This window comes from Emydura macquarii, unplaced genomic scaffold (assembly GCF_026122565.2).
Source record: "Emydura macquarii macquarii isolate MOO-44397 ecotype Brisbane River unplaced genomic scaffold, CSIRO-AGI_Emac_v2 contig_450, whole genome shotgun sequence".
NCBI classification, from domain to species: Eukaryota; Metazoa; Chordata; order Testudines; family Chelidae; genus Emydura; species Emydura macquarii.
In genome coordinates, this window is record NW_027130587.1 from 514,484 (window position 1) to 727,237 (window position 212,754).

General features: G+C 47.5%; 3 protein-coding genes, 1 long non-coding RNA gene, 1 other non-coding gene and 1 pseudogene across 5 annotated transcripts; 1 reads left to right on the forward strand and 5 right to left on the reverse strand.

The window, feature by feature from the left end:
- Positions 1 to 18,527: 18,527 nt before the first annotated feature.
- SUPT4H1 (SPT4 homolog, DSIF elongation factor subunit) lies at positions 18,528 to 28,946 on the reverse strand. The gene is made up of 5 exons (XM_067537721.1): positions 28,786 to 28,946; positions 28,592 to 28,698; positions 23,181 to 23,236; positions 22,781 to 22,834; positions 18,528 to 19,655 (listed from the first exon to the last, which is right to left on the reverse strand). The coding sequence occupies exons 1-5, from the start codon at positions 28,906 to 28,908 to the stop codon at positions 19,588 to 19,590; spliced, it is 408 nt and encodes a 135-aa protein (XP_067393822.1). The 5' UTR covers positions 28,909 to 28,946; the 3' UTR covers positions 18,528 to 19,587.
- A 2,749-nt stretch (positions 28,947 to 31,695) lies between these two features.
- Positions 31,696 to 33,660, forward strand: LOC137146403 (uncharacterized). The gene is made up of 3 exons (XR_010917922.1): positions 31,696 to 31,822; positions 32,369 to 32,457; positions 33,372 to 33,660. It is a non-coding gene; the product is annotated as an uncharacterized lncRNA (long non-coding RNA).
- A 5,331-nt stretch (positions 33,661 to 38,991) lies between these two features.
- RNF43 (ring finger protein 43) lies at positions 38,992 to 130,728 on the reverse strand. The gene is made up of 9 exons (XM_067537722.1): positions 129,067 to 130,728; positions 83,027 to 83,149; positions 68,336 to 68,410; positions 66,139 to 66,270; positions 65,541 to 65,642; positions 60,755 to 60,910; positions 59,172 to 59,274; positions 56,826 to 58,334; positions 38,992 to 39,734 (listed from the first exon to the last, which is right to left on the reverse strand). The coding sequence occupies exons 1-9, from the start codon at positions 129,301 to 129,303 to the stop codon at positions 39,691 to 39,693; spliced, it is 2,481 nt and encodes an 826-aa protein (XP_067393823.1). The 5' UTR covers positions 129,304 to 130,728; the 3' UTR covers positions 38,992 to 39,690.
- On the reverse strand, positions 114,112 to 114,180 carry LOC137146677 (U4 spliceosomal RNA). Its single transcript, XR_010918012.1, has one exon. It is a non-coding gene; the product is annotated as a U4 spliceosomal RNA (small nuclear RNA).
- A 2,901-nt stretch (positions 130,729 to 133,629) lies between the features above and the next one.
- HSF5 (heat shock transcription factor 5) lies at positions 133,630 to 197,690 on the reverse strand. The gene is made up of 6 exons (XM_067537659.1): positions 197,129 to 197,690; positions 194,161 to 194,532; positions 189,538 to 189,635; positions 179,081 to 179,608; positions 176,850 to 177,027; positions 133,630 to 134,683 (listed from the first exon to the last, which is right to left on the reverse strand). The coding sequence occupies exons 1-6, from the start codon at positions 197,688 to 197,690 to the stop codon at positions 134,616 to 134,618; spliced, it is 1,806 nt and encodes a 601-aa protein (XP_067393760.1). The 3' UTR covers positions 133,630 to 134,615.
- LOC137146649 (germ cell-less protein-like 1 pseudogene) lies at positions 157,318 to 161,984 on the reverse strand (annotated as a pseudogene).
- Positions 197,691 to 212,754: the final 15,064 nt, after the last annotated feature.

Sequence of the window (212,754 nt, forward strand, 5' to 3'; positions counted from 1 at the left end):
TGAGTTCAGTGGAGTGCTTCTGGAGTAAGGTATTGATCAGTGTGAGTAAGGATGGCAACATTCGGCTCTTACTGAAGGTGTCCAAAGGCATGTAGATTGGCCGAGGCAGAAGTGGATTAGAGACAAAGGGTTAGAAAAATCCTGACCTATGAAGAAAGATTAAAAAAAACTGAGCATGTTTAGTCTTTACAAAAGAAGACCGAAGGAGGACCTGATAAAAGCTTCTAATATGTTAAGGGCTGTTATAAAGAGGAGAGTGATCAATTGTTCTCCACCTCCACTGAAGATAGGACCAGAAATAATGGGCTAAATCTGCAGCAAGAGAGATTTAGGAAAATCTTTCCAACCCTCAGGGTAGATAAGTTCTGGAACAGGCTTCCAAAGGAGTGATGCTTGGGAAAGGGGAGGAGAATGTGCCCTTGGGTATCACTTTGCCACTCGCAGTTACATGAATTACTGCAATATTAATTTAGGCAGAGAGCTGGACGCACCCCCGTGGACCCCTAGCAGCAGAATGCAAGGCCTAAATGCATTTCCTGGTGATCCAGACTGTCTGGCTGAGCTTTTACCAACACTTCAATGGGGAACTAGTCAGAAAAACCCAAAGGGGATGAAATCCAGGACCCAGTAATGGCCAACCAACAGTACCCAGTAAATTAAATATGAGATGATGATATAGCGAGAGGCCCACATGACATTAGGTTTAATCATCTCAGTTAAGTTCCTAGTGGCCATTCCCACATCACAAAGTTGGTGCCATTTGGCATTCTTCTTGACAGCTGTAGCAGGATGAAATGGAAATGGAGCCTTCGCTACCCTTTCTTCCCCAGACGAAGCCTATTTTGGTCAAGGTTGAGACACATTGAAAATGCGTTGTGGGGAAGTTTTCATTGTCATTGCCTGTGCTGTATGTTAAATATGTGATTTGCACTAGTAACTAAAGGGTTAATTAACTTTGCGTCTGCTGTGCATGGGTTAGTGAAGCCGTAAGGGGACAGTCATGTCCCTGCTGGCTATTAAAAGTGCTGGGGTACAAAATAATGCATTGCTGCAACCGATGGACTACAAGTAGTGCTTGATAACGGTAACTTTTGACAGGATATGCTCAGCTTTATGTAAACACTGCACAACATTCTGATTTCAAACGATCAGCACAGACTAAATGGATTAAAAACTGGCTTCATTATAGGTCTCAAAATATAACTGTAAATCGGGACTCGCCGTCAAGCAGGTGTGTTTCCAGTGCGTCCCACGGCACTACGCTAGTCAACAGTTTTATCAGTGACCTGGAGGAAAACATAAAATCATCGCTGCTAAAGTTTGCAGGTAACACAAAGACGGGTGGAGTAGTAAATAATGAAGAGGCCAGGTCACTGATACATAGCAATCTGGGCAAAAGTAAACAATATGCCTTTTAATACAGCCAAGTGTGAAGTTGTACATCTAGCAACAAGGACTGTTAGAGAATGGGGGAACTCTAGACTGGGAAGCAGTGACTCTGAAAAAAGCTTCGGGGTCAGGGTGACTAATCTGACAAACATGAGCTCCCAGTGTGATTCCATGGCCAAAAGGGCGAGTGTGATCTTCAGATGTATAAACAGGGGAATCTTGGGTTAGAATAGGGAGGTAATTTTACCTCCGCATTTGGGACTGGTGCAAGCACTGCTGGAGTATTGTGTCCAGTTCTGGTGTCCATACTTCAAGAAGGATGTTGATAAATTGGAGAGGGTTCAGAGAAGAGCCAAGAGAATGATTAAAGGATTGGCAAACCTGCCTTACAGTCATAGACTCAAGAAACTCAATCTATTATCTTAACAAAAGAAGATTAAGTAGTGATTTAATCACAGTCTGTAAATACTTACAGGGGGACAAGAATTTGATAATGGGCTCTTCAGTCTGGCCAACAAAGATCTAATGGCTGGAAGTTGAAGTGAGACAAATTCAGACAGGAAATTAGCAAAATTTTAACAGTGAGCAACTAACTATTAGAACAATGTATCAAGGACTGTGGTAGATCCTCCATCACTGGCAATTTTAAAATCAAGATTGGATGTTTTTCTAAAGATCTGCTTTAGTTCAAACAGGAATTAACTCAGGGACGTTCTACAGTCTATGATCTGCAGGGGTCAGACTAGATGATCACTGGATCCTTCTGGCTTTATAATGAAAGTCTGTGTCCAAAGTTCATGGGCATAAGTCCCTTTCCAGTAATCATCATGCTGACTTCTGCACTGCTTGGCGAGCACCTTTGATCTCTCTCCCCTTTAGAGAACTAGTCTGTCTTTAGCAACCAGTAAGTCTTTTGTCCAGGAAAGCCAAATGGCTGTTGGGGATTCTTCAAAACGCGGCAGGGCTACGTGGTGATGCCTGTGGGTTAGAGTCCGTGAAAGGCTCTGATTTAACGGAACAACCTCTGTCTATCTAGACCATCTAGCTAGATTTTCACTCTGAGCCCGTCACTACAGTATCTAAGTCCCTAGCTCACAAGAGATCACTATAAACTTTTTAAACGGCATCTGTGAGTGAAGCTGGTGAATAAATAGTTTTGCCTTTTCCGGATGAGGAGAATTGCCCAGTGAGGTGTCTGCCAGTTTTGGGTCTCCATTAAGTTCTTACCTAGGATACAAAGTCGGGAGGGGCAATGCCACTTGCCTGAGAGCATTGCCATAGGAAATAGAAAAGCGCAGAGAGGCTGAGCGAGCAGTCCCACTCTAGAAGGCCAGGCTGTGACGTGGAAGTGGAGAGGGCTCCGTTCACGGGCTCAGTGACTGTGCCGCAGATGCACTCAGCTCACAAGTCAGACGCCCTGGTTCACGGCTGCCTCTTTGTGCCAGTGAAGCTGTTATAAAGGGGTGGCATGGCAAGCGTGAGCCAGCTCCAAGACTTGGCAGAGCGGCCTCTATGCCCCAGTGCAGAGCTGGCTACCCCTGCTTTGCGCTGTCTCCACAAGAGCTCCAGGCGCGTTTTGGAGGTGCCTGCTTGGGGGGAGAGGGATGGGGCATGGCCTGGATGTTCTTACGCTCCAGCAAAGCTCCACAAAGGCCATTGTAAGAGTGGCACGATGGGGGTGGTGCCAGCTTCCTCCCCTGGGTGCCCCCGTCAGTGCTGGGGTGAATCAAATCTGTTTCTCCCTGCCATTCCTGCAAACGCACCCTGGGTCCTGGCAGCCAAGCTGGGCGTATTCCCCCTCACAGATCCTGCCGTGTAATACAGTCCCGCTGACCCGAGTAGTGGCCCAGTGACCCCCGGGCAGCCCATTGTCATGTGGGGTGCCCAGCTGTACTGCACCAGAAGTAAGAGAAGCCAGGTCAAGCAACCAGCGCAGGAGGAAAAGACATCCCTGATGGGTGTCCCTCAAGTCAGGAGCTCTGCCTCTCCGTGCAAGTAAGAAGCAGATCAGCGATACTGGCTTTTCAGAGTCGAACTGCTCTTACTTGGAGCCCAAAAAGCATTGTGTTCTGGGTAACTCAGAGCCGCTGTCATTCAGAAAGGAGGAGTGCTAGCTGCGTCTTCTCAACGGCACGTCAGCCCACTAGTTCATTATCTGTGTTTGTTGCACACGGCATGATACAGCTTGTTAAATTAACCGTTGTAACAACAGGTCACTTCAGAAAAAGCATTTTAGGGCCCTTTGAAAAGCCAGTTCTCAAACAGAAAGTTCTGCTCAGCCAACCTCTGGAAGTCGCTAGCGCTCGCGTCGTTGCACAGCTGATTTGGTCTCGCTCCTTGGAGACTTTTGGTGAAAGTGAAGCGTTTGCTAATATGATCCAACTGAGACTTTCATAATTATTCAACCCGCAGCCTACTCCCTTTGCTGTGGCTAAACTGCGGACTCCCCCCACCTGCCCTATTGCTGGTTAAATCCAAAGGGACCATTCCAAGATTTTGTTTTGAGCAGACTCATCTGCAATGTGATGTGGCAATACAGAAAAGCCCGGTTGATTGTTTATTCCATTCCAGGGCAGGAGGGGAAACACCCACTCGGGCTATGCTGAGATTACAGCTAGGCTGATGTTTTGTTTATTAGTGACATTGAATTAAATCCCAGGAGTATGTGACCTGGAACAAACTAGAACATCATTAACAGTTTGGAGAAAGGGAATAGGGAAGTGTTATTTACTCCTTCACATAACACAAGAACCAGGGGTCACCCAATGAAATTACAGGCAAAAGATTTCACACAAAGCACTTCTTCACACAACGCAGTCAACCTGTGGAAATCCTTGCCAATGGATATTGTGGAGGTTAAAACTATGACAGCGTTCAAAAAAGGAGAGAGAAGTTCCTGGACAATCAGTCCATCAACAGCTATTAGACGATATGATCAGGGACGCAACCCCCGGCTCTGGTGTCCCTAGCCTCTGACTGCCAGAAGCTGGCACTGGACAACAGGGAATGGATCACCCAATCACTGCCCTGTTCTCTTCATTCCCCTGAAGCACCTGGCACTGGCCGCTGTCGGAAGACAGGATGCTGGGGTAGGCGGCCCATTGGGCTGACCCAGTCTGGCCGTTCTCACGCTGGGAGTCCAGGAATAGCAACACTAGCCCTCAGCTGGCTGGAGGGAGCCATTGTGGGGAAAGAGCGAACTAGAGTGACACAATGAACTGAGCTGTGGAGAAATACTGCTGCTGACACCCTCCCTCCCTCCCTCTCCGGCCCTTCACTTTACCCTGATCCCTCCCAGCAGTTTTCTTTTAAAATCGCCCTGAATCCAAGCCCAATCCACGGTTGGCCCATTGGACCCTGATCCACTGATGGCTGACATGCAGCACTCAGCTCCCTGGTGGCCAGAGCCAGCCCGGAGGGAGTTGGGAATCTGGTGCAGGGGAGGGGCCACTCACTCCAGGCCACAGTACCCCCAAGAAAGTACAGATCAGCTCTCCTGGTGGAGAGCAGCATTTCCTGGGGCTCAAAGAAGCAGCAGCCGAGGATGAGGCAAGAAGCCCGGGGAGCCTGGGGCGAAGGTAGCGGGATGTGGAGCAGACACACAAGGAAACGTGGTCATTGTTGGGTGGCTGGAGTTTCAAACCCCAGGAGGGTGGGTCTGAGCTGGCTGATACAGAAGCTGTGGAGCTGGTGGAACTGCTGGAGGCGGTAGTGTGTGCTGGGCTCTAGGGAGGAGATGGTAGATGAGGCTCCGACCGGTGACTGGTGACATCTAGGCTTGTAATGCACAGGTGATGGGGATTCAGAGCCAGACCAGAGAGTGCTAGCACGGGGGGCAGATGGAGATGCCCTCGCTGATGCTCCTCTTGCCCTGAAGACATGCCGTGTTGAGGTGGTCCCCTGAGGGTGATGATGGCTAGCGAGGTGGAGTCAAAGGCACCGGAAGCTGTGGCCAGCAGCTGTCTGATGAAAGCCGAGCGGAAGGTGAGCAGGTGGATAGAAAGTGGCAGCAGCAGCACTGAACTGGCAGCGTGGCCAGGGCGTTGATAGGCAGGCAAAGCCACGTGGCAGGAGGACAGGGTGCTCAGCACGCTACACAGCAGGGAAATCCATACACAAGAGAAGCCCACAAAGCATCTAGGCCGAAGAGAGGCCCGCAGCGTCCATGCCCTGGGGAGGGGGCTGCACTGCGTGGGTAGGCGAATGGGAGCGAGGACTGCCAGGCAACTCCTAATGGCCTCCCTGGAGATGACCCTGACTCCCCGCGAAGGGCCCTGGAGTTCCCGCCGGCCAGCTCCGCACTGCCAGCCACACGGGACAGTCAAGAGCAGATGCAAGTAAATCAAACACGGGGTCACTCCCGGCAGTTGAATGAAGCCGTGAGGACGGTGCACCGGAGCCCCGCACATGGGCCTCACAACCCCGTGCGTTCTCACTGCTCCTCCATGCTGCAGAGGATGCGCGGCTGCCTGGCATCACCAGGCATGGCCAGGCAGAAAGCTGGAGGCCTGAGTGCCCAGGAGGGGACCCGTGGGCCTTTTCACTCTTGCGAGGATGTGGGAGAGAGAAGGTGGAGGAGGTAACGTCTTTTACTGGACCAGCTTCCGTGGGGGCCAATCCAGCTAGAGCAATGCTGCAAACAAAGCTGTGGGAGTCAGTTTGGATTTTCAGGAGGAAGAGAATGGGGGAGGGTCACATCTCCTCGTTCCACACCCTCGTGGGCAGGGTTAGATGTGAGTTGAAATTTTGGGTGGTCTTGAGCTCCTAGGCCCCTACCCCAGCAGCCCTTGACAGTGACTCTGCCCCACTGCTCCCTGCCCAGTGTTTGCCCCAAACGCAGCAGCTCAGGACGGTAGCTAGTTGCTTAAGCTCCTGTGATCAGCATTGAAACAGTTATTGCATGTTTCCATTGACATTTACAGTCAGATGTTTAAGGCCAGAAAGGACCATTCTGATCATCTAGCCTGACTTCCTGCATCGCACGGCCAGAGAATGTCACCAGTGATTCCATCAAGCCCATACATTCTGGCTGAGCTACTGCACGGCTTCTAGAAAGAGGCAGCCAGTCCTGATGTAGAGACTCCAATGTCTGGGGACCCTACCACAGCCCTTAGAGAGCAGCTCAGATGGATGCTTAGTCTCACTGTTAACGAAGTGAGCTTCATTTCTAATCTGCATTTGTCGTATTGCCTTTGTCTGCTAGATTAAAGAGCCCCCGACTAACTGGAATCTTTTCCCCCGTGACCAAGTCACACTTAACCTTGTCTTCAGGAAGTTAAAGAGACCAAGCTTCTTAAGGATTGCCCAGGAAGGCAGGTTTTCCAGACCTCAGACCATTCCTGAGGCTCGTCTCTGAACTCTTTCCAGTTGCCCAATGTCCTTTTTAGAAGGGTGGACACAGAACTGGCCTCAGTATGCAGCTGTGGTCTCACTAATGCTGTGCACAGCTGTATCGCTCTGCACCTAAGCCGAGGGGTGCAGGAGTCGTGTGTGTTCAGTCGCTTTGCGCCTTCGCCCCAAACCCTTTTCGGAGTCATTGCTTCTTGGGTTCAGGGTACGTGTGAGCTATGTTCTTTGGACCTTTCTTCTTGCGAGAATCCAGAATGAACAGCCCACTGAGCTGGATGGAACCACCCCCCCACCCCTCCACACTTCCAGTACTATTGCTTCAGGCTGCCTGCAGACTCTGGCAGACGTCAGAGCATCAGGTCACCGCAGTCCCGGCCAGAGGTTCTCCTCACATGCATATGGACCCAAGACTTCATTTGTAAAATGAAATACGATTCTGCATTGTGAGTCCAGGGCAGCCATTGCAGGACGCAGCTCGTAGCCGGTGTGGCTGGGACGCGGGCCAGTCGCTCCCTGCCTTTGGGGTTCAGGGGGAGGGTGAGTGGCAGGGCTCGAGGAGGGCAGGCGCAGCACAAAGCTGCTGGAGTCAGTGCAGGGGGCCAGCGGGTTACTCAGGGTGGGGGAAGGGCTCTTGTCAGCCTGTGCAGACAGGTCTCCGAGAAAGCTGTGATATTTCTTATCGCTCCTTACAGCAACTTCCCCTCCTGGCCTGTGGTCACATCTCACGCTGCACTCCTGCACTCGTGAGGCGGGGGGGGGGGGGGGGGGGGGGGGCTCCATTCCTGGCCCAGCTGCATTCTAGCCCAGTTTTACTCGGCTCTGTCTTAAAGAAACAGCGCTCCACTTGATTGCTGCTAGTTCCCTTTCATTCGGAGGTGCCTCCGCCAGCCAGCTGCCCAGCTGTTTACCCCAAGCCTGCTCAGGACCTATTTGCCTGTTGACCGTATCCACCAATGCTCCTAAGCATACGCCAAACCCCTCCCACTGTAGCCGCTCCTGAGGCCCAGCCACATGCTCCACCTGTGGCTGTTGTCCTGATCCAGTCACGCCATGTCACAAAGTACGGAGCAAAACTGGAAGAGACCAGAGACCAGTGCCAGAAATGGGGAAAGGCCTGGAGAGAGGCTACAGCACGTTGTTAGAGAGAAACATGACAGAGGGTTGTGAAATAGCCCGTAGCACAAGGAAAAGGAACGGGGTGCTCGTATTAGTCAGTATTAGTTAGTCTCTCAGAACACTAGAACAAAGGCGTGCCCAGGTAAATTAAAAGGGAACCGTTTAAAATCTCTGAAAGGAAATATTCCTTTGTGCAGAGCATAACTGACCTGCGGAACTCACTGCCACAAGACGTCACTGAGGCAGAGATCTTAAAAAGTATCCCAAAAGAATTAGACGTGTATATGAAGAATAAGAATACCAGCTGGGTTACACAAAGTAGGACAACGTATTACAAGAGGTATCAACGTTCCTGCATCATGACATAAGCCAACTGCTAACTCAGTAAGCTTGGGAAGAAACATCTTTTCACCTACCCTGAAGTGTCTGGAAATGGCCAGTGTCTGAGACAAGAAGTGGTTAAGATGGCCCCCTGGTCTGGCCCCTATATTCGTAGGCACTGCCTGCTGATTATACAAACACTTTTTAAAATCAGGGATTTTCAAAATTCCAGGGGAAATCCAATAGCCAACGCTCTGATTGGGTTGCAAAGGCAGAGCACATTTTGCCGTTCCATTACATCCGTGGGCATCTCTCCACTGTCTACCGGACATCTCACCGCAGAGCAGCAGCCAAGCGGAGGGATTTTGCAGAATTACTGAAGCACGTGTAGATGCTGAACTCTGAGCAGTGAGCACCTGGAAAGCAGAGCTGGGTGCTAGGTCTCTGCATTTCTGAGCCTTGGGGGGGTCTCTTTCTCTGGAGACTTTGTATGATGGCTGGGTGAGCTACTGATGCGTATGAGAGGGCAGGACTCAGGCAGGAGAGAGACCTTTCCCCAAACAAACCTGGCAGCAGCAAATGGGACGAGGCTGTCATCGTGTGCTCTAGAATCCCTGTCTCTATATCCCAGGGTCTGGCCCTGGTGACTGTGAAAATAACTTTTGACATGCTCCAGCTGTAACCCAACGCAGCAATGGCTGCCTGAGCCTGAAGGCGAGGTGTGTTCAGTTGGTTGTTAAATCTGAAACCTAATGATGTCATTACCACTGTTAACTATTTTGCTGCTAATCAAAGGCAGCACGAAGCGAGTGGGACGTGCACATGGCAAAGATCTGTACGATCTTCTGTGAGCGAGGGCTCACTTTAGCCTTCTGAGTGGGTGCAGTTCGGGGGCTGGAGCTGATTTTTTTTCCAGTTTCCCCCTGATTAAACGGTGCCAAGGGAGTCTGACATGAGCGATGTTACTGGGGAAAGCGGAGAGCTGGCAACGGTGGTTTCCTCTGAGGGCCTTCTGATGCCAAGTGCCAGCTAAGAAAAGGCTGAAGGCCACCTGCTGAGAGGAGGTTTGGGGCAAGCACAGCCGTGGGCTGCCCTCTGTGGTGGAAAGCGACTCACGCATTATTGGATAACCTCCACTTAGGCTGTGGGGCCTGGGTTAAAGACTGGCAGGGCTGGCTAGGCAGGCTTAAACTTGGGGGGCAGGTGGGAGAGAGGTGAAGCAAGAACAGAGGGAGGGGAGCTTAGCATCGCCGCTCACGCCCAGCTTGGCTAGTTGGGTGCATATGTGTGTGTTCAAAACACACCTGCCACAAGACCGGCCTTGGCCAAGCCTCACGGACGCCCGTGAAAAGCGGCGCTCAGCGCCAATGGGGTTGGCTCAGCACTAATTCTGCGTGCCCTACTACAAACACCTTGCTTAGGTGCTGCGAGGGGCCACGCGCCTCCAGCGCCCACCAACAGCACTCAGTGCTGCGGGCACCCAGCATCTCTGAGCCCCCGGCCCGGGCTGTGTTACGCTGGGCCCCCCAAAATGGAGCCACTCGAACTCGCGGGTCACGTGTTACTCGGGGCTAAAGCTACAAGCAATACCCCCGGCCTGTCCTGGGTCACAGGAGGCTGCCGGGCTCAGTCCCCTCGGCCCACCTGCGTTTCCAGCCTCCGGCACAGCTCGGCGGGAGGGCAGCAGATTTGGTGACAATCTCGGCAGGGATTTTTGCTCTTTTTCTATTCACCGTTTGGGGCCAGGTGCTTAGTGACCAGCCAGCGGCCAGGCCTGTTGGTTCAGGCCCGCAGCCAAGTGTGATCAATAAACTCTGACTAGGTAACTCGGACGGAAACCTCTCATGTCCGCAGCAGCGCTCTCCGAGTGGCTGGCTGACGTTTTCAGGGTGGCGCGTGCCCTGCCCCTGAGCCAGCAGCTGCTGGGCGTAGAATCAGGCCGTTAAAAAGTGAGTCAACTAGAAACTAACAAGTGAAACACAATCGGGGTTGAAGGCAAATAAAGAGCGTGAAACAAAACCTCAAAAAGTGAAGTGACGAGCTGAGCGGCCGGCGGGCCCAGCCCGGGGCGGAAGGGGTTAATGCAGGAGCCCTGGCGTGCCCATATATAGACAAAACTGACACGCTCTCCGCCAATCCCGGAGCCGCCGGGCTGTGCTCCGAGCTGGCAAGTCGGCAAGTGCCCGTGGGGGGGGGCGGGAATCGCTTCCATTGGCCCAACTGCTGCTGGGGAGCGCCCAGTGCCCGACCCAGCCCGGCTCTTCCTGGGGCGCGGGGCAGGCAGGCCAGCCTCCCAGCGCGATGCAGGGGCGGCTGGGGTAGCAGGAGCCGTTACCACCCATGCAAGGGCCATTCGGTGCAGGCGCAACGGCGGGGGGGGGGGGGCGCAGCTGGGGCGGCTGTTAGTGGGTGTTAGGAGAGTGTCAGAAGCAGACATAACTCCAGCACCCAGCCACTTTCCATCGCACCGGCTGGAAACAGACTGAGCCGGGGGCAGCCGGAGTCAGGCACTGGAGGGAGACGGGGCCGCGGTGGTTTGCGCGGGCGGCGTAGAGGAAGCAGGGGCATGGAAAGCTCTTTTCTGCTGCAGCAGCAGCCCGGTCCTGCCTCTCCCCGGCTCTGGCGCACGAGGCCTGCTGCAGGGCCTGGCTCCCACACCTTGCCCCCACCACTCCAGCGAGGTGTCCTAGGGCTACAGTGTCCGCCCTTGGGCTGGGCTGCGCCCCACAGCTCCTCAGCGCTGCCCTGGAGCGAGCGGCTCTGTCTGGGGTATTTGGGGCTGCAGGTTTCCCCCACGCGGCTTCAGCAGCGCTCATGGTTCCCACGTTGGCCTAGCCTGGGGCACGACCCCCCCCAGCAACACGCACAGCAAGCCGAGGCGGGAGGGACGCGCAGCCCCACTGAGCCTGGGGGAAGGGAGGGGCTCTGGTTGCTGCTAATGAGAACGCACAGGACTGGTCCCAGCCTTGCCACGGGCTGGGAAAGGGGCGCCCGTGACCCCGCCGGGGTGGGGGCTGTTGGAAGGCCGTAGGAGGGTTGGGGCACTCATGTGGTGCGAGGGATTCCTTTAGGACCCTGGTTTGCAGCCTGTGGGCCGTGGCCCCCGGGGGGGGGTCTGCAGACTGTGTGCACACCTCCAGTCAACACTGTTCAGTGGTGCACAAACGAAAAAAAGGTTGAAACCCACCGCTCTAGCGTGCGTGTTTCCAGGGAATGCGCCCCCTCGGGGCCCCGGGGAGAACTGCGCCTGTTCATGGTAATTGCTGCCACTTCCCTGGGCAGGCCGGCCGCTGGTGGACCCAGGGCTCCACTATTGTGAAGCTATCACAGCAGACCGTGGGGCGAGGATTGGTAGGGACGGCTGCAAATAAGAGGTGCAGCACCCCTTCGCTCCCTCTGCGCTTCTCAGCCACCAAGGCCTACCTGAGCCACCTTCACTTCATATTTGGCCAGTGCCGAGCTCACATTGGCTGTGATGAGTTGTGAGTACTTAGCATCTGTGACAATCAGGCCCATTTAATGGTGTCCCAGCGTCAGCCCCCAAAAGCAAAGGCCCCCCAGAATCAATGGCCTATTCTGGAAGTTTGGGCTCAGAAGCATAGCCAGGACGTGCAAGGTGGAGGATGGTGCTGCTGGCAAAGCAGAAACATTTCGGTTTTGTGTCTGCGTTTACCTCTGAAAAAGAGCCCAGGTTCTCAGCTCAGCATCTCTTTCACTGGGTCCGCCTCACCCCTGTTTGGCAGGGGACCCACCATGCTCCCCCTACAACCGATAGCTGGGTGATCTTACTCGAAAGCAAGCCTTCAGCTAGCATTGCTGATGCCACATGGGGGGAGCTGGGTGAAATTTAAATTAAGCGCCAATGTGGCCACAAGAACAAATGGGTATAAACTGGCCATCAATCAGTTTAGCGTGACAGTTTCTAACCATCAGAGGCGTGACGTTCTGGACCAGCCTTCCAAGGGGAGCAGTGTGGGCGAAAACCCTAGCTGGCGTCAGGCCTGAGCTTGCCCAGTTTATGGAGGGGCTGGTGTGATGGGACTGCCCACCATGGCACGTGGCCCAGCTGCGACTGCCAGCAGCAAATCCCTCCAGAGCTGGCGACGGGACACTAGCTGGGGCGGGCTCTGGGTTACTCCAGCAAATTCCTTCCCAGCTGTCTGGCTTGTGGGTCTTGCCCACATGCTCAGGGTCTAACTGATCACCAGATTGGCAGGGGCGGGAAGGAATTTTCCCCTGGGCCAGATCGGCAGAGACCCTGGGGATTATTCACCTTCCTCTGCAGCCCAGGGCATGGGTCACGCAGGTTTAAACTAGATTAAATGGTGGGATTTCTGCAACTTGACAGCTTTAAACCGGGATTTGAGGCTGTCAGTAACTCAGCCAGTAACTCTCAGGAGTGGGCGGGTGAGGGTCTGTGGCCTGCGTTGTGCAGGAGGTCAGCCGAGCTGATCATAACAGGCCCTTCTGGCCTTTACGTCTACGAGTCTCTGAGTCGAAATTGTTAAAAGCTGCAGTTTCGGGCAATGGTAAACGTGGTGACAGCGGCAGCCTAGGAAGCGTGTTTCCGGGCCAGCAGAGGGGTCCAGTCATTTCTAACGCTGAGCTCAGTGGGGAGGATGTGTGAGGCGCAGGTTTGAATCCTCAGGCTGGGGCAGGGGCTTGGCCCCAGGTCTCCCCCGCCCCGGTGAGCAGCCGAACCAGCAGCCTCCTGTGAAGCTGTTCCGCTTTGCATAACTACGGAACGATCCGTGGAGCCAGCGAGAGGGAGCAGAACTGGGTGGCTGGGGCTTGAGGCCCACACCTGGCGCCAAATCCCCCCTCCGATTCAGGCAGGGAGACGATTCGACTCCCCTGCTCCTACCTCCCCGGTGAGAGCCTTAGTCACCAGCTATGCAGCCCTTCTCGCTCCTTCCGCCCGCTGGAGGGGTAAATGTTTGTACAGAGCGGCAGAGTTTCAGCAGATGTCTGAGAGCCACCCTCCGCCTCCACCCTGGTGGTTAAGAGAGAGGAAAAGTGAGTTCAAGTCCCTGGGCCGCCCACGTCCCAGGCAAGTGCCCCGGGGCAAACACGGCACGTGTGGTTTGCTGCCTGAAATGGCCTTTCCCAATGTGTCACCGAACAGTTTCAGAACGAGGCCGAGTGGTTTCAGTTTGCCGGCTGACCTGAGAAGTCCTTGATTCGCCCAGCTCCACTCACAGATCCACCTCTGTGCTCAGCACCTGCCCCCGGCCAGCCAAATTAAACCCTCCCCGCCCCCATGTCATGCCTCCTGCACGGCCAGCCAGCAACCTGCACTGCCTGGCCAGCTCCGCACTTTTCCCCACACCCAGCTCCCGGTGTTACCTTGGTGGGTCCCTCCCGCTGCCCTGGGGCTCATAGGCACAGCCTGGGCCTCACCATCGGCTCAGCACATGCAGGTGCTGTCGAAACGTTGCAGCTCCTTCCGACACGTTCACAGGCCCGGCCTTTCTCATCTGCCCCCACCCAGAGCATTGTCGGGCCTTTGTCATCTCACGTCTCAATGACTGCAACTGCCTCCTCTGGGCCTCACCAAGTGCAAAATCCGTTCCCTGCCGTGCCCAGTCGAACACTGCTGCTGAGATCAGCTTCTTTGCATCTCACCCCTGGCCCCGCTGCCCCACCACATTAAACATAAGCTACTTTACAGCCAGTGCCCATCCTGGCAGCTCGGACACATCACCGCCTCTCTGCCGGCCAGGCCAGCGTTCATCGCCCAGGAGGCAATTCCTCAGCATGCCCCTTGTGCTTTCCCCCATTCTGCCCTTTATGCATGGGGAACGTTTCCCATTCCTATCTAACACGTCCCCGAAACGTACCCTGCCGCCATGCCGAGCAGCTCTCAGCCGTGGCCAGGCAGCGGCAATGCTGGACCAGCTGTTTCCAAGGTTAATCCGAGCCCCCGCATTTGTTTTACCCACCTGTTGTCATCTACTAGACTGTAAATTCCTGCTGGTTTTGGTACCTGCGCGTACAGCACCCAGCACAATAGGGCCCTGATTCCTGACTGGGGCTGCAGGTGCTAGCACCACACAGCGCATGCGAAGAAGCTGCAGCTGCCTGCTCAGCCAGGCCAGGGGAAAGGTCTCCCCTCGGGAACACACGGCTGGCGGAGGAGTTACTGCAGTGGGGACGTTTGCATATGTGAGCTGGGCGGTGAGAGGCGAAGCAAACCAGGATGGACAGGAGAGCAAAGCGGGAGCGGAGAGCTGTGCTGACTGGTTACGCCGGCGGGACGCGAGCACACAGCTAACGCTGCAGGCATCTCACAGCCGGGAAAGGGACACAGCGAGGGGGACATTTCAGAGCGTGGAGCGCACGAGGCCATGCTCAGCGCTGCCTCCTGTCCAGCGCAGTCCCTTCCAATTAAAGCCCCACACGCCCCCAGCTCCCACCCAGCCAGAGAGGGCGTTGCACAGGCCAGCGGGGCAGCCCCAGCCCGTCTCAGCCACGCACGCAGCTGTCGCCCGGGCGCTGCGATGAGCTGGGACACACGAGGAGCACGTGTACGGGGGCGGCCAAATAAGGCAGAGGCTGTGTGTGAAAGTGGGTGAGAGGAGGCCCCTTGCGCTATGGCAGGGCAGGTGGTAGGTGCCCTGGGGACCGCCCAGCCCAGCCAAGCGGCTTTCGGAAGCAACGTTCTGCAGCTGCACCTTTCGGAAGCAACGTTCTGCGCTTTGTAGTTTTGGAAACTCACTTTTCACGCGCCGAGGCAGGGCTGGGTATCGGTTCTTGAAACCTGTGCGGCGAAATCGACTCACTCCCACTTCCTGCCTGCCTCTCGCTAGCACGGCCCAGCTGCAGCCGGCCCCAGCCCCGTCTCCGGGTCAGCACTCACACGCCAACAGAGACAGGCCCGGCCAGTGGGAGCGACCCACACAGCAGCCGGGCTGCGTGGGGCCAGTTCAGACACGGACCCAGCCCCGGACTTGGCTGGAATAACCCGGCCCCGCTCGATGCAAGAGCTGAGCAGGAGCTTCTGGACGCGGCCTGCATGCTGTGGAGTCCCCCCAGCCCCCTGGGGCCCCCTGTCCCTTGTAGCATGGCTCTTCCCAGCGCCTGGGTAACGGGAAACCTCCACCCACTCCTGTCCTCATTCCCTCTGCAGCGCAGCTCCGGGCACATCGCTAACCCCAAGCAGGAGATAATTCCCCTGCCCTTACGAGCAGGTGTGGGGAAGGCCTGCTAGGAAGAGACTCTTCATCTCGGGCTTTGCCGTTGGGTGGCCACGTGCGTAGCTGTGCATGGTTCCCCGCTTCCTGAGCACGAGCCCCGAGGTGAGAGATGCGCTAAGCGGCCAGTACGACCCATCCGCTCCAGCCTGGGCTAGGGTGCTGTGCCGCAGGCGGGGGGTGAGCCGGCTGGTGGATGCCCCACTGGGTCACTCCACCTGATGCCCAGCACAGCAACGGAGGGCACTGGCCCGTTGGAAGCCCACGATCTGCACCAGACAGTAAAAGCAAGGTCCAAGCCGCCGTAAGATCCCCTGTCCTCAAGTCATTTCCCTCAGCCTCTACGCCAGACTCCAACACGTCACTTTCCTCCATGCCCATGCAGGCTCCCCACGATACAGGCTCCGTCTCCCTGTCCCGACATGCTCCAGTGCTGTGCTGTGCTGTGGAACACCTGCCAGAGGTGGCTGCATTTCACTGGTGGGAGCGATTCCCCTGCTGGGTGTGCAAAGCAGTTCAGTCTCCTTAAAGGCGCCAGGGGAGCGGGCAGCACTAGCGCAGCGCGGCGCAGCGGCAGAAAAGTGGGAGATGAAGCTCCCCACTCCTGTGCGCTGTGCAAATCCTGCTGGGCTCAGCCCGGCCATGGAGAAAAGGCCCTCCCTGCTCTCCTCCACTTGCCAGCAGAGCCCCTCCCTCGCCCTTCCCACCCTGCGCACACCAGCGAGCCCCTCTGCCCAGCACAGCCGGCCCACGCGCAAACCCAGCAGCAGGACAGGGTCCCAGCAGCAGGACAGACAGGCTGGGAAGGTGCCCCCACCCTGGCCATACTCCAGGCAGCCAGAAACCCTCTCTCCCAGGGCAGGACAGTGCGGGCCAGCTGCCGTGCCCCCGGGAAGGAGTCAGTCTCCCAGCCAGGTAACCCGGCAGGGAGGCTGGGTGCAGACAGAGCCGCCAGCGCAGAGCCAGAAAGCTGGCAGAACGTGGGTGTAACTGGTGCAGAGGCTGAGCCCAGGAGTCTGCCCTGCCCCGAGCCCTTCCCTCGGCTGGAGCGCAGCAGGGTCCACGAGGCTGTGCTGCCCCCCTGTGGAGCTACGCAGGGTCAGCAGCGAGGCCTTGGCCAGCAGGGCTGGGGGGACCAAAGCAACATGGGAACAGCCCCTAGCCCCAAGCACAGAGTCACCTCCCCCTCCAGCCAACTCGCCCAGCACCCTCCCCCCAGCCACACCCACTCTGGTAAAGCCCAAACCCTCTCCCCAGCCCCCCGCATGCTGGGGACTCGAGCCCTCGACAAGCCAGCTCAGCCTGCTCTAGCACAAGCGCCCCCAAGACGATACCAGTGCTGGTAACCCCAGCCCCACCCAGACACTCTTGCTCCTGGCTATCCTGACACGCCCCAGCCACCCTCCCCCCAAACTAACCCACACTTGGATTTGGCGTTATCTAACTCACCCCATTTATCTAGGCTGGCCTGAAAGCATCACCACCTCTCCCCAAAACCCCCTGCCCAGGGCCAAGGTTTACCCAGGGCCAGCTGTCCCAGGAGCAAACCCCACTCCTATAAAGCAGCTCGGCCCAGCAGTCACTGACGCAACATATTCTCCCTGGCCACTTCTGCAATTAAACTGAATGTCTTACCATTGCTACTCTTCCTTGAGAACTGTCTCTTGTGCAGGAATTGCCCAGCTGGATCAGACCCAAGGTCTGGCATCCTGACAGCAACAATGGCCACAACCAGATGCTCCAGAGCAGTGGTTCTCAACCTATTTAACACTGTGGGCCACACGTGCAGCTCTGTTACGCTGGCCACAGCCACACAATCTCTCTTCTAGCTCTATGATCCTGAAGATGTCAAATGGGCCACAGCTATGTGCTGATTGGGCCATGGTTTGAGTACCAGCACTCGAGAGAGATGCAAGAACCCCACAGTAGGTTGTTTCAGGAGAATCTGGCCCCTGGGAGGTTCTTCCTTATCCCCATCAGTTAGTCCAGCACCTCCCAGCGTGTGGCATACCAGACTCACCCTGGAGCCGGATGCAAAAATTAAAATGAAGAGACTTTTAACACCACAGATTAGAGCGGAAGGGGGCTCAACTGGTTTCATTTTCCTGCGGGAGATGGCTTGGGAGACGCAGTTAGAAGCTGATTTACTCCCCACAGCGTAAGGATGCGTCTCACAACTCAGAACCCAAGTTTCATCCAAGTTTTGTGATGGGAGGTGAAATCACTGGGTAGAGACCCAGCAACGGCTGACAGTGGGCATGTCAGAAGAGAGCTTTTAATTTCATTGGCAGGAAGAGACACAAGCCAAGGTGACAATCTCAGAAAGCACATGGATAGATACTCATGGAGTTACGAGATTTAGACCTGAAAGGTGAACACCGCCTTCATTAGGCAAAGGTTGAGATTGGAACCTTGGTCCTCCAAAAGCACAGGCCTCTGGAGCGAAAAGATCTACCAGCCACACACCCAAGTTCTTCCTGAGCTGCAAGCAGCCAGTAGAGGGCAACATGCCTCCACACAGGTAGGTGTGCGTAAATCTCCCCCCTTCGCTACCATCCCACACTGCAGCCAGAGATCTCCCCTCCTGCTACCCCTGATTTTCATGAGGCCCTACCCCTCCAGCGATACTATTAATAACCTCTCTTCAAATGAAGCCATCATGCTAGTTTTCAAGGAGTTTCAAGTTAGAGGAAGCCTGAAGGGAGAGTAAGAAACCGTCACTGAAGTGCAGGGACGAACGCCAAGCAGTGAATTCAAAGCAGGGAAATGTGAAGTGTCTCTGAGCAATTAGCTCACTCCCTTAATGACTTGGCCCTGAGTCCCCCTGAGGTCCCAGGCCACGTAGCCCTAAATCACTTGGGAAAAATCTCATCCTCAGCCTGGTATTTTTCTTCACACTTGCAAAAACAGTCTCCTCAGTTTAAATGCAGCAACTTTCAGGTCAAGCCAGTTTTCCAGGCTCAACAGACAGGAAGCAAGCAGAGGGCATTGTAATGGACACTGCTTGCACCTGTAATTCCAGAGGGAAAGAAAATAGGATTCACGGGGCTAATTGTTAGGAGTTGCAGAAGTGCTTTGGAAGGCTAACGTTTTGGAGCCAGAGCCCTGCCCTGCCCAGCCCATCCCCCCGGGCAGCAGCTCTTGCTGGACAAGCAGGGAATGGAGACGAGTCCGATGCAAATACAGAAGTCACACAAGCAGCATTTTCACAGGAGACAAAATAGGGGAAGTGGGGGAGGGGTTTCCTCTGAGCCCAACATGCCTGGAGGGCAGGGCACCGGTGAGAGCACGGGGGACCTGGAGTCCCAGCTGCATGGAGTGGGGGAGGGAGTTTTGCAATGGCTCTGTGGCGTGTACACCCCTCAACTCTCCACGTCACTGTATCCAAGTGCTGCCACCCCCCCACTCTGGTCCCTGCTACCCTCCACAGAGCCCACCCGAGGGGCTCCTGGCTCTGCATGCCACAAACTCCTCCGCTCCAGCGTGGCTTGCAGAGCACCTAGCTCCACAGGGAAAGCCTGGCTGGGACCGTGAGCAGCCACTGCACGCTCCGGGGTCCGGTACCACCCTCCTCCACCCTGGCTCCCTCGGCCCCACTCCATCCAGCACCTGCCGCCAGAGCTTCAGCCACTAGGTGCTGCTCGGCTGTGCGGAAAGGAGGCCCAGCTGGCCCCGGCTGCCAAGGCCTGGCAGTTACACAGTCCAAGCCCCACCTACAATTCCCGCAGGCACAGGGCAGCGGAGAAGCAGGCCCATTCCCACGGTGCGTCTGCCTGGGGTTGAGGGAACAGGTGCTGAAGAGAAGAGAACTGTCACCACGTTTTTATTGGTAATATTTACACCAATCGCAATCCCCTGCCCATGGCCCCTCCCTCCCAACCTCTGGGTGACCTGCTGCTGCGGAGAAACTCACCCAGGGGAGGGTTGTGCAATGCTCCATCGGAGGCAGCTGTGTTCCTGCCAGCCCACTGCTTCCCCCTCCCTCTGCCCTGGGCTCAGAGAGTGGGTGAAGGGCGGGGCACCAGAGGAATCCACATAATGCTGAGCCGGCTCCAGGCACCCCCAGTCTTGCCACCATCAAATCAGAAGTTCCTGCTCCCCTCCTCCCAGGACTGAAAGGCAGCAGAGCTGCCTCCTAGAGCAGTCACTGTGCCCCTGTCCCTGCAGAAAAGGAACACAGCGAGGCGCTGGAAACGCTGGCAGGTGGTTCAGTGACGTCTTAGGTTTTGATGGCTGTGTCTCGGGATTTGTAGGCCACACCTCGGCTCTTCAGCTCCCGCACAATCCCTGCAACAAGGAGACAAACACCAACTTCTCAGTGTCATTGAGGGGGGACAAAGGGAGCCCTTGGGAAACCTGGTGGCCATGTGCATACTCACCCCACCCCTCAACAATGGACCTCGGTCCTTACCCTGTCCTCCCATTCCCCAGAATACCCAAAGCCTCATTGACATGAATGACTGTTCACAGACTGGTTGTGAGGTGGGGACGTATTAGCCCCACTCGAGGGATGGGCAGCTGATTCGTAGTGTTGTAAGGCCAGAAGGGACCATTAGAACATCTAGTCTGACTCCCCGTATAACACAGACCATTCCATGGCCCCCGTCATCCCTGTACTGAGCACAATAGCTTGTCTTGGACTAGAGTATCCGACAGAAAGGGACCCAGGCTTCATCTGAGACAGAGAATTCACCACTCACGTGGGCAGTTTGTTGCACTGGTTAATCGCCATCACTGTTAAATATTCGTGTCTATTTCTCCTTTGCATTGGTCTGGCTTCAGATTCCTGCCACTGGTTCTCGCTATGCCTTTCCGCACTAGACTAAAGAGTCCTTTTCTCCCCATGTCATCAATTCCCCCTGAATCTTCTTTTGGATCAGCCAAACAGATGGAGCCCTTGAAGTCTCTTACTGTGAGGAATTGTCTCAAGCCCTCAAATCATTTCTACAGATTTCTCTGCACCCTCTCCAATGTTTCCAATGTCTTTCTAAAAGTGCTGATTCAACAACTGTACGCAGTCTTCCGGCATGGATCTCATCAGTGCTGGGTACAGAGCTACCCATCATCTTCCTGCACACTACTCCTGTTTATGGATCGCGGATATTAGCCCTGTCTGCCACGGCATCACACTGGGAACGCAGGATGATTTGCTTGTCCACTTTGACCCTTAAATCCTTTAAAGGATCACTGCTCTCCAGGATACAGTCTCCCATTCTGTAGGTACAGGCTGGACTGCTTCTTCCTAGATATGTTATATCGCATTTCATCATCTCCTTCTTTCCAAACGCCAGCACTGGGTAGGGCCGAGGTTATGAGCAGATTCCAACCATGTCAGCTCTGAGCTGCCATCTGAGTCTGTTGCCTGGATGGCTCTACCTACAGTGTTACCACGTCTCCTCCTTGGATGTCCACAGCTTCTCTCTCCAGGCACTCTTCCACAGAGAAGCATTGTAGGCAGTTGCCATGGGTTTACACTAGCAACATGGCCAAACTACTGCAGCTGACTTTTAACGGTTGTAGTTCCGCACTGCACTTTCAGTCTGCCATGGATGTCATTTCTTGGTCTATCTAGTCTCGTCACAGCTAGAATATGGCTCATTTCAAATGTTTGGCGCTTTTGCTACAGATGCTTTGTCAGTACCCATGTATCACAACCAGAAAGTGAAGGTGATACAATGAGCACTGTGTATAGCCTGGTGTTAGCTGGAACAGACACGGATTTAACACTCTAAACTTTTCGTTCAGGCATGCACACATTCTCCTGGCAGTGTGTTCGGAGGGAACCCATGTAGCAGAAGCAGTCCACTTGTGCAGTGTCTACACCGTTAATGGCTAGCTTAGCCTGCTCCTGGATTGTCAAGGTTCCTATTAGTATGGTCCTTTGTTTAGTCAATTTTAATCCCCGTTCTCTGGCTGTTGCTGCTTGGTTGCGTTCCTTCGTGGACAATCACTACGATCCCCTCTGCAGTGATTGATAATGTGCCCAGATAGCATGCAGCCTTTGCATTTTAATACAGCAAGATGCACTTTGTTTGAATGGCCCCAATTTACCATGAGGGTAGGTCTCTCTGTAGGACTGCCCTGTCTTCCACTGGACCAGGGGGGAGATGGACGGACGGACAAGCTGTCAAGACCACAGAGCTCTGTGCAGCTTGAAAGCGGGTCTCTCTCACCAACTGAAGTTGGTCCAATAAAAGATCGCCTCCCCCACCTTGCGTCTCTGATATTCTGGGACCGACACAGCCACAGCACTGCCTGCCCTGTCTTCACCATTTACCAGGCTTCCTTTGTCTCCCCCGCAAATCTGATCAGCCGTGATTTTACGTTCACATCCAGCTCACTGATGGAAATGTTGAATAGTGCTGGGCCTAGCACTGATCTCTGGGGAACCCCGCTAGTAACACCCCACTGACGACTACTTTCTGAGATGACAAACTGGCTAACTGACACTCAGCTTCACACCTTGGTTCTCAAACGGGGGTTGCGACGTGGTTATGTGGGGGTCACGAGCTGTGAGCCCCGACCCCAGCCAGGCGCAGGGCTCTGAGCTCCCTGCTTCCTCCTGGTGGAGGAACATGGAGGGGAGGGAGGTGGGCGAGCACACACAGATTCTGCTCACCCCCCTCAATGTTCCTTCGCACCACCCAGGGAGGTGTGAGGGAGGCAGTGAGGAGCAACGCCAGGGCACCCAGCAGCCAGGTCACTTCCCCACCTGGGCTGTACAGGGCTGTGAAGTGAGGCGAGTGTCAGGAGCTGCTGCTCTCTGCCCTCCCCTTACGCAGCCCAGGTGGGGAAAGTGACCTGAATGCAGGGAGCCCGGACATTGCTCCTCGCTCCCCCAACTCACAGCCCCCTAGGGGTGTGCAGAGGAGCAGCTTTTGAGATGGGAGCAAGCAGCAAACCAGCTGCTCCATGCATGCAGGTCAGTTTCCCCAGGTAAGCACAGGAGGGGGAGTGCAGGGGTTAGGGGCGAAGGGGAAGTGGGGAGCCCGCAGAGGCCCACACTCAGAGGCTTGCTGTGCGAAAGGGGTCACCAATACAAAAGGTTTGAGACCCACTGGACACGTGCTTGGATATTGTGCAGTTCTCTTCTTTAAAAAAGAAATCAGAATGGCGTGTAGCACTAAATCAAATGCCTGACAAGAACCTAGGTGTATTACATCTATGCACTTACTTTTAGTAAGCAAACATGTAATCTCAGAATGAAATCGGTCAGAGAGGCGCAAAACTTGCTGCGCTCACACAGAGAGTACGTGGCAGAGCTGGGAACAGAATCCCGATCTCTAAGTCCAATGCAAAAACCCCAAAACCATCCCCCCTCCTCCATGTGTGCATTCAAGGGAGTCTCCCTACATAGGGAGACACCATCCCACCACCCTTTTAAAAATCAGGAGAAAGGACAGCCAGATTACCTTGGGGCAGACGACCAGTTACAGACACTGCATACACACCAGGCTTGAAATTACCTGCGAGAGAGAGAGAGACACACACACACTGGCTTATTCTGCACATCACCATCCAGGCACGAGAACTCACTCCTTGGTAATTTGGGGTGTTGAATTCCCCCCACCTCCCCTGCAATTCAATGGTAACAAGGGAGGAAGACGCTAGAAGGGAGTGAGAAAGCAGTTTTCCCATGGAGGGTAAGTCACTGGGTCTTTAGACACCTGCTCAACTACACAGCCCCACCCGGAACTCATCCAACCTCCCTGGCCTGCGGGGTGGTGAGGAAAGTTATTTCTGCTACTTGAACATTTGTCAGAAGAAAATAAGCTAAAGCCCAAATCCGTATCAGAGGAGAGAGCGACTCACTGACTCGCTGCCACTTGGAGACCCAGCTGTCCTCCGGGCTCATCATGGCAATGATCCTGCAGAAGAGAGGAGGGTTAGTGCACAAAGCCCCACAACACAGACCAAGCAGAGGTAGGATGAAGAGCAAGTCAAGACCCCTCCTCCACAGCGTTCTCTATTCCCCAGCACCTGCCAGCAGTGGGGTCATGGAGACAAGCAGCAAAAATGAAGGCCTCTTCTATAGTGTCTCCATGCCAGAGCTTCCTCTGGCAAAAGCCGATGGAGAGGAAGGTGTGGAAGCAGGAGAGACTCCCTCCGCCCGTGGGATGTACCTGCTCGTGCAGGTTGAGACACGCCTGTCTTGACCACTCCAGATCTAGACACATGGCTCACACTGCTACCTAGAGGTCATCAAACATAGGTTCTAGCGAACCGGAGCAGAGCTACAGCGAACACCCTAGGCCTGCTTTCTGGGGTGCCACTTCACAGACAGACACAAAGAGCTTTCTGACAAGGTGACTAGGGGAGAAGAGATTTCAGCTATAGCCAACTCCCAGGACATTCAGGGCTAGAGAGAATTTCTGGACAAACTATGTCTTGAATTGCATCCAGAAGTGAACTGGGAGCCCGTGTGCACCGTGAAGCATGGACACCATCAGCCCGCGTCATTCCAGAGGCCAGCATCTGCATTCCGCGGCAGCTGAATCTGTGAGATCGTGGGTGAAGTCACAATCAGAGGACGGATGGGACGTGGATAATTGGGACGAGGCCGCATCAGAAAGAGAAGATCACAGGCTCAATGTCAACTGGAGAATAAGAGTCACCTGAACTACTTCTGCAGCCTGGCAATCGAGGAGCAGCAGCCAAATGAAGGGTGGGAACGCCCCACTGATGGAGAGAGCAGGCATATGTTCCTTCAGCCATTTGAAACTGCTTCCCTTGCCTACCAGCATCACCTACAACTCGTGTAGTTGGATCTGAACTCAGCCCATTATTATCCAGGAACTCCACCGGGCTCCGGGAAAACAGAACTTCAGGTTCAGAAAGGAAGAAAAATGAGCAGCCTGACCCCTTTCTGATCTCACCCAGCTGCATATGCACATTAAACAAGAGGAATGAGAATGGAATCCTGCATGACCCCACCTGTGAGAACCTTCGGGGAGGTGGAGCAATTCCAGGCACAAAGTGGATATACACTCAGTGTAAAAGCCACTTATTTAACAGGGCCCAGAGGCACTCAGTGACACAGAGGAGATGCCTGACAACTCGTACGACTTGCCAGCAAGAACTGCTTGGGGTAGGAATCATGTAATGTTGTTGTAGCTGTGTCGGTCTCGGGACATTAGAGACAAGATGGCGGAGGTAGTATCGTTTACTGGACCGACTTCTGTTGGAGAGAGAGACAAGCTTCAAATTGTTGGAATTATCTTTTTTCCTTTAAAAAACCCAAAAGATACAAGGAGCCCTGAAACTTCAAGTTGGCATAGAAAACTGAACCCGTTTTCTGCGGTAGCCAGCTCTCCCTCCGACATCCCGAAGATGTAGAAAAGGAGATGTCCTGCGCAGCTCCTAGGCTGAGCTGTCTTCGCCTTAAGACTTTCTACAGTCTACAAGATGGCTGGGAAAAGAACTCTACGCTTCTCAGAGAGCTTCGAAGTTCTTCAGTGGAGAAGCACGGCCACCATGCAGTTATGAATGGTGGGACAGAAGTATCAGGAACTTCCTTCTCCTGTGGCTTTCTTAAGTGCCAGAGGAAAGTAGAGTCTGGGGTTCTTGATTTGGTAGGAAAGAGACTCTCAGCCCTATAAATATAAGAGTCATATTGGAGGTGGTTTTAAAGATTGATAGGAAGTGGATACATCATACGCCACTGAGTAGAGTGACTAGTTACTCTTTCGGGAAGGTTAAGACGCGCCGCCGCCCCCCGCAGCTCTAAACTCCACAAGAGGAACTTTAGAACACTGCAGGACAGAAGGGGCTGAGATCCACCTGCTACAGCAGCAGAGGCAGATGTTTCCTTTGAATTTGCAAATCTTCTGTCTTCTAAATTTAAGAAGTCCCAGCTTAGTACTCAGCCCAGTTCACAGGAAATAAAAGGAAATCATCTAATAGCTGAGCCACTTAAACACTCAAAATACAGGCAGGAGTGTTTCACTAGCTCTTAAGTCAGTGACAAGTTAAGTTTTTCCTGCTTTTATTCCTGTTAGTCCTGCTGAGTCAAAACAGCTAGAGAGCGAAGTGAGTTCTACCCATCCTCATGCACTAAATGCCATCGGTTTCACCTCTTGCAATTAGTTGCACCTGTGCAATCACTGAAGGTGATGGGGCGCCATGAATATTGGTGACATCCCTCACAGCTTGCCATTTTTTGTACCTGGATCTGGCTGGTGAACTTGGCCCTCCAGGCAAGTGCTAACTACAGCCAAAATAAAAATAGATCATAAACTGTATTTCTCCCAGGTTGTAGAACAAGCATATTTCTTCCTTTGGTTGACTGATAAAGTCTCCTCCTTTCCTAGCTTAAAGGCTGAATAACAAACCATCCCAGAGGCCCTGGGTTCCCTTCCTAATCCAAAATCCTTCTCTACTGTACAGCCCAGCCAGTGGCACATACATCTCCCCCACCCCACTGGTGATCAACAAGATTTGCACCCACAGCCTTCAGAACAGCAGCACAGACCTTTCACTTCAGCTACAAGAGCAATTGGGCGGGCGGGGGAAAGGGAGGGAATAACCACAAGGACAGGTGGGGAAATAGTTATTCTCTATGGACTGGCCCAAAGAGAAGAGTTTGCCAGTGGGTTCCACTGCTGCCTCACAAATAAGTGCGTAAGACTGGGAATAAGGACTCTGGATTTCTATCCCTGACTCTGGGAGCAGAGTGTGGTCTAGTGTTACAGACAGCAAGGCCAAACGTAACAGCCCCCTCTGTCTGGCCATCTGAGGGAACTCTGCACGTAAGAGCAAGGGACTTCATCACTGAATTAAAGAAGCCGGTCTGATGGCCTCCTCTATGAACTAACCACGAGAGGGGACACAGACCCACACTGGGTAAGCGTGGGTTACACAAGCACATGGTGGTGTTAGTGCTGCGGTGCGTTGCTGGTGTTAATGCTGCCGATGTTGCTGTTCTTGGCGCTCTGGGGTTAGCTGCACTAGCAGAAAGCACAGTGTGATCATCTGGCAGACCTCAATGATGTTCATAAAGTAAGACCACAGGCTCAGTTTGGTGGCTAAGGCGCTCAGCCAGGTTAATCATCAGCAAAGGACAGCACTAGCACCCGGTCCAATGGGTCGCAGGGACACTGACACCTGTATGCCCGTGACAAGGTAAAAGCTCAGTCAGCACAACAGGATGCTATCCCCACAGCCAACACAAAGTGGCCCCTCCTATAATCTCTCCTTTTATAGACTGGTACAAACAAGTTCTGTACCACACTCCAGATCTTGTTAGTTACCACCGTTATACATTGTATCTGCTAGCTGAAACAAAACATTCCCTCCCATTATGCTGTCATCTCCTCCTTATCTTAGGAGGGGTTGGTGTGTTCCTGGACCAGCTCTTGAAAATTTGTTTACATATAGTTACTTGAAACCTCTGGGTGTTCTTGTACCCTCCTCTCCGGTCAGGAATGTGCTTACTTGGTTAGCCAATACCTGGTGTGTTACCATACTGCCAAGTGTATTTTTTAACCATGAGCACACATTTGCTACCCTCCAATACCGCATGAGATTCTGAGGAACTGCATATTAATATGGCATACATTAAGTGGATTACAAACTGGCTAACTAATAGGTCTCAAAATGTAACTGTAAATGGGGAATCATCATCGAGTGGGTGTGTTTCTAGGGAGGTCCCACAGATTCTTGGACCTGCACTGGTTAACATCTTTATCAATGACATGGAAGAAAACATGAAATCATCACTGATAAAGTTCACAGATGACACAAAAATTGAGGGAATGGTAAATAATGAAACAAACAGGTCACAGCTTCAGAGCAATCTGCACCTCTTGGAAACTGAGCACAAGCAAACAATGTGTGTTTTACTGCGATTAAATAAAAATGTGTACAACTAGGAACAAATAATGTAGGCCATATTTACACAATGGGGGACTCCATCCTGAAAAGCAGTGACTCTGAAAAAGATTTGGGAGGTGGGGTTGGATAATGAATATGAGCTCCCAGTGTGAAACTGTAGCCAAAAGAGCAAATGCGATCCTGGGGTGCATAAACAGGGGAATCTTGAGTAGGAGCAGAGAGGTTATTTTAGCTCTCTGTATTTGGCACTGATGTGAACACTACTGGGACATGGTGCCCAGTTCTGGTGCACACAATTTAAGAAGGATGTTGATAAATTGGAGAGGGTTCAGGGAAGAGCCATAAGAAGGATTAAAGGATTAGAAAACCTGCCTTCTAGTGATAGACTCCAAGAGTTATATCTATTTAGCCAAACAAAGAGAAGGTTAAGGTGTGACCTGATTAGTCTACAAGTATCTACACGGGAAACAAATATTTAACAATGGGCTCTTCAATCTAGCAGAGAAAGGTATAACATAATCCAATGGATGGAAGGAGATGCTAGATAAATTCAAACAGAAAATAAGGTGTAAATTATTAACGATGAGCGTAATTAACCATTATGATTAGAACAATTTATCAAGGATTCTCCATCACTAACACTTTTTAAATCAAGATGAGATGTTTTTCTAAAAGACCTGCTCTCTGAATGATTTTGGAGAAGGTCTCTGGCCTGTGTCATACAGGAGGACAGATAGATGGTCCCTTCTGGCCTTGGAGCCTATGAATCTGCATTATACAGTCTCCTATCTTCACTATGCTCAGCCTTGGGAGCATCCTTAAGATGACTAGAGACCAACCCAGCCTCAGTCCTCCTCTCAGATCCTTAAAGTTATCCCTGGTCTGTGTAATCTCCTTCAGCTAGGACACCTGCTCACGCGGGGGCTCCCCAGCGGATAATGCTCTTCTCCTTCCCTAGGCAACAAGGGGAGACAGCCGTGCTCACTACAGACCCAGCCCAACGTCTCTGGCTCCGATCCCCCAGCCCAGAGCCCTCAGCTCCGCTGGACCCTGGGAGCATCTGCACCGCAACGAACAACCCGCAGCGCCAGGCTCTCGGTCCGGGTCAGCTGCCAGGCTGCGGGGCTAACACCTGCAGCGCAGATGGCCAGGCTCGGGCTCAGCTCCGCCGCGGGGCTCCCAGAACCTGGGCTCCAGCCCCAGCGTCCACACGGCGCCGGTGCAGCCCTGCGGCCGGACCACACAGGCCGAGCCAGCGGAGCCGGCCCCGTCCGGCCGTGCCGCGGGGGCTTTGATCACAGAGGGGCCCCACCCTCCGCCTCGGGGCGGCCAGGCCGGGCCCGGGGCACCGCTAGTGGAAACAGGCCCCGGCCCGCCCGGCCCCGGCTCACCCGTCGAAGGAGGAGCTGGTGCAGTCGTAGACCATCTCCCGGTTGCCCTTCATCTGCAGGTAGGCGTCGCAGTTGTCGCAGCCGTCGTACTCGAACTGGTCGATGGTCTGCGGGGCGGGAGAGACCCGGCGTAAGGCCCGTGCGCCCGCGTCTCCCCGCCGCCCCCCCCTCGGCCCCCCCCCGCGTGCCGGCACCTTCACCAGGGAGCAGAGCAGACAGGCCCGCAGGTGCCGCAGATCCTTAGGCACCGTCTCCAGCGCCATCGCTCGCTCGTTCGCCCCCCCCCCCGGAAGCGAGGCGGCCGCGACGCGGACCATAGATATACACAACGGGAATTACAGAACGGCCCGGCCGCTCACTTCCTGTGCCCGCCCGGGCGGACTTCCGGCCCTGCGCCACGCGCATGCGCGCTATGCTCCGTTCCTGGGTGGGCGGGGCTCGGAAGAGGCGCGTGCGAGCGAGGGAACGAACGGCCCGTGCCCGGGGCGGGGCCTGACCCTGCGTGACCGACCGACCGACCCCGCGCTTAGCCTTAGCAACGGCGGGCGCCGCCTTGGTGCCGCGCTAGGGGAGTGCGGGTGTCTCTGTTCCGGCCCCTCCCCCCCCGGACGTGGGGCCTGACCCGGGGCCTGTCCCCGGCTGCGCGGGGTCTGTCGCCTGGCGGTGGGGGTCTGGGCCTGGGCCTGGGCCTGGGCCTGTGCTCACTTCCCGATCCCCTCTGGCAGCTCGTGCAGCTCCGCGCGCGGACGCACGCCCCGGGCGATCCCCGCCGGGCCCCGCCATAGGCAGCGGCTCTGCCCCTTCCAGCCCCGGGACGTGGCACCTGCCGGGGCACGGCGCTGTTGGAAGAGCGGAGCGAGGCGCTGACATCCCCAGCGCTCAGCTGCTGTCAAGCCGTCAGTCAGCTGCCAGGTGCTCAGCCTCCCTGCGGGGGGCGGGGAAGGGGCGCTGCACAACACAACACAACACAACCCAACACAAAACACACACACACACAGTGACCAGTGGAAAACAGAAACAAACTCGGTGACAAATGACCAGGTGCGTGTTTTGCTGGTTGATCTCGTACTGTGCCGATTATCATCGTTGCAAAGAACCAGATCCGCCTGAGCCATCTCTTTACTGTGCGAATCGCAACCAGCCCGTCCCCAGCTAGACCAGCGGCACTGGCTGAACCTCTTGATTTTAGGTGCTTTGTACAGGCCCTCACTGCTTGAGCTACAGGAGAAAGTCCAGGCGTTAGTGTAGACCCGCCACTGGAGCAGGATTTGATACGCATTTGCCCAGTGAGTTACTCAATGGTTTATTAGTCAGTAGTAGAGTATTGAGCCTAGATCCTCAAATGGAAGTTCGGAGCTTAGATACCGCTGAGGATCTGGGCATTAGTGACCAGGAATTTTGGATTCTGTTACTGACCCTAGAAGAAGAGTGAGGGGAGACATGATAACGTCTTCAAATAGGTACAAGGTTATTATGGAGAGGAGGGTGTTACATTGTTCTCCTTAAACACTGAGGACAGGACAAGAAGTGAATTGTAGCAAGTGAGATTTACCTTCGACGTTAGGAAAACTCCCTCACTGTCAGGGTAGTTAGACACTGGAGCAACTTGCATAGGAGGTTGTGGAATCTCTGTCGTTGGCAGTTTTTAAGAACAGATTAGACAAACACCTGGCAGAGATGGTCTAGATCAGGGGTTCTCAAACTGGGGGTCATGACCCCAGTGGTCGGCCGTCCATGCATACATGCTGGTAAGGATGGCATGGCATGAGGTGGGGTCGTCACAACCCGAAATATTTTCAAAAGGATCCCAGCAAAAAAAGTTGGAGAACCCCTGGTCTAGATAATATTTAATCCTGCCACAGTATAGGGGACCTCATCTAGATGATCTATCAAGGTCCCTTCCAGTCCTACATTTCTATGATACTGGTTAAAAGGGCAGTGTGACACAGTGGTTAAGTGTGGCTTCATTGTAGAAACCAAGGTTGTGGGCCTGCTTTGACATTCCCTAAGCTTTCTACTAACTGAAGGTGTAGGATGTTCAGCAGCCTTCCTTCGTTGTCTTTGTGTTGAGATCTTTGACCTTAGTGACTTGCATGGAAATGTAAGTGGCAGAGACTGTGAGAATGAATTCCTGATTCATATTCAGCACATATCTTCCTTTATGACTACAAAGTTATAAATTGCTCCACAGCAAACACTTCTACCAGGATGTAACCAATATTCCAGGAATTGGCCCTGACAACACCAATGTTGCCAAAGACCAGGTCTCAGGGTGCTGCAGATTTGTTGCACAAGGGGTACAAAGAAAAGTGAGATATTACAGTAAGTCAGTGAAACTGGGTTTGAACTCTTTCTGTTTTAATTTATTTTTCATCAAACCTCCATGACCATAGTGCTCAGAGTTTATAAATTATGTGTGTTTGGCTGTTTGCTGTTTCAGTGTGATTTTTACAGAATAAAGCCTGAAGGTGCCTGTTAAAACTGAACTCTGTAACACAGCCTTAAGTATGATGCAGCTTCTGCTGCTTCATGATACCATTCATTGCAAAGGGGCTGGCTAGTGACGGGCCTCCCGTTCCTTCCTCTGGTAGCAAGACAAAAATGGAGCCACCTGCAGTGCCCCTGCCTGATGGGAGGGGAGCAGTGCACAAGTGGCTGGTTTCCACTATAGTGAGCCTGGCTTCTTTCTTTCTTTGACCTCTTTTGGGATAAGGCTGCACTGCAATTGGAGGTATGATTGTGGCATGTGTAGACATATCTGAGCTAGTTTTAATCTAGCTAGCTCTGGTACCAATAGCAACCAAGCTGTGGCGGCATAGGCTGGCTGTCTAGGTACAAACCACTAGCAAGCCTGGGTATGTAGTATGAGCCTCTCCGGCTGCACTGAAAGCTCCAGCTCTGTTAGCTCATAGGTTGTAGCTGGCTCTTAATCTATGTCAGAGGTTCTCAGATGGGGGTCATCCTCCCTCCCCGCAGGAGGGGTGCAGAATGTATTCTGGGGGACAAAAATTTACTGTGCACATTTCACCACAGCAATGAATAACTAGCAATGCTGATTCCTCCAGACATATCAGGTCCTCGGATGGTGCTGTGCGTTTGACTCTAGATGGCGCTGTGCATTTTGACGGATTTCTGTTAAGCCATATACATATACATACATATATATATATATAAAGTCATTGCCATCTGTACGTTAATCCGTTTGCTATGACGCAGCACGAACATTTGATTGTAAGTATCAACCACAGTCGCAGTTTTGCTTTTGCTCTTATTAAAATGGATCGTTGGCTGTTTGAATCAATGCCTTACTGTTTTTAATAGTGAGAGTTGCATGTTGATTTTTATTTATCAGTGGGTATATGTACTTGTGTGGCGGCGCGGGGGAAGGGGCATAAACTACTACAGACACAAAGAACAGGGGCATGATCAAATACGTTTGAGAACCTCTGTTCTATGTGGTCCACCCACTGGAGGATACAGACCCACTCTGTGTTAGTGTGGGTGATCCACAATAAAAAATAAATTGCTGTACCGCTCAAAACCTCAGTCCCTCATCTAATTCTTTCCTTTTTCTTTCTTCCTGCCTCTTTTCCTTTGCTTTTGTTTTCACTTTGATTCACTTTTCTTTCCCCTTTCTCTGTTTAACTCTCCCATCCTTCCACATTCTTTCTTTTAATCCCTTTACTTCACCTCCTCGCTTTAAAGTATCAGGATGGGAGAGATGACAAAGCCATTTTGTTGCCCCAGTAATGTGACTTATGCTGTCTTTTCTCCCAGGAAGGGGATGGGAAGCCACCAGAGAAATCCAAGGAGGAGTGTCTCCTTTGTATCTGATCCCACCCTCTGCTGGTTGCAAGGAATGAGGGGTTTGTGACGTTACTTAATGTTTGTGCAGGGCTTTGAAAACGTAAACTGCTGTATTCAGGGACTGTAATGCACGGAAATGCAGATTGTGCAGGCAGGCAGCAAACAGATAACTGCAGTTTGGGCTTGTTGGGGACAGAGGCAATCCTGCTGACTGTGCTATCTTCACAGTGTTGGCTACATCTTCAGGGAGGAGTAGTTACTTACAGACAGAGACAACTGGACCAGGTTTCCCATGACCATCCCCCAGACCTAGCACCCAGCTCAAGTGGGCCAACCCCCCTGAGGCACTGCATGTGTTATGGGGGGGGGAAAGTGAGCCACGCTGGGTTTCACCCCCACACACCCTTTCAACACTCAGCGATCCTTCTCCCTGATGGGCTAACCACCACCCTCTGTTACCATAGGAGGTGGTTATTGTTGGAGGCCTAGCCTGGCCTGAGTTGCTTGCCCACTGGTGAGATTGCCTGACCACTGTTTGAGGCCTAAAGCCTCAGCAGCCTGACTGCTTTTTACATTTGGCAGAGACCGATAGAGTGCTGAGTAACCTTGTGGTGCCTCAGTTTCTGCACACTGCAGCAAATAACAACTGATGAGGGTTTGGCACAACACAGCACATAGTTTGTTAGTTTGCAGCTGCACAGAGATAAAAATGAGCAAGGAGAGGAGTTACATCTTTTACGTTTCCCATCATCTGGGGTGAGTTTTCCCATCGCTTTTCTCACTGCCAGATGTTGTTTTGCTCCCGTTTATCAGGGTGAGAACATGAATATTAATTATAACTAACAATGAAGGATAGAGAAAGTGAAGAACATGAAAACATCACCTAAGATAAATGAATGGAGGTTGTATAAAAAGTAAGGTATAAAAAACCACCACTCAAAGGAGCACTCTTCATCGCCACCTGATTCCACAGGAGATGCTGCTGGCCTGATCACCTGGACGGGCTCCTGAAGACAGCCGTTCCTGTATACAGCCTCTGGAGGGAACACAGAGCTCAGTGGGGCTAGTGAGTGTGGATATGTCGTAGTTCATTTTTGGCTTTGTGTTGAACTAAATATCTAAAAATCCTTGCGCATTAAATCTTGTTGATCTGCAAATTGGGTGTACTGTGTCTCACTGGTAACGTCTACTGATCATAGCGAGTGCCCTGCAACAGTTATAGCCCTGTAACTCAACTGCCAGCAGGCAGCACTACAGGTTCAGATCCCAGTACTGGTGTGCAGTGGGCTGCTACAGTTGGACACAACAGCATTTGTTTTTCCTTTTTTTCTTTTAAAAACAACTAGAAGATGACATTCAAAGAAAAAATTAACTGAAGGAACATTATTTAGGTTGCAAAGTCTAGCACTTGAAAGTTAGGAAATGCCAAAATTAGAGTTACCCATGCAGCCTTCATTTGTTTTCTTTGTACAGATGTCTGATGATAGGGTGTTTAATTGCGTGGTCACATATTATTTTTTCTATGGGACCTCTGCCTCATTCAGTGCGCAGGTTGTGTCCACAAGAGGACAGAATTAAGGTTGCTCAGGCAACCAACTTTCAAGTACTTGACTTTGCAAGGTAAGTAACAGTCTTTGAATGTATTTTTGGGTCTGTAATTATAATAGTCCATAAAACAATTGAAGCAGGTGGACAGAAGGTGAAATGGGATCATGGTTACAGTAAGTTGAAGGTTAACTTAAGAGCGAATGTAATAGGAAATTGCTATGCTGTCTCCTTTAGACGTCCTTCATGCGACCAGTTAAAGTCAATGGGAACAGGACTGGGCCCTTGTCCGCTCTTCGTTCCATGCAGCACTCTCACACACTACTACTACTGCAGTAGAACCGCAGAGTTAGGAACACCTTGGGAATGGAGGTTGTTTGTAACTCTGAAACACTCGTAACTCTGAACAAAACTTTATGGTTGTTCTTTCAAAAGTTTACAACTGAACCTTGAGTTAATACAGCTTTGAAACTTTACCATGCAGAAGAAAAATGATGCTTTTAACCATCTTAATTTAAATGAAACAAGCACAGAACAATTTCCTTACCTTGTCAAATCTTTTTTTTAAACTTTCCCTTCAATTTTCAGTAGTTTATGTTTAACACAGTACTGTACTGCATTTGCTTTTTTTGGTGTTGTCTCTGCTGCTGCCTGATTGCGTACTTCTGGTTCCAAATGAGGCGTGTGGTTGACAGGTCAGGTTGTAACTCTGTACTGAATAATCTGTGGTCACGTAGAGCGGAAGTTCTTGGGGGCGTGCATCCTCATGCAAAAAAGTGGAAATTCACTGAACTCCAAATTCCGAAGCTGCCGATTCCCATGGGAGCACCTCACTTCACCTTTGCCATAGATCATCGCTAATACCTGAGACACTCATCTCCAATGCTTCAAAGCGGGGAAGCACTTCATCTTCTCGACAAAACAGTGGTGAGAATTTTTTAACCTGGGTAATAACGATGTAGTGTTCCCGAATCTCATTCTTGGCAATAGCTGCACCATTTTTGCTGAAACTTTCCAAAAAAAAAAATTCTGCCTGAAGCAGACACCGAGAATGGAAAAAAACCAGCACTTCAAGTTTGGGCAAAGTCACAAGCAACTGAAAACAGTGTCCTATACTAGAAAGTACTAGCAGCCTTATTTATAGGCATTGCTGCCAGTTTCACCTATAACATACGCAACGGGATAGGGGCCAGTGGCTGTTTCTGATTCTACACAACTGACTAAGAGACATACTGAAGTCACGCCAGTTTAAGTATGTGCCATTGCACCAATTTAATTAAACTGGTACAACCTTTAGTGTGGATGCTTACATTAGTTTAAACCAGGCTTATATTTGTTTAACTTGGTCCTGTTAAAATTAACAGGAGTTGCTCAGTTAAATAACAGGGACAAGCTAAACCGATGTAATAGGGTCCACATATAAAGCTGCACCAGTTTAGCTAAATCAGTGCACCTTCACCCTTTATTCAACTGGTGCAACTTGGTGCACAAAGCAGTCTCAAGTCTCCTCAAAGCAAAATGCAGACATCTGTGTCATCACACCCTCCATCTCCCTCCAGGACGCAGGTTGTTAAGGGGTATCCCCTAGCTCACATGCTGGACTACATCTTCTGCTCCCTCCTAGAGCGAGGACCTTAAGACACAGATCCTGAGTGTATTCTACTGTGTCTCCACTCCCTTTTCTCATGAACATCGGAGACCAACATGAGATCATTTGAAATAATTTATTTGTGTGGAATTGGAAGGAGGCACCTTCTTAGAAAGCAACCTCTGATGACTTTACACAAAACGAAAACACAAGAGCAGACCTGATACATGGATAAATATATTAGTAAATAAATATATTTCTAAGCATATTGCCATATTCAAACATCTTTGTTTCTATCTCAGACATAAATATACAGATTTGCATATATAAAAAAAACCCTATTTTTGGCTTGTAATGTATCGAAAAAAACCTCAAGAGCCTGCAGAACAGACTCAGCAAAAAATAAAAACCATGTTCACATTTCAAAAGGATCTGAGCTTTACAAGAGGAGGGAGCAGACGGCCGTTTGCATGACTGGAAGGAGGCTACAGACACAGCTCTGGGAGCTGCACCCGCTTTGGACTCATCTCAGTGACACTGGCTGTCCTGGGAAGAGGCTAAAACTCGGCTGTCTGTGGTCTCTGGGAAAGTGCTGAGGGTTCAGTAATGAGTAATGCTCATTTGAGAAGTTCTGGCTTTCACTTCTACTTCCAGCTGGAGTACTAGAGACATTCAAAGCATGGTGCTGAGTAGCTGTAAGTCCCCTTGCCGTTGCAAGGGTTCAACACACGTCAGGATCATTTCTTATTTTCTCAGACATTGATTCTTATCCATCACTTCCCCCCTTAGATGGCTAAGGAATCTCCCTCCTTCCACTTAAGAGTCCCTTGGAATAATTCATCCAGACAGAGCACCTTCCCTTCTTCCCATCTGGACAGAACTGTCCACCCACCACCATTTAAACAACTCCCTAGATCAGCTCTCCATGCGCAGAGGGATCCTGAGGCCTTGATGTGTCAGTTTTGTGAAAGAAAAGTAGCAGCATCAGGCCAGGAAATGAAAACATTTCAAAGCGGTAGCTGCCCAACGCAGCCCACATAATGCTGCAGTGCGGAGCAGCAGGGGTCCTTTACACAGGAGCACACATTCTGCTGAGCTTGGCTCTTCCACCGCCCCAGCAGAGCCTGCCTACTTTTAGTGGTGCTGGGAAAGAGAGGAATACTATTAAACTGCAAATTAGAGGCCTATTCTTTCAAGGTGCTGAGTGTGCTCAATTCCTACAGGCATCAGTGGGGGTTTAGCTCTTGGATGCAGGTCTGCACCTGCAGGACCCTGACCATGGTTTGAAAGCAGCTTTGAGTTCAGAGCCCTCCTCTTAAGTCAATGGCCAGCCTTTGGCCAGCCTGCACCGTCAGTGGAATCTCGGCCAGGTCCCGCTTTTACTTCTAGTTTAAAGGTGAACTGGGGGGAGGGGAGAATTGGGTTTGTGCCCTTTTCTTTCTTCTTTATGATGGCGAAAGAAAGCCTGAAAGGTTTAAAAATACAAATCTGCTTGTGAGATGGTGCATCACGAGAGCTAACAGAATGAGAGCGGACCCACTGGGAGAAAGGGGGTTTTGGGTTAGTCTATTTAAAATAGTGTTATTTGTTAGCTTTTATTCAGACCTGTTTAATGTAAATGGCAAGGGACACGGGAGACAGGATGCCTTTGTTAACGATTAATGGATTCAGAATTCACAGTAAAGTTCCCTGGGAACCCCCCAAAGGTCTGACATCAAAACCAGAGAAGAACAGGATGATTTAGTTGGGTTTGGTCCTGCTTTGAGCCGGGGGTTGGACTAGCTACCTCCTGAGGTCCCTGCCAACCCTCATCTTCTAGGATTCTATAAGAGTCAGAGCCAAGGTCCATGTAGGCCAGTGCCCTGTCTCTGACAGTGGCCGGCACCAGCTGCCTCAGAGGAAGGTACAAGCACCTCACAGTGGTACCTATGGGTTAATCTGCCCCACATTAGCTCTCAGCATGGCCTCTCCTAGTTAGAGACTGGCTTCAGCCTTGCAGCAGGGGGTTTAATGTCCTTTCCAGCATTTTCATTAGCATTAACTATGAGAACTCTGGATCTTTGTGAAGCCCATATTACTGTCCAACTCCATGTTGAAACTTGCTAAATCCTTAAATGACTTTTTGTGAAAAAGTATTTTGTTTGATCAGCTTTGAATTTCCCACCTTTTACATTCATCAACTGGCCCCTTGTTCTTGTGTTATAAGACAGGGAGAACAGAAGCTCCCGATCGCCCTTCTCTAGACCATTCATTATTCTTATTTGTCTCCTCTCTAAGGTAACAATCCCAGCCTTTGCAGTCTCTTTTCACATAAGAATTTTGCCAGTCCCCTAACCCTAACCCTGATCACCCTCACCCACTGAAACCCTCCAGTTCCACAATATCCTTTCTGAGACGACTGATCATTAGAGCTGCACCATGTCCAAGGGGAGGCTGCACCACTGAGGTCTATAATGGCATTATATAATGTTCTGTGTTCTCAATGCCGATCCTTATGCATCTGGTTTGCTTTTTTGACCACTGCTGCACATTAAACTGAGGTCAAACTTGATCTGGATGTCTTTCTAAAAGATCTGCTCTAGCTCAGCCCTAGAGCAGGGTGACTCTGGAGCAGCCTCCCAGTAGGAGTGGGGAGCCCAAGCAAGGCAGCTGGTTTTCAAATGGAGCTGGACAAGTTTATGAGTGGGTTTATCTGACAGCGTTCTCCGCAAGAGCAGGAGACTGGAGTCAATGGCCCAGAAGGTCTTTTCCGTGTCCTTATGTTCCAACAAGAAATCCTGGGTTAGATGCAGGACTCACTGAATGACATTCTCTGGCTTGTGTCCTACAGGAGTTCAGATTAAATTATCATAATGCTCTCTTCACACCTGTGAATCCATGAGTTCCTGGATTTCTAAGGTAAATACAAGTAAAAAACCCTCCAAAACTTTTCCAGCCTCCATCATAAAGAAGCTAGGAAAGGGCACAAGCTGATTTTGAAGAACTCTTTTGCAGGTCACTTTGAAAATATCCTAAGATTCCAGAATTATTAGCTGGGTGGGGCTCTAGTGAGCATTTACTGACCCAGATGCTTTCCCAGAGACTTCAGTGTGCTTCTCACTGTGTCACGTGATGATGATGGCAAAGATCACGATGAAGAAGGCGGAAGGACCCGTGCTGGTTCATGGATTAAGAGGATGGTCTCTCATCTCCCCCTGATTTCCATGTTCTCAAGAAAGATGCTTAGAGAGGCTTTGAAACCTGCACTGTAAGTGAGCTACTCAACGCAGTTACACAGTTGGCCTCTGTAACGACTTTGACAGGTAAGCGAGGAATTAAGTGATGAATGAGGAATCCGATAACACTTCCAGGTAATGTAATGGATTCTGAGAGGGTTCTCAGCCCCAGCTCTTGCCTGGAAATGCTGGCAGAGTCCTGACTGTCCTCGCTGCTCCACCAGCTGGATCCTAGTGTAGGCAAAAATACAAGGTGTCACCACCATGGCCTCAGCTGAAGGATAATTAACTGCCAAGCAGCAGGGACTCTCAGTGCCCATTGCGGTCAATGGTAGCATATTGCAGGGTCAGGACCTAAGAGAGCTCCTGCAGCGTGGGAATGGAAGAGAATATTTTGTGCTTAAATTTGAGAAATAATAGCATTGCAGGTTAGTGAAGTAGGCTGGCCTGACTTTGACCTAAGTGAGGAAATGAAAAAGGCAGGAGCTATTTGGCTCTATATTGTCATCTCTGCAGCTGTTAGTCTCACAGGCCTGCCCATTTCCAAGCTGTAAAAAAGCCTCCCAACTACCACAGGTGTGTGACTATGCCAGACTGCCAGCTTACATATGCCCAGCATGCTCGGCAAATAACAAACACTGGCCACGGGGGTTGGAAGGACTAAGTCCATGCCCCAGAGTGTCTTCTGATCAGTGTGTGTTGCCCATGCCTTAAAAAGAGAGAGGAGTGGTGTGTTTGTGGGACCACAATATGGCAAAGTGGGCAGGGAGCAGGCAGGAGGGGGCATCATGGAGGTTATCAGCACAATTTGGGGCAGACTAGGACTGTTACTACACTACCTGCTCAGAGACACAGGAAATAAGTCACTGATTCCAGTTCTTGTTGGTTTCCGAATGTTTTGTCCACTCTGGCTCCCTGTAGTATGCAGACGAGTTCATCTTTTATTAAACTGAATGTTCGTACACATCTTGGATCTTCTCTTTGGATCCTGCATTCAGAAAAGAAAATATAAGTCACAGGTATCCCACCTCCCAAGGCCTGACTCCAGTGGGGTCTTGATCCAACGATAATACAGAGAACAGCAAATGCCCCCAGGTTCCTGCCAGCATGTCTTGGGGGAACCTTCCTCTTCCACATGACAGTCAGTCTAATCCTGCCAGGTAATGTATAGTCCAACTAAGTACAGCTAAGGTTAAAACCAAACCGTTCTTCTAAGGGCCTGGCTCACTCAGGACTTTCTAAAACCATTTACCCTGGATGCGACTCTTTTCAGGCTCTGTGTTGGCACCAAAGGGGTGTCGTTCAGTGGGTTTTTAAAATCTGAGTAAAATACATGGAGCCGCTTTTGAATGAGTAGTGACTGACAGTAACAATTATCAGTGTGCTTCTGACCATGCCCTCCATACCCTGGGCTGTACAACAGAGTGAACGTGACTTCAACACAAGTACACAAGTTCTGTGGATGTGGGTCCAAGTGGGCCTGTTGTGTGTCAAGAATGTACTGGGGGAAGCTAAATGGAAAGTTGTGTTATTGTTGCTGAGTTGACAATGAAGTCAAGTCCCAACAGAGGTGGAGTCTGAGCATTAACTCCAGGCCTATGTGCTCTGCTGAGGAACGGGTAGGGATTCACACGCGCCTCTTTCTCTCTGAATTATCCAGGCACAGTATGGTTTGCATAGACATGTTTCAGCCTAATAGGCTGCTCACAGATTATTTGCCATGACTATTGCTTCAAATATTCACTGTCTCCGCTGTGTGACTAGGTACATAAATCGCATGGTATTGCTTCTTGTTCCTCACTGGGTGACTCTCAAATCCAGAAGGGGCTTCCGTAATTGATACACAAGTATGTCCAGAACAAATGCACGTCTGTACGAGCCTTTACGACGTTCTCCTTTCCCCAAATGTACTGAGCATGAAAGGAAACAGCTGCTTGTCTGAATGTTTGTGGAGAGCAAATAAAAAGGGTTGTGAAACCTGTCACAGCAAATTCAGTGTCTGCAAATAATTCACTGCTTTAGAAATGAGACCAGGCAGATTAGAAATAAAATAAGCAAATGAATTTAGCTTGGAAAAAGTAGCTAATAGATTTGGGGAACTTAAACCCAAACATGGGGTGATATGGGGTTTCCTGTCCTCCTTTCAGCACAGAAAACAGTCTCAGAGAAGACAGAGTCATGTCCTCTGAAGATAAAATGTCTTAAGTGTATAACTTGGCTTCCCCATGGTTAGTATGGGGGTCTGGAAAAAATAGGGGCAAATGGATGGCCTGACTCAGATGCAGCTCAGACACAGGTTTTGGAATGAGCTTTGGATACGATCTCTGAGATACTTCATCTGGACAAAAAATGCATACTGGGGGTCTGCCCTCTGGGCCCCCTACTTCACTCACTGCCCTGCAGATGTTATTGTGATGAGGAAGGAAGTTTTCATGGATAAGTTTTGTAAATAACATGTAGCCAAAGGTTCAAAACAGGGACCCATAAGGCCTGATAAGACCACATTTAAACCCCATGGGTTCCTGCATGGGGGAAATATTCTCACTAGTCCCTTTAAAAAATCTGATCGTGGCAGGGTGGGAAAACCCAGTTTATCCCTCTGTAGATGGATGGTGGGCACTAACAGAGCTAGGTGCTCCCTGAAAGAAGTGGTTGAGATACCTGTGTTCTTCAGGGACAGTATATCAAAGGGATTTTGGCATCCAAAGACTTTAGGTGACATTTGCACCAAAAGACAAATATTCTCCACTTTGAATTATTAAGGCTTTTTAGTGGCAACTTTCCTGCTATGGATTAGTATGTTGTGTAGTTCAGAGGAACGTTCACGTTTTCTCCTTCTGACATCCATCGAAAGCCCATGCAGTTATGTGGAGGTGTGCAGGTTGCAATGAAGGATTAGACTCTTGTTCTAAGATACGAGGTCTGGGTCTAATGGTAGAAGTATTGATGGGCAACTCAAATGCTGTATGCGTTGTGGGAAACCAATACTGTCTTGGTCATGCTGGAACCACCAAAATAATCGTTGCTGCATCCTGCCTGACATTCCGAGGCAACCTTGGAATCCAGAGAATTGGTGGGAATGTATATATCTGAGCATCTGAACATGAAATGAAGAACTCATCCACTAGGGACCCCAGACTGAGTCCCCATATGGAATAGAAAGTAGGACATTTCTTGTCCCTGTGCATTGCAAACAAGTCCATTCAGGGGAGATCCCACCTCTTGAAGATGGATGGAATCATTTCATCCTTTACCTCCCATTCATGGTCTGTCAAGAAATTCCTACTCAGATCATCTGCCAGTGTGTTCTCTAATCCCAGTAAATGGATAGCTGTGACTGTAATGTGGTACTGAATGCACCAGTTCCAATATTGTGCTTTTCTCTGCACAGGGTTGATGACAAATCCCCTCTCTGCCTGTTTACACAGAGCATTGAAGCTGTATTGTCTATCATGATCTGAATGAAACAACCCCATATGAGTGAAAGGAACTCCTTGAAGGGTGTTTTGGACTGTTCTCATAGACTTATAGACTCTAAGGTCAGAAGGGAACAATATGATCATCTAGTCTGACCTCCTGCAGAATGCAGGTCACAGAACCTAACCCACCCACTTCTGTAATAGATCTTTAACAGATGGCTGAGTTATTAAAGTCTTCAAATCATGGTTTAAAGACAGAGAATCCACCAGCAAGTGAGCCATGCCCCATGCTACAGAGGAAGGTGAAAAACTCCCAGAACCTTTGCCAATCTTCCCTGGGGGAAAATTCCTTCCCAACCCCAAATATGGCGATCAGTTAAATCCTGAGCATGTGGCAAGACTCACCAGCCAGACACCCAAGAAAGAATTTTCTGTAATAAGTCAGAACCCACCGTATCTAACATCTCTTCACAGACCACTGGCATATCTACCACCAGTAGTCAAAGATCAGTCAATTGCCAAACGAGGCTGTCCCATCATACCATCCCCTCCATAAATGTATAAAGCTCAGTTCTGAAGCCAGCTAGGTTTTTTTGCCCCCACTGCTGCCTGTGGAAGGCTATTCCAGAACTTCACTCCTCTGATGTTTAGAAACCTGCGTCTAATTTCAAGACTAAACTTCCTGCTGGCCAGTTTATATCCATTAGTTCTTGTGTCCACATTGGTGCTGAACTTAAATAATTCCTCTCCCTCCCTGGTATTTATCCCTCTGATGTGTTTATAGACAGCAATCATATCTCCTCTCAGCCTTCATTTGGTTAGGCTAAACAAGTGTCTCCTCTCATAAGGCAGGTTTTCCATTCTGTGGATCATCCTAGTAGCCCTTCTCTGCACCTGTTCCAGTCTGAATTCATCTTTCTTAAACATGGGGGACCAGAACTGCACACAGTATTCCAGATGAGATCTCACCAGCACCTTGGATAATGGTACTAACACCTCCCTATCTCTACTGCAAATACCTTGTCTGATGCATCCAAGGACCGCATTAGCTTTTTTCACGGCCACATCACATTGGCAACTCATAGTCATCCTGTGATTAACCAACACGCCGAGGTCCTTCTCCTCCTCTGTCACTTCCAACTGATGCGTCCCCAGCTTATAGCAGAAATTCTTATTATTAGTCCCTAAATGCATGACCTTGCACTTTCCACTATTAAATTTCATCCTATTTCTATTACTCCAGTTTACAAGGTCATCCAGAGCTTCCTGTATGATCCTTCTCTGTACTGGCAATACCTCCTAACTTTGTGTCATCCATAAACTTTATTAGCACATTCCCACTTTTTGTGCCACAGTCAGTAATAAAAAGGTTAAATAGGTTGGTCCCAAGACTGATCCCAGAGGAGCTCCACTAGTAACCTCCCTCCAGCCTGACAGTTCACCTTTCAGTATGACCCGTTGTAGTCTCCCCTTTAACCAGTTCCTTATCCACCTTTCAATTTTCATATTAATCCCCATCTTTTCCAATTTAACTAATGATTCCCCATGTGGAACCGTATCAACTGCCTTACTGAAATCTAGGTCAATTAGATCCACTGCATTCCCTTTGTCTAAAAAATCTGTTATCTTCTCAAAAAAGGGGATCAGGTTGGTCTGGCACGATCTACTTTTTGAAAAGCCATGTTGTATTTTATCCCAATTACTGTTAAGGACATCAAGATTAACTACTTTCTCTTTCAAAACATTTTCAAAGACCTTGCATACTATTGAGGTCAAACTAACAGGCCTGTAGTTACCCGAAGCACTTTCTTCGCTTCTTAAAAATAGGAACTATGTTAGCAATTCTCTAGTTCTGAGCTCCAAGATATTTATGTGGTGCTGAGACTCTTCAGGCATTTGTCTGCACTAACTGATGTTCCAGATGGGCTCCCAAACCCATCCCATAAGTATCATCTCCATTGGAAGTAAAGGGAAGCAAGGGACTCCTGAACCTACTCTGAGGGAGTCTTTCCACCAACTGATTCAGAGTAGAACTTCCTGTGGGATTGTTAGGAATACAGCCAATTTGTGCTCGTTTGGAATGTAGACTGACTTCAACCAGTCTTGCATACACTTTAGGTGAAGTCTGGCATGCAGTACTACAAAGGTGCTAGAGGCCATGTGGCCTAACAAATGGTTGATGTTGTCCGAGGCACTTTCTGCAACTGTGAGATCAGACGACATCATCTGGAATCCAGGCTGAGCTAAGTAGGATCTTGCTGTATTGGAGACCATCAAAATTCTGTCAATTGGGATGGTACTAAGGCAGACTTTTCTGCATTTAATTTTAGGCTCAGGGTACTGACAAGATGAAGAATAGTCTGGATGTAATTCTGCATCTCCTGATGAGACCTCCCCTTGATGAGCCAGTGATCCAAGTATGGGTTTACTCAGATCCCCCATCCTTCTCAGGTGAGCTACCACTACAGATAACAACTTTATGAAAACTCTTGGCGTTGTTGATAGGCCAAAGTGGAGGACCTTGTACTGGTTGTGGTTTCAACCTACAACAAACCTGAGGTACTTTCTGTGTGAGAGATAGGTGGCACCATGAAAGTTGACCTCTTTGATGAGTAACCTCTTGTGAGAGGGGTCCCTAAGATTGGACGAGAAAGGTAGGTGCAAGGTAGGTGGAGTGTAGAATTGGGTCAGATAACCAGACATAATCTGATTTCTACTCTGAATTTGTTTAATTTCAACTTCCAGCAATTTGATTATGTTATACTTTTCTCTACTAGATTGAAGAAAAAGAACAACACCAGGAGCTGTATATGGCCTTTATCGATATGACCAAAGCCTTTGACTCTGTCAACCATGAAGCTCTGTGGAAAGTCATGTCAAAGTTTGGCTGCCCAAGCAAATTTACCACCATTGTAAGACTCTTTCACGACCAGATGACTGTCCCCATCTTGTGCGTGGCTCTACTTCTGAGCCCTCTGCCATCCAAACTGTTGTAAAGCAAGGTTGTGTACTGGCACCCACTATCTTCTCCATTTTCCCAGCAGCTATGAAAATGCTAATCCAAGACCGACTGTCCCAGGGTATTGGCATCCAATATCGGATTGATGGCAACCTCTTCAATCTCTCTCGCCTCCATGCCAGAACTAAAGTAACATTCACAACAATACCAGAACTCCAGTACACAGATGATTGTGCTGTGGTTGCACACTCAAAAGAGGGTCTACAAACTGCCCTCAATTGCTTCTCTGAAGCTTACAAAAGCCTAGGACTAACCCTAAACATTGGCAAAACTAAAGTTCTCCACCAGCCTGCTCCCAGTCAATCATCAGACCCAGCAAGGAAGGGCCACAATGACAAAGAGGAACTGGAAAATGTAGATCACTTTGCCTACCTTGGCAGCCAACTCTCAGAGAGGGCAAACATAGACATCAAGATTCAGCACAGAATCTGCTGTGCTAACCTTGCCTTTGGCAGACTGTCTCGCTGGGTGCTCTACAACCATGACATCAGAACACATACTAGACTTTTAGTTTACAAAGCGGTGGTAATCCCAACTCTCCTCTATGGCTGTGAGACTTGGGTGACTTACACTAAAAATCTGAAACACTAGCACCAGCACTTTCTCTGGAAGATCCTCAACATAAAGTGGGAGGATCATCGTGCTAATGTCAGTGTCCTCTTTGAGGCCACCATCTTCAATGTTGAGGCCCTGATAGCACCTGCTGAGGTGGAGTAGGCACTGTGTGCACAAGCCTGACGCATGCCTACCAAAACAATTGCTGTACGCCCAACTCACCAAAGGAGAAAGGAAACTGGGAGGCCAAAAGAAAAGCTTCAAGGACACCCTCAAGACAAACATGAAGAGGTGTGGCATCGACATCACACGCTGAGAGACAGCAGCCTATGACAGGACTAACTGGCAAAGACTTGTCAGAGAAGGAATGACCACTTTTGAGGAAAATGGCTTCATCTTTGGCCACAGAAAAATGCCAGAAAAGAAAGGACAGACAACTGTCATGCAGCAGTCGTGGCCCAACCCTGCCTTCCAACAGCACCTTCAACGTCTGCCAACGAGTCTGCGGCTCAAGGATCGGACTCCTTAGCCACCAAAGGACCCATATAAAATAATCACCTGTGAAAGAACTCATCCTCACCTATTGAAGGATCACCAATGACCTTTCGCTGCTAGACTGAAGAGCCCATTATTATATATTTGTTCCCCATGTAGGTATTTATAGATTGTAATCAAGTCACCCCTTAACCTTCTATTTGTTAAACTAAATAATTAGAACTCTTTGAGTTTATTGCTATAAGGCCTGTTGTCAAATCCTTTAATCTTCTCATGGCTCTTACCTGAACCCTCTGCAAATTATCAGCATCCTTCTTGAATTTTGGGCACCAGAACTGGAGACAGTATTCCAGTAGTGGTCGCACCAGTGCCAAATACAGATGTAAAATAACCTCTCTGCTCCTACTCGAGATTCTTGTCTATGCATTCCAGGATCACATTAGCTCTTTTGGCCACAGTGTCCCATTGCAAGCTCATGTTCAGCTGATTATCTACCACAAGCCTCCCATCACGTAAGTCTGGCCTACATTCTTTGTTCCTAGATGTATACATTTAGCCAGATTGAAACGCACATTGTTTGCTTGTGCTGTTTATCAAGTTTTCCAGATCGCTCTGTATCAGAGACCTGTCCTCTTCATTATTTACAATGCCCCTAGTTTTTGTGTCATCTGCAAACTTTATCTGTGATGATATTGTTTCCTTCAAGATCATTGATAAAAAATATTAAATAGTGTAGGGCCAATGACCAATCCCTACAGGACCCCCCTGGAAACGTACTGCTTACTGATAATTCCCCATTTACAATTATATTTTGACACTTATCAGCCAGTTTTTAATCCATTTAATGTTTGCCATGTTATTTTTATACCATTTTAGTTTTCTAATCAAAATGTTTTGTGGTACCAAGTCAAAAGCCTTACAGAAATCTAAGTATATTACATCAACACGAATACCTTCATCAACCAAGCTTGTCATCTCATCAAACAAAGATATCACGTTAATTTGACAGGATCTATTTTCCATAAAACCATGTTGATTGGCATTAATTACATTATCCTCCTTTAATTCTTTATTAATCAAATCCTATGTTGGCCATTAGCTTGTCCAGCATGGATGTCAACCTAACAGGTCTAAAATTACCCAGCTCATCCCATTGACTCCTTTTAAAAATGGGCACAAATTTTGCTTTCTTGTAGTCTTCTGGACATTCTCTAGTGTTACAAAATTAGCATTAATGGTCCAGTGAGTTCCTCAGCCAGCTCTTTTAAGACTCTTAGATGCAAGTTATCTGGACCTGCTGATTTAAAAATGTCTAACTTTAGTAGCTTCGGTTTAACATCCTCCAAAGATACTAGTGGAATGGAGAGTGTTATCATCACTCTATGATGCGACTATATCATCTGCTTTTTCTCCAAATACGGAACAGAAATATTTTTAAAGATTTGACTCATCTGAATTATTATTGATAATGCTACCATTTCTATCTAGTAATGGATCAATACCATTGTGAGGATTCTTTTTGTTCCTAATATATTTAAAAACACTTTTAAATTCTGCTGCCCATAAATTGGTTTCTCTCGTGTTCCTTTGCTTTCCTTATTAATTTTCTACACTTCCCAACTTATATTCATTACTATCAATATCCCTTTTCTTCCATTCATTTTATATATCTATATACAGATATATATATATTTACAAAAAAAATGTTTACAGCTCTAAATTAGATCAGGTTTCATAACCAGCACAGTCTTCTTCCTCAGTTGTAGAATTATGGATTTTTGAGTATCTAGCAAGGTGTTCCTAAATGATTCCCAATTATCATTCACATTTTTCTAATTAAATTCTTCCTCCTCGCTGAGTTGGCTCATTCTTGTTTTCAGCTTTGTGAAACTAGACCTGTTTAAGCACCAAGTATATATTTATTACTGGTCTGGATTTTATTCTGCTTGCACATTATAAATGTGTACCTAAGCTACCATTGATTTTAAATTCTGTGAACAGTTCCTCTTTATATGTTAAGACGAGGTCTCATAAAGAACTCCCCCATCTTGGCTACAACACTTTTTGAGTTAAGAAATTGTCATCTCTAATGTTTAGAAATTCCAAGAATATTTTAGTACTTCCAGCATATGTTATGCAAATTGAAGTCCCCCATGATCACACAGATTTTTCTTTACACTTTATAGATAGGTGCGAAAGGAGGAGGTCATCCTTTTCCCTATTTGGTGATCTGCAACAGACATCAGCTAATATCCCATCTTGTGGAGATAGCACGATCTGTAGGACTGAACAAACCCGTGAAAAGGGTTGCTTATTTTATGATGCTGCCTGCGAGGTCGCTGTATGAGAGGCAGAGGACATCTCCTCTGCAGCTGCTGCTGCTTTCTGGGCGGCTCTAATGGTCTTTGATAATAAAACCCATCTGAGCTAGCCTCTGTTTGGGGTAAGACAGAGGTTTGGTATACTTTCTTTTTTGTGCAGTTCTTACGCTCTCAAAGAACACAACATAGCCTGAGAATCTTTAAGTGTATTGGGGGGGAGGGGAAGGTTCATCTGTTTTCTCACTAACCAAGGTGGGGCCCTCAAACAGCAAGTCCTTCTTGATAGATTGAACCTCTCTTGGTGTGCTCAATGTCTGAAGCCAAGAGGAGCTCTGCATTACAATTAATGCTGGTATGGACACAATGGTATCTGCAACAACATATGCCACCTGCAGCAAAATTCTTGCTATTAGAATTTAGTTCCCTCAACTATTAGACTGAGGGAACTATGCTTGTTTAGCCTGCAGAAGAGTAAAGTGAGGGGGGATTTGATAGCAACCTTTAACTACCTGAAAGGGGGTTCCAGGGAGGATGGAGCTAGGCTGTTCTCAGTGGTGGCAGATGACAGAACAAGGAGAAATGATCTCAAGTTGCAGTGGGGGAGGTCTAGGTTGGATATTAGGAAAACCTTTTTCACTAGGAAGGTGGTGAAGCACTGGAATGGGTTACCTAGGGAGGGGGTGGAATCTCCATCTTTAGAGGTTTTTAAGGCCCGGCTTGACAAAGCCCTGGTTGGGATGATTTAGATGAGGTTGGTCCTGCTTTGAGCAGGGGGTTGGACTAGATACCTCCTGAGGTCCCTTCCAACTCTAATATTCTATTCTATGATTCTATGTCATCTAGTCCAACCCTCTGCTCAAAGCAGGACCAACCTCATCTAAACCACTCTTCTCTTCTGCAGACTAAACAAGCCTAGTTCCCTCAGCCTCTCCTCGTATGTCTTGTGCTCCAGCCCCCTAATCATTTTTGTTGCCCTCTGCTGGACTCTCTCCAAATTCTCCACATCCTTTTTGTAGTGGGGGGCCCAAAACTGGACACAATACTCCAAATGCAGCCTCACCAGTGCCGAATAGAGGGGAATAATCACTTCCCACATCCTGTGGTCCTTTCCAACCCTAACCTATGATTCTATTAGCTATTCTTCTCAGTGACTGTAATTGGTTGCTGTGTTCTGACAATAAATTCTTTTGTTATTGTTGATACAGTCATATTGTGCCATGACTGCCAGATAGTTAGATATTCGAAACTGCAACTCTCAGAAGCATTTTGACTCATTCTCTGCTACTGTTCTCTTGGAGTAGTATTTCTTGCTTTTCTCATTTGCAGCTGTCACTCCTAGAGATCCTCACACTGGATGTGAGTACAGGAACTCACTCCCAGAGAAAGTATGTAGTATCTTTTATCCACCTTCGTTGATGCTGGTTTTATTTATTGTTGGTGTCTGATCTTGGTGGGCTCTGAATGGGCCTCTATTGGAAGCACGAGATGTACTGGCAAAGTTATGTGCAGTACGTCGAGAAGCTTTTGAGGTGCTTCTTGCACTCTTCATGCTGAATTTGAAGAGAGTTGGACTCTCTCTTCATAAACCTTTATAGTCATACAGGAGTGGTGGTGCAGCAGGGACTAGTGCCTCACCTGGAGATGAAGAGCAGGAGTTGAGGATTCCTCTTCTCTGAGTTGCTCCTCATGGAGGATCGATCCATCAATGCTATTAACCAAGGCGGTCAGGGACACAATCCCATGCTCTGGGTGTCCCTAAGCCTCTGGCTGCCAGACGCTGGGACTGGATGATCGGGGATGGATCACTCAGTAATTGCCCTGCTCTGTTCATTCCCCGTGAAGCACCCGGCACTGGAAGACAGGACACTGGGCTAGATGGACCATTGGGCTGAGCCAGTGTGGCTGTTCTTTAGTTCCTCTTCCCCAGGTTGTTGTTCATGCTGCTGTGGCTGTTGGGTCTGAACAGATGATCAAGAAGGATGGATCAGCGTCTGCCTGTGGGTCTCTCTCTCTCTCTCTCAGCGTGTGAGGCTGCATGAAGCCAGTCCTCTGTAATGATCCCAAGGGTTCCAGTACACCCCGGGAAGAGGATTGTCAGGATACTGGAAAGGAGTCCCTGGGGATGGATACCAGGGCCTGTGTGGAGTATAAAACCCCCTCCTGGGTTTATTATGCTGATAAACCCCAAGCCAGGGCAACGAGCTCTGAATCCCCTTCACAATGTTGTGAGTCAGATGATGAATAAATAGATTAGTACTGCTGTAACTCTAACCCCACGAGCTGAAGGCAGGCATGGAGCCGGGAAAATAAAAGGACAGGGGCTCCTCTGAGACCTGCATGTCTCTGTACCATATGCCGAATTGGTACCAACATTAGTGGAGCTGAGAACCCCAGCGATAAGACGGAGGACAGAGTCAGTGCTGGTACTGAGTATTTGGCCCCAAGATACTCAGTGCTGAAGCTGCCGTCGGCTCGGTTGATGTACTCAGCGCCAGTCAGCCCCAGTCTCTGTGGTCCCCGAGCAGACGACATAGTGATAGACTCAGGACCTTGAGGGAACACAGGCCTTCTCAATACGGTACCCAACAGATGCTATGGTGCTGCCCAGACACTCATTCCATACCTAGAGAGGCCATGGAGTCTCCTTGGTATGGGAGCAGACAGAGGGCTTAGACATCTTTCCATGAAAGGATTTCTGAGGCAATCAACCTCTAACTTCTGCTCTCGAGTGGATGGATTTGTCTCCAACAGCTCTCCGGAGACTTCTCCCCCAGAGATCTTGGTGGAGGCCGGCTTGGTGGAATGCATCCTGGCGCTGAGTGAGGCTGAACTGCAGGGGGGTTTCCAGCCGCTGCTGAGTGCAGTACAGGAGCCAAAGGGACCAGGAGCAGCTAGCCTCATGGAACAGGCCAGAGGTACCTTTTTAAACATCAGAAACAATGGGAGTCCTGTAGCACTTTAAAGACTAGCAAATTTAATTTAAACATTTAATTTTAAACATACCTCCCTAGACTGTTTTGTCCTCCTAGAGAAGGAGAATACCTGCAGTCAGCTGGACTATGTGTTTCCCCTAAGCAGAACTAAGAGAGTGTCTGTCATTCTGGGTAAATGCTCCCTCACAAGAGCTGCAGTACTTGAAACGAGGGGAGTTTGTATGAGATCTCATCCCCAAATAAGACAAATGTAAACCCCTTTATACTCCCTTCAAGATAACTGATGGGACAAAGAACGCCGGGGGGAGGGTGCAAAAAGGTAAATTCTCTCAAAAACACTAGATAACCACAACTAACTAGTAAAAAACAATTTGCCAAATGGCAAAAACACTCATATTAAACCTATTTTACACGAAGTAAACTGTTGACAGTTTCTAGAAAAAGCTCTCTGAAGAGTGCGGACACTGCAGCACCTCATCTGAAGCCTAGACAGAGAGGAAATGGAGTGGCACCTGGTCTGGCTCTGGCCTTTAGACCCTTGGTACAGAGCACGAGGGACTTCAGGGGCATGCACAGACCAAAGGATTCTGCTAGCAAAAATCTCCAAGAGCACATGGGGTGGGTGCATACATATCTTGAGTGTAATACACACAGAGATAATCACTCAGAGAACTGACAGAAAGAAGTGGTGTTCTCTACCAATACCTAATGCCACATGCCCTGCACTGCTCACACCACCAAGTTTATGTAATGCCAGAGATGCCCTGTGTTGGCCAAACAGGACCAGTGAGGTCAAAGATTTCACACGTCAGTGGCGCATCTGCAATGAATTCCAAAGCAGATCATGATTCACAAAATACCTGATCAACCAGGGAGCAAGCCAGGCATGGATCTACATATAACTGGAAATCAAGTCTCTTTGTAATGGGTGAGTATTGTTTGGTTTATTGAGAAATAAACCTCTGCCACTGCATGGTGCAAAACTCATATTGCCCAGCATGGAATTCTAGAGACTGTTATGCATAAATGGACCTGTCAGATGGGTATTTGAACAGTTTACTGCATCAGCAAAATTTGAATATATACTGCATCCTCTACATCACTGCATACATGGTAGAAGGACATGGACAATTCTACTGACAAAGCCATTGTTTCCTAAGCACAACTAGGGAACAGTTGCCCTCAAGGGATGGCCCAGGTGCTTCAGAGTAACCACGCACTACAGCAATAGCAGGGGTTCTCCCATCGGCATAGGTACACCACCTCCCCGAGAGGCAGTAGCTAAGTGGACAGAAGAATTCAATCGAACACTGTCTTCACCGAAGGTCAGGTTGGCTTAACTGCGTCGCTCAGAGTTTTTCACACCCCTGAGAGACAGCTATGCTGATGTAAGGTTTCAGTGTAGACCATCCCTTAGGGAGGAAGGCACCAAACCCACTGAAAGTTGGACAGCCGAACTCTTTTAGGCTCCTTTGGAAATCCCAGGCCCTGGCCTGATCCATACTACAAAGTTAGATTGATTTACATCAACTTCTTTCAACATAGTTTTGCAACCGGATCGACATTTGTCTCCCACCAATGTAAACACCCTGTTTCCTTGACGTAATATCACCACCTCCTCAAACAATGCAGAACCCGCCAATGTGAGCATCCCATGTAACTGGCGCAATACCATCACCTCGACGAATGATGCAGAGCCAAAGTCGACCTACTTCCGTTGACAAGGTGCTAGTGTAGATGCTGCACTACCTGTGTTGACCCTAATGTGCTCCAGTAGCTGTCCAACAATGCCCCGTCTCCCCAGGAGTGGTCACTGGAGTCACAATTTTGCACGCCACTGCCCAGGGACCACAGACACCAGAAGCCCACCCCCCTTAAAAAACCCAGCATGTTTTGAGGTGCTTTTTCCTGATTGCCTGCCTTGGAGAACACACCTACTAGCCCATCTTTGTGAGCCTCTGCCCATGCCAGCTCAGCACAGAGCTACACCTAGACATACTCGGACCTGCAAGTCCGGGATCTCCTCTGCCTGTGAGAAGAGGCTGTGTACGCCCAGTTAAGGAGCAGTAGAAGGAATACAGACAACTATATGCAGATTGCATAGGGGACACTACGCCTTAGCATGAAAGGATGAGCAGCAACACCGGGTGAAAGCCAAGAAACTTCAGCAGGCATATCAGAAAACAAGAGAGGGCATCAGCCAATCTGGGGACAGCTTGCAGACTGCTGCTTCTACAAACTTGATGGGGACTTCACCAGCATCCCGAATTTGATTGTGGATGCCTTGTTAGAACCGGGCGTGGCAACCCCTTCAATGCCCAGTGAGGGGGGGCACAGAGGGGAATGTAAACCATGCTGCAAGCCAGGAGCTATGCAAAACTCCACGAACTCGAGCCAATCCCAGCAGGCCAGAAGAGGTGAGCCGGGTGAGGAAGGGAAGGGAACTCAGCTAAGTGTATAGATGCATGTTTGCGTCCCTGTTCAGTGCCCAAAATCTCCCGCCTTTCCCTGCCCTTCTTCCCTATTTACAACTGGTGCCCACCACATCCACGTGTTTAGAGAGCAGAGAGACTTCTGAGTCCTCACTTTACTTTTACAACCAGCACTGGGAACACAATTAAAGTTACTGCTTTGGAATTCGTATCTAGTTGCCACTTTAATCAACGGCTACACGCTAGGTAATAAATGAAAGGAGATTAGTGAAGCAGTCCAAATTCCACAGTCCACAAGCTCCCAGCTCTGTGCGCAGCTCGGGGCAAACAAAGCGTCAGAGGCGGCATTCACTTTGGCTAGCTGGGGTAGGCAGGGGCCATGATTCTCCCCAGTGCTCGGTACTTCGTTTTAATAGGGATGTCCCTTCTAGCCACAGCCTCAGTGAACCGTTCATGGAGATACTCTGCAATCCTCGCTGGAAGGTTCCTAGGGCTGGCAGCCTTGTTTCTTCCTCTGTGCTGGGAAACATTCCCATGCCGGTCTGCGAGGAGTTCGGCTGGCACCAGTGCGGTAAACGGTACTGGCATATGGGCCAAAGCGGCTTTGGGACACCAGAAGCAGCTGTGTCCTCTGGGCCTTTGTCATCCTCAAAAGCACAATCTCAGCTAAAACCACCCTGCACATTCCCCCCAGGGACACGCAGCATCTAAACCGCCCGTGCAACAGTCTATCCAAAGACCCCGTCCTTTCCGATCCATGGAAAACTCCATGGCGTTGCTCCTACAGCTCCCAGCATAACAGGTGGCAGCACGGCGTGACTCCATCCCCCTAGCACACCACACCAGGGGCAAGGAGCCCATTACTCCGATGCTGACTTGTGACACGCAGAGGATCAGCCAGCAAGCACGCTGCACTACTTGTGTTTACCATGAATGAGACCGAGTAATATGGTTTTAATATGTAACCATGTCTGGTTATTGGTTTACTGGGCTTTCATAGAGACAGGTCAGCCTCTCACCAGGCTGCTACAAGGTTTCTAACGTGTTTATTTGCACTTTAGCTTCGTTTTCTGATGATTGGCACACAATAAAGCTTTATTTTTTTAAACTCAGAGTACATGTATTAGTTTGCACCAAGCAGACGTGCCACGTTACAAAATTCACAATACCCGCCCCTATGTAAAGTCTATACACAAAGGCACAAAAGTTCCCTAAAGCCTCACACAACACATCTATGGCTGACTGTTAAAAAGTTCTTTTAAGGCCTCCCGCAACTTTATAGGGCCGTGGTTGTCTTTTTAAATAGCCCTTGTGCCTGGCTGTTTAAATTCAGCAGCCAGCTGGTTCCCCTCACGCCTCCACCCTGCCAGTTGCCTTTCCCCCATTTCCACGCACAGCATTATTATATAATGCCCAGCAGGCAGCAATGATTAGCGGAATATTTGCCTGCTGAGATCCAGTCTAGGCATTAAACAGCACCCATGATCTTTGAGGCTCCCAAATGCATACACAACGGTCGTCCTGCACCTGCTTACCCAGTGGCGAGCTGGCAAGTGTACACTTTCACCAGTGAGTGGGCGGCTGGGTCCTCCAGAGTCACGACTGGCATTTCAGCATTGCCAGCGGGAATGACTCGGGTGGGGAAGAACGTCCCCGCTTGCAGTCCTGTGTTCTCACCTTCCCTGACTCGCCCACGTGGATCCCAGCGATCCACCAACACTTGCGTAACGCTGCCAAAGTAGCCCTTCCGTACGCACTGGCCAGGTGGAGTGGTGCCAGACTAGGGATGTGTGTGCTGTCTATCATACCACCCCAGCTCAGACACGCCAGTGCTGCAGCTCCATCTACTATTTCCTGCCCATTGCCAAGAGTCACAGTCTGCAGAGCGGGCGACGGTTACTGGTCCCCACTGTGGATTTTCCAGCTCTGACCTGACTGCCCGCTGCAGACTAGCCATCTCCAGAGCACCACCGCCACTCACTCGTGCACGGTCGGTGCAGCTGTCTGGCCACCTGTGCAGAGGCGGGGGTGAGCTCGCTGCACAGATCCAGGAACGTGGCCTTTTGCCTCCCAAAATCCTGCTGCCCCTGCTCATCCTCCCACACCTGCATGGTAATGCGGCCCCACCAGTCAGGGCTCGTGTCTCCGGCCCAGACCATGGACCAGCTCCGCACAGCCTGACATTCTGACTCACTGTATCCATCATCTTGTCATTGGCTCAAGCAGCTCATTTTCCTCATCGTGCCCCAGTTGTAGTAGGCGTTGCTGAGGTTCTGTGCACAGAGAAGAAGCCTGCGTTCTCATGAGCATTGGGCTGAGCTGTGCAGGGTGCATGCTCTGCTGGAGAGACAGCAGAGACCCAAAAGTGGCATGCAGAACTGCAGGAATTTTAAAAATGGAGTGAAAATTGAATAGGCCTTCTATATTGGAGAGAGTGGGACTGTGGGAACCAGTTCCCAGAAATCCCTGGATGAATTGCTGGTATCCCACAAACTTCTGCAAAAATAGCCCACAAGGCATTGTGCAGGATGGCAGTGCGGGCATACGTGTCAACTCTGGGGGCGCCCAGGGGGCCCAGCACCCACAGAAAAAGGAGTGGGTGCTCAGCACTGTTAAATATTATGCCTTACTTCCAGTTTGAATTTCGCTGGATTCAGCTTCTAAAAGCTCAGACGCTGCCAGTTGGTTTAAAAAACAGATAAAGGGATTTATTAATCATATATGCTATTGGTCACAGCTGTAATACTGTACGGTCTGAAAAACAGCCATTCTTGGTTGTTGTCAGTAGGTGGGGGCAATGTGTGGTGTGTGCACGCACACATGCACATGCACACGGTCTCTGTATATGACCCCTGAATCATACAATCAGAGGTTTGCTAAGAGCAGAGGTGACTAACAGACTTACCCTGATTGTGTTGCAGAATTTGGCAGTGGAGGTAAAGACTCGTGTTGGCTTCTGTGGGGCCTGTCCCTGAGAAATCGGCTGGATAGCCAGGCTGCCCCTCCCAGTCTGACAGGCCCTCGTCCTGCTGCTGCGACTCCGAGTTGGGGGGCGGGAGCAGACACTTCCAAACCACCTGGGCGCCTGAGCAACAGGGCACCGGGACACTTGGCAACAGGGGCTGAACTTCTGGGGAGCAGCAGTAGCCAGGGGGGTGGCCATAATGAATGTGAACGCTGCAGTCTTTGTGCACGTCTGAGTCCTCGGGCAGGTGAGCCAGGGCAGGCTCCGGGCGGCACTTCCGTTTCCTTCTGTGGTGACGGCTCTGTAAGCCGTGTTTCTGCGACAGCGGGAAAGGCAATGGACCAGCTGCTCCGGCTTGCCTACTGGCCACCCAGCTGAAGTCAGACCCCTCTGCAGAAGAGGAGAGGTGCTCGGAGAGGTCGCACCTCTGATGCAGACAGGAGGGTTGTCCTGACAGAGGTGCATCCTGGGCTGCTGGGCTGCTTTCAAGAGGCGATGGGCAGTGATGAGTTTTCTCAGTCCTCTTTTGTGTCCGAGCACTGTGCATGCCCCCAGAAAACTGGGACTTACGTTGGCTGGGTTCCTGGCCCGATCTCCCCGCCGGACACTCGAGATTCTTCCTGAAGTGATGGTGCCTGTGGTGGTGATAATGGACGTGACTCAGTATCTGACCCTCGGCTACTGCAGAACTGCTGCTCTCCATCAAGTCCAAAGATCTCGGCCTTGGCTCCACTGGAGGCTGCGGCTGCTCGTGGCCGTTGTCAGAGGAGCGACAGGGCACCCAGGGCTCGCAGTCACTGCTCAGGGAGCTGCGGAAGGTGGAGCAGCTGCCGTGGATGCCCTGCAGGCTGACATCTGTGCAATTCAACATGGAGTCACTGGAGGAACCGTGGCAGGGTCCTGAGCTGGAGTCACTGCCTGGGCCGTCAGCCAGGTACCCACTGTGCTCTGTGAGATAGCTCTCCCCGGAGCCACTGCTCTTGTGCTGCCTCCCATGGCCGGCTCCCCGGCGAAGAGGGGGAGCGTGGTGCTGCCTTGGTGCCGCCGCACTCCTGAGCCCCAGACAACGGGCCTGCTGCTGCAGTGGGCAGGGCCTGTGGGAAGACGGCATCGGCCCACATGCTGGAGATTTTCGGTGCTGCTGATTGCCCAGGCCTTGGGCTAGGGAGGGCTGATGGCTGCAGGAAGGCTTGGAGCCCACGGGCCTGTACGGCATGTAGCGCACGGTGCAGGTATCCAGCTGGGAGAGCTCCGGGGAGTGGAAGAAGGGGTTGCCGTGGGGGAGCTGTGGAGCAAAGTTCCTGAGCCTCCTCTGGGGCCGGGGCCGGGGCTCCGGAAGGGAATAAAAGGCGTGTCCTGGGTGCTGCCGGACGAGGCGAAGCCGCTGCCTGGGTTCCACGTCCTGGGGGCTCTGCCTGGATTGCGCGGGCTGAGCAAAGGCAGCCCCCCCTAGAGAGACAGAAACGCAGCTCCACACCATGGTGCCCCTCATCCGCAGGCCCGCCCCCCTCCTTCCCACCCCATTCCTCCAGCCCCCCTCACTCCCCCAGCGCCGGGCAGCCCCTGCCCAGCGCCCCCCATCCCTCCAGCCCCCCCACTCACCCAGGGCCCAGCAACCCCTCCCTGGGGGCTGCTCCTCTCTGCCGCTTCTCGGCCACACGTCTCCTCCCAGACACACATTTCCACGTGCGCACTCCACAAACCCACACACACACCACAAACCCTTTCCCCTACACATATCACCCACCCCCCTCACACACCACACCCTTCCCCCATACATCACAACCTCCCCACAGCAAACCCCTGCCCCACACACCACAAAACCCCTTTCCCTCACACATGACAAATTACACCCTCCCCCCACACACCACAACTTCCCCACCCATACCACAAACCCTGCACACACATAGCACACACACCACAAACCCCCCCACATAACACCACAGACACTCACCCTCACACACATACAACCCCCCCACACACCACGAACACCCTCCCCCCAGACAAGCAGTCCCATACACACCACAAACATACCACCCTCTCCCAAAAACACACACCACAAACCACACACACCCTGCCATACACACCACAACCCCCGCACTCCACAAACACCCTGCCATACACACCACAACCCCCGCACTCCACAAACACCCTCCCCCCCATACAACACAAACATCCACACACACATACCACAAACACTCGCCCCCACACACACCACAAACACCTCTCCCCCGCTCTCGCTGGGAAGCGCTTTTCCTGGGCGACTGGGCGCTGCGGGAGCCGTACCAATGATATTGAACATGCAGAGCGGGCAGGTGTGGTGCTGCTCCAGCCAGGGGTCCACGCACTCTCTGTGGAACTCGTGGGCACAGGAAATAATCCGCAGCTCCTGGGCACAGACAGGGAGGGGGTTTGAGCGGGCAGGGCGAGGTCCCCGAAGGAGCTGGCGGGGGGGTGGGGAGGTCTCTCCCTGCTCCACGGATCAGCCCCGAGCCGCACTCTGGGCACTTCCCAGCGTCTCAGATAAGACACTGAAGCTTCCCTCGTGCTGCGAGCTGGCCTGCACGTACCAGCCCTCTCCAGCAGCTCTGCCGGTGGCCTCCGCAGTGTCCAGAGTCTGGGGTCCAAGTGAGGCAACACACTGCACAGCCCTCTGGAGGAGTGACCGGTCAGCATCCTCTGACGCTGAGGGCTCCAGCGAGGGCCCCAGGCTGGGTGCAACGGGTGCAGCACCCCTGGGGAAGCAGCACCCCAACCCATGAGTGCTTTCCCCACACCCCCCATTCTTCCTGCACATGTCCCAGTAGCCAGGCCAGGCCACAGAGCTCTGGAGGCACCTGCTCCTGATTCCTGGATTGCCAGGCCAGGCTAGGCTGACCTCCTGCGTAGCACAGGCTAGCGGCTTCCCCACAATCACCCCTCACATCCCATCTTCAGTGGTGGCAAACCCCCCACGCCCCTTGGTAAAGTGTCCCGGGTGAATTACCCCGGACGCCATATTCCAGTCCGACTTTGTCTAGCTTCCACTTCCAGCTAGACCTTGGCCCCTGTTCGACCTTCCTCTGCCAGACTGAAGAGTCCCATTTCAAAGGTTTGTTCCCTGTGATCGTCACCCCTTAATCGTCTCGGTGTTAAACTAACTCCACTGCCAGCAGGGGCACCAGGCTCTGGGCGAAGGAGCCCAAGGGCAGCGTGGTGCAGCAATCTGATCTGGAGGTGACAAAGGCCAGGATGCCTGGACAGCAGCCAGGTTCACACCCCAGGGAAGGAGCCCACTTGTCTCCACGGGGGTGCCTCAGTCCATCAGCGGAGCATCCAGGAGCCGGCTGGGACAAATCCCAACAGACCAAGGCTCAGATTCTCACAGAGATTTAGGCACCTAACTCCTATTGATTTGTGAGCTCTGAGCTCCCCGCAGGCAGGTAGCAGTAGAGCTGTGCTGGGGCAGGCTTGTTCCAAAGCACAAACCAGGCTCCGTTAGCCATTTCAGAGAGCCTTGTGCAGATGTGCAGTGTGCGGGTGGGTGGTGTGTGTGGGGGGTGGGTGTTTGTGGTGTGTGTGGGGGGTGGGGGGTTTGTGGTGTGTGTGGGGGGTGCGGGTTTGTGGTGTGTGTGGGGGGAGGACGTCTGTGGTGTGTGTGTGTGGGGTGGGTGTTTGTGGTGTGTGTGTAGCGGGATGGTATTTTGGGGGGTGTGGGGTGGAAGGTGTTTGTAGTGTGTGTGTTGTGCAGTTGTGCAGCCCCTCTCCTCCCTCCCAACAGCACCTGTGCCCAGAGAGTTCAGAGCCGTGACTGGCCAAGCCCGCTCGCTGGCTTGGAGCCTCCTCACACAGTCCCGCCAGCGTGAGCACGAGAGGAGAACTCGTCCTACCTGGCCCTCGCTGAACTCCTCCAGACAGACAGCGCAGATGGGCGCTGAGCTGCAGCTGCTGGCCGAGTCCCTTAGGGCAGCCAGACGGCACCGGGCCTGGTACTTCCGTATGGCCAGCTGGCTGATGGCCTGCATGGTCTGCTGCTGCACCGAGTCCTGGGAGAAAGGAAGAGACCTAACTGAAGACACCACGGAGTGAAGAGAGGCCCCTGGCCCCCTCCTGCATCTCTGGGACAAAGAGCCCCATGTTCCACCAAACCGCCAGCTGTGCAAAGCCAGGGTCTTCTGTCCCCAGCACCCTGCACACCCAAGCACCTGGCAATAAAAGGAGCTGGGCCAGACAAAGGGAGCTGGGAGGCAAACCACGAGGCAGCAGGAGCTAGTTGCTAGAGCAGGCCACTGCCCTTCAGGGGCGCTGCCGTCTGTCCCAAGGACTCTGGGTGCGAGCTGGGCCTGAATCTCCAAACCCGCCCACTAATTTTGAGTGCCTAACTCCATGCCCCCCTTGGGCACCCGACACATGAGGCTGAACATACAAGCTTTAACCTCTCTTGGACCCCAGCTCTCAGCTGCGTAATGGGGACAATGATACTCCCTTTTGTGGAGGGTGGGGCAGGGCCCTATGAACGGCAGCTGGGTTTAATCAATGTGTTGATTAACAAGGGTTATTGAGAGACATGAGAATAAATGCACGCGAACAGTGAGGTCTCACAGTCCTCACACACGAAGGCCGAAGCTGATGACTTGCTAGACGCAAGAAGGGAGTTGCCCCAGGATTTAGTACTGAGCACTCAGGGGCACCTGAGATTTTACAAACCAGCCGTCATTTGGGATGGCCCCGAACTAGATCAGTCTGTGGGATTCTTCTGGGAGCCAGGAAGATCGAATGATGCTTTGTCCCTTCTCTGTTTGAGTACAAGTGTCAGGGGCTGCTGGCCCCGTACTGAAAGGTTCTGGCCATGGGTTGGCCCTCTCCCAATACCAGGAGAAAGGGGAAGGGCCGAAGAGGAGTCAGGACCCTGGACTGACAGGTCTCCAGGGTCAGTGGGGACAGGCCTGCACTCGAAGTCAGCCAGACTGACAGGCCAGGCAGGCCAACGAGGGTGTGAGCTGAGGCTGCCAGGCAGGGCGACCAGATGTCCCAATTTTATAGGGACTGTCCCGATATTTGGGGCTTTTTCTTATATTGGCGCCTTTCACCCTCTACCCCGTCCTGATGTTTTACATTTCTTATCTGGTCACCCTACTGCCAAGGCAGAGCTGGGGCATCAGAGCTGCAGCCGAGCAGGGCCAGGGAGCATGCAGCGGCCGGAGCCGGAGCAGCCCTGCAGCAGTAGTGGTGGGGTGCGTCTCCCACTCTTGCAGCTACTCTAGGGAGAGACAGGCGCCGTCCCAGTCTGCCTGCAGGGCGTTACGCGCCTGACCCAGAGCGAGAGTGGTCGCTTGGGTGGCTATTGAATGCTGGAGCCAGAGAGGGAAATGGCCGGTCAGGAGGGTGCTAATCACCAGACCCAGAGGGGGACGTGGTGTGGCAGGAGGCCAGGATGGAAGGTGCAGAACGGTTCTGTCACACAGAGCCCAGTCCCAGCTGGAGGTGCGGCCACGTCATCAGCGGTTCAGCGGCACAGCCAGCTCCAGGAAGAAGATACCAGACTCGTAAATGTGCTGAAACTGTCAAGTTTATTGCCCTTTAGAGCCTGCTGCACTCAACCCCACCAAAGCCATTTCCTCACTGTGCTGATGCAGTGACATATTCTTTAATGCCTGGAGAAATGGTTTTGGTGCATGGCTGTTGAAGTGAATTGCAGTGATCACAGGTTAAAAGGGAGACAAGTGAGTTAGGTGTATCCTGGACTAGGGGCACCCTTGGGCCTGCCCAGAGTTGCTCACGGAGAGTATGAGGTCAACGTCCAGGAACCCCTGGTCTCAGTCCTCCTGTGTGATGTGAGTTCTGTTCACACAGGGCCAGGAGGGAAGTGAAAGGGGGCAGGAACCAGGTGAAGTGAATCAGGGCAGGGACTCAGATTCTTGCGTCATTTGGTTCAGCCAGGGTACTGTGTACATAGAGAAATTCCCCTACTATGGTGGGACAAATCCCCAGCTTACATAAGGATGATGAACTCTCAGGATTCAGACAAGTAGCTTTTGTGAGATGTGACTTAGGAAAACTGGATTCCATTTGTGTGCCAGGGTCCCTATGGGTGGATCCTAATGCAGAACTGATTACTATGGCTGTAAATACGGAAAGATCCTCTCACTTATAGAGCCTGGGAATGAAATATCACAAAAATCTGTGCCACAAACTTGCATGTGATGATGTAACAATAGATTGTTTCAAAAACACAGACACAAGGGGCAGAATTAAGGGCGCATGCAGATCTTTAATTCTGTCATTCCCTAACTTGTGAGTGCTTGACTTTGCAACGTTCAAAACGTTTTAACATCATTGTTGCATGGAATTTTCTAGATGGTGGTTGTTTGTTTGTTTGTTTGTAAAACTGAAAAAGCAAAGATTTCCTTCATCGGCAACTGTAATGCCTCCCACATGGGTCATCAGGGGATTTTGAACCCAGGAACTTCAGATCCATAACACAGCACGGCACAGCACAGCACAGTCCTCTCCCACTTGAATTAAAAGAGTTTCCGTTAGCTAAAAGCAGCATTAGGCTCTCATATTCTACATGCACCAGCCACCAAAGTGTGGGTCACAAGACGCACTTTGCCTGTGGGTTTCCAACTCTTTGATGAATAGCAGCAGGATGCCAGGAATCAGGGCTCCTGATGTCTGTTGCTGGCAAGGCGAGGTGAGTGGGGTCTCAAACTGCTTTGCAAAGGCATGCAGGAGGAATCTCGTTTCACCGCTTGGCTAGCCTAGCGCACAGCTTCACCCAGCGTGGCGCTGTGACGTTGAGGCGCTCACAATAAAACCTGGCCTCTAGTCCTAGGTCTGTAAATGGTGATGTTGTGCAACTCATCAGCCACTTGTTTCTAAAAGTGGCAAAGATGCTTGTCCGTCTCCTAGGGTAGTGGTCCAGAAGGGCTAAAGGCGCAAAGCACTAATGGCACTAAAGTTCCTGATGCCAATTGCTGGGAGAGAAGAGACAACAAGGGTACTGTGTACACAGAGGGTACTGTGATCCCCATTGCCTGCATCTTCCCTTGCAAGTAGGAGGCGGCTCTGGTTTGCCCAAGCCCATCTGGAGCACTAGCTGTGTCCCTGCCACATGACACAGGAGGCTCAGTGGGGCATGGGCGAGGGTGACCGGACAGCATGTGTGAAAAATCAGGACAGGGATGGGGGACAATAGGCACCTATATAGGAAAAAGCCCTGAATATCGGGACTGTCCCTGTAAAATTGGGACATCTGGTGACCCTAGCACGGCACAGGCTCGGTGCAGGTAGAACGTTCTGAAAATGAAAAGGCATTCTGTCACCAGTTCCGCTTCGCATGTGTAAATGGTGATTTTCAGCAGCTTGCGCCTGAGCCAAATGTAGCCTGATTTTCACTGCAACAGCAAAATGCAGCTCCTCAGCCAGTGGAAATGCACCTCCTCAACCCCCCTGCCAAATGTCAGGTTCCCGCTCCAAGCCACGGAGGCACTAGAGCTGTTCAAAAATGGTTGCAAAAGTTTTACCATTGGCAGAATGTCCTATTATGGGAAACAGCGGCGGCGTTTTTGTTCTAACTTTCAAACCAATCTTGGTCTCAGGCAGAGCCCAGCCTGGGGAAGTTCTGCCTCCTCTGAGTGGTAGGCATTGCTACTGCTCCACTTCCAATAATTGTACAGTACCAAAGCCCAACACTACTGTGAGCTCTTGGGCTCTTGTGTGTGCATTTGCTGCTATGTATCACATCACCAGAAGACATGCAATCTTATCTTTTATTGAGTCAGAAAAAACCGGTGCTGTTAAACCTGTGGAAGTGCTGAATTGCAGGTCAAGGGTGTGTGGTGTCCTTTGTTCTTTCCATTTCCTAGTGGATTACGCCAAAATGAGCTATTTTTATCTGAGTTGTGGCCATGGCCAAGAAAGTGACTCAGGACTTTGGGTGCCCAAATTGAGATGCCTTAACCAGGCCTGGGTTGCAAAGGTTGCTACTCAGCACGCTCTGAAATTCAGGCGTCTCTAGGTGGGTACCCGAAGTCGCATGTCCATTCTAGATCTCTTGACCAACAAGATTATCGTGAAATGGGGTTGGTCCTGCTTTGGATTCTATGATGCCATGACTCTAAATGGACTCTCAGTAATGATTCTGTTAGCCCGCCGAGAAAGGAGAGTTTCCAAATTGGGAAAGATTTCTGTACTTGGCAGGTCTTTTTATGTAATGTATTGGTTTTCATCCCAAACACTGATGTTGGAACAGGGACGGGGGTTAGTTAGTGACCTGGGAAAATCAGGTCACTGCCCCAAGATCTGGTGTGGAAATGGCGCCTGCTCTGCAGAGCTGATCGGGCACTGGGGGAAGGTGCTGCGATGCACAGGGACAGCAATGTCTGGGGTGAGTGCAAATTGAAGAAGGCACACCTGGTTCCCAAAAGCCAGGGCTGGAGTGTGGCTGCACCGACGCTCTGCTGGCTTCACTGGCTGCAGGCTTGTTCCCGCCACGGGGCGCTCGCCTCATGTAGACAGGTCGCCTCTTTCTCAAACACACACGCACTCTCTCTCACTCGTCTCTCCCCATTGCACCCTTTCTTAGACTAGCTGTGTCTAGAAGACGCCCCCATTGCTTCCCTTTAGCTTGTAGAACACCGTGACTCTGAGTTGTCTCCACACGCTTGGTCTTACCTGCGTCCTGCTCCAGTGACACTTGGTGCGGACGACAAAAATCAGAATGATCACAATGACAGTGCTGACCACCGTGAGAAGAATCCACACGTCATAGTCTGGCTGTGGGAGAGAAACAGAGGGGTCTGTGCCTGGCAGGAATGGAAGCAGGCCAGCCTGCTCCTGGTCTCTTCATGATCGTTACCCTCCAGACATCTGAGGATGCCCAGCCAGACCCTCCTCCCTGCTCTTCCCAGGGAAAAGAAAACAGGCTCAGGTCTTCTCTGCAGCTCTCAGACAGCCCCTCTTGGTGTCTCAGCTCACTACGTTTTGCTCTGCAGACCAAAGCACCATGGCTTGGTGCCAGACAGAAACAAAAAATCTCCTTAGATGACTTGGCTGGTTTCAGAGAGAAATTGCCAATGAGCCGCAGGGGTTTTTACAACCTTCTCCAGCCACGTCCAGGCTGAACCACGGAGGAGGAAGAATGGCTCCGCTTGGCTCTCTCAGAGGGCCAGGGAGTCGCCTCCCACGGAGGGAAGGCTCAGCAATGCTCCCAGAGCTGGGAAATAAGGTTTGACCTGGGGTGGAAAGAAGGCAGGTGTGATGTGATCCTCACCCATGCTGGCTGCTCCTTCACCTCAATCTTCACATGTGCTTCTCGGTTCTTGTTCACAACCCCCATCAGAAGCTCAGCATCGTGGCCCCAGATCAGAACCACAGGCTGACTCAGGCCCCGGGGTTTCCTCAGCTGCAAAGAAACAAGCCTGGTCGTGAGATGGCCCAGAGCACAGCCTGTGCTGTGGGCACGATGGACGTCTACCGGTGTCCCACTGACATGTAGTAAAATACACTCAGTGATCAAAGAAGCCCCAGGACAAGTGCTACAGCTTCTGCCCCCCGACACACCTCTGGTGCTGCCTGTAGTACTGCATTCTCCAGCACTCGAAAACCCTGGACTGCTACCAGAGCCCATGTCATGATGTATCTATTATTGCCCTTCTGCTCCTCGGTCTGCACCAGACGGAAGCTCCTACTCCCCCCAACATCCTGCCTTTGCCTCTGCTTTCGCCTCCACTGCTCCCCTCCCTGCCCCCTTTTGTGTCCTTGTCCCTCTCTCCTCTCCAGGCACTTCTTGACCATGTCTCTCCCTTTCCTCTTTCAAAGCCCTTCCTGAAAGCCCATAGGCCTCCCCTCAAAGAGGTGATGATGCTTCATAAGCCTTGCGAAACATCCAAAACACCCTGGTGTCTCACTGCCTTCACCCCTGCTTCTTGGACCGTACGGGTCTGTCGCAGTTGTAAGCTGTGTGGTGCAGGTCTTTGTCTTTATACTGTGCCTGCTTGTAAAGTGCCTAGCACAATGCTGGACCTATGGAATGACTGAATCAGCTATTAAAAGGCATGGGGTCACTGCCCGTGAGCAGTGTGCAGCGATATTGCAGGGTACAGTCTCGACTGGCGTTACATTCTGCTCAGTCATTATTTCACAAGCATTTTCCATAACTAACACACACCAAGGACATTTCAGCAAACAGCCACGACTGCTTCCTCCCATCAAACTACCCGACTCGCTGCCTGAGCTTAGTTCTATAATGCAAACGACTTTCATTTTTGAAGCCCTGGCACAAAGAAAGCAGGAAAAGTCTTGTGCTCGTCTGGCTAAAGCCAAGCGTTCTCTGCCCAACAATGACGTTATTTTTTGCTCACTTCACCTAGGTTGTGGAGCTGACTCGTAGTAATAGCCTGCAGCTCTCTGCTCCGCTGAGCAGTCACAGAGCCTGGCGTCACCATCCACAGGCAACCTTTCACTGTAGCCAACACTACCAGCACTGACCCCCAAGGACAGTCCTGGGACCTGCTCTATTCCAGTCTCATTACTCTGTCACCTGGGGCGGGAGGAAGCAAGCCGCCCTTTGTACGTGAAAGAACTGGAGAGTCCTGAGCTCTTCTTCACACAGCTGGGGAGTTCAGAGTCTACGGGGATTCATTCTGAAGAGCAGCAATCTTTCCTCGGACTGGATTGTCCCCCACCCACCCCTCCCAACCATCCTTCCCCACCCAGAGAGAAAATTGTCCCACATGGCTCGCAGCCAACCTCGCTCTTTCTCTAAGCCAGTGGGTCCCAAACTTTTCTCTGCCGCGGCTCACCTTGATACCTCTAATTACTTTGAGGCACACCACCTTCTAGTCTCCAAATGAACTCATGAATATTCATGAGCCAAGTGAGAACTCTTCAAGTAGTTTTTCAAAAAACTCCGTGGCCCAGCTGCTCAGGCCTGACGGCGCCCCAGTGAGCCGTGGCACAGCGGTGGGGAACCACTGCTCTAAACACCTGATGTACCTCCATCTGCCCTGACACTCTCTAGGGACCAGATGTCCCCCCTCACCTCTCCCGAGGGAATAGATGTTCCTCTTTCCTCTAGGTGACCTGGATGTGCAGTCAGGGCTGTAGATGTTGTACCACTTGTGATAATCTACACGGTGCCTGCATGGGAATGGTTCAGCCACTGGCACAGGGACTCCCCCTGGCAAACACAGTGTCTGCACGCTGACCAGCTTGGTGCCAAAATGGGTGTTATGGGCATAAGTGCCAGGTTGTGCATTGCAGCTCTCCCATTTGGATAAGCCCGAAGGCAGACTGGGCTCTCTGGGTTCAGGGATGAGCTGGGCAATGGAGGAGCCAACCTGCACCATCACCCCTGCCTCAACCCCAGCTGCGTCCCTCCATTTCTGCAGTTCCCGGAGAATTTTCTATGGAGAAAGGGGAGTCTGGTAGCACTGACGTTTTCTTGACGGTATCAACAGCATTTGTACCTGGTCAGCAGCGCTTTCGTCATCCGTGATGTCGAAGAGGATGGCACGAGCTCCCCGCTCCCCTGCCAGCTTCGCCTGTCCAAAAAAAACAGAGCAGAGACCTTGAGTGGATCCTGCATGCTGCATTTCTGTGTTTTGCAAGGCTCTCTGGTCCACCAGGCAAACGCACAGCAGGATCCAGAGGTTGGAAGCTGAAGTCAGCAAAGTCCAGCTAGAAATAAGACAGGGCATTTTAACAATGAAGCAAGGACCCGCTGGAGCAGCTTTCTCGGACTGGGGGATTCTCCATCACTGGGAGCCGCAAGACTGAAATTGGATGTCTCGAAAAGATCCCCTTGAGCTCGCCACAAGTGAGGGCTCGATGCAGGGCGTGCCAATGCCATGCAGGCGGTCCGCCCGGACAATCATCCTTCTGGCCTTAACACCTAGGACTGGTCTCCCAGGAGACTTCGTAGTGTGTGGATGTAGCATGGTCTTGCTGAGCGTTGGCCTATGCTGCAGCCGGGCGCCCGCTTCCCAGCGTGGCCAGACAGGCACGCACCAGCTCTGTGGGAGGCAGTGCACTAAAAATAGCCGTGTAGCCTGGGCAGCTCAGCCAGCAGCTTGGCTCCCCGCCCAGGGATGTACCTAGGGGGCCAGGCAGGTTTGTCCCATGCAGCTCCCCGAGCTGCTGCCTTAGCTACCCCTGGTTACACGGCTCTTTTAGTACCCCAGCTCCAGCAGCGCCGCCTGCGTCTGTCTGCCTGCACTGGAGAGCACGCTGCCAGCTGCAGTGTAGACGTACCCAGTTACATATATGCCTGGGAGGGCCTAGGGCTCATTCATGCTCATTCACGTTTGCCTCAACATACAAATGTCCCATAACATCACAGTACACAGCATCCAGTGTACACGTGTGAACCCTTACATCACAGTACACGGCATCCAGTGTACACGTGTGAACCCTTACATCACAGTACACGGCATCCAGTGTACACGTGCAAACCCTTACATCATAGAACACAGCGTCCAGTGTACACGTGTGAACCCTTACATCACAGTACACGGCGTCCAGTGTACACGTGTGAACCCTTACATCACAGTACACGGCATCCAGTGTACACGTGCGAACCCTTACATCATAGTACAGTGTCCAGTGTACACGTGCGAACCCTTATATCATAGAACACAGCGTCCAGTGTACACGTGTGAACCCTTACATCACAGTACACGGCATCCAGTGTACACGTGCGAACCCTTACATCATAGTACAGTGTCCAGTGTACACGTGTGAATCCTTACATCATAGAACACGGCGTCCAGTGTACACGTGCGAACCCTTACATCACAGTACAGAGTGTCCAGGGTACACGTGTGAACCGCTCACTTAGGAACCGTCACATCACGTGTGCAAACACTCACACACAGCCCTCTCCCGGCACACACATGCATCCATCTGCTCAGCTGGAGATTCCAGCCATACACACCCCCATACAGCAACGCAGGTGTTGGCATGTTTACTTCTCCATGCACACACTTATGCTTTAATACTTATAACCATGTTCACAGGCACACCCACTCACTTACACACCCACACTCACAGACATGCCCGGGTCTCTACACATGCGCACACACAGAGAGAGATATGTACACTTACACATATACACACATCTGCTTTCACACACACACAGACAGACATACCCACCTCTGTACATAGGAGTGCGTATACACACACACACACACACACACTTCATCTTTTCTTCTGATGCTTTCAATCCAGTCCCCCTGCCCTCCACCAGTGCTAAGCTGGGTTTGCATCCTGAGGGCTTACATGGTGCAGCTAAAATGCCTGGATGTGAATTCACTTTCCCCTCTTCCTGCTAGAAATCCCCATTTATCCCACAAAACGAAGCAGGAAACGGATCAGGCAGCAGGATTATTTCAAATGAAAAGATCTTTGGGGAGTGTGTCAACTTCCAGAGACAGAAGAAAGGAGGCAGGATGGTGCAGTGGCTAGGGCATGAGCCCAGGACCTGGGTTCAAATTCCGGCTCCGCCACAGAATCCATGTGTGACCTTGGGTAAGTCCCCTATCTCCTCGCTGCCTCAGTTCCTAGCTGGACAATAGACTAACAGCCCTGCCCTATTCCCAGGGGCTGTCTGGATACACCTATTAAAGCCGGTGAAGCACTCAGTGATGGGAGTCATATAAAGTACCTTAGACTGCAGAAAGAGAAGAAGACAGATTGTCAGCCAACCCCACCTACTGCCTGTCTACCCTGACCCCTCTGCTGGAGAGGGGAACACGTGCGATGGGGGCACTGAAGGAGGGGGTAGTCCAGTATGCACCTCATAGTCACAAGCACCTGAGTGTCATCTCCTGGGATGCAGCTGGAGAAACAGAGCGGCTGCTGCTGGGAAATGATGTGCGAGGGCTATGGGACGGGGTGTAGATCATTGCTGGATGGGGGAAGGTAGGATCAAAATGCAGAAGTTGTTGGTTGTGGGGGGATGGCAGTGCAGAGGTGGCGAGTTCGGGGGAGTGTGCATTGCTGACCAAATGGGAGGTTGCCGTATAATGCGATGCGACCTCTGCTGTCGCTTTACCTTCTGGTGTCAGCCCAGATCACCAAACATATTGTCAACCAATACTGTCCTTGTCCACACAAGGGCACAATCATAGCTCACAACGTGCTGGTTACAACGTGGTTGTTACAGGGTCCTGGCACCGCTTAGTGTCTCCCAGGTTCCATAGCTCGTGTATGGTGTCTTGGGTGAGCATTGGCTTTAGCTTTGCATATGTCATTCTGGTGAGGGATCTACTATTGCAATAGTTCTGTGCAGGGAGCTGTGCCAGGTCAGCTTGTGGGTGGCTGGACTGGGGTCGTCCCCATGTAGTGTAGGTTTAGAGGTTTTGGTCTGGTGTCGTGAATGTTTCTGGGCCTTGGCTTGGCTGTTTGTCCCACTGGTCAGGAGGACGGACTTGTGACACTGGAATGTGATGCTATGTGGCAATGGACAGGGCTCTTCTTCAGATGAAAGTTTTGGCCCTGTGGTGCTTTATGGGTGGGTGGGTGAGTGCATGCTGCTTAGACTGAGCTGAATTAGCAGGGACAATACCCAGCTGTTCCTGGAGCTCTGGGACATGCACAGGGGTTCTCTGTACAACTGCAGATGGGAGGCTAGGACCCGATGGTGGTCTTTCCTTCTGTTCTCCCCCACCTGGCTGTGAGAAGACTTTGGTGAGGATGTGAGTCTTCCCTGGGTGGTGAAGCACTTGAAAGCCATATGGCTGCAGGAAGAGGCACCATCTCATAATCCGGGTGTTGGTGGCTTTTATTGAGGTTAGCCAGAGGAGAGGGCCATGGTCTGTGATGAGCTGAAATGGATTTCCTAACAGGTAGTAACGTAAGGCCTCCACGGCCCATTCCGCCATCTGTGCCTCCTTCTCAGTCACTGAGTAGTTGGTTTCTCAGGGGAACATTTTCCTACTCCAATACAACATGTCTGGATGTTCTTCGTTGGCCACCTCTTGGGACAATACAGCCCTGAGGACCACCTTGGAAGCATCCATCTGGAGTATGAATGGGATTGCAAAATCTGGGTGGAAGAGAACTGGCCCCCAAGTTAGTTGGTTCTTCAAACCCCAAAAGGCTCCATCACATGCTTTGGTTCCTTGCATCTTTCCGGGTCTCGTACTTTTTACAGCATTGGAGAGGGGGGCGGCTATTGTGGTGAAATCAGTCATGAAGCACCTATAGTAGCCAACCCGCCTAAGGAACTGCTGCACCAGTTTCTTGGTTGAGAGGGCCAGGCAGTCATTCATTCACTGGGGCGGGGAGAAGGGGGGCATAGGTATCCCTGCCCCACAGTGTATCCAAGGAACGTTACCTCCTGTCCCTGGCAGCATTTGGCTGGGTTTGCCGTCAGTCCTGTCTCCCTGAGGGCTCAGGTAACTTCGGTGAAGTGATGTAGGTGAACCTCCCAACTGGCACTATAGACAGCTATGTCATCGATTTATGTGGCTGCATATTGGTTGTGGAGTGGCAATAGTTGATCCATCAGTGGCTGAAAGGTCGTGGATGCTCCATGCAGTCCGAAAGGCATGGCCACAAATTCGTAGAGGCCGTAGAGAGTAAGGAAAACCGTCTTCTCCTTGAATGCCCTTTTAAGGGGGATTTGCTGGTGCCCTTTGGTAAGGTCTAATGTGGATATATACTTGGTGTTTCCCAGCTCTCCAATAACTCATCTACCCAAGGCATAGGATAGGTGTCAAATCAGGATCTAGCGCTGACCTTTCTGAAATCAATACAGAACCTTGTTGACCCATCAGGCTTAGGCATTAGTACAATGGCACTCCTCCACTTACTATAGGATTCTTCAATGACTCCCAGGGCCAGCATATCCCAGAGTTCCTCGTGGACCACCTCCCACTTTTTCCTCTGCAGGGGTCAACGATTGTCTTATATCTTCTGCACTGACATCATAGCAATGTGGTGGTAGACGAAGTGTGCCCTCCTTGGATAACTGAGAAGACCATGGGGAAGGTCTGCATCAGTAGGATCAGTTGGGCCCACTGTTCTGGGCTGAGCTCTGGCCCCATCAGTACAGGGGTGGGTCTGGAAAGGTCAATGCCCGAGTTCCTAATTCTGATTCTGGGGGCATGGGCTACCGGCAAACTCTCCTGATTTCCTCTGAGCCTTCCAGGACTTCAGGATGTTGGTGTGATAGACTTGTGTTTCCTTTCTTCTCCCGGGCTGCTGGATTTCATAGTCCACAGATCCTACCCGCCTGACCACCTCAAATGGGCCTCGCCACCAAGTCAAGAACTTTGATTCTGAGGATGGGAGCAACAGCAACACCTTGTCGCCTGGTTCAAATGTTCATAGTCGGGCCTCCTGGTTGTATGTGCGTTGCTGTGTCCGCTGGACTTTCAACAGGTTCTCTTTAGCTAATCCCTCTAGTGCTTTGAGTCGCTCTCGTAACTGCAGCATGTATGGTTCTGAGCCCACGGCTCAGGACTCTTGTTTTTTTCCAGGTATCACAAAGGAGGTCCAAAATCTCTCTAGGCTGCCTCCCATATAGGAACTCAAATGGAGAAAATCCTATGGAGGCTTGGGGAACCTCTCATATGGTGAATAATAATGATAGTAGTAGTCTGTTCCAGTGCCATGGGTCAGTGTCAATTAATTTCTTCAACATGGACTTCAAGGGCCCATTGAAACGCTCTACCAGCCCATTGCTCTGTGGGTGATAGATGGAAGTCTTGAGGGCTTTAATCTTCAGCAGTTCACGCAGTTCTTTTATCAACTTGGATGAAAAGTTGGACCCCCTCTCTGTCAATATTTCTTTCGGTATTCCGATCTTTGCAAAGATCTTCATGAGTTTGCCTGCTATGATGGGCGCCTTTGTTGTACACAATGCTATGGCCTCAGTGTACCACATGGCATAATCCACTATCACCAGTATGTAATGGTGCCTGGGTGTGCACTTCTCTAAGGTCCCACGACATCCATCCCTATTTGTTTGAACTGTACCCCCACTACTGGGAGTGGAATCGGGGGCCTTTGGCATCCCTTTGCGTCCTGTTACCTGGCACTCAGGACACGAGGAGCAGAAATCTGAGGGCTACCTGCAGAAGAATCTGAGGGCTATCTGCTGCAGTGTCTTCTCCCTCCCCAGCAGCATCTTCTCCTGCCCCAAGTGTTCGGCACACAGCACTGAGTGGGCTAGGTGTGGTAGCTCTGCCAGAACTTCCGGCATACCAGTAGTTGTCACAACATTTCCTGGGTTTGGGAGCTTTCGTTATCTGGTGCAGCCACTCATTCCGGAGTTCAAAGCAGGCCCCTGCTTTATCCATTGGGTTCCATCCTCTTCCCCTTCAGAAGTGACAAATTGCCTCCAAGTGCGGCACAGGGTCTGGTTCTCCCACTTTTGCTGCACAAAGTCCCCATTTTCTGATAACCAGACATGGCTTATCTTGTCTAAAGCCCCAGGCTAGTGGGGCGTCAAAGCAGCATCTTTGGTGGCCTAACGGGCCTTTGCCCGGATCGTCTGTCTCCTCCTGGCCCATGAGCTCCCTCACTTTCAGGCTTGCCTTAGTTTCACTTGGGTGGTTGCTGCTCCATGAACCATCTCCAGTCTGGCCCCAATAACACAGGTTAGGCCAGGGTGGTCGCTAGGCCAACTCAGCGGGTTTCAGTGTGGCCCTCCACCCAGTCATATCTTGGCTGCTGGGTAGGGTCACACATCACTGTGGATACATTGGAGGTAGATAAGAGTCCCCACCTTGTCCAGGGCCTTCACCAGACTTGTCCAACAATAGTCTGGCTACATCTAGAATCCACTAGGCCCATCACATGGGGGCCATTGACCTGTACTGGGAGTAGCAGCTTGGCCGGACCCCATTTCTGGGCTTGGGGGCCTGCCGTCCATGCCTGTCCATACCTACAGTCCAGGAAGGGGCACTTTCGCCTGAAATGCCCTTCTTGTCCACATTCAAAACCATGGCCCTTCAGGGTCACCCTCAGCTGACTTGTTTCTGGTCTTCCGGGTGGGCATATCTCTTTCTTCAGAAGTCTCCATCACCCCTTTGTTCCGCCTCTGTGATCAGGTTCCTTCCTCTGGCAAAGGGAACTTATCCTGGTGTTGGCCAGCTGAACAGTCCTCGATCTTCCCCGTTATCCCAGCCTATGCTAGGGGTCTGCACTTTATCTCTAGGGGTGCCTGACTTTGGTGGTGGTGAGACCAGATCTTCAACGGACATGTAGTTTTCCATGAGCGTCACATCCTCTCACAGGGTCGATGGCCAATGGTGCTTCTCCAGCTGGGGCAATCTGGGTGAATTGCTCTAATATGCTCGCCTCTGCCACCTGCACGCCGGTTTGTTTTTTAGAGGCTAACCAATGCCAACAGTTGTCCCACAGATGTTGGGCCACCACCTAAGGCTGGGCTCCCGGCGAGTATTTCTCTTGGTGAAACCTCTGCCGGAATGTCTCAGGATGATACTAGGAAGTCAGGTCTGGCTATTTTGACCTTAGCATTGTCCAGCACCTCAGCGGGGTCCAGGCTTTGGTAAGAGTCTTGTGCCGGGCTGGTCAAGTGTGGGGCTATTAGAGTAGTCCAATGTTCTGCTGGCCAATGTGCCACAATGGTCATCCATTCAAAGGTGACCAGGAAGGCTTCGGGGTCATTCTTCAGGCCCTTTTTTGTGAGCCATATGGGCAGCTCCGCAGATGGGGTGTCTCCTACAGAGCCAGGCACCACAGTGTTGGATGTCCCCTGGGGTTGTAATAGTGCTGCTACCTGTTGGATCAGGCGTTCTTGCCGCACCTGGTGTTGGGCTGCCAGCTCCCAAATCAGCTGTTGCTGCTGCTGTTGTTGCTGGACTGCAATCTCCTGCAATATCTGCTCCTGTTGCTCTTGTTGGGCTGCCTGTTGTTGCTGGCTTTCGAGCATCGACTTCAGCTGGTTTTCGGTGTGCATGGTTTTCTTTAGGGGTGGTTCCCTTAGCACGCCGGTGTTCCTTTCAACAGGACCCGATCAATGCCTGCATTCTCCACCCCGTTGGGGGGTTGTGTGTCCAAGACTGGCAGTATTGTATAGGGGGGATACTCTGGGCTATGTCACCTCCCAGCAAGAGTCTGTGGCTGCCTTGCCTAGCGGCTAGAATCAGTGGCAATGTTGCCCAATGGTGAGAGTCAGTGGTGGGGGGTAGGGGAACCTGGGTTCATGCTGCTCCACCAGATTCCCACCCAGGACCCTTCAAAATAATGGTCCAGAAACGTGGCCTAGGACGGGAGCCCTTGCACCTCTTCCCTGGGTCATTTCCTTCCCCTGCTTCTGTTCCTCCATCTGCGCCACGGGTCCCTCTCTCAGGTCACTCTCCGGAGCATCTTCCCCTAGCTGCAGCAGCTCGTCTTCCTTGACCTCCGCGGTTGAGAGGCTTGCGGGGGCTTGGCTGTGAGTCCTGGTCCTGGCCACTTGGAGCCCTGATGGCTTCCCCGCAGGAGGCTGCAGCACCCCTGCTTGGTCAGCCCAGACTGAGCTGAGTTTCTCCCTTTTGAACTCTCCCTCCACTGGGCGCATGGCCAGCCGGAGTGAGGGGGCCTGGCTTCCTGTGCGCCAAGCAATTCCTTAACCCTTGCCTCACCAGTGTGGGGCTGGTACACCCCGTCACAATCTCACACAACATACCCAGATCTATGGTATTGCCCTCACTGTCCATGACCCTATATACTGTACCCCCCACTGGATATAAACCTACATGCCATGTCCCTCTCCCCATGGAAAGCCTTATACACCATGTAACTCTCATCCTATATGGCTCTCTACACCCTCAGCGCCTGACCCAGAGTCAGACAGGGAGGCCCAGAGACCTGAGTGCTGACCTTTCCTGAACCTCCACTCTCCTAGCAAGTCACTAGCTGTAGGCAGACTGCACAGCGGTGCTTAATGTGTGTGGGGGAAGGAGGCGCTGGGGTTGCAGAGCTGGCAAAACTGAAGTCAGGTCCCTGGGGGCAAAACTGAAGTCAGGTCCCTTACAAAGCCGCTGGTCCCTGATTGTGATAGACCTGCCACTTTCTGTCAGTGTGCTGCTTGTGCACTGCTGCACAAGCCGCGCTGCTCACTGCACACAGGCTGCACTTCCCCCAGGCCCACGTGAGTGTGAAGGCCACTGGGGTCAGGAATTGGAGGTAACTGTCCAAGGGACTTTGACTGCCGTGTCCCACCCCTTGGAGCTGTTCCCTTCTCCAGTCCCTGCCCACCTCAGAGCTGTCTGTGGCAGGGAAGTAGTTAATGGCTGCCTCTTGTGGAAGGAAGGAAGGAAGGAAGGACAGACGGAGGGAAGGTGAACAAAGTGCAGAGCTGGGATGATCTTACTCATGCAGGGTGCTTTGATCTGAGCGTCCTTGGGAAAGCATGTGCAAGCACGTATCTGCCAGAATTGCTACAACAGGCTTCACAATTACAGTGCGCGCCTCTAGCCGAGCGGCCAGAGGTCAGAGCCAGAGCTTCCCAGCTGTGAGATCAAAGGCAGCCCTTCTGCCCTGAGGTGAGAGGCATTCCTCAGCCCGAAGAGAGCATTGCACAGTGACTGTGCATGTTCAGCTCCCTATTCCTCCTGCCCAGGCCCACGTCCCTCCCTTCTTTCCTGCTTGGGCTGCAGGGGCTGTGAGCCTGTGGCTCTGGAGATCAGGGCGAGGAGCAAGGTTGGGAACTAAGGAGGCAAATCAGAGGCCAGGGGATTAGGCTTGAGGGCTAAGGATCAGAGAAGGGATTTGGAGCGCTAGGATTTGGTAGAACCAGATTAGGAAACTGGGCGGTGGAATAGGAGGCGCAGAGCAGGCTCTGAATCAGGAGCGGAGTCATCAAAGGATCCTCAGAATTTGCCAGTACCTGAGGATAAACAGGACTTTCAGGTAGTGAATTCCACCCAGTGGGAACCAGTCAGCAGCGCTGGGCAGCAGTCAGTTTGATACGGATTTTCTCCTGTTAAAGACTGAGAAGGTGGAAGCAGCAAGCAGCCAGAGCAGGGCAAATGATTCTTGACAGTCACCACTCTGCAAAGGTGATTGCTGTGCGTGTGTGTTACTCACACACATTTCACAAATCTTTGCTGCCAATGGGCTTCTCACAAATCACTGGCTGCATTGCTGGGTTCCATGCTGGAATGACCTGATTTCTAGTCACTTTGGATGCAACTCCCCCGCTGCAGGAACACTCATGAGATTCTGGCTTTCTGTAGCCATCCTTGGAACAAAACCTCCCTCCCCAGCTCAGAAGCTGTAAACACCACTGCAGCAAAGGGACAGACTGAGAGCTGTGCATAATTCCTTGCAATATTTGCCCAGCTCTTCAATGAACTCGCCCTAGGCATGCTAATCACCTTGGCTATTGATTTTCAGGTTTGGATGCCTCATTTCTGGAAGGAGATCAGAGAAGATCAGCAGAACGGCTTAGGTGGCGGGAAGGAGTGACTCACAGGGCAAGACTGAAAGGGCTGCCTGTGTCTAGCTTGGCTGAGTGACAGCGAAGGTGGAGGTTCTGATAACATTTTACACAGGGCTATTCTTATCATCATTTATATAGTGCCGCCATTATATACGCAACGCTCCTGCGCACAAAACAAACACTGACACAGCGAGAGCCCCTTCCCCAAATAGCTGATACCCTACAAAATGGCCCCAGCGCAGGCCGGTGTGCAGCATGCGCAGACTCACAGAGCAAGGGGTTCTGTGGAGCTATTTGCCGGGGGCAGAGGATGTGTGCCGAACGCAGAGCAGGAGGCTGTTCTGCCAGCAGCATGGAGCCTAGGTCTGGGCAGCAGGGGAAGGGAGCGATCAAGAAAGAAGCTCGGGAGACGTGGAGAGCAGGGAGCTGTTTGGGCAGAGCTCTAGGATGGACCTGGGCAGAGCCTGGTCAGGATATGGCAGCCAGCGAAGGGATGGAGGGAGGCAGGGAGGTCTCAGTGGTGCCCAGGGGTGACTCTGCCAGCAGAATGAAAGGGGATGGGGAACGAACACCTGAGTTACTGATGCTGCTGTGGATGTAGCTGCCCGTGTCACAGGCTGAGCTACACGCAGGCGTGAGCGTCGGTGATACAGGGCCGACTTCGTACCAGTGCCAGGGAGTGAGGTTCTACAGGCCAGAGCCCGGGGAGAGGGGACCACATTTGTATTCGTTGGTCAAGCAGGATCTCAGGCAAAGCCCAGCCCTAGTCGGACCCAGTCTTGAAAGCAAAATGTAGCCCCCTAGCAAGGTGGAGGTGCCCCATGAGAAGAGACGCCCCCAGTGGCCCCCCCATGGGCTCCGACAGAGCCAGCACTGCTCTCCTCCCCACGCAGCAGGAGGGACGGGGAGGAGGATGCGACCACCCCAGTCACCCTGGCAACCCTCCTCCCTCCACCAATGGGAGGAGGGGAGACAACAGCAATCCCCGCAGCCCATGAGAGGGCAGAAGCGAGCCAGGCAGAGGGGTGCAGAGCCCGGGTGCCGGGAAAGCCGAGGGAGGCTGCGAAATGCCCAGTGTTCGCTCCCCGCGGAGAGCCCAGCTGGGGGCTCCCTGACCCGGCCAGCACAGCACTCCAGGCCCTGCGCCTGGCCCGTCTGCAAAGCCTGCCCGCAGCGCGGCCTCAGGCAGGGACAATCCGCTCCTCCTGCCCCAGCCACCAGCCATGGGACAGCCCGGCTCTCCAGCCACTGCCTGCAACCTGCGGCGCTGAATCAGCCCCCCTGGCGCCGGGCTTTGGATCCAGAGACACGACCTGCTTGCAGCTGAGCCCGTGGGTGCCAAGCATTACGGGCCGTCAGCGCCGTTCTGGGAGGGAACGGGCGGTCAGTCCCTCTCCAGCAATCCCCGGGGAGGCCTTCTGGCCTGCACCGGCCTCTGGCCGCTCAGCCAGAGCAGGAACCTGTGTGAGTCCCCCGTAGCACAGAGCGCTCGGTCCTTAGGGTTTAATCTTGCACCACGAAGGTACATGGCAGCTGCAACAGGACGTTCACCAAGGCCTGCACGGTCGGTCCCAGGATGATGAAGAGTGTTTCTAACAGCATCTCCCGACAGGCCTGCAGCGTGTCCCCCTGGGCACCCTCTGGGAACCTGAGCCTGGGGGACAGACGGAACTGAGGGGGGGTCAGGAACACTGGGGCGCGCATGGCCACATGACTTAGTGTGCTGGCCAGCAGAGCCCTCAGGAATTAACAAGCCTCGCTGAGAGCTCTAATCGCTGTAACCGTTGACTATTTGATTGGCTGTGCACTTCTCTGCATCAAACCCTCCATCGCGTGCAGAGTTACCGTCTGCCGTTGGTTTGCGTGTGTGAGTCGGAATTCTTTGTCAGGTCAGTGTGCTAGCCACGGCCTGCCTGTGCTTAGCCCCTCGTCTCGCTTTATCCACGTGCCTAAACAGGAGCTGGGCATGTGACATCCAGCTCCGGCCGTGGGTGCTGACCACTTCAGTCTGGCTCTAAACTCATTTCAAACGCAGGCCGAGGTGACTTCCCTGAGCTCCCACAGAACAGCCATGCCAGGCCAGCGGCAGAACGCTGATCTGCTGCATTTTAATCCAGTATCGTAACCAGGAGCCCAAGCAGCGCATGGAAAGCCATGGAAATGCGAGTCCCAGGGAGAAGCAAGGAGGTGAGCTATACTGACCTGTCGGGGCTTTTTGTAATTTTCTCAGCTGTTGTTCTTTCAAGCCTGGTTCAGTTCTGTGTTTCTCTTTCCATACACAGCCCAGCCTGTTTTATGTAAAGCAGTTTCTCAACCTGGGGGCCGTGACCCCAGGGGGGTCAGAGGAGGAGTTTAGGGGGGTCACAAGCAGAGCAATTGCCTGGGCCCCACATCACAGGGTGAGCTAATTTACATCGTTCACCCCTACACGGGGCACAAGCCCTGCACCCCAAGGGGAGGGGGGGCTGAAGCCAGGAGCCCCAAATCCTGAGTGGGGCTGAAGCCTGAAATCCTGAGCTTACGATGGGGGGGGAGGGGGGTGTCACGATTTTTAGGGGGGGGTCACAGCTTTTTTTTTTTAAGTGCAAAGGGGGTTGCCAGCACAAAGAGGTTGAGAAACCCGGATTTCAAGTAATAGTCACAAGCTGGCGCAGAACAAGGAGAGCCTAGAGCGACAACAGTCTTTGTGCAGAGTAACGGAGGAGTGCTGGACTCCAGGGCAAGCAGAACCCCATTGCCCTGGTGAATGGCACGATCTGCAGGGGTAGCTGGGAGCAAATGCATGGACAAGCTGAGCAAGCAGCAAGCATTGGGCCTAGCCTCTCCGGGCGCTGAGATGCTCCATCACTCCCACTGAAACCAAGAGGTGTCCATTGTGTGCCTACGAGATACTCAGTGCCTGGGGGCGAAGGACCCACTGAACAAGGCCAAGCAAGAACCACTGTTCACAGAAGGCAGCACCCACTCCCCAACTGGGCTGGTGAGGAGCAGAAAGATACAACTACCCCTCTCACAGCTCAGAACAACATCAGAGCCACTGAGTGATTCAGGACAGATGAAAATGAAAGCAAACAGGCTATGAACATCAGAGGCCCAGTGCTGCCCCCGACTCATGCTGAGTAGTATCTTATTCCAGTGAAATCAGTGGTGACTACGGTAGAGCTCCACGTGAGTAGTGATGGCAGAACTGGGCCCATAATGGCTAAGAAACAAGTTGCTAAGGAGTCGCTAAGTCGCTAATGGGTGTCTCTACAGTATAAGCTCTCTGGGGCAGGGCCCTTCACTTCACTTCCCAGGGAAAGCTCGCCTGGCGTGCTGCATACAAATTGGAAATGATAACAATAATACATTCCATATAAAAAATTGAGCTAAAAGGATATCAAGGTTCCAAACTGAATCATTGAAAAGTCAAGAAAATGCAACCATAAAACTACCCTGTTCTACCTGAACGCTACTCCGTGTGTGTGTGTGTGTATGCGTGTGCATGTGCTGGAGTCTTAGAGGTTAAAGGAACCACTAGTTCATCTGATCTGACCTCCTGTCTAGCACCGGCCATCACATTTCATAGAATCAGAGAATCCTAGAAGATGAGGGTTGGCAGGGACCTCAGGAGGTATCTAGTCCAACCCCCTGCTCAAAGCAGGACCAACCTCATCTAAATCATCCCAGCCAGGGCTTTGCCAAGCCGCAGCTTAAAAACCTCTAAGGATGGAGATTCCACCACCTCCCTAGGTAACCCATTCCAGTGCTTCACCACCCTCCTAGGGAAAAGCTTTTTCTAATATCCAGCCTAGACCTTCCCCACTGCAACTTGAGACCATTGCTCCTAGTTCTGCTATCTACTACTACTGAGAACAGCCTAGCTCCATCCTCCCTGGAACCCCCTTTCAGGTAGTTAAAGGCTGCTATCAAATCCCCCCTCATTCTTCTCTTCTGCAGACTAAACAAGCCTAGTTCCCTCAGCCTCTCCTCATAAGTCATGTGCTCCAGCCCCCTCATCATTTTTGTTGCCCTCTGCAATTCACCCAGTTGCCCCTGTATGGAGCCCAATAACATGTTTTTGGCTGACACATCTTCCAGAAAAGCATCATGTCTGGATGCGAAGACACCAAGGAATAATCTACACTTCCGTTCCAAGTTTGTTCCAACAATTAATCACGTTGGTGTTAAGTATTTGTCCCTTATTTCCCATTTGGATTTGTCTGGCTTCCAGCTGCTTGCGGTCTTGTTCTGCCTTTCTCTGCTAAAGGATCCCAGTAGCATCTTTAATGATATGGTCAGAGATTATGTTTTCTGTGGGATCTTGCCTCCTTCAGTGCACGAGATAAATGGTGCAAAAGGAAACCCTTGCTCTGTGAAGTCTGGCCCTGGTGGCTGTGGCTGTCTGTGGAGCACACGTGAGTGAGTAGAGTGGGCAGCGGGGGAGGGGAGTGGTTACGCTGTGGATAGGAGCAGGGGTTTCTTGTGACGCTGGGTAAGGCTATAACCTGCCCCGGAGCGCCAAGGCTGAGATTATGAAAACTTTACACTGGTCACCAGGCTGTTCAGTCCCAAGTGCTATAAAGACTGGATACCAGGGCCAGCTGGGACCCGCCTGCAGGAACAGCCCGGTTCAGAGCCCCTCTGATGGGAAATAAAACCGGCTCAGTCCTTCCCCCGGGGGAACAAAGACCCCACCTCTTTACCTCCCCTTTATTTCTGCCTGTCCCATTAGTCCCCAGGGCCCAGGCCGTTTCCATTCAGGCGTTCAGGCACATACCTTGTTGGCCAGTGACAGACATGGGTGGAGATCTCGATCCGGTCGCTCAAGCTTGACAATAGTGACAAATCCAGAGCCGGTGTGCTCGTCCTCGCTGGTGTTACACAGGGACAGCGGGTGGAACTGTGGGCACAAAGGAGGCGGGAACTCAGAGCTTAGCCAGCACATGCAGTAAGTCAGGTTTTACTTTAAGCTGTGTCCACCCTGCTCAGGTATGTGCAGGATCCCTAGGCCAATACACACGGAGCTGGGCTGTGTCCGGCTATGGGCCCATCAGGGCAACGTTCCAGTGACCAGGTGGGATTTACGTCATCAGTAACAGGCTCAGGCAGGCCCTGGGCCCCTGCCCACAGACATTCACACCTGGGAACAGCACGCCAGGCCATGGCCACCCATCTCAGCGATCACGATGGCACATGGCCAGAAGCCTAGCCCAGGGAGGGTGCAGGTGCCTGTGCAGAGGGGCCTCACTCAGAAACTGCCTAGGCAAAGCAGCAATCACGAAGCAGCAATCGTAGCGCGCTGCCCAGAGCGCGGGAGCCCGAGACAGGGCGGGAGCCAGCTGCTGACGCAACACTTTTAAAGACAAATCTGAGGAGGAGAGTAAAGCCTGCCATCGCACGGGATTCCCAGCACAGGCAGGAGGGGGGTGAATGCACAAGAGCGGTGGGGTAGAAAGGTACAGGTTGCCATGCCCTGCTGAGCCAGACCTGGGAAACGGCCACAACGCCCGGTGTGAGTCGGCCACCTGGGAGAGTGCAAGGGGGGCGTGCAAGTCACTGGTGTCAAATCAACTGGGCGCAGCACTAGTGCCTCCGTGGCTTGGTGGGCTCCCAGCTGCATCGTGGCCACAGACCCCAGTGCTTGGTAGCCAGCCATGCAGGAGCAGGGTCAATAAGGAGGTGTAAGCAACAGACAAGCACAGCTGGAACTCCTGGTGCAGGCACAGCTGCTTGCGTTCTGGGGCCATAAGGCCTGGAGCCAACTCACAACAGCCTATTGCCTGAGATGCAGATCCTGCCTGGCCAGAGTGATGTGCTACAGGGGCCTATTTCTCCCACAGCAAGCTCATTGTACCACCCTTTGTGTGTGTGGTACCCATCCGTCCAGCCACCCCAGGGGTCTCCTTTTGGTTTGCTCATAATGACATGCCAGGCGTGCTCTGCTCAACTGACTGGGGGGCTGAAGGTAGAAAGGAAGGATGGCCTCGTGGTTCAGGAATTGGCTACGGGTGCCAGCAGGCTGAGTTCAATTCTTGGCTCTCTTATAGACTTCCTGTGATATTGGGTAAGTCATCCTATCTTGCTGCACCTCAGCTCTCTGTCTGGGAAATCAGGACTGGCCCTAGAGCATTGTGTGGCTAAATTATTGTCTGAGAGGTGCTCCCATGTTCAGGGCCCAAGCATAATTTTTTCGGGCCCAGCACAAACTTGAAACACGGGCCGCCTCCCCCACACCTCCCCCAATCCCTCATCCCATTCATACAATCGCATGCGCCGTGAAAAATGTTTTCCTCGTGGTAACGGGGGTGCAGCCTGTGCTCCTGGATCACAAGTAGAATGAAGCCAGTATCCCTGCCACCCTGAGTTCGGAAAGGACATGACTAAAGCCACCCAGACAATAAAAACAAAATAAACTCCAAACACCCAGGCCCCTCCATTACACCTCTTCTCAATGGAGCACTCACAGCCCCCCTCCCAGAGAGCGCCTATCCTGACCGAGCTCTTTCACTCCCACCAGGGCTGTGACCTCCTCTCGCTCCGACATTAAGGATGCAAAAAAATAAATACATTTTGATTGACGATTTAATTTTTTGCTCCTAGAAAACTTGCCAATGCATTCAATTGATTCCACATGTTGCCACCTGATTCTTCATCCCTGCCCTTCAGTCTCACCAGGTCACCCTCCCTCCTTGCATCTGCCCCCCCTCGACCACGTGCCATGTCAGCTCTTTGGCCTGCCATTCGAAGCCCTGCAGAAGGCTATCGCCTTCCTCTGCAACATGGGGCATGGCTCACTTGCTGGTGGATTCTCTGTACCTTAAAGTCTTTAAACCATGATTTGAGGATTTTAATAACTCAGTCATAGGTTAGGGGGCCTATCACAGGAGTGGGCGGGTGAGGCTCTGTGGCCTGCGTTGTGCAGGAGGTCAGACTAGATGACCGTATTGGTCCCTTCTGACCTTAGAGTCTATGAGTCTATGAGAACACGGCCCTCTCGACTTCCTGGCTTTGCTTTCTTTTCATCTTGTCCCCTGGCACCTCCCTCTGCCAGCCCGGAATGCACATGTGTGTGCTTCTCCTGCCAGCATCGCCACACTTTCTTCCACCATGCCCCTGAGTTTGCTAGGGCAGGCACTATGTCTGGAACAGGAGGGGCTCGCACTTTCGCCCCCAGAACCCTTCCAATATCGTTTTCTTTCCCCACCAGTCCTGGCCTGATCTGTTCTTCCAACCCCTGGGTGCTGTAGCCGGCAGGTGTTTCCATAACCCCTCTGGGCCAAGAGCCACACGGCTGCTGTTACCAAACAGGGGCAGTAAAGTCCCAGCAGAAGGTGGAGGATCCCAGCTATGCTGGACATGCTCAGATGTGCTCGCTGAAGCCATCGTCGCGGGGCACTTGTCTGGCCCATTCGCTGGAATGTCTCTGCAGCAGGCCCTCCCTTTCCTCAGGAAGGGGCCTTTGGGCATGTGTCTTAGGGAGGGATGCTGCCTTCTGCCTTCCCTCAGTTCTCCTCTGCTGCAGCTCAGGGTGCAAGGCTGCTTGCTTCCCTGGCCTGCCCCCAAACGAGCTGCCCCCCCGGCCTGTAACTCCTCCTCCAGCTGGTGCATTTCCTAGAGGTGGGCGGGGTTGGCTGAGTCCAGAGCAGTTCTTTAATCCCTTGTTGTCCCGTGTGGGGTTTGTACAACCCATCACACCATGGCAGAAGGGGATACGAGAGGTCCCCTAGAATAACAGTACAGACAGAGACGCCATGTATAACAATGCCAGCTGGAGGGAATAAGGTCCCTGCTTGTTCATGAAGGTAAAGTCCTGATCACTGAGAAAACCAGCGTCATGCACCTTGCCAGTACACAGAATCACAGATCAGCGAATCATTGGACTGGAAGGGACCTCGCAAGGTCATCTAGTCCAGTCCCTGCACTCACAGCAGGACCAAGCATTATCTAGACCAGCCCTGACAGATGTTTGTCCAACCTGCTCTTCAAAATCTCCAGTGATGGAGATTCCACAACCTTCCTAGCATACTTGAAAACTGCTGTCATGTTTTCTAGTCTTCTCTTCTCCAGACTAAACAAACTCAATTCTTTCAATGCTCCCTCAGAGGTCATGTTTTCTAGACCTTTAATCATTTTTGTTGCGCTCCTCTGGACTTTCTTCAATTTGTCCTCATCTTTCCAGAAACGTGGTGCCCAGAACTGGACACAATACTCCAGCTGAGGCCGTATCAGTGCAGAGTAGAGCAGAAGAATGATTTCTGATGTCTGGCTTACAATACTCCTGCTGATACATTCCAGAATGATGTTTGCTTTTTTTTTTTTTTTTTTTGCAACAGTGTTACACTGTTGACTCATATTTAGCTTGTGCTCCATTCGGACCCCTAGAATCCTTCCTGCAGTACCTTTCCTAGGGAGTCATTCGCCATTTTCTATGTGTGCTATTGATTATTCCTTCCTAAGTGGAATACTTTGCATTTGTCTTTATTGAATTTCATCCTATTTACTTCAGACCATTTCTCCAGTTTGTCGAGATGATTCTGAATTTTAATCCTATCCTCCAAAGCGCCTGCAACCCCTCCCAGCCTGGTACCATCCCTAGTTGTCAAAATCAAATCTAGAACAGCCTTAGTAGCTTTCTCCACCTTCTGAAATAAAAAAATCCCAATGCATTCCAAGAACTTGTTGGCTAACCTGTGCCCCGTGGCATTGTTTTCCCAACGGATGTCTGGGTAGTTGAAGTCTCCCATCACCACCAAGTCCTGTGCTTTGGATGGTTTTGTTAGTTGTTTAAAAAAAGCCTCATCCACCTCTTCTTCCTGGCTAGGTGGTTTGTGGTAGATCTGTGCCATGACATCACCCTTGTTTTTTAGCCCTTTTATCCTTATGCAGAGACTTTCCACAAGTCTATCTCCTATTTCCATCTCAACCTCAGTCCGTGTGTATATTTTTAATATATAAGGCAACACCTCCTCCCTTTTTTCCCTGCCTGTCCTTCCTGAGAAAGCTGTGCCCTTCTACACCAGTATTCCACACAGACGTTTTATCCCACCAAGTCTCTGTCATGCCAACTATGTTATAGTTGTGTTTATTAACTAGCATTTCAAGTTCTTCCTGCTTATTCCCCATACTTCTCGCACTACTATACAGACAGCTAAGATACTGATTTGATTTCCCCATATGTTCTCTCTTGTCCCTCCCTTTTCCCTGATATCCCACGCTGGCGTCCATGAACCTGCCTCTGTGGTTGACAATTATTTTAGTAGCACTGTTTATGCCCTCCACCTTTGGGTAAACCACAGTCCTGATCTCCTCACAAACTTCCACCACCTCAACCACCCCAGTTGACTTGCCAGCAACAAACTGGTTTGCCATGGACCTGTAGCAGTCTGGAGTAGCTAGCTTCCAGATGGTTGTAGCAACCTGCTTCTGGACTGGTATGGGTTCCCTTGAGTGCGTGTCCTGGTGCTGGATGGTCAGTGCATGCGGCTCACACAGCTCCAGGAACATCTGCTTCTTCATGCAAAAGTTCTGGCGCATCTGTTGGTTATCCCAGGTCTGCAGAACAATGTGATCCCACCAGTCTGTGCTTGTGGCCGTGTTCCTGGAGCAGCGACCTATGGAGCAGCGACCTATGGATCAGCTGCATCAACTGGACTGAGGATGCCATGGCTATAATCTCCTCTGCAGCAGGACAAATACTGCCACTGAAATATCCACCGGCACCTTGCAGATGCTCTGTCTGAATCCTGAAATAGCAGGGAGCCAGCGACCAGGAAAAGGTCTTCCACCAGTGCTGGGGCCAGGGTGCTGACGCCTGGTGCAAGGAGTGTGCAGGCCCAAAGCGGCTCAGCTGGATGTGTTGGCTGGCTAGAGCACTTCAGTCATGTGCCCTGGGAGGGACAGACAAGTTTTCCCACAATACATCACAAATCAAGCCCTGAAGGGTGCTAGGAATCCTGGCATGCACTCCCCACAAGAAACCGCTTCTGACACGTCTGTCCCACGGCATGGATGCGCTGCACAGGCATGAGGCGTGCACAGCAATACACTGGGGCTGCTCAAAGGCAAGCCTTGTAAAGAACAGCTTTGCAAGGCTGGGTCACATGGACCCAGGTTTACTGCGCGGTGTAGATGTAGCCTGGGGGAAGGTTAGAGGGCTGGCTCCACCTCTGGCTAGCCTGAATTCCTGAGAGGGTAGCACACCTTCTGGGCTCGCAGGGGAGCGAGTAGGGCTGTTTGCAAGCTTCCTTGGACTGTAAGCTCTTCGGGGCAAAGTCTGTCCCTCGGCTCTGTGTGTGTATAATGCCGGCACAGTGGGGCCCTGAACTTGCCTGGGGCTCCTGGCTTCCCACAAGAGCAGTAGTAAAGAGTCTGAATAACAACTGCAAGCTGTAAGGCAACAGCTGCTTCCCCAGCTCACAAAGGGGCTGGTGTATGCGTGAAATGCTGGCAGTGGAGTCAGAGGGTGATATAAGCATCTGGCCAGGAAGGCAGGTGTTGTGGGATTCATGGTTAGGATAATGCAAGAGACCCTGGTTTTTATTCTTTATTGTGAACGGCCCCTTGTGGATCCGTTTGCCCCTTTGGTCTGTTTGCTCTTCCTTGCCATACAATGTCTGCTGTCTGCCGGTCCTGTCCTGCTGGCACCACTGCTCCAGCACAGGGGGTGCTACTTGGACACCAGGCGGAGAAGGTTAACATGAGAACAACAACAGCCGCAAAGCAGCCGGAGGACTGGCCCAGCTCAGAGCCCTCTATTCCCACTGGTGAGCTGCCCCACTGAAGTCTATTCATGCGAGTACCTATTCACCGATGGTGCAAAAGAATCAATGTGACCTACATGGGCGGATTGGCTCAGAACTAAACCACGGGTTGAATTAGTGGAATGGAACCAACCAAATCCCCAAATGAAATGAGCAGAGTCTAAACTTGCTGCCAAGTGATTTGCACCTCTTCTGGCCACCCCTCTGCCTTGCTCTGCTAGCAAGCAGGGAGCACCACTCAGGGAATCAGGAGCAGGGATATGGCTGACGGGTTCATACTCCCCCTCTAGGAAGAGGCTCCGCTGTTCTGTTAGAAGCTGGTTTTCCATGTCAGTGTCGGGTGGACACTGGGGCTTGGACACTTCTGAAAATCTGGTCCTTGCACTGTTGGGCGTCAGATAAAAGCTGGGCAGAGCCAGAGCCAGTTCTTGGCAAGTGAGCCCCAGGATCCACTTGCAGGGGGAGCCTTGGCACCACACCCAGGACCCCACCACCTCAGTGCAAACTCAGCCGGAGAACTGCCTAGGCTGGCCCTGGGCACTCCCCCGGCTGTGGGCAGAGGAGGCGAACAAGGGACTCCACCTTTGGAAAAGGAAATACAGTGGTATAAAAGTCCAGTGTCAGACGTGGCTAAAGCGCTCGTTGTTCTTTCTTTATGTGCCCTAGCTGTACACTGCTGAAACCTGAAATACTGAGTTAGGAAGCAGCCACCTGGCCAGCCTGGGCGAGCAGAGCTGCAGTCAGCACTGAGGGAAGAGCAGGAGATTTGCACAGGGCTGTGGAAGGGAGACGTGTAAGTTATCAGGAGCAGAGGGACGGTGTAGTGTGCAGCCAGGGAATGTGGACATTTCTTGTCAGATGAAGCTGTGGCAAATCTCCTGTCACCGTCCCCAGTGACTCTGACAGCAGCCTCCTGCGTCTCTGCTCTTCCTGTCGTGACACCCTCACATCTGGCTGTTTCCTTTCCGAATGATCCAAGTGGCAGCTCGCTGAGGCTTTATTCAGAGCTGCCGTTCATAGCACTGCCGCTTTCAGGTGTTCTAACCACAGCTTTACAATTCCCTTGGTTAACTGACATGTTCTTATAAAGGTTTGCTTGCACTCAAGGTCTGCACCAATTTAATTGCACAGGTAGCAAAACCGATCCAGTGAAATAAGTGCAAAACTTCTGTGCAGACAAGGCGTAAGTGAGTTCTCGGCAGCCGTCTAAGGGAGTAGCAATAATCACTGCCACGGCCTTTAAAGCAAAGCAAGCTGAGGAGGAGCAGAGTGGAGAGAGAACCCATGGTCCCCTCAAAAGCACCGGCCATTTTCAAGGCAGAAAGGATGCCAGAGTCAAGGTGAATTTGGCAGAACTGGAAATGAGGAGGAGGGCTGCTGTGGGTGGCCTCTCTGACACAGCGCTCACTGCAGGAAGGAATCAGAACCCAGTGACTGGCGCATCTCTCTCAGTTACTCTTCTGCTCACACCAGTTGAAGAAACACTGCAGCAGGCCCCGTCTTCGGACTGGACTCCTCAGTATGGTTCACACTGCTGTGTCCACCGAACTCGCTTCCCCAGGATTCCTCAGTTGCCTGAGCTGTGGCCAAAACTGCAGCCTGCCCCGGAGACAAGTGCAAAGCACCTGGGTGCCCACGGCTCACAAAGCTCTTATTTGCATCTTTAGGGGCCTAAATTCCTTTCTAAATCTGCCTTAAGGAGTCGCTAGCGAGACAGTCAGGCCCTTTGTTGTATTTTGCCTCAGTCTTCAGTAAGGCTGATGACGCAGCACATGCAGTACATGCAGGATGGCTGGCGGGCATGAGTGTATGGAAATGGAAATCACCACATGACAGGTGGAAGCAAAGCTCAAAGAATCATAGAATCATAGACCTGAAGGGACCTCAGGAGGTATCTAGTCCAACCCCCTGCTCAGAGCAGGACTAACCTCAGCTACATCATCCCAGCCAGGGCTTTGTCAAGCCTCAGCTTAAAAACCTCTAAAGATGGAGATTCCACCACCTCCCTAGGTAACCCATTCCAGTGCTTCACCACCCTCCTAGTGAAAAACTTTTTCCTAATGTCTAACCTAGACCTCCCCCACTGCAACTTGAGACGGTTGCTCCTTGTTCTGTCATCTGCCACCACTGAGAACAGCCTAGCCCCATCCTCCCTGGAACACCCTTTCAGGTAGTTAAAGGCTGCTATCAAATCCCCCCTCATTCTTCTCTTTCGCAGACTAAACAAGCCCAGTTTCCTTAGCCTCTCCTCGTAAGTCCTGTGCTCCAGCCCCCTAATCATTTTTGTTGCCCTCCGCTGGACTCTCTCCAACTTGTCCACATCATTTTTGAAGTGGGGGGCCCAAAACTGGACACAATACTCTAAATGCGACCTCACCAATGCCGAATAGAGGGGAATAATCACTTCCCACGACCTGCTGGCAATGCTCCTCCTAATGCAGCCCAATATGCTATTAGCCTTCTTGGCGACCAGAGCACACTGCTGACTCATATCCAGCTTTTTATCCACTGTTACGCATGCACAGTTACGCATGCACTAAGAACTGGCACATGCGATGCAAGTCCTGTAGCAAGGAATTGTAATAAATCTATCAAACTGGGAGTTGGAAAGAGAGGGCGGAGAATAGCAAAGGCAGTGCCTATGTATAAGAAAGGGAAAGTTATGATCTAGGCAACTGCAGTCCCACTAGTCTGATCTCAGTAGGATGCAAGGATTTAGGACAAATTGGGAGTGAAAGAATAAAGACATGGAGGAGTTTGGAAAATGGGAAGAAATGCAACATGGCTTTAGCAAAGGTAGATTGTGCCAGACTAACCTGATCTCTTGCTTTGATAAGACGACCGATTCTCTAGACAAGGGAAGTGCAGTAGAGCTAATGTAGCTGGATTGCAGTAAAACATTCAACAAGGTACCAAATGGGAAATTATTAGTTATGCTGGAAAAAATGGGAATTAGAAAAAGAGCTGTAAGGTGGGTAAGGAACAGGCTGAAAAAGAGGGGACAATGAGTTGTGCTGAAAGGTGAATTATCAGGCTGGAAGGCGGTCCCCAGTGGAGTTCCTCAAGGGCTGGTCTTGGGACTGATCTTATTTAATATTTCCATTAATGACTTTGGCACAAACAGTACGAATTCTGCAGCCTTGATGCTCTGCTGGGGATTTCCTGTCTAAACACTCTGAGCCTCTCACCCAGAGTTGTCACCAGGCAGGCAACCCCTCAGGCTCTCCAGAGCTCTTCCTTGGCCCTCACAGACAAGAAGTATTGTGAAACCAAAGCCGTGCGTGGCTCTTGAGCGGGTCTATGTGTAGCATTGGCAAAGCCCTGCTCCAGCTCAGTCCCTTGCAGCCTTCCTGTCAGCACTTCCCAGCGCACTTATCGCTGCTCTGTGCAGAGGTGCACGGGTGCCAGATTCTCTAAGGGCGTCGGGGGCATTCGGAGCCTTTGGACGGTGCCTGGAAAATACCCGACAGCTTCTAGCCCAACGCCTAAGCCTGTTCTCCAAGGAGAAGCGCACCCTCCCCCTAGCCGAAGCCATGCCCCCTGCATTTCTAAAGACCAAGCCAGCTGTGCCTGTCAATGGCGTACGTCATGGCAACACACACTCCATCAGCTTTACACGTTGGAAGCTCTGGCTCTGTGCTTACCTGCTCTCTTTTCCTGGCTCCACATCCCACTGCATTTCTTGCCTTCCCTCCTACTGGGTGCAGAGCATCTTGCTTGGCATCAGTGGCTTGCTCTCTCTCGTTCTTACCCTGGAGCGTCTCTCTCTCGCTCTCTTCTAGATTTTCTGGCTTCTCCCTTCTTCCCCCAAATGCTCTCTTGACACCACATTTTCTTTTCTAGTTTATCCCCCCCATCTCTCCCACCCACCCCCACCCCTCATTTTCACACACCTCATCTCCCGAAGCCAATCACACAGTGGGCCTGGGAATTTCATTGAACCCAATAGCCACAGGGCTAAACCTACAGAGACTGAAGTAAGACAGGAGGCCGCAGTGTCCAGGCAATGGCCAGGTGAGATGCCAAACCCCGCTGGAGAGGAGGGGGCTGTTCCTCAGCCCTGCTCAGGGGCTCCATTTATCAACCTCGTCAGTACGAGGTGTCTGGAAATGTGTGGTACCCACACCTCACTGCCTCCTTGGATGCTGGGAGGGAGAAGGAGCATTTCCTCTCTGCCCCACCTCTCGCCCCACAGCCTCCTGGCTGCTCTGAGTATGAATGGAGGATCTCTGCTAGGGTACTCCTTCCCCAGCACCTGTTTTTGAGACTTGCTCCTCCGTGACTAGCCCCACACTGCCTCTGTGACGGCTCAGAGCCCTGCCATGCCGGCCCGAGTCCTGTCTGGTGCAGGGCAGCCCACAGGGCATGGAACAGCTGCAATGAAAACAGACAGGACTCTGGCCAGTGGTCACTCTGCTGCAGCGTGGACAGCTGAGTCACCGTGGAGGCACTGGGTGGGCTGTTTGCAGGCTCAGGCAGTCATCACTGGGCCACTTGAACTCGGCTCCGATTTGCTGCCTTTCTTCACAGCATTAAGGGCTGGAAATGAAGGACGGGAAGAAAGGCTTATGTAATGAAGCTGAGCGTCTATAGATGCTGATGTCATTCACACAGAAGAGTTTCCATCTCCTCATCTGGCCCCAAGGGCAGCAGATGTTCCTTGCTCTGCCTTCTTCAGTTTAGAATCATAGATCAGGGTTGGAAGGGAGCTCAGGAGGTATCTAGTCCAACCCCTGCTCAAGGCAGGACTAACCCCGACTAAATCATCCCAGCCAGGGCTTTGTCAAGCCAGGCAGTAAAAACCTCTAAAGATGGAGATTCCACCACCTCCCTAGGTAACCCATTCCAGTGTTTCACCACCTCCTAGTGAAAAACTTTCTCCTAATATTCAACCTAGACCTCCCCCACTGCAACTTGAGACCGTTGCTCCTTGTTCTGTCATCTGCCACCACCGAGAACAGCCCAGCGCCATCCTCCCTGGAACCCCCTTTCAGGTAGTTAAAGGCTGCTATCAAATCCCCCCTCATTCTTCTCTTCTGCAGACTAAACAAGCCCAGTTCCCTCAGCCTCTCCTCATAAGTCCTGTGCTCCAGCCCCTTAATCATCTTTGCTGCCCTCCACTGGACTCTCTCTAATTTGTCCACATCCTTCCTGTAGTGGGGGGCCCAAAACTGGACACAATACTCCAAATGCAGCCTCACCAGTGCAGAACAGAGGGGAATAACCAATTATAACCAATAATAATTAGCTCAAGTTGCTGCAGAATTCCCAGCAGAGGTCACAGAAACAAGGGCCCTTGGCCTAGAGTCTGGACCCAGGTCACTAACAAGGGCTTCCCCCATGACCCTTCCTCAGGACATGCCAGCAGCTCAGCCACCCCTCCCCTTTATTACAGCCCTCACCTGAGGCATTACAGCAATGCTGCACACCGGGCGGGACTCCCCCCACAGGCTGGGACTGGGAGCCTCCCCCGTGCCAGCGCTTAGAGCTGCTCACTGAGAATGGCTCCGTCTGCCGCCACCTGCCAGGTGCTGGTGATGGCGGGCTCTGCTTGTGCTCTCAGTGGCAGCAGAGGACAGCGATTGAACATACCAGGCTGGGGCTTTGGAGACACCCCACAGGGGGACCTTGGGCCAGCAAAGACAGAAAGGATCCTGGCAATGCCAGAGGGCAGCTAAACAGAAAGTCCAGGCACCGTGCCAGAGGTGCACTGAGCCGCTGCGCTTCAGTGTTGAGACAGCCACTTTAGAAACACCCCCGCTCCACCTCACTCATTTGTTTCCTCCCTGTCGTGTCTTGTCGCTAACCCAGATTATGAGATCTTGGACTCTGCTGCTGTGCACGCAGCACCCAGCTCAGTCAGGCCGGTCCCTGACAGATCTCCAGCACTGCAGGACGGAAATACAACTATTACTCCCTCGACTCCACAGGGAGATGAAAGCACTACCGCTCCCTGCTCCCTGGTGAGCTCATGCTGGCTGTCCCTGGCAGGGCAAAGCCACCACCCGTCCATGGCAGGAGCCGGTTTTGGAAACATGCAGCAGAACGACACATCCACAGAGCCAGGCCTCTGCGCCTGCAGGTTTACAAGACAACGGGGTGCCTAAATGGGTACGCAACTGCTTTGTGCATGCAGACGATGTGTCACACACAGACACTGCTGTGAACACTGGCTCATGGGGTCTGGAGGCAGGCTGGCCACCCCAGTGACTCAGTCTGTGGGACTGCTGAGGGGAAGTCCACAAACCCACAGCTGGCCGGGCTCAGCTGACTGGGGTATGCGGGGTGGGAGCTCTGGGGCTGAAAACCTGCTGTGTAAATATGCGGGCCCGGGTTAGGGCCTGGGCTCTAGGGCCCTGTGAGGGCAGGGAAGGTCCCAGAGCTCAGCCCCCAGGCTAAGCCCGATGGCTACACAGCAATTTCTAGTCCCACAGCACAAGCTCGAGTCAGCTGACCCAGGCCAGCTGCGGCCATGCTGTGGGGCTTTTATCCCCATGTAGATGCACCCTGAATGGCACAACTCCAGCCTTTTCTTTTGTGCTGTGTTCAGGGTGTGTGAGTCACTGCACGTCTAGAGTTGTGTGTGTGTGTTAGGGGCCGGGGTTGTCTGCCTTAGGTGTTTATCCAGCGCCTGTTCCTAGGGGTCTGAGTGTCCCACCATCTTCTGGGGTTAGGCCTCATCCCCCCTGCAAGGCAGGGCGGGGCTATTACCCTCTTTACAGATGGGAACGCAGACCCAGCCAGCCAGCCCTTGTCTCCAGGGGAACCTTTTCCCAGTACTACTGACCTAATGATACAGGTCTGGCTGTCCCAGTGAACCCGCTCCCCCAATGTGGACATGCTTGATCTGATACAAGAGTGTCTTTCTGGGTAACCCCTGCCCCAGCGACATGAGATAACCTGAAAAAAAGGCCTCCTATCCCAGAGTAAGCGTGTCCACCCAGGAGTCTCTGCAGGACGGCCGTAGCAGCTTAAAGACCTACTTACAATATGTTGAAACTCTCCCCGCTAGCCAGGATCTGAGTGACCTGCAGCGTCTGGGTCAGCGAATGAACCTGGGAAGGGCGGAGGTGCTTTGGGCCACCTTTCTCCCTTGCCCTCTGTCAGTGACTGCCATGTGTCACTCTGCCCTGAAGGACAGATATAGAAGGGGCAGGGATGAGGGACTGTTCCAGAAGAGGGTGGCACAGGAGAGTCTGGGGAAGGTCTGGAAGATGCATCCAGGAAGCCTGCAAATAGCGCACTGTTGCCAAGAAATGCAGTGGACGGTGATCAAAGCACTGGGGCGAGGGAGGCAGGGGCAGAGAGAGACGAGCAGGGGCAGAGTGGGGCACAGAGGTGCAGCACTAGCTGTAAAAAAGAAGGGGAAAGGCATGAATTGGCAAGAGGCTTGAGCTGACTGTCAGTTTTGGAAAGAACGGGAGTTGACATGGCAGAGTTTTCGGTTGGGACTCAAGATAAATTGCTGCTTCCTGCTACTGCTGGCCACGGAGCTCAGCTCACAGGGCATGGGGGTTTGTAAGTTACATGCATCAGGTTTCAAGGCCTGATGTAATACCAAACACACCTTACCCACATCTGAGTCACTGACAAACATGCACTCAGCTAACAGGGATGTTATTCTCCGAGAGAAATGCTTGAGTTCTGCCTCGCAGGGCGGGTAAAAGAGAAAGACACCTGGGCCCGCGTGCGCACACTACGCTGCTCCTTTTCTCTTTGCTGGCTAAGATCTGTGAACAATGGGCAGGAGGAGCTCTTAGCACACACCAGGATACTTGTGTGATAATGACACCTGGGGGATTTGGCTGCTCAGATGAATAATGAGGCCCAGGACCCCTTCCTTCTAGTTGCACCAGGTATGCAAATGGTGTTTAGGAGGTATTTGTCTGTGCTTCATTATCCCAGCTACAGCCTTGGAAGGAAACTTCCCCTGGGGCAGGTTTCCCCAGCACCCCTCCTGAGGAGTCTCCTGCACCTACTGCTAATGCACCCGGTGGTGCCAACTGTTGGAGACAGGCTGCTGGGCTGGATGAGCCCCTGGTCTATGGGTCTGGGAACTGCTCTGCCCCAGCATTTCCAAGGTGAAATCCCATTGGATTTCAAGGTGTATCTGCAGTAACCCACAGCCAGAGCCACGGCCTGGTCTGGCCTCCCCGGAGGTGGCAGGTGGCCTGGGGCGCAGCAAGGCTGTGAAGGGAGGGAGGCATCTCAGGCGGCACGTGGAAAACGACAGGAAATGGCACAAAGGAGCCTCCCGGGGTCCCAAGACAACCACAGGTGACTGGAGGGGGCCGGCCCCTTGGCTTGCTGGGGAAAGTTGCCGAAGGTGTGAGCTTGAGCTGGGGTAATCTCTGCTGAAGCTTCCAGGTGGGGGCTGTGGCGGGCAGGGAAAGGAGATGCATTGCCTGACTCCAGCATCCCTTCCCCCTCCCCCCAGTCCTGCTTTCCTCAGCCGAAGCCAGGTGCAGAGCACAAGGCAAGGGCCAGTTTCGTTCTTGCTCCCGCACTGAGGGTTTGAAGGTCAGTTGTTCGGAGCAGGCCTCCATTGTCTGGCCAAGCACTGCACCCGGCTGCAGAGCTGGAGCGGCAATCTGCATGGCAGGGGCCATTACAATCCAGCAGAGCGGGAGATGAAAGGCTTTTCCTAATGCAATAACTGACGGCCTCTTCAGTGCTGTTGGAACTGTTTACAGACCGAGTTAACGATTACAGGCAGTGTGTGTCTTGGCAGGCTGCCCCGAATTCCGACCCGCCCGGCCGAGCCGATCAAAGAGTGCGGCACTGCCGCCCTGGAGCCCTTCCAAAGCCTCGCAGCAAGATGCCGACACGCAAGGAGTGGTCAGCAGGCGCTGGCTGGCTCGCTCACTCTCTGGGGGCCCACGGGAGAAAGTCACAGTGGCAGCTCTGGCAGGGGTCCGGGCCTGGCTGCCTGAATCATTGACTCAGGCGTGATGGAAACAGCGGTGAAGTCACCTCCCTCTGCCTCCCGGGGCAGCCAGGAGGGACTCTCCCTGCAGGCCAGGAGCTAGAACTCCCACGTGGGCTCCTGCCACCTACTCTAAGAGACTATTGTACAGCCGACCAGCTCAAGATTTCCCTTGCATTCAGCCAAAGCTTTCCCTTTCTCAGTGTCAACTCCTTGCTCCTCCTCTCTCCATTCCTAGCCTGTTCCTAGGAGAGGGACTCCTCTCCTGCCTGGAGCTATGCCCTGCCCCTGCAATTGGACTGCAGTGCAGAGTGAGTTCTTTAGATCCCAGCTACTCTGGCAGAGGGGCTGTATTAGCAGAAGCGCTTCCACAGTTTAAAGCCATTCCTGCCTAACATGTTTTCATCACCCTTATGCCTGGCTGCATGGCCAAGCCTAGACAAAAGTAAGGCTTAAATTCTCAGAGTATGTCCTGGAGCCCACTACACACACACCCCTCGCTATTCTCCATGGGAGGTGCCAGGGGTTAGGGCTTTAGCTGCAGGGTGGGGGGGGAGGGGGAGCGGTTTCACGGCTTTAGCCCTGTGGGGCTAAAATATTCACCAGAGCTCCATTCCGGCCAATTCCGGCTGAATTTAAGCCCTGGGCAAAACCGTCTCCATCATTCCTTCCACCTACAGCCTAGGTTAGTCTGGGTTAAACCAGGCCCTCACTCCTTGGGACAAACTCTGCAGACTCTGGAAATATCCTGCTGAGCTGCAGGGGTGGAACAAGGGCCTGAAAATCAGGATAACACAGAGCCAAATTCAGGCAGTGCGAAGGCCACACTGAACAATGCAGGAAACGCCAAAGGTTGAATGTTCAACCTTAGGGACCTTTCTTGCACCCACAGAAACCAGGCGAGTTTTGCCACTTTCTCTGATGAGAGGTATCAGCCCCTTGTGCTTAGGCATTACTGCACACAGCCAGGAGCACTGACAATTACTCCAATATTGCTGCTGGGTACAGTGCTTCTCCAACCAAGATACAAACATGTAGTATGCTGTAATGTGTTCGCTCACTCCCAGGTACTCCCTGGTGCAAGAGTACTCGTGCCGCCCTGGTGCAAACCTCTAGAGTCCTCATGCTATCCTGGTGCAAAAGAGTCTTCGTGCCACACTGGTGCAAACCCTTAAGAGTCCGTCATATCACCCCAGTGTAAATTCCTAGAGTCCTCATACCACCCTGGTGCAAACAAATCCTCGTGCCCCCCTCTGGTGCAAACGAGTCCTTGTGCTGTCTTGATTCAAACCTCTAGAGTTCGTCGTATCGCCCCAGTGCAAACCTCTAAAGTTCTCGTGCTGCTCCAATGGAAACCCCGAGAGTTGGTCATGGCATCCCAATACAAACCTCTAGAGTCGGCTGTACACCCCTGGTGCAACCTCCTAGTGAAGACACATTGACCCAGTGTAAATAGGGCTTGCAATTGTGTGACTTATTCAGGTAAATTTTTTATGTAATTTGTAGAGTGCAGTGGGTCTCCCCAGGGTTCTCCACCAGTGGAACTACATCAGTGTATCTACACAGGTGGGAATTCTTCTGATTTAAACTAGCCCTCACCCCAGTGCACTTTACCCTGGCGTGCCGCACATCGCAAATCAGTTTATGCTGGGGCAGTGTCTCCACTAGGAATTTGTACTAGTGCAGCTATGTCTTTACCTAAAACGCCCATGCGGCCAAGCCTTTAGGGGATGCGAGTATCCAGATCTGCATCCAAAGTTCAACCCTGGACACAGAAAATATGAGTGCTTATTATTTTGCCTGCACAAATTGAGTGTGACAGACATGTCCATTTCCTGCAATACCCATGAAAACCTTACTGAATTCCATTTACGTCAGAGTCCATTGTATTAAATGCAAAAGTTATGTATAATTATGGGCTGGGATTGTATGTAACCTCTCTATAGGGGAGAAGTGATATAAATCCTGGGACGTGTTATAAACCTCAAAGGACTACACTGAACAATATGCCAGACAGAATAGATTTTTGGGACAAACAGTATCAAGTGGTTTGCCTGCGGAATCTCGAGGGGGAGGTGAATGCAAATTCTCCACCTCCAGTTATGCAAAAATCCAGTCTTTTGAAGTTACATCTTGAGGACGGGACCATTGTCTGCTGATCATCTGTTCAGGGAGTCTCAACACTAATGGCCCGAGCAATACCTAGGAAAGACTAACCTCTGCATGGATTCTTGTTCTAAGCTAAGGGTGTTATGAACTTGCAGCCATGGAACAAACCCCTTGGTGGGGTTGAAAGGGCTAACTCCTACCAGAGCCCTTGTTGGAGTTGGGTTGTGATCTCTGGTGAGCTGATCAGCATGCATGTAGTTTCTTTTATTGTTTTTTATGTGTTTTCTCTGTAATGCTTTCACCATAAGAATAAATGCGCTTGCTTAAAAAGAGCTGTATGGTAACTTGTGACTGAGGCCAATTATAGCCGTTCCTGTCCTTCAGAGAGAAAGCAAAGCGCCGATGGTGGCCTGTTTAAGTCTGGCTTGCTGGGAATATCACAGAATATCACAGGCAGGTAACTGTGCAGCTGGTAAAAACCCCAGTCAGAAGAGAGTGAGAGATGCAGGTCCCTACCCAAGAGAGGTGACCGCTGAGGAGCCAGGAGCCTAGAATGGGTGCCCTTGGCAGACCACTGAGGGGAAATACAGGTGCAATTGGCTTGAATATTGATACACTGCAAAAGGTGTTGGTCCCTTTGCACTCAAATGAGGCCCTGTCTATGACACAGGCATTGCAGATGGCAAGAGATGCTGTCGGTGATAAGAGTTGTTGGGCACATGCTGCCAGTGCTGTCCAGGCAACATGGCCCCTGCGAGCTGGATCCTGGATTGGATGTGGAGATTTCTGAGCAGGCACTGGAACAAGTCACTTCATTTTCCATTCCACATTTATCCTTGTTTTCTCATTGTTTGACTTTTCTGTTGTTCTTGGGCAGGGAACAAGGGAGGAGATGGCAAAAACGGCCCATAGGATGAAGTGAATATCTTGCTGGATATGGCAGTTATTGTAGGGAGATAGAAATGAGGATGCAAAGGACATTTTACTGTGCTTTAACTCAATAACACTATTTGAAATATAAAATCAGTTCCTCCTACACGTACCTGCCAAGACCTGAGTTCAGGCCCTCGGGGCTCCGCATTTCCCATGGACACCTAGGAAGCTGAAGGAATGAAGGGAATGTAGCTCCTGGCTCCTTTAGGTGTTGAGCTCATCAGCTACCGCAGGGACACAGAGAACCAGATGCTGGGGCTCTAGTCCTGGCTCAGCAGCCTTTTACTCCTTTCACTCTTTCAAAGGTCGTGTCCTCACACAAAGTTGCACCAATTGAACTAAAAGTGTTTTTGTAACCGGCTGCAGATTCCTGTGTCAGTGGACAAGGTGGGGGAGGTAATATCTTTTACTGGACCAAATTCTTTTAGCAAAAAAGACACACTTTCAAGCTACACAGAGCTCTGCTTCAGGTCTGGGAAAGGCACTCAGAGTGTCATAACTAAATACAAGATGGAACAGTTCGTTCAGCATAAGTAGTTAACACATATTCTGGGGGTATGTCTACGCTGCCAGTGGCATTGTTGGCAGTGCAGGATCGATTCTGCAGGATTGATTGAGTGGCAGTGGAGATCTGCTCAATCGATCCCAGAAGTTGATGCTATTAATCTGACCCTGCAAGATGCCCCTGCGTCAATGGAAGGGCTTTTCCAGTTGGCGCAGTGCAGTGGGGATGCCGTGGTAAGCAGAAGTTAGTAAGTAGACGGGAGATATGCAAGCTACTCTACGTAGCTTGTGTATCTCCCATCAACTGCTGCCGAAATCCACCGGCAGTGTAGACCAGGCCTAAGAGAGGTGAAGTGTCCCATTAGCATCTCTCCAGTTAGAGGACTAAAAAAAGGGGGTAGGGATTTATGGGTTACAGATCGTTGTAATAAAACAATCTACTGTCTTTATTAAAACCATGATTTTTAGTGCCTAGCCAAGTTATGAATTTCAGCTCCCAGGCTTGACTTTTGAAGATGTTGTGCAGGTTTTCTTTGAGGATGGGGACTGAGAGGTCAGGTATGGAGTGATTGTTCTGTGAAAAGTGTTTGCCCAGGGTTGATAAGGTGTTTTATCATTTTTCTGTGAGTTCATTTAAGAGCAGAGTGATTATCTTGTTTTCCCCCCATAGTTTTTATAGGGGCATTTAGTACTCTGGATATTGTGAAAACCATGGATCTTGAAAGATGTGTTGTACTGGATATTGACCCTCGCCACAGTGGAGATATGTCTGCAGGTTTTGCATCTGTTCGCATCGGGCAGGGACTGGTGCTGCTTTGAGTGGTGGGTCATGGTCTGTGTGAAGCTTGCTTCCGATGAGTTTGGTGAGGTTGGGGGGTGTTTGAAGGCCAGGAGAGGTTGAGAAGGATTTATTTCAGGATGTGATCCCCATCAAGTATGGTTTGTAATTGATTAATGATAACCCATATGGGTTCCAGTGTGGGGTGGCAGGTCACAAATAGGGGTGTGCAGTTGGAGGGTGGTTTTTTTTTCCTGTATTGAAGCAATTCTTTCGGGGCATTTGGTTGGCCTGTTCCACGATGCAATTTGCTTCTCTGATGGAGTGTCCTTATTTGATGAAGATTTTAAGTATGTTAAGGTATGTATCCCAGACTTTCTATTCAGAGCACATTCTGTGGTATCTGAGTGCCTGGCTGTAGATAACACATCTTGGGTTGGTACTGGATCTGTGAAGGTCAATGTGCTGATCCATGGGTTTCTTGTATACAGTTCTGTGTAGGGTTCAATTGCTGAAGCTCATTGTATTGTCCAGGAAGTTGATGCTGGTGCGGGAGTGTTCTAGAGAGTTTGATGGATGGGTGGTGGTTGTTGAAGTTGTGTGGTGGAAATCTATGGGGGATTTTAGGGCATTTGTCTAGAGGATGAAAACATCAAAGTATCTCAGGTATATCATTGGGTTCGTGGTGCATTTGCCCAGTAATTCTTCCTCAAGGTGGCCCACGAAGAGGATGGCATATCGGGAAGGCATCCTAGTACCCATAGCTGTTCCCATTGTTTGGATAAAGTGTTTGTTGTTGAATGTAAAATTATTGTGCATTAGGAGGAAATGAATGAATTTGGTGATGTGTTTGGGGTGGATATCTGAGCGTTGTCCACTGTCTTGTAGATATTTGAGGCAGACAGTGATTCCTTCATTGTGAGGGATGTTGGTGTATAGGGAAGTGACATCCATGATAGGGTGAGGGAGGTTGTTCTTGTTACACAGTTTCTAGAGGAAGTTGACTGTGTGCTAGAGGAAACTGGCCCTTTGTGTGGTGAGTGGTTTGAGGATGGTTTCTATGAGTCCCAATATTCCTGCAGTAGGAGTGCCATGACCAGATATGATATGTCTGTCTGGGTTCCCTTGTTTCTGTATCTTGGGAAGCATAAAGATCCCTAGGGTGGGTTCATGGGGAATGGGGCTGTAGAGTTTCTCTATGAGTTATTTGAGGAAGGATTTGATGATATCCTTCAATTCCTGGGTGAATTGTGGTATGGGGTGTTCTTTGAGTTCTTTATAGTAGGTGATGTTGGAGAGTTGGCCTCACTGACATAGTTATCATGGTTGAGAATGTCAATGGCACCCCCTTTGTCTGCTGGTTTGATCACTATCTGGTTGTTGGATTTCAGGGACTGTTTAGCTGTCCTCTCGGTAGTGGAGAGATTGTTGAGGATGTGATGTTTGTTAAGGATTTCACAGTCATTTTTTCCCCTCAAGCAATCAATGTAATGATCAAGTGCGTGGTTTTGTCCACTATGGGGGTCTAGTCAGATGCTGCTTTTTTTTTTTTTTTTTTTTAAACTCTCGGTGGGGATGTGGTAGTTGTGGGCAGTGGTGTCATTGTCATGAAAGAATTATTTAAGGTGGAGTCAGTGAAAGAATTCTTGTAGCTCCTTAAGTCTATCACTATAAGGCAAGTTTTCTAATACTTTAATCATTCTCATGGCTTTTCTCTGAACCCTTTTCAATTTATCAGCGTCCTTCATGAGTTATGGACACCAGAACTGGACACAGTATTCCAGCAGCAGTCAGTGCCAAATACAGAGGTAAAATAAGCTCTGTACTCCTGTTTGAGATTCCCCTGCTTATGCATCCAAGGGTCGCATTAGTCCTTTTGACCAGAGAGGTTGCAATGGGAACTCATATTCAGCTGATTATCCACAATCAGCCCCAGACCTTTTTCCGAGTCACTGCTTCCCAGGACAGAGTCCCCCATCCTGCGAGTATGAACGACATTCTTTGTGTCCAGCTGTGCACATTTACATTTATCCATATTAAAATGCCTATTGTTTGCTTGAGTCTAGCTTACCAAGCCATCCAGATTGCTTTGAATCAATGACCTGTCCTCTTCATTACTTACCACTCCCCCATTTTTGTGTCATCTGCAAACCTTACCAGTGATGACTTTATGTTTTCTTCCAGGTGATTAATAAAAATGTTAAAAGCCTAGGACCAAGAACTGATCCCTGTGGGACTCCACTGGAAACACTGGTTCAATGATGATTCCCCGTTTACAATTTCATTTTGAGACCTATAAGCACAGCATCTGCACAATCTGCTGTGAGCAGTATCCCATTTTGGCATCTCCAGTGGGTGGAGGTTGGCTTATGGGAAGTGCTTGGAAGAGCATCATCACCACTTTTTCTTGTTCCATTTGAGCCCTGTCTAGAGTACATGGCTGAGTCTCCCCAGGGGAAAGGATGCCAAAAGTGTAAGGGGTCCCACTGCTAGTGGCTATCTTCATCTGAAATTCCTTCTTGTGGCTCAGCTCAGCAGACTATGATGCTACACAGAGGGATCTCTGATGTCCTTCTTGGCAGAACAGGGAACACTGCTGAGCTTGTCTGTGTTGTATCTGGGCCCTTCCAACATCATCAGCGTCTATGGTTGTGCTTTAGAAACTTGTGCTTGTTAGAGACTCCCCCCCCCCCCCCCAAAAAAAAAAAAAAAATCCCTTGGAAAAGTGCACAGAACTTATTTCACACACAAGGGACAGCTGCAAGATGTCAGACTTACTCCATTTCCTGGAAAATAGTTATCAAGAGGAACCTCCAGTCAATGAAATGAGACTGTAAAGTCCACTGCAAACAGCGTACTTGGGGAACAGCTGCACCATATGTCAGAAAAGTACATAAGTTTGCATGTACCAAAGTAAATACCTATGTAAAACTTTGTTGTCACCGGTTTGGTACTGTTATTCGCAAACACCAGGAGAGGAGAATCTTTATCCAAATTCAGCTGGCTTTCCCTATCAACAGTTCCCCCAAAGGAGCCTCGTCTAATGTGCATTTACACTGCTCAGCACACCGTGGTCTGGGTCTATTGCTGCAGAAGCACTGCTCTCACAGTTTCCATTTTGTTGTTAGAAATTGGTGCAGCCCTTGGGAATGCACGGATAAATCATTAACAAGCACTTATTGTTCACAGGTATTTCTGGCAATAGACCATTGAGGTCAACTTGGACAAACTGTCACGGTTTAGTGGGGGTGGCTTTTTCCTCACAGGAGCATTCTGATTCTTGTCTAGCAGCTTAAAAACAACAGTCTGGAAGCAGGCTATGCTGCTCAGTCAGTATACATGAACGGATGTCACAGCCAGTTCTCCACGCCCCTGGGGTCCCTATACTTTCTTCCCTAGACTGTGATCTCTCTGGGGCAAGGACTGTTTCTTTTAGGTCTGTAAAGTGTCCAGCAAACTTTGGGCACTAGCTATACATTAAACAATCGTAATAAAGTGCATCCTTGGCAATGGATGTAGAGTGAGAACACAAACAATATCTTCCACCCTGTCTACCGAGAAAAACATTCACGAGGAGAGGCTGAGGGAACTCAGCTTATTTAGTCTGCAGAAGAGAAGAGTGAGAGGGGATTTGGTAGCAGCCTTCAACTATCTGACGAGGGGTTCCAGGGAGGATGGAGCTAGGCTGTTCTCAGTGGCAGTAGATGACAGAACAAGGAGCAATGGTCTCAAGTTGCAATAGGGGAGGGTCTAGTTGAATATTAGGAAAAAAACTTTTTCACTAGGAGGGTGGCGAAGCACTGGAATAGGTTACCTAGGGAGATGGTGGAATCTCCATCCTTAGAGGTTTTCAAGGCCTAGCTTGAAAAAGCCCTGGCAGGGATAATTTAGTTGGGGTTGCCCCTGCTTTGAGCAGGGGGTTGGATTACATGACCTCCTGAGGTCCTTTCCAACTCTAATATTCTATGATTTGCAAACTGCATCATTACATGGATCATATAAATCACATACAGTACTAGAGGGCTAACTGGATTGTCCTAAAGTGGTTGTTTCTCGGGCGTCACCAATCCCCCATTTGTTCCACCCACCCATCCATTCATCCCAAAACAGACGGCCCATTTCCTAATTATACAGCTGCAATGCAACACAACGTGCCTGCATCTGTGTGCACCGTGCTGGATTGGTGAATTGATATTCTGATAGGTTAAGCAGTCATCTTTACAGGAATCCAACTGCGTGACTCTCAGGGCACGTCTACACTGCCGGCAAAATTTGGCAGAAGTTGACAGGAGTTACGCAAGCTACTCTGCATAGCTTGCGTAACTCCTGTCGACTTCGTAATTTCCCTTTAGTGCACCATCTCCACTGTGCTGCACTGATGGGAAATGCGTTCCTGTCGACACAGCGCTATGCTTTTTTTTGGAGGTGGTTTTTAATAGATAAACTTCCGGATCGACTGAGCATCTCTCTACTGCCGCTCAATCGATCTGGAAAAATTGATCTGACAGTGGCAAATTTGTCACTGTCAGTGTGTACATAGCTTCAGAGAGTTTGGTACTCTGTATATCAATAAATAGCATTGTATAGTATTTTAAGAGCTTCTACGCTGCCACACATTCTATAGCTCTGTGGTTGAGTATTTATTCCTGTTGGCATTTAATGTCCTGCTTTTACGTTCAACTGTCCACCTATCTCTGATGCTGTCTAGTTGTTATAAAACAAATGCCAAGTGGCACTTCCAGAGCATCGCATGTGGCAAACTCTTGGGTTATGTGAATGGGGTCATTTTACAACTACACAACTGCCTCAAAGGTGTATTCTGTTCATTGTACAGAAAGTCCCCAAGTAGAAGGACAAACATGGAGGCCGATTTTTGCAAAATCCAAATGCTTACAAATGAGCCAAGTGTCTCAGATGGCAGTATTATCAGCCAGCACCAATTTCCTCTGTTTGGGATTCTGGCCCAGCTTTCTACTGGGGAAAATGTCATTTACTGCTGCTTGGCTTTTGAAGCCAGCTTTCCTGAGCAAAGGAAGGCCCTTTTCAAACTCATCTGCTACTCGGGACACTTATGGAAGCCAACAAAACCAGCTAGGTGAGTAAGTCCAACTCTTAAATAAAAGAATCTGCTCTTCTCTAAAAAGTGTTGGCTGCATCATCAGAGAGCCAATGGAAGACATTTGTATCACAAAGGCAAGTGAAAGCTGCCTTGCTACCATCTGACTGTGCTAATCCTGTGGCAGGCTACCAGCATCACCATACAATGGGGTGGTTCATTGCAAAGGAACGTCCAGCTGAGAGACATCCACCAGCCTGCTGGGAACAGAAGGAACAAAGGAATGTATCCAGTCCAGGAAGGTGAGGGCTTCCTCCTCCTCTCCCCATAGAGACCTTCCCTTTCCTGCCTCTTTGGCTGAATGTTGCTGTTCTCTGTGTTGACAGTGATGGGTCTGCAGGACTTTGAGGGCCCTCGTGACAGAGTCCCAGATGCCATCTATGCTGTAGTGGTGGCTGAGCGCTTGCCTTTCATGCCTTCTCCAGTTCCATTCCAGAACCTCACATAACTCTTCCGTCCCTTCAAACCCCCGCTTATACCCAACGACATTCTTCAGGATGAACAGCAGTTGATTATAAAAATCAATTTTCATAATTATAATTTCTTTTATTAATAAAAATTCTTTGCAGGGCGTGAACAGCAGGAGAAAGAAAGGACTTTTTGAATGGCAAGCTAGTTGGAAACCCCCCGGGGGAAAGAATCTGATACCTTGTCTTTGAGAGGAGAGGCCTGTCTGTACAGGCTGCTGGAGCTGCAGGCCTGGGAGAGCTGTGTGTGCGTGTGCATGGCTGATGGCAACAGCATCTTGCCTCTTGCCTTCTCCCTGACAACAGAGGTGTCCCAGGGTGAACAAGATTTATTAAAAACATGCAGTTTCCAATCAAAGCACATCAAATGGCCACATTTCCACAGCCCAGAGAATTATCCATTCCCACCCCCACACGCAACTCAGACAAACCCCCTCAAGCTCTCAGGCATCCTCCTGACAATCCCCCACCACAGCACTGCACACCCTGTCCCATACAGCTTTATATGCCTGCCCCTGAGAGCACCCCACCCCTGAGCCTCATGTACCCAAGGAGAAACCTTGCCCCCTGCAGCCCCACACTTGTCCAAGCCAAAATCTTTCCTTACATCTTCCCATAGCTGCCCCTGAGGGAATCCTACATCGGCTGCCCAACAGCCTAGTATGCCTGCTCCTCAGCTTGTCAGCTTGAACCTGGCACGACTACGCTGACCGGGGAACCTCTCAGACTCTCAGACCCAGCCAAAGAGAAGAATGCAGGATATCACCTAGCCCAGCCATTCTGGCAGACCACATGTATTAAACAGTGATCGTGAAGGTCAATGCTTTTATAGCCCTTCCAGCAACCTGCAGGCAGCGAGGCTGGTGATCACTAGTTAACCCATTTCCCTTTGAACCAGTCTTGAACCTAGGCCCCAGAAAAACGATAGGGTGCCATCACCAGAGATATTCCAATCCCCCCAGATCTACCTATTCCCCATCTAGATGTTCTGTCTCCCTCACACACTCCTAAACTGAGGACTGAAAAAAATCAAAATAAAATATTTGATAGACTTTATTTGCAATTATATCACTTGTAACTTTCTTCCCACAGAAGATTTTTCCAAATGAATGCCACAACCACATTGAGTAAGCACCCTGGAATGATGTTTCTGCTAAAATAATCAGCAGTGAAACATCAAGAGATCTTCATTAGGCTTCAGAATTAACACACCAATGAAAGGAATACACACCTTTCAGAGCTCATTTCATTTTGCAGATTCAGACAGCACTGATTCAGTTCACATTCAAAAGGTTTACATGACTACCAGAAGCTAGGTTTTTAAATGAAAGCATACATTTCTCAGAAAATATTACACACAAAATCCAACAGGAAAACAGAAATCTTTTTGAGTGCATGAAAATTCTGCATATGAAGATTTCACGTGTCCTGAGTTATGGATAACTGTAGCATCACGTGTTCCAGGTCCCATATGCCCCTTCGGTCTCAAGCACTAAATGGAAGTCCCAAAATGGGCTCTCTTTAAATCACACCCCCCACACACTCTTAACCGTTGTGTTCATTGATCAGCTGTGTCACTGTGCTATAATAGCATCTACTCTCTGGGCCCAACCTTCCACATTGTTCTGATATTCTCAGTTCCTCCCAGCCAGCAAGAAGCAAATGCAGATCCAGGTTGGAAGATGTTTCTGGATCACAGAAGTGGGTGCAAGCAGGTGCTATGCCTCTTGGAGGTGCAGGCATGGTCTTTAAGCCACTTTTATTCCCTCCTAATTCTGGGTTATTCCAGGAGCTGTGTGACCCCCAAAGGAAATTAGCAACCTCTGCAGGGCTGCCTAAATTACAGCAAATGATCCCTGGCTGCAAGTTGTGGCAGCACTGTCTGAAATCACTGCACTGGTACGCACTGGATTTCCACCAGCCCCAATACACCTCTCTCTACACCAAAGCATGTTATGCAGTTCCTGCAGCAGGGCATTCTCCCCCAGCCAACGAAGGGGGTTTATGGCACCACTGCAGAGCATGCAGGGCCAGGCCAGTGGGAGAGAACTCCTCCCTGTTTGTGAGGCTGTATTCTTCACCCCACAGTTCTCTAGGCAATTGAACTCTCCCTATATTCTGGTTCAAGCATACTGAGAACTGGCCAAGGAGTTCTCTGCTCCTGCCTGGAGCCCAGGGGGCTGTAGTAGATTGCACTAGAACATCTTTGTTTTTCAACCCTTACATCCTAATCCAGAGCATCACACCCAGACTCTTTTAATGGTATCTCACTGGCATTGCAGATACGGCTGGCACATAAAGTAATGGAGGTGCAGGGTTCGTACTCTCTCTCCACACTGTGTAGCTCATCCTCATCTGCACCGACAGTCCACTTCTGAGAATCCTCTTGACATGTGTCTGTTTTGCCTTTTGGATCGTAATTTCTATCGCTCATTATGACTTCAGCATGAGCCCAGTTATCTCTGGCAGCACAAAGCAACCCTAGAGTCAGCATATGCTGACTGAGGTATCACCAGGTGACATAGATGCTTCTATCCCCTTCTGGCCAAGGAAAAATCAGGGTGCCAGAGTGCCCCTGCGCCCAAGTGATCGTTACCATAACAGCCCCTCGGATCTTTGGTAGCTGGCACATACAGTAAATTAGAGGAGCTTCAAGCTACTCTGCTTCCTGCCAGGAACCAGTCCAGCAGCCAGATGGCCCAGGACTGGGGCAGGATGCAAAGGGCACCTTTATGTCCCTCCCCCCAAACTGCTTCGCAGTTGCAGTGCAGCCCCTAGTTCTTGCTTGTTCCCCTCACTCCTGGAATCTATTACTCCAGTACATTAATATTCTTCAGCCTCTCTTTCAGAACTTCAGCTGCTGCCTTGCTTTGAAGGCTAGACCTACACAACAGCCTATTTGTGTCTATGTGTAGAGATTGGGGGGGCTGGAGTGGATCAGGACTTTGAGGGAGCTAAGCAGGATATGTGAGGGATTGGGTCAGAACTATGTTAAGGACTGTAAAAAGGAAGGGGACGTGCAAAGAGCATAGAAAAGGCCTGATTAGAGCATGACAGGAACTGGGAAGGAAGTGCAAGGTGCGGAGAAGCAGGGAGGACAAATGGTGTTTTGGAGAATAGATCCTGGACTCTGGGGAGTTCCTCTGGGGAAGAATTGAGTAAATGAGTCAGAGCTCATGGTATCTAAAGCTCAGGAAAATGGTTGCTGGTGTGAAAGGACATCAAGGGGAAACTGGGTAGATGGCATATTGTCTGCATGTGAAATTCAACCATAACAAGAGGAAACATGTTGCCTGCTTAATACTTTTATTAACATTTGCAGAGATTAGGAGCTAGAGACATCTGATCAGTACCTTATTCTATACCAGCATACCTGATTCTAGCCCTGCCTCTATGCCTGGCCCTGGGCTACTCACTTACGTCAACATTTTTCAATCCATGTTAGATATTCAAAGGCAATGCAGAATACCCACATCAACCACTGCTTGCTCAGCTCTTCTGAAAATCAGACCACTCTATTAGATTCCAAATGTAGATTTAAGTGCTTGACTGTACGCTCTCATGGTTGAAATTTGACCGTAAACTTTTTGTGCTTCAAATTCTGCACCTCTAAAATGAACATAACACCTACAAGCCTATCACACAGACATGCTGTGAAAATTAATCAGATCGCTTGGTCACTTGCCTTTGCCAATGCCTGACAGGGATTACGGCCTGGATAAAAGCTAGCTGGTTGAAGTCTGTTCAGATAAGAGTGAGATGATACTGCTGGGCATGGGGAAACAATGAGAGGAAAGAGCAGAGATGTTATCTTCCCTGATCACTGAGGCTTAGCTTCCCTTTTGTAACTCAAGTTTGCAACTGAGGGTATGTTTACACTGCAATTAAAAACCCATGGCTGGCCTATGCCAGCTGACTCAGGCTAAGGAGCTTAGGCTAAGAGGCTGTTTAATTGGGGTGTAGATTTTTGGGCTCTTGCTGGACCCCAAACTCTGGGACCCTGCGCGGTGGGAGGGTCCCCCTGCCGCTTAGCCTGAGACCTATGAGCCCAAGTCAGCTGCCATGGGGCAGCCACAGGTGTCTAATTGCAGTTTAGACTTACCCCTAGAGGTCTCATCTAATTCTAGGCTGCTATCTGAACTGCCAGATAGCAGCAGTGGCCAAGAGTATGTATATCTTTGTTGAGCTACGAGCTTTACTAACACCTGCAGATTCCACCATGGTTAACTAGGCATTTGCTGGATCACTGCAATGTGTTCTACTTAGACTTACACCTGAAATCTTTAAGATGATGGAGAATGTGACCACACACTTGCTTGGCATTGCTTATCACAAATAGCAATGCTTATCACAGACAGCATATTAGTTTGGCTCCCGGTATGGCACTGACTTCCCATTGGTTTCAAGATGTCACTCAAGGTGTTGGGTTTTACCTGTAACTCCCTTAATGGTTTAAGCCCTGCCTATCCCCAAGACCCTCTTTTCATGTTGTTCTTCAACAGTTGAAATGAGGCAGGAACACTGAGAAAACAATGCCTACATTTAAACTCCTGGGACCTGGGTGTTCTCAGGAGAGGGGCTTTTAGACTGCACTCAGTTCCGACCTCTGAGTCTGATGGTGTTGACCTTTCAGACACACTACAAGGCCTACATTAGAGGGTTAAGTTGGGAAAGCCTGAGTCTTTTTTCAATTTGGTGGATTGTGAAGTCTTGTTTGCTTGCTTGCAGTATTAATTTGATTAGCGTTTTTTGTTTGGTTTTTTAACACCACTCCTTTTTTGGTTTGTGTGGGAAACGGTTAACCTGATTTTTATAGGGCTGATTTACTATAGGCTTGCCAATGATCTGACTAGAAGATAATTAGGTTCTTGTTTCAAAATCAGGCTACAGAATTAAGAATTAAATGTAGAGAGTTCAATATTTTGTAAGAACCCTCGGGGTGCACAGCAAGGACACTCATACTGAGGACAAAGCCAGGCTTTAGAGATTTTTATTAAAGGAAAAGGTTATCAAAACTCCAAACCACAGATTAAAAAAAAAGTAGTACAATTCTATAAGTACCTGTGGTACCATCCCTTACAAAAGCTACTTAGACTAGCATACTCATACCCTTCCTTGGGGACCTGGCAGTCAGAGACAAAGGACCAGCCTTGTCTCTGGCATGCTAATTGAGTTCGATCCAGGTTCCTCAATCCTGAGATGGTGGAGGTCAGGTCAAGTGTTGAGTAGCTAAGCTATACTGCAATAGCTAAACTAACAGCTAAAAAAAGAGAACTTGAAGCTAAAAGAAGGCCACTCCACATGGTGGTTTGACCTCTCATAGGGTGTTGGTACTATCCACAATATTCATGGCAGTACTCAGCCTTCCATGTCCAAATCTTATTTCCTCATGCACATAAATCTTAGAGTTCACCTACTCTATAGGCTAGCATATTTTTACATATTAATAACATAGTCATACATATTAATGCCAATTATCTCATTCTCGAAACTGTTATCTTTGGCCTGTACTTCCCTGTTCTTGTGGTGTACCTTCGGGCATGTCTCAGAATTTTGGTAAACGCATTCAGTTCTCCAAAGTAAAAAGGGGTAACCAGCAGGCCATTTATCTATGCCAAAGGTTACAAACACTCATGCTAACTTGCTTTAACGAACCATACAGGACACAGGCCTGTACGTTGCTTGCATTACAGCCAAATATAATGAAGTAATGTCTACTGAAATTATTCAATACAAAAATATAAGCCAAAATAATATAATCATTTAAACCAATAAAGAAAAACAGATTAAATAATATAGCAGGCTAGCCCCATGGGCTACAGCACCTAGGGATATAATAAATGAGAAAAACAAACATTGGGAAATCAGTTACTAGGAAAGGCAATCATTGCAAAGGGTCAATAAACATACAAGCTTTCCTTCTGACAAAGGACTGAGAGGAATGGAAAAAACAGTAAAATAGGAAGATAAACCAAAACAGGTCAGTCTTCAGGCAGAGTCCCAGGTTACAAATGAATGATCTCTCTTTACTGAGCTCCGCTTTGCAAATTTACTTGAAATTCTGTTGAACAATTTCCTGAACTTACTACCTCTTGGCATAAGCAACACCATTAACTACCAAAATCTAAAAATGAAAGCAAGACTAGTTCAAACCTCTGAGGTTACTCTCCATGAAGAAATCAGGTTTAGACTGGCTGGATCTGCATGAATGGGCCTTTCTTTGTTTTAAATTAAGTCTCTAATCCTTAGGGTTGCCATCAAAACACCGCAATTTCACCTAGCAATAATCATGCCTCAGTTGAACGTCACAGGCTATAATACTGCCACTGCACATGTGCAATGAAAGTAACCAGTAGAGTACAGTATATCTGCTACAATAGTTCTGACACCTGTGAAGTGTCCCTATTCATTTCAAGGAACTGATAATGCTAAAGTCTAATGATGATCATTCAAAAGGGCAGTACTGTATTGTTAAATCTTACATTGCTGATCAAAGCAAGAAAGAAAGGACAGGGAAGATGATATGATGAGGCTATCTCAGGAGCTGAATTTCACTCTGACATTTCAAGTAGGAGTTTTTTTGTGGGCAGTGCTTTGGAGAATTCTTCTCTTTCCCCCAGTTTGACCCCAGCAAAAATGGACGGGCTTCTCTAGAGCTGGGTGAACCACTCATCTCATGAATGGAACAGACTTTGATTTTTACAAATCCGTTATTTGCGATATTCAACAAACTCTTGATACCAACATTTTTCAGCTGACTGGATGAAAAGTGAAACTTTATAAAACAGGAGTGAACCCTTCCAGCCTGAACAGCATAGATACAGATATTGGCATGAAGACCACCCATTCCTCAAACATCTGTATGAACAAAATCCCATTCATAGAAATATCTACAGAAAAGCATGGGGGTAGGGGACACCAGATAAAAAGCTGTTCAGAATTTGATTGTGAATATTCACAGATAGGGTTGTGTAGTACTCACCCAGGTCTGGTCTTCTCAGCAGACTATAATCATTAAAATGGAAAACTGAAATGCTGTAGTCTACAATTACCAAACTAAATGGAGAAGTCAATCAAATGGGGATGTTTAGACTGCTCATGTAGGTCTAGCAGCACAAGATAAAAAGTTCCTCCAAGTTCATACAACCATTCTTATCAGTTCTCAAAAAAAGTAAATCATTGCTGAGATAGTCAGCAGATTACACGGATTGGTGAATTGATAAAGTTGAAGACAGGACACAGATTCTGAGTAATTTCTGGTAAACTGGGCACAAACAAACATGCATTTTAATATGGCCAAATGCAAAGCCATCTATATAGGAACAAAGAATGTAGGTCACGCATTTGTATAACTGTAGTGCACAGGACCTCGAGTCATGGACCAGGACCTCATTGTGCTAGGCACAGTACAAACACAGAACAAAAACAGTACCTGTCCCAAAGAACTTCCAATCTACATATAAAGCAAGAGATAATAGATGGATACAGACAGACTAATGGGGGAGTACAAGGGAACAATAAGGAAGTGAGGAAACAATGGGGGAGTACAAGGAAACTGTATTGCTCAGTATGACAGATCAGTGCTTCCTCTAGATCGGCGAGATAGTGGACTTTTATCTTGGAAAGAAGTGACTATGAAAAGGATTTGGAGTAATAGTGGATAAACAAATGATCATGCACTCCCAGTGTGATACCATGGCCAAAAGGACTAATGTAACCCTTTGATGTAACAACAAGAGACTATAAAATAGGATGAGAATATAGGCCATATAACCTATACATGGCACCATTACTGGAATACTGTGTCCAGTGCTGGTGTCCACACTTCAAAAAGAATGTGGAAAAACTGGAGTGGACTCAGAGAAAAGCCACAAGAACAACTGAGGACTGGAACGTATTCATTGTAAATCAGGAATGTCGGGCTACAGTAGACTTTAACCCTTCATCTTCTAATGATTGTAGGAGAATGAAGCTTTTTCATTTAAACAGGCAAGTGTGTAGCCATTTCTGTTGTGAAGAGTTTTCAAAATAGAAAATGATTGCTACTACGATTAGTCATGCCATTTTTCCTTTAAAAAAAAAAATCCATTCAGGATCTGGCATTTGCCAAGCTGCTGACTGACTTGTATGATCCACAGGCGATCAGACAAATTTTGAAAACTTGTTTTAAGGTCTGGTAGGCTTTTATAATGGGACATAATGGCTTCTAATGGGGCAAGGATTGGAACTTCCCACCAGGACTCTCTCACACTACCACCAAATTCATACATAACCCCCCTTGAGTTCCTCTCAAATGGACTCATGTCTCCAAAACTCAGAAACCACACAAGGACTCTTGTGGAGTTTATATGTTCCACATGGGCTCTATTGGACTTTCTAAACCCTGCATAGTCGTTGCAGTACCTTAACAATATCTCTGCCCAAAATCCACAAAAACTCTACTACCAAACATGCAAACAGAACTTCACTGACCACACAACTGCACACCCCACCCACCCAAATCCATGTTAATATACTCACTCCTGCAGAGTTTGGAAATGCACAGTTCAAGTTCCCCAAAGTGTAACTCTGCTTCTGACAGACATGAATCTGCCTTCCATCGTGGGTGCAGAGGGTGGGAGAGTCACACATACAGAATAAAAATGTCTTTGGGGACTTTTCCACACTTTCTAGCCTTGGATTTCTTGTCACTTAACTGAGTATTTCTCTAGTTTCCAATGTTTGTTTTTTATAACATCACTTTTCTTTTTTGTTTTATTAATAGATATGAAGATTTTAAAGCCCAAAGGAACCATTATGATAAGCAAGTCTAAGCTCTTGTATAACACAAGACAGAGAATTTTACCATTTGATTCTTACAATAAGCCTGGAACTTCTGATTGAAGTACAGCATATCTTTTAGAAAGACAGCCACATTTGATTTGAAGATTTCAAGTGATGGAGAACTCACCACAACCAGAACTACATTGTTCCAACAGTTAATTGTCCTCATTGTTTAAAACGTGCACTTTATTTCTAATCTGAATTTGACTAGCTTCAGCATCCTGCCATTAGGCCTTGTTCTGCCTTTGTTTGCTAGATTAAAGAGCCTTCTATTAGAAATCTTTTCCTTGTGTAGGTTCTCACAGATCAAGTCACTTAACCATCTCTTTCATGAACTAAATAGATTGCGCTTCTTTAGTCTCACTAAAACAGATTTTCCAGACTTTGAAAATGGTTCAGAAAAAAGCTTCAACGATTCAGTTGTTCAACATTATTTTTAAAGTGTTGATATCAGTAATGCCATATAAAGTGGTAATAACACCTCCCTACTTTATATTCCCATCCAAAGATAATGTTAGCTCTCTGAGCTACCACACTGCACTAGGAACTCACTTTCACTTGGTTATCCACCAGGACTCCTAAGTCTCTTTAAGTCACTGCTTTCCAAAATAAGTCTCCATCATGTAAGTGTTTCCTGAATCTTACCGACATAAATTTATAACCTTAATTACCTTAAACACAATTCTGTCTGGAAATTAAAGTCACTCATTTGTGCAAGGACATGGAAATGCAGCTCTTCTATGGTCTCAAACAGCTACATGGTTCTCAAACAGCAAACTACATACTTTGGATGTGGGATTGGTTTCTGTTTGCTAACAAAAGTGAGACCACAGAATACAGCCACAGTTTAAATATATCACTGGGCTATTCTGGGTGCAGAAAACGCCAACTAGAATTTGTCCATTCCACAAATGGAGAGAAAATTCTGGACACTTACACAGTATGAAATATTTGGAGTCTTTTCGGGAAAGGCTGACAAGTAACCGAAGGTCAACCTGCCAGAGCATTCAGAAAGTTACATTCTGTATTCCTTCATTTCCCCCCCCCCCCCCTCCCCCTTTCCTGTTTCCCTAAGATTTGTGACTCACGTTAAATTCTACAGGGGCAGAGAAGGTCCAAGTTCACTCTACTCGGATAAGACTGAGGGGTTCGGTAGTATTGTGTAGATATTATCAACAATGTTCATTATTATTCCATGGACTTACTATTATTTGCTGAGTATGGTGTGCTCAGTGCTGTACTGTACCAGAGAGAATATGGCCTCTACTCCCTGAAGTTTAACATCTATTTAAAAAAACTCCCAGATATATTCACTGATGCACACTCAAAATGCCAGGTGACTAGACAATGGTTTTACAAATGTGCATTTTAAGGAAGAATTTGAAAGAGGACAGCACAGAAGCCTGCAGCATCAGGATTGGAAGGGGTTCCATTATTTAACTGTTCAGTAGGCGTATGACCAGTTTCCATTTCTGCTAATCAGCAGTGTGAAAGTTTACTCTCTCTTGAAATGTGCATATAAGCAAGTTTCAGGGATTTTTTGCTGTCTTGGTCAAATGTAAGCCCAATGATAAGTGAGATGTCAGATCACTTAATAATATTGCCTTGACATTTAATACAGTATTAGTTTATTTCCTTTTCCTCCCTCTTCTCCTCACCAGAATTAGACAAATAGGCAGACTGAAGCAATAAAGGATATACATACGATCCATTATTTCCACTTCAGCAAATGAACGACAGGTTTGGGATCTTGTATTTCTTTGGGTGATTTCCCAAAGAGATCTTATGTTGAATTTTCTAGGCATGAATTTCTGATTCAGATTTTATTCCAAAATTACAATGATCACTGTACTGCACCTTAAATGTTGGCTATTTGGTTTTCTTCCAAATCTTTAAGATATCTAGTAAGGATAGGGCTGGCCTGTTGGGATCAATGTGGGCCCTATTCCTAGTTCAAAAACACATAAAACAATGTAAGTAAGCTACATATGGCTCTGCATAACAACAGACTGTGTAAAGGATTATTTGCCGTCTCTATCTTGTCATATAGCAATCTCTCAAAATCCTTATTCAGTCCAGTATTCTTCGTGCCTACCCTGCTCCATTATTTGGTTTTGTGCTCTTTATGGGAAAAGATGAAGCACAGAGGCTGTAGCAGTAACACAGTCCTAAGAATAATTTGCAACTGGCAGCACAAAGAGTCAAAGCTCTTTCTACAAGTGTCAGACAGCCCTGCCTCTTGCCCAAGTGACAGAGGGCTGTAAATTTCGATTCTAATGTATAAAGAGATATGTTTACTTCATACACCTGATCTCTTTCTTCCATTGTTCTTCTTCTTTTACAGGAAGTGGATAGCCTGAGAAAGGCCAGATCTCAGATGAGAAAGGTCCCTCCTCTACCTTTGTTGCCCCCACTGGATTTCAACTGGAACAAGAGAATTCTAAAACTTGAATTTTAACCTTCATTTATAGTTCCCAATTTCTTGGGAAGCACTGCTCTGCTCTAATGTAGACAAACAAAGAAATTATTTTTGTCAAAGACTGTATGGAAATAAAAGTTATTTAATGGGTTTCTGCCATGCTTATTACTGTCTTCCTCAGCCAGAATATAAAACTGGTGTGGTTTGCAGGGCCCTTTGTCTGTTTTTCCACACATGGATTTGATTCAAAATTAGTGGAGGATTGAAGTAAACAGAAGGAGGGCAATTAAACACTTGGAATGAAGGAATTCACTCTCATATCTGGTGTAACATTAAAGGTGGAAGTGATAAACCATTTATAGGAAATGTGTAATTAATTCCTTCCAGTACACAGAATTGCCTATTCTTGAAATAAAAAGGAATCTGTATTTTTCCTCCCCTCTCCATTTCACAGCCCCTGCTTAAACTGGGATCAGATCTTCTTTCTGCTTCATTTTTAAAGACCCTGGATGTGTTTTCAAAGGTTTTCTTTGTTTTTCTGATCTGTTTTAGCTCCCCCTCCCCTCCTTTCTCTCCCACAGTGATGTCCAGCCATGCAGCAGCTAGTTTATATGGGTGAATAAAAATCTTGTGAGACAGCAGTTATCAAGCTATTTCAGAAGCAGGACATCTCTGTTACATGGTTTCATGTTATTTTGAAGCAGAAAGTAACATATTTTGTGAGAGTTACAGAGAACTTAAAACTCAAACCATTTTATTTTAGATCTGAATTTCAAATGAATAGTATTTGAATGGACTCAAGATAAGCTCATCCATCCCTACTAAATTTGCTGACCACACAATTATCTGGAAAATCGAGGAGGATCTAAGCAGATTGGTTATGAAAGCAATATAAAGACTGACCAACCAGTGTAGAAAAGTATAGAAATTGTACACTGGCGGGAACAATTTAAATATTTGTACAGAGACAGACTCTGAGTTAACTGTAGGATTCTTTCGTTTGGAAAAGAGAAGTATGTGAAGCAATCAGTGATAGAGAAGGCAATTTGGGGTCTTCTATTCCCCCTTTGTGATACCGTAAGAAAAAGTGGGCATAATTTTAATACTGTAATTAAAAGGGAGAAAAGAAAAAGCTTGTTTTAAAACACACCCACCATATAATTAACCCATTGCTTCTGGATATTGATTCAATCAATTTGAACACATTGACTACAAACAGCACATTTAAACTTATAGCAATTTGCATTCTAGTGATGAAAAGTGATTTTTAATTTCAGTGTTATTAATGAGAATAGAAGAACAAACTTTACTCTCACTTATATTTACAGCCCTGCGCGAATACAAAATTTGGATCTGTATCCATCTGTGATCCGCAAAAATGGTCTGCAGATATCCGCAGATTTGCAGGGTTCTACTTACATTGGTGCTAATTCATGGAAGTCAATGGGAATTACCCAAGTATCCCAGAGGAGAAAATAGTTCAACATAAGCATTATAGTACATTGGGGTGATAATTATAAGGGCTATGAATGCTTCAGGGGAAAAAAGCAGATCCTCAGATCACCTAGGTAAAATGAAATTTCCTGTCCAAATATTCCTTACACCAGCAACACCCTAGCAAGTGTATTGTGTTTATTCAAGATTGGGTGTTTTTCTAAAAGATTTGCTCTAGGAATTATTCTGGAAAAGTTCTATGGCTTGTTATATAGGAGTCCAAGTTCTCTGCCCTATGTAATATATGAGGTAAGACACACTGATCACAATGGTCCCTTCTGGCTTTGCAATCTATGAATCTGTTGGTGGTTTTTGCCTTTACTTGCAGCCTACTGCTGGAGCCAGAAATACTAGATTGGATGGACTATTGGTCCATTTACTAATTAGACTGTACGCAATGCTGTGTTCAGTGCTTAGAGTGCAATGTGGCCCGAATCCTCTAGATCTAGGTACTACCATAATACAAATGATATGTTCCTTTCCCCTCCTCATCCCACTGCATGTCCACGCCCAGACCCAGCTCCTTCCCAGTCTCTCTTTGCAGCTTCATAGTCACACTTAGCTCCTTCCCTTCCAAACTCATCACTTTTGCTCAGCCCTGTTCATCCCTATTTACCTGTGACACTTTCTTGTTCCATTAGAACGTTGTTCATCAAAGGCTGTAATAGCATCACTTCAATCCTCTTGTTCAAAGATAATCCTAACTTCTGTCTGCCTTCCATGGGCTAAATTCAGGGTCAGAGTAAAAATGCTTCTTTTATCCAAGTCCATAAAGACATGAATGGGCTCATTCCTTTCCAAAAACTTTATGACAGGAATCTTCTACAGCCATCACAGCTGCCTGTATTCTGATTATTCACTTCCTTATCACCTTTCCAGGACTAAAACAGGCTTCAGTTCACATATAATTAATCAGAGGTTTTTGGAGCACTAAGGCCAAGAATCTAGCCATGAAAAAATCCTCACTTCTCATCCCTTTATGGAGCTCTTCTGAGCCCACCAGGAAAGTGATGTTTGGGACATGATCTAGAAGAAGAGTTTGACATAAACATGTCAGTCCGGTAAAAAACTCTTTAAAATATGTACTCTGCTAGTTAAAATTCTTGACTCAGACCATGAACAAAGTGGAAAGTGTGGGATCCTTTACATCACTCCTTGAGACAAACTTGTGTTTTTACTGTGATTTGTTTCTCATGTAAATGGAGACAGTGTGTGGTCTACACCCTTGCTGTATCTGTGTTCAGAGACTTATGCCATGTCTACATTAGAGAGCTTACAGTGGCACAGCTGTACTGATGCAGCTGTGCTGCTGTAAGATCGCTAATATAGCTGCTCTATGCTGATGATAGAGAGTGGTGGTAGCTATGTCGGTGAGAGAAGTTCTCCCACCAACACAGAACTGTGCACACTACCACTTATGGCTGCAAAACTTGTCGTTCAGGGGTGTGTTTTTTATACCCATGAGTGACACAAGTTTTGTCAGCATAAGCAGTAGTGTAGACATGTCCTTACTTTGTGGGCTGCAGACACAAAAATATCAAATGATTCCTGACTTGCACTTAATTTGTGACTCATAAATGCATTAGACCCTATCTGAAATTGACCTTCATTCTGCCAATACACACATCTTGGGCCATTTCGCATCAGTTCCTGCTGAAAATAATTTCACACCGCTCTTTGGAGATTAGGACTTTGTTAAAGATCCACTACCAGAGAAAGTAATCTGCCAGGATGTTTGGGATTGTGATGTCCTGATGCTATCTAAATCCATACAGTTTGAGGGATTATTTAAGATGCTGTGCCACTTGGTCTACAGTTTTGCTTTTAAAAACACCTAATTGATTTTAGGCTATTGTGATGTTATACTGGTTTCATAGTAGTGAATACTACAGTTAAGTCTGCAACATAAATTCATTATACATCTCTACTTTCATTCACGCATCACTTTCTCCTTTTTGGGTTGATTTTTTAAATTTTTTTTCAACCCAAAGGGAAGTGGGATTTTTAAGGAAAGTTTGAAGAAAATCTAATAGTCATTTTGGAGAGTTATAAAGGTAGGTAAACTAAATACATATTATTTATTTATAAACAGCACACTCACAAATAATTTTACAAAAGTATATTCTAATAGATGAACTTTGTAACTTCAAGCTTTGCAGGTAGCTAGATCTGAAAAGGGAAAACAGTAACTTTGCTAATTTTGAAAACGCACATGGCTCAAAATTATAAGTGATAAGATATACATGATCCAAAATTGGCTTTGGTGCATACTGTTTATGAAACTTCTATCACATTTTTAGTAACGGTCATCAGAACATAGGAATTGCCATAATGAATCAGACCCAAGGTCCATCTAATCCAGTATCCTGTCTCTGACAGTGGCCAGCCTCAGATGTTTCAGAAGAAGGTGCAAGAAACCCCACAAAACGCCAACGAAGGATAATTTGTCCCTTTGCAGGGTTCATCCTAATTTATAGAGATTGGTTGAAACCCTGAAGCAGGAGATTCTATATAATTCCATTTTTTATTTTTTTTTAAGCATTACTACTATAACTTTGGATACTCTTGTTATCCAGATAAATATCCCACCCCTTTCTGAAGCTTGTTAAATTCTTGGCTTCAGTGACATCATGTGGCAATGAGTTCCACTGCTTAATTACATGTTGTGAGAAAAAATATTTCCTTTTATCAGTTTTGAATTTACAAACTTTCTGTTTCTTTGCATGTCTCCTTGTTCATGTGTTATGGGACAGAGAGAACAGAGACTCCTGATTTACCTTTGTGATATATTTGACAACTTCTTGTCATATCTTTGGGATACCTTAATGAATTAAGTTTTAGTGTCTTTGACGTCCATTGTATTAAATAAATGTATTATTATGGGCACACAATAAGAGACCTGCACAGCCTGAAAACCTCTGGTTAGGAAAGAGAGAGATGTAGGTCTTTGTCCAAGAGAGATAATGGCTGAGGAGATGAAAGCCTAGAGTGGGTTCCCCGAGGGACCACCAAGAGAGAAACACAGGTGCAGTTGTCCTGAACTGTGACAATCTTCTCTAAACTATTCATTATTTTACATACTTTTATTTGTCTCCTTTCTAAAGATAATCCAATCTTTCCAATCTCTTCATATGACAGTTTTTAAAAGCCTCTAGTTTCCTTTTCCTGAACCTCCTATAATTCTGCAATATCTTTTCTGAGATGGAGTGACCAGTGCTGCATATAATATATTAGGTGAGACCACATCATTATTTATATAATGGCATTATTCTCTCTTTTGTATTTTCCATTCCATTCCTTCTTTGTTTTTTTGACCATAACTGTGCATTGAGTAGAGATCTTCACTGAGTTGGTCACAGTGATACTCAGGTCCCTTTCCTGAGCTGATAGTTAATTTAGAACCCTGTAAGGTGTAGTAATAGTTCAATTTTTGCCCTGCAATATGAATTACTTTGAATTTATCAAAATAAAATTTTAGGGCTTGTTCTCCCATCGGCATAGATAATCCACCTCCCCAGAGGTGGTAGCTAGATCAACCTAGCACTCTCTACACTGGGACTTATGTCAGTTTAAAAATGCCGCTCAGGGGTAGGGATTTTTCAGACCCCTGACTGATGTAGTGAAATTCACTTAATGTTCTAACATAAACCAGGCCTAATTTACTATTGTTTTGTCTATTTACCTACCTTGGTTAAAGCTAGGTCTACACTCTGGCATAGCTATGTTGATCAGGGGTGTGAAAAGCCACATCCACTATGCCAACAAAACCCTCAGTATAGATACAGCTATTTTGATGAAAGAGTGCCTCTGTTGATATCATTCAGGTAGTGGTGTCCCTAAACTGACAGAAAAACGTCTTCTGTTGATGTAGGCTCACATTCTTCACTAGGGGGCTATGCTGGCATAGGCTCCATAATATAGATTTAGCCTAGATCTTTCTAAAATGCCTCACAGTCCTTTCTAGTTTTGACTAACCTAAATAACTTTGTGTCATCTGCAAGTTCCACTCCCTTACAGTTCACAGCCCTTTTCAGATTAATTAATTATATATTAGACACCAGACATAGTACAGAACCTTGAAGCACCCACTGTAAACCTTTAACCCATGATGAAAATCAACTATTTAATTCTACTCTTTGCTTTTTTCCCCTTATCATTTTTTGATCTACTCTATGACTACTTAGTTTCTTTAGTAGCCTCTTGGGAAGAACTTCTGACAAAGGCCTTCAGAAGTCAAAATAAATTATGTCAACCAGTTCACCTTTGTCCATTATTTTATCAACACATTCAACGAACGCTAGTAGATTAACTCTACTTAATCTTAATTAACTTAATGAACTCTAATAGATTTTCCTTTGCAGAAATCAGAACGAATAGAATCTATCATACCATGACCTTCCAGATTATTATTCTATTTTTTTTTTGTGTGATCATTTCAACCAGTTTACCTGGTACAGATATAACTATTACTGGTCTATAAGTCCCCCAGTCACCTCTAAAATCTTTTTAAAATATAGGTAAAACATTTCTTATCCTGCAATAGTCTTGTATAATAGCTGTTTTTAATAAGTGTTTTTGTGAACATCTACATAGCAAAAAATAAAAATAAAAAAAAATCCACAGCAGCAAGTCTTAGGGCTTGGGTCAACTGTCTCAGGCTTGTGGGTCTTGTGGTGTGTGGCCTAAATTAGCAGTGCAGATGTTCACGATTCAGAGCCCGGGCTCCAGCCTGTGCCCAAACATCTACACTGCTACTTTTAGCCTTGCAGCATGAACTCTGCGAGCCTGAGTCAATTGACCAGGGCTCTGAGACTCACTGTTGCGGGTCTTTTTATGCTGTGTAGACTTACCATCAATTGGCAAGGTTCAAGAAGTTACTTGAGCCAACAGATTTTTCAAAATTTGTAAATGTAACCCTAGTTATGCCAATATGCAGGAGCATAAATTACAGTAAGCAGTGTGTAAGAGGGAAATTCATAGGGCTGACATGAATTTCAAAGACCAAATTGCTCAAAGCATTAAATAAAAAACACAACAAAGATTATTTAACTATATCAGAAACAGGAAAACTGCAAAAGAATTTTGGTCTGCTGGATCATCAGAGATTGAAGGGAGCAATTAATGAAGATAATGAAAATGCTCAGATACTAAATGATTTCTTTGCAACAGTCTTCACTAGAGAGGATTTGGAGGAGATGCCTGTTCTTTTTTTGGTATTAAAAAGAGGTACTGCCAGAGATTGAGGAGTCAGAAGAGAGGTGCTGGAACAAAATGATAATTGAAGAAAGCCCAGATGATACATCCAAAAGTTATGGTATAAGCAGAAATTTTGATGGAATGGGGAGAGGGGACAGGACTGAGTTTGTTCTGGTCTTGGGAAGGTTTTATTTGTGAAGTCAATTTCTAAAGTCTGTTTGATACGTTAGGGTTAATGTTGATTTTTTAAACATTTTTGTAATGCACCTAGAGAATCTGATACATACATTGAAAATAAAAAAAATATTATTATAGTGATATTTACATATTTAGTGAGACTAAATTATGTTATATAATAAACTGTTGCTGTAACAGTAATTATTTTGGACAATATAAGTGTACCATGGATAGAGAATTTTCTTTTAACATGTGAGGCCTAATTCTGCGGCCCTTGGCCCCTTATAAATGAGTAATCCTACAGAAGTGAAAGGCAATACCCATGGAAGAAAGGGGTGTAGGATATACTCATAAGTGAATAACATTTAACAACATTAATACTGAAGTGGATTCCTGTATAATTGTATTAACAGTTCATATTTTCCAGTGTTTTAGTTTTCAATATGTAGCTCTCTAGTTAACATCATTTCTGCAAGAAAAGGCTGTTATATAGCCCTTAGCTTTATTAATAGAACTAAAAATTTTCCAAAAGGACTGGACAGGCATTTTTCTCTTCAGTGGCAACATTGATAATTCATAAACAGTTGTGTTTAGGATGACTGACTGGTTGTACATTACTGATTTTGAAATGTATCCATGATGTCACAACTTTAGATCTAAAATTGGAGTTTAAAAAAAAAGCTTTCCTCATTAGCTGATGGAAATATAATGTGTTTAGTGTCTGAATCAAATATGTGGACTTGAACCTTCAAATACTTGCACACATACTTAACTTTATTCACATGAGTACACTGATGCCAAAGTTAAGCATATGCCTAAGTCTTTGCAGGATCAGGATGTTATTAATACAAATATAATAAGATATTCCAATACACCACAATTATTTCACTGTTTAAATGTGAACACATATATATAGGCCATCCTATTAGTTTCTTACATTTCATATATTTGTGTAACTTAAACAACTTAAACCCTTTTTATTGTGTACTTTGAGTAAATAAAGTGTATTTTCTCTTACTCTTACAACAAGCTACAACTGTGTATCTAGATTTCAATTCTTGCAATGGACCATGTGGGCACAGGCGGCCTGACCACATGGATCCTATAGAAGGATCTAGCCTAATTTTTTTTAAAATGGCACAGTACTGTGTTACCTGAGTATCTGTATGTGATAATATAATTAGTAATCATATTATACATACACACAAGGGGTCAGAGCTAAAATCGACTAATCTTTTCTAGCCATTGTGCCTGACAGTGTATAAATATCCGGTAAATGAAGATACAGTCTCTGACCACACAAGTTTAACCTTACGTTCTAATCCTGAAACCAGTTCTGCATGCATGGACCTTTGCAAACAGGTGGAACACCATTGACTTCAGTGGGACTCTGAGGGTGGGAAATGTCCACCTGTGCAAATCAAATTGCAGAATCGGAGCCTAAAATCAGATACTGAACTGTCTTGTGTGTATGTTTACACACACTAGACACAATAGATAAGATTAGTGAGTGCTTCTCCAACCTTTCCATTTCATGGACATTTTTATTCTCTCATAGATTTAACACTCCAATCCTCCAATGTTTAATTCTCAAAATTGTTCATTCTATGGAGTCTCACAATAGGTTCAGCTTATTTTTTGTAGTAAAAGGATAACAATTTGAAACACCATACTAGGTTAAAATGTTCAAACTTCCATGCAACATGGGATGTCCTCTTTTTTAAAAAACTGTCGGTATTCTATATTTTGTGAGTGAACATCTGAAGACCTGTATGGTCAAATGCAGCACTTACATACTGCACTATTGTAGATTTTGGTATGGCATGAATATTGACTTCATGGGTGTTGCTTGAGGACAGAACTGGCCCTCAAGTATATTTGTCAAGGATACTATATTAAACCACATTATCATTTTGAAAAGTAACACTTTGCTATGCTATAACACTTTCATTCCGAGTTAAAATTGCTTTATTAACCTGAATTAAGCTTCCAAATGCCTCAATGCCTCCATTTTGTATTACTGTCCATTTCTGATTTGTTAGCAGAGGAACCACATATTGCAAGGCTGGCTCAAAAATCTTTCTGTTCTCCCATTGTTATACACAATTTACTGCTTTAGTTACTGAAGAGTCAGTGTCATATCTGGAAAGTCACCACAGCTAACAGCTTGGCAGAATTTAATATAAGAATGGAAATTAATAAGAACTATCTGTCTTCATCAATTTTGTAATATCTGGCTCTTGAACAGGGAGCTCAGTTATGTGAGGGACACACAAGGCAAGTAACTGACAGACAAGATGGCACATGAAGGCAACCCAGCAGTGCACTGTACTCTGCTACAAAGAACTGAACTGGACAGATACATTATGTGAACAAATTGACCTGCTCACTGAGCAACATAACTGTGCCTCTGCCACAGCCTCTGTTACTATCATCTGTTCAGAGACTCCTCTCTCTCTTTGGATCAAGATGTTACAGACAGATATTGATTACACTTATAACGGGTAAGGTACTGATGCTGTGGGAACCTGTGAAATGAGGATAAATTGCTTCCTTAGCTGAGCCAACAGTCAGGCAAACAGCTAGCTGGGTCATATCGTGGATCAAGAATTATGTATCCCTCAGCTCCAATAGAAATCTAGAAGTAAGGAGAGAGGTAGGGGAATCTCTCAGGATTTCAGGAGAAAGGCCATGCTCTTTGAGTAGTATTTGCCCAACATGGAAAGTGGCTCACTAGCCTTTGCATTGTCTCACCAACTATTATAAAAAGTAGTAATCCCCATAGGAGCAACTGAACATGTCCATAAACTCAGCATTAGTACACTAGCATAAGAGCAGTTGATCACAGAATGGAAAAAAAAAAAAAAAGGCTCCAAAAGAAATTATCTTAAGAGATGCAGTGTGCAGGGTTAAAGAGAAGTAGAGTACTATACTACAAAGCAAACAGGTAGGCAGTTCAAGGAAAAAAACACACTGTTCCTCTGGTTATAAATGTACACTTGGGAAATAAAAACGACTCCACTGCACTAGGAGGTAAAGCAGCAAGGAGGGGGAAGAGGAGGGGACACTAGGCGCATATGGCCAATGGAACTGGATAGAATAAAGCTTCTCTTACCTGCAGCAGTTTTCCTTCCGCAGGAGTAACCTCAGCAACATTAGCAAACACTCCTTCCAATGTGATTGGCTCCATTTTTAAGGGGATCACCCTAATGATAGCCTTCTGTGCTGCTGATCTCTCCGACTCCACTGCTGCTGCCAGTGCCAGCCCCGTATGGCCAAGTCCCACCTGCAGTATAGCCATTAGCAGCCAAGGCCAGAGGACAGCCAGCTGCAGCTGGGGGCCAGCACTCATGCTACCAGCTGCAGCAGTGCACTTCGGCCACACATATCGCTCAGGAATGTGTCCTGAACCCACCAGAAGGTTCCAACAGCAGACAGAGCTGGTTAGGTTTAGAGCCCTTGTGTGTTTCCAGTCAGTGGTCAGATGGGAAGGAGAGGAAAGGGGCTCAGTAACCTAAAGCCTCTTCCTCCCGGCACTCATTGGGTTCCTCTGCTGTTTCTCACCATAATTGTTTCTTTTCCTTGGTGCCACGTGCTCAAAAGCCTGTCAGGCCTTAACAAAATTTTTAAAAAACAACAACCACCTAAATCAGGTGTTCCGCCTCCTTCTTCCAATGGATAAATCCAGAGAGATCAACAAAAACTGAATGAACGGGCACCAAAAAAACCCCAGCCAGGACACACAACAATACTATGCAGCACTTGTCCTGCCTGGGCTAATCACAGGATAAGTCTCTGCCATGGAAGAAGTGTCTCTACAGTTCCTGCCCTTTCAGGATTACATTTCAGGATAATCAGCAGGTCAAATCCACCGATCTTTGATGCACTTGGCCTTCTCTCCAGCTAATTATCTTCTCCACGTATTTCATTCCCAAAAGCACAAGTTCTATGTCCTCCATCAATTCCACATATTAAAGAATAATGTTGGAGGAGAGGGGATATTCCCCTTCGATAATTACAGCAGTATTTTTAAAGTTTAGTATAAATAAAAGAAAAAGAAAAAATGTTTGCTATTGGGTTGTCTTCTTCCAAGTCTATTTGATCTCTGACATCCCTATTCTGTCAGAAACGCCTCGCTCACTCAGGCTCGGGAATCAAGATTTATTCTCCTGGTTTAGCATAAGGATAGGAAATGGCTAGTAATCTGTGTCTGAAATCTGTTTTAAAGCACATATCTTCTGATCTGCAGTTCCCAAAATTCATTAGATGAACAACCTATTTTCAAATTCCCAAGAGGTAAAAAGGCCACCAAAACACCTTAAAAGTTTAGGCACAGACTCTGAGCAAAAAGTTACAAACATGTCCTTGTTTGTTTTATGCTATTCCTGTGCATGCTCAAGAACTGATATAATTGCTTTCAAGCACATGTTAATACAATCCTAAATAAAAGCATCACAAAATAAAAAAAAAAAATCCATATGGACTACCCAAAGGTCACACAAAAAGTACTGAAGAGTCTTCATATTGTAGTCAGGGTAGGGAAATTCAGCAACTAAAATGACTCTGTTACACTGATCATTCTCCTGAGAAGGAAAATATGGATTTTTAAGAGAGATCTGCAAACCTGTTGAGTAGTCTGCCTGCAGGAATCCACAGGGGCTGAAACAGATGGAAATGTTTCTATAAACCCTGGACAAAACCAACTTTTTAACAGCTTAACAAAAACTGTCTCTTATTTTACCAACCTGTTACTTAGAAAAATAGCGCTCTCTCTCTCTCTCTCTCTCACACACACACACACACACACACACACACACACACGCACAAAAGGCAGGTAGATGCAAGTGGAATTCCACAGTCAGAAAGACAATCCAACAAGATCAAATGGAGAAATTTACTCCAAGCTGAAAGCTCCTGGGCAAGGCATGGCTGAAAGTTAAGTGTCCAAATGCAATCGAAAGAGCTTAGAACAAATCCAAAAGTATTTCTGAAAACGCCGTTCAAATAGAAGAGTCTCTCCTCCCCTTACAGCACATACAATGATCAGCTAAGTATGGGGAGCGAGAAAGAAAACAAAGTTTGAAACATCAGCAGCAATCCAACAGCAAACCTAGGCAGGCTGCTATCATCATAAAGTAGGCAACAAATCCCAGAAGCAAGGAGTCTGAATCCTGAGGTGGACTTGAAAAGTTATGTAGAAGTCATGAAAGAGCTTTCCTTCCAGAAAAGCATTTCTGGATCAACTCCCTGGAGGAGGAAGCCTGCAGTTTGCAGTTTGTGTTCCCCAGCTCTCTGCCTCCCTCCCCTGGGACTGCAAGCTTTCTCTCTACCTGCTGACACAAAGTGAGGGTGGAGCAGCCAGAGGCAACAACCCCACCCCCTTGATGTCTGGTTCTCAGAGCTCCTGGACTCCCTCTCCTGATCCACAGCTAAACTGCATTCAGTACAGCCCTTACTAACTTCATCTGATTAAGCTATCACATGTAAATCAGGGTCACTGACTGATCCTTCAAACTGACATCAAAGCAAAGTCTACGCCTAACACGGCAAAGATAAAAATAAAATATAAAATAAATTAAAATGCAAAGTCAGATCAATAAAGAAACGAAGTAGGAAATTTATCAGTGTGATGGCAGGCTCTTTCCCAGCCTTCCCATGACACTCTGAATAGCATCAAGTCAGTATCTAAAGCAACTCCCCTCTGTAGAATGTACTGATTTATTGCAGCCTTATGTCTTCGGCCCTGGGAAGGACTCTGTCCATTTCACGCACAGCCTTTCTTCAGCTCTTGCTAATTTAGATTCAGTAGCCCTTTTCTAGTTGCTACTGCAAGAAGGTTTCAGGTCAGGCTGATGTCAGAGGTCTGGAATTCAACTGTTATTCTCCTCTGACATCACTGGGAGGTGAATAATACTATAGGTCAGACCTATAACCTCAAAGTAAGGTTGCAAGTGGAAGTTTGTAACTTAGCATGTGATAGATCTGTGCTGAGGAGGATTCTCAGAAAGACATACAAAAAAACCCAGTATATACCATATAGAAAATATGTTATCCATCCAGCCCTCTCATTAAGCTGGTTAAGAGAGTACCTCTATCAAACATGGTGCTTATGAGAAAGGAATTGCACTCAAAAACATGACAGATTAATGAGGTTTTGGGTACACACTGAGCCAAATTCTTCCCTGGTGAACTCCACAGAAGTCAGTGGAGTTACACAAGGGGGAAATTTGGTAGACTACACTTTTAAGAAGCCTGTCAGTATGACAATGATTTTTTAAGTTATAAAGGTGCTATCAGGAATTATTAATTTGTTAAAATATTTATTTTAAATATCTGCATTTTAAAGTATAACACACATTAAGAATATAAATGCAACATCTATTTCACTTTAACAACTTTGGTTGCAGAAATCTGCAGCCATGCTCTGTATGTGCTGCTGTTATTTTACACCTCAGTGTAACCAAACTCCACACTATTCCCATTAACAAGAAAATAGTAAAACAATGTGCCTGGTTGGAGCAGTCACACTTTATTATTTGCTGACTGAAATACATCCATGCTAAAGGTGCCGAAATACTGAGATGTCCAGACTGCTGGGTTACCCAAGACTTATTAGTTTTGTGCAATACTATATTGATTTCTTTAAGCAGTGAGTGTCCTTTTTCCTCTGCCCTCTCACAATGTGTCTCAGAGTTAATTAAGGATAAGGAGAGCTACAGCTGATAATACTGTGCATGTAAAGTATGGCAGGAGATCCAGCTCCATGGCTTTTTTTTAAATTCAGAAAGATAATAAATACTAGAATTTCGTAATTAATCATTAAAACAATAGGCTCCTTGACTCATGTCTCCAAAAGAACATCACATCTTTTGGTGTAGACAGGACTGAGAAAGTTAAGACAGGAAGCTTCATTACTTAATATGTAACAGCTCCAGTCTGGCAATGCAGAATTCCAATGATCCCTATGACTTCATATTCACTTCCCAGTCACGGCAGCTGGACTAGACATGACTCTCCTCAAAGCCTGTAAATCATTCCCTTAATGACAGAAATGGCTAGAGGGCAGTGAGGCTCTCCCCTATTTCCACAGCATCCCCTGCAGTAGTCCCAAGCCCTGCCAGCCTGGGGAGCAACAAACCAAACTCAGATTTTGGTGTTCCTGCTGTATTGCTGAACTCCTTTTCCTTTTAACTATTTGAATGCACTTTATTTTTTGCTACTGGTTTCCACATATTCTAGTTTGACAAGCAAGGCCTGAGAAGATGCAACTCCCTAAAACATTCAAGACCTCTGAAAACTTACTGTATACATATGACAAAAGATGTAAAGAAAGGTCAGCTCTGAGGAAGGTCAGTATAGCAGTGCTCCTGCTAGTGTACCAAGACCCAAGAGCATCCCACAGCTTCCAACTTTTTTGTTTGGAGCCTTGGTAGGGGTTTAAAAGGTCTGATCTTGGTTCATCCTATCATCCAGAGTTTGTCTGTGAGGTACTGAATGTAGCTGTAAGCTACAGAAAGATTTAGAGGGCATAACTCAGGACCTGACAAATAAAAGGCACATTCGCTCTGCTTCTTTCTTGTGCATTTTCACAATTATATAGGACTGAGTCTCACTGACTATAAAGATGCATGAACAGGCAGGGAACAATTAGAGTTACATTTTTTTCAGTGCTGCCTCATTCACATATATTATCTTAACATGACAAATATTGCACGTGCATCCTTTATCCTTCTGTCAATATTTCAACATTAATAAATATTAATACAAATACATAGCTGTTAAAAACCTTAAGTCTACTTTCAATATAAATACAATTATATTAAACAAATTAAAAGTGTCTTGTGAAGACCTACTTAAAATAAGCAATATAGTAAACAAACAGATGACTTACCATTATAGATATCACTAGAATCAAATGAAATTATTCAAACAGAAGAGTGCTCCAATTATGTAAAAGATCCAGCGGCTGGTGTCTATGGTGGATGCTCATCAGTGGAACACTTTTGCTGCTGAAACAGAGCACTGTGCTTGGAAGGAAGAGCATTTCCTGGTTAGTCACTTAGAAAATTAGCTCATCTTTCCCAGAGATGCTCTCCTGGAATCCCTGACCCACTCAGACCTGGAATCTTGTGACCTCCCAATGCTTTTGTTTCTCACACAATTCCCTTTAAAGGGCCAGCGTAACTCCAAGGAGATGCACGGTTAGCACCAAACTGGAGCTGTGCTGAGTACACACTTCCCAACAAAGTGATACAGAGAGATTCCAAATACAACACAAGAAACAACTTACTCCCAGTAAGAAAGTCTTGCAGAGGCTTTTAGAGTTCTTGTTTACAGAGAGTCCAAGCTTTCCATTTCTAAGGAATTTTAGGCAGATAAACAATTACTGCATATTGAACACTCTGGCCGCTAGATGTTTCACAACATGTCAAAGTAGTAAATGTAACAAAAGAAATGCAGTAAACAATGGAGTGACTAATTCTCCATTAAACTCACAACAAAAGCAAAAGGAAAGAGCTTTTTTTTTTTTTTTTTTTTTTTTTTTTTAAACAGAGTTGAAAAGTTCCAAAGTGCATATTGTGTGCAAAGCGCTGCCTCTCAGGTCTGATATGAAGAACCCAGTTGGCAGTTACTGCACATTTTCACATGCTTGTCACCCATTTCTCACTCTCTCAATTCTTCTTTTGGAAAGTGCTCCTGTTTGCAAGCTACATCCACCAGTAGATGGAGATCTAGAAGGGAAAAAAGGAGCAGTTATATAGTATACATGAATGTGTCTCACTTAACTACAGCTAGGTCCCTTCCAACTCTAATATTCTATGATTCTAAGTCTCTCCTCATCTACTTTCTGGCAGCTAGTGTAAAATGTAGCCACAGCCAGCCTAAATCTCAAGAGTTAACTGGCCATTGCCAAGGAATGCCAAGTGCTCAGACTCTGAGCATCTTCACCTTTCTAAACAATTTCTATCTGACATATACCTATCTAGATTGAGGTGAAACATTTCACAGCTGATTGTTAGTTTATTTGTGCTGTTACTTACCAAAATATTAGCCCTTATACACCTACTGTTTCCAAATGAAATGTTCACAACCATCCTGTATGCAGAGGATAGTTGGAGAAAGCACAAGCAGTGGTCAGAATCAGAAACTTACTGTCCCCAAATGAAGCTAACTTGGGAAAAACATGGACCAATGTTAAACAGAGTGAAGATATTCTGAATATATCCACAGGCAGGATTAAAGCATAGGCCCTGTAAATGCCTAGGACCCCTGCTCTTGGAGTCATGTGATTACATCAGAAATTCAGCTTTCATTTTTTAAAGGATTTCCTAGCCCTCAAAGTAGGATATAAAAACTTGAAAATATCATTCAAATGTAATTGATGCAGTGAAGTCAGCAGACAAGACAGTTACTTACCTGTACTGTAACTGTTGTTCTTTGAGATGAGGATGCAGAAGTGTATTCCACTCAGGTGTGCGTGCAAAAGGGCAATGAAGCCAAAGAACTCTGCCTAGCAGCACCTGTAGGTGTGGTACACCCACTTTCTGCCCTGACCTCCTTCCGGTTATTTAAGGGCGGCACCACCCTAATCCCCCCCTGGGTTCCTTCACACTAAACATCAAGAATTTAGACTACAATGCTGAGGGACAGAGGGTGGATCGTGGAATACACATTGTCACAGATGCAAAGGATCAGTGCTACGCCCTCAACTTTGGAACAGTCTTTGGCAGGAACCCCATTGGTGTTCCAAACTCTCAAGGGGTCCCATGCTTCCTTCACCATGCAGCCCCACTGTCACCTGAGACTGAATCTCTGAGCTTCAGCACTCCTGCTTCACACTGTGAGCTCTGCTCAGCAAGTCCAACTGAGATAGACTCCTGGCAGAGACTCATACAGTCTTCAGGAATTAATGCACCTCACCAAGCACTGACAGTGACATTCAAGCAGCATTTCCAAAACAGTAGGGTTAATTAGTCAATTGGAATACAGCACAGGAAGCCCTTAGGTTAGCATAGAGGAATGAATGTTAAAGCATAGTCCATTTTGGTTATCCCAGAGTCCCAGCCAAGCTGTAGTTAAACCCCATTTTCAGGCTCTGTCTGTCTCTCTCAGGGCAAGTCTATATTAGAAGTGCTACATTGGCGCATCTGGTGAAGTTGCCCTATGCCAATGGGAGAGCACTTTCCTGTTGGCATAATTACTCCACCTCTGCGAGAAGTGGAAGTTATGTCGGTGGGAGAGCATCTCCCACTAACATAGCACCAGTGTGGATAGCGCTTAGGTCGTTGTAACTTGCATCGCTCAGGGGGTGTCTTGATGTAAGTTAGATCAACTTAAGCAGTAGTGTAGACCTGCCCTTAGTCAGTTCCCAGGTGAGAGAGCCCCTCAGTTTCCTCTAGAAGCCAATACTTTATCCCCCACTTCACAACCTCCAGTCCTTTGCTCAGCAGGAAAGGCAGGAAAATCCATCTTTCTCTGGGTCAATAGCCTGGTGATGGGTTTTCCATTGTGTTCTCAGATTTTCCACTGATATGGGGTCAGTCTCAGTCAGTCCTTTTTAATGCCTCATTCAGGCTCAGAAAGCTGGGTGACACACACACACAGACTTATATCATTTAACCTGCGCTGAGAGCAAACTTGGTCCTTTTTTCCCCACTGGGCAGCCATGCAAAATATAGGGGAAACGGAGGCATACACAGCATTCATACGAATATTACAGAAAATTCCCAGTCTGCCACATGTCTGTTCTCACATCTTGAAGAACAGTAGTTACAATACAGGTAAGTAACCACTTTTTCTTCTTCTAGTGGTTGCAGACATTCATGGTTCCACTCAGCTGGTTCACAAGCAGTATCAGAAGGAGGTGGGGCTCAGAGTCTACTTAAGGAGTACCTGCAACACTGTCTTCCCAAAATTTGCGTCTGATTTAGATGCAGGCATAATAGCATAATGCTTGGTAAAGGTATGTTTGGAAGATCAAGTAGCAGCCCTGCATATGTCCAATATTAAAACATCAGTGAGAAATGTGACTGATGTTGTTTGGGACCTCTCCAAATGAACTCTTTACCTGTGCAAAGGTGAAGTCCAAGGCATCGCATAAGCTGTTGTAATACAGGATGTTAGCCACCTGGAAATCATCTGCACAGAGACCCTTGACCATTCATACAATTCACAAAGGAAAAAAAAAGATGAATGGAATGGCTTAGTTCTTTCTAAGTAACATGCCAAGCATTTTCCATATGAGGAAAGATTTTCCGTATTAGAAGAGATTAATAAAACTGGGACTTTTCAGCTTGGAAAAGAGACGACTTAGGGGGGATATAATAGAGGTCTATACAATCATGATTGGTGTGGAGAAAGTAAAAAAAGTGTTATTTACTCTTTCTCATAACACAAAAACTTGAGGTCACCAAATGAAATTAAGAGGCAGCAGGTTTAAAATGAAGAAAAGGAAGTATTTCTTCACACAACGCACAGTCAACCTGTGGAACTCCTTGCCACAGGATGTTGTGAAGGCCATGGCTATAATGGGGTTAAAAAATGAACTAGATAAGTTCAAGGAGGATAGCTTCATCAATGGCTATTAGCAAGGACAGGCAGGAATTGCTGTTTGCCAGAGACTGGGAATGGCCAACGGAATGGATCACTTGATGATTACCTGTTCTATTCATTCCCCCTGAAGCATATGACATTGGCCACTGTTGGAAGACAGGATACTGGGCTAGATGGACCATTGGTCTGACCCAGTATGGCCGATATTATGTTCTTATGTCTCACATCCAAGGAATGAAGATGCTGTTTGCCAGCACTTCAACGAGGTTTGAGAAAAAATACAGGTAAGTGAAGTGTCTGGTTAAGATGAAATTGTGATAGCACCTTACACAAAAACTCAGGATTGAAGTCTCAAAGAAACCTTGTTCTTGAAAACTGGGTGTATGGAGAGTCCACCATTAGGGCCTGCAGCTCACTAACTTTTCCCACAGAAGTTATGGCCACAAGAAAAGTTGTATTTTAGCATAGTAGATACAGAACAAATTGCCAAGGATTCCAATGGAGATACCATAATGGTGGCCAACACAGTATTAACGGCCCACTGAGAATCACTGAGAAGCAGACCAGATGACTGGAGATACAACAAGTGCTCCAGAATGTCCTAAACGCATAACTGCATTGTTGAATCCCCAAGACTAGGGACCAGATCAAAAAACTATTCCATTTTGCCACACAGAGTTTTAATAGTGAGCTTTTTACCATTCAGTAGAACTTGTCAATCTGCTTTGGAACAGGGCTTCTCTTCCTTTTCTAGCCATGCAGTATCCATGCTGTGAGGTGCAGACTGTTCTGTGCTGGATGTGAAATCTGACCACGGTACAAAATCAGGACAAGAAAAAAAAGTAATGCATGGAAGAACAGAAAGATTGAGGAGATTAGAAAACAAACACTGTCTTGGCCAAGCTGATGCAATGAGAATCCGTCTGGCAGAGAAATGAGAAGGATTGGGGGGAAGTATACACCTACACTGATTCCCAAATCAGATGAAACGTGTCTGTCATGGAATCTGGACTGAGACCTACTTGAGAGCAAAACTGATGGCACTTTTTATTGTCCATCATTGCAAACTAGTTGACAGCAGGAATATGCCATTCTCCGAATATGGGCCTCAGCATACTGCTCTTCAGAAACCAGTCATGATTCTGAGAGAAATGCCTGCTGAAGTGATTGGCCACATGATTCTGGGCACTTGGGTAAATGAGCGGTTGAGAGAATGAAGTTCTCTTCAATTCAGAACTGGCAGAACTTTATTACCTCCTGACAAAGCTGATGGGAGTGGTCTCTCCCGTTTGTTCACATAATACATTGCTGTGGTGCTGTGGTCCCTTAAGGAACCTGGCCATCATTTCATGTGAAAAGACTACCTTCCACTAAAGGGTGGAAAGCAGATATAGCCGCTACATGGACCTTAACTGTCGAGAAGGCCAATCCCTCCTGCTTTAGGTGGAGCAGATATTCTAAAATTGTTGGGATAGATGCCTCCGTCAAGGACACACCACAGGTTGATTGCCCAGCAGATGAAGCACTTCCATTTGGCCCTATAGGCCGATCTGGTCGACAGTTTCTTGCTTTCTAGGAGTACGTGCTGGACTTGGGCTGAGCAGGCCTGCTCCTCTTCACTCAGCCATGGAGCCATGCCATCGGATGTAGGGAGCTCAGCTCTGGGTAGAGGATGACCCGTGCTCTGTTCCTCTTCACCTTCAGGAGAACTTTGTGGATAGGAGGTATTGGCGAGAAGGTGTACAAGAGGTCCCCTGGCCAGGAAAAGAGAAAGGCATCTGTGATAGAGCTTGCAGTGAGACCTTGACGGGAGCAAAAGCGAAGGCACTTCTTGTTGTCCCTGGTGGCAAAGAGGTCCACTTGGGGAAAACCCCACCTTCAGAAGACGCGGGATGCTACCTCCAGATGGAAGGACCACTCGTGGCGAGAGCAGAAGGACTTGCTGAGTCGGTCTGCCAAAGAGTTGTTGACTCCCAGGAGATGTATCTCGATTGGGTGAATGTTGTGAGTGACACAAAAATCCAAGAATCATAGAATATTAGAGTTGGAAGGGACCTCAGGAGGTCATCTAGTCCAATCCCCTGCTCAAAGCAGGACTAACCTCAGCTATATCATCCCAGCCAGGGCTTTGTCAAGCCTCAGCTTAAAAACCTCTAAAGATGGAGATTCCACCACCTCTCTAGGTAACCCATTCCAGTGCTTCACCACTCTCCTAGTGAAAAACTTTTTCCTAATGTCCAATCTAGACCTCCCCCCCTGCAACTTGAGACCATTGCTCCTTGTTCTGTCATCTGCCACCACCGAGAACAGCCTAGCCCCATGCTCCCTGGAACCCCCTTTCAGGTAGTTAAAGGCTGCTATCAAATCCCCCCTCATTCTTCTCTTTTGCAGACTAAACAAGCCCAGTTCCCTCAGCCTCTCCTCATAAGTCCTGTGCTCCAGCCCCCTAATCATTTTTGTTGCTCTCCGCTGTACTCTCCCCAACTTGTCCACATCCTTTTTGTAGTGGGGGGCCCAAAACTGGACACAATATTCTAAATGCGGCCTCACCAATGCCGAATAGAGGGGAATAATCACTTCCCGTGACCTGCTGGCGATGCCCCTCCTAATGCAGTCCAATATGCTATTAGCCTTCTTGACAACCAGGGCACACTGCTGACTCATATCCAGCTTTTTATCCACTGTTACCCCCAGGTCCTTTTCTGCAGAGCTGCTGCCTAGATCGTCGGTCCCCAGTCTACAGCTGTGCATGGGATTCTTCCTTTCTAAGTGGAGGACTCTGCACTTTTCTTTGTTGAACCTCATTAGATTTCTTTTGGCCCAATCCTCCAGTTTGTTTAGGTCCTCCTGTATTCTATCCCTACCTTCCAGGGTATCTACCACTCCCCCCAGCTTAGTGTCATCCGCAAACTCGCTGAGGGTGCAATCTACCCCATCCTCCAGATCATTAATAAAGATGTTGAACAAAACCGGACCCAGGACCGACCCCTGGGGAACTCCGCTTGTGACCGGTTGCCAGCTAGACATGGAGCCATTGATCACTACTCGTTGAGCCCTATGATCTAGCCAGTTCTCTATCCATTTTATAGTCCATTCATCCAACCCATACTTCTTTAACTTGCTGATAAGAATACTATGAGAGACAGTATCAAAAGCTTTGCTAAAGTCAAGGTATATCACATCCACCGCCTTCCCTACATCCACAGAGCCAGTCACCTTATCATAGAAAGCAATCAGGTTGGTCAGGCATGACTTTCCCTTGGTGAATCCGTGTTGACTGTTCCTGATCACCTTCCTCTCTTCCAAGTGCCTTAAAATGGATTCTTTGAGGACCTGCTCCATGATTTTTCCAGGGATTGAAGTGAGGCTGACCAGTCTGTAGTTCCCTGGATCCTCTTTCCTCCCTTTTTTGAAGATGGGCACTATATTTGCTTTTTTCCAGTCCTCAGGGACCTCCCCCTGTTGCCACGAGCTTTCAAAGATAATAGCCAATGGCTCTGAAATCACCTCACCCAACTCCCTCAGCACCCTCGGGTGCATTGCATCCGGCTCCATGGACTTGTGTATGCCTAATCCTTCTAAATAGTCTTGGACCTGTTCCTTCAGCACTTCCCACTCTGTGCCACCCAGTACAGTAGTCTGGGAGCTGATCTTGTCTGTGAAGACAGAGGCAAAAAAGGCATTGAGTACCTCAGCTTTCTCCACATCCTCTTTCACTAGGTTGCCTCCCTCATTCTTTAAGGGGCCCACACTTTCCCTAATCTTCCTCTTGTTGGCAACATGCCTGTAGAAACCCTTCTTGTTCCCCTTCACGTCCCTTGCTAGCTGCAACTCCAATTGTGCTTTGGCCTTCCTGATTTCATTCCTGCATGTTCGAGCAGTGTTTTTATAATCCTCCCTAGTCATCTGACCAAGCTTCCACTTCTTGTAAGCTTCTTTTTTGCGTTTAAGTTCGCCAAGGACATCTTTGTTAAGCCAAGCTGGACGCCTACCATATTTGCTATTCTTTCTGCACATCGGGATGGTTTGCTCCTGTGCCCTCAATAAGGTCTCTTTAAAATACAGCCAGCTCTCTTGGGTTCCTTTCCCCCTCATATTAGCCTCCCAGGGAATCCTGCCCATCAGTTTCCTGAAGGAGTCAAAGTCTGCTTTTCTGAAGTCCATGGTCCGTATCCTGCTGTTCTCCTTTCTTCCTTTTGTCAGGATCCTGAACTCGACCATCTCATGGTCACTGCTGCCTAGGTTGCCACCTACTTCTACTTCCCCTACCAAATCTTCCCTGTTTGTGAGCAGCAGGTCAAGAGACGCACGGCCCCTAGTTGGTTGCTCCAGCACTTGCACCAGGAAATTGTCTGCGACACTCTCCAAAAACTTCCTGGATTGTTTGTGTTCTGCTGTATTGCTCTTCCAGCAGATGTCAGGGTGATTCAAGTCTCCCATGAGAATCAGGTCCTGTGAACTGGAAACTTTCCCTAGTTGAGTAAAGAAAGCCTCATCTACCTCATCCTCCTGGTCTGGTGGTCTGTAACAGACACCCACCACGACATCACGCTTATTGTTCTTGCTTCTAAGCTTAACCCAGAGACACTCAACTGACTTATCTCCAGTTTCATACTGGAGCTCAGAGCAGTCATCGTGCTCTCTTACATACAGGGCAACTCCTCCACCCTTTCGCCCCTGCCTGTCCTTCCTGAACAGTTTATACCCATCCATGACAGTGCTCCAATCGTGTGAGTTATTCCACCAAGTCTCAGTTATTCCAATCATGTCGTAGTTTCTTGACTGTGCCTCCTGCTTGTTTCCCAGGCTTCTTGCATTTGTGTACAGGCACTTGAGATAAATAGCCGACTGGCCTACTTTCACAGTATGAATCGGGAGGCCTCCCCTGCTGCACCCCCTCCTTCTGCTTCCTTGTGGTGTCCCTCTTCCCCACTTACCTTCGGGCTTAGGTCCCCGTCCCCCGTCAAAACTAGTTTAAAGCCCTCCTCACTAGGTTAGCCAGCCTGTCAGCGAAGATACTCTTCCCTCTCTTCGTTAGATGAATCCCGTCTCTTCCTAGTAATCCTTCTTCCTGGAACAACATTCCATGATTGAAGAACCCAAAGCCCTCTCTTCGATACCACCTGCGTAACCATGCATTTACTTCCACAATGCGACGGTCCCTACCTGGGCCTTTTCCCTGAACAGGGAGGATGGATGAAAACACCACTTGTGCTTCAAACTCTTTTATCTCTTTTTCTAGAGCCACATAGTCCGCAGTGATCCGCTCAAGATCATTCTTGGCAGTGTCATTGGTGCCCACATGGAGAATTAGGAAGGGGTAGCGGTCTGAGGACTTGATAAGTTTTGGCAGTCTCTCCGTCACATCCATAATCCTAGCTCCAGGCAAGCAGCACACTTCTCTAGTTTCCCGGTCCGGATGGCAGATGGATGACTCTGTCCCCCTTAGGAGGGAGTCCCCGACCACCATCACCCTTCTCTTCCTCTTGAGAATGCTCATGAGAAGGGTCCTTGAAGAGGGACATGGAGGGAGGGTAGGAGGGGGGAAGTGAGGCAAACTGGAGGGTATAGCCAAGCGCCACTGTACTGAGCACCCAACGGTCCGACGTAATGGTGGCTCAGCTGGGGAAGAAGCAGGCCAAACAAAAAGAAAACATAAGGGGAGTTGGAACCACGGGTAAAACTGGTAGGCCCGTTTTCTGCCCTGATTATGGCGGCTACAGCCTGGTTGTGGGCCAGCTGACAACGAGCAGCCCTGGTGTCTTTTACATCCTTTGCCCTTCCTCTTATAGTCCTTGCAGGAGTAATCCCAAGACAGTTGCTGATGTGGGGGCTTGAAATGCCTCCTGGAGGAAGACAGGATATATAGAGTCCGAGGGATTTTAGTGCTGCCCTCATATCCTTCATGCTGTGTAGTCTGGCGTCCATCTGTTCAGCCAAGAGGGCCATGCCATTGAAAGAGAGATCCTGTATCGACTGCTGGACCTCTGACGGGAGACCCAAGGACTGCAGCCACAACACTCGTCTCATTGACACCACAGAGGCCATTGACCTAGCTGCCGAGTCTGCCGCTCAGAAGCCGCCTGCAGGGATGCCCTGGCCACCGCTCTCCCCTTTTCTATGATGGCCTCAAACTCCTGTTTGGAGGAGGGAGTCAAAGAGTCTGCAAATTTGTCTAGCGACTGCCAGATATTGAAGAGATATCTTCCTAGCAGCGCCTGTTGATTTGCCACCTATAGCTGTAAACTAGTTGTGGAATAAATTTTTCGACCAAAGAGGTCCAGTCTTTTCACCTCTTTGTTCTTAGGGGTCAAGCTCACCTTCTCCTGCCTGTCCCTCTTGTTAGCAGTGGTGACCACCAGGGAATCCGGTGTGGGGTGGGTATAGAGATATACGAACTTCTTTACCGGAACATAGTGTTTTTTCTCTGCCCTTTTTGATATGGGGGGCAGAGAGGCCGGGGATTGCAACAATGCTTTAGTTAGCTTAACCACCCTTTCATGGACCAGTAGGGCCACTCTGCTGGGGGTTGCTGAGGCCAGTATCCCAAAGAGCTTGTCCCCTGGCTCTTTTCTACGTCTTCTCTACCTTAAAGCCCAGGTTAGAGACAACCCTTTTGAGCAAGTCCTGGTGAGCCCTGAAATTGTCCAACGGTACCGCTGATGAAGGGGCCGCAACTGCCTCATCCGGCGATGACAATGAGGAGGCCAGTAGCTGAGGTGGGTGAGGTGTCTCTGCTCTGGGAGGGGTAAATTCCCCTAGGGTCAAGGCGTGTGAGCCCTCACTGTCAGACTCCAAATCCAAATGCGGCGCCGAACCTTGAGAGATGGAGGACTGCAGCACCGAAGTTCCTCTCCCAGAACCGGGCTGTGGAATCCCTGAGTGAAACCCCCACCAGAAGGGCCACGGTCCGGGCCACTGACCTTGTGGCCACACTCCCGTTAGTGATTCCGTAGGGAAGCTGGGCATCGGTGCCGCAGTCTGCCTGACATGAATAACCTCCTCGCTGTCCGAGGATGTGCAGCTACCTGATGGCCATGGTGGCACCAAACCCGAATATTGCACAGTGCCATGTAGGGTGCACTGTTCCTGCACCAGAGAGTGGTGTGGGGAGCCCGAACGGTGGGTGTGCTGGGACCTGCCTTTGTCCTTTGGCTTCCTGTATGGACTAGACAAGTGGTGCTGGGGAGACATGCCGCAAGGTCAGCGATCTGCATCACTCCGGGGGTCCATGGTGGTGTTCGGTCTGTTGCCAGCCCTCAGGAGATCAACAGCAGGAGTCCAGTCTAATGCTGTCCTGACCTGGAGAGCATGGTCTCAACTCTGGGGACTGCCTGCGAACTGGTGAATGGTGCCTCAAAGAAGGGGATTGTGGGGCAGATCTCTCCCTCGATATGTTGCCTGTTGGTGCCGGTGCAGAATCTCGGCGTGGCCTACTATCTCTCGGCGTTGGTGGCAAGGGCAATGGCAGGAGGTCTTTCATAGCCTGAAAGCCTCCGGGATTGATGGCACCATCAGGCGGTGAGAGCCTCTATTGCTACCCGGAGTTTGCGGATGGCCCGGTGCAGTGGTCAATGCTTGCAGTGGCGAGGGACCACTATGAGGCGGGGAGGATGCGCAGCCTGACCCAGGTCTTCCCTGGTTCCCTTTCGCTTTTTCCACGGGGGAGCGTCCCCACTCCATGCAAGTTATTTTCTGCCTCTTCTTTGATACCGGAGATGGCCATTGGTGCCGAGATGAGGCAGAGGGTGTCGGCGGAGCGCTGCATTCCAAGGCCGTCATGCTCGGTGCCAAGTCAGATCTACTGGGCTCCAACACCAGTCTAAGTGCTGACTCCATGAGGATGACCTTAAGACAGATATCTTATTCTTTCTTAGTCCAAGAGCAAAAACATTCACAGATTTTGCACCTGACACTGACGTGTTTCTCCCAGACACTTTAAGCAACTTTGATGCAGGTCACTCCTCGGCACAGGCTTCTTACATGAAGTGCAGGGTTTAAACCCTGGGGAATGGAGCATGCCCCAACCCCGGGCTTGTAACAACTAACAACCGGAACCAATTAACCTAACGTATTAACTATTAACTAACAACTAAAACAATGATTAAAAAACACTAGGTTTAGCAAGGGAACTTGCAAAGGCAAGAGGCATTCCAGCACCATCACTGGCGGCAAGAAGGAACTGAGAGGGAGGGGGAGCTGACAGCACCTATATGTAGGCACATATGCGCACCACTGCAGGGGGCGCTAGAGTCGGCTCCCATGGGTACTACTGAGGGAAAAAAGTTGTCCAGCATCAGTGCATGTGGCACATGCACACACTTACTTTGGGAATGGACATGACAAAGCACTCGAAAAAGAACACTTGCACTTGCCGCTTCCTCAGGAAGGTGGCAACCACCGCCATACACTTGGTAAAACCTCAAGGGGCTCCTGACAGTCCGAAAAGGAGGATTGTAAACTTTTAATAAGCGTGGTTTATCATGAACCTTCTGTGAGATGGAACTACTGAAATATGAAAGTAACCTTTAGGTCGAGGGCAGCATACCAATCTGTGGGATCCAGGGAGGGGATGATCACAGTCAAAGAGACCATGCGAAACTTCATCTTCTTCATGAATCTGTTGAGGTTTCACAGATCAAGAATGGGTCTGAGACCCCCATGGCCCTTGAGACTAGGGAATATCAGGAGTAGAACCCCTTTTTCCTTAGTTCTGGAGAAACCTCCTCCACTGCCTCTATTCGTAGGAGCTCTTGTACCTCCTGCATAAGAAGTTGCTCCTGAGAAGGGTCCTTGAAGAGAGAGGTGAAGGGGGTAGGAGGATGGGAAGGAGGAGAATTGGAAAGAACATCCCAATTCTACCATGTGCAGCACCCAAATGCCTGAGGTGATATGGGTCCCTGCTTGGTAGAAATGGGACAGATGATTCAGGAAACAGGGGGAAGGAACATGGGTTTGGACTGGTGTGTCGCCCTCAGGCACACCTTCAAAATTATTGTTTGGAGCTAGAAGGCTGTCTTGCTGAGCTCTGACCCTGGTTAGGTAGGGGCTGTAGTGTCCTGCACCTGCTGCTCCTCCTTCTAGAGTAGTCCTGCCTCTGTTGTACCCAGTAAAATCGTGAGGCAGGTTGGGGTTCAAAGTGTTTCCTCTGGGTGCTCAAAGTATTTAGGCCCAAGGATTTCAGGGTAGCCCTAGAATCCTTTATGCTGTGCAGTTTGGAGTCAGTTTGCTCCAAAAACAATCCCGAGACCTCAAATGGCAGATCTTGTATTGTTTGCTGGACCTCCCGGGAGAGGCCTGACACCTGCAGCCATGAGCATCTTCTCATCGTGATTGTCGAGGACATTGTCCGTGTGGCACAGTGCACTACATCCAAGACTGCCTGTAGTGATGTTCTCGCCATGGCTTTACTTTCCTCTACGATTGCAGCAAACTCTTGTGTGGATTTTGTCATGGTCTCCCAGAAGTTAAAATTGTAGCAGCTCAGAATGGCTTGATGGTTGGCTAGGCAAAGCTTGAGCCTTTCAGTAGAATACACCTTCTTACTGAAGAGATCCAGCTTCCTGGAGTCCATGAACTTAGGTGTTGGTGCCTGATGTCCTTGTCTCTATCATTTGCTGCTAATACCACCAGTGACCCTGGTTACGGGTGTGTAAAGAGATACTCATGCCCTGTGAAAGGGCAAAGTACTTCTGCTCTATCTCCTTAGCCAATAGGGGAATAGGCAGATGTTTGCCAGTGTCTTAGTGGTGGCTTGAATTGTCTTGATGAGGGGAAGAGCTACCTTAGAGGGGTCCTCTGGTGCCAGAATGTCCACCATAGGGTCCTCCAACTCCCACACCTCTTCAGCTTGGGGACCTGTGATTTTTGCCACCCTCCTAAGAAGCTCCTGGTGGGCTCTCTTATCCACTGGAGGTGGCACAGCTGAAGCTCCCGCTACTGCTTTGTCTGAGGATTACAATGCCCTGCATGGGACTAGATCTTTCTGTCCTACAGGGTCCCGTGATTCCCTTAAAACATCCCTCTTGGTACCAGAGACCTCGCTGGTACCGGTCCCTGCATTATGCTCTCTTCTCCCTTTGGCGCCTGAGTCATCATCCCTCTTGGTAATGCAGGGAGATGGTCAGGTCACTGAAGGTCATGGGCTCCTTACTTGAGAGGCAATCAAGTAGGACTTTCTGAACTAGGACCACTGGACTTGATGGTAAGCCCATGGAGTCCAAAAGGGCCATTGCAACCGCATCTACCACTGTGCTAGCCATGGTACCATAAAAGGGTCTTTGTCCCTGCTCCTATCTATAGCTGTGCCCCTGCGATCAGTTCTGGCTGCGCCTAGAGACATAGGATTTTGCCTCTGAGCCAAATGATTGAGACTCTGAGTGCAGGGATCATAGCAGTGCTGAGTGGGACGGAGCCAGGAAGCAGTGCCGAGTGGAGGACAACCAGCGTTGTGTCATGGCAGGCTTGCCTCTTGATGGCACCGTAATTTGCGGTGGTGCTGGAGGTCTTATCTCCTGCTGCTTCCTTCTGGCAGGGGGCTGATGTGCCATCATGGCTATTGGGTCTCTAGCCACTTCAAATGTGTCCAGGGGCGAAGAAGACTGTGGTTCCCCCCACTTGGCTCTCCCTGTTGGATGAGTCCAACAGTACCGGACTCAATGGTTCTGGCTCAGGTGGAGAAGATACCGAGTGCCCCAATGTGAGACACACCCAGGTATCACCTTTCCTTGCAGTCTTCACTGTAGGGGAATGATCCCTATCTGACTTCTTCTGCAGCACCAGAGAATGGGAACGCTGCCAGGTCTTCAGTGCCGGGGAGTGCCGATGCCAGGATTCCTTTGGTGCCAAGTCCTTCTTCAGCACCATAGCCTGCCTTAGAAAGGCCAGCGTGCTCCACACCGATGTGCTGGGTTCCAAGTCCGAATGGCTCGGTTGGGGGCGGAGAGCTGCTTCCCCTAGGCACTTGACACAGGATTCGTGAGGATTGCCCTTTGGCATAGGCTTGTGGCAGATCCTGCCCAGTTTGAATCCTTGGGACCGAGGCATGGTCCAGTCCTAGGGAGTAAAAATGGGGGAAAGGGGGAGCAAATTAAACTTACCTAACTACTATTACTAACTAACTAAAAACTATTTACAGATTTTGAAGAACTACTACACTAGGTGAATACCTGTCCATGGGAGAGGCAAGAGGCTCCAACAACCGTCAAAGGCGGTAAGAAGGAACTGAGGAGGCAGCAGGTCATCCAGGCCCTATATTCAGTGCCATGGAGGCACCACTCCAGAGGATGTCTGCACTGGCCCGACGGGTACCGTTAGGGGAAAAACCTTCCGACGACTGTGCACGCGGCACGTACACAGCTAATTGGAAACAACATGAGTAAGCACTCGAAGAATATTAAGTAATCAGGAACAGACAGACTGGGCAGGCTTGATGCCACCTGGTTTGCCAATAGTGTAGAGAGTCAATATCAATGTTGAGGTAGTCAGTACCAGACTCAATGGATGCCCCATGGCTAGTACTGGAGTCGATGATACAGTGTCCAACTGATTTCGGCATGGTACTAGGCAGGGCTTAGACAATCCAGCTCCATCTTGGTACTGGAAGACTCATGGTATTGGTCAGCATTTTCTTCTCAGAAAATGTAGAGGAGTCTCTCTGAGTCCTGGAATGGCCAGAGGAAGGTGAACAATGTCTCTTCCAGTTAGGGGAAGTATCAGACCTCAAGCTTAGAGCCACATTCCAAGTCGGCTTGGAAAGAGAAAGCAAAGCCAGATGATCCGAGGAGGTCCCCAGTGCTGAAGAGGGCTTCATGATCGGCTCTTCGGATGCAAGTCCCTCGCCACCAGAATTCTCTTTTTAAACAACTTGCATGTAGAGCACCTCTCTTTAATGTGCCCCACTCCCAGGCACAACAAACACTGTGTGGGGAGTCAGTACTGGGAATAGCCACCCCATAAGACGGACATTTAAGCCCAGGTCAGGGCATCACCAGGGTAACAATCTATCCATCCTAACTACTATAACTAAACAAACTACACTAATAATGAATATGCAAAAAGTCCCAGAAAAAAACAGAGATAAACAGCATGAAGTAAACTACTACACCAAAGACTCCAACTCTAGCCCCGTGGGTGATGAGACGGAACTAAGGGGGCTTGGGATGGTGCTGTTCTTAAATAGTCTGGGGGGGGGATACTACGGGCCAGAGGGCATAAGCACCACCAATATGGGTATTGCTAAGCAAAGTTCTTGAACTTTGGTAAGCTTTGCACGCACACATCTAAGTGGAATACATGTCTACAATCACTTGAAGAACCTGAAACTCTCTCTGAGAGGTGTGAACTACTCCATGTAGCTCAATGTGGCATTTACTCCAAGACCCACTGCTCTGGGGAGCCCTACTAACAATATCCCATCAGGGGAGTCCATGTAGCAGGAGGTGAAGAATGCAACAAGCCCTATCCATTCACCCAAGATGACACATCTCAGTTGCTGGGGTAAGCACTGAGATCCCCCTTGTTGATACTCCTGCCTCTGTGAGGACTAGGAAACAGGCAGTAAAGTTTTCCCACAGTGCCTCATGGTCATAGGGCTACAGTAGCCACATTTCAGAAGGGTGCTAAGGACTCTGGGATATAGTTGGTTTGACTTGGGTCTGCATGCTGCAGTATGGGTGCCAGAGCCCCAAGTTGGAGCACAAGTTAGAAAAGTCAACATAGGGTTAAAATTCAGTGTAGCTGTTCAAGCCCAGGATTGCCCAACACCAGTCAGCTGATCAAGTCTCACTAACCCTGGGTTTACATTGCAGTGTAAACATAACCAGAAAGAGCAGGTGGCCCTAGGCTCAAAGGGAGGGGCCATCTGTCATGCTGGTTATATTGGAGGGGAGGGCGGCATTCAACATATGATTTAACATCAATATGTCAAAATCACAATAATTCACGTGAGATATGCCATGCCAGATACTGTTAGAAAGGCTGTAATGTGCTAAGTAAGATGATGATGTTTATGTTCATGTATTATATGTGAAATGGAAGTTGTGGATGTATTTGATATTTGGGTACATCAATTTGGGCTGGCTGGGAAATACCCCAGACAGAGAGGCGGCAGAACAATAGCCTGCTTAATGGCCCATTAAGACACTCACGGATGAAAGGCACCCAGGAAGAAACTAAAGGCACACCTGAAGAGTTACCAGAATTGGCCCATGTGACTCTGGACTCCATTTTAGTTCTTGTAATATTCCACAAGACCGCATGGCCAAGGCCAGAGGGTATATAAGGCCAAGCCACAGAATCCATTTTGTCTTTTGTTCCTGTTCAGCTACAGACACATACCTGCCTCTGGATCAATTCACTTGCAACTGAACCGAAGGACAAGACCCATCCAGGTACTGGATGTATACCAGAGGAACTGTACAAGCCTGCAACTCCACAATTCTTCTAGAAACCTGATGTATATGGACTTTTAATCATTTGTATGTATCTGATTGCTCTAATCCTTTAACATTTCTCTTATGGTTTCTTTCTTTCTTTTTACAATAAATCTTTATTTTTAGTTACTAAAGGATTGGCTGTGGCAGCATGGTATTTTGGGTAAGATTCAAACTTATATTGATCCGATACTGTGGCTGACCCCTTGGAGTCAGAGGGGACCTTTTTAGTAAAGAGCATAGAGTTTAAATAACTGGTCTCTTTACTGGACCTAGTGGCTGACTGGGAGCCAGAGGCTGAAATGCAGTAAAGGGGGCTGTGTGTATTTATGTACTGGCTTCTTGATAACCGGTTTGGGGGAGTCAGAAGCACAGTCTGAGGCTGGTTGGGAAGTCTGACTTCAGTGTCACCCACCAGCGCTGGGAGAATCTGCTCTCCGTTTACAGCCTGCTCTACCCTTGGCATTATCAGGTGGCTATCCTGGGCACGGGATGGGTCACACCATCAACCAGTCAGCACTACCCTGAGAGTCAACAGAGGAGGCAGATGATGATAAAAGAAAATTATCAACAGAAGACTGTGTAGCGGTGGACATATCTATTGCTGAAAAGGGGCTAAATCCACAGTTTGGAAAAATTACGACATTGTACTCAATGATCATCCATTTGGCTATGTGCAATGCAAATCTTGCAAAATATTACTTTATTATAACTGCAAAAAGAGAAAATTGATCACTGCAGCAGCATACTAAAAAGGGATATATCCGCTCTGTAGTAGCTGGGACAAGTCAGTTATGTATGACTTCTTTTATTCAGACTGAAAAAAATATATCTGTAAATTTAAAAAAAGGAAAAGTTACTCACCTTGTGCAATAACTGGAGTTCTTCAAGCTGTGTGTCCTTCTGGGCATGCCACTTCAGGTGCACAAGAACCACTGAGCCTCTGATCAGAGATTTTTGGTAGCAGTGCCTGTTCAGCCCACGCATATGCACTACACATGCTTGTGCCCCATAGTGAAGATAGAGGAGGAGGGAGCATCAAAACAGAATCTAAGACAAAATTAGTGCCAACTGCAACATCTGATCTATGGCATGAACCAAAGGATTGTGGGGGGAGAAAGTATGTCCTTGAAGTCCTGGATGCAGCTCTGCAAAATTTCAGCAACTGAAACATTCTTGAGTAATGCCATGGAAGTAGACTGTGACCTTGTAGAACCTTGTCTAGAAGGAGGTTGAATATTAGCAATGTCATAACATGAAATTATACACCCAGAGATCCATCTGGAGAGCCTCTCGGTGGAGACTGTGGAGCCCCTGGAACTGTCCGCAATTGAAACAAACAGCCTCGGAGACTTTCATAAAGGTTTGGTTCTGTCCAGCTAAAAGACTAATGCCCATCTGACATCTAACATATGGTAGGCAGCTTCGTGTCAAGTCTGCTGTGGTTTTGGAGAAAAAAATTCAGAGATGGATGGTCTCATTCATCTGAAATTCAGAAGACACCTTGGGTAAGAACTTGGGATGTAGTCACAATGATACTTTGTCCTTGAAAAACACTGTAAGGGGGGGATCTGCCACTAAAGCACCCAATTCTCCAACCCTCAAAGTGGAAGAAATGGCCACCAAGAAAGCTGTTTTCATGGCTAGGAGAAGCAGTGAACATGTAACTAATGAGTTGAAGGGATGTGTCATAAAGTAATTAAGAACGAGGTTCAAGTCTCCTACAGGAGTAGGTTCTCTAATTTGTGGAAAGAGGTTCATCAATCCTTTAAGAAACCTGACGGTCATGGGGTGAGCAAAAACTGAAAAACCTTCTACCGACAAGTGAAAGGTACATAGACACCAAGAAGAACTTGAGAGAACTCTTAACAAGATTGGATCTTTTTAATTCCAATAGGTAGACTAGATCTGTGGGAAGAGGAGAGTGAATAGGAGAATCCTGATGATGGGAATACCAGTGGTGAAATCTCTTCCATTTCTGAAGGTAAGTAGTTCATGTAGATGTTTACTGTGTAATAATATCTGTTGCACCTCTGTTGAACAGGAAGTCTCTACCTCCAAGAAACGTCAAGAAGCCATGCCTGAAGTCATAGAATTTTTAACAATAGGTGATGACTGATAGCAAGTTTCAGCAGTGGACGAGAAGTGAGTCAAATTAGGTAAGGATACCAAACTTGTCTTTGCCAAGTCAGTGCAATCAAAATGACCATGGCCTTGTCTTGCTTTATCTTGTTCAAAACTCAGAAGAGCAATGGTGTGAGTGGGTACTTGTAAAGCAGGCTCTTTGCCCATGAAATAAGGAAAACATCTCCTACCTAAAGAGTGAGAGATCTAAACACCCTTCGAAAAAAATTTCTTGCATTTTTTGTTGATGACATATGTAAAGAAATCCACCTCTGGAACCCCCAAGTTAAGAATCTGTTGTTGAGGATTCATAAGTCCCCATGGGAGAACTACCTGCTGAGCTCATCTACTATGGTATTTTGTATACTAGAGAGGTAAGAAACGGAGATTACTATTTGGTTGGCTGTGCACCAATTCCAGTGTTTTACTGCTCCATTGCAAAGTGAGAGGGAATGCACCCTGCCCTGACAATTGATGCAAAACATGCAGGCCAAATGCTCTGTCACGAACCTGATGGATTTAGCTATGAACAGAGAAAGAAACTGAATACAAGCATTTCTCACTACTCTCAAGTCTAGAAGGTTGATATGAAGGAGCCTTTCTTGGGATGACTATTTGTCCTGGATTGTGTGTGACCTCAGATGCACCCCATATCCCAAGAATGATGTGTCTGATGTTATGATGATGGTAGGATGATCTTAAATAAACAGGACTCCTGCATAGATCCATTGTATTGGTGTCAAAGTGGATTTCTCAAGATTGAGTTGGAGGCCGAAACTGCGAAATAGTGACCTTGTCACTTGTACTGCTGACAATACCTCTTGATAAGAGGGACCCTTGAGCAATTAATTGTCAAGATAGGGAAAGACGATTATCCCCAGATGACACAGGTGGGGAGTTACGACTGCCATGAGCTTGAGAATACGCTTGGAACCGAGGTGTGGCCAAAAGGGACCATGCAATACTGGCAGTAGTCATGGTTGACTACAAAGTGAAGAAACCTCTTGTGAGAGGGATGAATCATGACATGAAAATAAACATCCTGAAGTTTGAAAGTTGCAAACTAATCCTCAGAATCTATGGAGGGGATTATAGCTGCAAGAGTCATCATCCTGAATGTCAGCCGGTTTACATATTTGTTCAGATGTCAGATTTAATATTGGCCTTCATCCCCTGTTCTTTCTGGAAACCAGAAAGTAGTTGGAATAAAACCCCTCTTCCCCTGTGCTGTGCTGGAACGGGTTCTGTAACTCCTAAGCATAGATGAGAGGTGACCTCCTGTTTCAACAACTGATCATGAGATGGGTCCCTGAAAAGGAATGGAGAAGCAGTAGTAGGAGGGAGGGATGGAGGTGAAGAGAATGGTGTAACTGGACCTTACAACCTTCAAAACCCACTTGTTGAATGTTATGGCCTAACATGCAGATTGGATGTATCCAAAGGTGGGGGGAGAGGATGGAAGAGTGCAGTCATAAACCCCCGTGGAGTGGGCGGGTCAGACTCTCAACCAAATCATCAAAATTGGATGGTTGGGATGAAGCAGCTGTGGCAATAGCTGGCTTCTTCTTGGAATATCTTGGTCTCTTGGTTGGAGGGTCAGGTGGTCTACAGAAAGTAGAAAGCTGGAAGAGATCTCTGGGCTGTTTGACACCTGCTAAAATTTTTCTTTTATTCACAGGTGTATAAATCCAAAGGGATGTAAACGTTGCCCTCAAATCCTTCAAATTGTGATGGGAATTGTCAGTAGAATCCAAAAATAACTTGTGATTGTCAAAAAGAAAGTCCTCTACAGTAAACTGTACCTTCCTGAGGAATCTGGACAGCTGGAGCCAAGATGGTTGTGACATCAGGATTGCAGTAGAAATGGACTGGGCTGCAGTATTGACTGAGTTGAAGGAGGCCTACATAAAGATGTCTTTGCCAAGAGCTGACCTTCATTTATGATGGCCTTCATAGTGCTCATGGGACAAGTACCTCCTATGACCAAAATGATCAAGACACTTATATGGTGTCCTTGGGGTTATGTTGCCTCCCACATTCATTAACTGCATACACAACCAAGGAATTCCATTTCAGATGTGAGAATAAAATTCTGAATCCTTGGCCAGGACATAGTATTTTTGTTGTCATGTTTGCATGTATGGCGTGCTGTTGCAGGAGTTTGCCAGATCATCTTGGCTGGCCCTAAAAGAGCCTCATTAATAAGAAGTACCACACATATTGAAGCTGAGGCACGTAAAATCTCCAGGAGTTTATGATGGGAGTTCTGGGTTTCCTCAAGAGAAATATGAAGTGGATCCGTGACTTGCTTCATCAGCTTCTGGAACCATCAAAAGTCATCTACCATGGAAGGCTGTGGAGGCCTTATAGCCTCATCTGACAATGATGATGAAACATTTGTGTGAGGAGTTACTTTCTTGTCAGCTGTTGCCTTCTGTTGTTTCAAGGTCTCCTCTAGTGGTTCTGGTTAGTGAGGAGAGAATGAGAGCACAGGAGAACAAGACTGTCTATTCTCCCTATGAGAAGGACTCAGAACTCCTAAAAATTATTGGCAGTAGAGAACCCATGGATCACAGTAAGACAATTGAGAAGGACCACTGGGCATAGGAGGAGATAGTCACTATGGGTCATCCCAGCTGTTGGAAGGTGGAAGTCATCTATCCTCCCTTCTCTCTGTGTGCAGAGGAGAGTAATGTCTCTTCGAATAAATAGGAGACCCTTGAACAGAAAGCTATGAGTCCGAATCAGAGTCCTCTTCCATATGGAGTAAATAATTAAGCAATCAATTTGCAAACACCTAGAAGATAATAAGGTGATAAGTAACAGTAAACATGGATTTGTCAAGAAAAAAATCATGTCAAAACAACCTGATAGCTTTCTTTGACAGGGGAATATGCCCTGTGTATGGGAGGAAGAGGTAGATGTGGTATATCTTGACTTTAGTAAGGCTTTTGATATTGTCTTGCATGACTTTCTCATAAACAAACTAGGGAAATACAACCTAGATGGAGCTACTATAAAGTGGGTGCATAACTGGTTTGAAAATTCCCAGAAAGTAGTTATCAGTGATTCACAGTTAAGTTGAAAGGGCATATTGAATGGGGTTCTGCAGGGATCAGTTCTGGGTCCGATTCTGTTCAATATCTTCAACCATGATTTAGATAATGACATTGAAAGTACAATTATAATGTTTGTGGACGATACCAGGCTGGGAGGAGTTGCAACTGTTTTGGAGGATAGAATTAAAATTCAAAATGATCTGGACAAACTGGAGAAATTGTATGAAGTAAATATGATGAAATTCAATAAAGACAAATGCAAAGTACCTTAAAGACTAACAAATTTATTTTGGCATAAGCTTTCGTGGGCAGAAACCCACTTTGTCAGATGCATGAAGTGGAAACTTCACTTAGGTAGGTATATATACACACACATGCAAGGATGGGTGAGTTACCTTACAGTGAGGAGGGCAAGTGTTAACGAGATTAATTCAATCAGGGTGGATGAGGCCCATTCACAACAGTTGATGAGAAGGTGTGAATGCCAAAAGTGGGAACATTATTTTTTGTAGTGGGCTAGCCACTCCCAGTCTCTATTCAGACCTAGTCTAATAGTGTCAAGTTTGCATATGCATTCCAGTTTTGCGCTGGAGTTTGTTTTTCAAGATTTTGTTGAAGTATGGCAACTTTCAAGTCTGTTACTGAGCGTCCAGGGAGATTGAAGTGCTCTCCTACTGGTTTTTTAATGTTACCATTCTTGATGTCTGATTTGTGTCCATTTATTCTTTTGCGTGGAGACAGTCTGGTTTGGTCAATGTACATGGCAGAGGAGCATTATTGGCACATGATGGCGTATATCACATTAATAGATGTGCAGGTGAACGAGCTCCTGATGGTGTGGCTGATGTGGTTAGGACCTATGATGGTGTCACTTGAGTAGATATGCGAGCAGAGTTGGCAATGGGATTTGTTGCAAGGATAGGTTCTTGGGTTAGTGCTTCTGTTGTATGGAGTGCAGTTGCTGGTGAGTATTTGCTTCAGGTTGGGGGGCTGTCTGTAAGCGAGGACTGGCCTGCCTCCCCGGGGTTTGTGAGAGTGAGTATATTAAGGATAAAGAGTAGCCATATATATTTATCTGCTACCATGTAAGGCCTTTTTTTTTTTTTATTTGTCATAGCTTTGTGCATCAGCAGGGCATTTAAGTTAAAGCAGGCATACAGTTGTGAAAGTGCTATTGTGTTCCACTGAACAGGACTCTCAGTCTTCTGGATTATCTAGCAGTCCGTCACTCTCAGTTTTCTTCTCTGGTGATGTATATAAGAAGTTACAGCAGATATACAGAGGAAAGATCAGAAGTCTGCTATCCAAGTTCATTACTACTTGTTCCTGATCTTTCTCAAAGGTCAGGATCTAATATCCTGTGGTTCTACTGCAAATAAGTTTCCCACTGCTATCAAAAGAGGCTAGACATAACCTGAATGCTATGTTTCTCCGTGGTTGCAGATCAACTGAACCACTGCATGGTTGACTCAGTGTGTTTTATTTGAAAATGATGTAACGATTTGTATATGTGACAAGCAGGTCAAAGCCAAAGTTAAACCCAGTCCATCGCCAGCAGTAATCACCGTCCTTTGGAAGTTTCCTACCACACCTCATGCTGTTTCCTTCAAGTTCTTCTTTATTGATTTTTTTGAGGCCCAATATTATTGTCTTGTTCTGCTCTGAGCATGGCAAACCACTGCTGTTTGTAAACAGAGGACAGCCATTCTGAAGGTATTAGAGTATCTCGCTCAATAATGCTTGCTGATGCCAAATCACTGATGATGTATTGCAATCTCAAGTGTTTGAATACTGTCAAGAATGCTCTTCCTTGTTCAGATTCTAAGAATGCAATGTCATCCTCAAAATCTTTTCTACACTTGGAAAACTAGGTTAAGGGTCATCTTCTAGGATAGACTGTAGATGTGTTGGCAAGGTTTTAGCTGGCTTATACCCAAATAAATTTGTTAGTCTTTAAGGTGCCACAGGACTTTCATTTTGTCTTGACTATACTGTTTCTGTTGGGTAGATAAGCGAATTTCAACCTCCCTTGCAGTGGTCAAAGGTGAGGTCTGGCACACTATGTGACATACATGCACACCAACATGTGACCCAGAAGCTGCCAACAGCTTCGGTGTTGTAGCCTGTCCTTGAAGTTGCTGTATGTTGTCTGTTATAGTTCAGAACCTCTGATGAAGTAGGTATGCTCTCACCAGTTTTGAATCTAACACTGCCCCTTTGAATTTGATGATTTGTGTTGGGATAGCGTGGATTTGTCTATGTTGATGCTTAGGGCCCAGAGAGGCAAAGAACTTTAGAGTTTTGTGACCTGTTTTGTGTTTAGAGTTTTGTGACCTGTCGAGTCCTCTATAAGCCAGTCATCCAGATAAGTGTATACTGGATTCCTGGTTGATGGGCACTGTACTATCGCAAAAGGAGCAGATCTTAAACCCTAGACACTTGCTTTCAGCTATTTTAGACTATGTACAGGAGATATAGCGGAAGAAGGAAAACCTATCAATGATTTGAATCTTATTACATCTATAATAAAGAACTCAAATGATTAATCTATTGGTTAAAAAAAATCCCTAACTACTAGAACAACAATAGGCCTATTAATGTAAGTGGTGACGGACAGTGCAAGGTTCTGTCTTGCAGCCATTGGTAGTAAGAAGGAAATATCAGAGACCTTTTGAAGATGCATGGCTCCACCTCCTATACCTTCAGCTACAGTGGTTGCAAGGGCCCCAGAGCACAGGCACAGCCCCAGCGTACAATGCTATTTCAAAAATAGCCAATCCTGTGCACAGGGGGAGCAGGCACACAATCAGTGGAATCTGTGGGCAAGCACTCAAAAGCAATATTCGCAAGGAAAATTTCTATTTCTGCACCACCAGATATTCAAATCTCAGCAGTATGAAGTGATGTAAAACATCTTAGGGACAGTGGACAGGATTATGCTCTAACAACTTATCAGACGTTGGTGTTTTCATCAACAGACGCAAACGGCTAAAGGCTTTCAAAGAAGTAGCCTCTGATTTTAGGGGTCCAACCTGAAACCAGATTTTCCGAAGTGCTGAATTCCCATACCTCCAACTGAAGTCAAATGGCATTGCAGCTGCTTAGCACTTCTGAAAATCAGTCCCAAGATTTCTCATGTTAGGCACCTAAAAACAGGTGGTCACTTTTGAAAGTGTCAGCTTTAGTATCCAACCTGAAGCAGTTGATGAACAATGGCAGGCATAATTAAGTTGCTGCCAGACAAGGTTCTGAGGCCTACCCAAAAAGAAACCATGCCTTTGAGGAACGAAGGTTCAATGACATAATGGTAAAAATGAGTGCGACGGTGGAAGAACCATCTACACCAGGGCTCCCTCTTGTAAATCACTGGTAGTGCAGATAAGAATTTTTTTTGTAAAACTCCCTGTTGTAGACAAGGTTTTGGAGACTTAGGGCAGAAAGTATTATTATTTGCATCTTGCACAGCTCTGAACACAATGTTGACACTTTACTAATACTAAATACTACTACCAAAATTAAATAAAAGCTCTAGGGATGTCTCTAAGAAAAGACGACGAAGGAGGTTTCTGCCCACAAAAGCTTATGCCCAAATAAATTTGTTAGTCTTTAAGGTGCCACAGGACTCTCACTGTTTTGCTAAAAACAGTCTAACACAGCTACCCCTCTGGAACTTTAAGAAAATACCTCATTTCAACAGACAATGAAAGATGAAAAACAGGATAAAAACACCTTGAAAATTTAAGAAAATGAACAAATGAAATTGTATTACAGTTAGGGCATAAGGGAACAGATACAATTTAGGTGTTACTTAAGAGTTTACGTTCTAAAATGCCATTTTTAGTGGCTTTAAACTGTCAAAAAATCTAATTTTTGGAGTTGAAAAATCCATACCCGAGCGACATAATTATACCAACCTAATCCCCTGGGTAGACAGCACTATGTTGACGGGAGGGCTTCTCCCGCTAACATAGCTACCATCTCTTACAGAGGTGGAGTACCTGTGCTGACAGAAGCAGCCCTCCAAATGGTGTAGATAGCATCTTCACTGAAGTGCTACAGCAGCGCAGCTGCACTGATGCAGCTATGCCACTACGGTGTTTAAATGTAGACCTGCCCTGAGCCTCTGGGCTTCAGCACTCCGGTCTCTCACCATGAGCTCTGCCCAGTGAGTCCAATTGAACTAGACTCCCGGTAAAGACTTGGACACACTTCAGGGACTAACAACAACAAAAAAAAAAACCCTTGGTGGAGTTTGAAGGACTAAGACTGACTCCTATCACAGAGCCTGCTGGGGTGACAGGAGGGCGATCTCTGCTAAGCTTATTAGCATGCATGTAGGTTCTTTTATTGCTTTTAATGTTTTCTCTGTTATGCTTTCACCTTAAGAATAAATGTGCTTGCTTAAAAAGAGCTGTGTGGTAACTTGCAACAGCTGGCAGTCATGCTGTTGATAGCCTTTGAAGAGAAAGCAAAGTGCATATGGTTGCTTGTTTAGGAAGTCTGGTTTGCTGGGGAAATCACAATGTAGACAAGGAAGTGTGTGCCCAGAAAAGCCCCAGTCAGCAGGGAGAAAGATGCAGGTCTACCCAAGAGAAGTGACTGCTGAGGAGCCAGGAGCCTACAGCTGGTGCCTTTGGTGTACTATGAGGGGGATATACAGGTGCTGTTGTCCTGACCTGTGACAGAAAACAAGAAAATTCCCCATTTTTGTTATAAATCTTGGCTAACAGCCATTGATGGACCTATCCTCCATGAACTTATTTAATTCTTTTTTTAACCCAGTTACACTTTTGGCATTCACAATATCTCCTGATGAGTTGCACAGCTTGACTGTGTGTTGTTTGAAGGACTTCCTTTTGTTGTTTTAAACATGCCGTCTATTAATTTCATTGTGTAAACTCTGGTTCTTGTGTTATGAGAAGTAAATAACACTTCTTTATTCATGTTCTCCACACCATTCATGATTTTATAGACCACTATCATATCCCATATAATCTCTTTTCTAAAATGAACAGTTCCAGTCTTTTTAATCTCTCTTTATAGGGAAGCTGTTCCACACCCTTAATCATTTTTGTTGCCCTTCTCTGTATCTTTTCCAATTCTAATATAGCTTTTTTAAGAAGGGGTGACCAGAACGGCATTCAATATTCAAGCTGTAGACATACCAGGAATTTATATAGTGGCATTAAAATATTTACTGTCTTCTTAGCTCTCTTTCCTAATGGTTCCCAACATTTTGTTAGCTTTTTTGATTGCTCCTCCACCTTGAGTGGATGTCGTCAGAGAACTATCCACTATGACTCCAAGACCTCTTTCTAGAGTGGTAACAGCTAATTTAGACCCTTTATTTTGTATGTGTAGTTGGGATTATGTTTTTCTGTGTGTATTACTTTGCATTTATCAACACTGAAATTCATCTGCCATTTTGTTGCCCACTGACCCAGTCTGGTGACATCCCTAACTCTTTGCAAACAGCATTGGACTTAACTATCTTGAGTAATTGTCTATGATCTGCAAATTTTGCCACTGCACTGTTTACTCCTTTTTCCAGATAATTTATGAAAAAGTGGAACAATACAGGTCCCAGTACAGATCATTGAGGGACCCTGTTATTTATTTCTCTCCATTGTGGAAACTGACTATTTATTCCTATTCTGTGTTTCTTATCTTTTCACCAGTTACTGATCCATGAGAGGACCTTTCCTAGTATTCCATGACTTCTTACTTTGCTTAAGACCTTTGGTGAGGGACCTTGTCAAAGGTTTTCTGAAAATCCAAGTATCACCCTTTCTCCACATTTATTGACCCCCCTCAAATAATTTTTAATAGATTGGTAAGGCATAATTTCTCTTTACCAAAGCCATGTTGACTATTTCCCAAAATGCCATGTTCATTTATGTGGCTAGTAACTCTATTCTTTAGTATAATTTCAACCAATTTGCCTGATAGTGAAGTTAGGTTTACCAGCCTGTAATTGTCAGGATCACATCTGGAGCCTTAAATAAAATACAGTACAATACAATAAAATAAACGGTGTTAAATTAGCTATCTTCCAGTCATTTCATACAAAGGCTGATTTAAGCAATAGGTTACATACCACAAATAGTTCTGCAGTTTCCTAGCTGAGATCCTTCAGAACTTTTGGGTGAATAGTGTCTGGTCCTGGTGATTCACATTACTGTTTAATTTATCCCAAACCCCTCCCCCTACTGCCACTTCAAACAGGAACAGTTCCTCGGATTTGTCACCTAAAAAATGGCTCAGGGGTGGGAATTTCCCTTACATCATTTGCAGTGAAGACTAATATAAAGAATTCATTTAGTTTCTCCATAAGGGCCTGGTCTTCCTTGAGTGCTCCTTTAGCACCATCAACATCCAGTGGCCCCACTGATTGATTGAGAGGCTTCCTGCTTTGGATGCACTTAAACATTTTTATTGTTAGTTTTTGTGTCCGTTACTAGTTGCTCTTCAAATTCTTTTTTGGCGTATCTCATTATACTTTTATATTTGACTTGCCAGAGTTTATGTTTCTTTCTATTTTCCTCAGTAGGATTTGACGTCTCGTTTTTAAAAGATGCCTTTTTATCTCTAACCGCCTCTTTTATTCTGTTGTTCAGGCATAGTGGCTTTTTACAGCATTCTTACTGGTTTTTATTTTAATGTAGGGTATATCTATAGATGTATATATGTATAGTTTGAGCCTCTAATATGGTATTTTTAAAAAGTTTACATGCAGCTTGCAAGCATTTCACTCTTGTGACTGATCCTTTAATTTCCCTTTAACTAGCCTCCTCATTTTTGTGTAGCTCCCTCTTATGAAGTTAAATGATACTGTGGTGGGTTTCTTTGGCATTCTCCCCCCCACAAGAATGTTACATTTAATTACATTAGAGCTGCTGTTACAGAGTGGTTCAGCTATATTCAGCTCTTGGAACAGATCCTGTGCATCACTTAAGGATTAAATCAAATCAAGAATTGCCTCTCCCCTGGTGGATTCCAGGACTAGCTGCTTCAAGAAGCAGTCATTAACCCAAGCTGTGAGCACTTTTGAAAATTTTACTCTAGGTTCATATTCTATCATGACAGACAAAAGGAAAACCATTTTCAAACATGATAATTTTTTAATATTTGATATCAAATACCAGTTGAATTTAATTTCTGTTTAAATCTTTAGAGTTAGAAAGTTAAAAGCATTATGTATTCATAGCTAACAAAATTGTGCATTTTTGTTTAGCTTTAGTAAGGGTATCACATTTAAAAGCCATCTTATTTTTAAAGTCATTATGGGTGCAAGTCTTTTATTTGACTAAACGTGTGACTAATTCAAACATCAAGATAGCAATGTATTATGAGGACATTTTCAAAGTTCCACAAAACTTGAGCTTCAAGTTCTTATTTACAAAAAAAAAAGTTAGGCCAGAGTCCATAAATTAAGTTACAATGGCAGACACCCTCTATAGTGCCACCTCATTGCAACTCTAATGGGAAAGAGGTTAATGTTGTGCTTGTTTGAGTGTGACTCAGTGGCTTCTTATGGAAGTGCAAGTTAAAAAAACCTGTTATTTATTTTCTCGTAACTGTTGTTCTTTGAGATGTGTTGCATATGTCCATTCCACTCCAGGAGTGTATGCATCCAGTGCGCCGGCACTGAAGAATTTTCCCTAACACTGCCCCAACAGTATTGTATGCACCCTGCAATTCATCATGCCCTGAGCTGAGGGCAGAAAGGGTGTAGCCACCCTGCTCATCCATTTTCTTTGCAGTGGAATCCAGACAGTATTAGACTCTGCCACAGAGACGAAAAGGACAGCTCACAGACTGGATATATGCAACATATTTCAAATAGTTACAAGAAATAACCATTTTTTCTTTCAGTGCTTATGTCCATTCTGCTCCAGGTGACTCAAAAGAAGTTTGTACAGGAGGTGGGGCTAGAAGTCGTATTTAAAGAGGGACTGCAGGACCACCTTTTCCAACTTCACATCATTCCTAGAGACGAATGTAATAGCACAAACTCGCAGATGTATGGACAGAGGACCAAGCTGCCACTCCACAAGTGTCCCTAATGGGAATATTTCCCAAAAAAACAATAGAAGTTGTTTGTGCTCTTGTTGAATGAGCTGACAGTCTTCCCTGAGGCATTATGCCCACCATAACACAACATAAATGATACATAGCTTGGGATTCATTTGGAATTCTCTGTGGAGTCATGGAAGGACCTTTCATTCTTTCCACCTAGGAAGCAGATAGTGAGAAGAATGGAGAGGTCTAGTTCTGTCCAAATAAAAAGCCAGAGGACTATACACATCCAATATGCAGTTTTCGCTCATCTTTGTGACTGAGGTTTTGGAAAAAATACTTACGGTGATGTCTCACAGATACACTGCCTTAAAAGAAATTCTATATATGGTGGAGTTTGCAGATGACAAGAATTAGAGGAGAGGTAAATTATGAAGAGGACAGTTTACAGCTACAGAGACTTCTGAATTGCTTGATAAATTGGGTGCAAGCAAATAATGTGTGTTTTAATATGGTTAAATATAAATATATACCTCTAGGAACAAAATGTAGGCCACACTTACGCCATGACGGGGATGATATACTGGGAAACAGTGACTCTGTAAAAGATGTGGGCTTGCAGTCTGATGCTGTGGCCAAAAGGGATGATGCAATCCTTGAATGCATAAACAGAAGAATTTCGAGTAGGTTTAGAGTACAGAAGGTTACTTACCTGTAATTGGAGGTTCTTCAAGATGTGTAGTCCCTATCTTATTTCACTGTAGTTTATGCATGCATAGCATGTACCCAGTCGGAGAGTTTTGAAGCCAGTATCCATTGGTCCATGCATGCACCTTGGCTTGCCTCATGCTTCTGACCAAGCTGATAAAGGGAAGGGCAGACCAACTGCCTCTTTAGTTCCTTCACCACCAACTAGAAGAACTGAACCAGAGGGGAAGAACAGTGAGTAGTGGAACACAGATAAGGACCACACATCTCGAAGAACCTCCAGTTATAGTTAAGTAATCTCCTCTTCAAGTGATGGTCCTATTTATTCCACTGTAGGTGAATGACAAGCAGCACCTAAGTAGAAGGTGGGAGTGAGAATGAGGATGGTAGGGTTGAGCGGAAGATCACCGTCCCAAAGGAGGCATCAACAGCCGAGTCCTGTACAAAGGCATAATGATTTGCAAACATGGGCATGGAACTCCATGTGCCAGCTTTACAGATGTCCAGGAGGAATACATCGTGGAGAGAGACAATAGTCGCTGCTTGAACCCTGGTAGAGTGAGCTCATATTCCTGAAGGGGAAGGTAGGTTCAAAATCTGATAGAGCAGAATGCACCTAGATATCCATTTAGAAATTCTCTGGGTGGAGATGGCATTTCCTTTAACCCTCTTTGATATCACAACAAACAGTATAGGGGACTTCAGTTGGTCTTGTTCTCTTGAAGGTAAAAGACCAAAGCTTGTCACACATCAAGAAAGTGGAGCTTATGCCTATGTTCCTCTGCAGACACGTGCAGTTTAGGGAAGTGAATAAATTAAAATGAAACTCCAAAACTACTTTAATGATAAATTTGGCATGTAGGTATAAGAAAACTATCTTTGTGGAATACTGTGAATGGAGGGTCTGCCATCATGGCGCCGAGTTCACTGACCCTTCGTGCTGAAGTGATGGCCACAAGGAAGGCAACTTTCATGGATAGAAGGGACATGGAGCAAGTAGATAGAGGCTCAAAGGGGAGACTTGTTAGAACTGAGAGAACAAGATTCAGGTCCCACTGAGGAGTGAGCTTTTGAGAAGGCGGTAAGGTTCATATGAGGCCTTTCTAAAATCAAGTGGTTAAAGGGTGTGCAAAAATGGAGTGGTTTTCAGTAGGAGGATGGAATGCACTGGTCACTGCTAGGTAGACTCAGAGAGCTGAGGGAGAAACCTTAAGATTTTAAAGACAGGATATAGTCTAAGATGTGGGGAACATCTGAAGCATCTGGAGTTACGTCTCTTAGTTGAGTCCAGAAAGAGAAGTATTTCCATTTAGCCAGGTAAGATTTTCTAGTAGAGTGCTTTCTGCTATTCAAGATGATCTCCTGCATAGCCAAGGAGCATGCGTGTGTTAGAGACAGTGTCCATCCAAATACCACAATCTCACGTGCAGTGGTCTTGGATTATGTGTTTGACCTTGTCATTGCACTGGGTCAGAAGATCGTAAAATGTCAGTATGGAAATAGGTGGGAAAAATGACATGTGCAGGAGGTTGAGGAACCAGAACTGTCTGGACCAAGAGGTGGCAATCAGAATGACTGTCACCGTGTCTCATCAGATCTTAAAACCATAGGTTTAGAAGGGACCGCAATGGTCATCTAGTCTAAACGTCCACAAAGACAAAGGATTTCATAGAATCAGATTATGGTTGGAAGGGATCTCAGGAGATCATCTAGTCCAACCCCCTGCTCAAAGCAGGACTAACCCCAGCTAAATAAGCCCAGCCAGGGTTTTGTCAAGCCGCAGTTTAAAAACCTCTAAAGATGGAGATTCCACCACCTCTCTAGATAACCCATTCCAGTGCTCCACCATCCTCCTAGTGAAAAACTTTTTCCTAATGTCCAACCTAGATCTCCCCCACTGCAATTTGAGACCCTTCAGGTAGTTGAAGCCTGCTATCAAATCCTCTCTCACTTTTCTCTTCCGCAGACTAAATAAGCCCAGATCCCTAAGCCTCTCCTCATAAGTCTTGTGCTCCAGCCCCCTAATCATTTTGTTGCCCTCCGCTGGACTCTCTCCAACTTCTCCACATCCTTTTTGTAGTGGGAGGCCCAAAACTGAACACAATACTCCAAATGTGGCCTCACCAACGCTGAGTAGAGGGGAATAATCACTTCCCGCGATTTGCTGGCAATGCTCCTACTGATGCAGCCCAATATGCTATTAGCCTTCTTGGCAACCGGGGCACACTGCTGACTCATATCCAGCTTCTTATCCACTGTAACCCCCAGGTCCTTTTCTGCAGAACTGCTGCCTAGCTCATCGGTCCCCAGTCTGTAGCTGTGTGTGGGATTCTTCCGTCCAAAGTGCAGGACTCGGCACTTGTCCTTGTTGAACCTCATCAGATTTCTTTTGGCCCAATCCTCCAGTTTGTTTAGATCCTTCTGTATCCTATCCCTACCTTCCAGGGTATCGACCACTCCCCCTAGCTTAGTGTCATCTGCAAACTTGCTGAGGGTGCAATCTACCCCATCCTCCAGATCATTAATGAAGATGTTGAACAAAACTGGCCCCAGGACCGACCCCTGGGGAACTCCGCTTGTGACCGGCTGCCAGCTAGACATGGAGCCATTGATCACTATTTGTTGAGTCCTATGCTCTAGCCAGTTCTCTATCCATTTTATAGTCTATTCATCCAACCCATACTTCTTTATCTTGCTGATAAGAATACTGTGAGAGACCATAACAAAAGCTTTGCTAAAGTCAAGGTATATCACGTCCACCGCTTTCCCCACATCCACAGAGCCAGTCACCTCTTCATAGAAAGCAATCAGGTTGGTCAGGCATGACTTTCCCTTGGTGAATCCATGTTGACTGTTCCTGATCACCTTCCTCTCTTCCAAGTGCCTTAAAATGGATTCCTTAAGGACCTGCTCCATGATTTTTCCAGGGATTGAGTTGAGGCTGGCCGGTCTGTAGTTCCCTGGATCCTCTTTCCTCCCTTTCTTGAAGATGGGAACTATATTTGCTTTTTTCCAGTCCTCAGGGACCTCCCCCTGTTGCCACGAGCTTTCAAAGATAATAGCCAATGGCCCTGAAATCACCTCAGCCAACTCCCTCAGCACCCTCGAGTGCATTGCATCTGGCCCCATGGACTTGTGTATGTCCAATATTTCTAAATAGTCTTGGACCTGTTCCTTCAGCACTTCGGGATGTTCACCTCCTTCCCATTCTGTGCCGCCCAGTGCAGTAGTCTGGGAGCTGACCTTGTCTGTGAAGACAGAGGCAAAAAAGGCATTGAGTACCTCAGCTTTCGCCACATCCTCTGTCACTAGGTTGCCTCCCTCATTCTGTAAGGGGCCCACACTTTTTCCCTAATCTTCCTCTTGTTGGTAACATACCTGTAGATACCCTTTTTGTTCCCCTTCATGTCCCTTGCTAGCTGCAAGTCCAATTGTGCTATGGCCTTCCTGATTTCATTCCTGCATGTTCGAGCAGCATTTTTATACTCCTCCCTAGTCATCTGACCAAGCTTTCACTTCTTGTAAGCTTCTTTTTTGTGTTTAAGTTCATCAAAGACTTCTTTGTTAAGCCAAGCTGGAAGCCTACCATATTTGCTATTCTTTCTGCACATTGGGACGGTTTGTTCCTGTGCCCTCAATAAGGTCTCTTTAAAATACAGCCAGCTCTCTTGGATTCCTTTCCCCCTCATATTAGCCTCTCAGGGAATCCTGCCCATTAGCTCCCTGAGGGAGTCAAAGTCTGCTTTTCTGAAGTCCATGGTCCGTATCCTGCTGTTCTCCTTTCTTCCTTTTGTCAGGATCCTGAACTCGACCATCTCATGGTCACTGGTACCTTTGTTGCCACCCACTTCTACTTTCCCTACCAAATCTTCCCTGTTTGTGAGCAGCGGTCAAGAGAAGCACAGCCCCAGTTGGTTGCTCCAGCACTTGCACCAGGAAGTTGTCTGCAACACTCTCCAAAAAGTTCCTGGATTGTTTGTGCTCTGCTGTATTGCTCTTCCAGCAGATGTCAGGATGACTGAAGTCCCCTATGAGAATCAGGTCCTGTGAACTGGAAACATTCCCTAGTTGACTGAAGAAAGCCTCATCTACCTCGTCCTCCTGGTCTGGTGGTCTATAACAGAAACCCACCACGATATCACCCTCATTGTTCTTGCTTCTAAGCTTAACCCAGCTTAACTATTGTTAACTACTCTTTGAATATGATTTTTCAACCAGCTGTGCACCAACTTTATAATTTTGTCTAGACCACTTTTCCCTAATTTGTTTATGGGAATGTCATGTGGGATTGTATTGAAAGCTTTCTTCTTCTAATAGTGTCACTATGGGTGCTCCACTTCAGGTGTGTCTGCGTCCCTGTGCTGCTGATTGGATAGCAGTATCCATTGTGTCCACACATGTGCTGTCACTCCTCATGCTGCACCACAAGGCTAGTCATTGCGTGAGGGCTAACTATCCTCAGTTCCTTCTCAACTGCCCCGGCTAGAGACAGCATTTTGCAGTCCATTAGTTCCCATTCAACTGTAAATCTTTTACTTTTCAAACATTCAGTTTGCTTCTTTTATCTTTTTATTTGGTTGTGCCTTTAAAAAAAGAAAAAAGACATTGCTGTGTGTTGTCCCCAGCATGGGGGGAACCCCTGGACAAGGGTGTGCCCAGCTCTCTGGCTTCAAGAAGTGTCACACTTGCAGTGAGGCAATCCCGGTCGCAAACAAGCACCCTCAGGACATTCGTTGTCTGGGTGAAGTTCACAGCCAAAGCAAAAGTTCCCTATGCCAGCAGATTAGACCAAAATCCCACAAAGACAGAGTTTCACCAGAAGGTCATCTTTACGGAGAAGGCTCTCTGACCAAGCCCTCGAATGGGTGAGAGTCTTCCCCACAGCCTTCTACGTTGAAAGCAGCAGGTCGAAAAGATGGTCAGAAGACAGAGCCAGGAGCCCTACTAGCGAGCCCAGGGATAACCGAAAACAATCTCCATTTCGCTCAGTATCCTTGGCACTGTCAGCACCAAGACAAGCCAGTGCCCAGGTCAGGTACCATTGATAGGCCCATGGACCCTTTGGACACGGGCACCGAAGCTGCAGTACTAAAAGACAAGTGTACATATCCTGAGATGCTCCTGGTACGCGATTCTGTTTCGGTATCACCAGCAACACCAGCTTATTCAACACTGGAGAGGTCGGCACAGGCAAGACCTTACCATTGGCATCGCCGCTGCTAGGGCAGTTGGTACCGACACATGGCCCGCAGTCTAAAGACCAAACCATGTTAGAGAGCCCTGACTCTCTGCACTCCTGCACTGGAGCTCTGGAACCATGCCAATGCATCCCTTGTGGGATGGTTGCCACATCTAAATGACCTGAAAGTACAAGAAAAATTGTCACTTTCAGAGACATACCATATCAACCTCCTCGAGTTGAGGGTGGTCAGGAATGCCTGCGCTCACTTCCTGCCCTGCTCCTAGTAGGGTCTCGCATAAAAGTGCTATGGACAACATAGTCTGAATGTATTCTATCAATTGACAAGGGGGAGTCAAATTGTCCTCCCTGTGCTGGGAAGCGATGAAGCTGTGGAACTGGTGCCTCGCTTACAATATCACTCTGTCTGCAGCTTATCTCCTAGGCACTCAGAATTCATTAGCAAGCAGTCTGAGCCACAGGTTCCCATATGACCACGAAGAGCATCACCCAGAACAGAGAACTCGGAGCACCACAAAAAGCTTCATCCCAATTTCTTAAGAGTTAGGGTGTACTCGAGAATATGAGGGAGAGATGCCATGACTGGAGAGGTTTGCCTGGGTGAGCACTAAGCCTGGAACCTAGTCCATTTCTGGGTAAGTGTGATGTGTGGAGGACTTTCTACTATATAGCAGGATCTCCTGTACCTCTTTTTGAGTACAGAAATTGTAGATGTTGGAACCACGTAGCAGCCAAGTCTTGAGGTGGAGGGTCTCCAGGTTGGGATATAGCGGGAGTCCCTTGTCCTGAGAGAGGAGATGCAGCGTGACCTGAAGGGAAAAATCGGTGGGCACATGGCAAGCTGCATCAGGTAAGGATACCAGGTCTGCCTCAGCCACATGGGGGCAATGAGGATCATGAGCGTTCTGTCCCTCTTTATCTTTAACAAGACCTTTGGTAGAAGCGGAAATGGGGGAAAGGCATAAAGATGTTCCTTGTCCCAGGGGAGAAGAGCATCACCCAGAGAGCGCTGGCTGATTCTTGTTCTGGAGCAGTACCGCTTGCACTTTGTGTTCTGATGAGTGGCAAACAGGTCTATGGATGGTGTTCCTCTGAGAGGGCTTACAAGACCCGCTTTCAAGCCTCTGGTCACCTGTTCACTGTCACATCTATTGATGAAAACATTCTTCTTAATTGCAATTACGTTGGCTAGAAGGATTGGGGAAATAGCAGTCCTGATGGCACATTCCCCATATCTGATATTCTTCCCAGATAAGGTCACACTTAGACCTCACCTGAAGTTTATTCCTAAAGTTGCCTAATCATTCCACATGAACCAGTCCTGTAGGAAGGTGCTGTAGCCTCCCCGGAGTCTGGACCCTAGGAAGGGCTGCAGCGACCCGGCCGGACAGAAACAGCCCACAATATTCCGGCTGCCGGACACCTAGGCATCGATAAAACTCTCGCCTGAGTCCTCGCCCGGTTTTACTGGTCGGGGGTGCACCGGGAGGTCCAGGACTATTGTGCCTCCCCTCCCGAATGCCAACGAGTGGCCCGGGCAGAAGTTCCACGAGCTCTACTCGTACCACTTCCCTTGGTGGGGAGTCCATTCGAACGAGTGCCCATAGACCTGGTGGGACTATGGAAGACAATGTCACCCGCTTCCTGAAAGCCATCCCCCTGAAGAACGCCACCGCCCGCACAGTGGCGGGATGGTCAAAGTGTTTGCCCAGGTGGGCCTGCCCCGGGAGCTATTGACGGATCAAGGGACAAACTTCACCTCCCGGCTCCTGCAGGAGGTCTGTGCCATCCTCGGGGTCCAGAAGCTCCGGACCTCAGTCTACCACCCCCCAGATTGATGGCCTGATGGAGCATTTTAACTGTACCCTAAAGCACATGCTGAGGAAGTTTCCCCCCAGAAAACCTGCGGCGGTGGGACCAGCTGATCCCACCCTTGCTCTTGGCTATCCGGGAGGTCCCTCAGGCCTCCACACAATTTTCCCCCTTTGAATTGCTATACTGCCGTCAACCCCGGGGCATCCTGGACTTAATGAAGGAGCAATGGGAGCAGACCCCGTCGCCAACCAAGGGAATGCTCCAATACGTCCTCGAGCTCCAGGAACACCTGCACCAGGCAGGGATGTTGGCCCAGGAAAATCTTCAGGCCACCCAGAAGAGTCAGGCCAAGACATACAAGAGGTGGAGCCCGGGTCCGTTCCTTCAAACCTGGGCAGCGGGTCTTGGTACTACTATCCTCGACGGAGTTGAAGTTGCTGGCCAAACGGCAAGGACCCTACGAGGTCCTTCGACCCATTGGGCCTGTGAATTATGAGATCCACCAGCCTGACCAGAAAAAAAAGAAACAAGTCTACCAGCAAGTTAAAGAAGTATGGGTTGGATGAATGGACTATAAAATGGATAGAGAACTGGCTAGAGCATAGGACTCAACAAGTAGTGATCAATGGCTCCATGTCTAGCTGGCAGCCGGTCACAAGCGGAGTGCCCCAGGGGTCGGTCCTGGGGCCGGTTTTGTTCAACATCTTTATTAATGATCTGGAGGATGGGGTAGATTGCACCCTCAGCAAGTTTGCAGATGACACTAAGCTAGGGGGAGTGGTCGATACCCTGGAAGGTAGGGATAGGATACAGAAGGATCTAAACAAACTGGAGGATTGGGCCAAAAGAAATCTGATGAGGTTCAACAAGGACAAGTGCCGAGTCCTGCACTTTGGACGGAAGAATCCCATACACAGCTACAGACTGGGGACTGATGAGCTAGGCAGCAGTTCTGCAGAAAAGGACATGGGGGTTACAGTGGATAAGAAGCTGGATATGAGTCAGCAGTGTGCCCTGGTTGCCAAGAAGGCTAATAGCATATTGGGCTGCATCAGTAGGAGCATTGCCAGCAAATCACGGGAAGTGATTATTCCCCTCTACTCAGCATTGGTGAGGCCGCATTTAGAGTATTGTGTCCAGTTTTGGGCCTCCCACTACAAAAAGGATGTGGAGAAGTTGGAGAGAGTCCAGCGGAGGGCAACAAAATGATTAGGGGGCTGGAGCACAAGACTTATGAGGAGAGGCTGAGGGAACTAGGCTTGTTTAGTCTGCAGAAGAGAAGAATGAGGGGAGATTTGATAGCAGCCTTTAACTACCTGAAAGGGGGCTCCAGGGAGGATGGAGCTAGGCTGTTCTCAGTGGTGGCAGATGACAGAACAAGGAGAAACAGTCTCAAATTGCAGTGGGGGAGATCTAGGTTGGACATTAGGAAAAGTTTTTCACTAGGAGGGTGGTGAAGCACTGGAATGGGTTACCTAGAGAGGTGGTGGAATCTCCATCTTTAGAGGTTTTTAAACTGCGGCTTGACAAAACCCTGGCTGGGCTTATTTAGCTGGGGTTAGTTCTGCTTTGAGCAGGGGATTGGACTAGATGACCTCCTGAGGTCCCTTCCAACTCTATGATTCTATGATAATAGTTCTCTCTCAAATTGGAAGGAGGTATCTAGTGATGTCAGGCAGGGATCTGTCTTAAGTCCAACACTATTCAATATTTTTAGTAATGACTTGGGTAACAGTGGACGGTATGTTTATAAAATGTGTGGATCTCACCAAGCTGGCAGGGGTTTCAAGCACTTTGCAGGACAAGATGAGAATTCAAAATGATCTTGACAAACTGGAGAGTTGGTCTGAAATCATCTAGATGAATTTCAACAAAGACAAGTGCAAAATACCACCAGCTAGGAAAGAAAAATAAAAAGTATACAACTACAAATTGGGGAACAACTGGCTAGGCAACAGTAAAGTTCAAAAGAATCTGGGAGTCATCACAAATTTAATATGACTCAAAAGCGTGATGCAATTGTGAAAAAGGCTAATATTCTGGACTGCTTTAACAGGAGTGTCATATGTAAGACATAGGAGGTAACTGTCCTGCTCTACTCAGCACTGGTGATGCCTCAGCTGAAGTAATATTTCCAGTTCTAGGTGCCATACTTCAGGAAAGATGTGGATAAATTAGAGAGAACAGAGGAGAATTACAAAAATGACCTGACCTATGAGGAAAGGTTAAAAAATAACTGGGCATGTTTAATCTTGAGAAAAAGACTGAGGGGGGATCTGATGAGAGTCCTAAAATACGTTAGCAGCTATTATAATGAAGACAGTGATCAGTTGTTCTTCACGTCCACTGAAAGTAGAAGTAGTAAAAGGCTTAATCTGCAACAAAGGAGATTTAGAAAGTATTTCCTAATATCTAACCTAACAATAAGGATAGTTATATACCAGGATAGCTTACCAATGGAGGTTGTGGAATCCCCATCATTGCAGGTTTTTAAGAACAGGTTAGATAAACACCTTTCAGGGATGGTCTAGGTATGCTTGATCCTGCCTTGAGGGCAGTGATGGGGGAAATAATAGATGATCTCTCAAGGTCCAGTCTAGCCTTACATTTCTATAAGTGCTGGTGCCAATGATGCAGAATAACATGGTTCCAATGCTAGAAGCATGGGAGTGGATAGCAGCACTATAGAAGATGCTCATCTCTGAACTATTGCCAGTGGGGGTACTGACGTGAGTACTTCACAGTGTGGGTAAGTGGAGACTCAGTTTTGACAGACCCAAAAGGTCCTTTGCATCTGCATATGCCCCTGGAGTACTCCAGTCAGTAATGGTCTTGAATCTACTACAGTCTCAATGGATGTAGCTGGTCTCAACAGCCCCAAGGAGTCAATGGTTCCAATCTGTGAGTGACACTATGAGACTGTTCTGGGGAGCAGTGGAGCTGATGCCCGCCTCTAACCTCAATGCTGTGAGGGTGGATATCAAGTCCCACACTGTAGACAAAAGAAGTACTCTTCTTAGGCTTCGGACCCCTAGCTTGTGCCAAATGCTTACATTTCTTACTGAGAAGGCTCAGAGAAGGAGATTTCTGCTTCTTCCGTAGTCAGAACAATAAGATGCCAAGGCACTACCAACAGGGTAGTGGATGAACTGCACTGGACAGACCTAGTGAGCTCCACTGCTAGTAGAAGTACAGTGTCCATTAGGTCAGTAGTTCTCAACCCATGATCCATGGACCCTTAGGGGTTCGCCATTATAATGAAGGGGGTTTGCACACAGATTGCTCCCTCCCAGAGGTGACACTTGGGGGGAGCACGTGGAGTCACGTCTCCCCACATTTCTGTCCTTCAAAGGGACCAATCCAGAGGGACTACCGCAGACTGCTCCAGAGGGCAATGGGCGTGGGAGACAAGGCTTTGGCCCACCTCTCCCTGTAACGCGCAGCAGCAAGGAGGTAGTGGCTCCCCCTGGCAGCCACACTCACTGCATGTCCATGCTACATGGGGAGGGAGGAAGCACCAGGGAAGTTGGCCAAGCCTCCTCCCTCCCACACTACATGGCGCTGCTTCACCTTCACTGTTGCTCGAGTCCCAGCGCTTCCCACTGCCTGCTTTGCAGACCAGCCACTGAAGTGAGTCATGAGGTGGAGGTAGCGCTCCCTCCCTAAGTCCAGCCACACATGGCTGGCCAAGCCCCTCCAGCGTACCTCCACAGTCATCTCTGGTCCCTCTCCTGCAGCTACAGCTGTCGGATCCCTCCCACCCCAGCCTACCAGGTAAGTGGAGCCAGCAAGCACCTCTCAAGAGGCCTCAGTGCCCAGATAGAAGGGGTGACAGGGCCAGGGGAGGGGGAAATGCCCGCAGGCAGGGTCTGACTGATGGGCTGACACTGCATCCCAGACCTTCACCAGCTGCTCTGCTATCATGACAGGGAGCGCAACACTGCCCCCCACCTTGAGTGTGAGGCCATAGGTACCTGCTCCAGGACCCCCCCCCAAATGATCTCCCCAGTACACACACACCCCTCCAGTGCCCCCCAAACAACACCTAGCAATGCTGTAATTTATCATTAGTATCAGTTAAGTGTCAGTATTTTAATTTGTTTTGATTTTTGTTGATCTATTCAAATAATTTCTCTACAGTAATATTTGTGATAACTATTAAAGTAATGTAAAAAAACAAATTATGAGCAACAAAATAATGAGAAGGGAGTTGGAGGTCCACAGGTTTGTTTATTTAAGTGTAGGGATCCCTGGGTAAAAAAAGGTTGAGAACCAATGCATTATGTAATCCCGGAGGCACATGTCCCCCAACTTGGGCGCCCTTTTCTTAGAACCTCTGCAAATAGGACACACATCTCTAATGTGACCCCGCCCCTTCCCAAACAAGAATGAGGGTCACTACTGGGCATCAACACCCATCACTCCAATCAATATTTAAATCCAGGAGACTTTGGCATAAGCACTCCCAGTACCAAGCAGAGCTCAAACAATAAAAAAAAGTTGTGTGGTAATCAATTAAGATTGAGCTAATTATTCCACCTTAACAAGAAATATTCTAAAAAAAAGTCACCTGAAGTGACAAACTATTTAGGGCTTGTCTACAGATAAAAATTGTCCTGAATTAACCATATCAAGATAGTTTAACTATACCAATATTGTTAAAGCAGTACAACCCACCTAGTATGAACAAGTTATATCAGTTTTAAAGTGCTTATGGAACAGTTTATACCAGTATAACTTATTCCCCTTTGCATACAGGAATAAAGCACCTTTATACCACTACAAATGCGCCAACACTGGGAGTTGTACTGGTATAATTATTTCAGTTAAAAAAAATATATTACACCCTTAACGAAAATAGATATACTGGTATAACTTTCAAATGTAAACCAAGCTATATTGTTCATCATTCTCTCTGTCTTGACTACATGGCTCCTTAGTCACCAGTCACATTAAACAATGGAAAAGCTATAGGCCCAATTCTTACCAGGAGACTTGCCCTTCTGTGAACTGTTTCTTCTCTCTCTGCACCTGGCTTGTATGGATGGAGCTGTTTCTTTGACAGATTTGCTCACAGGTCTCACCTCTGAAATAAGGAATCCTACCTGCTCCGAAGACAAAACTGTCTCTGACGGACTCGTTTGACACTTAATACTTGGATCCACCTTAAAAAAAAAAAAAAAAAAAAAAAAAAAAAAACCCACTCAATACTTCCTGTTATCACTTTCGGGAATTTATTGCAGATAAATATTTCTCTCTCATGGAAAGTCCAGTTCAAGGGACATTCCATAAACAGAAAACACTACTTGGAGCATAGGTGCCATAAAGTGGTCCAATGTTACTCGGCACAGCAGTCTGAATTTTCATAAGGTATAAACTGTGTAAAATAAATGTAAAAATAAAAGCTCTCTTTTTTAAAATTGGTATTTCTGAGCATATTGCTGATCTGTAATATCACATCAGCAATGTGAGCTCTATCCTAATATAATATTTAACACAAAAAAAATCATTTTCAAGGTCAGATTTTTAAACTTGTGCTCAAGAACGTGTAACTGCATACTCCAATGACCAGTAAGGCATCTAGCCACTTGCATGCACAATTGCTCCAATTCTATGTGCATTTCTAAAAATGGTTTTACGTCGAATATTTAATCAAAGTGATCTTTCATGCAGTAACATTCTTCTGTTTAAGTAAATATTACAAAATAAAAACTAGTTTTTAGACTTTTTCATTGTACCAGCATATACTAATATCTCAAGTAACTTTACTGTTCAGCAAGATAGTTGTCAGCTGCAGTCTCAGAGTGCCAGAACATGTCTAATCTATTAATTACACATTAAAATAAACTGGGGTGAGAGTGTAAGCAATAAGGGGACAAGATGTCTGGCCACAATTGTTTGTTGGTATCTCGGTATATCTTTGTTTTGAGACGCTCGTGAAAAATTTCAGTTGAAAAAAAGTTTTTCTGAAGGTTAAAATAGAGGGGTTATTTCTTTAACTACAACTATAACACTTAATGTAATGTTAAAATGGCCTTGAACCTACAAGTGCTGAAAAGATGTGAATAGTTGTTACTCTCCAATGCAAGCATAAATGGAAGCACATGCATGGTCCAAGTACGATTAAATGTAGAATTAGTCAGATTATAGGCTCCCCCACCCCCGGCTAAAAGTTTTATGAAAGCTTTTTTAAACAATTGTTTGAGAAAACTTTTCCGTGAAAAATAAAACTCTGGCGAAAGCCTGAAATCCAAAATATCTTGATTTGGAAGTGCTGCCATAGTTCCTCATGCTCCCGTTCTCCTCCAATGGCTGGGCTCCATGATCAGACATGACAATTCCATCTCCTCTCGTGGTGAGGGGAAGCAGTTGCACAATGGAAGTCTCTGGCCATGGTTCAACATGAAAGATGTAGTTGAGCAGGGGAGCTCAGCCCATAGAGGAGAAAGGGATATTAGGAAACTAAATTTCAACTTCCATGAGATGCCACAATTGGATACCCATATCAAAATGTTTCAGTTTTTTGGTGAAATAATCTAAGCTTTCTAAGGAAAGCTTTTTGTTTTAAGCACTCATGCTCTCTCTCCAGTGTAAAAAGTAAAAGATGGAAGTAGACCAAATGGGCTGGGAAGACCTGGATTTAATCACAATCTCATGATAAACAGGTGCTTAACTCTATATTTCATATCTGAGGCCTCACTTCTAGGCAGAAGTAACTTGGCAGACACACACCAGCGCTTTCATTAATACAAGATACATGTATCCTGCACATCTTGTCCTGCTCATCTCTTTTACCTTTCATGTCTAGAAATAACAATCAAATCCATTATGGGATATTACAATATATAGGGTTCAGAGAAATCTTTCCTCAGTGAAACAAAAAAAACTGAGTTAAATAGTTTGCATAAACTAAGAACACTAAGTCTCCCCAATTAATTGCTCAGGATTTTGGAATAACACTTACAGCGACAGAAGATATAGTAAATACTACGGGTCAGATCCCAATGGAATGATGCGGATTTACATTAGCTGGGAATTTTACCCTAGATATCCAATCCAGCCAACCCTTTTGTTTCTTACAGCTTTACATAAATTACTTCAATGGGACTACTCACACAAATAGTTTGTAGGTCTAGGCCCTCGCTGTGCTATAGTGCGGTTATCACAGCAGAATATCCTGTACAGGAACACATGCTGCAGTCTTTCTTTACCCCTTACCTGCTGTGGACTGAAAGGCAGTCCCTCCTGAACAAACACCAAAGAAGACTGAGCTGAAACATGGTTCATCTGTTCTTTCAATTTTGCATGTGCTTCCTGTGTGGCTGCAGGTTCCTGCACTATTTGAGCAGCAGCACTCTCTACAGGTTCGGTGGTGTGGATAGTGTAAATAAATTCAGAAGACTGTGGCAGAGAACAGGCTATTGCTTGATCTGTTCCCACCATAAATGTTGTAATTTCAGAACCTACAGGTGTAAGAGGCTCCAGTTGACTGGTGTGACTTGAGGAATGTGCATCATTATTCCCAGGATTAACTATCAATTGCTGGCCTGTATTAGGCTGTGGGGTTGGACACTGGTTCTCCACAGGTTCCACCTTCACCATCTCCAGCTTAGGGGATGAATGCATCTCATCTACAATCTGAAAGACAGCCTCTAAATTTACTTCTGTCTTCTTGTTTTCATCAGCTGTATTGCATGGCCAGTTAGATGACAAAAATTCAACTGGATAAGATTGCATTGGAGGATTCTGGGAAAACAAAATGCAGTGAACTGGAATAAGAAAAATATTACTACAATATTAGATATATTGAAAGTTTCTTAGATTCATAAATTCCAAGGCCAGAAGGGACAATTATGATCATCTAGTTGTACCTTCTGTATATCACAGGCCACAGAGCTTCCCCCAAAATAATTCCTAGAGCATATCGTTTGGAAAAACACCCAATCTTGATTTAAAAATGGTCAGTGATGGAGAATCCACCATGACCGTTGGTAAGTTGTTCCAATGCTTAATTACTTTCACAGTTAAAAATTTACACTTTTTTTCCAGGCCGAATATGTCTAGCTTCAACTTCCAGGTATCCGATCATGTTATATCTTTCTTTGATAGACTTAAGAATCCATTATCAAATATTTATTCCCCATGTAGGTACTTCTAGACTAATCAAGTCACCCGTTCACCTTCTCTTTGTTAAACTAAATAGATTGAACTCCTTGACTCTGTCACTATAAGGCATGTTTTCTAATCCTTTAACCGTTCTCTGGCTCTTATCTGAATCCTCACCAATCAATCAACATCCTTCTTAAACTGTGGACACCAGAACTGGACACACTACTCCACCAATGGCAGATACAAAGGTAAAATAACTTCTCTACTCCTAACCGAGATTTCCCTAGTTAAACATTCAAGGAAAGCAATTAGCCCTTTCGGCTGCAACACCTAACTAGGAGCTCATGTTTCAGCTGATTAGAATCATAGACAATTAGGGTTAGAAGGGACCTTAGGAGGTCATCTAGTCCAGCATCTAGTCAAAGCAGAACCAACCCCAACTTCTTCCCAGCCAGGGCTTTGTCAAGTTGGGCCTTAAAAACCTCTTATGGATGGAGATTCCACCACCTACCTAGATAACCCATTCCAGTGCTTCACCACCCTCTTAGTGAAAAAGTTTTTCCTAATATCCAACCTAGACCCTCTCCACTTCAACTTAAGAACATTGCTCCTAGTTCTGTCATCTACTACCAATGAGAACAGCCTAGCTCCATCCTCCCTGGAACATCCTTTCAGGTAGTTAAAGGCTGCTATCAACTCCCCCCTCATTCTTCTCTTTTGCAGACTAAACAAGCCTTGTTCCCTCAGCCTCTCCTCATAAGTCATATGCTCCAGCTCCCTAATCAATTTTGGTGCCCTCCACTAGACTCTTTCAACCACAACTCCCAAATCTTTTTCAGAGTCACTGCTTCCCAGGATAGAGTCCCTTCTTGTGTAAGTACATCTATATTCTTTGTTTCTAGATGTATACATGTATACTAAACCGTATAAAAATGTATAGTGTTTGCTTCAACCCATCTTACCAAGCAATCTAGATAGCTCTGAATCAGGGACCTATCCTTTTCATTATTTACCACTCCCCTAATTTTTGTTTCATCTACAAACTTTGTAGCTGTTGATTTTATGTGGTCTTCCAGATCATTACTAAAATGTTAAATAACATAGGGCCAAGAACTGATCCCTAGAGGATCACCCTAGAAACACACCTGTTCAATGATGATTCCCCATTTACAATTACATTGTGAGACCTATTAGTTAGCCAGCTTTTAAAATCCATTTAATGTGTGCCATGTTGGTTTTGCATCTTTCTAGTTTTTTAATCAAAATGTCATGCAGTACCAAGTCAAATGCCTTACAGAAGTCTAAGTGTATTGTATCAACACTATTATCAACCAAACCTAAGATCTCATCAAGTTCTTAGTAGTGTCTCAGGTCCATCAATTACTTCCCCTTAAATACCTGCCTTGCACTTTGCATGTCCATTTTTGCCCCATTCTCTGTCCTCCTAGAGGGAAGTCTGGACAGCATCTCATTTTTGTTAATGAAGAGGGAGGGCTGGTGTGCTCTCTCTCTCTCTCTCTTTTTTTTTTTTTTTTTTTAAGGTAAGATTAAAGAAATTTAAGCAAGTCTCTGATAATTTGAGAAGAAAATTGTCACTATAGAGTACAGAAAACTTCATCACACCATGGAATGAAGGCCATAGTTGTGATGCCCAATACTCCCTCCACCTCCCAATATCTTGGGCTGCTAATCCTCCTTCCAATACTGGCCTATAGTATATCTTTCATTACATTAAGCCTAGGAAATTTGTTTGCCTCCAAATAAATTGTAAAATTGTAAGTAATAATTCAGTAGGAATTTCTTATAGAACTGTTTGCAGTAGGAATGTAATCCTAGGGAGAAGGTTCATTTCCACCATTGTGATTCTACCAGTCAAGGATATTACCATCCTGCCCCATTTTATCATATTTTTAAAAAGTTTTTACAATAGAGTTATGTAATTCACATTCTGTACATTTCCCCAATAGGGGTCCATATCGCCTTGAAAAGACTTTTGAGATTTCCCCTGCCCCCCAATAAAATTTAATCTTTTTTAAAGCAATTTTTCAGCATCTTGGTTTAATTTAAATGCCAGATGCCATCCTCATTAATATAGGTGATAGGTATTTGCCTGTCCAAACAGCCGCTGCCAGAAGCTCCCGCTCCATCTCTCCACCCCAGGCCCCGCTCTTGCCTCTTTGCCCCTCCTCCCCCAAAGCCTCTCACTCACTTGTGCCTCTTCGCCCCCTCCCCTGAGAGGCAGGAGTGGCAGGTGGAGGAGGGGGCCAAGAGGATTGAGCAGCAGGCAAAGGAAGGGATCTCGGGAGAATGGCGGAGCAGGAGGCGGGACACAGTTTGTGCGTCGGTGCCACCCCACTCAGCCTCCCTGAAGGCAAGATCACGTGCTGCCCATGCTCACGAATATAAAAATGAATAACTGGCAATATTTAACTGTTGGGTATTTTGTGTCTTGCCTTATTGCCTAGGCTGCCGTAGCAACAGAGCTTAGTTTGTTGCCATAGCAATAGAGTTAGACTATTAAGGGATAGCTCAGCCAGTCCTGGCTGGTTTTTGTGTAGTTCAATAAAGACTTTTCATGGGTTTGCATCTCTCTGTATTCCGTGCTGATTTCTCTCTGAATACAAGTAATTTCCAAGGATTTACCATAACAAAAGTGGCAACAGAGGAGGGGATCAACCTGTGCTGCACCAGCAAAAAAGTCAAAGTAAGGGGGGGGGGGGGGGAGGAATTTTTTTTGCTGTTTTGGGGGCAGGGCTGTTTACACTGACAGTTCAAACTGAAACTAAAAGAAGACTCTGCTTTATTCTGACCAAAATGAAGCAGAGACTGGGAATGGGGAAAAAAAACACAAGCAGTGCTAGTGAATGGAAATCACCAGCAATTGTGTGTGAATAACTCCAACACACATGAATAAAAGACACTAAAAGAGGGACAGCAATGGCTACATTTATGGGGCCCCTGGGACTTTCTGATGAGCCTCTAGAGGAATGGAACTCATATACTGAGTATTTTCAGCTTGCAAATGAAATTACAGATGCAAAGAAGGTGCCCATTTTCTTAAGTGTTGTAGGAGTGAAAACGTATACTTTATTGCGCAGCTTAGTGCACCCTGATAAGCGAGAGACAAAAATCTTACAGTGACATTGTGAAAATCCTGGTGGCACATTTCTCTCCAAAACTGCTGATAATTGCAGAGAGATTAAGGTTCCACAAAAGGAATCAAGAAGAAGGTGAAACAATTGTGCAATTTGTAGCAGCTCTGAAGAAGCCTGCTGAGCATTGTGAATTTAATGATGTGTTAAATGACACCCTACATGATAGGTTAGTGTGTGGTCTGCACAATGAAGCAATACAGAAGTGCCTATTGACAGAGGCCCAGCTCACCTGGCATAAGGCCATTGAAATTGCACTCTCTCTGATGCGGGCCGCAAAGGAAGCCCAACAGCTTAGTGCATCAACTAGAGTGCATAAGGTGTCACAAGAACCTACCCACAAGACAGTGGAGAGCCAGGAATGCTACGCTGTGGAAAGCCAGGTCACCATGCATCAGAATGCTGGTGTAAAGACCTAGAGTGTCGACAATGTGGCAAAAAGGGACACAAAGAGCGTGCCTGCGAACAAAAGAAAGAAGAGTCAAACAGAACGGGCAAACCAGAGAAAAAGAAGCCTGCTGCCTGTCTGACCAAAAAGGAAAATCTGCACGCGGTAGAGCAGACTCAGGATGATCAAAGTGACACCCAGTCAGAAGTAGTGACACTCCATGTCTTGTCCATGGCAGTTGGCTCACATAAATACTGGGTAACCCTGCTGTTGAAAGGTAAACCTGCACGCATAGAACTGGACACCGGCGCAGCAGTTTTGCTGGTCTCAGACACTGTGTATAAGGAGAAACTAAAGCATCTTCCACTGGCAAAAACTGTTCTGAAGAGGTACACTGGAGAAACTGTACCCATGTTGGCCACTACTGATGTTAAGGTGGAGCTCAATGGACAGACTGTGAAATTGCTACTGTTTGTGGTGGAAGGCAATTACCCAGCCTTAATGGGAAGGTCATGGCTTAGAAAGATCCAGCTGAACTAGGCAGAAGTGCACAGGATGGCTAAAGAAGAAACAGGTCTGACAGCTATATTAAAGAAACATTCTGCTGTTTTTGGAGAGGACCTGGGAAGTATGAAGGGAATCACTGTGAAATTGAACATTAAGCCTGATAGCCAACCAAAATGTCTGAAAGCCAGAACCGTGCCATATGCCATCAGATCAAAAGTTGAAGTGGCCCTGGAGCACCTGGTCAAAAATGGCGTCCTAGTACCAGATACCCACAGCCAATGGGACCCCAATTGTTCCAGAACTGAAGAAAGATGGCTCCATTCAGATTTGTGGGGATTTTAAGGTCACTGTTAACCTGGTGGTGTGTGCAGAGCAATACCCTCTTCCTTGCATTGATGACCTCTTCGCTGGCTTGACTGGTGGCCAAAAGTGCAGGAAGATTGATCTGAGTCAGGCGTATTTAGAGATGCATGTCGATGAGAAGTCGCAAGAGCAGTTGACTATACTGACAAAGGGTTGTACTGATACTGTCGCTTGCCCTTTGGAATAACGTCTGCTCCAGCTTTGCTCCAGAGGGCTATGGACCAGATCTCGAGTGGCTTGCCAGGAGTCCAGTGCTATCTTGACGACATCCTGGTGACTGGAAAGAATGAGGAGGATCAACTTAAGAACTTGGAGGCTGCCTTACAAAGACTGGAAGAATATGGCCTATGAGTCCGCAAAGACATATGTGAATTCTCCAGCCCTCTGTTGAATATTTGGGGACAGATCACAGATGCTACTGGCCTTCCTAAGGCTCCTGCAAAAGTCAAGGCTATTGTGGAAGCTCCACCTCCTCAAAACGTAAGCCAACTTCGCTCTTTTTTAGGACTATTGAACTATTATGGAAAGTTTATTCCACAGTCAGCAACACTACTAAAACCACTACATGAACTTCTTGGCCAGAACGAGGTCTGGAAGTGGACTGAAGCCTGTGATGTTGCATTTAACAAGGTTAAACGCGCACTGCTAAATTCAAAGGTTCTGACACATTTTGATGCATCCTTACCTCTATAATTGGCCTGCAATGCCTCCCCCTATGGAGTGGGAGCGGTCGTGTCAGACATTATGCCTTCGGGAAAGGAGAGACCTGTTGCTTTTGCCTCACTCATCTTAAGCAAAGCAAAAACTAGCTATGCCCAAATCAAACGTGAAGAACTGGGAATCGTTTTCGGTATCTGGAAATTTCACCAATACCTGTTTGGACAGAAGTTCACACTTCTCACAGATCATCGACCTCTAACATCAACGTTTGGACCACATACAGGCATACCACCATTGGCTGTTAGTTGTATGCAACGATAGGTATTGTTGCTTTCCACACACGAGATCAAATATCGGAAATCCATGCTGCACTGCGATACAGATGGTCTCTCAAGGCTGCCTTTACCAGTCAAACATCAAGATATTGGCCAGAAAGAAATCTTCTGCTTTGAACAGGTAGAGAACACACCCATCACTGCTACTCAAGGAAAGAAGGCAACTCACGTTGAACCAGTACTGTCCCAAGTTATGGACCTAGTGATGCATGGAACATCTCTATGGGACTCTCAGGTCTCATCCGACCTTCTTCCCTACATGTCCAGGAGGATGGAGTTATCAACCCATTCTGGTTGCTTGTTCTGGGGGATGCGTGTCATTATTCCACCACTACTGAGATCACAGATGTTAGAACAGCTACATTCAGGTCACTGTGCAATAATGCACATGAAAGAAATTGCATGAAGCTACTTTTGGTGGTTTGGCCTGGACAGGGCCATTGAAGAGAAGGCAACAGCTTGTACTTCATGTCAGAGTGTGAGGAACACATCTCAGTTGGCACCCCTACACCCATGGGACTGGCTTGAAAACCTGTGGCAGTGTATTCACATTGATTTTGCTGGTCCATTTGAAGGAAGCATGTTCCTGGTTGTTGTAGACACCCACTCTAAATGGCTAGATGTCTCTGTAATGCCGTTCACTACTGCTGAAAGTACTATCCAGAAACTTGTGTGAAATCTTTAGTCATTTCAGTCTGCAAGAACAACTTGTGAGTGACAATGGATTGCAGTTCTTCTCTCAGGAGTTTGAAAATTTTATGAAAGCAAATGGGATACATAAAATCAGCTCAGCACCATATCATCCATCCAACAATGGATTAGCTAAAAATTTTGTGCAGACCATGAAATAAGCTTTAAGATCTGCAAGGAGACATTCATCCATTCAAAAGCATCTGGACACCTTACTATCCTACAGAAACATACCTCATTTGAGTCCTGAGCCCATTGTTAGACCTGCACCAGTAACACCTTCCAGTGCAAGAACACCAGAAGTCCGCCATAATCCACCTAGAGAGAGAAGACCTCCTCAAAGGCTGGGTCTTTAGCTAGGGCAAACCCACATTACAGGGCAGAACAATCGCCGGGGTTTAGCTGGGAAATGAGGCAGTCTACCTTCATTCCCCAGTTTAGTGATTGTTCTGTTAAATGGGTATTTTCATTAAGGGAGCAGGAATATGTTGTGTATTTTGTGTCTTGCCTTATTGCCTAGGTTGCTGTAGCAACAGAGCTTAGCTTGTTGCCATAGCAATAGAGTTAGACTATTAGGGGATAGATCAGCCAGTCCTGTCTGGTTTTAGTGTAGTTCAATAAAGACTTTTCATGGGTTTGCATCTCTCTGTGTTCCGTGCTGATTTCTCTCTGTATACAAGTACTTTCCAAGGATTTAACATAACAGTAACCAGGACCTAGTCATCCTTTTCCCTTCTGGAACTGTAAAGGTCCCCTCTGAAAAACTGGAACCAAGATCTCATGTCTTTGTGAGTCCTACAGTCACTGAACTCCAAGGACTTGCACAGGAAAGGATGTAACATACTTACTTACAATTTAGGCTTGACCAACAATGAATTCTAAGGTTCTCTTACCCTCTATTCACCCACAAGCGAAAGTGATCAACATGGGAAGAAATATCTTCCTTATTTCAAATTTTAGAATGGCCCAAAGATTCAGTCACCATAAGTCTAGCCGGAGTTGTCAGGTATATTTTTCAAGCACCTGTCATTGTTCTTCACCTTTTGAAGTGTTGTACAACCCTGTTTCAGCACCAGTGGAAAAATACAAAGGCGAGCAGATGCTCTTATATCTTTGAAACAGCGAAGACTTCTAAAGGTAAAGTGAGAGAAACTTGATCCAGGGTTCCAGGCATAATATAATCTCAGAAAAAACAAGGTGTCATCTTGCACAAGTGATATGCAGGACAAGAAAAATTGTATGAACAGTGTCAAACCTTGAGGATGGAAGGGATCACCAAAATCTGTCTTGGTTATATTCAATAAGTTTTTGGAAATGAGGGTAGTTGAGCACAGACAGGAGATATAAAATTCCACATAGCATCATTATACACAAAGTGCCAACAGAATATTAGGATATCATTATGAAAAAGACCCTTATTATTTTAGAAATTTAACTGGGTGTGTAAAACAGGTCCTTGTGATTCAGCCAAATCAGAGATTTTCACTAGCCACTGAAAGATATATGTCCAGTCTATGGACTAGCACTGTACCAAATTTCAAGTTTCTATTTTCAATATAAAGTGGTAGAAGTGTTTATTTAAAAACTATACAACAGTTTTTTCCACTCCCTTCCTTCTAAAGAAGGGGGAAAAAAACCAAGAACCAGTTTTTGCTTAAACTCTACAGGAATATAGAGAAAAACCTAGAAAATTTCAGCCTGAAAAGCGAAAGTCAGACAAAGTTATACGAAACTGAAAACAGGCCTTTTGGAATGGAAATGCTCAGGTAATCATAACTCTGTCATTAAGCACTATAGCCCAGATTTCAAAATATTTAGGTGCAGAAAGAAGCAAATAGGTGCCTAGTGGGATTTTCAAAAGCACCTAAACTGGTTAGGTGCATAACCTGCTTAATCACTTTTCAAAAATTCTACTAGGCACCTATCTACATCTTAAGGCACTTAAATACCTTTGGAAAACCTGGCCCATACAGCTATAATACCATCATGTGTACACAAACATTGGCAGGAGCTGGTAGTAACTCCTACATTTAGAGTGCATAAATCCTTCCATTATAAAGAATCCTCGTAATCTTTTATTTGAAAAGTTCTCACATCTCCACTGTTTACTGCAAGTGTCTGAAGCAGGTGTTTGGTATTCGGAAGGGGGAATCCCCTAACTATAGAGAAATGTCTTTCGTTTGTCCTGCGAAATGCTATTCACATTTGGCAAAGACAAAGTGTTAAAAATCACTATTTCCATTCTCTCACTTGGTTCCTCACAGAAATATTGTCAGTCTGCCAAAAATCACTGAAGATTCGAAGACTGGGCCACACCAATGCCAAAGTAGCAGCAGCAGATAATGCACTGAATACATGTGAGCTGCTGGAGCAACTATAGCAGGAGTGGGTGGAGAGAGCCAGGATTCCCCCACCACCAAACCATCACATGGGCCAGTGTCCCATCACATCCTAGGACCATATGAGCAGAGATCCCCCAACTCCCAGGTGGTGAGGGAGCGGGGTCAGGGAAGGAAGAGAACAGCAGCTCAGTGAAACATGCTGCTACCCATAATGTGATTAGCCAGTGCCTCTTTATATTTCTCCATCACTACACTAATCAGACGACAATTTGGCCCTAAACTTACTTATGTTTCTCCAAGATCATATAAAGGGCCCTGACTAGAGGATTAGAATTGATATGCTTGGGGTTTTGTACATTTGGCAAGAAAGACAACCAGATAATCAGGTTCAGAGAAACCAACCCCTTTTCAGAACACAGAGGGATATACATTCTCAGTTAAACTCACTTAACCAGTCTCATATGAAAAAATACAAGTTCTCCTTCCATTTTAGACCTTTTGATATCCAATAAACACTGGCCCTCCAAGTCAGATACTTCCCTCTTTGTTAGAATCAGATGGGGCATTTGCATATAGTATTTTAGGTAATATTGCCATTTTAATTAGGTTACTCTCCTATTAGAGAGGATGAGAAGAAGCCAACTTAAAAAGTCATCTTTGATTTTGCTAAGCACTAGATAAAGTTCCAGAAGTGCAAATTAGAAGTCCCCTTGGTATGCAGATTAGAGAGATTTCAGTGTTATGAAAAACTCATTGTTCAAACCAGGAAATCCCTGAAGGATAGCTAATATTCCAGATTTATCAACATTAATATTGAAGTCTGAAAAACTGAGGTTCACTCAAGACGAATAGAAACCCTGGAGAAGTCAGCTATGCTTTTCTTTATGTCGTGGTTACCTCATCCACAGCAAGTGGTTCTAAGTGGAATGCTTGACATGTTGTTCACCCAAGGACTATTCAGTTACAAAAACCACACACTTATATGCAGCTTTCCTTGCAGGTATTTTTACAGTCAAGTTAATTCTATGCACTCTCAAAGATATCCATTTTCTATTCCATATCCTCCTCCCCAGAAGTTCATAATACCCTGGTCACATGGCTTCTTCTTGTTTCAACTTAGTGCACTCACCTGAAAATAGCTGCAGTGTGTGTAGCTTGAGGCTGTAGGACTGCCACAGCCACTAAGAGGATCTATGTGAGTAGTAGGTGAGCAGCACTGTAACACAGCTAGAAAGAATCCAAACAGAAAAGTTATCAAATTTCTAGAACCTCTGTTCAGTGTAAAGAGTTCTATGTCCTACCCTGACAAAACATTTCAATATTGGCACAGCCAGCTGACTTCCAGAAATCTAGTATTACCTGCCTAAGGGATTTCGAATATATAAGATTCACTTCTGTCATCTTAATAATAATAATAATAATGTTTATTCTATGTATTGAGGTTATCCAAAAACCTATTGTTCTGGGCCTATGTCTGTTTTGTGTCTCCTGAGAAGTCACTCACATGTAGGTAATTTTCTCAGTGAAGTAAGCAAATAGTTCTTTGCAGCAAGATGTTCTGCTTCTGCAGACAAACGGAAGCACTCTGGGTTAAAAAGCAATTCACAATTAAGAATTAAGCATGGAGTGATCTAGCAGCTGCTATGGCAGAAGAGAAGTGTGATCACTGCTTCCTTCAAGGCCATGATATACATTTAAAAGGAATTTTTATGCTGGTGCTTGTGTCTGCCCATATTTTCTGCCACTGATGCTTTTGTTTTCTTCCTTCCTGTTTCTTTTGTCACAGATTATCAGAGAACATTGTTCTATGAGGAGCCATGTGAAGGGAATGGATGTTTTTGTGCCAAAGTTTTAATGTTTATAGTTAGCATGGTGAGAATGGGTTTCCATATGACTGTTTTGGAACAGAAATGGACACAGGAGCTTCTGGGCCAGCCCGTATGGTAGGTTCTTCTTCCCTGAAGACAGAGCATTCTGATCTTAGCTGAAAGTAAGTGATGGTCATCAGTTCAGGGATGGAATGTGTACTGTAGGGCAGAATTCCTGGACAATTCTAGAATGGGGTTATGTGATGTAGGTGTAATTATCATGTTCCTTATGTGTAAGCAGAGTCTGAAAAAAATCATGGCGGGGGGGGGGGGGGGAGGGATAATCATTTGAGTGTATAGGTCCGGTGATTGCCTCCTCATGGGATGGTCCAAACCACCTTTCCACACTTCCCATCCTGTTTCTCATGGTGGTTGATGGAGTCTTCACAGACAGTAAGTGTACATGTAAGAAAGTGTCTCAGTTAGTGCACACAAAGGGAAATGGCTTGCATTCAGTTATCAGTGTCTTAAACACCCAAAATCATAAAGCTAGGAAGATACCCAGCTGCTCTCAAGCTAAAAGCCAAGAGTGGAATTGCCATGTGGAAAGTAGCTTCAGATACCAAGATTTTCCCCTATTTTAATTTGAACCATGCCTTTACTTTTCAGAATCTTCAAGATTTAAAAATGTAACCATAATAGGGGGCAATGCCAACCACACGGTCCCCTACAGGGAGGAATGAAAATTCCCCCTCTACTTGACCCACTATCCTGCGAGGGAGAAGAGGAGATTCTGCACTTAAGCCCCAGCCCCTCTGAAAGTTGGGTACAATGATTCTCTAACCACCAGCTCTCCTATGCTCATGTTTGCAATTCCACCTTGGAAGAAGAGTGGCAGCAGCTACTTCATGCTATCTCTGAAGTAGAAAGGGATTCCATCAAGACAGTCTGTTGCTGGGAGGTGATGATAGTTTGAAGCTCATAATGCAGGGCCTAGTTGCTTCTCCAGGCCCTCTCTGCAGGTTGCATACGGCAAGACATCGGGCAAGAGCCCCTTTCTCCCTAGCATGCCATGTGTCTGTAACAGACACCCCTGAATCCTTCACTGGGGCTTCATTTCCCTGTGGAAAAAAACTGGAAAGGAAACGGTGGTGACTCAATTTTAGGGGTATGAGGTGACAAGTTCTCCCAACAGAACTCCTGAAGAAGTGTACATAAGTTATGTATGCATATTTCACTGTGCAGGGAGTTGGGGAAAGATTTCAGCCATGAGACGCAGAAACTCCAAGTATGAGATCTGACAGCCTTGGTGATAGTGAAGCTGGAATGTGGGTGGTAGCAAGAATAAATTGGTTTTGGTTTATTTGGAGAAAAATGACACTATGACAAACTTTCAGTACTAACATGAGTATTGTATGCTATTTTTGCAAGAACAATGGTTACATTTAAAAAAAATTAAGTTATTCTGACAACAATACTTATGGAATAGTTAACTTTCCACCTTCATCTGTACTTTGAAAGAATTCTCACTTTGGACTATATGCGCACATAGGGTTGTACTTGCTCCCTTTCTTTACCCCCCCATGTTAAAATGACCCAATTTAGAAAATCTCTAAAGAATTCTGTTCTTCCTCTGTAGCCACAAATGTAATGTATCTTTCTTTGTTGAGGCAGGCTAAAAAGAAACTCATCTCAAAAGAGTCCATACAAAATCAAAGTGTTCCACCACTGCAGATGGTCACATAGAACTAGTTAACATTAAAACAAACTTTTTTCCCCGCATTTAAACCAGTTATTCTAAACTTATTCATAGAGAAGATTAAAAGTGTTGACCCTTGACCTGATCTTCAACCTGTGACCTGACCTAAGCTTAGATAATTTATAATCGGGGTTAGGTAATAGCCTATACCTTTAGGAAAAGTTAACATGCTTAAGAAATCAGTAATGAATAATCATAACTATAATGCAATTAGGAGCACACAAAGTGAAAGACTATCTTAAAACAGACTTAGCAATATGCTTTAGGCATTTAGCAGAAGGCCTGAATAGTTAGCATGAATGGCTGATGCAAGGGTCATAAGATTTAGCAACATGTATCATATTATAAACATATAAGATACAACAACAAGTTTGGGCTTAAAATAGTGTATTTTAGGTATTTTGGGGTACACTTGAAACCATATTGACGTTAAAACTATTGTTAAATGCACTGATGCAAATTGGCCATGCAAGAACCCTAAAATTGGTCCCCTGGAATACCAAACATGAGCAGAGGACTGACAGTTAATCAAATACAATCCCAAATTCATGTGGATGAAAGGGGAAAAGTGTATTCCCAAATTAGTTGGGAAGGGTCAGACTATGGAAAGTTTAGGCTGAGGCTCCTTCTTTCTTTCCTCAACACAGATGTGGGACTGAGTAGACAGCCTCTTCCCTTTTCCATTCTTTTCTCCCCTTTTTACCCGCTTCCCTGCTACTCTGCACAAACCTTACTGGGATGAGCGTGCCACTCCCAAATAAGGACACAGATTTAACTATGGACCTTCTGGGAGGGTTTGAGCCAACGAACAGATGGGAGACAGGAGAGGGAACAAGCCCAGGAAGATGTAGAGAGAGAACAAAGAAAGAGCTGAGAAGCAGCAGCGCTGAGCTGAAGTAGAGAGACATCAAGGCGCAGTGTCTGAACTAGAAGCTGCTTGAAGGAGAGCCAGCTGCTGCACTGGTGCTTGCAAAAGTGAACTCTTACAGACGCACAACCTAGAGCTGACAATATGGCTGAAACCATACAGCAACACCAGTCAGAGCTCACAATACAAACAAGCATCCAAAGTGCAGAGACAGGTTGGACTGACCCAAGTGAGGAGGAGAAAGAGAGGATTGCATTGGCATGGGACAGAGAGTCTGTGTGTGTCTAGCCAACTATGGGGGTGAGTTATGTGCTATATGCTGTATCAAGGCAAGAAAGTCTGCATAACTCCTGACCTCAGTCTACTCCTGGCTGTACCTGGGTTAGATAAAATTGTTATTCTGTTATTGTGGTCTTTGATCCAGGGGTTAACTCTGACCTCTCCTAAGAATGGGTGTTTGTTTAGAAGTGCATGGCTGGGACCCCTTCCCCAACCCTGGGAATCCCCCACCAGACACAGGTGTTCCCCATTACGTTTCAGGTATGCATAAGACAGGTCATTCTTTTATACTTTTGATGTATTAACAGTGTTGTGATTATACTTAGAAAGATTTTTATTCAAGTCCAGATCAGTAGCTCTCTCTGAATGCCTCACCAATTTCAAATCTATGAAACAATTCCTTCAGTAGCCACTTAAGAGACTGAACCAGGTACCAGTAATGTGGGCATTACATCTGCTCTAAAGACAAGAATTTTGGAGGTAATTTGGGGGAGGAGGAGAAGAAAGATGTCAAAAATAAACTTAAAATGGAATGAGTGCAACTTTAATGATGGTACTACAAGAATGATGGAGAGATGGATGTCGCTTTCCATCCAGAAATGCATGGAGATTATAAGAAAGCAAGAAAGAATTTGAGAAAATGCAAAAACGGTGGCACAAGTTTTCAAACAGGGTAAAATATCCTATATGGGATTGTTAGGAGATCCTTTAATATGTTTTCTTCAAGTTAATTTATTTGAAGTTAAGTGCATGTCCGAACTTCCCACCAAGGAAAACTTCTCTCCTCTCCTCTACCCTTGAAACCTGTCAGAGTGGTTTTCCAGAAAATCTGGAAGGCGTGTATAGACTTCAGAACAAGAACGGTAAGGAATAAATGTTAAGAACTTTGCTGGGAGGTTCTCCCAGTTCTTTTAGGTTTGATACTCTTCCTTTCTATTCTAAGTCTCATTTAATATGTATACATTAAAGTGCATTGCAGGAAAAAACTGTTGATTTAAAAGATCTTGTTGAAAGGCAATTGCTAGACCCTTACCATACCTGTTGGATAGTAGGCTTGGGAGTACTGTGCTGAAGGTGTGTAGTTGCTATATTTCTGGGAAGAAGTGGTCATTGTCTGAGGCCCTTGTATGTGCACGGAAGTGGCACTGGGTTGGAGCGTGTACGTGACCTCTGTTGGAAACCTCTGGAGTACAGGAAATGGAACCCCTTTGTCTGAAAAAGTTGGGGAAGTCTCCATCTGCCCTGGAAGCATCCCAAGAGAGTTCTGCCATGTTCTGGGAGGAATTGGAGTCCGATCTGAACCTTTTGATGATAAAGTGCTGTGATTATGGGATGAAGCAGATACATAGGAGTAAGGAGATAAACTGTCTCGCCGAAATGACCGATGAAACTGTCCTACGGTCAGTACTCCTGCATTAAAAAGAATATATTTACTAGAATTACATGGCTGTGAAATAAATAAAGGATAATAAAATATGCTTCTCAATCCACACACAAATTGTATTTCACCATATGACAATAAAGTAGTATCTGGCTCTAAATGTTATCAATGCAGCATTTCAATCCCTTGTAAAAAATTCTTCAGTAACAAGTTCTTGGCCCCACAATTTGGAAAGTAGTTTTTTGCACAGTAAGTCAACAAAATAAATCCCAGTTACTTAGAATCTGCACCTTGGTAAACTATATATGGTATAGTAGACAAGCATGAAGTAGTATGGCAGACAAGACAGAGTGCTAGATTCCAAAGATGAGATTTTCAAAGCTACCTAAAAGAAGCCCACAGGGAACTGGGGCCCAAATCCTCTAGGCAGCTTTGAAAATCTCAGCTCAACTGCTTTATTACAAACCTTCTGATGAAAAGAACAGAGAAAAACCCAAAGATGGAAGAGTTAATAATAAACTCTGAATGCTGGGCTTTAGATAATAGGACACTCTGCTTCCATGCCGGACATCCCAGGCTTGAGTCTCGGCACTAGCTTCTTGCTCTCTGGAAGTAAGGGTAAGAGGCACAATCAACAGTATAGAAAGGGAGAACTACAAATCACACAACTTCTACTAACCAATCTAAGGGTATATCTATACTGACGGCGGCAACTTTGCTGTCGGCACAGTGCAGTGAAAACACCATGCAGAAGGGAAGCACAGCAGTCAACGGGAGTTACGCAAGCTACTCTGCGTAGCTTGCATAACTCTCGTCGACTGCCGCCAAATCGCCAGGTCAGTGAAGACCAGGGCTAAGGAGTAAATTGTAGAGGGGGAGGTGGCGATAGTGATACAGGGAACAGGCGCTAAATGTGATCTGCAAAAGGAGATATTTATTTTATAACAGACAGAGCTAGCAGCAATGCCTGTAGCTAAGGCTGTCCAAGTCTTCCCACTACAAAACCTTTTCTTCAGTTGTTAAAACTTTGTTAAGTTTTAACCATTTAGGTTGATATTTTCCATGAAGGGAGTCTGATCCAGGCTGAATTTTTTGTAGAAAGTTTCAGCAAAAATGGTTCAGTCACTCACAAAAAGGAGGACAGGAGGAAATGTACTAAGGATTTTAATTCCAGCAAAGCAAGTTTTTTGTTTAGACCTTCCGGTGTGCCCAGGTTTAATGTAGCAACTTGAAATTTGCCCGGGGAAGGGATGGGAGGGGAGGCGCAGACCTCACATTGAGTCTATCCAAAACTGACTTCCAGTTTTGTCCTCTCTGTTATTTCTGGGGGTCCTCTTGGAGGACCAGAGACCTGCAATGGGAGTTCTCTCAGTCCTTAGTTGAAAGGACAAGAGCATGTAACCCAGAAGTTTGATGCAGGAATTATGACATGAAATTCTATGATGTGTTATGGAGGAGGTCAGAGTTGATGATTACAATGGTTCCTTCTAGCTTTAAAGTATTTAACAAACTAAAACCATGTTAACCAAAACAAAAATTAAGCAAGTCTGCTTTAGGAGTCCCTTCCCTTCTCAGGTTTCTGAAGTGTTGTAATCCTAATTTTCCAGTTGTCCATTGAGTCTCCCAGAAAACACAGAACGGACAAGATTTCAATTACTATTTTAAACCAAAAAAAAAAAATATATATATATATATATATATATATGTTTTTTCAAGAAAAAAGTTCAAGCCTTCTTTACACATCATAACCACTCATTTTGGTCATCTCTGGGGGAATGAAGCAAGAATTGGGGAGATCTTCAAACCATCACTTGCACAGCCAAGTAACGCCCTTAAGAAGATGTGAGAAGAATAAAATTTCTGACTCCTATTTGAAATCAGTCTGCAAATCATATATACTCCATTTAACCTCCACCTACTCATTCATTCCTCTAGGAAAGTTATTTAGCTTTTAATTCTACTTCTTAAGATACTTTGCAGGATTATTACTCCAGCATCTTTTTTCCTTAGCACAAAACAGCCATCATGCACCTAGCTACCATTCATACAAACTCATGGACAGCAAGGGGTTGTACAGGTGTAACTGGAACTTAGCAAGCAATACACAAGATGCATAAGAAAGAACAGAATCCGTATCCATCAATGAAAGCTCTTCAGGGATAACAACTATAAAAACTGATTTTAGTCCCTGATCGTGTACATCCTTATACATATCAGTAACTTTATGCACGGAGAAACCACCCTCAACCCAATGTCATGTGCATAAAGTTACTGGTGCTTAGGGGCATGATGGGGACATCTGTAGACAGAGGTGTGAATACACACACACCCCAACTGACAAAGTGCAGCTGTTACGGGGAGTGCAGAAAGGCTCAGTCTGTTCAGACCGGCCAAGTCACTAGTCCCTCAAACCCATCCCCTCGCCACTACCTTCGTGCATGTAACCAGCGGCCTAAACAACCACCGGGGTCAGGGCGGCCAAACAGGCCTCGCTACCAGCAGGCCCGCTGCAAACCTCTTGACCCAGACCCACCCGGCCCGCCCCAGGCTCCCCTGAGCTGCCACTCGCCATGTACCGCGGGGAGCGACTGTCACCGCCCGCCCCAGGCCCCCGCGGCGCCTCACCGGCCTTGTCGGCCTTGCCGGGCCCCTGCGGCGGCAGGAGCGGCTCCCCGTGCAGCGAGGTGCTGAGCAGCCGCTGGAAGCGGTTGGGCGGGCGGCTGGTCACCTCCAGGCCGGCCGCGAGCTTGGCCTTGTTGGCGCTGGTGAGTCTCTTGAGGTGGACGAGCAGGTCGGGCCGGTCGCGGCGGAAGTGCGGGCTGTGGAAGTGGTGCAGGGGCCCGGCCGAGCCGCCGCCCGCCGGCCCGGGGGTGGCCGGGGAGCCGCCCGGCGGGCCCAGCACCACCTTGCGGAAGCCGTAGAGGTTGAGCTGCCGGATGAAGCTGGTGAAGTTGGTGGTCTTGAAGAGCTCGGCCGAGGCGGCCGCGGCCCCGTCGCCCCCCGGCCCCGCCCCATGGCCCGGCCCGGCGCCCAGCAGCTCGGCCTCGAAGAGCGGCTGGTCGATGAGCAGCCCCTCGCCGCGCGTGTCCCAGCGGATGGAGCGGAACCGCGGGCTGTTCACCAGCCGCCACAGCTTGGCCGGGAAGTTGTTGGGGTTGATGGGGGCGGCCAGCAGAGACTCCTCCATGGCGGGCGGGGGCCGCGGGGCGCGTCGCACCCAACGGCCGCTGCCGCCGCGCGAGCTCAGCGCGGCCAACCGCAGCGCAGCGGCCGCCAATCAGCGCCGGCCGCGAGGCCCGCCAGCCCTCGGCACGCGCGCGCCGGCCTCGCGCCTCGCCTCTCAGCGCGCCACGGGCCGGCCGCGGCCGCAGCCGCAGGGAGCGTCGGGAGAGGCTGCTCCGCCGGCCGCGTTCAAGGGGCAGGTAGCGGGCAGCAGGGCGGGTGGCTGTGACCAGGTAGCTGGAGGGCTGGCTGGCTGGGACGGGCCTGGTGGGTTTGAGGCGCTGCTGGGCCCGCCCTGCACAGGGCAGAGGGATTTGCCTGCTGGGTGGAGCCCGCGTGGGCGCTGTGCCGCTCAGGGCAGCCCAGCTTCCAGTGCCTCACTGCTCTGGGGCCAACATTGTGTTAGCAGCCGCCTGCTCTGCTCGGTGCCCAGGCACAGCGCCTCTCTCCTGGCAGGGACCTGGGAGCGGTTCTAGGACAGGGCAGGAGCCAGAGCCGGCTAAGGCAGCTGGAGGGCCCTGCCTAGTGGGGAAAGAGCTAACAGAGCAACACCAACACGCCTGGGCTGATTCCCTGCCGATTTTGCTTCAGACTTTGCTAAGAGAGCGAATGGTGTTGAGATGCTTAACACAATAAACATTAACAAGGAGGGGGAAGGAACAGCTCAAAGAATATGGAGAGAGATGCATTCAGATCAGCAGGAGCTGACACCATTCATCCCGAGGTGTTTAACAAATAGCTGAATCTCTTTTGGTGCCACCAGTGATTTATCTTCAAGAAGTTATGGCGGCTGGGGGAGGCCCCAGAGTGCAGGAGGAAGACAAACCTAGTATCTGTCTTTGTTCCCCCTTTTTAAAGAGGACCCAGGGAATTATAGACCAGTCAGCCTAACATTAGTACCTTGAAAAACACTGGAACAAATTATTAGGCAAAGAAAATGTAAATTCCTAGAGAATAATGAAGTGATAAACAATAGCTAACCTGAATTTGTCAAGAACAAATCATGCCAATTCAACCTAATTTCTTTTTTGATGGGGTTACTGGCCTAGTGGATGGAGGGTAGCAGTAGACATAGCATATCTTGATTGTTAGTAAAGCTTTTGACAGTCCCACACAACGTTCTGTTAAGCAAATTAGGATAATGTGGACTAGATACAATTGTTGTAAAGTAAGTGCATAACTGGTTGAAAAACCATACTGAAAGAATATCAATCGTTTGCTGTCAAACTGGAAGGATGTATCTAGTGGTGTCCAGTAGGGAGCTGTCCTGGGTCCACTACAGTTTAATATGTTCTTTAATGTCTTGGATAATGGAGTGAACAGTATGCTTATAAAATCTGTGGATGACAGCAAGCAGGGAGGGGTTGCATGCACTTTGGAGGACATCACTGATAAACTTCACAGATGTCAGAAAAATTGGGGGAGTAGCAAATAATGAAGAGGAAAAGTCAGATCTGGATCACTTGGTAAATGGTGCAAAAGCAAACAATATTCATTTTAATATGACAAAATGTAAACGTATACATCTAGGAATAAAGAATATAGGCCATACTTACAGGATGAGGAACTCTATCCTGGGAAGCAGTGACTGAAAAAGATTTAGGGGCAGGAGGAGTTGGTCTATAATCAGCTGAACATGAGCTCCTTGTGCAACACTGTGGCCAAAAAGGGCTAATGTGATCCTTGGATGCATAAGCAGGAGACTCTCAAGCAGGAGTAGAGAAGTTATATTTTCTCTGGTTTTGGCACTGGTGCAACCAACCATTGCTGTTATCTTGTGTCCAGTTCTGCTGTTAAAAATTCAAGAAAAATATTGATAAATTCAAGAGGGTTCAGAATTAAATGATTAGAAAAAATGCCTTATAGTGATAAACTAACCTCCTTGACTCTATTTAACTTAAAGAGAAGGCTAAGGGATGACTTGATTAGTCTCTAAATAATTGTTTGGGGAACAAATATTTGATAATGGGCTCTTCAGTCTTGCAGAGAAGGATATAACACGAATGGCTAGAAGTTAAAGTTAGACAAATTCAGACTGGAAATAAGGCGTAAACTTTTAATAATGAAAGTATTAACCATTCAAATAGCTTACCAAGGGCCTTGATGGAATATCCATCACTGAGAATTTTTAAATCAAGATTGGATGATTTTCTAAAAGAATATGCTCTAGGAATTCCTTTGGGGAAGTTCTATGTCCTGAGTTATAAAAGATGTCAGACAATAATCACAGTGATCCCTTCTGGCCTTGGAATGTAGGAATCTGTGATTAGAATTCAAAAGGATCTTGATAAATTAGAGACTGGGTTGTAAATCAAAAAGATGAATTTCAGTAAAGACAAGTGCAAAGTACTACACTTAGGAAGGAAAAATCAAACACACAATCACAAAAATGTGGAATAATTGGCTGGGCAATAGTATTGCTAGAAATGATCTGTGGGTTATAATGGACCACAGATTGAATATGAGTCAACAATGTGATGCTGTTGGAGGAAGAAGGCTAATAGCATTCTGTGGTGTATTAACAGTGTCATGGATCAGGGTAACTGCATCTGTATTCCTCCTCTGTGGTCCTTTGAGGGCACGCGCTTTAGGCTTCTCAGCCATTAGCTGTCTTGGTAGAGACCCAATGTCTCTCTCCCTCCGGAATCGAGCAGGTTTTTTTTTCCAGGCTGCACTTTTTTCTATGTTTGCATGGTGATATTCGTAGCAAGCCAAACTGCCTAAGTAAGCCTTTGTCTATGCTTTTCTTTCTCTTTGAAGGTTATGAACAGCTGTAACTGCCAACAATCACAATTTACCACATAGCTCTTTATAACCAAGCATTTTTATTCTTAAGATGAAAACATTACGGAGTAAACTTTAAAAAAACAATAGAAGTTCCTATATGCATGCTAAAAGTTTACCAGAGGTCACCCATCAGTTTTGTGGGGCACCAGGAGGCCAAAGTCCTTCTAACTGTTCTCAGGAAGGATTGTGACCCTTGTTGGACAAAAGATCCTGTCCGTTTCCTGGATCACAATGAAGGCGTTGAATCAGTTTAAAATCAGGCTATTTATCCAAAAGTTCTTTCTTTTTGGTCTCTGGATATTGCAGTTTGAACTAGTATATGAGAGTCTGTTTTGGTGGTGGTGGTACTTCTCCGGAAGTGCTACAGCCTCCATGAATTTTCCTAGTCACCCCCTGTGATTGAATACACCCCTGTATTGACACCCTAGGGACTATTTTAATCATCTTTGTGCAAAGTATGCCTTGTGAGGTATGATTTCAAAACATAACTTGCTGATCAGTAATATTCTGATAAAATATGTGTGGCAACATTGTGTGTGAAGTTACAAGATTTCCCTACATGATGTTATTAACTCATGTTCCAAACCCCACAACTCCACCCAGGCAGAAATGGGCAAACAGGTCTGTCCTAAACAAAGGAATGTGTGCTTGCCTTAATTTGCATTTAAGTAGTAAACAGAGTTATCAGGCAGGAAGGGAAAACAGAGAAAGCTCAGTCAAGTGAAAAAAGACAGCAGGGAACATCCTTCCACATAGATTCTTTGTCTCCTAGTGTACTGCTGGAAATGCTTTTCAAAGAGGAACTGGAGACTATAAAAGAAGGGGCAAATACCTTGGGGAAAAAAAACCAAAAAACACACACACAGAGAGCCAGCCAGCATCTAAGAAGACTCTGTGTACAGGGGTCTTGACCTGAACAGTTTGCTTAGTATTCCTGCTAGAAGCATGTGGAGAGAAATTTTGCTTGAATCTAATATAGTTTAAGTAGGTATAGGTAAATATTTTCTCTTTATTTTTCTTGTAGCTATTTCTGACTTTTATGCCTCATTGCTTGTACTCATTTAAAATCTATTTTTTTGTATTTAATACACTTGTTTTATTGTTTTATCTAATTCAGCGTGTTTAAATTGAAGTTTCTGGGTAACTCTAAGACAACAGGCTACTTATCCTTTATTCCCTTAAAGGAATAACGGACTTAGTTCTGGGCAGTACAAAACATACAATTCTGGGGGAAAGTCTGGGACTGGGAATGTGTTGGGGTCACCCTGCAGCATAACCAAGGTTGATGAGAGCCAGGCTGTGCCTGGCAGGCTGCAGTTACACAAACACATCTGGGAGTGACCTACATGCTTGTGGCTGGTTGTGAGTAGTCCAGATTGGAGGTACAAATCAAGGGATTGCAAAGCACCCCAGGTTACAGGGTAGGAGTCACATAGCCCCCCACTGGTTTGGATCGGACCCCAGTATATCACCCCACACACACACACTCATCTTAGTTCCTGGAGAATCTGTGAATACCCTTCCCCAGCCAATTATATACAGTCACTGTCCCACAATGATACATAAATTTAATACTGTAAGATCTGCAACAGAGATTGCAGGAAATTGCCATATCTGTCACAAACAGGAGTGTCTTATGTAAGACACTGGAGGTAACTGATCTGCTCTTCTAGTACTGGTGAGGCCTCACGTGACTATTGTGGCCAGTTTTGGGTGCTCCACTTTGAGAAAGATGTGGACAAACTGGAGAGAGTCCAGAGGAGAGCAAGAAAAATGGTAAGAGGTTTGGAAAACATGATCTTTGAGGAAAGGTTAAAAAAACTAAGTATGTTTAGTCTGGAGAAAAGTCGTCTGAGGGAGGATCTGGTCACTGTCTTCAAATATATAATGGGCTGTTATACAGAGGATGGCAATTAATTGTTCTTCATGTCCACTGAAAGTAGGACAAGTAGTCATGGGCTTAATGTGCAACAAGGGAGATTAAGGTTAGATATTAGGAAAAACTTTCTAACTGTACAGATAGCTAAGTAGTGGATTAGATCACCAAGGAAGGTTGTGGAATCCCTGTCATCAGAGGATTTTAAGAACTGGTTAGACAAACATCTTTCAGGCACGGTCTAGGTATATTAGACAGTGCTGGGGGATGAACTTGAGGTCCCTTCTAGCCTTATATTTCTGTGATTCTGTGCTAACCAATATCACCAACATGTGCACCCCAGAACTATAGTGACCATACGTCCCAGTTCATACGCTGTTCCACCCTCCCAAGAGCTGCTTTCAAGATGTTTGAAGTATCTGTTTTTGTTATAAACTAAAATGTTCACGTTTCAGTAACTGTAAAGTGTTTTTCCACATGTGTTTCTGCACTGATATAAAATGGTATATGCATCCTTATCATCCTAACAAGCATGAGTTTTGTGTCAGGCAACAACATTGCAGTGTAAGACTGATGATTCAGTGACCTTGTCTAGTCGGTGAAGAACTCATCCTGTGGCCCCAAAGGGGGAAAAGATGGAGAGGGAAGAGGAATTGGTGATTTGATGGTTCATCTATCTGTCCTTTGCTTCCCTCAACTCTATAGTCACCTGCAAAGGATAGAGTTGCAGAGGATTGGGTCCAGGCAGAGCAGATCAATGAGAGGAGCCAGAATATAGAGCACCTGAGTATTTCATGACCCTAAAAAATATTGCCACAAGTGTCCATATTTTTTATTTTGAAAATATGATTACCTCATTCAGAGTCACACACTCAAAACGGTATCAGATCTTGGCTAGATTCACAAACCCATGTCTCCCAGAGCTTCACTGCCCCGTGTGGTCTCTTCTGAACTATGTTAATATGCTCGCTGTACCTAGAGCATACCAGCAGGGTCTCCGCAGGATAGTTAAAGTGCAACATGCAGCCTGCGACTTGGGTGGTGAATTGAGTGCCCCAAACCTCACTGATAATCACTGCAGCTTGCCTCCTATCAGCCCCTCCTTGCACAGTGTTTGGGGAAGGAGTTGCCTGTCAGTTCTGTGTTCTTGGGGAACCAGGGCCCAAAACCCCTACTCTCTCTGGCTCACCTGAATCCCCCCCAGCCTCTGCTTGAACCAGAAACCAAAAGCAATGAAAAGGCAGCGGGAGACACACCTAAACCCCTCCAAACAAGAGTGATAGGATTAAGGCACCTTCCCTAGCCTCATCTACATCAAAGATAATAAAAAGGAGGCATCCTGATTAGCACATCGCATGGAGAACAGAAGCCTCATCTACATCAAGGATGGAACAAGAATTAGCATACTGAATGGAAAACCAAGCTCCAAAGCAGGAACCGCACTGAACTCTGGGATTGGCAAAGCAGGGACACGCTGCATGATGGGAGATCTCTGCTCCCGATGTTAATGAACCCACCCCTGCACACACCCAGCTCCGCAGTTATCAGACCATTCTTGTTATTGATATCCAAAACATTGAATCTGCCTGATTGCATTGTGAGCTCCTTCAAGGAACAGTGCCCATAGCCAGGAATGATCAGCTCCCATTGTCCAGCATAAACAAAACCACTCTGGTATACTCCCTTGAGTCATCGTTTACCCATTAACAAACCTAGTGTTCTCCCTTGAACCATTGTTTCTTCCCTACAAAACCCCTACCCAAGTTCAAACCTGGGTTCTGATGCCTGGATCCAAATGCTGCATCAGCTCCACTGGGAATTCCCCTTTTACTGACTGATCGTGTTGGGGGCTCTGCCTGTCTCAAGCGCTCTGGACCCTAAGCTGAATAGCCTGTCTCCTGGGAACCTTCGAGCTGCACGGAGTGGTGAGACACCTGCCCCACCCCCCCAATCTTCCTCCAACACTCTCTCTTTTAGTCCAGGTATAACTTTCTACTTTTGTAATCAAACCTAGGCTAGCCTTCTTCAATACCCCAACTGAAATTGTGTAATATTGTAAGCGTTTGATTGTTTTTCTCTCCTTGTATGGTATTACTATTAGTATCATAAGTTTTATATACCTGGCAATAAAATAACTCTTATAATCATGCTGGTTGCCAGTCTCTCTCTCCAAACTTCATTTACTCCTTTGTGTTCTTGGCTTTCTTATCTTGCTCTGCAGCAACGCTTCTTTTACCTAAGCCAAAGATCCCTGGAGTGCCCAAAAATCCTATGGGGTTTGCTCGTCTAGGGGGTTACTGCTAGAACAATTGTAGAGTGAGGGGGGAGGCAGCTGAGAAGTGCTGCTCTGCCTAGCCTACGGAGTCCAGGGGCATATAAGGGGGGCAGCTGAAAGTGCTGTTTGGACCAGCCTGCTCAGAAGTGCGCTCTGTTCTGGTGCGGTGCAAAGGGGCATATAAGGGTGGCCGCTGAAAGTGCTGTGTCACCCAGCCTGCTGAGTTCAGGGACATATAAGGGGTCAGCTGAGAGTGCTGATAGCCCGGTCTGCTCAGACGCACTCGGTTAACATCGAATGTGTGTGTGTGTATGGCGGGTGGGGGGGGGGTGTTATTTGAATCTGGGGCTGGAGGAACCCAGCCCTGCAGGATAGCTCCATTGGGAGGGGACTTATAACCCTATGAACACACAAGTAACACAAGCAGTACATTAATAGAATCACACACACACACACCCCTTCCAGGAAGGTAACCCTAATAAATGAGCATACCGAGCAAGTCTGGTAACAAAGGAGAAGCCAGAGAAGGCAAGTGCGGTGTGCAGGCCAAAACTATCTGTTTGCTCACCATAGCCTCAAGCCTGCAGCCCCAGCACAAGCCAATCAGAGCCAATGGTTCACAGTACCTTCCAGCATCTAGCTATTCAGGCCCTTGACAGTCATGAGTAAGAAACCTTCAGTGTCGCATATCCAATGTCTTCTCTGCAAGTCCCAACTATAGCGAAAGTCTCCTTACATACATTGTTGTGTCTCTTTTAAAGACTGACCTCTCTGTAACTTTCCAGTGTGCTTCCCTCCAGCTCTGGGAATACAGGCAGTTGTTTGTGGGCAGCCATGGACTAAGCTACAAGCGTGCGCAGGCACCTAAGTTCCAGCTGTAAGGTATCACTGAGCCACAAAATTCCTTCCTTCTTGGCTGCCATCCAAACTGACTCAATACCTGCATTTTCAGGGTAAAAGTTCCCAGAGTGCCTAAGTTTCTGTCTCTCGGCATGCACTCTGTTGCCTCACTCTAGGCATGTGAATGCCTGTCTCCTACCTAATCCCTAGTGCCATCCACAAACTTGGGGGGAAGATATGTGAAGGAACACCTATCTCACGCATGGGGTCCAATCCAGGAGGTGTGCTTAGAGGCCACATACCAGACCAGGTTTTATTAATAATTCGTATGGCAGAGGAAGTGGTGCTGCCCCTGCCCATTTTACACCTTTTAGCTCAGGGGTTAGAGCATGTGCCTTGGATGACCCAGATTCTTTTATTCCACTTAGGCAGAGGAGGAAATTGGGTAGGGGTCTCCCACACCCCTCAGGAGAATGCTCTACCCCCTGGGCTATGGAATATGCTGATGGGGGCACTTTCAGTCTCTCCTATTCCACTACGGATAAATAATGAAAGAGTGATTGGAGCAGGGGGGGCTGGGCTCTGGGTTTCCCACTTCCCAGGGGGGTGCCCTAATCATTGGACTACAGAGTCATTCTCACTCCTACTCCCTCTGGTCCAGTGTGTCTAAGTATTTATCCAAAGTGGAACAGCTTCAACAGGAGAGCTTGAAGGAGCCCCGTCAGACTATCCTATAGCTCAGTGGTTAGAGTGGCCTTCTGAGCAGTGTAGGGGACCTGCCGGATGCTGGACTTGAACCAGGCTCTCTCACATCTCAGGTGAGTGCTCTAACCATGGGGCTAAAAGTTATGACAGGGACACCATCACCTCCTGCTCCACTGTCACCTCCTCATTTCCTCAAGAAACACCTTCAGTGCTTACGCCATCTAACTCCAGTCGTCAGGTTCCTGTTTTGGATCATTAAGCACAGATCGGTATCTCCCTGCAGCTTGCATTTAGGCACCTATCCTCTGGCTTCACACACACCCCTCATTGGAATTTCCCATTGGCTAGCATAGGCTACTTGGGGCCGTGTGCATTGGCTTTTGAGGATTGCATTGTAAGGCACCTGTCTCACCTCATTCGTTGCAGAGGGAGCCTAGGCACCTAACTTGGCTTTGGATTGCAGCATTGTTGCTGTGATTTCCTTGGCACCTGAAAGTTCGGTGCCGTGATGCTCAATATTGCAAAGCCTAATTCCCCTTATGGATTCCCTCCTTGGTGGCCAAACACACAGGCTTCTCATTCCATCACATTGCTCTACCCCACACGTAACCGATGCTGCATGATCCCTGTGACAGGGTGCTGGGCAAGGACTGCTAAGTCAGCCCCCGTCATGCCAGCTCCCATTTAGGGAGGTAAATGGGAGCTGGCTGGAGAAAACCAGCATCTGATTAGAGAACCAGAGACAGCTGCCAGCCCAGTTAGCCTGGGGCTGTATAAAGGTCTGAGAGGAAGGAAGCCAGAAGGGGAGGGAGTGGGAGCTCTTCCCTCCTGGGTGTAGCTGCACAGGGGCAAGTGGTGTATGGGAGAAGGTGGTGGGAGCACAAGTTGCAAATAAACCTGCACCAGTGGTTAGTGAACTGGAGGGTCTCTGCCTGACTTTGTGAACGAAGCAGAAGTGGAAGCAGGATAGGCTCGGTGATGCCCTCTTACAATCCCTAACACATATGAGCCAAAATCACTATCATGTGGACCTCAGTGTTTTGCACAGGGCAGAAGTGGCATGCAATCTCCCGTGGGTCACACCAACCAGAAAGACCTTTTTTAATACAACCAATACAAGGTCATAAATCTAGGAACAAAATGTAGTTCACAAAAGATGCAAACCAGTGACTGAAAAGGAGTTAGGGGGTCATAGTGGAAACCAGCTGAACAGGGACTCCAAGTGCAATCATTAAAGGGTAAGAAAACATGCCCTATACTCAAGGAGCTCATCTGTTTAGATTAACAAAGACAAGGTTGAGGGCTTGCCTACACTCACATTGATGCCGACAAAAGTTTTGTCGGCATAAGCACGAGTGTAGAGAAATCCTAAGGTATTACTTGGTCACAATCTATAAACACCTGCATAGGAAGAACAAATATTTGCTGTTGGGCTCGTCCGTCTAGTAGAGAAAGGGCTAACATAATCCGATGGCTGGAAGTTGAAGTTAGATAAATTGAGACTAGAAATAAGGCATACATTTTTAACAGTGAGGGTAATTAACTAGGGAACAATTTACCAAGAGTCAGGGTGGATTCTCCATCACTGGCAATTTTTAAATCAAGATTGGGTTTTAAAAAAAATACAATCCAGTTCAAATGGAATTATTTGGGGATGTTCTGTTACACAAGGAGGTCAGACTAAATGATCACAAGTCTCTCTCTTATCTTGGGAATCTATGAGTCTGAATGCTGTGGCTGAGTACTAATGTAATCCTTGGATGCATAGACGTGGGGATATCAAGAATGCTTAGGGGGGTAATCTGGCACTGGTGAGACTGCTACTGGAGTGCTTTGTCTTGGTCTAGTGTCCATACCTCAAAAATATATTGAAAAATTGGACAAGGTTCAGGAAAGAACCAGAAGAATGATTTGAGGACTGGAAAACTTCTGTGACTGTGAAAGATTTTAGGACCTAAGTCCATTCAGCTTATCAAAGAGACGGCTAAGAGGTGCCTTGATAATGGTTCATATACAAGGGTTCTCAACCTTTTCTTTATGAGCCCTCTGCAACATGCGATAGAAATTCCCTGGCCCAGCTGTGCCATAACTGTTTTCCTGCTTATAGAAGCCAGGGCTGGCATCAGTGGCAAGCAGGGCAGTTGCCCATGGGCTTGTGCCACAAGGGGCCCTGCAATGCTAAACTGCTCAGGCTTGGGCTTCAGTCCTGGTGCAGTGGGGCTCTCGGCTTTCTGCCCTGGGCACCAGTGAGTCTAACGCCAGCCCTGCTGGGCAGACCCCCTGAAACCTGCTCATGGTCCCCCAGAGGGCTGCGGCTCCCTGGTTGAAAACCACTGGTCTATTAAGTACTTACACAGGGAGAAGGTGTCTCATAGTAGAAGGCAGTTTAGTGTAGCCAACAGCCACAATGAGATTCAGTGACTGGAAGCTGAAGCTGGACAAATCATAACTGGAAATAACCTACATGTGTTTAATGGCAATGATAGCTAATCGGTGGAACAGCTTACCTGCAGATGTGGTGGAGTGTCCATCACTTGTACTATATACAATCAACACGAGATTCCTTTTATAGGGTATGTTCAAGTTCAACCACTTGCTAGTGGCTTTGATGAAAAAGTTACAGGATGACATTCTATGGCCGGAGTTATTTAGGAGGTCTTACTAGATGATCTTATGGTCCCTTCTGGCCTTAAAATCCATGGATCTATAAGCACCCGCTAAGGCCACGTCTGCACTACACTCTTTGGTCTATGCAAATCGTGTAAGTGAACAATTGCCAAAGTTTATATAACACTTGGCTGCTTGTTTTGGCACTGCGTGCTCATTAAGAAGTGCTTTTGTATCAATGCAAAGCATGGTGCAGCGGGGTAGGCATCCCCGTGTGCCACATGCCACAGGCCGGCACAATGCTTTTTGGGGAAATTTTCACAATGGGTTGTGGGATAGAAATGACTCACCCAGAAATCTCTGGGAACTAGTGGTCAAGTTTTCAACCTTCTCCATCTTATAATGCTATTCATATCCCATAATTTTTTACACCATTTTTTTAAAATTCCCACAAACCCACCTGACACTTTTCAGTGGCGGCCATCTCTGATAGAAGCATGGATTCCACATAGTTTGCCCCATTCTCATGAATGTTGCAAATACAGGACACGTGATTTTCCTGTATTTGTAGACCCATAGGAAGTACTGCAATAATGGGGGACAAAAGGATTTCTTCGAAGACAATTTGCTAAGGGACATAGCGAAAAAAACAATTCAAGGTTGTTGGTGGCATTCATGAAGCAGCTGCAGACAGCGGAGTGCTCTTGTGGGCCCAAGAACAGAACATTGATTGGTAGGAGCACATCATAATGCAGATTTGGGCTGACGAGCAGTGGCTGCAGGACTTTCGGATGCGACACCAGAGAGCTGCACTGGCAGTGGAAAAGCGAGTGGAAGCGCACTGCAGAAGCTTGCAATGCTGAATTGCTACTGGTCAGTGGGAAATCATTGTGGAGTTGGCAAATCCACCGTGGGGGCTGTTTACATGCAATGTGTAGGGCAATGCAGGACCGACTGTGACCCTCAGCAATGTGTTGGTCTGCGCATGCGCCCTTGGTTCGCCTCATGGTTTCATCTGAGGTGATAAAGAGCAGGGCAGACCAATCATGTCTCTAGTTCCTTCTCCACTGCAAATCCAAGATATACACAGCAGAGGGGAAGAAGGGCAGGAATTGGAATACAGATAGGGACCACACCTCCACTTACAGGTAAGTAACCTCCTCCTCTTCTTGGAGTGATGGTCCCTATTGTATTCCACTGAGAGTGATCCTCCATGTTGCAGGAAGGTGCGAGGATAAGGACAGAATAGCTGAGCGGAGGCGCCCATCGACAAGTCCTGCACCAGGCATAATGCGTAGCAAACGTATGTGCTGAACTTCATGTGGCTGCTCTACATATGTCCCAAAGCAACACATTGTGGAGGATGGGAGGGTCGAAGCCTAGGCTCTCGGGGAATGGGCCCTAACCCTGAACTGATAACCCTGCCCCCTGAAATCCACTTGGAGATTCTCTATTCCTGACCCTTAACTCTCTCAACTATTGTAATAAACAATCGAGGAGTTTTCCTAATCAGCCTTGTCCTTTGCAGGTATAAGGCCAAGGCCCAGCAGGCATCAAGGGAGTGGAGTTGTCATTCCTCTTCTGGGGCGCATGGCTTTGGAAAGAAAGCACATAAGTGAATGGCTTGGTTGAGATGAAACTGGGATGCAGGCACAAGACTTTATCCTTATGGAAAGTGGTGAAAGGAGGGTGCGCCAGCATGTCCTCAAGTTCACCTTACTGCTCACCGGAGTGATCACCCCAAGGATGGTGACTTTCATGGACAGGAGGGACAAGATCTATTTCTCATAAAAGCATGTTGACTGGCATTAATTATGCTGCCATCCTTTAATTCTTTACTGATTGCATCCCGTTTCAGCCGTTCCATGATTTTGCCTGAGAGCAGTGTCAGGCTACCTTCTCTTATAGTTACCCATGTCATCCAGTTTACCCTTTTAAAATATCACTACCACAGAGCTTTTTCCCAGATCTCTGGGCTTCCTCAGTTTCTGAGATTTGTTAAGTATCAACATCAGTGGTTCAGCGAGCTCATCAGCCAATTCTTTTAAAACTCTTGGGTGCAAGCTATCCAACCCTACACCTATAAAATGCTGAACAGCCTCCCTAGTTATTGGAATAGAAAGTATTTCATTGTCACTGTAAGCTTTGAATAAATCAACCAGCCTCTTTCCAGCTAAGTTAGTTAACATGTTTTCTAACACAATGCATTTTCCTATTCTTGATAAAGCCAAACATGAGAAAAACAAAACTGCTCAGTTCTTTCCCCATAACGAGGAGATGTGTCTTGAGGCTATCCCAGGGCATGTCTACACTGCTGTTAAAAACCTAAGGCAGCAGTGAAGCACTGGAATGGGTTACCTAGGCAGGTGGTGGAATCGCCATCCTTCAATGTTTTTAAGGCCCAGCTTGACAAAGCCCTGGCTGGAATGATTTAGTCGAGGTTGGTCCTGCTCTGAGCATGGGGTGGGACTAGGTGACCTCCTGAGGTCCCTTCCAACCCTAATCTGCTAGGATTCTGTGATGTGGACTCACGCTAAGGGGCTGTTTCGTTGCAGTGTAGACATTCAATCTCGGACTGGAGCCAGGGGTCTAGGACTCTGTGGTGGGAAGGTCCCGGAGCTCAGGCTGCAGCCCAGCCTGAAGGTCTACATCACAATTAAACAGCCCTTCAGCCCATGCGCCGTTGTCAGCAAGCACCCACCACTTGTGGTGTCTTACTGCAGTGTAGACAGACCTCCAGGGAGCACAAAATTGCTAAAAATAAAACCATCAACAGAGGTTTCTTCAACAGAGACACATTGCAGTTCTTTCACATTACAGAATCAGTGCTCCAGCACGAAGGCATTCTCTCATTCAGAAGAGACAAAATTAAGATCTCGACTAGTTATTAAAAATTGCATGGCACTGTTCATGAGGCAGGTCCTCCTGTATCCTGGCTACATTCCAGCTTCCTAGTCACATTCTGTATCCCTCAGCTCCTCCTGCATTTTCATTAAGATATGGAAATGTTCACTTCCAGTCCTAAGCGGTTGTGTAATGTTGCTGGGCACATCGAAACATTCTGTGGAACTGCAGGAAGCTCTAAGGGAAGACAATGTGATTGATGAGTTGGAGTTTAGGGATGTTTCGTTCAGACGAGGCCACAGCAATTCCAGTGTTATCGTTGTATGCGGGGGTCAGAGAATGATCGCAGTGGTTCCTTCTGGCTTTATAATCAGTCACATTTATATGAAGTGCTCTGAGGTTCTGTGGATGCTGGGGGAATACAAGGAGCTCACTACTCTGGAGCACTCCTGAAAGGACTCTTTCATCTAGCAAATCTGTAACAAGATCCAATGGCTGGAATCTGAAGCTAGACAAATTCAAACTGGCAATCAGGTGCAAATTTGTGAGAAGGGTAATTACCCATTGGAACCGCCTAACCTGGAATATGGTGGCTCCTCAAAGACTCCAAGAATCTTGAAATTGAGAATGGACTTTTAAAAAAAAACCAATCTGCTCTAGCCCAATCAGAAGCGATGGGCTTTCTGCAGGAATTGCTGGGTGACATTCTCTCACTTGTGCTATACAGATCAGACTGGATTATCAGAATGGTCCCTTCTGGCCTTCACAGCTGTGACTCTGCAATAGTAATGCTCCTCTAACTCCTCTATTGCAGGGAGATGCATTAGATTGCCACCCGCGCACTCTGCCAAGTCACAGGCAAAGCAAGTGGAGCACTGAACGTATTTCTCTGTTTTGCCCAGTACACTGGGTATCAGGCTAAGGAAGGACTCAGACACCGATCCGTTTACGTGGGAGCCGGTAACATGGGAATGACCTCTGCTTAGTGGCAGTGGGAGGAGAGAGAACTACTGGGATTTACTTCCGAGCAGAAGTGTAGCAAGCATGCTGATCAGGTGCAGATGAACTCTTTATACAAGCACTGGAGCAGAAAGG

Coding starts and splice junctions, on each gene's coding strand:
- HSF5 (XM_067537659.1), bottom strand. CDS start 197,690: ATGGAGGAGTCTCTGCTGGCCGCCCCCATCAACCCCAACAACTTCCCG. Junction 194,533..197,128: donor CGGCAAGGCCGACAAGGCCG/GTGAGGCGCCGC, acceptor TTTTTAATGCAG/GAGTACTGACCGTAGGACAG. Junction 134,684..176,849: donor ACAGAAGGGCAAGTCTCCTG/GTAAGAATTGGG, acceptor TTTCCCTTCTAG/ATCTCCATCTACTGGTGGAT.
- SUPT4H1 (XM_067537721.1), bottom strand. CDS start 28,908: ATGGTCCGCGTCGCGGCCGCCTCGCTTCCGGGGGGGGGGGCGAACGAG. Junction 28,699..28,785: donor TGCTCTGCTCCCTGGTGAAG/GTGCCGGCACGC, acceptor CCCGCCCCGCAG/ACCATCGACCAGTTCGAGTA. Junction 19,656..22,780: donor AACTGGTCGTCTGCCCCAAG/GTAATCTGGCTG, acceptor TCCTTGTTGCAG/GGATTGTGCGGGAGCTGAAG.
- RNF43 (XM_067537722.1), bottom strand. CDS start 129,303: ATGAGTGCTGGCCCCCAGCTGCAGCTGGCTGTCCTCTGGCCTTGGCTG. Junction 65,643..66,138: donor TGAAGGAGCAGCCAGCATGG/GTGAGGATCACA, acceptor TCTCTCCCACAG/CCAGACTATGACGTGTGGAT. Junction 39,735..56,825: donor AATTCTGCAACACAATCAGG/GTAAGTCTGTTA, acceptor TTCTGAATGCAG/GATCCAAAGAGAAGATCCAA.